At 39.7% G+C, this 280,599-nt stretch overlaps 7 protein-coding genes and 4 long non-coding RNA genes across 19 annotated transcripts; 4 read left to right on the forward strand and 7 right to left on the reverse strand.

The window, feature by feature from the left end:
* The first annotated feature begins 10,462 nt into the window (after nt 1-10,462).
* LOC114147868 (uncharacterized) lies at nt 10,463-14,615 on the forward strand. Its single transcript, XR_003596154.1, has 3 exons — nt 10,463-11,838; nt 12,096-13,581; nt 13,621-14,615. It is a non-coding gene; the product is annotated as an uncharacterized LOC114147868 (long non-coding RNA).
* On the reverse strand, nt 14,589-64,336 carry lin7b (lin-7 homolog B (C. elegans)). 2 transcript variants are annotated; one of them, XM_028022558.1, is made up of 8 exons: nt 63,826-64,336; nt 63,631-63,736; nt 32,788-32,906; nt 27,692-27,763; nt 24,505-24,587; nt 23,983-24,056; nt 23,802-23,906; nt 21,356-21,436 (listed from the first exon to the last, which is right to left on the reverse strand). In XM_028022558.1, exons 2-8 carry the CDS (start codon nt 63,704-63,706, stop codon nt 21,408-21,410), a joined length of 558 nt encoding a protein of 185 aa, XP_027878359.1. In that variant the 5' UTR covers nt 63,707-63,736; nt 63,826-64,336; the 3' UTR covers nt 21,356-21,407. The 2 variants fall into 2 exon arrangements, with proteins under 2 accessions (XP_027878358.1, XP_027878359.1); XM_028022557.1 differs by lacking the exons at nt 23,802-23,906; nt 23,983-24,056; nt 24,505-24,587 and adding exons at nt 14,589-14,953; nt 20,875-21,038 and having other exon boundaries at nt 21,227-21,436; nt 63,826-63,959.
* On the forward strand, nt 27,110-29,783 carry LOC114147869 (uncharacterized). Its single transcript, XR_003596155.1, has 3 exons — nt 27,110-27,122; nt 27,296-27,301; nt 28,728-29,783. It is a non-coding gene; the product is annotated as an uncharacterized LOC114147869 (long non-coding RNA).
* On the reverse strand, nt 40,534-51,963 carry LOC114147870 (uncharacterized). Its single transcript, XR_003596156.1, has 2 exons — nt 51,924-51,963; nt 40,534-40,713 (listed from the first exon to the last, which is right to left on the reverse strand). It is a non-coding gene; the product is annotated as an uncharacterized LOC114147870 (long non-coding RNA).
* Nucleotides 64,337-69,023: 4,687 nt separating the features above from the next.
* snrnp70 (small nuclear ribonucleoprotein 70 (U1)) lies at nt 69,024-82,482 on the reverse strand. The gene is made up of 10 exons (XM_028022556.1): nt 82,256-82,482; nt 81,772-81,918; nt 81,628-81,690; nt 77,746-77,800; nt 77,605-77,669; nt 77,442-77,504; nt 76,597-76,678; nt 71,383-71,484; nt 70,366-70,465; nt 69,024-70,282 (listed from the first exon to the last, which is right to left on the reverse strand). The coding sequence occupies exons 2-10, from the start codon at nt 81,916-81,918 to the stop codon at nt 69,565-69,567; spliced, it is 1,395 nt and encodes a 464-aa protein (XP_027878357.1). The 5' UTR covers nt 82,256-82,482; the 3' UTR covers nt 69,024-69,564.
* Nucleotides 82,483-85,738: 3,256 nt separating this feature from the next.
* scaf1 (SR-related CTD-associated factor 1) lies at nt 85,739-98,566 on the reverse strand. 3 transcript variants are annotated; one of them, XM_028022971.1, is made up of 7 exons: nt 98,390-98,564; nt 95,651-95,738; nt 91,190-94,662; nt 90,551-90,633; nt 90,021-90,326; nt 86,541-86,669; nt 85,739-86,414 (listed from the first exon to the last, which is right to left on the reverse strand). In XM_028022971.1, exons 3-7 carry the CDS (start codon nt 94,593-94,595, stop codon nt 86,256-86,258), a joined length of 4,083 nt encoding a protein of 1,360 aa, XP_027878772.1. In that variant the 5' UTR covers nt 94,596-94,662; nt 95,651-95,738; nt 98,390-98,564; the 3' UTR covers nt 85,739-86,255. The 3 variants fall into 3 exon arrangements, with proteins under 3 accessions (XP_027878772.1, XP_027878773.1, XP_027878774.1); XM_028022972.1 differs by lacking the exon at nt 95,651-95,738; XM_028022973.1 differs by lacking the exon at nt 85,739-86,414 and having other exon boundaries at nt 86,576-86,703; nt 98,390-98,566.
* Nucleotides 98,567-99,917: 1,351 nt separating this feature from the next.
* LOC114148348 (uncharacterized) lies at nt 99,918-108,168 on the reverse strand. The gene is made up of 2 exons (XM_028023570.1): nt 106,695-108,168; nt 99,918-105,484 (listed from the first exon to the last, which is right to left on the reverse strand). The coding sequence occupies exon 2, from the start codon at nt 102,854-102,856 to the stop codon at nt 101,747-101,749; it is 1,110 nt and encodes a 369-aa protein (XP_027879371.1). The 5' UTR covers nt 102,857-105,484; nt 106,695-108,168; the 3' UTR covers nt 99,918-101,746.
* A 992-nt stretch (nt 108,169-109,160) lies between these two features.
* Nucleotides 109,161-233,339, reverse strand: abcc1 (ATP binding cassette subfamily C member 1 (ABCC1 blood group)). Of its 6 annotated transcripts, XM_028023566.1 has the most exons (33): nt 233,146-233,338; nt 224,507-224,614; nt 219,881-220,057; nt 216,592-216,720; nt 215,747-215,884; nt 213,899-214,024; nt 213,133-213,194; nt 211,938-212,069; nt 211,137-211,367; nt 210,022-210,199; nt 207,295-207,456; nt 207,095-207,187; nt 206,763-206,966; nt 206,521-206,667; nt 174,947-175,034; nt 174,118-174,187; nt 173,852-173,978; nt 170,719-170,895; nt 170,015-170,182; nt 155,398-155,572; nt 155,121-155,187; nt 154,384-154,510; nt 151,882-152,089; nt 147,114-147,424; nt 146,811-147,010; nt 143,203-143,329; nt 142,973-143,074; nt 141,616-141,762; nt 141,363-141,521; nt 135,533-135,699; nt 120,506-120,700; nt 118,805-118,847; nt 118,537-118,726 (listed from the first exon to the last, which is right to left on the reverse strand). In XM_028023566.1, the coding sequence occupies exons 3-33, from the start codon at nt 219,962-219,964 to the stop codon at nt 118,634-118,636; spliced, it is 4,437 nt and encodes a 1,478-aa protein (XP_027879367.1). In that variant the 5' UTR covers nt 219,965-220,057; nt 224,507-224,614; nt 233,146-233,338; the 3' UTR covers nt 118,537-118,633. The 6 variants fall into 6 exon arrangements, with proteins under 6 accessions (XP_027879370.1, XP_027879366.1, XP_027879368.1 ...); XM_028023564.1 differs by lacking the exon at nt 224,507-224,614 and having other exon boundaries at nt 211,137-211,364; nt 233,146-233,339; XM_028023563.1 differs by lacking the exon at nt 224,507-224,614 and having other exon boundaries at nt 233,146-233,339.
* Nucleotides 233,340-237,749: 4,410 nt separating this feature from the next.
* Nucleotides 237,750-263,874, reverse strand: LOC114148321 (sarcoplasmic reticulum histidine-rich calcium-binding protein-like). The gene is made up of 6 exons (XM_028023526.1): nt 262,889-263,874; nt 260,325-260,386; nt 260,139-260,207; nt 257,152-257,203; nt 239,149-239,185; nt 237,750-238,812 (listed from the first exon to the last, which is right to left on the reverse strand). Exons 1-6 carry the CDS (start codon nt 263,400-263,402, stop codon nt 238,779-238,781), a joined length of 768 nt encoding a protein of 255 aa, XP_027879327.1. The 5' UTR covers nt 263,403-263,874; the 3' UTR covers nt 237,750-238,778.
* LOC114148322 (uncharacterized) lies at nt 245,490-269,108 on the forward strand. Its single transcript, XR_003596247.1, has 5 exons — nt 245,490-245,694; nt 245,773-245,961; nt 246,043-246,194; nt 264,094-264,098; nt 269,098-269,108. It is a non-coding gene; the product is annotated as an uncharacterized LOC114148322 (long non-coding RNA).
* Nucleotides 269,109-276,249: 7,141 nt separating this feature from the next.
* Nucleotides 276,250-279,557, forward strand: LOC114147506 (zinc finger BED domain-containing protein 1-like). The gene is made up of 3 exons (XM_028021961.1): nt 276,250-276,983; nt 277,069-278,221; nt 279,496-279,557. Exons 1-3 carry the CDS (start codon nt 276,882-276,884, stop codon nt 279,555-279,557), a joined length of 1,317 nt encoding a protein of 438 aa, XP_027877762.1. The 5' UTR covers nt 276,250-276,881.
* Nucleotides 279,558-280,599: the final 1,042 nt, after the last annotated feature.

Raw genomic sequence — 280,599 nt, forward strand, 5'->3', positions numbered from 1 at the left:
TTCTCAGCGAGAGAAGTGAAAAAGTGACAATATGTGAATTTTCAGCACTACACTCAATATTAGCTTTGGAACAGCATAGAAATGCTGAGATGCAGTAGTTCTGGTGGTTTGAAGCTGGAACCAAGTCTAAATTTCGAGTTTCATAAGTTTTGAATGTTGGAGACCAAAAACGCGTTTTCTCAGCGAGAGAAGTGAAAAAGTGACAATATGTGAATTTTCAGCACTACACTCAATATTCAGCTTTATTAGCTTTGGAACAGCATAGAAATGCTGAGATGCAGTAGTTCTGGTGGTTTGAAGCTGGGACCAAATCTAAATTTTGAGTTTCATGAGTTTTGAATGTTAGAGACCAAAAAAGGTTTTTCTCAGTGAGAGAAGTGAAAAAGTGACAATATGTTAATTTTCAGCACTACACTCAATATTCAGCCTTATTAGCTTTGGAACAGCATAGAAATGCTGAGATGCAGTAGTTCTGGTGGTTTGAAGCTGGAACCAAGTCTAAATTTTGAGTTTCATGAGTTTTGAATGTTAGAGACCAAAGAAGCGTTTTCTCAGCGAGAGAAGTTGAAAAGTGACAATATGTGAATTTTCAGCACTACACTCAATATTCAGCCTTATTAGCTTTGGAACAGCATAGAAATGCTGAGTTGCAGTAGTTCTGGTGGTTTGAAGCTGGAACCAAGTCTAAATTTTGAGTTTTATAGGTTTTGAAATATAGCGACCAAAAAAGCGTTTTCTCAGCGAGAGAAGTGAAAAAGTGACAATATGTGAATTTTCAGCACTACACTCAATATTCAGCCTTATTAGCTTTGGAACAGCAAGGAAATGCTGAGATGCAGTAGTTCTGGTGGTTTGAAGCTGGAACCAAGTCTAAATTTTGAGTTTCATGAGTTTTGAATGTTAGAGACCAAAAAAGCGTTTTCTCAGCGAGAGAAGTGAAAAAGTGACAATATGTAAATTGTCATGTTCCGGGGTCTTTTAGCTCCTTTGTGGAGTTTTTTTGTGCATGCACTCGTTTTTCTCCACCACTAGATGGCGCCTTTACCATCCGTCGGAGGGCGTGGATGACGTCATCCCACACCTGATGCGAGTTTGGCTCATCAGCGAGATGTTCAAGAGGAGCTGACTGCCAGTCCTTCGGCGCCTGAGTGTTAGCCAGTCACGGTACCTCTGAGCCCCTAGAAGCTTGCTTCTGTTTTGCCTTGTTGATCCACTCCTAGTGAAAGTTTTTCTTCGTTGCTTCTCCTGCCTCCAGGTGTTTCCTCCTGGCTCCTCTACATCCGCTGATCCTGAGCCTACCTGTCCGCACTCCGACGTACTCCCGTTGCCTCCTGGATCCCCTCTGTCAGACAAGACGACCACCTGGAACCTCTGAGAACAAACCCCGGACGCTGCAGTTACCCTCCCACTTCTCTAACCTGCCGATCACAAGTAAGATCTGCCCCTTCACTTTAACGTTGTCATTTCCTACAAACCTGAACTCATCACCTCCCTCTGCCTCTCTAGTGAACTGTTTGATTCCCTGAACCAGCCTCTCTCCCTGGACCCGACCCGAGCCAACTATTCCTGCCAGCAGTGTTTTTTCAATAAATTTATCTTTTATTTCACATTGCGCTCCTGTGTGGTGTTCTGCATGTGGGCTTGAAAAACGCACCCATCATGACATAAATTTTCAGAACTACACTCAATATTCAGCCTTATTAGCCTTGGAACAGCATAGAAATGCTGAGATGCATTTCTATGCATCTATGCATAGAAACCAAGTCTAAATTTCGAGTTTCATGAGTTTTGAATGTTAGAGACCAAAAAAGCGTTTTCTCGGAGAGAGAAGTGAAAAAGTGACAATATGTGAATTTTCAGCACTACACACAATATTCAGCCTTTGGAACAGCATAGAAATGCTGAGATGCAGTAGTTCTGGTGGTTTGAAGCTGGGACCAAGTCTAAATTTTGAGTTTCATGAGTTTTGAATGGTAGAGACCAAAAAAGCGTTTTCTCGGCGATCGAAGTGAAAAAGTGACAATATGTGAATTTTCAGCTCCTGCGTTCAATTTTCAGCCTTATTAGCTTTGGAACAGCATAGAAATGCTGAGATGCAGTAGTTCTGGTGGTTTGAAGCTGGAAGCAAATCTAAATTTTGAGTTTTATAGGTTTTGAATTTTAGCGACAAAAAAAGCGTTTTCTCAGCGAGAGAAGTGAAAAAGTGACAATATGTGAATTTTCAGCACTACACTCAATATTAGCTTTGGAACAGCATAGAAATGCTGAGATGCAGTAGTTCTGGTGGTTTGAAGCTGGAAACAAATCTAAATTTTGAGTTTTATAGGTTTTGAATTTTAGCGACCAAAATAGCGTTTTCTCAGCGAGAGAAGTGAAAAAGTGACAATATGTAAAATTTCAGCACTACACTCAATATTCAGGCTTATTAGCTTTGGAACAGCATAGAAATGTTGAGATGCAGTAGTTCTGGTGGTTTGAAGCTGGAACCAAGTCTAAATTTTGAGTTTCATGAGTTTTGAATGGTAGAGACCTAGAAAGCGTTTTCTCGGCGAGAGAAGTGAAAAAGTAACAATATGTGAATTTTGAGCTCCTGCGTTCAATTTTCAGACTTATTAGCTTTGGAACAGCATAGAAATGCTGAGATGCAGTAGTTCTGGTGGTTTGAAGCTGGAACCAAGTCTAAATTTCGAGTTTCATAAGTTTTGAATGTTGGAGACCAAAAACGCGTTTTCTCAGTGAGAGAAGTGAAAAAGTGACAATATGTGAATTTTCAGCACTACACTCAATATTCAGCTTTATTAGCTTTGGAACAGCATAGAAATGCTGAGATGCAGTAGTTCTGGTGGTTTGAAGCTGGGACCAAATCTAAATTTTGAGTTTCATGAGTTTTGAATGTTAGAGACCAAAAAAGCGTTTTCTCAGCGAGAGAAGTGAAAAAGTGACAATATGTGAATTTTCTGCACTACACTCAATATTCAGCCTTATTAGCTTTGGAACAGCATAGAAATGCTGAGATGCAGTAGTTCTGGTGCTTTGAAGCTGGAACCAAGTTGAAATTTTGAGTTTCATTAGTTTTGAATGTTAGAGACCAAAAAAGCGTTTACTCGGCGAGAGAAGTGAAAAAGTGACAATATGTGAATTTTCAGCACTGCGTTCAATTTTCAGCCTGCGGCCCTAAGTAGCTGCTCAGTTAGGTTTGCCTTGGGCCGGCCCTGCCTGCAACACGTGAATCAGGATCAGGAATCCGGCAATTAACAGTAAAAAATCAAGAGCTTATGAGTCAAGTGAAAGTCATGATTATTAGGCAGGTGAATGGCATGATAAGTGGTGAGCGTCAATAAACAATAAAACAAAACTAGTAACAGGGAAAGAAACTAAAGAGGACATATAAATAAACCAAGAAAATAATCAAAGAAACCTAAATGGAAATCAATTAAGAACAAAAAGCAAGAAATACCAAGAAACTAAATTAAATACAGAGCAATAAACTGGTGTGGCAAGACCATTCTAGAAATAATTAACACAGGCCTTGGGTGTGTTAATTAGGCAGGCCCAGGCTTTTCAGATAAAATAAAATAATATTGTTGGGTTTTTTTGGGACAACATCTAAGAAGAAATATATTTCACAGACTATAACATTAAGGGTAACTTATCACTTATTTATGTATTTAATTAGAATTTATTTTATATATATTTTTCAATATTATGTTTCATGTCAGTGTTAATGTCTTGACGTCGTTGACTCCATTACACTTTCAATTTGACTCAGGATTGGACTAAAAACCAGCATTGTTCTTTGCGATTTCTGTCCAGTAAAACTATTAATCTATAAATCAATAGACAGGTATAAATAAAGATATAACCCATGTTACTGTCCCATATTTGTATAGCATTCAAAGGATCTGGAACTTTTGTTTTTCCACTGAAAGCTCTGGTTTGCATGGTTAAATGTCATGTGGGGGAATTTTTATGGATGATCCTCTGATGTCCCATCTGATGTCCACCAGAAACTTACAAAATCACTGAAGAGAAGAAGAGTTCTGATTGATATAGTTGCAGTTCTATCCATGTTTTCATGTTGCACAGCTCAGTCTTTATGCAAATAGTTCAAATTTTAAACTTGTATTGTTGTACATATTTTATCTGGCCATTTTGTGCAACATTTAGCAACTTGCATATCAGAAAATGGCTCGGAACAAGAATATTTTTTTCCATTCTGATTGGCTGCTGTGAGGCCTCCCAATTTTAAGTTGAATGTCCATTGCATTTGCCCTTAGACGCCTGTAAAAATAATTTCTATTCACATTGCTCTTTTGTTTTCTGGGAAATTATTTCTGATAAACACATAAACAACCATGAAAATCAAAACATCAACTATAATGATCATAATAATAACAAAATAGTTATTTTGTTAGTGCCTTTTTGCACTGACTATTTTGTTATTATTACTATTATTACAAATTCTTTGATGGACCTGAATACTGGATAGGGGGGTGCTGGCCCAAAAAAGGTTGAGAAACATTGCCTTAGATAAGGTTTGTTACAGTTTCTGATCACCTCAACTTTGTTTAGACAGATAATAATCTGTCTAAACAAAGTTGAGGTGATCTTCACGCCAGTAGAAGATCTGTTGCACATACTTGTGGACCAGCTCTGGTTCATACTTTGTTGTGAAATGGACAGCATACTGCATAATCAAAACTCCTTTGAGTTCAGCATAGTTTAGATCAGATTATGCCATCTAGTGCCAAACCATTTCATTTTTTTTTCATTAAATGCAAAACATTTCTGTTGTTTTCAAAGAGTGCAAAAGATGATATCTGAATCTTTGAAGCACTGAGTACCTTTCTGGTTTCAAACTGAAGGTTTGTGTAGAGTTCATAACAGAAGTACGTAAGTATATGTTTTTTTTGTTAAATGTGGGGTTTTTTCAGTTAATGTAAAACATTTCTATTGTGCAATGATTTTCAAAAGGATGACATTTCAATATGAGATTTAGAATTATACAGTTTGGAAATAGAATAAGGTAAACATTTCACCGTTTACCTTCAAGGTGATTTAAGCTTCCAGTAACATATACTAATATTTCTGTATGTTCTGTATGTTTTTATCAAGTAACAGAAAAAATAAATGTGAATTTGAGTAGTTATTAGTCGACAGATGTGAAAAATAAACAGACATGTTTGCCAACGGCTTCGTGAATTTATTTTTATATAATTTTTCTTTGGAAAATCTGTTTAGTAATGGAAAACAGGGCTTCAACTTATATAACACCCAAACTATTAAAAAAAATGGTTAGTTGAATGAATAAAATTAACGACAGTAATGTAGCCTATAGTGTAACCCATGTTAAAATCTGACATAAATAGGAATAAATAGTTGGTTAAAAGTCTGTAGACAGAAAATAACGTCGCTGTTCCTTTAAGTAACCAGCGTTACAGATGCTGCGCCTGGGTGACGCTGCAGTACACAGAGCTGAGGGAGAGAGCAGAGGAGGAATCAGAGGGAAAGAGCGGTGATTAATTAACAGGAAAAGTTAATATTATAGAAAAAGAAAAACATAAAATCCCCGTCAGTTCCCGACCAGGTAAATTATGAGAACTAAGTTACATCGGTTTTGGTGAGTTTTATGTTTATTTTTCTGCATTTTCATCGTGTTGTACTTTTTCTTTTGGCGGAGAGCTAACGCTAAAAACGTAGCTGGTTACGAAGAAATGCTTCATAAACTGTTATCCGGTTAATATATTGGGTTTATGAAGAAGAATTTATTTATATAATTTGAGGATTTAAAAAGAGTTTTATTGTGTTTGTGGCCTGTTACACAGGTCATGGTTTTTCTGTCGGGTTGGAAGCTCGGTCGGAGCGAGGATCGGTCTGCCATGTGCACATTCACAGACGGGATTCAAGATGGCGAGCCAGACCTAGACCTTCAATTCATCTTCTCCATTGTGGTAATCCGCTGCCGGAGCAGTAGGAATATCAGGAACTAGTTGGAACTGAACTGAACATAACTGAGAACCGATTGAATTATTATCTTTTGGACTGAATCAAACTGAGACTTTTCATTGAACTGAGTACCTGGATTTACATTTGGACCTGAACTTGAATTTAAAGTGCCATACTTGATTTTCATATGTTTATGTCTCTGAATGTGATTTGAGTAATTGTGGTCCACTTTGATTTAATTGTGTTTGAAGGTATTTCCCTACCTGTAAAAGAAAGAAAAATTAGTTAACTCAGGAGAAAAATAGAAATCTTAAAATAGGTGCAACCTAGGAAAATGAGACCGGTCTAATTAACTCAAATTAGTCTGATTAAAATAACCTAGGTGAACTAAAGAGCAAAAAGAAAGAGTGATATACTTTTTATTTAATTTTTTATTTTTTTCCCTTTTCTTCCCCATTTATATTTACATAATTATTAAGAATCTGCAGGGTATTTTTGGTTTCATGTACTGTATTTTATATGTGTGTTTTGCATTCAGTAAATTGCTGGCCCTTTTCACTTAAAGCTGATGTTATTGGTGTTATTGGTCTGGTGTTATTATTCTTGCTCCCCACTCCTTAGAGGCTAGAACTGGTCCAATGGCGCAGTTAGTGGTGTGATACCGGTGCTACAATAAGGCTTAAATTCAAGCTGTGATACTCTCTTCAGCCTACCGGCATAATCAATTACCACGCCTCCGCCTCAGCCAACCAGCACCAGATTGTCGCTCTACCCCAGCCAATCACCACACAAGAGCTCTTTGAAAAGGTCAAACATCCACAGATCCACTTGCTTCAGCCGCGCTTCAATGCACCTTCTCCCCGTCTCCACCTTCATTCTCCTGGGCATCTTCCAGGCTCCTTCCTCTCCAGGCTCCACTCCACCACCAATGTCTGAGCTTCGCCCCGAGTTGATCATTCAAACTCACGGCGTTTCTCAGCACGCATATCTTCTGCTGGTGTTCGAGCGATAAAGAACTTTAGGTCAATAAAACTTTCTAACTGCTGCTTTTTCTCTGCTTTTGTACAGATTGAAATGAAATGCCATATAGCATCGTTATGTAAACAAAGCTAAAAAAAAATTGCATGCAATTGAAACCCCAGCTTGCAAGGACTTCCTTGTGGAAGTTACACAGAACTATGTACTCCTGTTTTGGCAGTGAGGCCAAAGTCCAGTGTTTACCAGTTTAAAATGTTTTCAATGTTCTCATTCAATACATGAAATTGGAATTATTTCTATAATTGGTTTTTCAGATTTTTTATGGATTTTTCCCCTCAGAAATGTGTATGTTCACAACAACATCAGAGCATCAGTTACACATCTCATCCTAATATGACAGGCTACATTGCACCATTTACAAATCTACATATGCATGCAGATTGCAAACATATGTATGCAAACATATGTATGTTTGCAGGAATGTATGTTCCTGCAGATGAATGGCTTCATCTGCTGTGAATGATGCGAGTAAAATGTTCTCAGACATTAAATGGCAACACAAGCTGAAATGAAGCCTAGGCGCAAATTCAAACTGGAAGACTCTTTCTAGCCCCACCTGTCGTTTCCAACCGGTGCATCCTGCTCATAACCGTCGACCAATCAACACTGGTCCAAGACACGTCACGTCCAATCACTGTTCAGGTCCCAGCAGATAAGGACCTCCGTCCATGGCGTCTTCCGCTTTCCAGCAGAGCTCAACCCACCACCGTCCCTTCACCTCCACTCGCCCGGCCCTTCGGCCGCATTCTTCACTATCCTCCACCACCGGTGCCGGGTCCCGAGGGATGACGTTCCTATCAACATCTGGAATGCTCATCTGAGCCTATCGCAAATTTTGCGATAATCGATGTCCTCAGGCAGGCCCGAACACCAAAGATTTAATTCATGCATTTCTGATCGTCTTCCTTTCTCTGTCTGAGTCTCTCCAGATTGAGTGTCGTTTCATCACAAGGATAAGGTTCTCTTTGTTGGCATTCCTCTTTACACAACCCATTCTCACTCCCTACTCGTCATATATTGACGCAGGGGAAGGTCCGTCGGCGTCACATGTTGACGCGTGGGGTTTTACCCTATGCCTTACCGTAATTTTTGCCCTAAACCTAACCAAATCGTCGGGTTTTGAAGGTTCGGCAGCAGTTACGAGAACCCTTTGTGTCAATAACCCACGTAAAACATGTGACCTTCCCAAGTTGTCAACATGTGACGCTGAAGGAACCTTCCCAAGTCGTCACATATTGACGCAAAGGTGGTACCCTTCGCGTCAATATGTGTCGCATGGTCAGAAATCGTCCCAACTCGACGAGTCCCAGTATGACGAGTTGGGAGTGAGAATGTGTTGCTTTACAAGACTCTACTGCCTCCACCAGGTGTTCTCGTTCACCAAACGGATGTGGGATGGTGTACATAAGAATTGGACGTCCACTTGGAGCCACTGCATTTCTGCTGTGTCAGATGATGACAGTACTTGATGGAAAGTTCTGATGTCATTCAATAAACTGATTAAAAAAATACACTTTCTCAAACAAGGATTTTTCTCAGTACTTACAGGTTAGAGTCAGTATTAGGATATACACTGCACTGTTGGTCTGTCAGGATATACCTCGACAAAGTCTGGGGCCTAGCTAATGTTAAGGAAATATGGATATTGTTGAGTGTTTAATATGGCTAATCTCATGCCATGTGCGTTTAAGAGATAAACATTCCTATTTGGACAAATGTTAAGCAGAGATAAACATTCTCCTGGCAGGGCTGTAACTTAGAGCAGCCACAAAACACTATTCTCTTGAAAGGCTTTAAATTAGTAGGCCATAAATAATATCTTCCCCTGCCGAGAGGTCGAAGGTTGGGGGTTTCCCAGGGGCTCTGAGCTGCATCTGGAGTTGATCACAGATTTCGAATCTGGGAAACATCTATGTTTAATTTCGGATACACCTTTTAAATATTGTTCGTGATAAGGCAAAGATTCAAATCTTGGGAGATGCTGAGTCCAAAAGAGTAAAATAGGTTTTGTGAAATTAACTTATAACTTTAACAACTAAAATGACTCTTGAGTCTGGTCATTAAAACTTAGGGGAAGGTTGACGTTTTTCCAAGGTGGCTCTCTGATTGGTTGAACTACGGAACGCCTTCGTTGCATAAATTAAAATACGGAAACACCCCTTTGTATTAAGAGGACATGTAAAGAGAAAGAAGGAGAGTTTTTTCCATCTTTTCTCCACGTGGGTGCCTTTGTCTGTCTTTGTGTTCGTTTGTCTTCCCCTGGTGTGTTTTTATTTTATTTTTATGAGAAAATGCATATCTCTGTATCTCTGCAGCTTTGTTGTTCATTGCTTTGTTTATGAATTAAACTCTGTGATCTGTGACGTCAACACGCCTTGTTAGTTTCGTTTTACAGCTGGCCGCTGCTCGCCGAGAAGAACCCGGCTGTGTTAAGGAAGAGACGAGCCAAACGTTTTGTTCAAAGTTTTAATAATTCTTCCTCAATACTATCTGGCCCAGATATCTGGACCCCTGATATCTGATTGGCCCGCCAGGTTCGCCCCCTGATGATTGACATTGACGTAACACTAGGTCATTCCTATACTTTATTTGGAATCATATGATAAGAAAATGTATAAAACGTTATATAAGTCCATGTGATGATATATGTAAATAGATTCATATCAGGTGCGATACCAGTCTCCATTATGCTAATACTCATAAAAGCAAGCTGATTCTGTTCTCCTGGACGTTTCTCCTGTTCTGCGCTGTGGTGGCTCAAAGGCTAAACCACACTTCATACCTGGTGGTGATGGTAAAACACCAACAAGTTATTTACTGATCCTCAGCAATAAATAAATAAATCAAGCTGAACATGTAGCTTTTTCTACACTGAAAAAAGTGATTTTGGAGAGTGGTAAATATGATCTATACAAATTATATAAAATTAAATTTTTTTTTTCAGTCAGCCAAGGAATTATAAAATAATGGGTAAATTATACACATGCTACCCGCTCGTTAACATTAAAAACCATTACGTAGGAAAATACAGTAAAATATACTCCCGAATCTTAAGTCCAGTGCTCCAAAGTTGCGCATGCCTCAGACCGCGTTTTTGAATGAGCGGGACTGGGAAGTCTGCATCCTCTCTGCCATCGAACCGTGAGCTGAAGGTAGGGGTGCTGTGAATAATAGCGCGAAGGCAAATTGTAATATTTGAAATGATGAGATATTACACATAAGTGAAGTGTAATATCGATGTGCATCTGTGTAACATGCCATTACTTGAAATCAAAGTTTGAATCTGTCCCTGGCGCCACCATGGCAACTGCAGGTAAGTTGCAATGAAATGTGTTCGCGGTGTGCTTTTTAGAAGATTAGCCAGCATGCATGACTGTGTCTGACCGCTGGTTTTAAGGTTAGAAACTAGTCAACGCCAGCTTTTTCTAATATATTGAATGGGCAGCTGTTTAGGCAGCTGCCCATTCTGACTGTAAAGGGTTCTTTACATTCTGACTTTTGCTGAGTGGTTAAGGTATAATGGTCATTAAGTATCTGCAGGCCTCTGCTCCCACATCACGCTGCACCGAGACACAGGCAGTAAATACACTGCTGTCAATGAGGAACAATTCATTTGTGTATTTTCGCCGCTCATGAGAAGTCCCGTCTTAAAATACTACTATACTAACATGTCGCCAACATATGAAATGACTGACGTGTTTTCTGTTGTTTGCCTGTTAGCTAACAGAGCCCTTAACATGGCTGCTAGAGTCGGTCTCCGCCGCGGTCTGTTTAAAAACAAAATCATCCGCTCTCCAGATTACCTGCATGCCTGCGTACGTGTGTCTCTGTTGTTAAAGTTTAGCGTTACTTCTGAGTGTTTTATTTTTACAATTGGGACTCTGAAGACTCATGTAAAGATGACGTGTCGCACGTCTTTTCCGGTCAGTCATCATGGAAACAGGACGCTCATCCAGCGTGCTGGATGTGGACCAGAGTGGAAACAAACATGTTGTAAAATGAAAACAAAGTACCACTGTATCCAACCTTTATGTGTGTAAACACCCACTGTTGCTGCACCTAATTTTTTTTAAAGGAATTGTGTGTTCAAGTAAAACATTTTAGAATTGATTTTATATTATATTGGGTATTGCTAAAACGTCAGTGCTTAATAAATGTTTTCAGAATTTTGTAATATTGTTTATGAAGCATATTACATCTGTGAATATGATCTATGAAGCTAATTCTATGAAGAATGAATATTAATCTATGCAATTGCATTGCCTTTATTTTAGTGAGGTAAGTACAGTTATTTCTGCACAACAGACCCTTGTCAGACAGACAGACCACTCTGATCAGAGGAGCACAGAGAAACTATGCAAAATATTTACCTTATGTTTAGTTTCTACCTTCATTAAAGAGCCTCAGGCTAATTGTGATGTTAGATAAATGACTTGTAACTTGTTTGTTGTTAAAGGGAGAGTGGAGGCTCAATTCTACATCATGGTTTAAAACCAAACCTGCATAATCAGAACCTTGGACCCGGTGTCACAGCTCTCGTCTCTGCGGCATCACAATTCTGGGCCCCGTAAAGCTTAATCTCTTGTTTGTGAGGTTGTTCATGAGGTTAACATGAAGATAACCTCTGAACTATACATTAGCCCTTATATATTTCTTCTCCCAGGTACATGTCTGATCATTTCTTTTTCTCTTATTTCTGTTGCAGCCAGAGTCTTTGTATGTGGACACTCAGTATTTGCCCTCTCTTCAGTTCCTCTTGTCTGTCCTCCACAAGCAGGGACTCACTGATAGACCACTCTGCTTCTGGGGCTGACACACTCTCCCACGTCCCCACACCCAGTGTATTCTGTACAGGTATGCAAGTTTGCTAAATAAAATAAATAACATTGACCTTAAAGGTGTAGTTACCTTAACCAAAGACCTCAGTTATGGGAAAATGAACTGGAAATGCAAGTTGTGCAACTTCACAACATCAAAAAGATTAGACCTGCTGAAACACAGGTCCTGCTGAACATCTGCTCTCCTTTAGATAAGTTGAAATGTATTGAAACAGCATCTTCAATCAAATTAAAAATGTGTATTTTTTTTGTTTCTTTCTTTTTAACATGTAGGAATGTGAGGACTACAGACACAAAACAATGAAGGTAATTGTGATGCACAACATCATGGCTGAGGAGGATCCATCAGATGTGTCGATTGTGATTGAGGGAAACCAAGTGATGGACGGATGTGGAAGCCGAACAAAGGCATGTGTACTGCTGATGGGACTGATATATGCTTTGCTTTGGATAGTCAAGGTTGAGGAACCTTGACTATCCAAAGCAGCTCAAGAACACATTTGAAGCTTTTCAAAAACTTTTTTTGGAACTTGACGGTGCAAAACTACTGAAGAAGGTCCACAGCCTCAAAAACAAGCGCATGCAATAGACATACATTTCCCCTCTTGTTCCAAGAGGATCTTTTGTCTGGACAGAGAGTTTTAATGGAGTATAGTTTTATATTTTTGTTCTCTTCCCTCCTCTGCTCCACACACAGACACAGAAATATATGTACAGATGGATACATAAGTATGTTGCAGCCTCTCTCAGCCCACTCCATTGTTCTCTGATTTCTCCACATTGACAGAAATGGAAAAGCAATAGAAACTGGCCAGTCTGGTCAATACCACTGAGTGAATCCTGAAGAATTTTGAACTCATCCTCTTTCCCTCCCCATTTGTTTGTTTCTTTTATTCTCATCCTATCTCTGAGAGTGAGAGCAAGCACAGAAACTAAAGAATGTTGATTTTCTGATCTGTCTTTATCCAGACAGAAACTATCTTGTAGAGTTTTGTGGCTTTTAAAATAGAATAAGGGGCCTCTGAAACTGTTGTTTGCATTGACCAGTTATAAAGAGAACATTTGAAGCCGTTAGCTTAGTGAGTTATAAAACGGGTTTATTCATTGAAATGTTGTGTGAAGCTGTGTACTGCACTTTATTCATTTTTTGGATAATTTAGTGTATTATTGCTGCATATAAACAAGGCATTTCAGTTATTTGTTGTATATAAATACACCTGCAGATTTGCTCAGTCACTGTTGTGTGAGGCCGAAGAAACACAAGTAAGAGTTTAGATACAAGAAAATCTTCATATGATTGGACATCCCTTGCACCTCTGCTCTGATCACCTCACTTCTCCTTTTCTCTGATCTACTCCTTTCTTATTGAGCAGTCTGGATGTCCTAAAACAGGGATATGTTTTATTGTCCAACATTACTGAAACAACATTTGAAGTTGTTAAGTTATAACGCAGGTTCATTATATGAAATGTTGTGTGACACTGTTGTGCTGCAGTTTATTCTGTGTTTTTGTTTTTGATGACTTTATGGATTAAAAACATTGAGAAGGTGTATGAGCTGAATGTCTTTTTTGGGGGTACATCTTACCTTCTCTGAATAAGTAATGGTTATTAACTGATTTTAATTAACTTTGATTTGTAATTACTGATAATTACAAATCACCTCAAACAAGTAGGTAATACTTGTTTGCTTGTTAAACAAGCAAACAAGTATTTTTTTGCTTGTTTACATTTAACAAGTATTTAACAAGTATTTTTAAGTAAAAATACTTGTTAAATATCAAGTATCATTTAACAAGTGTTAAATGATACTTACACACAGACATTTAACTGAGTAAGTAGCTGTTGAATATATACATAAATATGAGGTAAATTTTACCCAATTTCTTTAAGTATTTCATATATTTCTGTTCAGTTATTTTATACTCAATATATGGAATTGAATCTACCCGAAAAGAGTCGATGCAAATTGTTACCTCAGATTTATTAGGTAAATTCTATAGGTTAGTTTTTTCAGTGTATGCAACGAGAACGTTTTTGAAATCAGGTAACATTTTACCAAATGAAGTGTTTAGAAGACGGCAGAACTCTGATCGTTACCCCATTCCGCACTCACTCCCCTCGGCGGGAGAAAAACCCCGCAGAAGCAGATCAGCTGCGCTAGATGCTCCAAAGCCTCTGGTCCATTAAAGCGTCCAGATCAGAGGTGATACTCTGACAAAAATTGTTAATAGTGAGCTCCACGATGTTCACGATGACAGTAAAGTTGAAACTGTCTGCGCACCAAGTGGTCAGTGGTCAGTCATCACAGTACGAAACCAGCAAATGCTCATGTGCTTATCAAGACGAGGGTGAAGAGATCCGACATATTATTTCAGTTAAGTTTTTACTGGTTTCATTTTTAGATCACCATTAGCGTAAGCAGTGTAATTGTATGTTGTATGTATTTCAACAGGCAATGCTTAAATTCAGCAATTTTGCCCATAAAAATGCTGAAATTACCAATACGAAAAGCAATTTATAGAAAATTCAGGTGGACTAATTGATTTTCCTTCATCATTGCTTCTCATTACTAAGCGTTACTACTTTTTACTCATGGCCTTATTTTTATTTCACCTGCCTCCCCTGACCGCACGTCACTGCAAACAACCATGAAAATGCATTTTATCCCTGTAGCTAAGACCTCTGACAGACAAAAGGCATTTACTCTGCCAATAAGTAAATAAGCAAACTCATAAGACTGTTGATGAGTACACTAAAACAGAAAGAGAATACTGAGATTGGCTTTAAGATACACACTAAACAGTCTCTAAAGTAACAAGACAAATAAGTTTTCCCAATAGAATATATTAACATTACACCCTTATTCTTACAAGACCTATTCTTAACATATGCACTCATAAAAAAACCTTTTATGAGTTTTTTCTGGTTTTGGGAATTGAATTACTGACTGGTATAAGCACAAGGAAAAAGGAGAAAATCCAAATCTTCTGTGCTGGCTTCAGGTAACAGGCTGCTTTGGTTATTTTTTCATTCCTGTTAGCTCCCCTCAGAATGACAGAAGAGTCAGAAAGGTCTAATGATGAGGTGGGTGAAGGTATTGGCTTAGTTTAGCCCCTGGACTCTAGGGATCTAGAGAAAGGGAGACAAAAAAAGGGAAGAAAAAATCAGTTGTACACTTTTTTTAAGCACAAGCCTTTCACCACTGATGAGAGCTGTGCTGTTATGCTGTGTTTAGCATGCAGCTGTATACTACGTACTTAAGATATCCTTTCGGTAAAATGAAAAAAATTATTATAGTTATTGATTTTTTTATTTACCCCTTTTCTATTAACAAAACTGTGAAAAAAAAATAAAAATGGTATTTTGTGTGAAAACATCCTGCATGTGACCTACAGTTTTTTGAGTATGTGGTGGTGGGCACATGTACACCCTAAGGCTAAATGTTATTGGTCAGTTTTCTTTTATTTATTTGGTGGCTTAGTGCTCTTTCTGTAAGGTAAATGTGACTATGCAGTGAAGCTAGCTAAAAATTACAAGTGGACTGTAGTGGAGATTGTTTGTCAAACCATATAAACCATATATTAAATGTTAAATTCATAAGCCACTGCGGCACACCTGAATCAAATGATGACTCATTCGAAGGCTACACCAGGGAGAGAACTAAAACATGCAGGATGCTGACCATGTAGAACCGACTTTGGGCACCACTGCTGTATAGGCTACTGTAAACAAGTATATAGCATCAACCACGTTAATCAGGACAAAATACATTGTTTTTGTGGGCTATTTTGTCCCATCCATCCATCCATCCATTTTCTGTTCATCCTTTGTCCCTAATGGGGTCGGGAGGGTTAGGGTTGCTGGTGCCTATCTCCAGCTACGTTCCAGGCGAGAGGCGGGGTACACCCTGGACAGGTCGCCCTGGACAGGTCGCCAGTCTGTCGCAGGAACACACAGGACAAACAACCATGCACACTGTTGTTGCGCAACACCCCCCCCTCCTTTCTGTCTCTACTCTCTCACTCTCGTACTTCCTCTTCTGAGAGGGGAGATGTGCTACCAGCTCTCCTTCTAACGGGTTAATTGAGTTTCTTAAATCTGCTGGGATTTACCCTGTCCAGAACTGAAGTAAACTCTGTTTAAGCTGGTTTCGAGAAACGATTCGCCTGGTTATCTGACGGCCTACATCCAGGTGTCCCACCCTTCTTCCCCCTGTGAATTAGCCAGACTGAGCAGCCTACAGCCAACTAGTTTCACAGAGCACACCTGTTAACGGTCGCTCGTTCTCTATTTTACAACTTGCATTTGTTATTGAACCAGGTAGGTTTTAGTAACTCGGGCGAGTCCCAAGGATGATGTTTTAAATATGGGCTACCAGCAACCTAAAAACATTTTCCACTTTTTCCTCTCCAGAATCAAACATCATAGATATTTTACAACCATCAAAGAACTTTAAGGTGACTCATTAACTGAATGTCCACAACATCTTTAGATTTTCTTTATGCTAAATATTTTATTAGTAAGGCATTTTTGCAAGGGTCAGTACAGCTTAATTCAGTAGCAGAAATAATCAAATAAGTAAAATCAATCATCTAGTCTATCTTTCCCTACTGCTGACACTGAGAACTAAAAAAGGAACCTTAGAGCGAGACGGACGGAGTTTGGCGCCTCGAACCCCAGACCTGGCACGACGACGAAGAAGGTGCGGCAGCAGGAGGAGGAAGTTGATCGACGAAGGCAGGGATCTCTGTAGGTCCGATGAACTTCTTCTCCGCACGGATGGTGAGGTCACACAGGACTTGGTGCTGGCAGGAAAAAAGGCACCAGTTCTTCTTCCTTGTCTTTGTCTTCATCTTTGTCTTTGGGGTCAGAACCCAGCCGATGAGAGAAGTGCGATTCGAAGCCACAGGTTGCAGGGCTGACGGGTTGGTCTCCATGAGCAGGACAGTCTTCGGCTCCGTGGCCCCGGCTCTTCTTCAGCTGCAGAGTTCTTTGTCCATCTCGATCTTGGCTCGAAGCTGCCCGGAGGATCCAACGAACGGTTCCTCTTTTGCACCCACCTTATATAGGGTTTATCTGTCTGCTTAGACAGATGATCTCATATCCGTCACTGTCTTAAGAGACATCATGTCATGATGTCTGTGCCAATGTCTCAGGGCTGCTCAACCTCCTGTTTCCATATAAGGTGCTGATCATCTCTGCTCTCCTGTTAGTTCCCCTCTTTTCCTTCCTGTCACCTTTCACCTACCATCTACCTCCAACATATCAGTGATGTTTAATTGCAGTTTTACAACCTTTTACACCATTTCAAGTTCAATGTCAAAATCACATTTATATCACATTTATTTTCTTTAGCTTCTCTGATTTAGCATTCCTTTATAATTTTATAACCATAACTTATATCACATTTATTTTCTTCAGCTTCTCTGATCTATCATTCATTTATGATTTTATAACCATAACTTATTAGTTACTCTTATTATGATCTTAATGTGAGTTATTACAGATGTTTTTCTGAAAAGAAACCAAGAATAATACATGATTCTAATTATTTACTACTAAAGTTACAGTTACTTGTTTTTCTTGTAGTTCCCACAAATATAAGTGTAAGTATTATTACAAGTAAACCAATATTCATATAAGTATTTTACTTTGAATCTTATCCAATTACTAATAATGTTTAGATTTCATTCTTTAAAACTTTACCTTTAAACTAAGGAATAGTCTCAGCTATTTTTATAAATCTGCAGGCTGGAAACTTCCTCTTTTTCCAGGAAACCTGCTTTTCCTGTTTAATGACTCTCTCTGACTGACTATGATTTCTTATGATTAGATAGAAAAAAGTAGAATTAAAGCAAAGTTTGCATGAGACAAAAACAACACACACAACTAGATTGATTTTATTGACACTTAAGTCTACTGTTGGGCCTTGATGTCACTTGAGTGATTCATTTTAAAGATAACTTTATTTATTATTACTGTTAAACTAACTTTATTGACACTTAAGTCTACTGCTGGGCCTTGATGTCACTTGAGTGATTCATTTTAAAGATAACTTTATTTATTATTACTGTTAAACTAAAATCTCCAGCATGGGGAAGTGGGATGAGCTCGGATTTTCTTGACAACACACACACACTCCTAGAGAGAATTTAGAAAGAGAGACCAATTAACCTGACAGTCATGTTTTTGGACTGTGGGAGGAAGCCGGAGGGAGAACATGCAGAAAGACCCCTAACCCTACCCTAATCGAACCCAGGACCTTCTTGTTGCAAGGCAACAGTGCTGTGCTACTGTGCAGCCCCCTATTTTGTCCCTATATTTTAAAATATTTTAGATTAACAACACCCTTTTTTATTAAACTGTGCTAAATAGAGCATGTTGGTAGCGATATTATGTGAGATCGAAGCTGTGTATATCTAGGGTGTAATATTAGTGTATATTAAGCATACCATCTCATTTCAGGTGCTTCATTTCATAAAGACTGTCATACAATTTATTAATGAGCAAAAAGAGTTTGCTCATTAACTCATTAACATAGTATTTGTAGATGTCTATGTTTATTTTAATGTCAATAAAAAATGTCTTTCCCCTGTCTGATACTGTTTCATTCTTATCATTCTTATAAACACTTCTTATAAACTCCTCTGTATTTAAAATATTTTATAAAAGGTAGGATATTCTGATACAAGTCCTTAATGCGAAAATATATGCTCTACCCACATATTTAACAGGTAGGATATTTTGATTGAATAATTTATTGCGTCACTGTGTACGTAGAGGTAGGATCTTCTGATTAAGGAATTTAGCAGATAAACCTTTGCCACCTACCAAGCTGAAATGGGTATTATAAAAGGTCCTGGTACGCCAACACCAAGTATTTATGAAGTAGGATATTCTGATGAGGGACTTTAGTGCACCAATATGTGCTACGTCTGTATTTCATGAAATGTAGAAAATTCAAATAAAGGGAACGGTATTGTGATGAAAGGATATTGTGATGTACATCAAGAAATGCTACCACTAATTTTCTAAAGGTAGATGAAAGGATTTGATGCAACAGAATGGGGTGCCCTGTATACAAGTGGGATATCCCAATTAAGGTGATCTGTTTATCTGTGCTACCCATGAATCCATCCTACCTTGTGGTATTGCGCATGCACACATCGATGCTACGTCACATACTGCTTACTCAACAGACATCCTACCTGTGGAAGTTTCATGTGTTTTATTTCATTTATTTTATACCTGGCTTTCATTAAGCTGCTGTATTACTTCATGTTTTTAGTTTAGGCAGCTTGTAAATATATTTATAAATGGCTTTAGTTTGCTGTCTGGCATGTCATTACTATTGTAAACAAGTCATTGTTTGGGAGTTAATCAGGACAAAATATGTTGTTTTTGTGGGCTATTTTGTCCCTATACTTTAACACTTTTAAATTTAATAACACTCTTTGGTAACATTTATTTGATGGGGTGTGAATAAGAGTGACATGACACTGTCATAAACATGACATAACACCTGTCATGGACACGAGTTCATAAATATTTATGACTGTTGTCATAAAGTGTTATTCGGTAAATAATGACATTTTTAACACAAAGTTGACAATATTCAAAGTATCTTTGTTATGACAACTTGTCATTAAACAAGAAATCGTGATTTGTCATAAATTTGTTATAGAAGTATTACAGATTAAACTTTATTTAAACATGTAGCTTTATCTGCTAAGTTTACTTAATGTTAGCAATACTATATTGCTAACATTTAATGACATTACTATGACTACTATTATGACATATGATGATCTTGGTTAATGTCAAGTTGTCATAACAGAGACATTTTGAATAATGTCAACTTTGTATTAAAAGTGTCATGATTTACCGAATGACACTTTATGACAACAGTCATAAATATTCATGAAGACTTACTCATGTTCATGACAGGTGTTATGTCATGTTTATGACGGTGTCATGACAGTCTTACTCACACCCCGTCAAATAAAGTGTTACCCACTCTTTTATTAAACATTTTATTATTTATTAAATAGAGCATGTTGGTGGGATTGAAGCTGTGTAATAGGGGTGTAATATTAGTGTATATTAAGCACATCCTAGTGCACAGTAACCCTCGCAATTCGGTGGACACATTGTGGCTGCGCTGCATTTGATAAAGTCTGTCATCAGAGGCCTGAGGACGCAAAAAAGAGTTGCAGTGATCTGTATTTGTAGATGTGTTTTTGTACTGTTTTATTCTTACAAACACCTTTGTATTAAAATATTTTTAAAAAGGTACGCTGTTCTAATAAAAGGATTAGTGCGTGCATCATTTTTAAAAAGGTAGGCTGTTCTAATAAAAGGATTAGTGCATACATCTATAGCTTTTCATTTTAAATGGGTCAGATGAAGGAAGTGATCTTCTTGTGGTTTTGTCATGTATATAAATTGTTTCTATGTTATGTTAAGCATAACTCCTAAGCTTTTACTTCAGTGACTCAAATAATGTTATCCAATATATTTAACATTAACACAACCCGCTATAGTTATGGGTTTGTAAACTTCACGGTAGCAGTTTTAGATGCGTAGCACTGACAGACAGACATGGCTACCTGGCCGTGGTAGAGTAGGAAAATCTGACGAGGAAGCACTGATAGTCAGGATAGGCTGTTGCAGGGAAACTGCCATCTTTGAAATGGGAAAGATGAACAGCAAACCAATTAGATGAGCTGTGTTAAATCACTATCTTTGGCTTGCTTTCTGTTTTCTTGTGGAATATGAAACTGATGGGGGCGTGATCGGATATGATGATTGGATACAATGTACATAGAACGACCTTTCCCCAAACAGGATTTTTGCTATACTTCTACTCAATTTTAAATTATATTCTGTGAAATTACTTTTGATACAGTGTTGCATACTACATTAAGTATGATAATGTACTATGCTCATAGTTTAAATGACTCAATTTAAATGACTCCATTTAAACTATGAGCACTTAATACTTATTTCACAAAATAAACTTGTGAAATATAGACAGAAAGGAGTCTTACGAGTAGCTGTTGTGCTGCTGTCGTCTCCGGGCACTCCTCATCTTCTCAAAACGAGCCTCCATTTCCTCAAGAACCTTAGGAGTGTAGCGGACCACCAACTTAACTGACCCCTGGGCAGCCTTCAGTAGCTCCACAGCCTTTTCATGTTGCTCCGCCTCTACGCTCTGCACAGATACCACACCTCTGTCAGTTCTGGCACCAACTGACAGCAGTGTAACTTTCCAATCAGCCATTGTGGTCGCACATTCACTACAATGAAAGTGGCACATTACTTGAAGTGAATGCGCCACTTCAGCTTGGTTGTGCACTGACCAAACAGTCAAGTCTTTGGGTAGCTTCATAGAAATCTTACCACTCCATTGACAGATAGCAGCTGGTCTCCTCTCTTCAGTCCTCCTTGGCGATCAGCCACTCCTCCAGGGATAACTCTGGAGATGTAGATTGGGGAGTTCTGTTCTTTCCCGCCCATGATGTTAAAGCCCAGGCCCTCTTCTGTTTTGGGCAACTCCACCACCCTCGGGTGGGCATGACCCTCACTGGCTGCGAAGGCTGCCACTGTGGCCTAAAAAAGCAAGAAGTGAGATATGTTAAATTGGGAAGAAAAAAAAAATATCGCTTTAGTGCAGTCTTTCTCAAACTGAGCTGCCTGGACCACTGGCGGTCCACGAGGTACTGTATGTAAACGACCCTTTATTTGCAGTGACGTGACCTCAAAGTGTGGCGCTACAGCTAGTTTACCGAAGGATTGTATTAAAAATAATGATGGAACATTGGCTTAAAATGGGATTACTCAAAATAAAAGCTGTTGATGCCGGTGGAAAGAAAACAACTCCAAGAATATTATATGATCAGAGGAAGAAGCTAAGTCATAGCTACTCAGTGTTGATATGTCATTCCTTTGACCAGCTGTATGCAGTGAGCAGTAGGTCTCAACTTGTTTTTTGGGGGTTTATGACTTTGCTTGGTATTGAATGATTCTCTGCTTTCAGGTCAACAACTATTGTTTTTTTCATTAATTAAAAATATTAAATTAAAATAAATAAATGCAATTGCTACAAATCGGTTAATTATTTCAATGGTGCAGAAAATGATTTTTTTGTGTCTGTTATAGCAACTCATGTCTATTTTTCCTTAATTGTGCTTCTAAATCACAAATAGTCTTAAATGATATTAATGCAGAAAGAACAACTATTTTTTTTTATTTCTATGTGCTTGACACCATTGGAAAGCTTAGACTCCACACTTTCAGAATCTGTAAATAACTCAAAATGCACCAAATAGATGCGTTCATGGCTTTGTCTTGGCCACTCACATTTACCAAACAGAACGACTAATATTGAAGTTTTACACACACACACACACATATATATATATATATATATATATATATACACAGTACAGACCAAAAGTTTGGACACACCCTCTAATTCAATGGGTTTTCTTTATTTTCATGACTATTTGTAAGGCAAGAAATCCCACTTATTAACCTGACAGGGCACACCTATGAAGTGAAAACCATTTCAGGTGACTACCTCTTGAAGCTCATCAAGAAAATGCAGAATGTGTGCAAAGCAGTAATCACAGCAAAAGGTTGCTACTTTGAAGAAACTAGAATATAAAGGGTATTTTCAGTTGTTTTACACTTTTTTGTTTAGTGCATATTTCCACATGTGTTATTCATAGTTTTGATGCTTTCGTGTGAATCTACAATGTCAATAGCCATGAACATAAAGGAAACTCATTGAATTAAAAGGTGCGTCCAAACTTTTGGTCTGTACTGTATATATATATGATCATGCAGAAAAAAAATTCATAAGAGCAAAAAGAAAAAATAAATATAGAGGCCGCAGTATGTCTTGCTTCACCAGTAATATGAGTGGCCGTGAAATGTGTAGTGTGCATCCAAACCTCACAAAGCACCGGTGGAAGATAAGTAAGCAATAAGCAAAATAATGTCACAAAAAACGACAGAGAAAACAAAGACAAAACATATAAAAGCCAAAATAAAGATATCTTTTTTCTTTATCTTGGTAATGTAATGTTTATCAAACGTATTTGTGGTGCTGTAAATAGAAAATTAGCTTGATTGTGACCTTGATTGTAACTTAATCAAAGTACGTCGTGTGTATGTATTCCAGTAAGTCTAGTGCATACTAGTTTTTTGTTGCTTTTGCTACCACTAGACTAGATGATATGTAAGATGTAATGTCAGAGATGCAATGAGTTTATAGCAGGTGTACAAAAACAATTGACTGTGGCTCTTAAAATAAATGAAATTAAATGACTCCATTTAAACTATGAGCACTTAACCTTCTGTGGTCTGACCGCACAACACCTCACAACTTCCTCCTGGTCCACCTCTGGAGGATAAATCTGCGCTAGTTCATCAGTCAGTTGGATCTGTCTGATACAACCCGATTAACTTTTATCAGAGGCCCGAGGATGAATTAAACCCAGCATGTTATTTTATAACTATTTTACTGCTTTAGTCCACAATTTGAGTAAGCAGTGCAACTAATCACGTTTTTAGAATTTGTCCGTGGTCTTAAAAGACGGGCTCAATTGAAACTCGGTCGCAAGCTTTTTACCCCATCCGGGCGTATGCTTTCACAAGGATTAATTTTTTTGTGTGGTTTCACTTCCCCAAAACCAACCAATGTCCAACTGGGACATCTTCCGCGCTCCTCCCAAGAGTTGATACCCTATACCACTGTTTTTCAACCTTTTTTGAGCCAAGGTACATTGTTTTCATTGAAAAAATCGCAAGGCACACCACCAACCAAAAATGTAAACAAATGATAGTCTATAGCCACCTATATTAAATATATAGTCATTCTTATCAAAGTGTCTTGAATAGGAATCAAATAAACACAAAAATGTATTTTTTTATCATATTTTATATTTCATCATTTCAAATTGCACTTAACATGTCCACTTCAAAAGTAGTCCCAACCACTTAGCCATAAGTGGTTGGGACTGCAGCTGGCGTAGTTTTTCTCCTGATGCCAGAATGTCGGGAACTGGAAGTGGTCCTACAAACATCAGTGACATAATCATAATAAGTTTTGACAAAGGAAACATAGGTACAAAAAAATAAACCAGTTATACCTGTGTAAGCTCTGTAAAGTGTGGAGTGCAGATATCTTTTCACCATAGTTTTGGGCTTCCGCACCACCACGTCGCTGACAGGTTTAGGATGTATCCCCTTACAAGAAATACACAGAAAGATATGTCAAACTAAAGAACAAATAAAGGGATGGGTGAGCAATTTGTTAGGACATAATGATTTGGCACAGTTTAGATTTTTACCCAACTTGCAAATAAAACTAATTGACAGCAGTTGAGCCTGTATTTTTTTCACTGCCTACAAAAAAAAGACATTTTAGAAACAAATCATGAGAGAAATTATATTTGACACAAGTAATATTGAGATTACAACAAATTTATACGGCACTTATAAAATACAAGTGGGAAAGGAACCTAAATGGCTGCACGACACAATCAAAGGAGGAATAAATTGTGTACAACTATAGTACTGTTATTTTAAGATCATATATATGACAGTATATGTAATTTAGAGTATGTGGATATCACATACCATAGGACAGTGTTCCTCTGTGTTTTTCTTACCTGTGTTCTTGGTCTGTGCCATTTTTGTAAATCACTTGTGCAGGAGGAACAGTTGGCAGCTGGAATTGGCAGTAGTGTGCAGTCTGGTAAAGAAGTGCAACTACATGATTGCAAAATCCTTTACCACCTGCACAGCTACAGGAATAATCCAATAATTCAGCCTTTTCTTTTCCAACACCCAGTGATATTTAAAATAGACAAGTGTTTCAGCAACACATATACATCAATACATATAGCATGTTTAGCTTTAAACAAGTAATAGATTCTAGTTTGAAGGTAAGGTTCAACAACAGCAGAAAAAAAACACAGACTATGTTGCAACAGAAACAGAAAACAAATAGTAACCACTGAACAGGAAGATGTTAGAATAAGCTCTGAGTCCAGAAGTCGTGAGGAAAAGTTCTTCAGCTGTCAAATATGAACAGGAACTCGAACGAACAAGAGCCAACCGGTTTCTGACTGTTTCAAACCTGCAGCTAGCGCGGTTCCTCATTTTTCTTCGTGGATCTGAAGCATCTAGCTCTGACAACTACCTGTCCCTCGACAATATTTGACACTACAGGCATGCAGAAGTAAAGCATAGTTTCAACATTAAGCATCATCTAGTATCTCATAGCTAAGTTCTAGCATGCTGTTTTTCACAAACTGTACTGGCAAATACATTTCAGAATGTCAAAATATATTTGAAAAGTTTAAACTACGTCTGTCTCCAATATTTCACGTAAATTAGCAAACTAAGTTAGGCTTCATTACGATGTTTGTGTAGTTCATATATTGTAGCTATAGGTTAGCTCGCTAAGCTACGTCTTTTCTTACCTTGATAGCTGTGGATATATTCTTCGTGGAAGAACTTGTTTCCTTTCACATATTTGTTGGTGGGTGAATTCGCCGCTGCGATTTCCTCCGCATCAGCGAAAGAAAGTGCTAGCAAATTAAGTAAGGCTGATGAAAAGCACCGGAGGAGGAGAGACATTTTTCATTGTACTTGAATTACAGTCACCAAAACAGGAAGTGCCCCAGCCCTTTCAGATGCAGCTTCCGGTTGTCGTGAAAAAGGTCTATTCTCTTGTTTTAACGTACAATGCTATGTACCTACTGCCATCTAGTGATAAGGAAATTACATGATTTCGCCGCTAGTGACTACTACAGCACAGACACTCGAAAATGGCATATTATTTGCAGATAATAAATTAGTTTTCAAAAAATCTTTTTAGAAAAATTAGGTGAAATTGGATAATTTCCACGGCACACCTGACGATCACTCAGGAGTGATCGTCAGGTGTGCCGTGGAAATGGTGGGGACATGTCCACACCAGTCTAGTTAACACATATTGGTTGTGGATAGGACCTACTAGATCTACCTATCTTTGTCCATGGTCTTGGTGGTAGTTCTTCATGAAGATCAACGCCTAGCGTTGATCTTCATGAAGAAGCTGATTGAGCACACAAGTTGAACAGTTTCTGATCAGTTTCTCTACATCAAAGTCCATGGTGGGCCAGTAAAATTTGCTCCTCAGATACTGTCCCTCTCCCCCACATGAGTCTCATGTCAGCTTTACAGTGCTTCCTTCACCCTTGCTCTTTGAAGTACCATGCTGTGTCCTCTCAGCACAAGTCCAACATATGTGCTGAACTCCCCAGTTCAGCACATATGGCTGCAACTCTGACCAAATTGGGTTTGTCCATTTTCCTGTTTTCAGTTGCTTCATTATGTCATCCTTTGTCATTTTCTGCTTTATGTCCTAAAAGCTCGTGGCTTGCACCTCATGCAAGCCATGAGGTGCAAGCACTATCAGCACTATGCCCACATACATTTTCACATACTCATTGTTTTTTGACTCTGGTAAAGTAAATTGTGAAATGAATATGTTACGTTGGACATTCCGACTATGTGTTCTATTCTATAATCATAGAATTGCTGTCTCAAACCAAGTTTATTTGCTAAAACTGACCATAAGAGGGCTGCGGGGGAGGTTTGCAGAGCAGAGTCAGTTTGAAGAGTTAACTTAGCTCTCTACAAATTCGTTCTAAAATGTTCCACAGTACATACGCATCCTAAATCCCTGTGTTCTGTCTAAGAATAGCAACATTCTTTTGGGGTCCATGAATGGCTTGCAGGTTACTGGTTTGTTCTGTCCATCTGATTGGATCTGTAGCAAAATTGCACCTAATCCTACTGGACTAGCATCACTAATTACAACTGTTGGTGCATCTAGGTGAAAGGAGGATAGGCATGACTCACACACCAATCCTTCTTTCGTTACTTGGATTTATCTTTCTGTTTCACTTGTCCACTCCCATGCTTATCCCTTCCTACTCACCGTCTTTAGAGGTTCTGATAAGGTTGCATAGTTTGGTATAAATTTCATCAGAAATCCACAAAGCATCAGGTCTGGATGCTATACTATCACTAGAAGATACTACATATCATCTTCTTCACTTGAAAACTGGACTTTTCGAGTACAGTTTAATTCCTGTTTTGGTGATCACATGTCAAAGTATCTCAATCTGATGTAATCGAAGATGCACTTGCCTCTGTTGAGGATTAGACCGCTGCTAATCCTCAACAGAGGACAGGTAGTATCATTGACATCATTTGATAGCAAAGACTGAAGGTTGTTTTAAAAGGTTGAAGCAAATTAATGAGACAATCTAGACCTGTCTCATTAATTTTTTTTTTTTTTTTTTTTTTTTTTAAATGATTCTGTTGAACCACAATTCAAAAGCAATGTCTGATTTTCAGGGCTGCACAGTGGCGCAGTTGGTAGCACTGTTGCCTTGCAGCAAGAAGGTCCTGGTTTCGATTCCCGGCCGGGGTCTTTCTGCATGGAGTTTGCATGTTCTCCCTGTGCATGCGTGGGTTCTCTCCGGGTACTCCGGCTTCCTCCCACAGTCCAAAAACATGACTGTCAGGTCAATTGGTTTCTCTAAATTCTCCCTGGGTGTGAGTGTGTGTGTGCATGGTTGTTTGTCCTGTATGTCTCTGTGTTGCCCTGCGACAGACTGGCGACCTGTCCAGGGTGTACCCCGCCTCTCGCCCGGAACGTAGCTGGAGTTGGGCACCAGCAACCCTCCCGACCCCATTAGGGACAAGGGTGAACAGAAAATGGATGGATGGATGGATGTCTGATTTTCATAATTTATGTATATAAACAATAGGGTATTGTGTGGATTGTGTTGACAATACCTTGGCTGTTGCTTGGGCTCGGACCTCTGGACCTCCGGCAATATCCAGTGTGTCATATAGCTGCTCATATACCTAAAAAAAACAACAAAAGAAAATTTAAAAAGAACATGGTAAAATGTGAAGGATACATGCAGAATGCTTTGTGAAAGCATTCACAAATTTTATTTTGTACTATAATAGCTGCAAACATGGGATTTTCTTGGGACTTTATGTGAAAAGTGCAGAATTACTAAGTGGAAGGCAGTGAATTTGTGGTTGGTACTTTTTCTTTCCAAATTAATTCATAAATAACTTCTTTAGCACTTTGCAGTCAATTAATATATAATTAATTCAATACAGTCATCAATACAAAGCTGTGCTGTATACTAGGTATAAAACACTGCAATCGACCTTAGTTAAAAAAATAAAAATAAAACGCAGCAGATTGCATTGAATCACTGGCTTTGCAGCAATCTTCATGTTGGGACAGCACCTTAACAAGAAAAGGCCTCTGGCAGAAAGTGGCTTGGATTTGTATTCTATGGGTCCTTTTCAGTTAACAACTTAATGCAGTTGGTTTGACTTTCTTAGATTGACAAATTTTTATCACATGACATTTAAGCCAAATCTAACTTCAAGTTCAGTTCAAATTCAAAAATACTTTATTAATCCCAAAAGAAAATTAAATGTTGTAACTCATATTATTTTAGCTTCTGGAAGTCTGAAGTAGACAAAGTGAAAATGAGTACACTTCTCTGTAGTGCTCCTGTTCTGCTGACCACCTGGTTAGACACACAATCCTTCAGTCGCTCAAGCTGCGGTCTTTTTGTCACCTGATTACCTTGAGTTTTGACAAAGCAAATTAGACTGAATTGCATTAAATGCACTGGAGAACATGATTCTCACAGTGCTGCCTCCTTTGACCAGATGAGAGAAGGTTGGTTAAACATGTGTATGATCCATCAATTCATCCATTATCATACATGCTTATTCCTAGTGGGGTTGCCAGGGGTGCTGGTGCCTATCTCCAGCAGTTAACGGGTGTTCGTTACTCTAGCAATAGTCAGCCCCGCCCACTCCTCACAACTCCTCTGAGCTGACTACTGACCAGTTCTCTGTCTAACAGGTCCGGAATATCTCTAAGACCTGGGTCTTACCCTACAGGAGGTCTATGAGAGATAACCTGTTTAAACTGGTGGTGAGAGAGGCTTGTCTAGCTCTAACTACCTTCGATCCAGAAGTTACGACCCTCTACAGTTAAGGAACAGTCAACTGAGTAGCCCTCACAGCTGCGAATTCCCAACAACCACTTCTGTTAATGGTAACCCCCTCTCTTAAATAACCTGCACTTGGAAATGGCTAGATTAGATTTAGTGACTTAGATTCAAGTCCCAGGGTCGTTATTTTTATACTCACTAAAGGAAAGTCCGAAGCCACCACATTACTGGAATCATGTACACTAATTTTACTTTAATTGGAGAAACTAAAATAACCAATGACCCAATTAATTTCAATGTCCACCAACCTCTACAAAATTTTAAAAAGATATATTTTATTAAGCAAGCTTTAGCAGGGATAAGTGACATACAGATTAATTATTAGAGATTACATTTCTAATTTAAAATAATAAAATCAACATAAACCAAACATTTCATCCTAACTCCCTTCCCTGACCTGTGTCACTAGTAAACTGAGAGATGCTTTTGGGGAGCAGTTCAACTCATACCCAGATGGCAGTTGATCTTGGCAACAGAAGTCTTTAATTCCTTGGTTCAGAATCTTTGTCTTTGTGTAGTAAAATCCTCTTTAGAATAGAAGCAAAGCTGAATTGGTCCTTGTCCTTTGAACATCCAATTCTTCATCCCTCCCGGGATCTTTGTCTTTTCTCCAAGTCCGTTGCGGTTGGTTTGAGGTCGTTGGGTTGAGGCAGAGTCGGCGGTAGAATCAGGAGCCGGGGCTGGGGGCTGATGGATCTTGTCCCTTCTTGGCGGCGCGAAGTCTCAACTTCCCCGTGGCTCTAGGGTGGGGTCCTCTGCTGATGTTTCCTCTGCGTCCTCTTGTTGATTCGTCTTGGCGCCGCGGACTAAGAGCGGTTTCTTCCTCTTTCTGCCGTCTTTTATACTACCTCAGCCCATTGTTGTGTATGGGGGAGATGGTGTACGTGACTTCTTGAATGTTCGATGAGTCTGTGGAAAGTCCCAACCTTTCCCAACCATCAGCCCTTGCGTGACTCACAGCGCCAAACATCATGTGAACTTCCCCTTTTTGCAAGGCCATCTGGTGACTTTCGCAATTGTACTTCCCCAAAATTCTCCTGCTTCTCTGCTCTGCTCAGCTTGCCTATTGTGACACAGCCTGGGAACAGGACCTCACTTATTACTTTAATTCCATCTTTTTAAGTCAACACATTTCTGTTAATTCATTATAAATCATTAACACAATCATTTTATCGTTTACATTCATCATAACTTTAAGTATGATGTTAAATCAACACATTCCTATAATCCATTATCAATTATTAATCATGACTGTAAATCACATACATAATTATCAATCATAATCATCATGTTTGTATAAGCATTACGGATTAAAATACAAAAATACATTTCAGAAAATCATTCAGTGTTTATATGTTTTATGTTTAATTATACTTAAATCAAACTCCAAGATTACTTATTTCTCTCAAGCCTTTATGCTCTGTTTTCTGCGTGTACCTGGAAAGATCTCACAACCCTATGCCAGTTTTTACGACACGGGCAAGAGGTGGGTTACACCCTGGACAGGTCGCCAGTCCATCACAGTGCCAGGTATACCATGGCATCTTTAATTCCAATTCAGTATTCAAATGGAAATTCCCCTGTCACTTGCTGGGGGTTCTCATATGTGCTTTTATGCTTACTCAGGTGGGCCAACAGGAATTTCATAATCTGGTATGTCATGCTATATATGTCATCTGGTCCAGTGTCGTTAATGACTCATGGGTGAGATTTCTTTGGTACCAAAACCAGGCAGGATGTCTTCCTCAACACTGTAGCCATCTCTTGGTTCCAGTGTTTAAGAAGTGCTACAGAATCCCACAGCTTCTTTGCACAGGCCATCAGAATTTGGGGCATGTCCAAGGCTTCAGCCTTGCAGTGCATGAACCTACTATTTGGCCACCCCTAACCAGTGTGCACAAGTAGAAATGGTCGCAGTGGGCCCAGCCGTACATGAAGATTAATTTTCAAACAGACTTGTTCACTGATGACTGCTGTGCAACCCTGGATGGTCCAGATGGATGCAGTAGTGGATTGGTGATGGATAGCCACCACATCCCAACACAGTTGTGACGTCAGCAAGGAGGTGGTGGAGTAATTCTTTTGGGCTGAAATCATGGGAAGAGAGCTAGTTGGCCCCTTCAGAGTCCCTGAAGATGTGAAAATGACCTCTGCAAAGGATATGAACTTTCTGACTGATCACTTTCTTTCATGGTTCAAAAAGAAGAGCCGTACCATCCGTAGCAAAATCATCTTCATGCATGACAATGCACCATCTCATGCTGCAAGGAATACCACTGTGTCATTGGCTGCTATAGGCATGAAAGGGGAGAAACTCATGGTTTGGTCACCATCTTCCTCTGACCTCAACCCTATTGAGAATATTTGGAGTTTCCTCAAGCAGAAGATCTGAGGGTGGAATGCAGTTCATATCAAAACAGCAGCTCTGTTGCTTCCTACATCCTTTGTAGGATGTATTCTGACATCCTACAAAGAAATTCAAGCAGAAACTATCCACAAACTCACAAGTTCAAAGGATGCAAAAATTGTGCAGGTGATATCAAAGAAGGGGTCTAACTCGGTCTGTTAAAATAACTTTTGATTTTAGTACATGTGACCACTTAATGCTGCACATTCAAAGAATGACCGTTTACAGTTCTTTATAATCCATAAAATGTTTAGAAAATCTGCTGTGCATAATAATTTGGAACAGTGCCTTTTGAGTTTTTTATTTTTGAAAAAAATACTGTTCTCATGGGGAGCTTTGTTCAGTAAAATTTCATTTATACTGTACTGTAATAGTTCATGACTTGAAAATTATACTGACCATCATTTGGATTGACCATTTAAGAAAATATCACTTGTATACTAATTTGGAACCTGATTATTGTTGTACTTCTTCTTGCTGTCTTTAATTTTAACTTTGACCTGCTTCTACATATTCCTCAATAACTCCCTGTTTCTCTCCTCTTTGAGATCACCGGTGAGCTCGAGTTTATTAGGGAAGCATTTCTCTGTTTTGGTGAGGATAGTGCTTTTCACACAGACGTTTATAGTCAGTCACACACACAAGTATTGCATTGATGTCCTCTCCATGTGACCTGCACGCAATATCCCAGTCCAAAACCTCAAAACATCTCTGCATAACTTCTTCTGCTTTTTGTGACCATCTTCTCACAGTTTTCTTCATTACAGGTCGCCTCTTAACAAGGAGTTTTTACAAAAATATGTAAAAAATCAACCATGCCTCAGTGGTTTTGATACAGCCAGCAGGTTTAAGACCTGACAGGATGGGGCATTCAGCATGACACTGGGCAGGTAACATGTTCATGCTCTCGTGCTTCCCATACTACTTTGTTATGATTATGGATGGCCAAATCTAAAAAAAAAAGCAAACATCCTTCCAGCTACACAACATGCAGCTGGAAGGATGACAAGAGAAAATAATCAAATAATGATCCACAAAAATGTTTTTCTACCAGAAACGAAGGAGTTAAAGTTTAAAGAAAAGAAAATTCAGAATGAAAGCAACAGAGCTACTACTCCAATACACTGGCACCTTCAGAAGCGCAATTCTAGAAGTTAAGATTATTTAAAAAGTATACTGAACAAAGATTCCAGTTTGCAAATGTTGAAAAAGACAGGAAGTTAAGCAAAGAGCAGGAGGAATGAATGCAAACGCAAGCCACACTTTTTACATTTTGATTTTTTTTTAACCTTGTATTCTTCTCTTTTGACTTTACAAATATGTTAAGCCCCCTTCCCCAATGCATTGAAGTTTGCAGTTTGAACTCAGACAAAATAAATAAAAGCTTTAAGGTCAGACCATATTACATGAGCCTACACATTCATCAAGTGTACCTCCCTGATGGCAGCACAGAATTTGCTTTGCAGAACTCTCTGTAGGGCCTGCAGTTTGGGAGGCGGCAACTCCCCGGTTCTCTGCAGCCGGTCCAGCAGCTCAATCACCCTGCACACATCTGAAAGACAAGCCTGGGTTACTGAAAAAAACATATACAGCTGTTAGTGAAGGTTCACTCAGTCAGATTTCTCTTTTCTTAAAACTTGCTCCTCTATCATTACAATGTTTGATGGACTCATCTTCACTGTATGAATAAAGGGTCAAAGAGTTTAAGAAACTATATTTTTCAGTGTGAAATCCACACATTCTTATGTTAGCTGAGCCGCCTGTTGCGGCTCAGCTCACCTGAACCCAATTACCTCATCCTACTGGGAGTACAAGAGGAGATGACCGCCAGCACCTCTTCGCTTGAGTGTTAGCCAATTACGGGTTTTTTCCCCCCATGACGCTCAAGATCCTCCACAGACGATCTCCACTGGTGATTTCTGGAAACATCTTCCTCGCGACGCCGCGGGTCTCACCCGCTGGTTGCCCGAGTCCCACTCTCACTTCCTCCGTCGATCTCAAGTGGTCCTGGATTCCTTCCCCGCTGGTGGTCCTCGCTCTTCGGTCTCCTGGTGTGCCCGCTGTTACCTGTCCGTCCTCCTCCACGTCTGCCCACCTCCGTGCAGATCCGCTACGGCTGTAGCCTCTGCTCCCTGGAACACGGACTGTCAGCCTACGTAAGCCCCGACTCCTCAGCCGAACCCCTTCCCTGGATTGGCCGTCTACCTCACAAGTAAGAATAGCCCTGCTCCGTTGATCACGTCCTTTTCCCATTTTTCCCTGAACTCATCATCTCATTTGACTGTATTGTAGTGAGCCTACTGTTCCGTGAGTCCATCCTGAGGTGTTCCTCCCCTCTATTCCTCATTATCCACCATTGTTATAATAAACGTCTTTAACTGATTCTATGATCTCCTGTAGTGTTCTGCATATGGGCTAAGACAGTTAACTCCACCATGACAGTCATTTGCTAAATAAGAATACTTATGCATAGCTATAGCTCACTCGCAGGAGCAGAAATAACACTGCTGTTTAGAAGGCCTATGGTTAAGTTGATCTATAATTAAATTTTAATTTTGTAGTAAAATGAAATGTTAGAGGAATCATGATGCAATGTGGCTGCAATTCTCCACCTAGCCACCTGCGCAGCGTAGCCAATTTCCCCAGTCTCCAACACCAGTGGGGTCAAAGTTTGCACATTGGTAAATGGTAAATGGCCTGGACTTGAGAATGTTTTGTGTTATGGTTCGAATGTGTTATGAACCTACACATTCACCAAGTGTACCTCCCAAATGGCAGCACAGAATTTGCTTTGCAGAAATCTCTGAAGGGCCTGCAGAGAGTTCCTACAGAGGAACCTCATGTTGTGATCCTTCACAACATGAAGGATTCATCCTCTTCAGATCTCAAGTAGCCAATACACACAAAGTTGAACATATTATAATGTTATTTATGATGTAAAAATATGTATTTTTGATTGAGATGTCACAACAAGTGGAGCATATGGATCAATGCCGAAAAAAACAAAAGGAAACTGTTAGAAAAATTATCTAAGTTCATTTACTTGTGAGTTTATTTGAAAGGTTATGTTTTCATTTTATTATTTTGTTTGATGTTTACTTGATTCCTCTTCTTCTGTGAAACACTATTAACCATTTTTAGGATGTTTGCCTCGAGGCTAGAGACTTTACACATTCCTGTGTTATCAGCTCCATGTGTAACTGATTAGTTGTGGTCAGCCACATGCCCTTTTAAGGGCATGTCTACAGAAGGTTCCAGAACACCCTGTAGAAAAAGGTCATTGGTCAAATTCTTTGTGTGACTATGAAAAAGCCCAACCTCCTTCCTTGTATTTTCTAATAAAGCCAAATGCAGAGAAAGATCGGGCAGAGTTGATCCCAGACAGTGTTTTACAGCGGTATTCCGTGTCTCGGATCTTCCCTCCTTTTCTGCAGAAAAGACAATTATGTCTCTGGTTTGAATCTTTGCTAGTTAGGAATTAAAATTAACCTATCAGAAACTATCTGAATATTAACCAACTTACCTAATGGAAAGTAAATAAACCAAATGACAAAACGTACCTTCCTAATTACGAAAAACATGAGAAAACTAAGGAAACATGAACAGCAGCTCACTCCTAGAACTCCAAGAACTTTACAAGGTGTTAACATGTCACCGTTTGAGATGAGCTGAGGATGGATGGCAGGAAGTCTGTGTCAGCAGCTTTTATATCCATCACCTCCGGGAGGCCACCAATTGGATGTCTCCGGCATCTTCTAGGAGCCAATCAGGTACGGGCACCTGCACACTCACGTTTGCATGATTAAATTTATGATGCTAGTCTTAACACCCCTTTCCCAAGCATTAAACACACCCGTAAGTGTTCAAAGTCTTGCCGCAGCAAAGACCAGCGCATCAATCTGTGGTTGGAATTGCGCATTTGGGAGACAAAAACCAGCGGGTTATGATCGGTAAACACTTGTACAGGGTGCACACTAGAGCCAATATAAACTTCAAAGTTCTGTAATGCAAGTAACAAAGCAAGAGCTTCTTTTTTAATTGTACTGCAATGAAGCTAATGACTGTCAAACATTTTTGAAATGTAGCAGACAGGATGATCTTTGCCTTGCTCATCTTCTTGCAGAAGAACAGCTCTGATGCCACACAAACTTGCATCAACTTCCAGTTTAAAGGGACGCTCAAAATTTGCCACAGCCAGCACTAGTGCACTACATAACAATGCCTTGGCGGACGCAAACGCAACCTGACAAGATGAAGACCAAAGAAAGGATTTCAAAGGACTGGCAAGTTCAGTCAGTGGACTAACCACATCTGAAAGATTTCTGCAAAGTCCACAATAAAAACCACACATTCCCAAAAATCGAGGCAAATCTTTTTTTGTCTGCGGGACAGGAAAATCAACTATTGCCTGCATTTTAGCAGCAATAGGATGCATTTGACCAACCTGTTTTCCTAAGTATGTTATGGTGGCTTTACCAAACTCGGATTTTGAAGTGTTTAATGTGAGAGAAGCATCACGGAAACGACTGAGCACCTCTGAGAGTGTTTCCAGATGTTCTGACCAAGTAATAGAATAAATTACTACATTATCGAAATATGCTTCACAATTTCACACTCCAAATAATACCTTTTGCATTAAGCGTTGGAATGAGTAACGCACCCTTTATGGCAGGGTGCGTTATTCAACCCGAAAGGCATAACAGTATATTGGAGGAAATAATCAGGAGTTACAAAAGCAGAAATCTCAGAAGCTGTAGGTGTTAACCTTTTAATAGGTCCAACTTGGTGACAAATTTAGCTGCGCCAGCATGATCAATGCAGTCTTCATCGTGGGTGCACATGCGGTGTTCCTGCTTCAGTTAACATTCATCCTAACCTGTTATTTTCAGCTTCAAACATTTTCTTGGTTCCATTTTCAAGCAGGGTTGTTTCCAGATTGTGGCGTCCCGGGACAGAGTCACATGTTGACGTAGTGATGTCATCAGAATGTACTGAGTGTTTTCTATTAAATTGAGTATTGTATTTTTGTTTACAAGTTTGTTTATTTATTGAATGATTTTTCTCTCATTATTATATTATTATTATTTTATTATTGCTATTATTATTATTTTATTTTGTATACTTTAAGAGTTTATTTGAGTTAGAAGTAATTGCTTAGTTTTTTGTTGTTTTTTGGGGGGGGTTTGCTTGTTTGGACTTTCTGTGGGCGGAGCCTGTGTCTTTAAAAGCAGGGCTCTGCTCCACAGAGGAGTCTGGAAAAAATGTAGTACATCTTATTTTAAAACTTCAGGAAGGCAGGGATAGAGTGGGGTTTTAAATTTTCAATCGAGAAGACAAAAGTAGTGTTTTTTTTACAAATAAAAACATTGGGGTGGATAAAAAGTTGTATTTAGAAAGGGTTGACTGTTTTTGTTTTTTGGGAGTAATTTTTGATAAGAAATTAACTTGGGAAAATCATATAGAACATTTTATGGAGAAAAGTAAAAAGATTCTTAATACTATGAGGTGTTTAGCAGGGTTGACATGCTCAAAACACATTTTGAATCACTTAAAAATGTTATGTGTCACTAATTTGGTCAAGAATAGATTATGGGAGTGTGGTGTATGGTTCAGTGGCTAAAACTAGATAAAAAATAGATGTTATTGTTAAGAAAAAATGATTAATTTTAGTGCTTAATACAGTTTTCTGTTTTATAGAGATAAGAATAACATTGATGCTGTGTAAAAGATCGACAGCTTGTTGAGTATTTAAACCTACAAAACCAACAGCTGAAGAGGCAGTCAATAGACGGGGGTGAGGATGCATGCAGTGTGATAGGCTTAGACATTGACAATTGTTGAAAGGATGTAGATGACCTGCATGGAACAAGTACTCTTAGTTTTCGTGCTAATTACTCTCTGATTCCAACTGAACACACCTGGAAGATGGCAGCTAACATCCTTTCATCGACATCATTAAATTGACTTTTCACCATAGTGTGCTGTGAAACCCCAGTCCTCTATTGCAATTTCAGAGAAGAAATTATAGAAAAGACCATAACCATCCACCAGTCACTACAACAGCTTATTACTAAATAATTAATATAGGCTAGTGGACAGACATTTCTGCCTATAGTACACATTTAAAATCAATTAAATGGTGCAGTTGTTGTTGCTTGTTAGGTTAACAACTGACCTAACAAAACGTATGCAGTAGATCATGAACAGTTTATTAGCTGATAATTTAACCACTAAGAAAAGACATTTAATTTTGTTGTAAAGTTTGCACAAAAAAAAAGCCGTAAACAAAGGATGCAAAATATACAAAGTTTTAGAGCGCATCTGCTATTAAACTGGTTAACATGTTGTTTAAAAAAGAAAATTGAGAGTCAAGACAAGATACTAGAGGGACAAAACTTAGAAAACAACATCAGGATTTGTTGTAAGAATTACCATGCAAAGAGAAACTATGCATGGGACTTGAAATATACTGCATTTGGGTTGAAGCAGCCGATACCACAGAAAGGATTGCACAGAAAAAGCATTAGCAATTAGCATCCCTGCAGGGGGGAGGAGAGCCAAACTCACTACATCAACTTTCACGCTGATTGTCCTTGGAACAGGATAGTAATGGCCTTATTTACATAACAAAGGCGCCTCTTCACACCCTCTCTTGGAGGGCCAAACTGGCCCCTCTCTGGTAGCTCTAGGGACAGGGCCAAACTGGCCCCTCTCTGGTACCTGGACGAGGATTCCCATTTTGGGAATCTTTGGTAGTTCTAGTGTTAATTGGTACACACGTTTTGTCAAACACTGCTGAAAATTCTTGAGAAGTTTGTAAAACGGATTATTTGAAAATCATAACAGTAAAATGAAATAATGAGCTTTACAACTGTAATGTGAAATGTTTTGGGAAAATAGTAATCTTGAAGGTTTAACGCATGCTAAAATAAATTGTTCTGTTTGTTTTGAGCGTTTGCCTTTTAGGACAGGGGCAGCATTGAATATGGGTGGATTTTCTCAGCTAAAATAATAACCCTGTTTAAGCAACATCTTTATTTAACTTAGTAGACATTGTGATACATTAGCAAGTAATGTATCATCAAGGGGGAGAATATGTTACGGGTTTATCTCTTATATTGCTTAATTACAATACTGAAATTAATATTACTTAAACAAATTTTTGAAGAACATGTCTGATCTGTGCTACACATAAAAGTGAAAGGAAAATATTGTCTGGTAATATATGTGCTTATTTTAAATGGATTTGAGTTGTTCTCCATTAAAAGATGTTCTGTCAATGGGCTAAAGTATTTTGAAACCAATAGACAAATTTATAGTGATAATGAAGCATATTTTGGTTAATTAACTTGGGAAAATAATTATAAAAATTAAAAATATTATTGTGTTAGCCATTTTCAGAGCATTAATTTAATGGAGCAAGAATGTTTTAAGAAATGTTTTGAAGAATCTGTTATTGATTAAAGTTATCACTAATCAGTAAAATAACTCAGGTGGGTCTGATATGTGGGATCATAATGATTTTTCTAAACTTGATTTTGATTTTTTGATTTACATCCATTTAAAATGATTTTGAATAAAACTTTAAATTTTAAATTCGACGATAAGTAAAAAGACCTAGGTAAAATTGGTAGATTTTGAAAATGTTTGGATTTGTTAAGTCATACATTGACATTATAATTTCTCCAGGTCTAACTCTTTTGAATTTTGTTTAAGGAACGCATGTAGAATGTTTTAGACAAACAACCAGTAAGATCTAGTTTGTTCTATAAAAGTAATTTAAACTGGACTGTTTAATTCACATTGATATTCATTTTTTGATGGTAAATGTAAGCTTTACAACTACATTTTTAAGTTTTTGTGATTGTTTTGTTTCGTTTGTTTAATCCTATTTTTACAAGATTGGTTTAAGAGGAAGATCTGCATATGTTTAATATTCTGGCAAAACGTTACTTTGGAAACATGTCTTTTGAAGCAAATGATTACAGGGTTTTGGTGTTTTCCATCGGTGGGAGCTATAGTATATAATAATAGAAACGTAAATTGAAGGGATCACATCCACCATTTAATGAGCAGAACTGGACAAAGTAGGAGATAAGGCTTCACGTGATGAGTTGCTCATGGTTTTACACACAGACTGGCCTGGAGTTCCGAGCTCCAGGTAGGACTCTGGACTCTGCAACACAAGCTGTTGTCATTCGAGGCGGAGTGTGACTGCTTGGAGAAGCGGTTTCACACTTATTTCGACGATAGCAGCCACAGAGCCACGAGCGTTGGAGGATTCACTCGGACACACAGTGAATTGAAGATGTTTGTGATGACTACACAAATGAATGATGCCTTTGGAAAATCTGAACTCTGTTTTGTCATTACAGTTTTGCAGCTGTTTTCCTGGTGCCCTGCGGATGTGGTCTCATTCAAAGTCTGCGTTCTTTGATAAAAAATGATTAAAGTAATTCCCCTGATGGAAAGTGACAAAGCAAATTTATTTTTTAGGTGAAACCATCGTTTGATTATGCTGACAGTAATGAAGATGATATTAAAGAATGTTGTAATTGTGTTTCTGATGCTAATGAAATTCATGTTGAAAATAAAATGTCTGTTTAATAACCTGTGACTGGTCATTTCACAAGATCTAGTTTCCTCACGAGGAGATTTCACTTTCTCCTTAAAACTCACTGTTTAAATTGGCATAATAATCCAATTTTCAGTGAGCAACGGACGCTCAGGTGGAAACCTGAGGTTTCCGACCGAAGAAGATCAGGCTGCAAGAGGATCATCATTAACTTTTTATTGCGTGTTTTCGTTCGTTGCGAACTCTGAAAAGGACTTTCGTTTCGTTTTTTGCGCGCATTTTTGAACATTTCCTGACGAAGACTTCATATTTTTTGAGAGACTGTCGATGGACATTAAAAAAAAAAAAAAAAAAAAAAAAAAAAAACAGAAAAAAGACGAGCAACAGATTGTAATTTTGTGTCTTTCTCATTTTGACAGATTGTAATTTTGTGATGAATGTTGTCCTTTAAGTTGCCGACTATTTCTTACAAATTTTTCTATGTATGTCCCTGTTTTATTTTTTATTTTATACTTTGGGTTTTTGTTTGTCCCGTGTTTTGGTTGGATTGTGATAATTTTGTTTTATGTTTTTATATTTTTGTAAGGATAAGTATTTCTTACCCTTGAGTTTTGTTTAAAAAGGGGAACTGTATATAATTAGGGTACGTCACTCTTTTGTCTTTTTGTTTTTTGGTTTTTTCGTTTTTTTATTTTTATTAGTTTAATACATAGTTTTGGTTCTGTATTAGAAGGCTTAATCAATTTTTATTGAGGTCTTTTGATTAAGACCTCAAAAGGGGGAACTGTTGTAGAGGAATATAATTATATTAATAGTTAAAAATTATGTTTGTTCGTCGGTTTTGCACTAAGATATGTTTTAACCTAGAAGAAATGTATTGTGTCAAATGGATTGGGATTATGTAAGAGTGGAAATACTCTTTATGGAGTTGCGCTGAGGAAATCTGGCGCCATAGAAAGTCAAATTGACCTGGCTCCCAGCTTTCCTTGGCGTGCGAAGCCGAAGTGAGACGGAAAGAATGTCTGGGAAATAAACTGTTTGGATAGATAAGAATAATAATTGACTTGTTTTGCACCTTTGAAATGGAGCAGATGTTGGAGGTCAATAGGTCTTAATATTTCCAAGGTACTTCCAATACACATCCAGTGTAAGACGGAGCCAAATGAACTACGTAAATGGAGGAAAGCAACGCCATTGGTCGGGGCTTTCCAATACACACCAGCAGAGCTCGGATCCTATAAAAAACTGATACCAGAAGTAGAAGTCAAGAGATTTTGGGACTACTGTAACGATGTGTATGTGATGTTTAGTTCCGCAGATGTGCATTAAAATCTCTTCTCGTTTTGACTATGAGCAGAAGGAGTTCCGAGTCTTATTTAACCTTTATTTATATACTCTATAAGTTTAGGCACCTTTAAATTCCTCTATATAAATGGTGACACCCGACGTGCCAATGAGCCGATTCAGATTTAAAGGGGACGAAAAGGTGTCTCTCTCCAGACTGGCTGCAAGGCAGGGATCCGGGCCAGACACAGAAAAAGAGGTAAGATTTTTATCTCTTACTTATTAAATTATAGAAAGGATTCTTGTCTGGTGGCAGTCTGAAGAGCTAAAAAGTGATAAGGTTCTTTTCTGCTCATCATCAAGCGAACCCTTAGCGCTAAGGGGGGTTGCCTAATCACCAAAGGCTCATAGTTACCTTTTACATTCTGGAAATATACGCAACCTTAAAACAAGCACCTTTGTCAGTCTGGCTTTACGCCCTTTTGGCGATGTGTAACACTCTAGGAATTTCCATTCCGCGTTATAAGTTACAACATTTCAGCAAGCTGGGTGAAGCTCTTCTGAGCAAGCGCCTTCGCGAGTTGATTAATTAAAACATATCACGATTTGTTAAATACGGCGAGAGGCCGTGGGTTAGGAGAATGGCAAGAGGCCATAAGTTTAATATTAAGCCAGCTGAATCTGCGAAGAGAGATTGCGATCTCTAGAAAAAGGCCAGGAGGTGCTTCCAACCTTCCCCAGAGAAAGCGAGGAACACCTCCAAATGAAATATCAGATTTCTTGGTGAGGCCTGAGATATATGAATAAAGGAAAAGTAAAGATTGAGATCTCCATATATAAGTTGATGTAAAGCGCTGAGAATAAAGTTTAAGGTCACAAATCTTCGATTTCGACTGGGCTGAGCGAGGATTGATTCCTTCATTTCGGCTGATTAGATAAGAAATCTTTCAGTTAGAAATAAGGGGCCTAAAACGACGAGTCTGAGACATATACTGAGAAGTCTCAAAGTTTAGGAAATTGAGTTTTTTAAAAGAATATTTATGTGAATTAAACTGCAGTATGTGTTTCATTATTTTCTTTGTCTAAAATCTTTGTAAGAGGAGTTGGAGTTAAATTGTGCCTTGGCTGAATAATTGTGGTCCTAACATAAGAATATTCTATTGTGTGCACACATTAAAATTGACCAATGGCTAGTTAAATCAGTAGCCATTTAAATTAATATTTTTATAAATATAATAGTCAATAAGTTATATATATATTAGAATCCCCGGGGAGAAGAAATTTCACAGGAAGTGGAGAAAAGAGCAATATTAAGAAGAAAATAAATGGAATGAATGTGCTGAGACGAATGCTGAATAATTGGGAATGAATGCGTATGTGTCTGCTGTGCAATTATTCAACGGCATGCTCTGTATATATTGTAAACTTGAAATGTGCATGTTTTGGCTCATTAAATGACTGATTGCTTCAAAGTGGCGTTGAAGCGTTGAAACTGTGCTCTGCTTAAGAGTTAAAAGTTGGCCTTTAATTTGTCTACAATTGTTCTATACTGTTCGTAACTTAGGTAACAAAGATTGGAAAATATAACCATATCTACAGCCTAAGTTACACTGAGAGAAAAGAAAGGCGTTTGTGGCGGATTGCCAAAGGATAGACACACAAACATTCCCTTCCACCCTTTCTACCCCGCTCTCTTTCTCTCTCTCCCACCCTTTCTATTTTTCTGTCTCTCCCTCCTCTGTTTCAACACACGTCACGGGTCCCGGATCTTTCGTGATTTGAGACCATTCCTTGAACACACCCAACTTGTAGTCCACAATATCTTATACAGCCCACTTCCTATTACGGCTAACTAGCCCACCCTTGCTCACCAACTGAAGAGAAGTGCAGCGTAGCTTTTCTTTTTTTCACTACTCTTTGTTCAAACCAAAGAGGTTAAAAGCATATAGCCTCAAATTAACTCAAATAAAACAGACTTTCATCTAAATAATCATTGTTCTGTGACACTGAACTATGTTGAACATCTTTTAAATGTATATTTTACTGTAAATAGAGTTGAAAACTGTAGGAAAACTCACTTAACTGCTATATCTATTGAAGAATATATAACATATTTAGCAATATTAAGCAATAATAAGCAAGCAATACTACAAGGAGCGGATATAGCGAGCGCAACTAACTAAATTAATCAACTTATTCCTTATGATTTGATTCACAGTAGATCCATGATTATATTACATTGGTGCCAAATTAAAGAATTAAAGAATTGGAAGCAGTCACTATTCAGTTGAGCTCTTTGCTAGTTTAATTTTAATAGCCAATAAAGTTAGATTCAGGCAATATAAAGGAAAAAAAAAAAAAAAAAGCAGACGTTATTGGTGGTGACCGCGCCAGACGAGGACTAAAAGGTAGTTTTTTTTTCCTGAAAGAATCAGATCACTAACCAACCATATTTTATATTTTTATAAATAAATACACTAATTAATTGAAGTTACATTAACTAGTTCTCTGAGTAGGAACGTAAGGAAAGGAGAGACGCACATGACAATAAAATGGCCTTAACCGCAATAAATTCTGAGATCTCTGAATTAGTAAAATAAGGAAACTTGGAGAAATAATGACAGGCAGAAGTGAAAATTATTTGTTCTGGCAAGAAAATAATAACTAGTGTCGATAAATAAGCGATAAGATAAATTAAGATAAATAAGATAAAGATAAATTAGGGAATTAACTAGATTACCATGACACTTTAAATTATGTCCTAAATACCTGGGGAAGAGAGGAATGAAAGTGTGTGTGAGTAGGCCTACCAGAATGATGTTGATCTGTGCTTGATAAGATGTGTAATAAATATTTGTGTGAAGGATATACAGTATATGGACGGATGAATGTGAAAGAACAGTTTAATGAGCAAAGTATGACAAAATGAATGGAAGTTGGAATGAGAAATGTATGATAGAGTGTGAACGCATGTAATAAACAGCTAAAATTGCATGTTTGGCTTTGAGCACCAGGAGTTTTGCTTTATTATTATTAGAGGTGAACGGCTTGACTGAGTAAAACTGGTGATTGGTTGGAGTTTGTGTGCGATGCATGCAAAATGATGGTTAATGTTCACGCTTTGGCTTTGCTGTACGAATAGCGGGTTTGTGGGCCCAAATGATCTACTATTAAAGGTTAAACTAAGCAGAGCAAAGAAGAGAATAAGGTAGGGACAGGCTACACACACACACACACACACATAGTAATGGACAGTAATACACAACCTTCCCTTCCTCCCCATCTGGGGTTAAGGAAGAGAATTGAAAAAAGTAAAACAGCTCTGAGCGGCCGGCAATTGGAATTTCCGCTCGCACTCCGACGTGAGCGCGTTCATGATGTTACACACATAGGCACGCCTCCTCCCACGTACCATATACACACACTGACACACAAACCACACAGGGCAACACAACAAGGATTAGCTGTACTTGAGGTAGAATAAGTGCCGGCGAGATTACCTATCAGATTGTTTCTATGTTGTCTACGTGTTTGTCTTAATGTTGTTCTGTTTGTCATAAGTGTTTTACTAACATCCCTCTGACCTAGTATAGTTAGTTATTACTTGGATTGATGAATGTCAATTTCACACCAACATTTTTATATGAAACTACAATCTTTAAACGAAATTTCAAGGCCTTTAGTCATCCACAGCAAGCCTGACCTCTCAGTACTCAAAAGTCCGGACTATAGAGAAGGTTGGCAGGATGCCTTTAAGATTCTGCAATTGATCATTTAAATCTGTAGGAGTACTGAGTCGACAGAGTCAAACTATGGATCTAAATTAATTCTAACTTATGAAAAGGAATTATTAGCAAATGGTTTTGGAAAACATTGAACATAATATGTTTGGAATGTGGAAGATGTTGTATTAAGTGAAGACAGTGATTTTGTTTTAAGATTTTATTATCATGAGATGTTATGAAAGTGTTTACAGTTCTATATCTCAACTCATTGAGTTAAGATGAAAGCGTTAGTTACGTTGAGTTTAAGTGTCATGAAAAGACGTTAATATTGTTGTATAAATTGTGTTGTAATCAAACACCACAGTCTCTACGCCTCCACCTCCACGTCACATGAGGCACAAGGCCAGAAGCTGCACACACAGGCGCAGCTCAGAGCAGAGGAGAGGACGGAGGAGAGCAAAGGAAAAGGGGGGCTTGGAGCCCAACTGCTGGGAACTGCAACACGGGCGGACTAAAGAAAAACTGGGCCACGATCCTCAACACTACTCTGTTCAGTTTAAGTGAAACAGGATATAGGATTTAAATTATGGGAAATATAATTAACAAATCAAAATAACTAGAATAGACAAAGGACAGACGGTTTTTACATAGAAATCATTCAATGGAAGATAATATTCTAGGAAGAATTGGCATTAATTATTAACATGCACAGGTGACACAGTGAATCAGTGCAGTGACAGCAATAATAAAGTTATGAATAACATATTTTAGACAGGATGGTATGTGTTAAAAACATTGTAATGATATTTACTCCCCTTGGAATTATGGGTAATATGAAGATGTAATTGGTTTGTTATTGGAAGACCTCTGGAACCGTAAACAAAAACATCTATACAGATAATGCTATAATTATAATTAATAAAATTGATGTGGGGATAAAATAGGATTTAACTCAAACAAACGATTGATTAAAGGCAAGATAAAATAACTCACTTTAAATGATCATATTATTAATCATTAAGAGGTGGATCTGTTAGCCATGAAAGAGTTGCATATGACAACATTGGCACTAAAGGAGGAGTGTCAATAATGCTGACACAGCATGTCAACATGGAGAACCAAAACTCATCTCCACAGCAGAAACCTGCGTGGGTCATGGAGCACTGGCACAACGCCTGCTCTGACGTGAAGCAACAAACGATGCTCAGACCAAAAACAACAACGGCTGAGCACAGGACATGGTCTCCACACCTGTTGGCAACAGCCATGGATGGAAAGATCAGCAGCACCTGAATACTCATGCAACCCGGGGCAAAGGACAGTCCACCAGGAAGATCTAAAAGATGATAAACTGATGCTACATGTGGCCATTCAAATTATATAAGAAATACATAATTACATAAAATAATAACTATTGAAAAGAAAATTAATCAAATTAAGCAAACTTATAATTGTGTGAAAATGCTATTTTATTCCCATTGCAGAGCAATATCCTCAATTCTAGTTGACTGGTTAAGACCTTGTCTAAATTGTTTATTTGCTAAACTAGCATGTTCTGTCGAAGAATAAAGATAGTGAGTTCTCCCATGACAAATCAATTCATTACCTCATGCACTGCTAACAAGACGGATATTGTTCTATACAAAAAAAAAAAGAAAAGAAAAAAAAAAAAAAACGGGTTCAGATAATTCAAATAGAAGCTGAAGTGAACCCGACAAGGATAAGTTATAAAGCTCCTATCCTACACACCTGGATTAGCTCAAGGGGGGTCAGCAGGTTACATGTTAGAACAAATAAATTTAGTTTAAGAACTTTGTCACAATAATGCTTTTATTTTAAACAATCGATATTTAAAATCATAACGATTTGTTTGAATTTAACCAGATTTAGTGTTTAGTATGGTTACACAACGTGAAACTCACACATAGAAACTATACTCACGGATAAAACAATCAGGAATTATCTTAGGAAAACTTATGAATGTCATTAAACACTCCAATAGGTTGTCTATTGCACACTTTCAACAACAGACAATTGTGCACCTTGCCTTACTTGCAATTCAGACCTCGGTATCTACATTTAAAATTATGAAAGGATTTGGAAAATTTTACAATAATATCTTGGTTTTGTTAGATTGGTTATCAAATTGTTTGTGTAACTAAAACTGTCGATAAAAATAAGTTTATCTCTCACATCAAACTAAAACTTGTTGTAGCTGCCAAACACAAAATATGCTGTCAGGAAAACAAATGATAGAAGACGAGATGTTTAAATTCAGATTGCGATTCTCACCAGGTAAACAGACTCAGCCTTAGAGTTAAACAGTAAAAACAGGACCAGGTTTTGATTGCATTCTTTGCTTAATCAAAAGTACTAATTGTTTCTGCTTTCAGTTCTGTTTCTTTTCCAGAAGCTGAAAATCTGTCCCATTCTAGCCGCCTTGTTCTGATGGAAGACACCTAAATATCTCCAGAACAGGAGGAGTGAGACCTGGAGAGACGGTATGATAAACCAAACAATGAAAATATGGCTAAAGTAAAATTTTGATTTAAGCAATCAGAATTTCAGGTAACTGGAACAGATCTCTCCTGACAATTGGTGGTTAAATTCAATATAACGACTCTCCACTGAAAATATGCCCTTGGGGCCACATCAACATCTTGGGGTCATTCCTGAAATACAGTGTACATTTTAATCTATAACCTAAATCTAAGAACTATATATATATTAGGAAACTTCTCACTTCTTAGGAATAAAACTTTCTTAGGAAAATAAATAAAAACATAAAGGTTGTATTAAATGATTTCTCAAATTAGAACCAGGAAATTTACTTTCCAATTGGACTATTAAAACTAAACTAAAATTATTCTGCAAAATTGATGCACTGTAGAACCAAGTACCACTTAGGAAATATATTGCCTTGTGTGGAAGAAGAAATACAAGCAAATTAACATAAATAAGTAAATAAATTAGCACTATGAGTATGGAAATAGCTATAATAAGTGAGCTGACAAATCAACATTGTGGAATCATTTAGAGTATTCAAGAAGACTTAACATCTTCTAACGGGGAAAATGAAACATTTTAAAAGAGGAACAAATTCAGCAATTCCTTAATAAATTTGATTAACCTTTTCAGGAGTAAAACTGAAATTGAATCTTCCATTACCTATGGCATAACTCTGCCTATGACAACTGATAGCAATAGAGCACACATAAACGAGTCAAGGGTGAAACAAAGATGCAATATTATTAGATAATTTAAAACTATATACCCATTTCCAATTTAAATCACTAAGCTCTACATGACAATTACGTCCAAATAATAGGAAATGAATCCATGGCAGATAACAGTAAAAGCTTCATAACAACAAATCCTTAATTAGCCTGAAATCAAAATCTGAAATATCTAATATGGTTATTGGCCAGATATTATAGCCTGAAATTGGAAGTATTGAGGAAGTATGTTAGTCATAGAATTGAAAACTATACAGGTATATCGTTATCCTAAGAGGCATGTTGCATTACGGGTTAATGCTGACTCACGTCAAACAGAAATTCATGAGCAAATGTCAGAACCAAAGTAGGACAGAGTAGCTTAAGCCTTAACATTGGTTGTATCTGCATCATGTAACTTTTGATCAGTTCTCGGAATACAAGAATGATAATCATAGGCTATAACCGAAATCTACTGGCAAATTATAATTTCCTTAATTGGAAAGTATGCAACCCAATTGACTAACAGAATCATTTGCAGCAAATAATAACGTCAGCTATATTATGGAATTATGTATAGCAAACTCAAAATAATATTTTTTTCTAAGTAGCATATAAACTAAGCAACAAAAACATGGTGATATGAATTAGATGTGATTAATGTCTAGTTTATCAAAGGTAACTACTATTTAATCTGAAGTGTTATTCCCAGCAGATTGCTTCCGGTATCAACGCTAAGAGCAATACAGTAAATACACGGAAAACGAAACAAGTTCAATGGAATGTTTACAGTATATTTCAACACTGACCTTAGCTGCAAGAACATGAAACCTTCTCTTGGTTGTAGATTATTTAAGCATAAAAGGAGCAACATCCTGAATATGAGGCATTAACCCTAACAATTCACATCCTCGTGAACTGAATTACAATATAGAGTGTATGATCTAATCCTTATTACTATAATTACACATTATAGACAGTTAGAATTTCGGGAAATCTGAAATATGATGTTTAACCTTCACTAATTTGTAACTTTGACAGACCAGTGAGTCGATGACACCTGGCTCAATGGGGAATAAAAGGAAGTGATTTGTGTTTAAGCTTACTGCTATGTTGGATAGTCGTCGGAGCGCCGACTCAGTTTCTGATCACTTGAAATGTTGAAATCTTTAAGTATTGTAGGGAATAAACTAAAAACAATTAAAAAATAAATAAATAAAAAATAAAACAGTAAAATTGTTAAGTTCCGTTAACATAAAGGTGTAGTCATGGTCATAGGGGGGTAATTCGCTAATTAATTGTGTACTAAAGTTAATATAGTGTAATAATAATTACATTACTTCAGCACTGTATGGTAGAAATGACTTGCATAATGGAATGACGAAGTTACTAATTATAGCACTGAATTGGACTAAAGGTTGTCCAATGTATCTGAACAAACAATGCACCCACATATGCAAACATAAATTTCAGTGTTTCCAAATCTCTTATTTGAAACATCACAGAATAAAAACGAAAAGTTAGAATCTATAACTACAGATTTAAGTCTTCCAGAGGAAACTGGGGTTTCTGGTCCTATTGCTTCCCTTTTGCTTCTTTCCCTTGTTTCTTTCTTTTGCATGAAAACCCTGGTCAATAAATTTCTATAACCTAAACAAAACTCAATCCTGTTTGATGAATATTTCCATAAGACCTGTCTTTCAGAAGCTGGAAGCAGGAAGAGCAGATTTGCCACATGAACGGCTGAACCTGAGTACGGGTAGAGTGAGCCAAAATACCAATATTTTTTGGGTTCAAAATTTTGATAATGTCTCATAATTGTTAAACCCATCATGAATGTTCTTTAAAGTTATGATCATTACTGCTGAAGTTGATTGGAAGTTTATTTTTGTTGATGTATTGTTTTCTTATATCTTATGTCTTGGGGTGGAGTCGTGGCTCCTGGAAACCATATGGACTGTTAACGAGCAAGACTGTGAGAACTGGGGGAACTGACACCATTATAATGCAAAGGTGATGTCGTTATTATGCGTCTACATGGATAATTGATTCTGCAATGACCATGTTTCAAATCTGCCACGTTTGGATATTGTGTAAACTGCCTTTCTTTTTAGCCAATTTCTTTTATTGTATTGTCAGCGATTTTGTACAAATTTAATTTACAGTGTTCGTTTGATGGGTAATATTGGGAAAGGTAACATGTCTAGTATTGTTGTTCATTGTCTATAACATATTTACCTGTGAATTCCTTGCATAAGTAGAAATAATTCTTGGTGTTTGATGGGGTATTAGGTATGAAAAAATGTAGTGACTAGTGGGAGTTGTGTAGTGGAGGATATGTAGAGGTGGTAATAATATGACATGAAATATGTTAAATGAAATGTATATCATGCCACATGGAAAATCCTTATGCGCAACTCGCATGTGAGTTATTAATGGGACTTTAAAATCGAATAATGGAGGCATCCAAGATTTCACTATACAAGTAATGAAGACCTTTAATTGGAACATATTGTACTACAAGATACTGGTCAGTATTTTCTGTCTTCTCAGGACAACCCAGAGAGACTGGTGGTTCAGGGACCCTTTGTGTGCTGGACTCAGAGACTCATGGACAATGGAGAATGTGTTGGGGGCCCTGAACCAGGACTGTGAGAGGCAGAACAATAAAATCAAGGGAACATCAACCCGGAATAACAATTTACTTCTGCGACTCGAGGACAAGAACTGTGCAACACCACGTTATCCTGCATCGCTGCTAAGGACTTGTTTAGTGTTATAATTCAAGCTTATCTCTACTTGTTCAATTCTTGCCAATATGACCAATGATGATGTTGGGTGAAAATCATTGCGGGTACTGTGGTCTGCAGTTCCATTTGTGCCTGCGGGTGGTTGCCTCTGGAGCCATAGGAGAATTTTTCCCCTTGAACGAAAGATGCATAAACAGGGTTTTCGATCCTATACAGGTGGAACTGTTGGCCATGGGACAGCAATGCACTGTAATTATACATTCACTGTAAGATAACAAATTATCTTCACTGGTTCGTAAGTAGACCTCTACCCATACAATTCTCTTTAAGAAAATCATTCCTAATTAGAAAATAAGTGTACTTATTTTAGGGGGGATATGTAGAGGAATATAATTATATTAATAGTTAAAAATTATGTTTGTTCGTCGGTTTCGCACTAAGATATGTTTTAACCTAGAAGAAATGTATTGTGTCAAATGGATTGGGATTATGTAAGAGTGGAAATACTCTTTATGGAGTTGCGCTGAGGAAATCTGGCGCCATAGAAAGTCAAATTGACCTGGCTCCCAGCTTTCCTTGGCGTGCGAAGCCGAAGTGAGACGGAAAGAATGTCTGGGAAATAAACTGTTTGGATAGATAAGAATAATAATTGACTTGTTTTGCACCTTTGAAATGGAGCAGATGTTGGAGGTCAATAGGTCTTAATATTTCCAAGGAACTTCCAATACACATCCAGTGTAAGACGGAGCCAAATGAACTACGTAAATGGAGGAAAGCAACGCCATTGGTCGGGGCTTTCCAATACACACCAGCAGAGCTCGGATCCTATAAAAAACTGATACCAGAAGTAGAAGTCAAGAGATTTTGGGACTACTGTAACGATGTGTATGTGATGTTTAGTTCCGCAGATGTGCATTAAAATCTCTTCTCGTTTTGACTATGAGCAGAAGGAGTTCCGAGTCTTATTTAACCTTTATTTATATACTCTATAAGTTTAGGCACCTTTAAATTCCTCTATACTGTTAAGAAAAAATGATTAATTTTAGTGCTTAATACAGTTTTCTGTTGAGCATTTGGGAAATCAGCTGAATAGCAGACATTCAAACAAAGCAGGGCCCTTTTCCTCCCCCGCTGACATACAAGGCAATAAAATTTACATTCCGAGGGGGGAAGAGACTTTTTGGCGCCAGGGATCTGCCCGTATCAGACAGAGATGAGCACGAAGTGGTCCGCCCTTTTGCTTAGACAAAAACCAGACACCTTGGCCATAAATGAGGGGAGTTTCCAAGTTTCTCTGAGGGCTGAGGGAGTTTCTAATTGGTCAAAGAACGGAACGCCTTGACTGCATATATTAAATTCAAGAAACACCTACTCAGTATAAAAATTCCAGGTCAGCGCAAAGAGAGAGAGAGACAGCGGCCGCTATTTTTTGCCTTTTTTGTCTTTGTTTTATGTTTGTCTGTCTTCCCCTTGTGTGTCTTTATTTTTATGAGAAAATGCATATCTCTGTACCTCTGCAGCTTTGTTAATTGATTCATGCGTTGCTTTGTGTGGGATTAACCTCTGTGATCTGTGACGTCAACATGTTTTGTTGTTGTTTCGTTTTAGCAGCACGCCGTCGCTGCATGTCGCCCACGGAGAACGTCACTCGCCGAGGATCCCGGGAAAAATTAAAGAGGAAGAAGGAGTCAAACGTTTTGTCCAAAGCTAGCATTAAATTACCTCTTTTTTTAACATTATTCAAGCTAAAGCGTTGAGAATTTGTTTAGGGGCAGTTAAATCAAGTTGATTCGACAAAGCAGAATGTCTTTGTCGATTCTGCTTTACAAGTAGAATCAGGAGAAATGCTATTATGTATCAGAAGACAACAGATAATTGTTAATTATTGGATAAATTTAAAAGTGTCCTTTTAAATTTAAGGACAAAAAAGTCCTTCAAAAATAAAATGCGGCAACCACTTTATGTCCTACTATTACATATACAGTATATATATATATATATATATATATATATATATATATATATATAAATACATACATAAATATCTTACATTATGCCTAACGAAGATCATCCAGTTAAGAAAGTATTAGAAAATTGTTGGGAAAGAGGAAAGGAACAAATTAATAGTTTTGGCTGGGTTGGGGATGACAGAGCAAAATCATTTTATGTATATAACAAAGAATTTAGTTCAACAGTATTGTGGCCTTTGAGACCTACAGTACATGGACATGGAAATATATTGATATAGACAGATCAATATCCAGAGAGTATCCCTCACCGGCCGGCTGCACTCCTGTCGACTCCCCGCTACTCCTCACCAATCTAACCGCCCTCATCACGCCTTCCTTCGGCCTCCATTGGCGACGACAAGCCGGAATTTTCCGTCCTCCCCTCGTTGACGTCGCAGTCCTCCACTATCTGCCCGGTTCCCCGCTCCGGCTCACCATAGGCTGCTGCGGCTCATTGGCGCTGTCCCCCGCAGCAAGCGCTGGTTGTCTCCACGATCCGCCGTGGCTGCTCCGACGCACGTCGGCTCTTCCTGCTCGTCCCACCATGGACTCGATCCGTTGCCCGATCGTCTCTCCCAGTTCACCTCCGAGAGGACGTCGCATCAGACCGCTACGCTCACCTCCACCTATCTCGGCTCGCAGCTGGCTTGTCAGCATCATCAACCCGCAGCTTCATCTGCGCCCATTGGGCGTCGTCTAGGTAAGACGTACCTGCTCCTGACTCGTTCATTCTCCCTTCGCTTTACGTCTCTGTCAGCGTACCAGTGCCTTTAACTCATGTTTACCACGCCTCCTATCGCCGGTCAGTCTTGGCATTTCCAGGGTCGCGACTAGCTCGTTCCGTTAGTTCCGCGCTCAGGCCGCCGTAGCCCTCTCTTCCCTCTGTTGCTAAGATCGCTCCAAATTCTGTCAGTAGTTCCAGTTTGCATTTCAGCTCATTCTGGCCTCCGTCCCAGCTGCCGCTGGTCTCCTAATCGCAGCACCATTTTCTTTAAGCTTTTCATGACTAGTAGAGGGGATCCGCCTAAAGTTCCATATAAAACGCACCTGAAAACAAACGGAGTTATGGACAATCTTTTATTTAAAATTTCTCTTTTCTGTAAAAAAAAAAAAAAAAAGCCGTGCTGCCCCTTCTACTCCAGATCCATGCAAGCAGCCCATCCACACAGACGGCAGAGCGTCCGAGCGCTGCAGCTCCAAAATGGTGCAGTCATCAGGTATCTGAAAGAGAAAATACCTTAACTATGGACCCAGCAGGTAGATTACCCGAGAGCAGAGATGCAGCCTACCTAGATCCGCGCTTATCATCTGGTGAACCAGGTGGAAACGTAACAATGCTGCAGGAACACACGAATGGCTTCATTAGTAGGTCCAGCATCCACAACAACCGCAATCCCAGCCATTGACTGTAGATGGCTTGACGATCTCAGTTGAGCAATCAGGAACACAAGCCACCCAGGCAGCCGACATACACGGGGAGAAACAGTCACGCACACACACCTTAGCAGCACCATCAATCACGGGGCCGCTCCTGGTGCACAAAGCGGGGAGGATGGTTCTCCTTCCCCCTCAGTCGGGCCAATGTCGCACCCCGAGTAGTCTGATCATCAGAAGCCACTCGTAGGCTCTCTAATTTTGCAGCTTCATTGCAGCCAGACCGGATCTCATTTGCGTACTTTCCAGTCGTCAATCTTAACCTCCACCCTCGAACAGTTAGCTTCACCTGCACAGCGATCCGAACTTCACGAGTCCTCTTTCAAGTGATTCATAGTTCACAACGCCGCTCGCTCTGACAGCTTTTTTTCCTTGTCATCCATTGGTTCCGACCCATATCAAGGAGGCATACACACAGTTAGTACGCAGACATGCGCGCTAGGTGGTCAGCGTCATCTGTACAGCTGTCAGTTCGATACACACGACGGGATAAAACCAGCCAACGTTCTTCTGGTAAACGAATGGTCAGTAATTACCGCTGGAGCTAGTCGTAGCCGACCACAAAGCTCGTTCGTATAAAACAAGCCTCCCGTTCCCCGATAATCCGACTGCTTACCACCAAGCCGGACCATCGCTGGCAATACGGCTTACAAAGATCTAACTTCCCTGTTATGTGGCCGATTACCTAAAAGCGTTTCGGTAATCCCCTTCTGTCGGTCGCTACCAGCCGTTGGAGCAGGACGTATGGCGATCCTCATTGGCAGGAAACTAAACTCCGGCCCGACGTCAACTCTCGGTCTCGTGTCTGTGCTGTAGTCTACCGCGCAGTAGGAATCCTGACTTGTTCTACCCTTTTCCTTGCGTTCTCTAAAGAGCTTTTGGGGGATTTACAGGCCCCTACTATTTAGCGATCCAACTTCGTCTCATTGCCCCCAGCATAAGATAAAAACACTCCAGAATTTCGAGAATTACATCCATGCATTCATCCGTAGTTGCATTAATTAATTAATTAGTTAAGCAGGATTCGTATATCCGTACAACTTAATCATATTACAGCAGATCACAGGCAGCCAGTCTGTCCCTCCAGGTCCAGTTATAACTCCCACATCTGCCTCCATGCAAAGCATTCCTACAGCTTCCCTTCTTCAGTTCTTTCCTACATCCGCAGTCTGCTCGCTGGAAGCAACTTTCACGCTAAGCTTTAGCAACCTACCACATCATCTAGTCTAGTCTGGTCATCTAGTCTAGTCGAACCCCGCTGTGAATTCCTTCTCAAGGGATTTCTAAGCATAGCTCCTCTAATCCTGATAGCTGGAAACCCATCTCATTCCCATCACTTGGGAATCTCATCACTGCACACCAATCCGGCGCCTTCGTCCCCTACATCAGAGCTCCACTCATGCGCTTTCCTCCTAGCCTTCTATGGATTTCAGATACGGAGTGAGTTCACACTGCATCTAAAGTATTCAATCAGTTAGAGACTATCTAACTCAATACTAAATTCTTCCCTGACCATTACAACCGCTGCCCGTTTCATCTGCCACCTCAGACTGATCTGAGCTGAGATCCTCCCCCTTGCCACTTCTCGGGCCATTCTTTTAGAATAGGCATTGCCACATCGCCATCGTCAGGCGTCCCTTCAGCTTCTCTCCTTCAGCTCGGCCGCTGGTCATCCCCGGCCTTCTCATCCTATATCCTACCAAATCTTTCAGCTGTGCTCGAAGCTCCACATGCAATGTCTGCAGGTGAGCATCTCTCCAAATAACTGGTGGTGGAGCCCTAGTCACCGTAAATAGCTACTAAATGGTGAAATTCTTCTTTTTGTTCATTGGTCCCACAGTGACACTTAGTGGTTGATTTGTGCTTTATTTTGAAGAGCGGTAGATTTCTTCTTTGCGTATTTTGTGTTAGGCACTTCCTGTTTCGCTAACCACGCAGAGTCAGCGTTAGAGCCTGAAGAAAAAGAAAAGAAAATTTGTAAAATAGCGCTCTTGGAAAGCAGAATGAGGTAGGAATGTGCGCAATTGTGTTTTGTGAACATTTATGTTTATTTATACATTATGTATCCTTTATTTATGCTACAGTTTTCACGGTGTCTGACAAGAAAGGTCAAGATTAAACTGCACCCGTTCGGAACTCCCTGCATCTGGCTGTCCATTCCGAGAGGCCGCTACAGTCACCTCTAACATTTATTTCACACCTAGGGAAGCTAGCAGGGCCCAACAGGCCCTCAGCCCTGCCGGCTTGGCCTCGCAGTCCATCACGCTGCTTCGCCATCAGTCCCGCCAGCGTGCGGGCCCTATCGCCTATCAGTCTCGTCAGACTGCAGGCCCTGACTGACGCCTATCAGTTCGGCAGACTGCAGGCCCCGACCCACGCCTATCAGTCTCGTCAGGCTGCAGGCCCGACTGACGCCTATCAGTTTCGGCAGACTGCAGGCCCTACCGACGCCTATCAATCTTGTCAGACTGCAGGCCCTACCGACGCCTATCAGTCCTGTCAGATTGCAGGCCCGACCGATGCCTATCAGTCTCGCCAAGCTGCAGGCCCTACCGTCGCCTATCAGTCCCGTCGACTGCATGCCCCGACTGACGCCTATCAGTCTCGCCGAGCTGCAGGCCCCAACCGACGCCTATCAGTCTTGTCATACTGCAGGCCCAACCGACGCCTATCAGTCTCGTCAGACTGCAGGCCCAACCGACGCCTATCAGTCTCGTCAGACTGCAGGCCCCAACCAACGTGGTGCGCCTATCAGTCATCCGACTGCAGGCCAGCCAGGTCTCGGCCCGGCTCCCTCTTTTTGGGGGAAGACTATCCCGAGCTCGCCGAGCAGACCACCTGCTCACGGCGATCCTCGGCTCACGGTCTTCTGCCGGGTCCGAGCGCCAAAGAAATTGTACCATTAAATCTTTTTAACTGCTATTTTCTTCTCCGTGTGAGTCTCTCCAGATTGAAATGGAGCCTTGGAGAAAATTCAAACTGGGAGACTCGACCAGCTTCACCACATCATCTAATCACTACGCCCGACCGCAGCCAATCCGGACCGGAGCTTCACGCCGCTCCAGCCAATCGTTGTCCAAAGACACCTTCAAAAGTCCAAGCTACCCTGGGGTCTTCCTGCTCGTCAGCCGTGCTTCGACCCACCTCCTCCCCTTCTCCACCTTCACCATGAGGGTCGTCCTCCAGGATCCCTTGTGCTCTTCCTCTCCAAGCTCCGCTCCACCACCAGTTTCGGTCCCGGGGGGGAAGACTATCCCGAGCTCGCCGAGCAGACCGCCTGCTCACGGCGATCCTCGGCTCACGGTCTTCTGCCGGGTCCGAGCGCCAAAGAAATTGTACCATTAAATCTTTTTAACTGCTATTTTCTTCTCCGTGTGAGTCTCTCCAGATTGAAATGTTATTTATTTTAAAAATATGTATTTTTGTTTGAGATGTTACAAGTGGAGCATATGGCTTCAGAGTGAGCTATAATGCCAAAAAAGAAAACAAAAGGAAACTATCTGAATATTAACTAATTGAAAGTAAATAAGCTAAATAACAAAAACTTACCTCCCTAATTAAGAAAAACACAGGAAAACTAAGAAAACATAAACAGCAACTCACTCCTAGAACTCTTAAGAACTTTACAAGGTGTTAACAAACAGTATGGCCGTAGGATGAATGGCAGGAAGTCCGTGTCAGCCACTTTTATAGCCGTAACCTCCGGGCAGGGCCAGCCCAAGCCTCCATGGGGCCCTAAGCAAAATTTGGTTTTGTGGCCCTCTAGTTCTGCTAACAATGTGGACTGGCTGCAATCAGCCCGATCACTCACACACCTCCTATAAACTTATTGAATCTCTGGCAGATCTGTTTACATTATCCAGCCATCCATTTTCTTACACCCTTGTCCCTAAGTGGGGTCGGGAGGTACTGGTGCATATCTCCAGCTAACGTTCCAGGCAAGAGGCGGGGTACACCTTGGACATGTCGCCAGTCTGTCACAGGGAGTTTACATTGTATAATAGGATGCATTGGGCGCCGATTTCCTTAATTTTGGGGGATCGTGATTGGCCGATACTTACATGTGAAGCCCATCTTATCCTCTAAACTTATCTTCGTCAGCAAAGGTTAAAAAATGTCCTCTGTCCTCTGGTGCTCTACAGTGAGAGGTGTGACTGACAGACCGGCCCACCAGGTCAGGTTTGCACATTTGCAGTTAACACTGTTGCCAACTCACCGATTTTCTTGCTATATTTAGCAACATTTCAGGCAAAACGTTTCATATCAGTCAAAATCAAAATCAGCAGGTCAAGTTTTTTTAAAGATTGGTAACCAGAGATCGGCCAGAAAACTGCAATCAGTGTAGCCAAACCTAAGATGGAATACATACACACATATTCTTTGATTAAATAAATTTCTCTTAAGCGTTACTACAATACCTAAAAATGTAATTTATACCAGGTGAGTCTTTCTCCCCTCAGAATATCGATTGGTACTGGACTGATTCTGAGCCTTCAAATGATTTTAACAGAAATTTCACATAACTTAGAAGTTGATGTAAAAATAATGTTTGTTTTAACCAAAAAATGATTATCCTCTGCAGCAAACAACATATTTCCAACTACAGCATAGAGTAGCTCATCGATGTAGCAGCCATGTAAACCTGACTTAAAAATGTTTTGCTAGACAATGTCAGACATTGAGAAGTTTTAATTATTGTTATCAAACAAGGTGGTTTGAAGCCAAAAATACCTCAGAAATATCCAGAGTCAACCATGAGAATCAACTCATTTAAAGTTTAAACTCAGTTTCACACAAACACAAACACCCTAGCATAAATGTTTGGCTGTTGAACTGGACCATTCCAGGTTGCTATCAAGCTAATTTTCTATTAACAGCTTTACAATTTTTTTACATTTCATTACATTACCTAGGCACATTAAAACAAACCTTTATCTTGGCTTTTTTTTATTCTTTTAGCATGGGCTTACTGGAGCTGCAGCCTCTGGCCCCAGCAATGTGGGGGCCCCTAAAGATGCTTTGTATTTTTGTGAATGAATAAGGTTAGAGTGGCTTAATTTTATCACTGGCTGATTTTGATGATTTTTGGCAGTGTTCTTGAAAAACTGCCTGATTTGTTCCATCATGAATGCTTGATTATTATTGGTCTAAGTTTGACGCGTCTTACGCTTTGGGAAGGGGCATCAAGGAGTGATTTCTCATGATGGTGGACAACAGAAAGTATGACAGCGGAGCGCAGGAACGAAAGAAAAAGAAGAGCGTGACAGAGAAGTGATGAAGAAAATATCTAATCCAACAGGATTTTTTTAAACCTCATATTGGACATAGGACAGAACCATCGTCCCTCTCAGTTTCTCAAAACATTAGTCTTGCTACAGCGGCTCTACAGTCCCACTAGAACCTGGAGCTGTGTCTGATCTGGTGCCTGAGGTGTTACAGGAAGTGCAAACGTCTTCACCAGGTGCAACAATAACCATGGATAATCTGGACTGCGATCCTGCGCTTTGGGTAAAAACTGATGAGTTGGGGTAGGCTTACTTGGATGAACAAGAAGCAGGGAGCTGTCAAAATATGGATGTTAATTTTAAAGCATCAGAACAGGTACACAAAAAATTAGAAACGATTAATCTCCAGATCACGCTTTGAAAGCCAGCTTCAAGTGGTGAGTACATCCAAACACAGGCTGATTTATTAATTACTGTTATCAAACACAGCGGTTTGAAGCCAAAAATATCTCAGAAATATCCAGAGCCAACCATGAGAATCAACTCATTTAAAGTTTAAACTCATTGTTGCACCTTTTAGCATAGTTGGAAATACAAAACACAGCCACGGTGGAGCTCCATGGCTGAGATCCACAGCCATGTACATATATATATATATATATATATATATATATATATATATATATATACATATATATATATACATATATACAGACCAAAAGTTTGGACACACCTTCTAATTCAATGGGTTTTCTTTATTTTCATGACTATTTGTAAGGCAAGAAATCCCACTTATTAACCTGACAGGGCACACCTATGAAGTGAAAACCATTTCAGGTGACTACCTCTTGAAACTCATAGAGAAAATGCAGAGTGTGTGCAAAGCAGTGATCACAGCAAAAGGTTGCTACTTTGAAGAAACTAGAATATAAGGGGTATTTTCAGTTGTTTTACACTTTTTTGTTTAGTGCATATTTCCACATGTGTTATTCATAGTTTTGATGCCTTCAGTGTGAATCTACAATGTCAATAGTCATGAAAATAAAGGAAACTCATTGAATTAAAAGGTGCGTCCAAACTTTTGGTCTGTACTGTATGTATATGAAAAGGTTTTGGCATCCCTATTAATCTTAATTAAACAAAGATTGTTCAACATAGTTGTTTAGGGGAAGGATACAAAAAGTTGTCTAAGAGATTTAAACTGTCAGTTTCCACTGTGAGGAACATATGGGGGCAGTTCTTGGTAAGCCCAGAAGTGGCAGGCCAAGAAAAATATCAGAGGCAGAGCAGAAGAATGGTGAGAACTGTCAAAGACAACCCACAGACCACCTCCAAAAACCTGCAGCATCTTCTTGCTGCAGATGGTGTCACTGTGCATCATTCAACAATTCAGCACACTTTGCACAAGAAGCTGTATGGGAAAGTGATGCGACAGAAGCCTTTTCTGCAAGCACGCCACAAACAGAGTCGCTTGAGGTATGCAAAAGCATATTTGGACAAGCCAGCTTAATTTTGGAATAAGGTCCTGTGGTCTGATGAAACAAAGATTGAATTGTTTGGTCATAAAAAAGGCATTATGCACGGTGACAAAAAAACACAGCATTCCAAGAAAAACACTTGCTGCCTACTGTAAAATGTGGTGGAGGTTCCATCATGCTTTGGGGCTGTGTGTTTGGTGTGATCTTGAGTTTGGATTGCATGTGATAATTTTACAGTGAATCGAGTGCATCTTAAGTTTGCAATGAACATTGTAGTTGTTTATGCGAGTTTGTTGGCCCGAAGTGGTGTTTAAATTCGGGTTGAACATTATTGGATTGACAACGAATGGATAAAGTTAATGGGAAACCATTTTATCTGTGTAACAATTGTTAACTTCATTCTGGTTGTTGTTTACTGCCCTTTGGCTTGTCGGAGTCATAACGCCTGCTTTGATTGAAAGTCCACTTTAGAAAACTGTTTGTGTAGAAATGTAGTCATCCACGTTGACGTCGAAAGAGAGAAGAAAACAATTAATCTATGCCTGCATTTCACGTATTTACTGTATGGCTAGCTCACTGTCACTCTCACTCTGCAGACGTGGAGTCACAAGATCAATGTCTGGGATCATGAGCGACCCCTGCATGAGGCAGGAAAACTGTTTCCCTCACCTTGAATCCGTTAGAATCGCTCCTCAGCACACGAATCATGTTACACACAAAGTTGGTAACAAAAAACACTGTACAGCATATACATAAACTAAATTATTGAAAATCAGTTCATATATTAAATGGGTTTTTTAACCATTTTATTGGCGACATACAGACAGGAACATGCTCCCATTGAATGGCTGCCAACGCAATTAGCGAGAGGTTGCGCAATCCAAGGTGAGGCTCAGCTCAAGCTGAATCAGATTCAGATTTATTCGTATCCCAAATGGGCAATTAATGTATATAACCAAAAGAAAAAGTATTAAGGATTAAAAAATAAAAAACAACAAAACAAACCAAAAGGACATGAAATACAAGACAAGAATACAAATTGGGAAGAGTACAGCAGTGTATTTCATTATTGACAGTTGCTACAAACACTAAATCAGGTGCAAGTCCCCTTATCTTGTCCTGCATTAAAAAGAGATATGGCTGTAGGAAAAGAGTGCTTGTACCTGTAACTTTTTATACTAAGAAGTTTGAGCCTGATGCCAGAAGGCAGAAACTGGAACTCAGCATATAGGATGGGAAGAATCAGCAATAATGGCTTTAGTTTTCCTAATTTGTTTTTTACACAGTTCTGTGAGTGAGCATTGTTCAACTCTTAAGATCTTATTGATAGTATGTATTACTCTGCTAAGGGCATTTTTTGACCTCAAACTAAGATTTCCAAACCAACAGAGGGGAGCAAAAGTCAACACAGATTCAATATATGATCTATCAATATCAGTGACTTATCAACTTGAAACTTTGTGAGACAAAATAATCTTTGCAATTTTGTAGGTTTTCTGAATGGCAGGTAAATTTTAAGTTATTATCCAAAATAGTCCTAAGATATTTGTAGTTCTCTACTATCTCCGCTGTCTGACCTTTAATTAATGTTTGATTTGTGTTATGGGGTTTCTGTCTAAAATCAATGCACATGTCCTTTGTTTTCTGTACATTTAATGAAAGAAAAGCTTTATCACACCAGTCAACAAATTCATCGACTACAGGGACATGGGCATCATGTTCATCATCATGTAGAAGACTAACTATCACTGAGTCATCAGCTAATTTTAATATTAACCTGTTGTCATGTCGGCTGCGACAGTCATCCGTGTACAAAATGTAAAGAAGAGGTTCTTTACATAAAATTGGTTAAGCTAAATAAAAAAATAAATACTTTATAGTACAAACCACAGGGCAAAAATACCAATATAAATTATCTTATACAAATTATCTTATTATTCTTCCATGATGACAGGTGAGGCCTTCCCTGACATCGCTGCTACCCCGACTTACTTGTGTGTCGACTCGTCTCTTAGCAACCTGTCATGTTGCTAAGACAATATAAATAAATATTTATTATCCATTAATAACAAATTGAAATTATTAATAAATATTAAATATTATTATTAATAATAATATAGACGGAGAAATGATTTGAAAATAAAAATAATAAAATTGATAATAGGAATAAACATCTTGACACATTAACAGACTTTCAGAATTGTAATCAGTAGATAAATATGTATTTCAATTGTCATTGTAGCTGTATGCATTTTACAAGTAGTATTTGCATCCCCCAACATAGGATATAAAGCAGACCCTCTGTAAACGGTAGTAAAATGATTCTGTTTCCTGGATGAACAAATGAAAAAGATGAATCAAAGGGAGAAATAATCAGAAACAGTAAGTGGGTCAATTAAAGGCCTATAATGAAGTATGAACTCGTTCTGAAGCTTGTGGCTTTAAAAGACATCACGTGTGAATATGGACATGAACACAGGAGGAAGATGATGTGTCATTTTAAAAACCCATATTATCTAAAGGTTTTTGATAAGAGAAGACGCTAGCTGTTCGATGAATGGTACACTCCTTGGAATCATACCTCGTTCTAAGCAGAGTGGCTCCGTCATGGCCGCCATCTCAGCCTCCTTGGTCGGATGATAGAAAGAGGACATCATTCTGAGATCCTTCGCCTCTGAGCTGCTCGCCTGCTTAAAAGAATATACGTCTCAGAACGATAGGTGCTCCATCTTTTCGGAGAACTACATAAACCGTTTCCGGGAGCTGAATCACGCACCTCACGCACCAGGTTCAGCCTTCACTGTCTGAAGAGCAGTAGCATTCTCAAGGGAGACTCAGTCTGATTGGATGGTGTTCAGCAGCCGTAAGAGACTTTTCGCTGCAACATTATTTGTTTTTTAAATGTTGCACAAGTATTTATACTGTTTAAACTGTTCAACATTTTTGCCACGTTTCTCATAAACAAAGTGACTTACCTTCAAGTCATTTAGCGAAAGGAAAGCGAGACATTTAAGTGGCAACGTTTTAAAGGCAATTCTTTAAGTGAGCCTGTGTAAAGTGGCATATGGCAGGCCTTCTTAACATAAACTCTGTTTCCACTGATTATGCGTACATGCTAAATATCTAAAAATGCATTTTGACTATCTAGAATGACATCCACAATAAATTACTGACTATCTGAAACACACATTTCAAATAATCTACAATTAACTTATGACCGGTCATAAAATAAGTTAAAGATATCTGTAATTTAGTTTTGACTAGTCATAATTCTAATTGAAGATATCTTAAATGTATTCTTGGATAGGAGATATGTAGTTTTGACTAGCTAAAATTAAATTAATATTTAATAATGACTAGTCAAAACTAAATTAGAGATATCTTGAATTGTAATTTTGACTAGTCAAAATTTCTTTCCAGACATCTCCAAATGAATTAGAGATATCTAATAAGATTTATATCTATCTTAGATATAAAACATATTTTCTATTTAAGATATCTTAAATAAACATTTTTACTAGAATGGCATTATTGATTACTGACGTTTTGACTCTGTATAGTGAAAACGTCACTGTCTTACGTAGCATTTTGAAAGTTCAATGAAATAATGAAAAATAGAAAAAAGAAAGTATTTGAAATGGCTAAATTTTCAACTTGAAAAAAGGTTGACAGAAGCACTTTTAAGTTTTAAAGACTGTTTTAACATATACGTAATAAAAAATAGACCCCGTATTGGCTTGTTCGGGCGTAGGAATACATCCCTCGTACTTAGCTAAACCAAAGCAGTGTTAGTCCATGACGTTTTGCAATCTACGCATATCCAACATTGTCGAGCTGTTTCTACATTGTGGCATTTACTGACAATTTTGTGCAGGAAGTATAAATTTCTGCAGGCAACTGTTTGGACAGAACAAAGAGACTTCCACGCCCGCAATTCTTAATTCAGATATCTAAAAATGTAAGTTTAACTAGTCATAATTACGTTCAATATATCTTAAATTGTAATACGGATTTGTGTCCCGTCAAATGACAGATCCGGTGACGTCATTTGAGATATCTTGAAAGAAATTGTGACTCGTGAAAATGTAATTGAAGATATCTTAAATTATTATTCTTACTAGTCAGAATGTAAATGCAGATATCTTATTTCGGTTAGTCAAAATGTAGTTTTGTCTAGTTACAAGGCATTTTTCTTAAAGGCAATTTAAGTACGGATAGTTAGACAAAAGCGAGTTTATGTTAAAACGGCCTGCTATACACATCAGTAAATACAATTTAAGATTTGTCGAACGTAATTATAGTTAATCAAAATTACAATTTTAAATGTCTGAATTAAGAAATGCGCATAAGCTCCTCTTGTGCTACCACTCAGCTGTCCAAAGTTTTGCCTGTAGAATTTTGAGTGTCCTGCACAACATTCTTTGAAATATTCCCAAGTTGAAAATTGAGCATTTTCAAAAATTCTTTCATACATTTTTTATAATTTTCATTCTTTAAAATTGAAATTTCAAAATGCTATGTATATCTGTGATGTTTTGACTAGAGTAATTCATTAATAATGTCATTTTGACCAGTCAGAATGTTAATGCAAGATATCTCAAATAGAAAAGTTGTCTAATTGAAGATATCTCTAGCTCACTGATAGATATCTTAAAAGGAATTTTCACTAGTCACTAGTTATAATTCCAGGTATGTCTAATTTAGTTTTACCTCATCAATATTTGCATTCACAAAATCTGCAAATTAATTTGCACTAGTCAAATCTATCTAGCTACAATCTAAAAAATATATTTAAGATATCTTTAATTAGAACTATGACTAAACAGAACAAAAAGCAAGATAGCTCAACCTTATCGTTTAATTGTAGATATCTGAAACATATTTTCAGATACATTTTGAATGTATCTGAAATGTATGTATTCAAAATTGCATTTTGAATAGAAGACTCCATCCATATATGTTGTAATATCTTACAACATATATCAGAATGTAATTAAAGATATCTTAAATAGGCATTTTGTCTAGTCAAAATATAATTAGATTAATTTACTATACATCTAGTCAGTTCAAATTTATTTAATCAAGGACAGCACATTAAACAGTGTTACATTTGAAAAACAGAGCAACCTTTGTTAGCCACAGGGTAATTTGCAAACCCAGTCCTTGGTAGGATCTTTTTTTAGACAGTAAATTTAAATGTAACAAATTCCTGTCACACAAACACAGGGACCTGCATTGAATTTTTGACTATAAACAAGAAAAACATGAAAATGCATATTAGAAAAAGCTAATTCTCCACAACAAAGTAGATTAGTATATCAGTGTTCACATATGTTTTTTATTTTATACATTGTTCCACTTGGCAATTGAAAACGCTAAGATAAATTATAAACCAATTTCAGAGAAGTGCAGGGGATTGAAGCAAAGTTACCCCTCCTTTACTGTGAGTAGATGAATGCTAGTGGCAAAAGTTTGTTGCAACCAGAGTTATCAATTAGTTTATTGATAAACCTTCTATTTTCTCAATGTTATATTTGTCATGTCCATCATGAGATACTAAAAGTGTTTCCATGGCACTTTGAATTTGAGTCATGGATTTGATTTAGAACTGGGTTTGTTCTTTGTTCTGGGTTTGTTCGATCAACAAATCTATATAAAATATCAGCCATGTTTCTGTTTCACATTTGTATGACATAATGATGGTACTGGCACATTTTTTCTACCAACTGAAGACACTAAGCATAAGTCAGTGGTCTTTCATTTATGAGGTGCAGGTCCTGTACCTTTTAGATGTCTCTGGTTCAGCACACCTGGCTCAAATTTTAGGTCATTAGCAGAGCTCTGCTAATGAACACTTATCATTAAAGTGCTAAGGAGACACTTACCATTAAACATGCCACTTTAATGTACACACATATGAAGTAAGCCACCATCGCTGTCTTTTTTAAAAAAGTTATCACAAAAATTGCATGTTATTGAAGCAATTTTGACATTTAAGTATATAGAACAGATATGTGTAATTTAGTTCTGCCTTATCATTTGCTTTGTCATAAGTTGCAGGATTCTGACCTTTGAGGCCTGCAGCTTGAGACCAGTGGTGTAGGGTATACAGAAAACAGGTAGAAGAAGGTGCTGTGATCAGAGGAGAGCCAACTTTAGCTGTAGAAATTGCAGTGCAAGTACAAAAATCAACCCTTAAACAGTCTCAGTGACAGTGGCGGCAGTATGATTGTGTGGATGCTTTTCATCAGCAGTGACACTGCTCAGTTCACATAAATGATAGATAGATAGATAGCATTTATTGTCATTGAACAGAATTCAACGAAATTTCCATTGCAGCTCCCGTGCAAAAGGTCAAATATATACAGTATAAATAAGCAAACACACAATAATAATAATAACAATATATACAACTAAATTAACTAAAGGAACTAAAGGCACTCAACCACACCAAAGTAGCAGCAGGTCCAATTATGGCAAAGTACAGATAACGTGACAGTGCAAAGTGCAGAACAATATGGCTGTGTGGGGGTGGGGGATATGTATGTGTGACTGCGAGGTTATGATATGTGTGGGAGGGGGGGGCGGCAGGGAGTAATGGCTCTGACGGCTGTGGGGAAGAAACTGTTTCTCAGTCTATTTGTTGTAGTCCGTATATTCCTGTACCGCTTGCCTGATGGCAGCGGCACAAACAGTCTGTGGCCCGGGTGGCTGGAATCCATCGCTATGGATCCAGCTCTCTTCTTGACCCGGTCTGTGTAAATGGAGTCCAGGTCTGGGAGGGGGCATCCCACAATGCCTTGTGCTGTTCTCACCACCCGTGTCAGTTGTTTCCTCTCCAGTGCTGTGCAGCTACCATACCACACAGTCATGTTGAGGCAGAGGATGCTCTCGATCATCGCCCTGTAAAAGTTCACGAGCAGCCGTGAGGAAAGTCCAGCCCGTCTCAGTTTCCTGAGGAAGAAGAGCCTTTGTTGTGCTTTCTTCACCAGGTGGGAGGTGTTTGTGTTCCAGGAGAAGTCAGACGTGATGTGGAGGCCCAGGAACTTGATGTTGTCCACACGTTCCACCACTTCTCCATCTATGAGAAGGGGAGGAGAAGTGGTGGAACGTGTGGACAAATGATGATTGTGAAAATAGGGGGGAGACTTGTTGGAGTTCTGTAAAGACTTGAAACGTAATGTTCTGATGCTCTTCGTCTAATCTCAGTCTTGTAAGGAAATTTCATTTATGAGCATCTGAGTACAGAAGACAATGCTGAATGCACACCACACTTTAATATTTGGAAAGATAATTTTTTAAACCACTTGTCCTTTTATTCCAATTTCTACATTGTTTTGGCTTATCATATAGATGAAATATAGAGCTTGTAGTTGTTACAAGGCTGCCACTGGACCATGCAATCGCCCCTAAAATTCTATGAGCTTCATCAACACAGACAGCAGATCAACATTTTTATAAGACATAAAAAATGCCACAGTAATGATTGCTTGGACGCAACACCATAAGCAAAATTTTGAATATTTTTAATGGCTGGTGGAAAACTGATAGAAAAGGCTGGAGAATGTATTCAAAGGCAGACAAAGCCATTTGAAATCAATGTGATTCAATAGCTTCCTGATGAGCAGTCTACCTTTCGATGGGTACAGCAGTAGGGCAGATGGTCAGCAGAAAGTTAAGGTTCCACCAATCAAATAGTTAAAGCATTAAAAACATTTTTGCCAGTACAATGAGCTTCCACACTTTTCAGCAGAAAGTAGAGAACAACCAGATTGAGTAAATTCAAATCATAGAAGTTTTCCCCAAAGGAGGTTATTAGTTTATGGAAAGTTTTGCAAAAGAACAGCTAAATGATCCTCATTCAGTTGTGTTGGGCCTTAATCACTACATGCCAAGTTTGTTTTATGCTGAAGCAATGTCTAAAAAAAAAAGGGTCTGTTTCAACTAGAGATATAAATGAGCAATACAGACCACTTCTGTTGTAAAGCCACATCTTTATTAAAATGATCCTCCAAATCTAGAAACAGCAGATCAAATAAAATAAAAAATTAGATAAGACAACAGCCTCCCCGTTGTTTCAATGTTATACCAGTTTCCAAATTACATATTAGTTGGATCAAAATGAGCACATTATCTAACACACCTGCAACAATTTTTTTTAAACACAATGACTAATGCAAACTAATTTAAGTCCAATTTTTCTGCTTTAAATTTCCAACCAAGTCAAATGAACATTAGCTGGGACCCCTTCCCACTTCCACTCCACTTCATTCCCCTCTCCTCCCTGTAATTACATTTAATGGGACAGATAAGTTGGGCAATGAAGAATAACTGTTTGACTGAGATCAAATTTAAATGTGTTCACTGTACATGAAACATACTGACAGAAAAGCTAGCCAGACAATTCAATTACAGGAGGCTCTGAAAAGATAAAGAGCTGAAAGTCAGGGGTTGAGGAGAAGCACACTAGAAAATGACTTGTGTGGAAGTGATGGGGTCCTGATGGAGGAACTGCTCAATATTCATCTCCTTGTCCCTCCATCTTGTAGCCGTTCTCACCAGAACCATAATCCTCTGCTGATTGGAAGGACTGCTGATCCATCATTCCGTCCTGACTGTACTCCTCCACGTTGGCCGGCGCACCATCATCCTCGTTACACATTTCGTCTTGGGGGCCAATGTCATCTCGTGTGGGGGCATGGCGTTCCTCTCTCCGTTCACCCCTGTCCCTCTCCCCACGTTCCCTCTTGTGCTCCCTGTCCCTGTCCCTGTCCCTACGCCTGTCTCGGTCCCTGTGGCTCCGCCTTCTGTCTCTGTCCCTATCTCTGTCCCTGTCTTTGCGCTCCTCTGCCCCCTCAGCCACCTCTCCTCCATGCTCCTCTGGCACACGTTCCCCACCCTCTGGAGGGCCGTCCCCCTGGCCAACCTCATCCCCATCTAGACCTTTGCCTCTCTCCCTATCTCTCTTCCGATCCCTGCTCCTACTCCTCCTCTTCCGGTCTCTACTTCTTTCTCTACTCCTGCTATCTCCTCCTCCTGCCCCCCCACGTTCTCGTTCTCGACGTCGGCTACTACTCCCACCATCTTCTCCCACCACAATCCCTCGTTCTCTCTCCCTATCTCGCTCCCTGGACCGAGTGTGACGGCGCCGTTCACGGGACCGGGACCTCCGCCGTTCTCTGTCCTTGTCACGATCGCGGTCACGACTGCGCTCCCTTCTTTCTCCACGGTCACTGAGTATTGAGAACAAAACAAAAACCATCAATAAGAATGCCTTCTTCAACCCTACAGAACCTTTCTGAAAAGAATCACTCACGCCCCCAGTGAACGATCATCATAACGTGACGCATCGTCTCGACCAGAGTGCTTGATGTTGACGTCAGCTCCACCTCTCCGTGTCCCACCCAATCCTCCTCCTAGAAAGAGTAGAAGCAGCAAACGGGTTCATTTAAAAGGTTTGAAACTATGGATTGGACCATATCTTGTACCCTAGACCATACCATACCCTTGAAAGATAATCTGGCCGTACTGGGTAAGTTGACAATGCTTGCATGCTGTTTGTTACATGGCAGTAAGGTGGAGCGCCCCCTCAGGCCAAAGCATAAACATGGATTACCACTTGTTTTGCTTCTTCTTTCAACTCAGCCCACAGCTTTTGTAATTAACACTTAACATCTGTCTGATAACAGTAAGGAAAGTTTCTTGTATAATAACACAAGATAGAGAGGCAAATTCTTTAAGGTTGGAGCCATCATTTTTATGCTATATACATAAAGACAGCCATTTTAGCAGTGTACGGCTAATCTGTTGACTATTTTTTGATTAACCAATTAATAATTCAACAGGAAAAGGTGCCTAACAGATTTTTTTTTTAAAAAAACAATATGAACCAGTTGAAGCTAAAACAATGCTACATGAGGAGTACTGGGTAAAATATATTTGCAGTCAATATATATATTTTTTCATCTTACATGCAAAATGTATATCATTTTGAAAAGCTTTGGCTTAATATCTGCTCTCAGAGTAGTGGTTTTGCAGCAAATGGAATGTTTCACAATGTGTAATCTCCAGTTAATTATTCGATTACTAAATTATTTGACTTGATTTTTTCCAATAATCAATTAATCACAATTGTTTTAGCCCTATTCTGCAGTCGAGAGAAAATTCTGCTCTACATTTGCTCAGAGGAACATCACATGCATATTATCAGCCCTTTCACGTATTAACTAAGATGAGCCTCCCCACACCCAGTACAGATCTTAAAGGCACATACACAAGCAACTAACATTTTAGGCAGAAAAGCCTGAAAGTCTAGGACACAAAACCATCTGACCTAGCCTGCGAGGACGCCATCCTTTGACAGTGCGTCCTCTTTCCACATCCACCAACACTCTTCTACCATCAATCTTCTTTCCGTCTGCATGCTTGTAGGCAGCTGTAGAAAAATGGAAAGAGAGAGAAGACAAAGGTGAGGTTGGAGGAAAAAACAGCAACAACGTGACCAAGGGAGGAAAAAAGAAACAGAATACAGTGTATTATTATACTGACCAGGAGCAGGTGAAGCAAAGATGGCTGCTCTCTGGGTAAAAGACGAAGGATAATGGGAGCAGACTTCCTTCCACCAGATGAGTCACTGATACATTACACTTTCGACTTTGTTTAAAACATCCAGAGACCAGCTTTCTTATCGTCAACATTTACGTGTTATTAAAAATGTATTTCTATCTTAATTCAGACTGGGAAAAGATATGGGCCTCTACAGTAGAAGAAGCGCATCGAGCTTATGCATTTATCCAACTCCATCAAATCTTAGCTTATATAATTGCAACTGTCAACACAGGTTACTATTTGTGGGATAAGTTGACAACATGATAAATAAGGTAACCAAAAGGCATTTCACCAATAATATTCAGTTATAACAATATATTGCCATTTTGCAAACATTTTGTCATCCATACTTGCATGTAGATACTTTCATTTTGACAAATCAGAGCATAATACAAGCTACTTAATACGCTTAAGTTAATCAAAACTAAATTCTATAGTAAGAATACAAAAACTTTAATTTTTTTATCCAAATATTCCAAATTTATCTTCTCTTATTAACTTGAGAATTAAATTTGTGACATTTATCTTTACATCAACAAGAATCCTAGCACATAGTCAGAGGGCCTTACCAAACTTGGCAGCTTACAGAACCATACCAAAGGTTCTCTGCACCACAGCACCACTCAGACAACATTTCTGCCAGGGCCCTTACCCTCACCCTTCTTCCCTCACCTCCCTTGCCCTCCACTCCACTCCACTTGTGTCTGTGTGTTTGTGTCCACAAACGATGACCAAAACCAACCCGACTTCGGGGTCTTACCACACCCCCACGGTCACCAACAACACTGACCAACTGAGGAAAACAAAAAGAAGAAAAACTAAAAGAAAGCAAAGAGAAACTGGACTAACTTTACATCAGGAGTTGGCTTACCATAACTCCAATGAAAACCCTTTCTGAATAAAACCCCCTATAGCTAAAATACATGTCTAACACCACTGTGTGCAATAGAAGTACAAATGAGATGCCTACTTTTGTTGAGGTGTGACAGCGTTACACATTTCCTAAACTTATTCTCATTATGTTGAGATCTTGACTTGGTGTTTGAGTGTATTGCTGAAGAACACATCTAAGAAGTGGTTTGAAATCTCTCAGAAGCATTTTCCACCAAACTGGTTCCAGTTCTGAAGTGGTGCTAGAGCTCAAAACCTACCACTAGTTTATGTTTCCAACGAGATAAGCTCTGGGTGAGAAAAAGTAGTGCTAACCTGCACCAGTTCGCTGTTGGGCCAGAGGAAATAACCACTTTTCACAGATCTAGTTGAGTTTTTCTAATAATGGATTTGTGTATAACTACTTATCTATGTATCTGTATGTATCTGTGTGTGTGTGTGTGGATGGATGGATGGATGGATGGATGATGATACAATACAACCAACTGAAAATGATCAATAGTGTTTAAAACTTTTTTTAAATTGAGTGTGACTGAAGATGTTCGAGAATGAAAAAGCTTTCAGTCATTTCATAGTTGTTAATTTTTACATGATCCAGTGTATGCCATGTTCAATATAGCACACAAGTTACATTACCTGAAATGTAATATACTTTCAGCTGATTTTTCTCCAATACCAGAAATGTTTACATTCAACCTGACGGCATTTCAGGTGATCAATTCAGTTAAGTGCAGAGCAAGCAATTACTGTTCAAAAACACAAAGAATGTTTTTGGTTTGGACCATCTTTTTTTCTCAACTGCAGATGTATGAGAAAGTTTTATGTTGCGAAATATATTTCAGTGGTAGTGAAACCTGTCTTATTGTCACTTCAAAGTTACACTAAAGAACTTTGCATTGTACATCTAGTTCTGCACATTAAAAACTCTGCATGTATCCAGGTACAAGATAAACACTGGGTTTGTGTAGCTTATGTGCATACTGAAGCAACAGAACTGTACCAAATATTTCTGTTACTGATTAGCATCAGATTAACAAAAGCCGACTGCCTCAAATCTTTTCAGATTTTTTTTTCAAATCGCCTGTAGGTCAACATGCTGCTCCCCTGAATCCACAATGTTATATAGACTCTGTTTTTTTTTATACATATTTTGCTCTAAAAGCTGTGTAATTTCAGTTTTCTGGCTTTTGGATAAGGGATCAGACGATCATAATCATGAAGCATTCACAAGCACCCTTGGTAAAAAAAAAGAAAGTCTTGATATTAGAGCATCTGTTTGCAGAAATAATGGGATAAATATGCAATATCACCCTTCACAAAAGAAAAACAAAAAAACCCTCAGAATAAAACAGGCAAAGAATCATACACGTAAGGAACAAGATATTTGTTTTCACATGATTCCAACTTGACTTTCAGATGGTGGTAAAGCGAAGTGGTTCCTTTACCGATCTGGAACCTCTTTGGAAAAAAAAAATCCCATCAGTAATTCAGTAAGGGACTTTACTGAAATGTTGGCAGCTATATCCGGAGGAACTAGGGCCTGAAATGTATCCTAATATAGTAAATAATGAATGAGTAGGCTGTTGCTGAATTATCAAGAAATTCCCCTCATCTGCATATTTTATTAAAGCCAGCTCAGGGGCAAATTTATCTGCTTCCTAGCATAAACAAAAATGTTTGCCACACTAAAGTGCCAGGGTCAGATGACAAGACAAACACACTAAGTGTCCTGGGAAATAAGGATGAATGATGCATGGAGATTTGTGAGATCTTCTCTTTTTAAACTATAGTCTAATAAGATAACAAAACTCAAAATCTGCTTTACTTGCCAGCTGAGAGCTTTTATTTTTAAACATATTAAAAGTGAGATCATAGTGCTCTGTGAGAACAGTTACAATAAAACTGAATTTTATCATTTTAAAGACCAAGGCAAACCAGTTCTACTGCTGACTTTTCTAACTGCCTTCACTATTACTAAAATCGCAGCCTCATTGTGTTATCCGTAGGCAATGTAGATCATTACTTTGACTCAGATTTCCAAAATGCAGCCAACACTTCCAAATCAAGTGAATGAAGAGGTTTGACATATCTGACAGAATGTACAAAATATAGTTTTAACACTTCCTCTGATGTCATTTTAAAAAGCTGAACACATCTAGTTCAAGTAATCCTCACACAATAATAGCTTTCCCCACAAAAAAAGAATGTTTTTAGCCCAATCTTCAAGCATCTGTACATTAAATTCCAGCACCTTGATCAGGCAGCTTAAAAAAGGGTATTTCTTATTTTTATTCTAATGTTGTGCTGTGCCTACCCATAATCACACAGCCTATTTTTCCTAACTACAAGCTTTCAAAAACCTGAAGTGGCTTTAACACAAAGCAAAATCATTGGGAAATGTTTTTGCAGAGTACTGTACAGGGGAGCATTCAATGGTCAAAGCCTAAAATCCAGATTATATTAAACGAATAAAAAAAATTCTTTAGGGCCAACAAAAAGATGCTTTACCCATTGAACTTTGCTCCACTTCCCTATGTAGGAGATGGAGGGTGGAAAGAAATCTTACCCATCATACAAACCCATTATACCAACCATATACTGAGCTGTGGTAGTAGGGTGTAGATGTATCATAACCATCATCATCTGCCAGCCAGCTCTGGCCAATAGCCATCACAGATTGGCGGCTGCAGTGGCAATGAGAACAACACACAGTTAATATACTGTTGAGGCCCACATCCCACCCCCTCAGTTCCCTTCCAACTATCACTACAGAGTTGTGGGTTCAGCAACTCTGGTCTGGGAGAGCTGATTCTACAAATACTAGAGAATGGTGGAAAGCTAAATATATGCTGCCTTATCAGATCCCCGCAGAGGCTTCATGGTAGCTTATACAGACACATAACTGTTCAGAAATTTAGCTTAATTGAAATGGTTCCTCTGCTCAAATGTATTGGGATCTCCAAACATTGCCCGAGTGCAATTTACAGAGCAATGCAAAGAATCATTAGATCCACAATCATGACAGCAAAAGACAGTTTAGAGTTCAATATACCAGCAAATATAGAAGATCAGTTATAGCCATTTAAAAGAAAAAAAGAGTCAGCAAGACTTTTGGTCTCACTGCAACTAGAACCTAAGCTAACTCACTTTGGTGGGAAAACATTTTGGTCAATCAAAAATAAATTTTGAAATACAACGCATTTATTGCACTTCCAATAGAATGAGTGACCTAAAACAGTTTTTTATTGGCAATTATGTTATTTTTGTAATTGTTTGGATGCAAAGTTGCACAGCCCTACTGCAAACTAGGGATTAAAATATCTCTTTAATATGCTACACTGTAGGCTCTGCATTGATCCAGTAAAGGAGCATGGCTTAACCTTTGGATGACATCACTTGTCTGAAGAGATCGTATTCATATCTCCTAGAAAATATATTTAAATTTGTATTCAAATATTTGGGCAGCAATAGCTTACTACTGTAATAAACTTTATTTAAAAAAAAATAAAAATAAATAAATATCACAAAAAAAAAAGCTCACCATGACCAGAGTTAAAGATAAAAACGGACAGCCTCACAGTAAAAGATGATGGGATTTAAAGAATGTTTCCGTCAATGTTTGGTGTCCAGTTTGACCTTGTGCTTACCATTCCCGTCCAAACCAGGAGAGCAGCTGTTCCACAGAACTACAACACCTCACAGTTAAAAGACAATGTACCCTTTGACAAGCAAACATGTTCAGGTTCACAGATAAAATACATTTTATTCTGTCATGTCCCCTGGTGATCTGAATTATCTGCTTTTTATCTAAATCCAGTTTTTAGTCAAACCAAGCAAGTATTGGGATTTCATGCAATCTCTTCATCTGTAAGCAATGCTTCAAGAAACTTAGCTGGCCTGGCCATCACTGACCAGTGTAATCAATATAAAGGATAGCAGCAAAAAGAAAAAGAAAGAAGAAAAAAAAGACTACTCAAGTAAACGCCCCAGTGTATATCAAAGAATAGGCTGTATGACAGGGTGAGCTTACACAGTGTTTGGTACTCACAGTGCATGTCTCGTTCATGCTCGTACTCAATAAAAGCGTAGCCACGAGGCTTTCCCGTCCTCTTGTTGTAGACAATATAAATCTGGAACAAGAAATACAAGAAAATTTATAATTTGAAAACATAATGAGCTTCTGCTAGCTAAAGGGCTCTGTATGGTCAAGAAAAATTGCCAAAATCAGTTCTTGTCACAGCTGTATGGCAAAAATCCCCTCATTTTGCTCTCGGCCTCATGTCATCAGCCCCTTCTTATGAAAAACCCCTGCCGAACTTTTCGGGCCTCCATCCATCACTATTGGTGTGATTGGTCTGAATTTTATGGGTGTGTTTATGTGGAACACAAACTTCCATGATTTGATGTTCTCAGTGTTTGTCAAGGGTAAGAAAGATTGTTAGCACAGGTAGTCAGAATACCAGTTTTTCAGGCAGATCTAAACTCCCCCTATTCACTTCAAGTCTGATGCAGCGGAAGAATGGCTTACTGACACCATCCCTTCTTTTTTACACAGCGTGAAAATTAAAAAGACATTTTCTCTCCCATCAATTATTGCCTCTTCTGAACTTGTGAAATCGTAATAGTCGTTCCTGTCTGCCATGATAGCTGTGTTTACAATGGTGTTTGAAGTCACAGGACAAAACACCATGATGGATACTGCTGCGGGAAGCGTTTCCCAGGAGATTTGTGTCTATTGAACTGTTATGGGTCTGAGTGAATATGAACATCAACAGTTCAATTTCAGTCTGACCATGCTGGGCCCTACAATTCTATAAATAAACCTGTGTAAAGCGGCAAGAAAATGTAAGCTGTAGCTAATGCAAAGGTTAATAAATGAGCAGGCTGACCTACCCTTTTGATGGGGCCATAGACCTCAAACTCGCGTCGAAGCTTGGACTCTGTAGTATCATAGTTCTGCATAAAAAAGCAATATTTTATTTTAAATATTAAAAATGATGTGTCTAATGCAGCGCATTGTAAGGACTGCAATATACTTTGATCCAACCATACTAACAATTCGTGCAACAAACAAGGTCTTGAAAGCGTCTCCTTGAGCATTTGGGTCATTATGAGGGTCCCCTGTGGTAAAAAACAATAAAAGCAAGTTTAGTCTAAACCAACAATGTAAAGAAGTTTTATATTGGTACAAACTTACAAAGCTTAAGTTCTGTTTCCAAAACAGTCTGCCGTCTCTCAATTTTCTCTCGTCTCTGTAAACCAAACAAAACAACCAATAAATGAAGAACATTCACCAACATTTGTTTAGACAGAACAGCTGGTTTCATGCTGCAGATTTAATTTGTATTCAGCAATATCAATTTGCTGTACATTGACATAGACATGTGCAACGTATATTTTGCAGGTGTGACTTGTACTGACTTATTTTCCGAGCGACACACCAACACGACAGCTTTTCAAGCTACTTATGAATGAACTGGTGCTTGTAATTTTCTCTCCTGTATGGTAGTCCATTGAGAGTACCAATTGACATGATGCAAACCGTCAATACATTCAGTGGAATTGTCAGAAAATGTTCTGATGTGAAAGGTCCCTTACCTAGAGGAAATGACTGATTCTCCAAGTAAGGGGAACTGGATGTATGTACATACCTACCTACTTACATACATACAAACACACAATCATATTACCTGGCTATGAAGTTCAAACCTTAATGAAGTTACCAAACCAATTTTGTATTTCAGTATGTCAGTGACAAATAGTTAAGGGTATTCAAAATCAATAAAATGATAAGAGTACCCAAATTTCTGCATCTGTCAAATTTTGTTTCAATGCATATTGCACATTTCTGTTAGTCCAATAAACATCATTTCAATACTGAAATATTACTTTGTCCATCAGTTATTAGATATGTCAAACTGAAATAGCTGTTGCAAACACCCAAATATTTAGAAATAAAAATAAGATTAAAAGGGGTGCCCAAACTTGTTTATATGACTGTAGAAATTAATCTTCAAGCATTTAAATATGAAGCATTAAATTAAACCTCACTCAAAGGTTAAACACAGCAGGTGTGACGCACCATAATAAATATCATTATGATTTAAATTCACAGAGGAGCGTTCCTTTCTCACTTTTGTTCTGTTCTGTCATTGAAAATCCCTCCATATCTGAAATCAATGAATGTACCACTCTGACTATCACATATGAGCTGAAATAACATTCCATTCCTATTCCATAGGGTTCAATGACGTTGGTCCACCCTTTCCTTTGCAGCTAGAACAGTTTCAACTCTTCTGGGAAGGCTGTTCACAAGGTTTAGGAGTGTTTATGGGGATTTTTGACCATTCCTCCAGAAGCGCATTTGTGAGGTCACATACCGATGTTGGACAACAAAGCAGAAGGCCTGGCTCTCAATCTCCGCTCTAATTTGTCCCAAAGGTGTCCTATTGGGTTGAGGTCAGGACTCTGTACAGGCCAGTCAAGTTCATCCACACCAGACTCTGCCATCCATGTCTTTATGAACCTTGCTTTGTGCTCTGGTGCACAGTCATGTTGGAAGAGGAAGGGGCCAGCTCCAAACTGTTCCCACAAAGTTGGGAGCATGGATTTGTCCAAAATGTCTTGGTGTGCTGAAACATTCAGAGTATGCATCTAGTATACTCGATGTATCGTGAGTTTTTCAATTTACGATGGTTAAAATGGCACCATCGCAACCCTCACGTACAAATTGTTCAAATAATAAGCTTTCGCCATCAAATTCACTGCAAGTATGGTTTATCCAACACCCTGCAAATACGTCACTAGTCTCTCCCCCCAACCAACCTGAAAGTTTTCTGTCAGTCTAGTTCTGTCGAACTAGTCTAATTACGAAGAGAAACACTGCTGGATCAATAATTTGGCAGTAGTTCAGATTTTACATGGAGGATGTCAAACAAAATGAGGTAATTTGTGAAACATGTTATAAAACTATTGCCACAAAAGGTTGTACCAAAAATTTATTTCACCACCTAATAAGACTATTCTTTTACATGCTATTAATAGCCGCGCTGCTGCGGTAGAACTATTCCGTTAAAACAAAACCTTGAGATGTACGTATGATTCATTTAGTGCTATACAATGGGAAAAATAACTCAAAACCACTCATTCTTTTTTCTCTGTCTCTTTACGGTACACGCAGACTTGTTGCGTGTACCGTAACTTGCGTGGGTGACATTATGATGCAAGGGATCTATAGTTTAAAATAATATTGAAGCTCATTCTAAAAATATTTTGCCATATATATCGTGCATTGCAAAAATATACCGGGATATTAGCTTTTCCTCAAATCAATCAGCCCTAATTCAGAGTTCCTTTCACTGGAACTAAGAGGCAAAGTCCAGCTCCTGAAAAACAACACCACACCACAATCTCCCCTCCACCAAACTTTATACTTGGCACAATGCAGTCAGACAAGTACCGTTCTCCTGGCAACTGCCAAACCCAGACTCATCCATCAGATTGCCAGATCGCTCCTCCACTGCTCTAGAGTCCAGTGGCGGCGTGTTTTACACCACTACAGACGACACTTTGCACCACACTTGGTAATGTATGGCGTGGATGCAGCTGCTCGAACATGGAAACCCATTCCACAAAAACTCTCTGCACTAGTGCCATTACTGTGTTGTCTGGGCCATGCCAGACGATACAGAAACTTTGGTACATGCGCCGAGCAAACAAGACGAAACGCTGTGTTGGCGCGCATATAGCTTTAAGGAAAACCATGTGACCGATACAGTTCCTCGTTTGGTTGTGAACGAGTCAAATTGTATTTATGAGGGAGAAACTGTGTCGACACGTTTGTGGTTTTTGTTGGATGGAGATACTTTGCGTTGATTTTTGGCTCGTATTACTGGCATCAATCAATCAAGAAAGAGGATGTTTTCTCCCATGTGGGATCATTTTGATCTTATCACGGAGAATAAGGTAAATTATTATTCTATTCTTATTTCCACTTCTGATCATATTTCTTTCAGCTTATTCAAATTCCTTTCCATGGGATATTTGAATTAGTTTACATGGATTAGCTTTTATTTACAGATGAAACTTTGCTCACATGTGCTGTCTTACTAAGCACTCCCACAATGCTGAGGCATCATCATGCATGAGGGGAATGAACCAGTTAATAAAAACCTGGTGTTTCCAGGAAGCAGGGGATTGAACTGGAGCTTCAACTCAACCATTTGTTCCCAGTTCAGGTTTGTCATGATTGTTAATTGTGTTTATTTCTATTTTAATGTTCTTGCAAATCGCTCCATGTAATTACAATGAATTAGTATCAGAGATTTTACTTTTTTCTCTGATGACAACATGTGGCAGCAGCTGAACATGGAAGTCGAAGAGAGCCAGGCCAATTTAAATGTCACCACTGATGGAATTATCATGGTACAAAGATGCATCTCCGAGGCGAACACACCAAGATCACAGGATCCGCTACAATACTGAGAAATGTAAAAACTTATACAAACTTGCAATTAAATTTCTATGTGCGCCATCATCATCATCAGTGCAATGTAAAGGTGTTCACAAAACCAGGTGACATGGTTTTGTAAATTGTGCAATCGCCTTGGCCCAAAGCTGTTACGGAAGCTGATGTTTCTGAATAAAAACACGTGAATGAACATTCTGTTTCCAGTCTTTATTGAATTTGCCTGCAATGTTGAAATTCACTGAGCTCCTCAAAGCAACCCATTCTTTCATAAATATTTTTGCAAACAGCTGCATGTCTAGGTGCTTAATTTTATACACCGGTGGCCATGCAAGTGATTGAAACACCTGATTCCGATAATTTGGATGGGTGAGCAACTACTTTTGGTAATGTGAACTAATGCATGTAAACTTCTGGTTCCACTGTATATATAAAATCGTATTTCTTGTCAGTCAGCTGTACATCTTCCTAGACTATTCAGGTTACTTTTTTAGCACTACATAAACATAAAGAGTTACACAACATGTCCACAGATCAGTGGATAAGGGCAGTGGCAAAACAAATTCAGTCACTATTTCAAATACTTGAAAACTGTTAACCAGCAATTCTAACCTTTCTCTCCAGACGCTCTTCACGAGTCTCTGCTCTGGTCGGTGGAGGGGCATCTCTTGGATCCTGACCCAAAGACAACCATTTCAGTTAGAAAATTGGACGTTAAACCAGAGCAACATACAAAACAGAAAAACCAACAATCACCTCGAAGTGCCTAATAAAGGGAGCGATACCACAGTAGGGCTGGTTGTGGTGCTTCTCATGTGGTAGTTTTTCCAGCTGAGGTAAGAAGGGTATGGGGTCCCGAGGCGCAAACAGGGCCAGCAGGTTCGGTGGGAGGAACTGCGTCATCTTTCACATCAAAAAAGAAACATCGAGTAGTTTAATTACACCCAAGTGTCTGGTAGATCAACAGGCTAAAGGCTTGCTGCATTGTTAGCGTGATAGGCTCATTGTTGTCCCCGACTTCCTTATTATCACTCTTATTATTATTATAATATGTCCAGACTATAGGCCAACAGCGGTGAACCCTGCATTAAATCTACAACTAACGTCGAAACTATACGTAACATTCAATATTCGTAACACTATCGCTGATAGGTCGCATTTAAGCCTTATCTTGTAATGCTACCTTCATCGTAGCCGCTAAGCTAACAATGCTACCACAAGCCTCATGTATTTGTCCTACCTTCGCTCCTCCACTGTTCGACAAATTTCACACCATGGACTTCAGAGAAAAACTCCCGGTGTAAGTTGCTCTCCCGGACCAAAGTAGTCTCCCAAAGCAACAATAAAATGATCCCAACAGAACCGTTCAGTTCCCACAAAAGTGAATATAGCGCGAGCCCAGTAGCTGGATGGGTACAGGAAACTTGCAAAGATTCTCAAAAAATACAAAATGGCGGGATGTCGTAAAACGAAGACTACTGACGTAAAGCGAACAACATGAGTGCACGTCGGCAATCCCAAAGAATGAGGACTTCGCGTTACACTGTGGAGGTAAATTTGTTTCACAATTAAAAAGAAAAACTAATCTCGATTAAAAAAATAAAATTTTGGTCAAAACCTTTGAAATTGTAATAACTTTTTAAAACAAAAAAGTGTTTTAAAAATATATATTTTAAATTAAAATCACTCTGTAATCTTCAATCTTATAATATATTGGTTCTCCAAAGCACCAGTTTTAAATAACATACCCAATTTAATATTTCATATTATTAGAGAATTATATTTTTTGTTACAATGTGATTTTGAATTTAATAAATTATACAGTATACATATTTCATCAGCAGGTTCTCCTTTAGCCTACTCACAGTTGTTCTCTAAACATAATTTCACACCATATGCCAGTACAGAATTATTGATACATCCTTTCAAACAGAAAATTATTTTTCATGGAAAATCTATGGAAGCCCTTTTCAGCAAATGTGATTAAAAAAAATCTCATTATTTCATTATATTGAGATACTTATCTCATTATTGACATACTATCTCATTATACTGAGATTTCTTCTATTAACCCTTTCATGCATGAATTATGATCTTTGTGTCAGAATTTTTTTCTAAACTTTTTTTGATTTTCTTAAGGCATAAAAAAGGTAAGAACATTTTTTGTAAAATAATTTTATTTAATTTTATTTTTTTAGGTGATCAATTGTAATTTTCTCCAAATACAAAGTTGTTATTTAAAAAATACATCAGTAGTATTGTTCTTTAGGGGTTATCTGATGTTACAATATTTTTTTACCTGCAAGAGTCATCTACAGTAGAAGGAGGGACAGGGTCTGTTGGCATGCTTTTTTGTCTGCCGGCCATATTGGATTTAACAAAAATAATTTCTTGCATTTGCAGCTGATGACCAGTAGTTGATGGTGTATTTTATGATGCATTAGTGTCCAATTCAGTGGTCTGTGTGCATTTATAACATAAAAATCCACAAGCACAAAAAAATGGCTTTTAGATAGCGGTCCACTGTAGTGACCACTATGCATGAAAGGCGTGCAAAAATGTGAGAATTGACAGTATACCCCTGTTTTGTAACTTCGACATCCAAAATGGTCACTGTCTATAATAATTTGTGCTGCTAAAATGTACAACTACAACAACAGAAATTGATACAGAATAGGTATTTTTGTTTTCCAAAACCATAAAATGTGTTTTGTTATGACTTGTTCAATACAAAGCAAAATTTAATGTGATCATACCTGCTCAGTAGAATGAAACAATTATTTCAATACTTTACTTTTGAAAACTGATTTTCTTCCCTCTCTTTTATTGTAACACACAGTTTGCTTTATGAACACTGCCATATTTCCAAAAAGGCAAAAAAAAAAAACACATTAAAATGTACTAATATTCAATTTAACAGTATGCTATTTGACTAATTTGAGGCTTGATTACATATGCAGATGCTACTAAATAAAAAAACCATCTCCTTTATGTGGCTAAAAGTTAGTTTGGTATAAAGTGGAGGTAATGTGCTAACAAACATTACATTAAGGAAAGACAAACATACGGCATATAGATAAAGGAGAAAAAAAGGCCTGATGCTACATTGTGAAAAATAAAAAGACTAATGGAACAAAAATGTCCTTCTTTAAATAAGCTGTGAATGTTGTGACTTTATAAACCAGATGTTACAATAAATTCATAAGGAACTTTGACATTAATTTTCTTCCCCTCTAGCCTGAGAAGAAAATATTTGTTTAAAAATTATGATATATTTCTAAAGAAAATAAGAACCAAATACCTTTCTATTCCGCACCCACAAAGAAATTAAGATATTAGTTTGATAATTATGTATGAAGTTCTTCCTGTAACGTTTTGCAAAAGAAATTCAAAAATAAGTATCCATTCTTGTGTGCTTTGTGACTGAGATTGTGAAACAATACATCTTTTTTCAATTACGTCACTAAAGTTTTTAGAAAGATTTTCAAAAGTGGATATTGTACAAGAAATCTGTTCCATCCTTAAGTTATAATAGAAGGCAATTTGGTCTAACAGAGGATGAAGAGTTAAATTATGATGTTAATGATTTAATCCTCTGGCTAAGTTTTTATTCACAAATAACGTTTTCTAAAAATTACCCCCATTTTCAAGTTAAATAATTGTATTTAAGAGAGTGTTTAAACATCGCAACATCACAAAAGCCCAATCTTCATACCAATAAGCATCTTTTACTTTCTTCACAGTTAGTGTAACTATTCTTTGTTTCTTTTTTTCTGCTCAGTTAATGTCAAACTCTTTTATTACTAATGTGTGCCTTGTCACATAGGCGCCGGAACAGGAGGGCCAAAGGGCCATGGACTTTCTTAGACAATTCTGCCTAAAAATTAAATGAGATTTCTGTATGTCACCTTTTATAGAACTGTGACAATGTTTTCTTTCTAATGGCGTTGGGATGAGTTGGACAACTGTTTAACCCGCTACTAATGCGTTCACACCAATGATGTAATGATGACAAAACCTTCATACAAACAGGGTGTTTTAATACCGTCGATCTCTGTATTCAGCTGTTCTTAGGTCAGCTGCAGGTATTTATCCGTCTTTTACATATTTCCAGACTCGTTTTGAAAATGGAATAAAGTCCATACCGCCATCTAAATGCTCTGTGTAAAGCTGCCTTCTGCATGTTCCCCACTGACAACTTAACAGAGCCACCTTTCACATTAGGAGGAACAAAAACAATGAGTTAAGAGGCTAATAGTTTCAGGTTATTTATATTAAGATGGCATGCTATTGTGAGGGCAATATCAAATTAGGTGGTTTGTGAGTGTCTGTTAAATGAGGCAAGTAGTCCTCAGCCTGAAAAAGAAACACTGTAGTAAAGGGTGCGAAATGCATAAAAATATCATAATTAAATGACCAAAAAAAGTTGCAAAGCTATTTTGTTTAACACTCCATGGGTTAACTCCACTTTGTGTTGGTCCGCTACATAAAATCCCAATAGAATATGCTGAAAGTGGAGGTTGTAGTGTGGATAAAATTCAGAGGAAATACATACTTTTCCAAGGCACTGTAGATTTTTTTTTTTGATATTTCAATAAGTGCTCTACAAAGTCGAAAAGCTGGACAAAAGCCAATAGAGAAAACAGCGCGGTATAATCTTAGTGAATTTAAAGAGACTTTTGTGTGACGAGCTGAAAATGAAAAATAAAACAGTACTGCACAGCAATTTTCAAGCAATGTTTATATTTGGGAATCCAAGTTATTTTATAAAGACATTTAGTGATTTTCCTCAACTTCTGAACCACATGCACACAATATATAGAATAAAAAGAAGTCAGACAATACAATGGATCTGAAGTGTCCAGCTCAGAGAGATGTGATAGTGTCTGTGTGAGGTGTGTCTTTGAGCATTTTCCAACTGATTATTGGTGAGTGGAACAGAGTGGTGGAACATCTCCCTTCTCTATTAAAAAGCCAGAACATCTCCTCCAACAGATAGAGGCAACAAAATGTAACTTTCATAGAAGTGCTGGACTGCAGCTAATCACAGTCAGCAGAATTCACTTCCAGGAACACTTCATTCATGATCAGGATGAGTCATCTTTACATAGAACATAGAAATAAGAGAACAGGTGGCATAAATGTGTAGACAAAGTTTCCAAAACAATAATAAAATAAATGAAACCAGTCACAGTAGTGCTCAGACACTGAGCTGGATGGTTGTTAGAAACAGACTTCTCTCAGGCAGAGGAATGCAGTGTTCCCTGCTCCCTGTCTTCTCGCTCTTCTTCATCCATTTTGCGTCCGTGTTTCCGGAAATATTTGTAGCGCTGAACGTACAGTTTTACTAGGTTGCTGACTTTTACTGGGTTGATTTCTCCAGTACGGCTATGGCAAATCTGAGAGAAAAGCAGATAGTTAACCCTGGTTTTAAATGAATTAATACCACAAAACTTTACTTTAATCTTGCAAAGATTTAAGAGGTTTCACTTTTTCCATGCAGTGATTTGGATGCTTACACTGACCTTATGCACAGCCTTTCTGAGGATGTCTTTATACTCTTCCTTATTGATGTCTTTGCGCTGGTAGTAAGGTTTGATGGCAAGCTTCACCTCCTCCACTGCCCGCTCTTGGGTGTGCAGCTTCTTCAGATACTTAGAGAACAAAGTAGTAGTCATTTTAATATAGCTGCAAAATTTATGGAATACAAGCATTGTAGATTTTACTAATCAACACTGTCAAAAATAGAAATACTCCAAGACGTACATACACTCTACCAATATTTTACAAAAAACCTTTCATTAATTTGATGGGAAACAATTCACAAAGTCCCAAAGATGGGTACAAAACGTTTTGGTATTATTTGAATGTATGTGGTGTATGTATACATTTGAATCTGTTTCCATATATGTAGTTTATAGGCCTGTCGCGATAAACGATAAATCGATTAATCGTATGATAAATTAAAACTATAGACGTCATTTTAATTATCGTCTCTTCCTGCCTTTTTCTCTTTCTGTTAATGACACTGAATGAAAAAGAAAGGCTCAACTCTAGTGCTCTCCACTGACTCCCCCCTTCCTCATTTCCTCAGTGTAAAGCCCAGCGCACACTACACGATCTGCCGGCCGATTGTCGGCCCATTTTCAAAACCTGACAGACCACACATTAGCCGACAGAAATCCTAGGTATAACGGTTCGATCGGTTCGTTCCTGCCATGTGGTGTCCAACAATGGGCACAGAATAATGGTTACAAGTCCAGTTAACTAATTTTAAAACCAGGCATTAATCAATGTTTTACCACAATTGACCTGCAATGCATGTGGCTAGTGTCAGTCCTGACTGAATGAAAATCATTATAACCTATTTACGTCACGTTAACGAAGAACAGCTGAAAAGTTACCGGGTTTACCAACTGCAGTAGCAATTTCGCTCCAACTCCTCCCTTTGTCATTTCTATATTCTTTGCATGTTGAATAAACATTAATGTTGTTTCCACATATCATCTCCAATGTCCACTGGACTTCGGGTTGCGCAGTTTCAGCTGTTTGGGATTCCCCGACGTAATTTCCCCTCAGAAAGCTCAGAGGAGAATCCGCGCTTTCTGATTGGCTACCTGTCACATTCAACAGGCTGCGTTAAAGCGCCCAGTCGGGGGAAAAACCCTGATTTAGATAGGAGGACGATCTACCGTAACACACCACACAATCTTAGAAAGACCAACGTTCTAAGATTGTTGTAAGGGGAAAAATAGGAGCAAAAAATCATGTAGTGTGAACTATTGCATCAGGTAGTCGATGTGCCCATATTCTCTATTTAAATCTAATTATTACTGAAGGGCAACATCATATACAGACTTCAAAATCTGCACTCTTTTGGTTGAATGCAGTATTTATTTCCACTTTTACTTTATGTTGTTTAGTTGTTTTTTTTTCCAAGTGCGTTTTTTGTTAATGGAGACCATTTTATTTTCGTTTTTGGTTGTTTTGTTTTTTTGTTTATCAGTTCCAGTGTTTAGTGTTCTTTTGAAAATAAAGTGTATCTATCTTTGGCAAGAAATCGCATGCATTATTATGTCATTTCCATTAGATCAGTGTAAAAAGGTCTCCAAACAATATTATCGTTTATCGCAATAATTTTTGAGACAATTAATCGCTCAGCAAAATTTGCTATCGTGACAGGCCTAGTAGTTTATTTAAATAAGAATTATGCTTATAAAAACATTAAAGTCATGTAATGTTGTTCAGAAATCTACTGAACATTTTCTGTAGGTTTTGTTTGGTATTAAAAATCAATCTGTCCAGTCCATTACCAAAATTAAGTCCTTTATGATTGAATCGGGAGATCTATTCAGTGAATATTACCATTGTGAAATGGTAGAGAACTGTAGCGTAAAGAAATGTACAAAAAATTGACCTTGAACTTCCTTGCTCATGCAAATACCCTAATTTTACACAAGACTTCTATTCCACATATTGTCTCCTGAGATTATGTACCGTAAGTGATTAGGAAGATATGTTAAAATGTGTAAAGAATTTAGAAACTTTTAAATTGCATTTTAATTCAGATTCTCTAAAATAATGATGTCTAAATAATGATGGACACCCTGGACAGAAACCCAAGGTGGTATCTGTGCAGGGTGTCCATCCTATGTGCACTTGGCACCAGGACACCTGAGGCCGGAGATCGATGATGAATTTTGTCATTTCGTTGCAGATCCAACGTCATTTCGTTGGATCAGCAACCACATGCCTAGGACACTTGGGAGAAGAGAGGTGCGGAGCTGTCCACTGACCACTATCTGGTGGTGAGTTGGCTCCAGTGGTGGGGAGGATGCCGGTTAGACCCGGCAGGCCCAAATATGTTATGAGGGTCTGCTGGGAACATCTGGCAGAGTCTCCTATGGGCTTTTTTGGCCTGCGGGACTTCGGAAGCAGCTGATGGCTACTGGCAGTCCAAACGGCTCGGATGGTTGCTGAGGCAAAAACTCAAGCGTGGGAGGATTTCGGAGACGCCATGGAGAAAGACTTCCGCACGGCTTTATGCTCACATCTGGACTTAGGTTTGTTTGTAATGGTTCAGGATGATACATTCATCTTTGGCTTAAACAAGTGATTATCTCTCTTAGTTTATCTAATGGAATAATTTGTGGAATCTGTAGGAATAGTTTGGTCTTGTCAAAATATGGTCTAGAGCAGGGGTGGGTAACTCCAGGCCTCGAGGGCCAGTCTCCTGCAACTTTTAGATGTATCTCTTCTTCAACACACCTGAGTCAAATAATGAGGTCATTAGCAGGACTCTGGAGAACTTGACTGCACTTAGGAGGTGATTCAAATATTGGATTAAACTGTGTTGGACCAGGGAGACATCTAAGAGTTGCAGGACACCGGCCCTCGAGGACCAGGATTGCCCACCCCTGGTCTAGAGATATGTTTTCATCACAATTCCACTCTACATCTTACATCCAGGATTCTGTACTGAAATGGCAATCCACATGATATACAGCGAAACCAAATGTATCCAAATTAAAATATAATGAATGTAAATACTTTTAACATGGATTTTATAAAAAGCTGCTCCTGCAGAATGTTTCACCATGATGGTGCATTCTTTGCTAGAATGTTGTATGGTACAAACAAGAGCAGTAAAGGAGTTACATCATCAAATTTATTTATAATTACATCATAGCCTTTTGAATTGCAATCAAATCCAAATCCTAAAGATTATCAACCCTATTTCCTCTGCATTGTGCTTAAGCTTTAGTGATCAGAAGTTTGCGTCTACTCATCATGGGAATGATCAATGGTGAAATTAATACATAAATAAATGCTGTAACCATAACATTAACAATCAACATATTAGCTTCTCTCAGCTGTAGGAATAATCATGGCATTCCTGTTCGAAATGAAAACAATTGTATCATGTTATACTTTTCTGTTTTTATTCTTTTTATTAATACTGTCAGTATAACTACAGGCCACTGTATAAAACTTCTTAGTCGTACCTTATCTGAATCTTTGTTCTCATTTTCCCATCTGGCTTCACCAGAGCTCCCTGTCACTCCTGACAGCCCCACAGGTAGCATCGGCGGTGGGGTCTGTGCACATCCACCTCCTAGGGAGGGGTGCAGGTGAGATGGGGGCGTTTTGGTGCATCCCACCAAAGGGAGAGAGCTGTGGAGGATGAATTGGGCTGGGCTCAGACTTGCTGGTGGAGGCACGGTGGGAGGTGGAGGGATTTGGGCGGATGAGGAAGTTGAGGAAGGAGGAACGTGATGCTGGGATTGGTTCTGGTTGGAATGGGACAGAATCTGCATGTGCAAAACCAAATCAATGAACAACTAGAGGTTACTTGAATTGAAAGTAAGAGTAGCTGTAGATGGTTCATTTTTAAAACTTTTCCTAGGCTAATTTTTTGCCAACATCTTAAATGTAATGTTTTTCTGATTTTGTTGAATAATCACATTTTTATATTGTATATTGCTTTATAAAGTTTATAAAAAACGACTGAACAGCAACAGCCTTTCTCACTCACCTGACTGGTTGCTTGAATGAACTCCTGTGCTTTCGCCCTGCTGGCAATATTGGCCTCCTCCATTTTGAAGAGTAGAGCCGTCACTGACAGAATAATAATTTACACAGGTGAGCATGTATTCCCAAATATTCACATACAAACATAACAGAAATATAATGTTTAGAAGCTAAGTGTTTATAATTGTGAACTCTAACAACACTTCTATGAATTATGATCATTGGGCTATGGTGGCTAAGGAGGTAGGAGTTGTAACTGGTATTATCCTGGTTCGAACATACGCCCTCTCCGTCTGAGTCGTCGTGTCCTTCGGCAAGACACTTTACTCGCCTTGCTTGCTGTTGGTGGTGGTCGTAGGGTGCAGATTGTGGGGCAATCTTATGATCATTGGGCGATCATGAGATTGACAATAAAGTCAGTCTAAGTCTAAGTCTAAGTCAATCTTCCCCAGGGCAGTTGTGCTAGAACGTAGCTCAGTGTGTGAATGGGTAATGTAGTGTAGAAGTGTAAAGTACTTTGGAGTAGATAATCTACATATAAGAACATACCATTTACAATGGCATTCAAATGTTCAAGATTCATGTTTCTGAATAATCCAGAAGAGCATGGCAAGGTTCTGCTCAGGTAGGAGTACAAACTTACATGCTAAAACACCTCCAGTTGTACAGTCCACTCCTGTCTGAAGACTCCAGGGCAGAGTAGTTGCTGCTGGTGGAGGTGGAGGAGGTGGTGGTGGCAGCTTACTGGCAGAAGAGGAGGATACTGAGGACGAAGAGGAGGGGTCAGTGGAAGAGAGCGACAGCGAAAGGGAGGTGAGGCCTGCTGATGAAGATGAGCAAGGAGGCGAGGTCAAAGATTTTGACACATCTTCTGGAGGGGGAGGCTTTACAGTCTGTGTTGACAGGGTACTTCCAAGACCAGCTCCCTGGGAAGTAGACAGGCTCGATGGACTGGAAGCTGGGGGAGAAGGGCTATTCTGATTTGGGCAGTCCTCAACTAGAAAAGCGGGCTCTGGTGTCTTACAACTACTGTCCACAGTTTGAGAGTCAGGAGAAGACTCTCTGGTGTCCCGCAAGGGAGCATTCGATGGAGGCGGTGTGTGTGGTGGAGAGGAGGAGGGTGGGAGAACACTGGTGGAGGAGGATGTAGAAGAGGAGGATGAGGAGCAAGGCGGAGGGCCAGTTTGACCTGTATGTTGACCAACTAATTTACTCCCCTCTCCAACAGCTGATGGAGCATCAAAGGAGGATACAGTCCAGCCTTCTAATGTGGATTTTTTTTGGTTCCTTTCACCAGCAACCATACCAGCTGTTCCAGCTTTTTTACTGTTTTTCTTAGCTAAGCGGCGGCGACGCTTGGTTGCCAGAGATGATGAGGGGGAGGATGCAGAAGAAGAAGTAGATGTGATGGAGCTTGGTTTTGTTTTTTTGGATTTCAGTCCAGCAGGGCTGGCTAAGGATGATGGCGGCCCCGACAGGCTGCTTCGTTTTCCCATACCAGCTAGATCTTTACCTCGGCCACCTAATGACAGGGGCTCTGAGCAAGGCTTCAGGAATGGAGACCTGCTTTCATTGTCTCTACAAAAGACTACGGCAATAGAGCCTCCAACCACTGAACCCCCTGCTCCTGCTCCTGTACCCCCTGGGCCCAAGAGATCCATGCTTAATTTTCCAGAACCAACAGAAGCTCCAGTGGTACTGCTCACTCCCTCTCGCACCAAGACCGACACTTTGGACTGAAGTTTGCCTTTCCGACTGCTGCTGCTCTCTTTCTTGGATTTCCCAGAACTTATTAAATCTTTTCTGCTGCTTTTGTCCCGTACTTTATCCTTCCCTACTTTTCTGGCTCTCTTTGCTGATGTGAGACCAGGAGTGATGGAGGTAGGACCTGAAGTCACTGTCAGTGAGGACAGGCATTTCCCTGTTTTATTAGAAGAGGAAGGGGAATCTAATTTCTTTATTGTGTGAGACTTCTTTTTTGAATGACTTTGTCTGGCTTTAGGAGGTTTTGCTTTAGGGCTTGGGATGGGTGGTTCTAAAGGCAGAGCAGCAGGAGGTGTATCCTCCAAAGATGGGTAATCTGAGTCCAAAGCTTCTCCATCTAAAGACAACATATCAATTTCCAATTTGTCAGAGTAGTGATCTGACTCATAGCCATGATACCTTGGTGGGGAGCATGACCGTGAGCGGCCACAAACACCTTCCCGTTCCTCTGTGTCTTCATTTGATTGCCATTTTCTTCTTTTCCTCTCCTCCGTGGGACGGCAAGGAGACGCTGCTGCAAGTCTTGGCGAGCCTGGGACTGTGGTGGTGGTAGTGGTGGTTGTCACTGTAATGGTTCGTTTAATAGCAAAGAGGTCAGAACCATTGAGGTCTTGAATTGATGGCGGGACAACAGGGCGACCATCCCGTCGATGTTCCCTTTCATGCTGCCTGTCTCTATTACTTTCCCTCTCCTCCCTACTGCTCTTATGCTTCTTTGGAAGGCCCCGCTCTCTGCTGCTTGAGTGCAGTTTGCCCTTCTTTTCCCTTTCCCTCTTTCTAGAATTAGAATCTCGTACTCTCTCATCTTTCCGGTGACTGTTGCTGTGATTTTGATGCCTGTCTCTGTCCTTATCTCTGCCTCTATCCCTTTCTCTGTCTCGATGAATTTTTCTGCCCCTGTCTTTCTCTTTTTCCCGTTCCCTGTGTCTTTCTTCAGACAGACTTGAAAAAGAGCGTCGAGAATGCATCTCTTTTCTTGAAGAGTGATGGGAGACTGCAGGGCTGCCATGTCGCCTCTTCTTTCCTTTCTGACTGCTGCTTCTACTGCTCCCCCTTGTTTTAACCTCCTTTAAATCCTTTTGTCCTCGTTCTTTCTCTTTGCTCTTCTCGCAACCCTCCTCTTTTCCCTTCTTCCTCTTTTTCCTTTTGACCACCTTTTCCGCTGGCTTTCTTTCTTTGCTTTTTTGCCTGTCGCGATCATTAGAACTTTTGGAGCACTTGCGATTCTTGCTTGTTTGCTCTACCGGGGGCGTGGCAGGAGAGGCAGACATGGAAGCTTGAGGAAGGGAAGGAGGCAGTGGTGGCTGAGAAGACAGAGGGGAAGAGGCAGGAAAGGACAGATATCTTTCCTTCCTCCTGCTGACCAACTTCCTTCTCAAATCCTCCACTGCGATAGCAGGCTCATGTTCAAGCTCCCTGTCATCTTCCCAGTTTCCCTCAGTACACACAGACACAAACCCATCTCCATCCAGCACGCGCAAAATGCGCTCTGGTTTCGAACCAAAGAATGAAATATTGGGAGAATTCAGAGGAAGGGGTTCCTCTGAGGGCCTCTTTTTAGCTCCATCTCTGTCAGCAACTCCAACTATCTCTCCCTCCTCTATCTCAGAATGCTCTGAGTCAATGCCTTCTCTTTGCCCCCGGGCTTTGAAGCTGCTACTTTTCACTCTCCTCCTCAGATGCTGTTGGCTGGTCAGACTGGGGCTCAGTGGATTCATCAAAATCTCTGTGGAATCTGGAGGTTCTTCATCTTTCTTATCATTTATTTCAGCAATTTTCTCTAAGACCTCATCTCTGTCAAGCCCATCATCCACATTTGACTGTGGAGAGCCAGTTGGATCAAAAGGGTCATATTTCTCCCCATGCCTCTCCTCCCCTATCAGATTTCTCTCTTTCTCTACATCAGTTGGACTGTAAGGATTGTATATCCCTCTTTTCCCATCATCTTCTTCACAGCTATTGCTCGCCTGCATTGCCATGTGAGGAAAGCGCTGTACTGAGGCGTTATTGGACATAGATGTGGCAAGAGGTTGTGTGGAAGTAGAAGAAACCCTGGCCACCTCACTCAAATGTGTTACATTATTTTTATACACTGAGGTATTGACACAAAGAGAGGGCGATGAAGATAATGGTGAAGACAACGGTGAAGACGGCTCAGAAGAAGGAGGTGACGGAGACGAGAAGGCTGAGTAGGGAGGAGGGCTCCTGGCGGTTTCTCCAACCTCAACTGGAGAAGAGGAGGGTGATGACCTCCTTTTGAAGTCTGATGCTGAAGTCGAGTCCATGGGTTGGGAAACCCGGTAGTATAAAGGTCAGCCAAGGCCACACAGCATAAAAGGTCCAGGCAAAAACCTAGCAGAGAGCAGATGTGATACTTAAATAACATAATAATCTTTGTGCTTTGCAGAAGTATTTAAACTTTTTCACACTTCGCATAATTGAGAAGTGGAACAGAAAGATAGTCTTAAAAAAGCTGACAATTGTGATGTGCAATTGTATTCTGCTCCCTTACGCTGATACCCATAAATAAATCAATCAAGATTATTTGTAAAGCACAATTCAGCAAAAAGGTAGTTCAAAGTGCTTTACATAATAAAAGCACACAAATACAAAGTCATAGAACACACAGTCAACAATTGAAACATTACATTCTGCCAAGGCTGTCATTAAACAACAAAAATGTTGGTCAGTGTTTCATTTATTATGGTTCAAAAGCAACTCTAAATAGAATCCAATGCAACAAACTGAAGTTACTTCATATAGTTTATTTCTGCAAAACTGTTGATAAACTTGTCTCCACTCATCTTAAGCCAAATCTTTGCATAAATCCTATATCAGATTTAAGTCAGGGTTCTGTCTGGGTCACTTCAAAATGTTATGTTGTTATTGGTTGACCATTTCTTTAATGCTTTAGTTGTGTTTTGAGTCACTGTGACACTGAAGCCACTAATACTGTTCAAGACCAAGTCTCTGTAGATTTCTTGATGTTATTGCAGGCAGTCTTGATTATAATCCTTCTTTATGATGCCGTTTTCTCTAAAGCAGCTAATCCTGTCGGTTAAAAAAACACACACCCGAAGCATTGTTTCCACCACTATTCTTGACCCTGAGGATGGTGTTCTTTAAGCAAGGCTTCCACTTTATATTAGCATGAAAAGCATTCATAACACTTAAAATAGGGTCGCTGAAAGTTATTGCTCTCCAAAGAGCTACTATTACCATCTGAAGAAATGCACCTCTCCCAGGCAAACACTTCCAGAGCCAGGAAGAGTGTCTTAGTGCTGTTGATCAACCTCATGTTCTCACTGATAAATGTGTTAATAGAGGAGAAGCAACTTACCGTTCCAGGAAAATTGTTTATCCGCCGTCATCGGTGGCCATGCTAACTAGACTGAGCATTCATGGCAGCCTCAGTTGTAGTGAACCAGCTGTAGCATATCAGAGAGAAAGGGAGAGGTTGAGCAGAAGTTGGTTGACAGTGCTAAGACCCTTCTGCTGACTCTGATTGTTTCTAACAAAGCAGTGCATTTGTTCAGATGACAACAGGACCACAGGAAGAAGTCAGAGGAGCTCAATTTTTTCATAGATTATACTGTCACAACAGGTTCAATAAATATGCAAATAACATATTTTTTAAAATTAAAGTTACACACAGCTGCTTTAAAGTCAACTTTTAATTTAACAAAAATACTTTCTTCAAACTGGAAGTAATATTGAAGTCTTGAAGTGGCCCAGCCAGAGTCCTGGCATACATTTGGGGTATAGATTAGAGTGATGGCAAGGAGGCCTTCCTCGAAGACTTAAGTACCAGTGGAAATATGCAAAAATCTGATCAGCAATCATAAGAAGGATTTGAGCGCTGTGGTTTTCCAATTGATAAGAGGACGACAAGTTGAATTTTGTATAAAAGCATTTTTTAAAACAATGAATAGTCCATTATTTTATCTTTTGAGTGACGCCAGACTCATTAGAAGCAAACTTCATATTTTCAAAAAGGTAATTTTAAATCTAAATTTACAAAAGTTATAAATAATTTTTTGGGTTAACTGTGTATGTGCCAGAAAATTCTCACTGCATATCACCCTAAAACACTACATCCTCACTCTAATACATGGTGCTGGTGGCAGGATCATGCTGTGGGGATTTTTTCTTCACTGAGGACAAGGAGGTTAGTCAACATAGATGACTAACTTCCTTGTCCTCAAGTGAGCAATCCTGGTTTACTTTCCAGCAGCACAACCCTCCAAAAATACCACCATTCCTACATTGGAATGGTTTAGACTAGTGTTTCCTAACCCTGGTCCTCAAAGCACACTGCCCTGCATGTTTTAGGTTGCTTAATATGCCGGATTCAGATGACTATAGTTTAGCAAACATCTGTTAATCAGCAATAAGTTGAAATCTGTTGAGCCGAAGAACACAACTACACTCAAGTAGCGTATTAATAAGTATTCTGAAGGTAAATTCAGAATCATGACAAGATATTATATTGGATACAAGTAACATTCAGGATAAAAAATTGCAGATCAGAGGTCAAGCTAGTCTTCCTGCCTATATTGTAATAGTAGGAAATGAGTAGCCAGACAGTTTTGCTAAAAGTGATGCAAAAAAGATTATTGTTGATTTGAATGTCAAAATAAATAAAAATTGTACATTAAGAAAAAATGGCAAGAATAATGGGATAGAGAAGAAAATTTTAGATTTTATTATAGTGTCAAAAGAGAATTTAGTAAATGTAATAGAATTTAAAAAAGAAGATATTATATTGAGGATGACATTTGGTCATACAGGATTAAACAGTACTCTTAAAATAATCAGGTTTTAATTATTGTGGACAAATAGAAACAGTACAATATATTTCTTTGGAATGTGATACATATGTTTAAGAAAGAAAAGTATTAATTGAAAAATTAAATAAGAATAAAAGTAAATTACATGTAATTGAATAATTTCAAAGATCATCTAGGTATGTAGTTTCTAGCAGCCTTTTTAGTTTTTTGAAGAAGAGCAGGTATTTTGGGAAGAATATATTTCTTCTTATAATAAAAGATTTCAACCATACTCCATTCTGGAAGGTGCCAGTAATGCACCTTAAGCTGTTTGCCAACTGCCAAAAGAAAAAGAGAAAGAAAGAACAAAAGAAATAAAGAAAAGACAAACAAACAAAAAACACCTAAAACATGCAAGGACAGGTGCCTTGAGGACCAGGGTTGGGAAACACTGGTTTAGATCACAGTATAGAGAGGAATTATCCAGTCCTAAAACAAACTGAGAATCCAAAATAAGACTTAAACTGATTTTTTCAGATGTTCTCCAACCAAGCTGAGTGAACCTGAGTGGGTTTTACAAAGAGGCATCAGAAGATATTCCGTTTACAGACGTTCAAAACTGGTACAGGAAGCCCAAAAGAAGTGCAGGTGGACTTTCAGTGAAAGATAATTTTCCCAGGGACCACTGTCCTACATATTTAGATGCGTCTCTGTCCCAGAACACCAGATTCGAGTGATTGCACGACCTCCTCTGTATGCCATCAAGTGCTACTGATGCCGTTAATCGCCCCGTTATTCAAGTTAGGTGTGTGGCAGAAGGGAAACACCAAAAATATGCAGAGAATTGGTCCATGAGGACCAGAATTGAGAAACACTGCCTTAAAGTATTAGCTCAGGAGGGGAGGGGGCGTTATACAAATACACCAATCAGTTGTCATTTTTATTGGCAAAACATTTAAGAATGTTGTGTCACATTCCTTCTAATTTGCATTAATTACGGTGTTTATCAAGCTCCGTGACGGGATCATTACTTTTACTATTGGGGCTAGGGAACATCTAGCATTTAGCAATACAGACACCGCTGTTAGCATCACTGATGACGCCGCTGGTTGCCGGCCTATTCATTTTCATAGTTAAATGTCGCATACATCTAGAAAATACAAATCTATTCCTACTGAAAAAAATGACTTCGTGGTTAACTGATTAGCTCCAGTAAAACAATTCAGAATATGAAAACATTGAGCTAGCTGGGTAACAGCTTTACCCTGACAAGCCCATGTAGTGAGAATGGCTGCGTGCTAACATGCTACCTTGACTCGAATAGTCTTTAGTCTGACGGCGAATCCTCCGTCGTTCATCCACCTGAACCATTAAATCAACCAAATGATCAAAGTTTTAATTGCTAATGTATCAAAAGCGGAGGAGCCCTGCTCTATTAGTCGCCGCCATCTGCCTTCTCCTGAAGCCGAACGACAAAGAATCATGGGAAACTGAGTTTTTGCGTGTGTGGTCGTCACTCCTGTTGGCTTCCCAATAAAATTTAAGCCCCAAATTCAAAGAGAACATTTCCTTTCTACTATTAGACAGTAAAGTGGCCTTTTTGTTAAACTGTATGAATCTATCACTGTACTAAGAAATAGTCTAGGGGCTTAACCCACAGAAAATGAATAATAAAAACATTGTTTGAATACAATCTATTCTCTTATTCTTCCATCCTTCTGTAATTTACATTGAAGAATAGTGATGCTCAAGTTCACAACAACCACTCTTTTGGAAAAGCACATTTATTTCTTCTCCAAGTGTAGTCAGTGTTCGATCAGAAAAGCATGTGCTTTCATGATGTATGAAAGATAATAAATTATTAATTGCAGGAAAAAAACTGCATTTGCTATAAAAGCAGCCACATCATGCTGACTATGCCAAGAGACATAGCATAGTATGCTTGCAGAGGTTGGATGAGCAGCACAGCTGTTTGCCAACAGTGGCCTGGAGCTAATCTTCAGAAAACATCACTGTTAAGTTCATCCTTTGGATAACTTACATCAGCAGCAAGTACACAAAGTAGTGTGAACATTTAAGACCAAAATTACTAATACAAATCACCAGAAAAGCAAATAACTGCATATTACTGCAGCTATCACTCTGACTTAAACATCTGGAAACTACACTGGATTTTTCAGATTGGGTTAGTGAAACCTCACACTGGATTTCAAGCAACATGCATGCTGGTCCTTTTCACTCTTCTTCTGGAACCTTGATTTCCAAGTAAAAATACAAATGCTACTTGAGCTACTGAGCAACAGTCCAGTTCTATTTCTCTTTAGCCTAGGAGAGACAAACCCCATGTTGAAGATATCTGTTCTATGGCGTGTAGTATATCACAGCAACAGCTTATATACAGCTGAGCGAAAGCTCATCAGGAAGGCCATCTTTATCCTAGGATACCCTATTGACCCAGTGCAGGTGGTGTGAGATGGAATAACTCTGGCTAACATAACATCACTTTTGGACAATATCTACCCTCTTCCTTCTCCATTTGAAGCTATTGCAGAACTGGAGAGCTCCTTCAGTGACAGACTGCTGCATCTTAGGTGTACATATGAGCGTTACCACACATTCTTTCTCCTAATAGCTGTTAGACTTTATAACCATCACTGCTCCAAACAAACTCAATAAGTGCTCTTGCACCCTTGATGTTTTCACGCACCTCTTCTTGCTAATCTTTAACAAATACAATGACTTTCTTGTAGATTTCTTAAAAGCAGCATACACAGCAGCATATTTATTATTTTTAGAGATGTAGCAGCTCCCCAGCAGTTGAATTAACCAGCCAGTCTCGACGGGTGAATTTAGCGTTTTTATTTTCGTCGGGTGATTCAGAATCACCACAGTCACCATGAAAACTAAAACATATACAAATATTAAAATACAAACATAAACTTATAATACAAACAACAAAACGTACCTCGCTGCTTTCACTGGGGAACACTAAGTGTTGATTTCTTCATGCTATTCAGCTTGACAGTTCAAGTCATTGATTGACACGACGATTCTACCAGCTTTTAAAGGGCCTGCCCTCATTAGTTACGGCAGCCCAAGAGGTACAACAAAAAAAACCCCCAAAACATTACAAAGTGCAAATACCAAACAAAACAAAGAAAAACAACAAAAATGCTAATCAAAACAGACAAACATCCATAAACAATTATCGTCATACTTAATTTAGAAAATTCTTAATTTAATTTAATGTACCATCCGTTACACTCCCACCAATAATGCATGAACTATTACCAAAAAATCATGCGTCATTTCAAAATTTCCCTTAAACCATGCAGATTGTTTAAAACATGCTTGTCTGTGTACAAGTCACTTTCTAATAACACCACCAATTTTTGCACTGGTCTTTCTATCACTGAACTCTTAGAGATAAAATCCCTTCCTGATCTTTGTTCTCCTGTTCTCAACTTCACTTTTCGAACTAAGCTGTCACTATCAACCATTGTTTCCACAACACGACCCAACTGCCACCTATTTCTTGGGAGAAAATCTTCTTTAACAATTACAACATCATTTACTTTTAGATTGCGCCAAATTACATGCCATTTTTGTCTAATGGAAATATTCTGGAGGTATTCTCTCTTCCACCCACAAAAACTCAGGACCTGTTAGCCAATTTGTAGTTAAAATCTCTGAGGCACATAACCCTCTTGATGCATGATCTGCTGGATTTTCAGTGGTGTCAACATGATTCCATTGATTTGGATTTGCTCTAATTATCTGGACCCAATTTGCCACAAATACATGAAACCGTCGCACTTCATTATTAATATATAACACTACTTGTGAATCTGTCCAGAAAAACTCTGTGTCTATCTTCATATCAAGTTCTGATTTTAACAGAACGCTCAACCTAGTAGCAACCACTGCAGCTGTAAGCTCGAGACGAGGAATGGTTGTAATTTTCAAAGGAGCAACTCTGGCTTTAGCCATGATTAAAACACAATGAGTTTCACCTTTGTCATTCTCAAATCTGAGGTAAGAGCATGCACCATATGCTAGGCTGCTAGCATTTGAGAAGTGATGTAGTTCTGTTTTAACAATTTTTCCAAATCCTTGGGGATGATAACATCTTTGTATCATTAACCCTTTCACATCCTGAAGGCTAAACTTCCACTTCTCCCACCGTACAAGTAAGTCTTCAGGCAGAGGGTCATCCCATCCAATACTTCTGTGGCACAGATCTTGTAAAAATATATTTCCCATTCATAATGAATGGTGAAATAAATCCCAGCGGATCATATAGAGATGCTATTACTGACAAAATACCACGGCGTGTATCCGATTTGTCCCTCAGATCAATGTGAAAGCCCAAACAGTCACTTTTGACATGCCATCGCATACCTAGGGTATGTTCAGTAAGTGTTAAATCAGGCTTGAGATCAGCAGAAACCACACTTGTGGCTCTCTCAGATGGATTCACACAATCTAGAACTTCAGACCTATTGGAATTAAATTTGTGGAGTCTCAAACCACCTTCTTTGCACAGTTTCTGCGCTTCAGTTATTAGTGTGGTGGCATCATTAGTTGTAGGGACACTTATCAACATAAAAATTATTCTCCACAAATGCTGCTGCAGATGGAAACTTTGGTCTCTGCTGATGTGCCAACTATTTTAGACCAAAATTAGCACAGCCTGGAGAGGAGGCAGCACCAAAAAGGTGGACTTTCATCTGAAATTCTTTAGGCTCGCTCTCCAAATCTCCTTGCTCCCACCATAGAAACCTGAGGTAACAACGATGCTTTGATGAAACATAAAACTGGTGGAACATCCTTTCTATGTCACAAATAATAGCAACAGCTTCTTTTCTGAAACGCAGAAGGATTCCAATTAAAGAGTTAATCAAATCTGGACCAGTCAACAAAGTGTCATACAAAGAGGTACCACAAAATTTAGCTGAGCAGTCAAACACTACTCGTAACTTATCTGGTTTCTTTGAATGATACACCCCATGATGAGGCAAGTACCACACACAACCATCATTGATGTTTGTCTCAGGAGCTAGTTCAGCATCACCACAGCTAATGATTGACTCCATAAATGTTTTATAATGATTGTTGAACTGATAATTTCTTTTTAACCTTCTCTTTAGATGTTGTAAACGAACAATAGCCAGCCTCTTATTATTTGACAACACAGGAAGGCAGGGTGTTTTAAATGGAAGGGGCATCTCCAAATGGCCATCATCTTTCTGTGTAATATTTTCACTCAGAAGTTGTATAAACCGAATGTCATCTTGGGAAACACATTTTCCTTCTGGACCCTTTTCATTGAAATCCAACTCCAAAACTCTTAAAACATCAGAAGCCAATGGAGCGGGCATTTCTTTCACCATCACTCTATGTACAAATCTTTGGTTACCTTGCCGATCTACATGTGGATTGGCTGCCCCGATAATACTCCAACCAAGAGCAGTCCTCTGAGAAAAAGGTTCATTTTCCCCACCAACAACAACTTCCAAGGGAGCCAAAGCAGAAGGACAGTCAAAACCAATGAGTAAACCTACTTCACAGTCTTGTAAAGCAGGCATTTTGCCAGCCAGATGTTTAAGGTGAGGCCACTGTAATGCTGTACTTCTACTTGGTATGCAAGATGTATCAACAGGAATGAAGTCACGAGTGTATGCTTGCCGCAACCGTATATAATTATCAGAGAAAAAACTCCGAACTTGTAAGTCATACACATTTTGACTAGAAACAGGTGTATCAACAGAAACCATGGTACTAAGTTTTAGCTGTACTGGTTTGGTTTCAACAGTCAAGTTTTTCACAAGATCTTCTAAAACAAAGGAGGAGTCACTCTGAGTATCAAGGAGTGCATAAGTAAGTATTTCTTTCCCAGGATCCTTCACAGAGGACAGAAAAACTGGAATAATACTTGATGTGGCAGAAATGTTTCGGGTGAGTGCATAAGATAAAACACTGTGAGAAACCTGAGGTGTTTCTTCCGGAGAGATTGAACACTGCTGACCAACATCCCGACATCTCACTCTGTCCTTGTGTAAACAAGTAGGAGGACGTCGTCTACACTCTCCACAAACATGCCGCGTTTACAATCTTTCAATAAATGGCCTTTCCTTAAACATCCAAAACAAAGATGGTTCTGATATATAAATGATCTTTTGTCTTCCATTGATTTTACTGCAAATTTGGGACATTTAGCAACACTGTGTGATATGTCTGTACAAACCAAGCAAGGCAGTTTAGATTTCAGAACATGACCAGTTTCTTGAACTCCGTACTGGTATTAAAAGCTTTGGCTTTCCTGGAAAGATCATTTGAAGAAGTTTTAGACTTTAACAAAAATGGAGACGCAATAGGATTACATGCTATACGTGCTTCCTTTTGTATAAATCTAGAAAAAGATTCAAAAGATGGATATTCTCCACACGCATCAAGCACTTCAACAACAACTCTACTCCATTTACGTACAACCCAGTCTGGTAATTTCTTCAACATCTTATGATTTTCTTCACAATCATTTAAGATGGACAGTCCTATTACTTGAGGCATAGCCTCTTCACAACTTTTCAAAAAGTCAGCAAAATCTGAGAGATAATGGATCATTTGGTGCAATCTTTGGCCATAACATAAGTTTATCCCTAAATGCTTTCTGAATTACAAATGGGTTTCCATATCTGTCCTGTAGAACTGACCAAGCACCCTCATATGCGTCCTCAGAGCTTCTGTAAAAGAAACCTTCCACAGCCTTTCGGGCTTCTCCAGAGAGATAACTTTTCAAATACAACATTTTTTCCCCAACAGAGATGGATTTTGAATCAATTAAAGTTGTAAATGATATCTTAAAGTCCACAAATTTCAAAGGGTCACCTGAGAATATGGCAGGTTCAGGAACAGGAAGGCAACTTAAACTCAATGAGCTCGTTAAGGCTTCAGCCACGTTTACTGCAGAAATCTCAGAGCAAGCTTGAGGTGGTAGAATTGATGCAGCCCTTGCAGCTGACTTTCTAGGGTGTTTTAAAATTTGCACTGATTTAACCTCAGGCTTAAAATCAAGATTTTCCCCTTCTACCCCATCTTCAAGTCTGCTATAAACATCAAGCCGAGCTGCAGCCATTTTAACTTCCATATCTGTTTGCATTACCTTTAACTTGCTCTTCTCATCAAGCTGCTGTAGCACTTCAGCTTCTTTCTGCCATAATCTGGGACTCATGACGCTTCCAGTCACATTCAAGCTTACTGACTCTCGCATGTTGAGCTTCAATCTCCAACATGGATTTAACTTGTACCCTTTTAGCCGCAAGATCAGCTTCTGCCATTACACACCCTTGAGAAACTTTGGATCTGGTAATTGATGAACCACATGTACAAGAACATTCAGTAGAAATTTCTCCAAAAACAGACTGATATTCGTCTGTATTTAAGACTTCTTGCACCATTTCCTTTTCAATTTCTTGATTAAATTTTTCTTCAACAATACCCCCTTCTAAACGTTTACACACAAGATCATAAATCTCATTTGTTGGTATAGTACAGGCATCTAGTTTCTGCACAATATCTGGAGTATTTAAAGAATTACATTGAAGAAACTCATAATTCTGTTTCACTTTATCAAGACTGTTTTTTATCTGCTGATTTATTTCATCCAGATTTTCCTGAGAGCAAAAACCCTTTAATTTCTTCCTGGCTTCTCTAGCAATTTGTTTCCAGGATGCATAAGATTTAAGAAATGCTTTTATCTGTTTTGTAGACTCTGCTTCTCTGTACTGCTCTCCCTTTTCAGTTAACTTTCTTGTGCGAGGACCTGTAACCAACTATTGTCCTTTAGGCTTTTCTTCAGTGCACACATCTTCAGCAGAAAGTCCTTTTTCACGTGGCAGTGACATCTTAACTCTAAAACCTTACAGTGACATTAAACCCACAAAACTTAACATTTAGTTACAAAAACACCATTCTAATATTTTCCCTTTTTTGTTTAAATTGCATACCTTATAAGTAATTTGGCATATAATTTGACCAAACATAGTCCTTGAACTCATTTAATTTCATACATATTCAGGTGACGTCGTTTCCAAGTTATTTCCGCGTTGTTTGATCAGTCAATTTCTCACCGCGCCAGTGGTCATGTCAGATTCAGTTTCTGATGCTAACTTGGATCCTCCACGAAGACAGCTCCTCATGGTGGCGTTGACTCCGACGCAGCGCCAAACCTCGGCCGATGTCCGATTCAAGCGTCTCACCGTCAAATGAAAGGCGACACACGGAAGCCTCGAGTTTTCACTGTAGCAGCTCCCCAGCAGTTGAATTAACCAGCCAGTCTCGACGGGTGAATTTAGCGTTTTTATTTTTCTTCGGGTGATTCAGAATCACCACAGTCACCGTGAAAACTAAAACATATACAAATATTAAAATACAAACATAAACTTATAATTAGTGATGTTAGGTGATGTGCCGAGGCGTGTGTCGAGTAATGGAGGGGGCGTTTCCGTAAAGCGCGTATCGAGGCTTGGTTCATTTAGGGGAGGAGCCGAAAACGATGACGTCCGAAGCCTCGCTGCCCGGCTGTACCACGTGACTGCTTCGGGAAGTGGCTCAGATGTTGGCGCGGGGTTTGACAGCTTTAGAAACCCCACAGGCTCCATTCAAAATGTGGGTTGTTGTAGGCGAGTTGTGGTCAGTTGAGAGAGTGGATAGAGTTTTGATAGTTTGGATAGCAGAGTTTGGATAATGGCTATTTAGTTTGAGACAGTTAGTTTGGGAGAGAGAGAGAGAGAGAGAGAGATAGAGAGATAGATAGATAGATAGATAGATAGATAGATAGATAGATAGAGAGGAGTAGGATGGAGCCGGCGAGAAAGAGGAGGATTTCCCCTATGTGGGAACATTTTGATTTGATAAGCCCTAACAAGGTAAGATGAACTGAACATTTGCAGATGCATTAGGTTTGCTGTATTTTTCACTGTTTCTTATGTTCTGTAAAGGTGAGGTGTTTATTGTGCTCCAAGGAGTTGGGGTACAATAATAACACCTCATCCATGTAGTGTCAAAAAAGAGAAATCGTTTGAAACCAAAAACTGTGGAGAAATTGTTGTTTCTTAATAAAAATGCATGAAATCATCCAGGTTACACAAGCATTAGCCTATTCACTACCCCCTCCCTGGTTCCACAAGCACTTTCACTGTCCTCTGCCTGATTAAGCCCAGGCCATTTTTCTAGAGTCACAGAAAAACATTATTACACAACATGCCATATCACATGACACTACTATTTTGGGAATAATTACACACAGAGGATACATTCAAACAATATTTTATTATACACATATGTGTATACATAATTTATGTAGATAAATGATTTCGTCCTACATCTTTTGTGACGTCATTCCCAAGAGCCATAATAGACAAAAATTCAATGCATCACACGTGTTAAGATACAGCTGGCTGTGATTATACACCTGGCCAGTAGGTGGTTTCGTGTGCACATGAAGCTTCAAGAAATGAACCCTTTCTCGAACCAGTTGGCTCAAGTGGTTCAATGCCTCATGAGGCTTCATCTCACCATCACTACTTATAATACAAACAACAAAACAAAACGTACCTCGCTGCTTTCACTGGGGAACACCAAGTGTTGATTTCTTCATGCTATTCAGCTTGACAGTTCAAGTCATTGATTGACACGACGATTCTACCAGCTTTTAAAGGGCCTGCCCTCATTAGTTACGGCAGCCCAAGAGGTACAACAACCCCCCCCCCCAAAACATTACAAAGTGCAAATACCATCAAACAAAACAAAACAAACAAAAAACAAAAATGCTAATCAAAACAGACAAACATCCATAAACAATCTGCGTCATACTTAATTTAGAAAATTCTTAATTTACTTTAATGTACTATCCGTTACAAGAGTATTTTTCTTACATTGTAAATTTTCTTTTACTGTAATGTCTCTAATTTCTATTTTTTTATGTGAATGTGCTTTCTTCCATCTGCATGACACTCTGCTGTAGGTACAATGTGGTAGAAAATTACTACAAGTTAACATCTGCTGATCATGTTACATTAAATGCCTGTGAACTCTCACCAAAAGAACTATTTGGGTTACATGTACAAGGTTTTAAGTTGTTGTCAACAGCCTCATCAGAACCAGACTGTCTTGCCCCTTGTTTTTGAATTCCTTAACCTTGGTATAAAACTCATGTGTTGTCTCTGCCTGGCAGAGCTTTTTCACCCAGACCTTCTTCATTATTGATTATCCTACAAGCTCTCTGTATTGTGCACAATATATGAATAAACCTGATTGAGTGATTTCACCTGACAGTGCTTGGTAAAATAGTTTTTTTTCACAACAATTTGGTGTCGTGACCCGGATCCCTCGACTGGACATCCAAGGACGTCGACGGACAGCGTTAAGGAGCCGACCTGGACTAGACTCCAGCCTCAAACTTCATTTAGGATTTGAGAGAGAAGAGGGCTGTTGGTCGGCTCCACGGCTCCAGCGCTGGGATCAACGAACTCAAAACCACTGTTATCAGGTGGGATACTCACTCAGGCTAACAAATTAACTTTACAAATTCTAAATTATAAAATCTAAAATAGTAAAGGATCCGATAAACCTTTCACCCTGCGGAATAAAGACTGGCGTTATTAAAAGGAAGAAATCGGGTTAAAGTCCCAGGGGGAAAAAAAATAATAATAATAATTAAAAAAAAGGTGTGGGTTAGAGTCCCCCCCAATTGGGTTCAAGTCCCAAACTGGTAAAATATTTTTTTCCCACAACATACACCTTAGTGTACATGACAATGAATTCGTTTTTCTAATGGTATGAAATGAACGTTAAACAAATCACTGTCAAGTATTGCTTGGAAACATGCTTTTATTAACTGCTGACCTAAATAAAATTCTCCATATACAAAGCTTTGTAATCATAATTCCATAGGACCAATAATTCATTAACTCAATCCACAAATATTTACTATGCAAAACACAGCAAAATGTTTTTCACACCAAATCTACAAAACCGTCAAAGCACAAAACTTACTTTGCCAAACAAAGAAAAGGAAAGCAACAGAAAACATCCAGCCATCCATCCATCCATTGTCTGTTCACCCTTGTCCCTAATGGGGTCGGGAGGGTTGCTGGTGCCTATCTCCAGCTACGTTCCAGGCGGGAGGCGGGGTACACCCTGGACAGGTCGCCAGCCTGTCGCAGGGCAACACAAAGACATACAGGACAAACAACCATTCACACATACACTCACCCCTAGGGAGAATTTAGAGGGACCAATCAACCTAACAGTCATGTTTTTGGACTGTGGGAGGAAGCCGGAGTACCCGGAGAGAACCCACGCATGCACAGGGAGAACATGCAAACTCCATGCAGAAAGACCCCGGCCGGGAATCGAACCCAGGACCTTCTTGCTGCAAGGCAACAGTACTACCAACTGCGCCACTGTGCAGCCGCAACAGAAAACATTTCAACATAAATAACCAAAGTGCGCTCTCAGTGGTCTGATGACCGTGAGCGAGAGCAATAATCTGACCAATAGTCTGACCAATAAGGACTTTTTGTAATTTTAACAAAGTTCACTGAGATAACAAAGCTCACTTGTAATGGAAGACACATTGGGGTCTTCAGAAGACAGAAGACCCCAATATATCTAAATCACACTATTGCAGAAAAATGTTAAGTTTTTGTCCAGATGAATAAAATAGGAATTTTAAACAGAAAAAAATAATTTTGTTTTTCACCTATATGGTATTCTAGAAACTTTTTGACATGCTTTTAGATAACTTTATGTTCATTTAACTTCATGTTAAAACTGAAAGTTCCATGAGAAAAAAAATGGTAGAAATTAGAAAACTATTTTTCTGTTTCAAAAGCTCTGTATTTTGTAACATAAAATACAAAAATCTTATCTATTATAGTGATGGAAAATATCTGAAAACCAGTTCTTTACTTGTTCCTGTGTTACCTTTGTATTATTAATGAAACATATCTTAAAATCTGTAAACAATTCAATAAAATTGTATTAATGTCCTCGGTTATGGACATCCGTATTTGATACTTTTATCCTACATGGAAACACATGGAAAACCTACATGCAATTGAAACCTTACACAGCAAATCACCGTGAACAGCCCTTTCGGCACCATCATACTGAGGCGATGCTTTCTTTCGGCAGCAACAATGAAGCTGGATATCCTTGATGACATGGATCCTGTTATAGGCAGCAGAAGACTTGAGATTGGAGTGCAGGTTCACATTCCAGCAGGATAATGAACATACAGGAAGAGGTACAACAAATGTATGTTTTAGAGTGGCTTAGTAACAGGCTAGCCCTGTGACAGCCTGTAACTGTTCAAAAGTAGTCGAGACATGGTCAAAGAAAATTTGGTTCTACAAAGTGCTGACACAGGAAAGTAGACCACAAATACACTCTACATTTCACATTCTTATTTTTAAAATGTTTGAAAATAATCAGCCCCTTACTTTTACTACAAAATGTGCACATCTTTGTGTTGGTCTGTCACATAAAATTCCACTCAAACACATTAAATTTCATGGTTGCAGAGGGAAAATCTTGAAGGGGTGTGCGTATATCCTCAAGAACTTGAATTGTGTAGAAGGGATAACATATGGAAATTAGTGAGTATCGTAATATCTCCGCATTCTGATATCATCCTGAATTACTTTGTGATTCTCATCTCTGAGCTGTTAATTAATTGAGATACCTAATTGCATAACTAGATATTTCACCTCTCATATTTGTCTTCAAGAAACAAGAGAAGTCCAGTTCTCTTGTACTTGAACATTTCCCAGGAGACTGAGAATCTGCACCCGAGTTAGTTGGCTTCTTCACATTGAAGCCAAGTTTTCCCTTTTTGAGAATAAGGCAGCTGCTAACCAAGCTTACTTCTCCTGGCTGTGAGACAAATCTGATGTGATCACACAGTAAAACACACAGTTGTGTGATGGCGTACTCCATCTGACTAGAGAAGGTAGATTGTGTCGATTATGATCAGACTGTAAAAAATGTAGAACAGAGTTCTCCTTTCAAGTCTGAGCCAGGGATGTCCAAAACGTTTTTCTGTAAAGTCCAAGTTAAGTAACACGTTGCTGATGCCGGAGTCATTTTCTTTCAACTGTGTCAATATCACAGGATATCAGACAAAACAGAACATGATTGAACTAAGACCTAATCTAACACACAGACATCTTTAAGAAAAACAATTTAACATGCATAAAGCTGTTTTGGACTCCTGTGAGGATATTTTGAAAAATGTTAAGTTGGGGTTATTTATCCCATTAGAACAATTACGGACAAAAATAGCAGAAATGAGTAGACACCTGTTAAAAGCCAAAACCATTTAACAGAGTTCACTTCAAAATAAATTAGTTTGATCATTCCAAGTAACTGACAGCTAATATGAATAGATTGCTATGAAACATTAATAGCTTATGGTCTATTAATAGACCATAAGCTATTATATCAAACTCACCCGTCCATATGCACATTCTGCCAGGGCAACAGCTCAAGAGACTCAAGTCCCAGACCTGAAGTACAAGTTAAGTTTCAAGACTTTCCTTCAGAAACTTAAGTGCAACACAGATCCATTTATTAATGCTCATCTCTAGTCTGAGCTTTTCAAAGAAAGATGAAAAAAATGACAGAAAGAATGATTGTTCCAGAATGCCCAAGAAAATTGATGAACTTATGGGGCTCAGTGAAAGCTGCAAATGTGTCGCAGTAAACCTGAATGATTGACAATGTGTAAGGTTTTAACACAAAACAGAGATCCATGTATTCTTCTTAAATATCATCTAGAGCTGCTTAAAAACTAGATTTTAAATTATATAAAGCCGGCATTTGGCACATATGGTCTTTGTAGCCTCAACTCAGCAGTGCTAGTGTCATTATGACAGGTCTGTCGGTAACATGGTCCTCCATATAAATGGCAGGAAAAAAAAAGAATTGGTCAGAAACTAGTAAGAATGAACAGAGAGAAACAGGCAAAAATTAAACCAAATAACTGATGATGAACCATTATGGTGAAGCATGTTAAACAAAACCTTCTACCATTAAAATCACTTCACACCTAAACAACTATTTAATTTGCCTGCCGCTCTGAAAGAAAAACGATTCTTCCAGAGAAAGCCAGGGGAGCTGGGATGCTGCTGAAGAAGGTGGAGAGACTTCCGTCTTTAGACCAGTCCAGCATCTTTGGCCATCTTGTAAAATGCTCCCTTGAGAGCGATGAGATTGGACGGAGAGTCAAACTCTGCCATCTCTCCTTTATCCAACAGCAAAACCCTAAATGATACAAAGAGTAAGGGTTTATTCTTCAAATTGCACTGCTTAAAACCAAAACAACACACACAGCCAGATGTTTGTTTACATATTTCTAATGTACACTAAAAAGGAACTACTGAGCGTAATCATTAGAGACGTGGTGATCCATTCCTCTTTTAGATATTTATCTGTAACCTTTTTAAACTGTGATGAGACCACTTGAAAAAAAAAAGTAATTTTGTATTTTTCAAGCCATTCAGTGGCGTTCTTTTGGGCTGGCAGTGGTTCTGGTCTTAGAAGTGTCTTTGTAGGGTTGTCAAAATAATCATTATCTTGATAAGATTGCAACTAGGAAATCTATTTATTGAAAAGTATTCATTAGTGTCAAAATCAACATAAACTGACCCAATTATATTGTCACAATTATATTGTCGTGCTTTTGGTTGCCAGGGTTACGGAGGCGTTTGTGTAGGTGAAGATACACGACAAAAAAAAGAAAGGCCTCTTGCATGAAATTTACTTCTTCCAGCAACAGATGAGTTACAACGGCAACCGAGTTGTTCTCATGTAAGAACCGTGTGGCTTCTGGCCTGTAGCTCTGGCACAGACAGTGCTTAGCTATGTCCGGGCAGTGAGCAGTGAGAGCCATAACAACAACAGAACATTAACATCGAATCTCACGATACTAGCCTTTTCTCTCGAGCTGCGTTGCATTTACTGACCTAACTTAGGCTCGGAAAACTAAAATAAAAAATACAAAACCAAGCTTAAGGTCTAAATTAAGTGGAACCTTCTTTACACTATCCCCCCTTTTAGGAATACTGAGTCCCTTCAGTACAGGTTATACAGCCAAAATTGAGAAAGAAGTGGTAGTTATAAGAACTTAACTACTGAAATGTATATGCCATAAGGGCAAGAAAACATAAACCAAGTTATTTAAATTCTGTAATTGTAACATTCAACTAACTCACTAACTTAACTAGTGCCTAAGTCTCTGCGGTCTTTTGACTAGACGACCACTAGATGTTTTAACAGTCTTTTCTGAAGAGTTTGAATTCCCCTGTCTTCCATCTGGCTGGAATCCTGGGTCCTTGGGTTGGAGGTAGGCCTGTCACGATAACAAATTTTGCTGAGCGATTAATTGTCTCAAAAATTATTGCGATAAACGATAATATTGTTTGAAGACCTTTTTACACTGATTTAATGAAAATTACGTAGTAATGCATGCGATTTCCTGCCAAAGATAGATACATTTTATTTTCAAAAGAACACTTAACACTGGAACTGATAAACAAAATAAACAAAACAACCAAAAATTAAAAGGATCTCCATTAATAAAAAATGTACTTGAATAAAACCTAAACAACATAAAGCCAAAGTGGAAATAAGTACTGCATTCAACCAAAAGACTGCAGATTATAAAGTCTGTATACTATGTTACCCTTCAGTAATAATTCGATTTAAATAGAGAAGACGGGCTACCTGATGCAATAGTTCACACTACACGATTTTTTGCCCCTATTTTTCCCCATACGACAATCTTAGAACGTTGGTCGTTCTAAGATTGTCGCTTGCGATTTCATAGCCGATCATCCTGTAGTGTGTGGTGTGATATGGTAGATCGTCGTGGCCGCGCCGATCTAAATCAGGGTTTTCCCCCGACTGGGAGCGTCAATGCAGCCTGTTGAATGTGACAGAGAGCCTTTCTGAGGGGAAATTACAAAGGGGAATCCTAAACAGCTGACACGTGCAACCCGAAGTGGACATTGGAGATGATATGTGGAAACAACATTAATGTTTATTCAACATTTTGTGCAAAGAATACAGAAATGACAAGAGGAGGAGTTGGAGCGAAATTGCTACCGTAGTTGATAGACCCGGTAACTTTCCAGCAGTTCTTCGTTAACGTGACATAAATAGGTTATAATGATTTTCATTCAGTCAGGACTGACACTAGCCACATGCATTGCAGGTCAATTGTGGTAAAACATTGATTAATGCCTGGTTTTAAAATTAGTTAACTGGACTTGTAACGATTATTTTGTGCCCATTGTTGGACACCACACGGCAGGACCGAACCCGATCGAACCGTTATACCTAGGATTTCTGTCTGCTAATGTGTGATCTCAGGTTTTGAAAATGGGCCGACAATTGGCCGACAGCTCTAAGATCCTGTCATGCGCACTGGGCATTACACTAAGGAAATGAGGAAGAGAGGGTCAGTGGAGAGCACCGGAGTTGAGCCTTTTTTCATTCAGTGTCATCAACAGAAAGAGAAAAGGGCTGGAAGAGACGATAATGCCGATAATTAAAATGAGGTTGATAGTTTTAATTTATCGTACGATTAATTGATTTATCGTTTATCGCAACAGGCCTAGCTGGAGGTCTTCATCCTGATCATCTGACATTTGGCGTAAAATCCAGACTGGTATCACGTCACTGTCATACGGCTTGAGCCGATCGTGGTGTATCACTGTGCTTCGCTTGGGACCTTGTATTTCATACAGCACAGGACCACAGCAAGCTGCAATAATTAACGGGCCTTTCCATAGTTTCTGAAGCTTAGGGCTTAACCTTTTCTTCTTTGCATCGTCTTTGACAAACACCAGATCTCCTACACTGTAGAAGTGTTCTTTGGCCCGGAGGTCATACACCTTTTTCTGCCACTCTTCTGCAGTGAGAAGGTGGTCTCTTGCCAGGTCATGTGCTTCTTTTAAGCTTTCCTCCAGGTTGTAGAGGAAATCTGCAGTTTCTAGTGCATCAACCTTGAGTTTTGCAGTGCCAGACTGGTTGTCTTGTGGTTGGTGGACTTCCCTGCCGAGCATAAGCCTATTGGGTGTGAACCCTGTCACTATGTGTCGTGAGCTGCGATAAGCTGCTGTGAGTAGTGGCAGTTGTTCGTCTCAGCTCTTTTGGTCCTGGTTCACATAACATCGAAGCATCTGCAATAAGGTCCTATTGAACCGTTCTACTTGTCCATTGGAGAAGGGGTAGTAAGGGGTAGTCCTTGTCTTAGTGATCTGCATGAGCTTCCATACATTCCGAAACAGGGAGCTATCAAAATTACGACCTTGATCTGTGTGTAGCTCCAAACCTGGCAATAAAGTCGTAGACTAGCTTCCTTGCAGTCGTTTCAGCACTTTGATCAAGAACAGGAAAAGCTTCAACCCATCTTGTGACACATTGTGGCTCCACCCACAACATCATGACATGGAGATCTTCACAGATCTTCAATCTGGGATAATGGATAAGCATCCTTGATTGTTAGATTGTTCAGACAGCGGTAATCTACGCACCATCTTACTCCTCCATCCTTTTTTCGAACTAGGACCACTGGAGAGGCCCGCTCAGATGCTGATGGTGTGATTACGCCCTCTGCCAGCATTTTTTAAAGATGTGCTTCCTCCTCACCTTTAAATCCAAAAGGGATCCTTCTCACAGGTTGATGCACAGGTCTGGCAGACCCAGTGTCAATTTTGTGTGTTACAGCGAATAAGTAGCCATGGTCAGTGTCACTTTTAGCAAAGATGGATTGGTACTTGACGAGTAGCTGAATGAATTGCTGTTGCTGTTCCTCACTGAGGGTCTCACTTATGGTAGCCACCAAACTTTGGAGATGCTCAGAAATGTCAGAGATTGTTGCTACTCTCCCAACCACCAGTGATGGTGCAGGCATTGCACTTGGTTTTGGTGCAAATAGGGGTAGAGGATAAACTTCAACTAGGAGTCCAAGACTTACTCCTACTGTAGAACCACTCTCTTGGTTGAAAAATTACACACTCTGATTGGCACCTTTGGCTTCATGGTGACAACAATGCTTCCAGAGGCTACATTATTTGCAATGTTCAAGGGTTCCAATAATGCCGTAACCCCTCCACTTCACCCCACACGACACATTCAGACTTGGCTGGGATGATTGAGGTTCTTTCCAGAGTTACTCTAGCCACACAGCAGTGTGATCCATCATCTCGCACAATTTGTGAAGGGACCAATTCATCCCCAATGAAAACTTTGCCTTGGGTATAGATGACAACATCATGGGCCTTCATCAGATCCTATCCAAGGAGGACAGAGTCTCTTATAGGGGCTTCATGCACTTCCCAGTCTATGGATTTGGACCCAATCTGGAAGGTCACTGTGAGTCCATGTTTAGCTTTCATGCCATCTCCAACTCCTGCATTTAGTAGGTATGTATGGTGTAGGTCTGTAGGTTAGAGCTTTGTGCTGCCTTGGAGTTTTGGGATACAATGCTTATGGGCTGTAAATTGGCAACCTGGAGCTGTAGATTCCCCACGGTGCTAACAAGGGTCTTCACTTGTTCTGCCAGTGCAGCAAACTGGTCAGCTGTGACATACTGGGGAGTACTGACCCTGCGGGACGTTGTTGCACTGTCATCGTACATGTCCCCCTCATCAACCCATGAAATGTGCCATGCTCCTTTTTTTACTTCCGTGTCCTGACCCACAGTAGCTCTAAAGTTATGCTCATGAGCCTCCACAAACCTTTGAGCCTCTACGAAGGAGCCTGGGTCACGATTCATGACTTCGTATGCCACTTTCTGGTTTCTTAGGCCTTTGAGGAACGCATCAGTTGCCAATTGGTCCTGCAGCTGGAGATCTACCCCTTGATATGCAAGTGTGGTCAGGTGTCTAACCTCCTCTGCAAATTCAGCTGATGTCTCCCGCCCCTGTCAAAGTTCTCCCAGTCTTCTTCTTACTGTTGTAGGAGGGTCTTTTTTTCCAAAGCGTTGAGTGAGTTGTTCCACCAAGAGAACATAATCTTCCCTTGTGCACTCTGGTAATGAGCAGACGTAGCGTACTGCAGCTCCCCTCAGACACTCGTGCAGCCTGTCCACTCGTTCAGCAGCACTCCATCCGTGTTTCCTTGCTTGGCGTTCGAACGGCATCAGAAGAGTCCCAATCCTCATCTCCATCATATGTGGCTAATTTAGGCCTCTGAAGCTCTGACCAGTTGTTATAATAGCCTCCAGTATTATTTTGCCTTCTTTCATCGTGGTAGGTAAAAGTGTGTGGGACCTCAGGTTCACTGTCCCCAGTGTCTCTGTGTCCTGGGTCAGATCCAGGGGTGGTGGTTCGTCTCACTGGGTCTGAGCTTCATGATCTTTGATTTATAACCTCCAGCTCAGCTGCAAAAGGAGCGTGAACACGTGGTCTAGTTGTCACATCCAAAGAGGCACGTGTTTCACGTGCATGCCCTTCTCTTGTAGAATGCATTGGAATTAAGTCATCACTCCTCTCAGGAACAGTACGTGATGCTTGGGTTTGTTGTACAGCTGATTGTCCCGTTATGTGTGAAAGTACAGGAGCCAACATCATTTGAAAGTGTCTTGTTTCTTGATTTTGATTTTCCAGCACAGCTTGTAACCACTTTGGAGCTGTGTCTGCCTCTGCAGGGCCTGCTGTAGCACCTTGTAAATCCTTTGTCATTTTACTTTTTTCCGTTGGCAAGTTTTGCTTATGCTCTTATTGTGAAGGGTTGGACCGGAAGTGCTATGCGGCAACACTGCAGCAGCTTTATTACTGTCTCAGGCAATTTTCTTTCTTGCTTTTCCTTTGCTTTTAACCGGCAGTGGCTAGTTGTAGCTTGTCTGTAAGTTGTAATTAGTTCAGAATGGGCTTGGATATTATCTTTGCGATTGGATTCACTCACAAGAGTCCTGTAAATGATCCCGCTTCTGTCGCCAGTTGTCGTGCTTTTGGTTGCCAGGGTGACGGAGGCGTTTGTGTAGGTGAAGATACACGACAAAAAAAGAAAGGTCTCTTGCATGAACTTTACTTCTTCCAGCAACAGATGAGTTACAATGGCAACCGAGTTGTTCTCATGTAAGAACCGTGTGGCTTCTGGCCTCTAGCTCTGGCACAGACAGTGCTTAGCTATATCCGGGCAGTGAGCAGTGAGAGCCATAACAACAACAGAACATTAACATCGAATCTCACGATACTAGCCTTTTCTCTCGAGCTGCGTTGCATTTACTGACCTAACTTAGGCTCGGAAAACTAAAATAAAAAATACAAAACCAAGCTTAAGGTCTAATAAAGTTGAACTTTCTTTACAATATTGCCAATTAAATTGTTGCACTTCTCTGGCAGCGGTGTGTCGTGAAAACTGGCGTAGGGTTGTGAGATTTTTCCAGGTACATGCAGAAAACAGAACATAAGGGCCTGAGACAAATAAAGCAATCTTGCAGTTTGATTTAATCATAATTAAGGATAAATATGTATGTGCACATTTAAACACTGAATGATTTTCTGAAATGTATTTTTGTATCGTGATCTGTAATGGTTACAAAAACATGATGATTATGGTTGATAATTAATAATGGATTACAGAAATGTGTTGATTTACAATCATACTTGATAATTAATAATGGATTACAGAGCTGTGTTGGTTTAAAATCATACTCAAAGTTATGATGGATGTGAATGACAAGATGATTGTGTTAATGATTTGTAATGAATTAACAGAAATGTGATGATTTAAAATGATGAAGTTAAAGTGATGGGTGAGGTCCTGTTCTCAGGCTGTGTCGCAATAGGCAAGCTGAGCAGAGCGGGGGAGCAGGGGAGTTTCAAGGGAGCAAGATTATGAAAGATGCCAGATGGCTAGCAGAAAAGAGGAAGTTCACATGATGTTTAACGCTGTAAGTTACGCAAGGGCTGACGGTTGGGGAAGGTTGGGACTTTCCATAGACTCATCGAACGTTCGAGAAGTCACGTACGCCATCTCCCCATACACAACCATGGGCTGAGATAGTATAAAGATAAGATAAGATAAGATAAGATAAATCTTGCTTCCTCCACTTCCGCACCATTGATTCGTTCATGTTAAATTCTCTCGCTGCTGCTCTATTCCCGTGTTCTACAGCGTGACTGATCGCCTTGAGCTTAAACTCTGCGTCGTAAGCGTGTCTCTTAATAGGAGCCATTTTGGGGTCTATACACAAAACCCAGCGTGCACCGCTGGCTGCATCGGCGGCTGCTTTCCCCCGTTTCTTCTTCTACGGGGGAAAATGAAGTCGGCGGCTGCTTTCCCCCGTTTCTTCTTCTACGGGGAAAATGAAGTCGGCGTCTGCTTTTCCCTGTTTCTTCTATGGGGGAAAATGAAGTCGGCGTCTGCTTTCCTCCGTTTCTTCTTCTACAGGGGAAAATGAAGTCTGCGGCTGCTTTCCTCCGATTCTTCTTCTACGGGGAAAATGAAGTCGGCGGCTGCTTTACCCGTTTCTTCTTCTAGGGGGAAAATGAAGACGGCGGCTGCTTTCCTCCATTTCTTCTTCTACGGGGGAAAATGAAGTCGGCGTCTGCTTTTCCCCGTTTCTTCTTCTACAGGGAAAACAGGATTGGATCAAACCCTATTTCCATCATGGGAGAAGTGGAGTTGTGGTTGAGGAATATAAATACCTCGCCTGACAACAGACTGCACTGGAGACAACAGTGAACCCATCTATAAGAAAGAGCAGAGCAGACTGTATTTCTTGAGGAAGCTAGGGTCCTTCAAGGTTTGCAGCAAGATGCTAAAGATCTTCTATAAGTCTGTTTTTTCTTTTCTGCCATCATCTTTTGGGGCAGCAGCATCAGAACCAGGGAAATAACCTGACAAAGAAAGCTGGTTCTGAGGACGTCTGTGGAACCTCTGCAGATGACGATGCAAAGAAGGACTCCTCATAGGTTTGATAAAATTATGGACAACAATGACCATCCTGTTCATGAGACTGTATTGGGAAGGCAGAGCATCTTCAGTCAGAGGCTGTCAGATTCAGTGCAGTACAGACCGATACAGAAAATCTTTCCTGGCAAAAGCCATCACGATCTTCAATAACTCTTTAAAGAATTGGGGGCTGCTGTGATGGTGCAAGGATTAAGCACAACCCACATAAGGAGGCCTTAGTCTTCGATGCGGCCATCGCAGGTTCAATTCCCTGCCTGGTGACCTTTGCCGCATGTCTTCCCTCTCTCATTACCTACTTTCCTGTCAAAGCACCTTCAAATAAAAGTCACAAGAGCGAAAAAACAACAACAAAACTCTTTAAATAATCTTAATTAATGAGTTACAACAACATTTAATTTCCCTTTGGGATTAATAAAATATTTTTGAATGTGAAATTATAGTAACTTGGCATGCTCATGCTAATATAAGCCTTGTACCTAAAGTAAAGATTTTAGCTAAGTTTTGATTTATTACCTATGCTTTTCATACTCAATGGATTAGGTCAATGTAAATCAACATTCTGGTGATACAACAGATGCTACTGACAGCATATAAACTAACTTTAGCATTTTGCCTAATTTTAGCTTATAAAGTAATGTTATCATGCAGAATGGAGTAAATCCATGTTAATCGACATAATAATGATACTTCCCATACTATAGACTACATTTTAAATTTTAGTTAACCTTAGCAATGTTGCTAATTTTCAGCATTAGAATCCTGGGTTCAAACCAACATGCACTCTTTGGTAGGCCCCTTTTAAATTTCCTCTGAAATTTTCCAGTTGAGTTAACTACATTGTTTGATAACCAATGTCAATTGGAATGTATGAATGATTGCATATTGAAACTTAGGAGAAATAACTGCTGTACTTTGATTATTTTAATAAGCCATGACATGTTTTGATCTGGGTTTTTTAAGAGGTGTGATACTGGCATAACAGTGCACACATCTGATGTTCACAGTGGTCCAACGAATTATCTGGGAGTTTCAGTGTGAACATGCATTCAAAGCCTCACATACATTAAAAATTTGTTACAACATTGGGGAGGAGGTGGCAGAACTCTACCAAAGAGTTATGTTGAACTCTTACATTATTTAAAGGCATGTGGAGTAAGATTACATGTTATGATAGCCATCATAAATTGTGACCTGTGTGATCCTAGCTGTTTGAGGGTCTACTTCATAAAATATATTTGGGACATCGAATTTGTGACTTAAGTAAAATATGGCGTTTTATACAGTCCTAACTGTCAATTCAGCCACAGAAAACAACCCATAGGATTTATTTTCAGGGTTGGTATAATCTACAGTTTCTTATATTGCACAAGAACACACAAATGTACACATCAAACTCGAGCCTTTTAAAATAGTGTAAGTGGTATGCATCAAACCTTGTGTAGTCCATGATGGTGTTAAGGCGATGGGCTATTGTCAGAACGGTGCAGTCGTCAAACTGTGAGCGGATAGTAGATTGGATCAAGTTGTCTGTCTCCATGTCTACAGCAGCGGTGGCCTCATCCAACACCAGGACTTTAGTCTTCCTAAGAACAGCTCTGGCAAGGCACAGCAGCTGCCTCTGGCCCACGCTAAGGGGATACACACATGCAAACAAGCATAGAATTCAGCTGGTTGAGCTCACTGCCAAATTAGAATGGGCTCCCAGTTACAGTGACATGTAAACATCTACATACCCTTACCTGTTCTCACATTTCATCAAATTAAAACAATAAACGTCCATTTATTTGAATAGTTTAATGTGACAGAGAATGTAGAACATAACTGAGAAGTTGAACATTTTTGACCTATGAAAATCTAAAAATAGTAGTCTGAATCTACCAAGTAGAAAATGTTTGAAATAATAGGCTATTAGATTATAAAATAAATAACGGTTTCCCATGTCATACTTTTTCTCACTTCTGTTACCAGTGAAGCTGAACTGTCCACTAAAAATTGAAAACGTTTGCTCCCTTCATGAGACAAATTGCTTATAACTGAGTGGATAGATGAAGCTAAACTATACTGGCAGAAGTACTTGCTCACCAATCCAAATGATCAGAATCAGGTGTTCCAATCACTTCCATGGCCATAAGTGGCAAACATTTGTGAAAGAATGGGTCGCTCTGAGGAGCTCAGTGAATTCCAGTGTGGAATTGTGATAGGATGACACCTGTGCAACAAATCCAGTCGTGAAATTTCCTCGCTCCTAAATAGTTCACAGTCAACTGTCAGCTGCATTATAAGAAAGTGAAAGTGTTTGGGAATGACAGAAACTCAGCCACGAAGTGGCCATGTAAACTGACGGAGCGGGGTCAGCGGATGTAGAAGCGCATGGTGCGAAGAGGAAAGAGGAACTTTCTGCATCAGTACAGACTTCCAAACTTCACCTGGCCTTCAGATTACCGGCCCGTGGCACTGACTCCCATCATGATGAAGTGCTTTGAAAGGCTGGTAAAAGAACACATCGTCTCCAGACTCCCCTCCACATTCGACCCGTTCCAGTTTGCCTACCGCCGAAACCGCTCCACTGAGGACGCCATCTCCTCTGCCCTACATCTGAGCCTGGCTCACCTGGAGGAGAAGAACACTCATGTGCGGATGTTGTTCCTGGACTTCAGCTCAGCGTTCAACACAATCATCCCACAGCATCTGGCAGGAAAACTGGGTCACCTGGGCTTCAGCACCCCCCTGCGAAACTGGCTGCTAGACTTCCTCACCGACAAACCTCAGTCAGTCCAGATCGGACAACACACCTCCGATGTCATCACCCTCACCACAGGCTCCCCTAAGGGCTGCGTCCTGAGCCCTCTGCTGTTCACTCTGATGACACACGACTGTTCGCCACCAATCACATCGTGAAGTTCGCGGACGACACAACAGTGGTGGGTCTCATCAGAGACGACAACGACCTGGACTACAGAGAGGAGGTGGAGCAGCTGAAGGACTGGTGCAGAGACAACAGCTTGATCCTGAACGTTGACAAGACGAAGGAGATGATCATCGACTTCAGGAAGAACTGGCCCAACTACGTCAGCAGCACCAAATTCCTGGGGGTGCACATCACAAACGACCTCACCTGGACTGTGAACACCACGTCTCTGGTCAAAAGGGCACAGAAACGCTTGTATTTTCTGCGGAGGATGAGAAGAGCACACCTGCCCCCACCCATCCTCAAGACGTTCTACAGAAGCACCATAGAGAGCATTCTGACCAGCTGCCTCTCTGTGTGGTGTGGAGGCTGCAGCGCCTCCGACTGGAAGAACGTGAGGAGAGTGGTGCGTACAGCAGAGAGGATCATCGGGGCCCCTCTTCCCTCCATTCAGGACATTTCATCCCAGCGCTGCGTGTCCCGAGGCTGAAACATCGTGAGTGACCCCTCACACCCTCACCATGGACTGTTCTCCCTGCTGCCCTCTGGAAAGAGGTTCCGCAGCATCCAGTGCAGGTTCACCAGGTTCCGAAACAGCTTTTTCCCACTTGCCATCAGACTGCTGAACTCTTAACTGGACTGTACTCAAAAACTGGTCTCCACTTCATACCTTGCACATGTACATAGCTAAATAACTTCTATTTTACTGTCATTCCTGCACTTTATATTTTATATTTAGATTTATATTCCGGAGTAACCTCATAACATTGGAACCTCAAAACATTGTTCTGAGCCGTATGCAACGAAATTTCGTTCTGTATACACCCTGTGCATGCAAAATGATAATAAAGTCAGTCTAAGTCTAAGTCTAAGATTAGCTCAAGAACAGTGTGCAGAGAGTTTCACAGAATGGTTTTCCAAGGTTGAGCAGCTGCATCCAAGCCATACATCACCAAGTGCACTCCAAAGCATGGGATACAGTGATGTAAAGCACGCCGTCACTGGACTCTAGATCAGTGGAGGTGCATTCTCTGTGACAAATTGCGCTTCTCCTTCTGGCAATCTGATCATATCTTGGTTTGGCGGTTGCCAGGAGAACAGTACTTGTCTGACTGCATTGTGAAAAGTGTAAAGTTTGGTGTAGGGGGGGATTATGGTGTGGGGTTGTTTTTCAGGAGCTGGACTTGGCCCCTTAGTTCCACTGAAAGGAACTCTGAATGCTTCTGCATACCAAGAGATTTTGGACAATTCCATGCGCCCAACTTTGTGGGAACAGTTTGAAGCTGGCCCTTTTCTCTTCCAACTTGACTGTGCACCAGCGCACAAGGCAAGGTCCATAAAGACATGGATGGCAGAGTCTGGGGTGGATAAACTTGACTGACCTGCACAGAGTCCTGACCTCAATCCAATAGAACACCTTTGGGATAAATTAGAGCGGAGACTGAGAGCCAGGCCTTCTTGTCCAACATCAGTATGTGACCTCACAAATGCACTTCTGGAGGAATGGCCATAAATCCCCATAAACATTCCTAAACCTTGTGGACAGCCTTCCCAGAAGAGTTGAAGCTGTTCTCACTGCAAAAGGTGGACCAACGTCACATTGAACCCTTTGGATTAGGAAGTTGATATCATTTAAGCTCATATGTGAGTCAAGGCAGGTGAGTGAATACTTTTGGCAATATAGTGTATGAGAAATACTTGCTCACCTAAAAACATCTGAAAAAAACTTTTTGTGACATATTAATAGTGTACTCAGTGTTGTAGTCTAGACCAGTGGTCCCCAACCATTGGTACTGGGCCGCGCAAGAAATAATGAACTACTTCTGGATCTTTTATTTTGAAAATCCTAAACCGGATTTTACTGGTTACGTCTTGCGCGTCAAAATTGAGCCAACTTGTAGCAGAATGAGTAACAAAACAACATTGGAGTACTGCTGCACCCCCCCCCCCCCCCCCGAACAACAGCATCGGACTCGATACTTACGACGCGTCGTCGCACATGTGCACATCACAAGTTTTGAGAAGACTTTCAAAATAAAAATGTAATCAAAAGTATTACAAGTTTTGAGAAAAAAACACATGAGATCCTACTTTCAGTCTGAACATTTGTGCTCTTGGAATATGGCAGAAAAATTCCCCCATGTATGTAGGGAATTTGTTCCCCAAGACAGTGGAGTGCCTGACAGCAAATAACAAAAAGTCACGTTATTGCTTGGATTTGAACAGGTATGTTGTAATGAAATGGTAATAGGGTAATACGGTATTTCTATGTTCTTTTTTTTTTAACTTTATTTATTATAATAAACAACAATACAATTGTACTGTGAACAAAACTCAGGAAGATAATAACAATAATTTACCAGGGGGAGCATAAAAAAAGCAAGAAGATAAGAAAACGACAATCAATATAAATATGTATAAAGGAAATAGCACAAATTGTGATATGTGTGCCAGATGTCACAGTGCATTAATATAAAAGATAATCCAAAATTCCAAGTTGATTACAAGCCCGTATTGTTGATTCTGCTTTTTGATTAGTGGAGGATTGAATTGTTGATAAATAATGTTTAAGTTCGATCAAAAAAACTAAAAAATTTGTTTTTTTCTTCAAAAATTTACATTTATGTAGGTGAAATTTAGCCTTAATAATTGGTAAATTGATAAGGAGACTCTTTACATTCATTCCTCCATTTTGTTGAAATCCAAATAAGACATTTTCCCAATATAACTGAAAAACTGCAGAAATTTTGGAATCAACAAAGTTACAAAAATGTTGCCAAAATATTTTAGAATGAGGACACAACCAGAACAAATGAGTGACCGATTCTGGGCAAACAACACAGAAGGAACAGTTCACATCAATGTTAGAATTGAATTTCTTTAAATAGACTTTAACGGGGTAGATTCGGTGAATGAGTTTAAAGGAAACTTCCTTTATCTTGTTAGAGAGAAGAGAGTGATTAGGGAGCAGCCAGATAAATTTCCAAGACATAGTAATACGAAAGCGATTCCAATAATGAACAACCACAGGAGTAGAGGTCACGTCCTTCAGAAACAGGGATCTGATCGACTTATTATTGTTACAAGGAAAAGGATTCAAACAAATTTTGCCAGCAGGAGAATGTATGGGAGATAAAATGGGAGAGTGATAAACGATTCTTGGCTTCTGCCGGAATAACATACAGATCTTTGTAGAAACGGCACCAAAAACTGTGGCATATTCTCCAGGAGAAACAGGAAAATTGAACTTACAGAGAAATTCTTCATAAGTCAACAACAGACCATCACTGTTGAACAATTGGTCAACCAGAACAATGTTATTATTAAACCAAGAATCAAAAAATATAGTTTTCCTCTTGTATAGAATGTCCTTATTATTCCAAATAAAGTATCAGTGAGGAGAGAAGTTATGCTTGTAGATGAGTAACCATGATAAAAGGGCCTGCCGATGAAAGTTAGAAAGTTTAATTGGTAGTTTCGTTATATCAAAATTACAAATTAGAAAGAAATTTAGACCACCGAATTTAGAAAAAATATGAAAGGGTATAATATTCCAGAAAGATGCTGGAGAATTTAAAAAATTACGGATCCAATTTATTTTAAAAGTATTATTTAAGATAGAGAAAGATAAGCAGTTAAGTCCTCCGTTTTCATATGAATTCATTAGAGTAGATTTTTTAATATAGTGAGTCTTATTTTTCCATATGAAGTTGAATAGCAGTTTGTCAATTTCCTTCTCATTTTTATTGTCAATGTCTAATGACTGTGCAGCATAAATTAGTCTGGAGAGGCCTTCAGCCTTTGTAAGCAGAATACAGCCACGCAAAGAAAGATCTCTAACTAACCATTGATTAAGTCTTTTTTTTAGTCTTTTGAATTAGCGGGTCGAAGTTTAGGGAGCTTCTTTTTATTTGATCCTTCGTGATGTTTATACCTAAATAAATAACCTCATTCTTAACTGGTATAGCTTCAATTGAGGCTATAGAACAGTCCTTAATGGCCATTATCTCACATTTTTTAAGGTTAAGAGAAAGACCTAAATCTTTGGAGAAAGTACCAATTTCCTTAATAGCTAAAGAGATTTGGCTTTGATCTTTTAAAAATAAAGTAGTGTCATCTGCCAGTTGTGCTAAAGTAACCACTTTATCAGCAACAGTGATCCCTTTTAAAGGACCAGTCTTAATATGATCAGCCAGAAGTTGTGCCACTAAAAGGAACTAATATGGGGAGACGGGACAGCCTTGTCTGATTCCTCTGCAGAGGCTGAATCTAGGAAAGGAGCCGTTTCTTAATTTGATGGAGCTGTTGCTGTTTTGATATAAGGTTTTAACGACAGAAGTAAAGAATTTCCCAAACCCAAATTTTTTAGACTCTGAAAAATAAACTCATGTTCGACGTATCAAAAGCTTTATAAAAGTCTAGAAATAAAATAAAACCATTATCACAAACAAGATCAGGATAATCTAAAATATCCAAAACAAACCTTATATTATTTGTAATATGCCTATTTTTCATAAAACCGGATTGAGTTTCATCAATAATTGAATGAAGGACGGATTTTAATCTTTTAGCTATAACTAAAGCAAAAATTTTGTAATCATTGTTAAGAAGACAAATGGGACACTAATTATCTAGAAGTAAAGGGTCTTGTTTTGGTTTTGGTATCAGAGAGGTTAAACCCTGAGTGAGGGTTGTAGGGAGCGAACCGTTTTCTATACTTTCATTAAAAACTTGCAAAAGAAAGAGAGCTAGGTCGAACAAAAAGTGTTTGCAAAACTCAGCACTCAGACCATCAATTCCAGGGGATTAGTTCATTTTGAGAAGTGAGATGGCGTCCACAATCACTTGTAAAGAGATTGACTCTTCACAGCATTCTCGTTCACTATTAGAAATTTGATTAACTGATAAATTGGTCAACAGGGCATCAGCTGAGGCTTGACAGAAGTTGGAGAGATAAAGAGTTTCATAAAAGGAACTGCAATATCTAGCTATATCATCAAGGTTATCTGTAACAGCATTGTTAGTCTTTAGACTGGTAATAGAATTATTGGTCGAATTATGTTTTTCTAGATTAAAAAAATAATGAGTGTTTTGTTCTCCCTCTTCTAATCATTTTCTTCCTGATCTAATAAACGCACCTTTACTCTTATTAATGTAAAAATGATCCAATTTAAGTTGTAATTCAGTTAACTCTTGTAGTTCCAAGTCATTTAAATTAGAAGGATTCGACTGAGTGAGTTCAAATATTCTCGTTACAATTTTGGTTTCTTCATTTCTATTTGTCTTAGCCTTGTTACTACCAAATTTTCTTAGAAATTTTCCAGATTCAAATTTAAAAAGTTCCCAATTAATACCATGAAGATTATCTGTTTGAGCTTTATGCCAGAAGAATTTTAATAATTTTGTTATCTTTAAATTTACCTCTTTATAGTTTAATAAAGAATTATTCAATTTCCAGTATGAAGGAGAATAACTAGAATATTTACCATCTGAGAGTGTTATAATTATTTCAACAACTTTATGGTCCGTAAGGGGGGTAGGTAAAGTATTAACAGTCACAGATTCTTTGAATCTGAGATCAGCCAGAAATCTATCCTAGATTGTTGAGATAATGACTTATTACTCCAGGTAAATAAATAATCATGTGGATGTTCAGTTCTCCAAATGTCAATTAGATTAAATATTTCCACAAAAGCTTTAATAATCGGGCTTGAGGCATTTGATCGACCAGGAGGCCATTTATCAAGGTTACCATCCAGGACAGTGTTGAAATCACCTCCCATAAGAATTATAGCATTTGGCCATTTTTTAAACCATTCTATAAGGATCTTTTCAGCTGTGATAAACAGCTTATCGTTATCTCCTTTATTATTGTAACCATAAATATTGGCACAAATGAAATGATGATTTTCATAGAAAAAGAGTTGAAAAATAAAGTGTCCCAGCGAATCACATTCAGTAGAAATAATATTCCCATTAAATCTATGTTTTAAAGTCATAACTCCTGCAGAGCACTCAGACCCATGAGAAAGCCAAACAGAATTACCCCAGTGGGATTTCCAAAAAGTAACATCATCAACTATATAGTGACATTCCTGAAAAAAACAGAAATCAGATTTAAAATTTTTGGCAAACAAGAATTATGCTTTTCTTTTTAACATATTGCACAACCCCCTGGCATTAAGAGAAATAAGCGAAAGAGATAACATATAAACAACAGAAAAAGTAACTTAATGAATGAAGGTATTTAAACACGACATGAACACCGTGAGTCAGTACCTTATTAAAGTTCCAGATCTCAGTTTGCAACCTAGGGTAAAGTTTCAAAATAGTGGACCCATCAATGAGAATAGACTTGCAATTATTCTAGCATTGGAGTAAACACTGCGGGTATCTCCACCCTGTTGATAAAACCACGACCCCCTACGAAGTAGGCAGATTTTCCCTCTTCACGAGCCTTCTGGATACATGGCCAAAGCTTCTGCCGGGATTCACGGTCTTCTTTACAAAGGTCTTTGGTAAAACGGAGACCATTTCTCTTCAGGAAGTCATTTCCCTTAGCTGCTTTCCATATGGAATCACGATATCTCCTCGCCCCTAAAGTGAATGATGATAGAACGAGGGCGGGAGTTGGCAGCGACCTTTTTACCAACTCGATGAGCGACATCAATGAAGATCTGAAGCCTTTCTTTATCCTTCAGAAGAATCTCCTGGCACACCCGCAACACCTCCTCCCGCACATCCTCCTTCTCGGTCTCAGCGACTCCATGAAGTCTGAGGTTCCAATGACGACCATAGCGCTCCATCTCAGTAACACGGATTAAGCAGGACGTTGTATCTTTTTCATTGCGCTCCACTCGTTTTTCCACTGAGTTAATTTTCATTTTAATATCTTTGATTTCTTCTAGCATACTTCCCAGCTTTGTTTCTAAAGCATCACTTCTCGTGTTGATCAGGTTAGCAAGCATAGCAAAAGCATCATCAGGATTTGAGTTGCTATTTGTTCGTAGCATATTTGGAAAAGGCTTCTTGGCAACAGGAGGCTTACTTGGAGTCACGGGGAGCGGCGGGAAATCCTCCTCGCCAATCTCCGGTTGGAGAGCCGGACCGACATAGTCGTGGTCTTTTTCATCAACACCAGTGCAGGTTTTTTCCAACTTGCTGTGGTCACTAGTTGTTCTTTGGGCTGTTTTAGGCATCTTCCCGAGAGTAAAGTAAGCTTACAAAGTAGAAAAGTACTCAACTGAGCGCTCGTATACTCAGGAAAATTGCAAAATAAGAGTGCTAGTACTGAGAGCACGGCACAGGGTGACTTACGCTGCCGCCATCTTTTTCGCCTCCATTTCTATGGTCTTTGATAATCATCCGTTATATAAGGTGACATCATCAACTTCTGTCTGTAAAATATGTTTTGAATGTCTATTGTGTAACTGACCAATAAAGGGGATATCATCAACTACTGTTTAACATGTTTTGAATGTCTATTGTCTTGATGATCACGCTCTGTATTCGTGGGTAGCTGATCACGCTCTGAAAATCACGCTCTGACCGCATGGACAGAGAGCCTCGCGCTCTGATTGGATGACTCGCCTGGGGGGAGAGAATCTCCCCTCCTCCTCTCACACGATGCCGATTGTTAAAAAATATATAGTGGTGGACAAGCCCTCGTTTTTGCCAGAGTCTGCTGTGGGTTAGTACGAACGCCCAGCTGCGTGGATGTCGCTTCGACCAGACTGACGGCTCTCCTACCGTGATTTGCTGTCACGGTAGGAGCTTTGAGAATCGAGCACCACGTAATTCAATTGAAGAGTGTGTATGTTGCTTTGCTATATTTTGTGGCGGAATAAAGAGACACAATTTATTCTAGCAGAAACAGTGTTTGTATTGAGCACCACGGATTCAATTGAAGAGTGTATGTTGTTTTGCTGTATTCTTTGGCGGAATAAACCGACACATTTATTCTAGCAGGGACAGTGTTTAGTCTCATTATTTGCCGCCGATCACCTCCGATCCTGTTTAAAATTTCATAAAACATATGTTTTGTATCTAGTGAAAACAACGATGTTGACAAATCAACTGGACGATATGCTGGCAATTTAGTGATATTTTTACAGTTGTGATCTTGACTGATCTTGAAATAAAATGTCAGAGACTGAGACTAAATGCGGCCGAGTACAAGACAAGCTAAGACCATCAAAAAGACTGGCCTCGAGCACTACAACACTAAGTGTACTCACCTCCATTTAATGCTTACACCTCTTGTTTTAACTGAGGATCTGGTCCGATATGATTTGTTATTTGTTCGACTCTCCCTATTAGTCTGAAGCACTTCTGTTTTGTGGAGCAAGTTTGCAATTGTTTTTACCATTTGCAACGTTGCAATGCTATGCTAAGCATAACTCCTAAGCTTCCACTGCAGTGCTGTCACTCAAATAATGTTATCCAATGTATTTAACATTAAGACAACCCACTATAGTTTTCTGTTTGTAAACAAGATGGTAGCAGTTTTGGACGCATAGCACCGACAGATAGACATAGCTATCTTTCCGTGCTACGGTAGGAAAATCTGACGAGGTAGCACTGATAGTCAGAACAGTGGCATTGTGTGTAGTGTAAAGCAGACACAGAGAGCTGTCAACGGACCCCCGGGAAATGTGATCATTCTCCTTTTAGTTTGAAGGTTATTTTGAATATTCTGATGGGTTTTGTCCAGTTGGATTTGGGTGTACTGTATACATTCAAAGCAGAGCAAGAGTTATAATGAATAATAGTATCAAAATTAAAGCTGAAAGCAGCATCGGCAGCCCTCACAGTTCACACGGTTTTGCAGAGACTACAGGATCTCTGGCACTGCCACCCTGTTGCCGTTGTGAACTCTCTCAGACCTTTTATGCACATGTCCACCAGGTGATGCACTTGGCAAATCTTCCAAATGGTCTATAGTCAATTCAACGTGAGTCCAGAAGAAAGTTTTTAAAGTTAGGTCAAAAATCAACCTTTCACCTTCAACCTTTCAATTGATTTATAGAATATAAATCAATTGAATTATATTCAATTCCTGTTTAGTGAATTGTGAGTACTTTGAGTACTTCCTTTAGGCTTTTGAACATATCATCTATGGTTATCCCAACCGAGCTGTTGATCATAAATACAAATTAAGTCCGCAATCTGGTCCTGCAGAGTTTTCCACGGACCCAGACCATACGAATGGCCTATAACATCATTTGTCAATTCAGTGTCCATAATAACTTCACAATAAAACGCAGCAAAAGCAATGCAAATTCACACAAACAGCGCTTCTTCAAACACAGCGTGATCAGCACACACACACACAGACACGCAGACACACACACACACACACACACACACACACACACAGAGCTCTGCAGATTCAAACAGCGCACTTCCGCGGCAGCAAGCACACAAATCGCCACACATAGAGAAACAAAGAGAACACAGACACGGTTTCAGAAGAGACAGAGGGGAGAAGAAAAAATAAAAGAAAACAAGGCGCCGGCTTCAAAAATGCATCAATTTTCAACTTGCAAAGTTAGTCCTCTGAGCGATACAATTCGAAACCCAATATAAGTCCAATAGAGCGATTCAGCTCGATTCCAATATAAGTCCTGTTTCAAGAGTGATTCAACTCCTTTTTCAATGTTTCACCAGAGAAAAATTAATTTAACATACTTTTCAATCCTTAAAGTCTATCCCAGACCGGTGATTTAACCGATGTAGGCCAATATAAGTCCGCTGGAGCTGAGTCAAATCTCCGGGCCGATTCAAACCCACACTAACTCTAATACACTCAAAAATTCATTATTTCAGAGGCACAGTAACGAATCCTCAGGGCCAAAGAAAACAATTAACAAACCCAGCATTTACGACACAGGCAACGTAAACTCCTACTGCCTGGATCAGCCACGATCCCCTGTAGTGTGTATTTCCGGCCAATTACTAAACAACAGACTCTTTTAGAAACAATCTGTATACCTCCGCAGTTTCGAAACTCCGAGTAGCTGCAGCTGGCCACGATAATCCACGCCGGCCCGACCACACGGTGCTACAGACGACCAAAAAGTAATTAAATAGTATCTTACCGAGCCGAAACAGGCCGATCCGCCCGCCAAGATTTCAGAACCGGACGAAGCCCCCAATTATTAAGGAAGAATAATTTAACATTAACTTTGGACAAAACGTTTGGCTCTTTCTTCCTTAAAAGTCCCGGGATCCCTAGCGGGCGGTGCTGCAGCTAGAGAAAGTGAAACAACGACACTGCGCGTTGACGTCACAGATCACAGAGTTTAATCCCATACAAAGCAACGCATGAATCAATTAACAAAGCTGCAGAGGTACAGAGATATATATTCATTACCTGTAACAGGAAAAATAGAAAAAGAAACACAAAGAAAAAGGCAAAGACGCGTCTTTGGAGAGAGCTTATGCCAAAAAGCAAAACAGTGGTAGCTTTCTGAATTTCTAGCGCTGACATGAAATTTTATACTGAGTGGGTGTTTCTTCTATATAATATATTCAATCAAGGCGTTCCGTTCTTCGACCAATTAGAAACCCCTTCGACATTCAGAGAAACTTGAGAAGTCTCCTAATTTACAGCGAAGCTCCAAGGGCGTCTGGTTTCTATTGAGACACAAGGGCGGACCACTTAATCTTGGGCCGTGACAGGTACGGATGTCCCCGGCGCCGAAAGTCCTGAGATAAGATTTCGCAGACACCCTCGGAATCTGACGTCTGTCTGTTATTACGCAATAGCCAGCCCCGCCCTCTTCATCACAACTCCTTTGGCCTGACTACTGACCAGTTCTCCGTCTAACAGGTCCGGAAAATCTCTGAGACCTGGGTATTACCCTAAAAGTGCTCTATGAGAGATAATCTGTTTAAACTGGTGGCGAAAGCGACTCGTCTAGCTCTAACTACCTCCAATCCAGAAGTTATGACCCTTTACAGTTAAGAAACAATCAGCTGAGTAGCCCTCGCAGCTGCATAATTCCAATAACCACTTCTGTTAACGGTAGCTCACTTTCTAAATTATAACTCGCTCTTGGAACCGGCTAAATTAAGTTTAGTGACTTAGATGTAAGTCCCAGGGTCATTATTTACACTCACCAAAGGAAATTATGAAGCCACCTATTTACTAGAATCATGTACATTAGTTTTACCCCAATTAAAAGAACGGAAAAATGATTAAACGACTCAATTAATTCCAATGTCCACCAACCTCATTAGAATTTTATAATATAAATGTATTAAGCAAGCTTAAGCAGGGATATGTGACATACAAATCAATGATTAATTGCATATAATTCAAGAGCAGTATAATAAAATCAACATGTATAACCATACTATCCTGTCTCTATTCCCTAACCTATGTCACTGTTTCTGAGATGGAATTTTATGGAGCAGAGGCAACTCACACCCAGTTGATGGTGAATCTTGGCAACAGAAACATCCAGAATCCTTGGTCAGAGTCTTTGTCCTTGTGTGGAAAAATCCTCCTTAGAATAGAACAAAGCAGAGTGGATTCAAATCCTTCGAAAACCCAGCTCTTTATCCTTCAGGGACCTTTGTCTTTCCTCCAAGTCTGTTGCAGAGTTTGAGAAAGTTGGGTGAGGCAGGGCCGACGATCGAATCAGAAACCCGGGCTTCGGCGGTCGGATCTTGTCCCTTCTTGGCGGCGTGAAGTCTCAACTTTTCTCGTGGTTCCGAGGTGCGGTCCGTTGCTGTTTCTTAATCTGCTTCTTCGTGTTGACTCTCTTCCAGCGCCGCGGACTAAGAACACTTACTTCTCCTTTTCCGTCTGCTTTTATACATTTCTCCGCCATGTATGTGTATGGGGAGTTTTAGTTTACGTGGTTTCCTGAACATCTGCTGATTTTCACGGAAAACCCCGACGGCCCCTCCTGTCTGCTGAATAGTGTGGAAAGTCCCGTCCTTCCCCCAGCGTGTTGATCTTAGCTAACCACACCGCACCACCCATCCTGTGCGTCCTGGCCATCTGTTCAGAACTGCTTGCGACAGCAGGAACTCACAAATTCCCCTTCTCTTTCTACTCACTATCTTCTCTGTTATTAATCATTAAACATAGTCAACCTATATTAAAAACCATTTGCATCGATTTTCAAATCATCACAACTTTGATATTCATTAAGAATTAATCACCTCTTTCACTTATTATAAATCATCAAACATAATCATTTCAATGTTGTTACTGTTTCAGATCATTATTCAGAAATACATTTCAGAATGTTATTCAGTGATTACTTATACCCATATCATACATATACAATCAATTATTATTATAATCAAAGCACAAGATTGCTGTATTTTTCTCAGGCCCTCATGCACCTTTTTTCTGCGTGTACCTGGAAAGATCTCACAACCCCATGCCAGTTTTCTTGACACGTCTCTTCCATTATCTCTCCTAACGTTCTCAAAGAGACTTGCATCTGGTAATTTTCAAGGAAATGTTATCTTTGCAAACCCCAGTTTTTGCTTTTCCACAGTCAGCCCCCCCCAAAAGATTGAGTTCTGCCAAAATAATACATAAAATCCACAGGACAAAATAAAGTATAATTCCTGAGCCATTTTCTAATAGTAAACAAAACATTTTCATTCAAACAATTTCCATTTGCTTCTAATATCGTCACAAATAATACAGTTTTCAAATACATTCATCATTTAGTAGTTTTAAAATGAGATAATACAATCTTCAGTAAAAACATGGTATTAATACTTAGAAATGAAATGTTAGGGGTTTCAATCTTCTATTTTGCATTAATTTTACACCATCGCAGATGCTGGCCTCCGGCAGGTCTCCCCCCAACTGCCTTCAGGAATGCTAATTTTATGGCTCTGTGTTCTGGCCGGACAGCAAGAGGCCCCATTTAGTGATCTGCATTTTGACCCCTGTCTGTCCGGTTCAAAACAAGAGCGTCAAACATACCCTTTTTACACATGCGTAAGATTAACTGTATTAAGTACTAAAATAATAATTTTTTCAACATTATCAAGGGTTAATGGATGCAGGCCAGTGTACAACAGGGCCAGGCCCTGCAGTGCAAAAAGAGTTTATCAGTTCTGAGGTGGGTTAAACTCTGCAAAAGTACTGCAGGGGTAAATTGTTAGTTATGTCTTAATCTTTCAAAATAGGAAGTTATTTGGAGGAGGCTTACCACTTCAGTCAATTAAACTTCTCAGTGAAGGGAGTTAGATGGGAGGGGTTTAGCAACTCACACAACACACCAGAGGTACAATGGAATGAATTAAATCTGAGCATATTAATGTGTTAGGGCGACCTAGTTAAACAGGTAAATAAAAAAAGCATTCTGCACTTTGAGAAATGTGTTGTCGTGCATTTTATAATTTTGCACTATTTTATGCATAGATATATTTTATATACTTATAAAATATAGTGAAGTATTACAGCACATCACATTGTAATGCCATATAGTCAAGACTTTTCAGATGGGAACTACTCCACCCAGGAGGTCAAAACATCAAATGATTAGAAAAAAATACAAGAAGGGTTCCATACCTAAGGTTTTCTCCTCCTTCACTACACTCATGGCTGAGTTTGTTGGGTAGGCTAGAGACAAAGTTCTTGAGATGGGAAAACTCCAAAGCCCTCCATATTTCCTCATCAGAGTAGGAGTCAAAGGGGTCCAGGTTCATTCTCAAAGATCCGGAAAACAGCACTGGGTCCTGAAAGGTGAGCAGATAGTGATATCAGGATACTAAAGGTGTATTTTTACAGAGTTAGCCTAGCCCTAACCTTTACCTAATCTCTCCTAGGATGATCTTCATTTGAGTTTGTATGCGGTTTTAAGAAATTTGTCCAATCTAGGTCTGGCCAATATTACCAAAAACCATATCATAATATAACGTATTAATATGCAAAAAAGAGTTGTGGTCTATATTAATAATTGTTAGTTTTTTATTTTAAAAATCTGAAATACTGACAAAAGAGTGATGTGACCTTTCCAGTTTTGTTCATGGTTTTCTCTTGAGCTGTTGTACTCGTTTCTTCACTTCACACCATTGTTTTTTATTTTAATTAAGCAGTTATGAGGCACTGAGGTAAAATCTGAAACTGCTCAAGTTACTCTACAGCAGTGTTTCTCAATTATTTTCTGTCAGGCCCGCCGTAGGAATCATAACATTCTTTCACAACCCCCCCAGTGTCCTTTCCTCTCCCAAACTGAAATATTATTGCAAATCTGATAACATTTAATAATTTATCTGTACAAACCAATGGCATTATATGACCTAATTACCAAAACAGCTGTTTCATTGTTCTCAGTCTCAAAACAATTTCCCTGTTCAGTTTATTGAGCCAATCAGTAACATTTAATGAAGACTACTCGATTTGAAAGAGAAAAAGTGCAAATGATTCAGTGGATGTGTGTTTTTAAAAACATTTTAAAAAACTGTAAACATTGATTACTTGTCAGCTTTTTCAAATGTCTTGTTTTCACAAAGTATTGAGTTTTAAAAATTTATTGTGCAAACTTTTCAGCAATATTGTTTATATTTCAGCTTGTCAGCAGAAATGTATAACACTTTGCATTAACACTTAAAAGGTAGGCTTTGTCTATTTCCTGGCCTTTCTCTGCAAGCTACACTTACTTGCTTATGATGGAGTAGGGCCAGACTGAGAGATTTTTTGGTTTGTAATTTAAATACAAGTAAAGTTGTACAAGAATAAAGTCGTAATTTTATAGTAACTCTTCACTCCACTTTGCTAAAATTAGGAATATTGAGAGTATCTATTTATTAATGTTTTCTAATATGCTTGAAAAACTTTGTCAATACCTTCTATAATCTGTTTTCTAATATTTCTATCTGTGGGTTTATTATTGAAAACATTTATTGCATTATTTTATTTTTTTTTATTTTTCTTGCAAGTAGTTTTGTTGCCTTTGGCCCTGTGTTATAAAATGATTGTCTTAGGAATTTATATATTTTTTCTTCCTCTTCTTTATTTATATCCAAAATTGTATTCCTTATCTTTTGAATTTGTACATTGATTTGATCAAGTTGAGTTCTGATTTGCATGTTCTCCGATCTCCAGTTCTTTTAATTTCTCATCTAATTCGTTTAGTTCTTTTTCCTTCTTTTTCTTAATAGCAGTGCTTAGTGATATAAATTTGCCTTTAATAAGTGACTTCAACATGTCCCAGAAAATATCAGGATAGACTTCCCGTTGTCATTTAATTCTAGAAAGTATTTTATTTCTGTTTTAATTTCTTTTATGACATTTTTATTATTTAGCAAGCTTGTATTTAGCCTGCCTATTGGTTTTTTTTGTCTCATATCCGGTTAAGTATTAAATATATTGGCGAGTAATCTGACAAGTTTTTAGTATGAATTTTACAGCGGTTGACTCTCTGTCAATCATTCCTAAGAACCAAAAAGAGATCTATTCTTGAAAATACTGTGTGAGTGGGAGAAAAATAGGTGAATTTGTTTCCTGTTGGGTTCATCTCCTGCCAAGCATCCAGTAAATCAATATCATAAAGGCCCCTTTTTAGCAGTTTACTTTGTGGTGTGGTTGTCCTTTTGTTATTAGATGTGTCATTTTTATTCAAGACTGTATTAAATCCACCTGCACATATTAATATACCTTGTGACTCTGATTAAATAACTTCTAGGACTTTTTTCAAAAATGTGGGGCATATAGATAGAGAGAAGGGTAATTAATTTCCTTTCGATCCTACCCCGAACCAATATATACCTGCCTTCACTATCTCATATATGCTTAATAAGTTCAAAATGTAGGAGTTATGTATTAGTACTCCAACTCCTCTTTTATGACCTGTCTTGAATGAACTATGAGAAACATCCCTAAATCAAAATATTTGCAATTTCTTATGCTCTACTGAAGACAAATGAGTTTCTTGAAGGAGCAGAATCTGAATTTTCTCCCTTTTTATCTTGGATATTAATCCTCTTGACAGGGCTATTGAGTTCATTAATATTCCATGAAGTTGCACTAATATCACCATTAGTCATATCAGCAAACCAGTTTGCACATGTCGACAGTTTGAACACAAAAACAACAGAGATTTAGAAAACATAAAACAAGCAGAATGACTTTAGGGCTCCACTATGCTATGTCATCCTACAACCTCTTTTCTTACATTATAAGAGGAACAGACCTACTCTAATTAGGGGCTCCTTCTCTGCCACAGACAAGTTCCCTCAACTTTGAGACAGTCAATGCTCCATTAATCCTGATCAGAATAATGTTTTAATATGTGAGGGGTGGTAGGAGGGGACTCGGGTGTTAGAACTAAAGAAAGATTACAAGCGTGGGATTCAGATTTTACATAAGTAGTTAGGATCTGCATCAAGAAAGCTATTTATACTTGTTCTCATTGGAATTCTTGAAGCTTTTCTCGCACAAGTTTGGGGCATAACACGTGCCCCAAATGCTAGTGTGAGCTGGCCCCTTTGTTCCTGTGCGCATCCTGGTTGACAGCTGGTCAACCAGGAGTCTGCAGGCTTTGATCGCGGTGTATCTACATGGTATTTTCTCTTCCTTATGTCATCCGCTGCTTCTGATGCACTCATGTACAGGCATGGTTTGTCTCCCAGTGAATCCTCATCTTAGTTGGGTATGGTGTTTGGAAACATATTTTTTCCTCTTTGATATTCTTCTTGATGTTTTTGTATTCTTTAAGCTTGTTGTTTATCTCTGTCGGAAGATTATGCACAAATGACATCAATTTACCATCATAGAAGATCTTCTTTCCCTATGACGCTTTTAGGATTTTCTCTAATGTCATATCTGTGAAAGGTCACCCGTCGTTCTCCTTCAGTTAGTCTAACACAGGGGTGGCCAACCAGACAAAGACCAAGAGCCACAATTTTTACCAAGTTACTGCAAAGAGCCACATCATATGCATGGGCACACATGAACATCAACCCATCCCTTCCTCATACTCATACTTTTGCTCAGCCAGATTTATTGTAAATTTCACACACTATTTTAACACTACAAAGAACACAGGCCAGACATTTTCAACAATGAACACTGTGCACGTTCTCATGCAAACAAACTCTGTTTAACCAAATAAACAAACAATAATAGAACAATTTACAATACATTTTTCCTTTTATTATGTGCATTACATGTGTTATTTAATGGGACTTCTGGCATTCCTTGTCTTGAACAATCCTGTTCAGATCTGGCTTGTACTCTGTTGTTGTCACTCGAAGCAATTCTTTGACATGGATGTCGGTCAGAACAGACCGATGCTTCGATTTCACATGTTTCAGGGTAGAAAACACAGACTCGCAGACATATGTTGACCCAAATATTGACAGTATCTTAAGTGCAGCTCATTTGACATTGGGATATTTTTCCATTGGCACATGTTTCCAGAACTGTGTCCCTTCCTTTAAAGCAGGTTTCAGTTGGTCCTCCTCACGAAGATCAATAATCTCCAACTCAGCCGCACACTCATCTATGACTAGCGGGGCTTTCAAACAGTCTGTCTCAGCATTAAATGGGTTGACAAGGAATGTAATCTGTGGCCTTTTCAGTTGTAGATCATGGAACCGGGCCACAAAGCTTTCGTGCAGGTTTTCAACCAGTGTTGCATATCTGGCTCTTTGCTTGTTCAGGGTGGCGCTGGTGACCTGCCCGCTGGCTTTTAGTAGAGTGGGAAAATGTGTTAATTTCCCTTTTGAATGTGCGCCTGGAACAAATTCAGTTTGTTGACAAATGCAAACACACTTTGCACCAGGTCAGGCAGCCCGTGCAATGTTCCAAGCCAGTTGATATGATGCAAGCATTACAGTCTCTGAGTGCTTTGTAAATTTTTGGAAAAACTTTGCCTGCTTTTCTGTCTGACTTTTCAAGGTAACCAACTTGTGCTTGCGAAGTTCAGTCCCTTTTGGAAATTCCTGGTCGATGGAGTGAGCTGAAGTGGCGCTGAAGGTTTGAAGCCTTAAAATGCGACAAGGACACCTGACATATAAGGCAGAATGGCTTTCCACTACGTTCAACAAAAAAAATATAAATTCTCCCACTCTGTCAAAAACGTCCTGTGTTCATCTTCATATTTTCGTTTTCCTGTGCATTTTTTCCCTGCCATTTTGAGCGCGAAAGGTTTACTCAAATGATTTTACTCTTACTGAAAAGCTGCGCACATGCGCATTTGACGAAAATACCGTATTGCACTCAAGCGAAGCGAAACTTGGATAATATAGCGACCCTACAGTATGTGCTAAATGTTACTGGATATTACGCTGTTTAGAGATTAAAATTAGAGTGTATGATTTCCCATTGTCCACAAATGCATCAGGATGGATGAGAGAGCGAGGGGGTGCGGGAGTGAGAGTGAGGGGTGAGCGGAGGTTTGTGTGAGAGCAGATGGCGAATGACTGGAAAGAGTAAGGCTGCAAGAGAAACAAAGAATGTTTTTTGTTTGTGTTGTTTTTGCGTGGTTACGGCCAACAGTAATGGCATGCTGCTGTTGTCAATAATTGACAGTTCATTTGACTACTTTTCGTCATTATTGCACGTCTGGTAGAATGCGACTATATGAACGTAAGAGCCGCATAGAACCAGTCAAGGAGTCACATGCGGCTCTCGAGCCGCGGGTTGGCCATCCCTGGTCTAGCACCTTCATTTTGAATGTTCGTACTGACCTCCTCCCGCTTCTTGTTCATTTCACTCTTAAAGCTGATCAGATCCTGCTTGATATTATTTTTCAATGCAATGATGTTGTTTTGCAATTCTTTGATATTGTTGCATAGATTCTGGATAGCCTTAGCAGTTGTTAGCTCGCTCTTCTCACTTGGGTCCATGGCCTGCATCATGCTGGCTTTGTTTTCAGCGTTTGCTGTTACTAAAAGTCACGGCCAGGCAGGGACTGGTCGTGACTTTTAGTCACCCCTGGTCTCTTTTTAAATTTAAAAGTAAAGTATGTCATCGTGAAGAAGAACTGAATCCCTTTATCGAGTTAAGTGGAGTTTTCCTCGTCTCTGATTAGGACAGATTTAAGATTTAAACCGCCATCTTGGAAACACTCCTGGAAGTCCACTGGCACATCTTTTGTGTTGAGAATGATAAGAACCACTTACATTACAATAGGCCTCTGCAATGCTTTCCCTGCTTGGGCCTAAGCAATGTAAATAAAAAGGATTCTGTGAAGAGAGGTGGAATGATTCAATTTGATATGCTTGTAAATAAACAATGGTTTCCTCCTTTAGTAAAGGAGCAGAGACAATTTACAGTTGTGCCATATAAACACTGGCTCAGCCTTTGTCTCCACTGTAAATCTAGCCACTAACGGCTGCTTTGCTACAGGTGCACTGATCAGGTGAGATTGCTTTTTTGGGTCCTATTTACTCACCTGTGGGATGATGGTGATTCTGGAGCGCAGCTCATGGAGGCCGAGCTTAGCAATGTCCACTCCATCAATGAAGATGTGGCCTTCTGCTGCCTCAATGATCCGGAACAGGCCCAGTGTTAGAGATGACTTCCCAGCACCAGTCCTCCCCACAATCCCTATCTATTGGGAACCAGCAGCACATCCACAATAAATTCCTCCAGTGTCCAGTCACAATGAGTACTCCTGAGCTTATGAGAGCTACAATAAGATTCACCTTCTCTCCTCCGTTAATAGCAATGGTGATATTGCGAATGGCCAGATCCAGGTCATGGCGATAGCGCAGACCAAAGCCTCGAATGTCTATGCAGCCCTGAGTGGGCCAGCCAGGGGGAACGGAGGGAGTCTCATGTTGCCACTCTGCCTGCGGTCAGAGAATAGACATGAATGCAAATACTCAAATGAATTTCAATCACAATCAAGCTCAGCCAAAGTCCTAACTTGGTTAGGTTTTCATTTGCCCTTTCTCATGACTAAACAGTTGACAGACTGTTTATTGATGTCACTTTGTTACCTTTTCCAACTATGGTTTTAGAGCATGGTTGCCTTTGTGGAGTGCATATAGACCTGAAGCAATGTCAAACTCAAATAGGCAATTTGGCTTAGAAAGCATCGATTTACCCCATTCCCCTGGGCTTTTGAAATCATCTGCTCTTTTCTGACATCAAGACTTACAAGTGTTTCCACAAACTGATCCCAGACAATCTCCCCAAAACAGCAGGTCTTCCAGAACTACCTTTTCACATTCTGCTCTTGTTACTAAATTATAGAATTTTAACACTTCGGAAGATGGCAAGTCTCCAATTCTAAAAGTAACAGTAATCAAACCATGTCCCTGCATTTTATAAGGTTGTGCTGAAGCATTTCAAAAATCCCATGGAACTCAGGCCAGTGACAGAGACATTATAAAATTCATGTGGTACAATGAACTATGAACATTGAAATGACTGAAAACAACAGTTGGAGATATGCATGTGTCTGTTGCGTGTCCAGGGCATGATGACGTCGTAGAGTTGGAAAGATAAGTGATCTACTATTGTTAGATCAACTGAAAAATATGAACTGCCTTGAGGTCCATGGATATTTGAATGCTTGTAAGTCTTTTATAAACATGTAAATGTGGTGAGAATAGCTGGTATTACAAGACTTATTTTAGAATTTAACGCAAACCAGAGAACAGAAAGCTCTTTACAACAGAATTAACTTTTTAAAAAGTTCAAGTGACGACTGACTCTTGCAATATGACCAAATAGAATCTCTGATAGAAGTTACAAGCCCATATCACTTGGAGTTGTTTTAATTTATTATTTTTAAGTGTAGATATCAAATTAGGAATTATGCATATAGCAGTTTATAAAAAATAGATTTTTTTCTAATATCTATTCTTTAATATGAAGTCTGTTTAATGAGATGACAGTAAAATCAATTAACAATATAAAACCCTGGTGGGAGTATTTATTTAAGCCCAAAATCAAAGACAAGCCACATAAACACAGAAAAATAAAAAGGACAAAAGTCAACCCTTAAACATCCCAATGTTAGGATGGTTTTGGTCCAAAGATTGTGCAGTGTACCTCTTTCCCTGTGCAGCAGTATTCCTTCACCTTCTCTACAGCTATTATATTTGTCTCTACATCAGAAGACATTCTCACGAGCCACGTCAATGAGGCAGTCAGCTGCATACGAAGCAAACAAATAAAGGTTAGGTTAGGCTCAAAAGCGTATTAAAACAAATTTATTAACATTTTGCAAAAAGACATTGCTCCACTACCGGTGCTGAGAACTACAAAAGCGGTACTTTTACCTGCAGGGCATAGGAGATGGAGAGCCCCATGATGCCTGGGCTCAGGCTATCTCTGGCTATAACAGCAAACAGGGCAGCAAAGGAAACAATGCAGTTTCCTACAAACTCCAGGCGAATTGCCAACCACCTACACAAACACAAATTCAAATACAAACAAGAAATATTTACTAAGATGGAAATGGAGAGGAAAATAGAGATGAAATTCTGGGCTGGTGACTTGAGTTTAAACTCGATTGGTCCTAACTAGAGATTGGCCGGTTGTAAATACAAGAACCCAGTCTTTGATCAGTGATTGTACCTCACTCAGCAACACTATTCAAATTGGAAACTACTTTGAGATTCTCTTTCTAGAGAAAGAGAGAGAGTTCAGAGGAAAGGACATAAAGAAAGAGCAAAAAAGCATAAAAGAAAGATCAGACACAGCAAAATAATGGAAGAGTATGCAAGAGAAAAAGAAAGAAAGGGTTTTAATAGGTTAAAGTTTTACAATAATCTTGTGATTGCTACTGGCCTACTACGATTTTGTGCAAATTTCAGAAACAAAAGGTACTACTCCTATAAAAAATATTCATCTCCTCGGTGCTTTTACGAATCAGTTTTGATCAAGAAAATGTTACTTTTTTGGACATTTTTTTCTTACAAATTTCAAAGTGAAAACTGAATTCTACAAAATGCAGCTTTTATAGTTTAAAGTTAGAAGCAGCGTCAGGCGGCCCTCGCTGCTCAGGTATTCTGCCACCCCCATCATCACACTGTTCCTGCATCCGTGCACTAAACGGTCCAGTTCAGTATGAGTCCAGCAGCAAGTGTTTAAGTTTTGCTAATATCCGACCTACCAGACAGGAGTCATCACTTCCTGTTTTGCGGGGAATGTTTGGCGAGGACTGTAGGCTTTGGAGCACATTATGTTTGATTCTCAATGTTTATTGAATATGGTTTTAATGTATCATACAGAGAGCAGCTAGAGGGGTCGTTGAATAGTATTCAGTTTCTTCTCTCAGTGGGCGGGGCTTAAGTGATGGCATCAAACTACCACATCAATGTGTGTAGGAATGCTCCCTGTTGATGGACTCTCTCTGTCATTTAAGTGCACCCATTGCCGTGGCAACCTCCTGCGCTCCGCAAACTGAGCAGATATTACGTTAAGAACATAACACTCAGTCTGACACAATATTAGGTTTTTAGGCTTGATATCTATTTTGTGAGTATTAATAAGAGCTCCCCTGAACACAGCGGTGGCTGATGAGCTAATTTGAAACTCTTGCTCTGCTAAAGGCGGTCTGTGGGTCGCCTTTTTTTTGATAATGGAAACGAAACGCACAGAATTGCACAACACTTTGTTGAAACAATTATTACTGAGATTATTACTTTTGTTGGGTCATTTATTTGAAAATGTTTTGTTGATTTCTTTTATTCTTTAATAAAGTTCTAAATGTTTTGGATCTAAGTGAATAAGCGCATCAGAAGAGGACGTGCTGGTCTCAGCCTCCTGGCGGCGCACAGTTTGTCACCTACTGCCGAGATCGACTCAAAACCTTCCTGCGATTGACCGCTCGATCACGATCGATGTATTGAGCACCCATGATCTAAAACATGCACGGCAGTGTACCTTGATGACCAGGATTGGGAAACACTGGTCTAGCTAGATTTCTACAAGCACTATATTCCTCCCCAAAATCTCTGAAGGTCTTGAATTCCAGGGGATGTTCAGTGCCACCAGGGCCGTGCAAAGTCCTTTGGAGGGGCAGGGGCTCAAAGTTAAAAAAGGGCACATTGAACAGGATCTTAAAACACCGTAAAACAACATAGCAACAACCCATGTTAATCAAGAATTTAATTGGATCCGACTATATCATTGCCATCATGCGGGGACAATGCAAAGCAAATGTAGTCTATATTTTCCCAAACAGGTATAATGTTGCTGTTTCTGCTGCTGACAGTCCTGGAGGTCTGAGTTGATCTGAGACTGTAGCTGTTATATAGACCATCGAAGAGAAGGTCTCTGGTTATGAAATAAGCCAATTTGCTGCCATTTTACTAGTTAAGCCCTAGTAATATCTATTTAACCTCTAGAACAACTTGGCTGTAGACTGCTTTATAAATCAAAAAAGCTCAAAGGGATTAACTCTATATAATTTTTTGATGTTAGCACCTCTGAGATCTAGAATTGTAAGACTGGGATAGCAAGGCAAAGAAAACTCAGTAGTTGCTGGTAGGGGCTTTCCAGACATTCAGGGGCCCCTAGAAATGGTTTAATTGTAACACAGACAATAGATCTAAACCTGTAGCATAGAGAATGACAATGTTGTTAAATTATATTTAATGCATTCAGCTGAGAAAGAAAATGACATTAAGGATTTAATTAGGAAGTTTACTTTGTAAAATTTTAAAGAATCATTTCATTGTTTGATTGTTGTGTTACCATGGCTACAATATGGTGTAATCTTTGTGTTTGAATTGGGTTTGTTCACAAATACATTACAGCAAACAACAAATAATCAGTGATCAATTTTAAACTCAGCCAATAAACCTGGTCTCCCTCTCACAGACTTCAGCTTTTCTATATTTAAACACTGTTAGTGATGCTGAGGTTCTTAGTAGGACGGGTTTCAGGGGGTTTGGAGGATTGGGCATTTAGAAGCCTGATTAAGTTAAAGTCAGAAGTTTTCTATGCTGCCGAAGCATTTCTGTGTTTAGGGGCGAGGCGGGTTTTGTCCCGCTATTGCGAGGACAATTATAAAAATATAAATAGAAACTGTTTTTCTAACGTCAACATCAGACCTAAGTTTTTACTTACAAACCAGTATATGAAAAAACATTCTTGCCCATATTTTGATAGTTAGAGGGCACAGATCTGTCCCCTCCTCCTCACCATGGACCCGGTGTCTGAACAACATGGAGGCAGCGTATTAGACTGAGGGCAGCCAGACTAGTTTATTTTGCTAGATTATTATATTTAGCTAAATATTATTGCTGAGGGGCACAAGAAGGCCTCCTGACACACAGATTAAAAAAATAAATAAATAAATTGAAAAAAAAAAAAAAAAAAACAACTCAAAAAGGGGGCTAGGGACATGAAGGATAAAAAGGGCAGGGGCCCCCACTCTCTGCACGTGTCTGAGTGCCACATGTATCCAATCCCCTGACTTCTCAATTTCTCTAATTCTCTTGAAGTGTTATTTTGTCCTCATGCTGTAATGGTAGCCAGAAATACTAATTAACCAATGAATGGACCTTGCAGACAGTGGTGTCTATATACTACAATCACTTGAGACACAGTCACTGCACTCAGGTGACTTCCATCTCACCATTTCTGAAAGAAGCACTAGTTGCCTGGACCTTTGTTTAATTAGGTCAGTCACTTTAAAAGGAGTGAATATTTATGCAATAATTTATTTTATGTTATATGTTTTTATTTAATTGATATTTTGTCAAAATCAGTTTTCACTTTCACATTAAATTAATTTTTCTATAATTACTTTGATCAAAAAGCAAAATTTTACTGATCATGATTGGCTTGTAAAACCTATAAAAAGGTTCAAACACCTAGGAGAGGGTGAGTACATTTAATAAGAACTAGAGAAGAGAAAAATAGCACTGCTCTTAACCTGTTAGCTACTATGCTGGGGTAGTAGGCCTTCTGGTTGTGATCTACTCGCTGGTCACTCTCATGGATGAATCGCTCCTGCTCACCAAAAGCTCGAATGACAGAAGTGCCCAACAATGTTTCGTTAAAGTGGGTGTAGATAGGTGAACGGCTGACAGACTCCAGACGCTTCAGCTGGCGAGAAGTTGCCACATAAAACCTCTGTACACAAACAAGTAATATAATGTTCAACAATTTTAATCACGCCTAAGAACAAGTCAGAGCTGCACACACAGCAGAAATACAGAATATATTTTTAACTAACCTGCACAAAAAAGTAGAGCAACCCAAGAAAAGGAATGATGATAGCCACAAGTGGTGTGGCAACCAGGATAATGACACAGGAACCCAACACGTTGAACAAGGATCCCATGAACATTTTAATAATGCTGGGGATTACAGAATCAATGGTGTCCATCTCCTTGGCAAAGCGGTTAACCAGGTTACCACTTGGAGTTTTCTCAAAGAAGGACATGGGTGACCGCAGGACATCATATAGCAAGGACTGGTGGAGATAGCGGGACGCCATCATGCCCCCAATGGACATGGAGAGGGAATAACCAAAGACTGCTACACCTACAAGATAACAGTAAAAATTATGACCTTTTATAATGCTGAACTTTAAACACAATTCTTTGTAAAGATACACATTGCCCCTTGATTTTTTTTCCCACATTCTGCATCACAATCACAATCTGAGACCATGCTGAAAACAAAGTCCAAACAGGATTATGTATGGCTTTCTGTCAACATTTGCTTTCTTTTGACACTCTTTGCTCATGATGTAAAGAGTGAACAAGAAATTGTTCTATCAAGCGATTCTCCCACTTCAGCTGTTGATATTTTCAGCTCCCCCAGAGTTATTCTCAGCCCTCTTTCTGATCCTGTGATTATAGTTCTCTATTCCCAGCCTGTCAGTTTAGACAGACACATTCAATTGGCACAGTTCTGGACCAAGCTTAACAATCTCCTCTACTGTTCACAGCCAAAAAGTATTTCCTTCGTCCTTTGATCCAAAGGTCAGAGGATGAGGAATGAATCAACCACTTCAAATTATTTAAATGTCCACATTCCATTTAAGTACAGAATGAGGTGGAGCAGAAGCAAATATTTTTATTTTTTTATTGGCTCTGATGGCCTTTATTTGAAAGTGGTTAGACACGAAAAAGAGATAAGGAAGAAATGCGGCAAAGGTCACCAGGCCGAGACTCAAGCCTGCAATGACCACGTCAAGGACTAAGGACTATGTGGGTTGTGCTTTAACCCTGCACCACCACAGAACGCCAAGCAAATATTTTTCATTCAGATTTACTCATTAATCCTATTGATAGCTACTGTTCTTTTGTACATCTACTCCTTAGTTTTCCTCCTGATTTGCAAAGCACTAAAACCACACTTGGTTGTAGTTTTATATATCGTCCATCAGGGTCTTACTCTATCTTTAGACCAGGCATGTCCAAAGTCCGACCCGGGGGCCAATCACGGCCCGCGGTCAGATTTCATATGGCCCGCAGCTTCGGTCTTATAATGTATTATTTATGGCCCGCCTGCACTGTGAAACAGAATAAATAAATCATAAAACTTGAAACTGTAATTCCTCCTTTCACCAAATGGTGGCAGCACCACTTTAATACTATCAGTCTCTGCCTCCATGCAGCGAACCCCTCTCCACTCATTTCTGCTATGGCCACTGCAAAGAAAACGAGGAAAGTTTACAGTGAGGGCCGCCGCTTTCAAGAGAGATGAGAATTACAATACTTCTTTTCTGAAAATCAAGGCAATTGTGCTTGTCTAATTTGTAATGAGACGGTTGCCTTGTTTAAGGATTTTGACGTAAAGAGACACTACCAGACTAAACATGCTAACACATACAACAAGCTAACAGGGAGTCACCATGCTGAAAAACTGAAGCAGCTCCAAGCTGCACTGGCATCACAACAGCGATTTCTTTGGACCTGAGTCAAAAGAAAATACCACCAAAGCAAGCTACGATGTTAATGTTAATAGCTAAACATGGCAAACCTTTTACTGAAGATACATTTATCAAAACTGTGTTATGAAAATGGTGGAGAACATTTGCCCTGAGAAGAAGCAAGAATTTGCGAATGTTTGCCTGGCACGTAACAGTGTGGCACTGAGAGTTGAGGACATAAAACTGAGTGTTTTGAACGGTAACGTCTGTCACTATCAGCAGTGAAAAGCCAAAAGAACATTTATGCACTTGGATTTATGGCACTTATTTTTATTAAACTCTTGAGTAAGATTTGGTTATGAACCTGTAGATGTGATACAAACTATTACTTTCTGAAAGATATTGTAAATGACAAGAGCAAAATTCACTTGTTTTAAAATTTAATAATAACAGACAACTTTGCATTACTTATAACTCCTGTGTAAAATGTTCTTGAGGCAAAGATATTTTTAAACTCATGTAAATTTAAGGTATTTCATACAGTTTGTTCAATGTTATCTGACTGTCCAGATATGAAAGAAAAGCAGAATTTCTGTTTTTAGAGTTGCCTGAGTGGCTTATATTTGGTTATTTTGTCATTTGAAAAATAAAGATAATTGTGACAATGAAAATTGTTTTATAACAGTGTGTATTTGCATGACACTATTGTAGTTAAAAAATGTCCGAACAAACTATTGGCCCCCGGGCATCTTGACTGTATCAAATCTGGCCCTCTTTGCAAAACGTTTGGACACCATATCTCAGATTTTTTATTTTATCGAGTGGTAAATACTGATATCAATATAGTGGGGAACTAAAGCATTTATGTTGACACTGACAGTGATAGCCAAAAGAGTATTTGTTAATACTCTTAGAACAAATTGGCTTTACTCAAAAAATTCACTATCCTACTCACTATCTGGTTATAATAAATAATAGAATAGAATAGAATTCAACTTTATTGTCATTGCACTGTCACAAGTACAAGCAACGAGATGTAACCTCCATGTTATTCTTAACCAGGATATGTTAAGTCCCACATTAAGCAAGTTTCTAGGATTTCCTTATTTCACCTTGAGAAAATTGCCAAAATTAGAACTATCATATCCACAAATGATACTGAAAAATAGTTCTGATAGAAATAAAAAATAGAGATCATATTTCTCCTATTACAGCTTCCTTTTATTGGTGTCCTATTGAATCCAGAATAGAATTTAAGATTCTTCTTCTCACATATAAAGCCCCTTATGATGAAGCTCCATCATCCATTTTCCTGTACTGCTTTTCGGTTTGCATTATTTGGTATTATTCCGGTATTATTTGTTTTCTTAGTTATTTTTCTCTCCATAGAAGCTAAACCCAAACCTGGATGATGGCATCAGCTGAGATGATGTTGTCATCTCAGCTAATCATCCTCCTCTCCTGATCTTAAATATTTTCATGAACATTGAAAATAATCCTACATCAGTTCATCTGTTTCTTCTTGTGCATTATTCTCAGACTTTTCAAAGGCCCAGTTGGTCGCTTGTACTCAGCGAGGTTCTGGTTCTAATTCTGCTGGAGGCTTCTTCCTGTTAGAGCAGAATTATTCCTCTCCAGTCATGAATGTTCGGTATTGAGGATTGCTGTTAAGTCAACAAAACAACACAAGGAACTTTTTTGCTCATCCAGGAGTGAATGTTGAAAGTCAATAACTCAATGCAAACTGCGAGGTTTCCTTAAGTTTGCTTAATGGGTAGGTAAACCTTTTAACTACTTTGAACAATTCATTGAGTTCACTGTACCATTTGATAATTAGTATCAAATAGTACATCACTTTTTGGAACAACACCTCAAGTGTTCCTGCTGTCGGCACTAACCTTGCAAGAAGTGCCTCAGAGGCTACTGCAGGTGAAAGTTTTTGTGAGGATAGTGACTTAATTCAAAAATTATTATTTTTAAATATTTTATTACAGTATATTATAATATGGGAAATGTACAGGAAAATACAAATACGGTAGTTTCCCGGCCAAAATGGGAAACTTCTTATGGTCATTAGGTGTATAAGAGATCGACAAAACAATGAGTTAAGAGATGCGGGATGGTGTGAAAATAATTATCTCATCTTGTATGTGAACAAAACATAGTAGATTATTTGAGATTCAGGAGAAACTAGGTTAAGTCAAAAACTATTTCCATAATTGGAGGTGGCTGAGGAGAATAAATACCTCAATGTTCACCTGGACAACAGACAATGAAAACATCTACAAGAAGCAACAGAGCAGACCATATGTCTTGAGAAAGAATAATTCACCCAGCATTTGTAACAAGATGCTTCTGATGTTATTTATGTCTGCTTTGGAGTATGCAATATCTTCTCTCATCTGTTGAGGTAGCAGCATCAAAGCTACTAAACTAAATAAAAATAACTAGTTGATGAAGGCTGGTTCTGTTCTGGGGACTGCTCTGGAACAACTGGAAAAAATGGTGCAGGAGGGACCTGCACCATTTCCCATTTCCCTGAGCATCTTCTTCATTAAACTGATATACAATAACAGTGTCTTTAGTCAAAGACTTCTTCAGAGCTGCTGTAATGCCAATCGCTGCAGAAGATCCTTCCTGTCCACAGTCATCAGCTTCCACAAAAACTCTGAAGAAACTTGAATGATAAGAGTTACAACATTTAATTTTCCCTTCGAGAGTAATTAAGTATTTCAGAAATGAACTTGATTTTGTTCAAAGCTTGGGTTAGGTTTAAGAACCTAACCCTGTTTTAAACTGCTTTACTCTGCGGTGTTCTTTTGTCTTTATGATGTGGTTTTGTTCACTAAGGTTCACTTACAAACATCAAAAACTGGAGGAATGTAATTACTAGTTAGGCTGAAGAAATGCTGAATACAAATGCAAACCACACTTGCAGATTTTTATCAGCAAAAAAAAAAAAAATATATAAACATATCTCCCTTAAATTCTATTGGTCTGTCACAAGAAATCCCATTAGAAATATACTAAAGTATCACCACAATACAAAATCTTGACAGAGTATGAATACAAGACACAGTAAATACTTAACTACAACACAGAGCCTTATTTTCTGACTTACCTTGGGTCAGGCCAAAGCTACCGTACACAGCAAGTCTCCTAAGTCTGTAGGGCTGAGTGCCATTAACTACCAGGTCATCGGTCCACAGGCTAAGCCAGTAGTTGGAGAACAGGGAGACCAGGTGATGGGTGAGGAACAGCAACAGACTGATGCAGGACAGAAGTACACCGATGGCTTTCAGATAGGCCCAAAATACAGACAGCTTCACCTAAGGAGGGAGAGCATCTAGAATCTGCCACTGATTGCTTAAATGACAGGTAACATTTATGGAAATACAGCCTCTTTACATTCATTTTTTGTACAGGATGAATTCATGGGTCTCCTTGATAGAATTTAAATAAAATAATCACACCCTCTGACCAAGAGGACCGAGGGTTTGGCCATCCTTTTTTCCATTTTGCTGTTAAACAGCAATATGAAAATGTGTGCCTAAAAGCGCTTGTCAAGCAGCAGTAATGACTATATGGGATTCTTGTTCAATAAAACTGATTTCATTTAGTATGCTTGGTCACCCTGACATAGTGCTGTGGAGTGTTTGATGACACTGCTTAAGCACTCAGTAACACTGTTTTCCATTCTATAATAGACTTTTGGTAACACTGTATTTGACGGGTTGTGAATAAGACTGTCATGACACTGTCATGAACATGAAATAACACCTGTCATGAACATGAGTAAGTCTTCATGAATATTTATGACTGTTGTCATAAAATATCATTCGGTAAATCGTGATACTTTTAATACAAAGTTGACATTATTCAAAATGTCTTCGTTATGACAACTTGACCAAAGAACTTGACCATTAAACTTTAGCCTTAATAACATAAAGCTACATCATTTTTAAAGTTTAATCAGTAATACTTTTATAACAAATTTATGTCAGATCATGATTTCTTGGTTAATGTCAAGTTGTCATAAAGACATTTTTGTCTAAGTTAATGACAAGTTGTCATAACAAAGGCATTTTTGTCTAGGTTAATGACAAGTTGTCATAACAAAGACATTTTGAATAATGTCAACTTTATATTAAAAGTGTCATGATTTACCGAAAAACTTACTCATGTTCACGACAAGTGTTATGTCATGTTTATGACGGTGTCATGACAGTCTTATTCACAACAAAAGTCTGGTAACACTTCATTGTGTTACCAGACTTTCTTATTTTCTCCCTCTCCCAAGAGAGAGGGCGAATTTAACAGGACTCAGCGAATCACAGGAACGTCTAAAGAAAGAGCTTTGTTCCACTGTTGCAAAGCGGAACAGTGGAACAATAAAGAAGGAAATTGTAGACTTTGTGGCTTGGTTGACCTCTTCCACTTACTAAGAACTTTCTATGGCTACAGAATTCAAAAATGTCCTCAGTTTGGAGCAGAAGTTGCGCTAGACTTTTTTGCCGTCTGTCATTTTAATGAACAGTGTCAATAAAAATCCTGTTATAATCTATTTTTACCCATAATTTAAAAAAAATTACATTTAAATGCATTTCATTTTCATTCTGTTTAATTAATATTCAACAAAATGATCAGATAATTCACATTGTGTCATCATCAAACTTAATACATTTAACTTTTTCTCTGCAGTGACAAAATTTTTAAAGGTAACATTTTACTAGAAGTCAGCAAGTCTCTGAATGCTACCTGATCCCACAAACACTCCCTCAGTGGTAGAATAATTTTGCAGCAGCGGATTATTAGTCAAGCTCCAAAGCTTGACTAGTGCTTGTCCATATCTCTTTAATGCACAGTTGTGAGCTCTCGAATAGCGATGTGTAATTGATTGGACTGGAGCCGCATGAGAATTTGTTGTGCTCGTTACAGTTTAATGAACATCTGTACATTCATTTTCTTTCCTTCCTTAACAGGGTAAGTTATGTATTCCTCTATTTCGACTATAAGTAGAACGACACAACTTTACTGGCCATTGTCTTTCTCTGTGTATTGTAGGTCTATTAAATGGGCTACAGAAGCCTGATCCACCATAAATTTTGGGTCAGGCTCAGGCTATAGATCTAAATTCTAGCGACTACTTTCAATGAGTAATTTGCTAAAGCACTCGAAGACTAATCTGTATGACATGCTCTATTTATGATTTATTAAAGCAGTCAGAGGGACTATAGGCTTAACACGAAGAACAGCCACCCTGTTATAAATAAAATAAATTTGTTATCAAAAGTTATTGTGTGAAGTATAAGTACCAGCTTGTTAACTACTCTTTGGATTAAGTGCCTTGCCCAGGGAAAATCAACATATGACAGGAGAAAACTGGAATTGAAGCTAACACCTTCTGATTGCAAGACAACTATGCTACAATTGCTGTTGTTAGGAAACAATGGTTAAACAACAATGTTTATGGAAAAGCTGCTGTCAATCTGAGGCTGTACTTACTCCGTTTTTATGGCCTAGTAACTTCCAGAAGACTTTTATACTGTTTTCTAGCATATTATATTCAATAAAGGATCTAACCATATGTATAATACATATTGCTGTTTTTTACTCTACATACCTGCCCAGTACTGGCCTTGTCAGCTTCGGTCAGCTTCCCCATCTCAGGGTTCTTGGTCTTCTTGTTCAGTTCTCTGGCATTATCAGTCTTATGGGGCTTTTGGGTTTCAGTCTTAACAGCCGGCTCACTACCCAGAAAAAGGAGCATACAGGTTCGTAATTGTCAAAAGATTCTATATATTATGACAAATGTTTGGTAAAAACGATGTGCCCTAAGGAAAAAAAACAGAATATTGGGGAGATTTAAGGCAGTTCGTGCAGCTCTGATGTTTACAATCAATTCTTATTGAATAAATGTCATATTCATTTTGGATGAAACCTGGACTCAGCTGGATGTTCAAACTAGACCATGAGCCCAAACACACATCAGAACTGTCCATGTTGTCAGGGTTCAGGCCCGTTTTCTTTTAGAGACATCTTTCTTCCATCAATGCAATACTACTCATTTCACTGCTCATTTCCATGGTTTTATCCTGTAGACTCCACTCCTGCAACAGCATCCTACATGAACTGTGCTCCACTGACCACGTCACCCCGTTCAATACCAGACACAATACAAACTACTCCTCACTTACAAAGCCCTCAGTAACCTCACACCCCAATCCCCCAGATCTCACTGACCATTAAACCTCACTAAAATGCCAAAATAAAAAGACATTAATGCCTATAATGCATGGATGTAAACCTCAAGTCAGAACTGCACATCTAAAGCTTGTCATGTTATCCAGACTCACTCACCCAATAAGAGCAGGTAGATCACCATTTTCTACTGCTTTGGATCCACTCTTTGGTGCAGTTTTTAAATCTAAGACAGGAAGTAAAAATGAAAACTTTGTAATGGACGGTCTACATCTAAATTAGGCCCTTCTACAGACACTACAGGAAGCATTAAGATTAATAACAGAAATACTATTGACGCCTCCAGATGGCAAATTTAGCAACTTTCTCTGGAGAGTAAAAAACAACTCCTAGAACTGGCAACTGGAACATGTTGAAATGATGAAATGTTGCTTACCACCATCATCAGTTTGGTCAACAGTGGCATATGTTCGCAGGAACTCGGCAAAGGCTCCCTCCTGGACCATAAGCTGTTGGTAGGAGCCTGCTTCTGTAATCTCCCCATCTACCATGACCAGGATAAGATCGGTTTGTGGTAGGAAGCTCAATCCATGAGTCACCAGCACACGAGTCTGTACACATATACATTGTTGCCAATTCATTCTGCTGCCTATTAATGCAGATGTTTTTGTTAAAACTAAAGGAGATAAGAAAGGACACTTCTAATCAGAAGTTTAAACACTAAGGACATGAATAGCACTTACATTATGGGCCTTTTGGTCAGTTATTGCCATTTATCTTTCATAGTTGAGTGAATATACAGCAAACAATAGCCATACGTTTTAAAACCAAGACCTGGCTGCAAAAGTTTAAAATTTTTGCAGATTTTCACAAGCCCAAACAGCTTAAAAAGCATATTATAAAGAATGACATGTATATTTATATCCTGTAATATTTAGTTAAAAATCCAATATCACAAGGTTTTGCAGTTGTCAAATAGATGGCATTAAAAACTGTGGATGGATATTTGACCCCTCAGCTTATCGGAATTTGTAAAACTCATTTAAATTACAGTGTATTGTAAGCTTGGCGGGCTATGCATCCTTTGTTAATTAATTTTATATATGTTTTTTATACACCAGTAACACTGATAATAAAAGACAGGTTAAGATAGGTTTATAGTTGGCACTGAATAGCTGCGAGGAGGTGGGGGAAAAAATCATGCTAAATATCATGCTGGATATCAACGATCCCTGCTCGATCTCCAACACTGACAGACTGCACCTCCAAATTCTTGTAACTTCTTTTTCTGAGGGAAACCCTGAAGTTAATTGGTTTTTGACAAGAACAGACTCCTAAACACAATTCACAAACTCTTCATTGGCTTGAAGTCAAAGTTTTGAAAAGGCTAATCCATAATTGATATTATCTTTCTTTATAGCTCTATGCATGTTTCCTTTTAAATTGCTAGCCAGAAAAAAAACCTTTGAAAATCTGGAAGTGTTAACTGGAGAACTTCTACAAAAGTGGTTTGAGTATCCAGTTTCAAGTTCTTCAGAAGTATAAATCTGTTTCAACCTCTACTTCCAGAAGCCTGCTGAAGCCAGGCCTCTGCATCTATTGACAAGATGGTATCTTTTTGGTTTTCCATCCAACAGCACCAGTGGTACTGCGGAGAACCTTTAGCTTGAACAGACACCAGTCAGTTTCCCGTGCCGGACGAGAATGACTTTTTTAAAGCTATGTCTTTTTCAGAATTTTTTTTTCTTTGGACGTCTGGATATTTTGTCTTGACCAAATGGCAGTCGGCTGACCAACTCAAAATTAAGACTGTTCTGTTATATGAGCTGAAGTAGATGTTTAAATAAACACATATTGTTAATCACCTTCTGTTGCATGCTTGCTTAATGTATTGCTGATAATATGCAGTGTTATCCTTATGGTATTATGTTGCTGTGTTTAAGTTTGCCACATGTCAAAGACTGTGATTCCAGAACAAATCAAATCAAATCAAATTGCATTTGTATAGCACATTTCAGCAGCAAGGCCTTTCAAAGTGCTTTACATCATATCAAACTCAGAAACACAAGGCAACATAGAATCAACAATCAAAACACAACATTAAGTCAAGTTCCATCAATAAATTTATAATTGATTACGTTTCAAATACAATCCTAAACAGGTGGGTTTTTAGTCGAGATTTAAAGGAAGTCAGTGTTTCAGCTGTGTTACAGTTTTCTGGAAGTTTGTTCCAAATTTGTGGTGCATAGATGCTGAATGCTGCTTCTCTTCGTTTGGTTCTGGTTCTGGGGATGCAGAGCAGACCACAACCGGAAGACCTGAAAGGTCTGGAAGGTTGATACAACAGCAGGTCTTTATTTGTTATTGTGGTGCTAAGCCGTTCAGTGATTTGTAAACAACAACAGTATCTTAAAGTCTATTCCTTGAGCTGCAGGGAGCCAGTGTAGGGACTTTAAAACTGGTGTTATGTGCTCTATCTTCCTGGTTTTAGTGAGAACGCGAGCAGCAGCAATCTGGATCAGCTGCAGCTGTTTGATTGATTTGTTGGACAGACCCGTGAAGACACTGTTGCAATAATCAATGCGACTGAAAATAAATGCATGGATGAGTTTCTCTAGATCTGGCTGAGACATTAGTCCTTTAATCCTGGAAATGTTCTTCAAGTGACAGAAGGCCAACTTTGTAACTGTCTTTATGTGGCTCTGGAGGTTCAGGTCAGAGTCCATCACTACTCCCAGGTTTCGGGCATGATCACTGGTTTTTAGTTGTAATAAGCTGTAATAACAACTGAATTCAGTGCTGCTAGAATTCATTGGCTCCCTTTTCTGCCAATCTATTCTCTCTATCTACCTCCTACGTCCTTATCCACCAGGATTAAAATACACTGGGGCAAACCCTGTACTTGGTTTCCTTAGTTTGTGTGTGACTTCTCTTGGTTTATTGTTACATCCCCAGTAGTTTCTCTCATGTTGTTGGTCTGCCTCCCAATTCTACTGAAGTCACACTTACCAGTAATCTTCAATCATGCCATTCAGTTGCGACATTTCACCTGATCTATTGTTCATTATATAAGCTCTGGAATTTTAACTGTTAGTGACAGATTTTCAGTTTTCATACCTTGATTCACACCTAGCTCTTTGGTCTGCTCCATACCAGTTTTTCTTGCTTATAAAATGTCTCAATGACTCATCAGGGGCAGTCTGAGCATTGGCTCTGTCTCCCCATGTTGTCATAGACCCTCTGTATGTGAGCAGAGTGCACCGGTGTTCTGACTATCTGTGCTACTTTGTCAGATTTTTCTACCGTAGCGCATCTAGATAGCTATGTCTATCTGTCGGTGCTACTTTTCATAAATTGCTACCGTCATGTTTGCATACCAAAGGCCTTAGCAGTTAGTGTCAATGTTAAAGACTTCTGCTAATTATATTTAAGTGACAATTTAAGTGGCGCTTACGTAGCATTTGAAAAAAAAAATGTGAATGACGAAAACTTTTTTAAAAGTACCTGAATCCCCTTTTAAAAATACCTTGTGTAAATGCACTAAAACCCTTCTTGAGAATAGTGTACCTGTGTTGTTGTATGTCAGTTTGTTGACATTTCACAGGTTAATACTATGGAAGTGTTCAGTTGTTGTTTAGTAGCGGAATTTAGGTACTGCATTTAAGGGTCTGCCGTTTTTGATCATGTCATTAAAAGCAGAATACAAAGCATGGTTTTCTCTCAGTAACACTGTAACTTCCATTCAGTTGGTCTTTGAAAATACTGTTGGTATGCAATTTTGCAATGGATATTTTGTTGATTGAGTAATTTAGCTATTTGTAAGAAAGCAGTATATCTTTTATAAGAACTTGCCTTGAGCTAAATATTTTCTCTGGACCAAATTTATTGTACATTTAAGTCCTGTATTGTTTGCTACTGTGAATTATTTCTGAAAGTTTGTATGTTCATTTCTCAGTTTTACCGTACTCCAACTGGCTTCAGTAAAGAGTCAACGTTAGCCCTCTTGTTTGTGTGGTCATTTTGGAGAGGAGTTTATCTCCGACTCCAACAAGGCGATGGAGGTTGAGGACACGACAGTGCCTGTTTTAATATGTAACCCTGGTACATTTAGATGCACTAAAACCCCATATTTGAATCCTACCTTCATAAAATAAACATGGTAACATGTTGATTTACCAAACCTCCATCTGTCGTGTTCTGTGTTTTCTGTGTGTTAATTTCGAGTTTTCTGTGTCCTTGAGTCTCTTCGTTGTCCTGTCCTCCCCTTGATTGTTCCCAGGTGTGTCTCGTTCTGTGATTACCCGCTGTGTATTTAACTCCACCTGTGTTCCTTGTTTCTCGTCGGGTCCTTCTCAATGTCTTGTCAATTCAGTGTCAATTCGTCGTCTAACGTGCGTGCTGCCTGTTGTTTGGACAGTGTTTTCTTCATTAAAATCATTATTCATCTTACCTGGGTCCGCTGCGTCTGCCTCACCACCCCTCACCGCACCACTTCGTGACAGAAGGACCCAAACAAACCGATCGGTGAGGCTGCTTATTATGGATCCAGCTGGAGTGAGGTTCCCTCCTAAAAGGCAGAGCGGACCGAGGCGGAGATCCAGCAGGGAGGAGAGGGTGCTGGCTGAAGCCCTCGCCGACCTGCAGCGGGAGCTTTTCCGGGGGACAAGACTGGTGTTGGCACCCCCCAGGTTCGGCCCCTGTCGATTCCTCCGTCCGGGAAGTCAGCAACCTGAGCCGCCGGTGGACCCACGGAAACACCACCTCCGCTGTCTGCCCGGAGATAGCGATGTGAGCCGCTGGTGGACCCGGCCCTTCATCGCTTTCCGGAGCCGCCACCTCTGCTGTCTGCTCGGAGACAGCGACGTGAGCCGCCGGTGGACCCGGCCCCTCATCGTTTTCCAGAGCCGCCACCTCCGCTGCCGGCCTCGAGGCTTCGCTCCGGCATTCCCCCGATGCCGGCCCGAGGCTTCGCTCCGGCTCACCTCCGCCGCCGGTCCCGAGGCTTCGCTCTGGCTCACCTCCGCCGCCGGCCCCGAGGCTTCGCTCCGGCATTCCCCCGCTGCCGCCCCGAGGCTTCCTCCGGCATTCCCCCGCTGCCACCCCGAGGCTTCGCGCCGGCATTCCCCCGCTGCCGGCTCCGAGGCTTCGCGCCGGCATTCCCCCACTGCCGGCTCCGAGGCTTCGCTCCGGCATTCCTCCAGCCCGCGCACCAGAAGCACACCAGAGACCGAGACCCTCTGGGTTCCTCCCGAGACCGAGACTCTCTGTGTTCCTCCCGAGACCCCAACTGTCTGTGCTCGTCGTCACCCCCGCCTCTGGGCGGCCCCAGAGACTCCTCGTCGTTGACTCCAGCGCCGTGGACGGCCGCCGGATCACCTGCGTGGTTCCCGCCTCCAGCGCCACGGACGACCGCCAGACCACCTCCGTGGCTCCCGCCTCCTTTGCCTCCGCCCACCCTGTGGGTAGTTTTTTGTTGTTTTTGAACTCTTGGCCCTTCTTGTGCCTCCGCCCACTCCGTTGGGTCGTTTTTTGCTGTTTATTTCTGGACTCTGGACCCCCGTCCAGCGCCCCTCCGCCCACCCTTGTTGTGTTTTTTTTTTTTTTGTTTTTTGGGCGTCTGGTAGCCGCCCTTGAGGGGGGTACTGCTGTGTTCTGTGTGTTAATTTCGAGTTTTCTGTGTCCTTGAGTCTCTTCGTTGTCCTGTCCTCCCCTTGATTGTTCCCAGGTGTGTCTCATTCTGTGGTTACCCGCTGTGTATTTAACTCCACCTGTGTTCCTTGTTCCTCGTCGGGTCCTTGTCAATGTCTTGTCAATTCAGTGTCAATTCGTCGTCTAACGTGCGTGCTGCCTGTTGTTTGGACAGTGTTTTCTTCATTAAAATCATTATTCATCTTACCTGGGTCCGCTGCGTCTGCCTCACCACCCCTCACTGCACCACTTCGTGACACCATCAAAATATCCTACTTGGTAAATATGTGGGTAGCACATTTCCTAAAGCAGATTCCGTCATTTGGATATTGTTATAAAATACAGAGGCAGTGTAGTGGTTATAAAACTATTTTAGACAACCAAAAGGGAAAACAAGATCTAGTGATCTGCGATCGATTATTTTGGTCTTTCAAGTTCAGTGCTACAGACAGATACAGTAAAGGGTAGCCTAAGTTTAATGAAGTTAAAAACAATGTATTTTTCTTTAATGTCATTTTTCCGGGTATGTTTGGTTATAATTCTTGAAAAGTTCAACCTTTTAGATTTTAAGTTATGAGGGTTTAATCATTCGAGTTTCGATTGGTTTTGTCTGATCGGATTTAGGGGAACGCGATGCTTCTGCTCCTCCATTACAACACTGGAGACGAAAGCAGTGACATCGTGTCCGTGTTTTTATTATTCCCCTACAGATAGAGTCCTTACTCATAAGGGGCGTAACATATTGGAGGCACCGCTCGGATTGAGTGAGACAAAGATTGACTTCTGCTAGGACCAGACGTCTCCAGCTCTCATTCAGCTCCCCTTAACTTACTTACCCAGGCCGACAACATCTACTGGACAACTGTGTGGCAGTGTGAGTTTCTGCAACCGAGGGCAACAGTAATCTGAGGTTAACCTAAAGTGCCAGGAGTGCTGCAACCAAGGTTTAGTAAACAAATTACTGCTACAACAGAACACTGATCAGCTACCACAACGAAGATGGAGTCAACCGAGGTAGAGGCATTACAGTTGGAGATAATCGGACTTTTGTGCACACTGCCTGCAGAAAGCCTAACAGAACTGTGTGATTTTCTCACCATTGCTGGGCCAAAATTTGAACATGTGACAGGAAAGAATAGAACATCGCTCATCTTAATGATTAGTAATCATCTACAGAGTGATGAGTTCCAAAAGTTAGAGGATTTGGGAATGTCAGCATTTCTCTGCTTTAGAGATAAGATAACTGAGCTCCAAGTTGAGGCTACAGATATCCATGTAAAGGAACCTAAAGCAGCACGACACAAACAGCAGAATGAATATGATGAGATATTGGGCACTACATCAACAGAAACCAGACCTTCTCAGTCTCATGTACCATCCCAAATAAAACATACTCATGAGGAGGATGTACATAAAATTCAGACTGCCATGTCCAGCCTTGGAATTCCAGCTTCAGCTCTACGTCAGACCCCTGCTGTATGGCACAAAGAATTCAAAATATCTGGACAAATTGGAGACCCAGGACAAAAAGACCGCCTCACATTTTCCAGTCTCGCACGACAAATTGAGCATGGCCTCCTCAAAGGCTTTCCAGAGACTGAGATTGTTGATGCTGTCATAAGGGCCATTGTCCCAGGGATGCAATTGCGGAGCTACCTAGAGGGAAAAAATGACCTTACACTCCCCACTCTGAGAAGAATACTGCGCTGCCATTATCAGGAGAAAAGTGCAACAGAATTATATAAACAGCTGTCATCAGAAGCACAGAGCGTTAAAGAGACTCCTCAGAGTTTTCTCATCCGCACTCTAGACCTACGACAGAAGATTCTGTTTGCATCACAAGAGTCAGAGTCAGGCTTATGTTATGATCCAGTGCTAGTGCAGAACATGTTTCTCCATACAGTTATGACTGGTTTGTTGAACGATAACATAAAACGTGACCTTCAGCCATCTCTAGAACAAGCTGGTGTTTCTGATGAACTGTTATTTGAAAAGTTAAATATTGCATGTGCCTATGAAAGTGAGAGGCAGGACAAGAAAAAAATGCACGCACCACAGCGATCTGTGACTGTCCACTCTGCTCAGTCTGACTACACCACCACTGAGAAGAAGGACAAAATAAGCCAGTCGAGTCACAGTAAGAGTCAAACAGATATTCTCTCAGAACTGCAGGAGATGAAAGCAAACATGACCCTGCTTAAAGATCTGAAAGCTGAAGTGTCTTCTATTAAAGAGTCTATGCAGCAGCCCTCTTATCTGCAGAGGCAGCACCCAAGCCCGGTATCAGAACCAGATTGCACACCAGCTCAATCAGCACCAGCTTACCACAACTCATCACAGACACACAAGCCTGCAATACATCATGGTTACCATCAAGCTACTCCAGTGCAATACAGCTACTTGCAACCCCATCCAACATATCACAATTATTTACCACCACCCTCAGGACAACATGATCATCTTCCACCCAATCAGAGATATGGAAATCAACGCCCCCTCTCCATAACATCACCACGGCCTAGGAGGAGGTGCTACGCCTGCCAGCAGGAAAATTTGGAGGACTGCATTCATTGCTTCAGGTGTGGCAGCAGTGAACACTTCTCAGCTGGCTGCAGGATGAGGAGATCAGGCCAATTCAGAGGGAGTGCTTTAAACGAGCAAGGGTTACCCCAGCGGGGCAGGGAGTGACCACGTCATCAGCAGTGCCCCAACTCTGTGCACACTGTGGTGCAAGCGGGTTAAAGGTGAGACTGAGACAATGTTCATCTTGTAAAAGTGTGTTGTACTGTTCCGAGAGATGTCAACATGAACATTGGACTGTACATAAAAATCAATGCTCGACAGCTTCCTGTAGTACTGTCCGAGCCACACCACAAAAGAAAAACCAAGTTAAATTTGCCCCACTAGTTGGAAAAAAATATCTGGTTGACTGCTATATCCAAGGTCAGCAAACTAGGGCATTGTGGGACTCTGGCTCACAAGTAACTGTAGTCAGTGAACAATGGAAAGCGGAACATCTGCCACATGTGACTCTGAGAGGCATTGCTGAGATCATTGAAAACAGTGATACTTTGAATCTCATTGCAGCCAATGGCCAAAACATGCCGTACTTGGGATGGATAGAAGTCACATTCAAGCTAGCTGCAGATGGAGTCCCAACAACAGAGGTTGTTGTTCCTTCACTAGTAATTAAAGGCAACAGTCTTGCTCGCCCTATTATAGGTTCAAATGTCATTGGCCTGATAGTGGATACAGAGCTGCAGCAAAGCAAAGACACCAATAAACAGCAGTTAATCAAAGCTGTCCACGCAGCTTTTTCTGACTTTGAAATGGATGATGCTAAAGTGTTTGTGGCTAGAGTTGCTGCTGAACAGCAATTTTTGGAATATAATGTCAAGACCACCAGAGGACAAGTACATGTCCCAAAACACACATCAGTAAAAGTAGAGTGCCGTGTTAATGCAACCCTCTTACAGGAGACAACTCTGATCTTCGAACCCAGTGTCAACCCACAGTGGTCGGAAGGCCTAGAGTTCACTGACACCCTCTTAAAACTGGAGAAAGGTACAAAGTCAGTCGTGATTGTGGATGTGCAAAACCCAACAGACCATGACATAATACTCTCTGGCAGGACTGTTATTGGGACAGCACAGCCAGTCCAAGCAGTTTACCCGACGACAATCTTTGAACAGCCCTGCTCCACGTCCCCATCAACAGTTGCTAATGTAGAGGTGAGGAAACAACAAACCACTGATTGTGACTGGGACCCCCCAGTTAATTTGGATCATCTCAGTTCCCCTGAAAGAGATCTGATTAAACAGATGTTGAGAGAGGAGTCAGGCTCCTTTTCCTGTTCCGATGATGATATTGGATGCATCGAGAACCTGCGACTGTCCATCTCACTGAAAGACACAGAACCTGTGGCCAAAACTTACCTCTCGGTTCCAAAACTATTATACCAAGAAATGAAGACCTATCTACATGATCTGATCACACAAGGTTGGGTGCGCAAATCGAATTCCCCCTATTCTTCTCCAGTGGTGTGTGTCCGAAAAAAAGATGGAAGCTTACGCCTTTGTATCGACTACCGTGAGTTGAACCATAAGACTGTACCAGACCGCCAGCCCATTCCCAGAGTACAGGACATTATGGATGGCCTGGGGGGCAACTCATGGTTTTCGCTGTTAGATCAAGGTAAAGCTTACCATCAGGGGTTTATGGCGGAACACAGTCAGCCCCTCACTGCTTTTGTGACCCCTTGGGGTTTATATGAATGGATTCGTATACCATTTGGTTTAATGAACGCACCAGCTGCCTTCCAGCGGTGCATGGAAGAATGTCTCGAGGGACTCAGGGATGAAATTTGCATTCCATACCTTGATGACATCCTTGTTTTCAGTAAGTCATTCGAAAGCCATGTTGAACATGTCAGAACTGTGCTTAGACGATTGAGAATGTATGGCATCAAGTTGAAGCCAGCCAAATGTGAAATGTTTCGGCATGAGGTTCGCTATCTTGGGCGGGTCATTTCATCAGAGGGCAGTAAAATCGACCCTGCTGATACCATTGCTGTCAGGGCCCTGAAAGACAAACGGCCAGCCACTGTGGGAGAACTGAGAGCCATTATGGGCCTTCTGAGCTATTATCGTCAGTATATTCGAGACTTTTCTCAAATAGCTGCCCCTCTTTATGATCTCATGAGAGCTCCTGCAGATTCAAATCAAAGTGACACACATGTTACAAGACAGAGACAGAATAAAAGAAAAACGGGGACTTCCTCCAACTTTCCCATTGTGTGGTCAGAAAAACACCAGCACTTGCTTGAGGAACTGTTGGATCACCTGGTGGAGCCACCAATCCTTGCCTTTCCTGATTTTAGTAAACCCTTTGTACTACACACAGATGCTTCCAATCTGGGTCTGGAGGCAGTTTTGTATCAGGAACAGGAAGGAAAAATGCGTGTAATAGCATATGCCTCGCGAACACTCACCAAATCTGAAAAAAACTACCATTTCCACTCTGGAAAATTGGAATTTCTTGCCTTAAAATGGGCTGTCTGTGAAAAATTTAGAGACTATTTGATTGGCTCATCATGCACTGTATATACAGACAATAATCCGCTCACTTATGTCTTGTCTACAGCGAAGTTGAATGCAACCGGGTGTCGGTGGGTGGCTGAATTAGCGGATTTTCACCTTACCATTCGATACCGACCAGGGAAAGAAAACATCGATGCAGACTGTCTGTCAAGGCTGCCAGTGGATATTAACACCATGATGGAACACTGTACTGAGGAAATGTCATCCCGTTCAGTTCAAGCAGTTGTACAGTCAGTTGAGGACCCAAGTTCCCATGCGGTGTGGTCCATGGCACTCTCTGCTCAATGTAAAGAAATCAGCACTTCACACCAGTCGCTTCTTTCATTGGAAGAGATTTGTCGAGCTCAGAGGGAAGATAAAAATATTGGCCCTGTGATTGAATATTGTCAGTTAAATAAAAAACCTGACAGAAAACAGCTAAAATCACTCAGCAAAGAGAGTATAAAAGACTACTACACGAATGGGAAAAACTGATTTTTGGATGATGACAGCATCCTGCGTCGAAAGACAGCCAAACGGATACAACTTGTTTTGCCTGAAAAGTACAAAGCAACCGTTATGAAGGAACTACATGATGGCATGGGACATCAAGGGGTTGATCGAACCACTTCATTGGTGAGAGAACGTTTCTTCTGGCCATACATGCAACATGACATTCAGCACTATGTGGCTCAGAGATGCACATGTATAAAACAGAAGAAACCAAGCCGAGAGGTCAGGGCGCCTCTTACTAATATTGTCACAACCCAGCCTTTTGAGTTGGTTTCTCTCGATTTCTTGCATGTTGACAAGTCAGCTGGCGGATATGAGTACATATTGGTCATAATTGATCATTTCTCAAGATTCGCCCAGGCTTACGCCACAACATCTAAGTCAGCAAAAACTGTGGCTGATAAACTTTTTAATGATTATGCATTGAAATTTGGATTCCCCCTACGTATTCATCACGATCAAGGTGGTGAATTCGAAAACCAGCTTATGTCACAACTAAAAAGAACCGCTGGAGTTTTGGGCTCGCGGACAACACCGTACCATCCTGAAGGCAACGGCCAAGTCGAACGTTTCAACCGTACACTCATACAAATGCTGAGGACCCTTACAGAGAAAGAGAAGTCCAACTGGAAAGAGTCACTGAACAGATTGATTTTTGCATACAATTGCACAAAATGTGAAGTCACTGGTTTTTCCCCCTTCTTTCTTCTGTTTGGAAGGACTCCAAGACTGCCGATTGATGTACTTTTCCGCTTGACACCAGAAACAGGTACACCTGATCACAGAGAGTACATGCGAAAATGGCGAGAAGGAATGCAACAAGCTTATGAGATAACACGGAACAATGCAAGAAAATCAGCTGAAAGAGGCAAAAGAAACCATGATTGCAAAATAAAGAGCTCAGAGCTGGAACCTGGAGACCGTGTCCTGGTTAGGAATTTGACCCCGAGAGGCGGGACTGGTAAACTCCGCAGTCATTGGGAGGACATCATCCACAAGGTTGTGCGGCGAGTAAATAAGGATGCTCCTGTATATGAGGTGGTACCTGAACAAGGAAAGGGGAGAGATAGTAGGATACTACACCGCAACCTCTTACTTCCCTGTGACCACCTACCTCTGGAAGTTCCCCTAAAAGTTGCCAGATCACGAAAAAAAGGTTCGACACAAACAAGTGACAGTGAACATAATAGTCAACAAAAGGACATCAGTGGTGAGGATTCAGAGGATGAATGGTTTTACTACCCATGCCCTGAGCCACACAACCGAACAGGTCCCACTGCTGAGGAGCACACTGATGTGTCGGCAGACCCTGAGCCCACATCAGCAAGAGGAGAGACAAGGCCAGAAGAGGACCGAGAGACGGTGTTAAATCTGGAGGAAGATCAAGCGATGCCTGACCTGCTCGTGGAAGATGGAGCGCCTGAACAACTGGAAAATTGTGGAGACAACCCTCTCCCACCATCCATGTCACCTCCTTCATGTGAGAACCACGGTGGAGATGAGCGAGTACAAGATAGGCCTAGGAGAGAACGGCGACCACCACGGCGATTTACCTATGATGAACTGGGTTATCCATCTTGTTACAGTTTGGGACTTCCACCAAGCTCCACATATTGGCTTGACCCAGTGCACTATTGTGGACCCTTTCAAGCAAGGTCTATGTGGCCGGAGCCAGTTCAGGTGTCCACCTACGATCCTGTGTTTGTGTATTGCTGATCCACCTTTTTCTTTTGGACTTAGTATTGGCATTTAAAGACTTTGATTAGGTCAAGTGCCTGTGTATTGACCAAGTAATCTCTTTATGGTTTTATGGATTATATTTGTCATCTTACTCCTTTCCTTATTGGATGTCGAGGACGACATTTCTGTTGAAGGGGAGTGTGTAGTGGTTATAAAACTATTTTAGACAACCAAAAGGGAAAACAAGATCTAGTGATCTGCGATCGATTATTTTGGTCTTTCAAGTTCAGTGCTACAGACAGATACAGTAAAGGGTAGCCTAAGTTTAATGAAGTTAAAAACAATGTATTTTTCTTTAATGTCATTTTTCCGGGTATGTTTGGTTATAATTCTTGAAAAGTTCAACCTTTTAGATTTTAAGTTATGAGGGTTTAATCATTCGAGTTTCGATTGGTTTTGTCTGATCGGATTTAGGGGAACGCGATGCTTCTGCTCCTCCATTACAACACTGGAGACGAAAGCAGTGACATCGTGTCCGTGTTTTTATTATTCCCCTACAGGTAAAGTTCGTACTACCTATTACAAGCTTTACAAGTTATTGATTATGCTTGTTTAATGAACAGGGAGCGTTGTGGTGACTGTGATAACTAGTCTAAGAGCTACTATACTCACCTTAGCTTCCTGGTTAGCTGCGTCCTGTGTGTGCTAAGTTTGTTTTACTGTGTTGGCATAACCAGAATGGATGTAATGTTTACTCAGTATGTGACAGTGTAATGTCTGGAACTGTTTTGAAATATTACCATTACAACACTGGAGACGAAAGCAGTGACATCGTGTCCGTGTTTTTATTATTCCCCTACAGATAGAGTCCTTACTCATAAGGGGCGTAACAGCAGCACATGTTGATGCACTAAATCTCCATCAGAATATCCTATCTGGTAAATGTGTGGGTAGCTCATATCGGTGCATTAAGACAGTGCTTAAAAATATCTAAAATAATATTTAAATATTAAAAATATTTTAAATATAGAGGTGTTTGTAAGAAGTGTTTGTAAGAATGAATGAGTATCAGAAAGGGGAAACAAGTTTTTATTGAAATTAAATTAAACACAGACATCTACAAAAATACAGATCCCTGCAAAGGTTGTATGGCAGTCTTTATCAAATGTACTGCAGCCAAAATGTGTCCATCGAACTGCGCAGGTCACTGTGCACCTGAAATGATAGGGTATGCTTAATATAAAGTGATATTACGCCGTAGAAATACACAGACACAATTCCAAATAAAATATCATTAAACATGATATTTGCTCTATTTAGCACGGTTCAAATTTAGATTTTTATTAAACTAAAATATTTTAAAGTATAAGGACAAAATAGCCCACAAAAACAATGTAATTGGTCCTGATTCATGTGGTTGATGCCAAGCAATGACTTTCTTGATTAGAGTATACAAGTATAATAACAACATTGCAGATGGCAAACTGAAGCCATTTTCAAATATGTCTACAAGCTGCCTCTCATCTAAACTTAAAACATGAAGTAATACAGCAGCTTAAAGAAAGCCAGATATAAATTAAATAAAGCTTACCTTAGTCTTTGACGGAATAAAACAGACAAAACGAAACTTCCATAGGTAGGATGTACAGATAAGAAATCTGCTGAGTAAGCAGTTTGTGACGGAACATCGATGTGCGCATGTGCCTTACCACAAGGCAGCGGAGATTGATGGGTAGCACAGATAGTTAGAACACTGGTTATAGGCTGGGAACATATTGATGGGGAAGCGCAGACTGATGTAAAACCACAACACTGGAAAAAGTTCTGGTATGCACTGAATGGCAACATTTGCTACATTTTTCAGCTAGTATGGTTTGCTTTGCCATAATTTTGCACACACTGCAATGTGGCAAAACCACAAACCAAGCGCTTTGAAATCCCTGTTCTGTCACGCACCTGTGGTGGCAATGCACGAACAACAAATGAAGGAAACAAAATCTTTATAAGGAACATATAAAGAAAACATGAGCGCTTCCTTTTTCATAAAATGTAAACAAAAATGGAGTGGGCTCAGATTCAGGTTTGTTCACCCACCTTTTCCCTCAGTATGCCCTGTGGGCCGATGACATAATCAAAGATGTGCTTTCCAACATGAGCATCAACAGCAGACAGTGGGTCATCCAGCAAGTATACAGCACGGTCACAATACACTGCCCTGGCCAGGCTCACTCGTTGCTTCTGGCCACCAGACAGATTCACTCCCTAAACACAGAATGGGTAAGAAACTAAAATGAAAACATCTCAGAGGCTGCACATAATTAATTATTTTTGGCTTTGGGATCACATAGAAAAAAAGAGGCACATAAGACTGGAGCTGCTTAAATTTGTTTTCAACAGACAACCTTATGTGTGACTTAATTAAAAGCTCTTCCTATTGATGATGAGCTGTAATTGAATTATAGAATATAAAAAGCATCATGTTACTGCTTACGTATAGAATCAGCTCCAGAATGAGCTACATTAAAAAAACTTTAACTGAACAAACGCCTAATATTTCAGATAGTCAAAACACCTGAATGAGTACATCCCTGACATTCCTGCAGATATTTAAGTATATTTTTTCATGGGACAACACTGACAAAAATGACACTTTGACATAATGAAAAGTAGTCTGTGTGCAGATTATGTAACAGTGTAAATTTATTCTTCCCTCAAAATAACTACATATACAGTCATTAATGTCTAAATATTATGCTATGTTATAGTGATTAATGGACAGAGGGATCCTCAGTCAAAACCTTCTCTCCAATCTCAGTCTCATCCCCTGCAGGGAGAATCTCCAGGTCTGGCTGGAGAGCACACACTTCCACCACATGGTTGTACCAGTCTTCCTTCCTCTTCTGACCAAACACAATGTTTTCTTTCAGTGTGGAGTTCTGGATCCAGGCCTGCTGTGGAACGTAGGCCACAGAACCCTGAAAGCAACATACATGTACACAGATTCATATTAAATCATCTCATTTTCAGATTAAGTCTCACATTATTATGTCAGACTACAACCTTCGCTTTAAACCCAGAACATCATATACAGTGCTTTACAAAAGTAATCATAGCCCTTACACGTTTTTACACTGTCACATTACTACACAGAATAGTAGTACCACAAACCTACTTTATTTTATTATTTACTTTTTTTAAACTATCAAAAATCCTGAAAAGTGGCCTGTGAAGCATTCATCCAGGCAAGGCAGGAGAATTCTGACATATGTTCTGCTCTCTGGGTGAAATTTACTAGCCAATCTGCCTTCTGCCCTACACTTATGCAAATGGCTGGTCCATATGAGTTTACTGTTGAAACACAGAGCTAGACTCTCTAACTTCTTAATATGAAAGATTTTTCTGGGTCCAATGAAGAGATGGAATCTTATGGAACAGATCACTGTTGTTTAAGCTTGGTGCCACCTCAGATCTGCTTAAAGATTCTTTTGGTACAGAGTTGGTGAAATCATCAGAATGCAACAAATTAAAACAAGAGCCTAATTGGATGTTCCTTAAGGATGGTTCATTAACCATGTAGGTAAATGTCAACATATCCCTTCTGGTGCCATACCTGGTCAAAGACCCCTGTTATATCCATGGGAGCAACACAACACAACACTCGGCTGTACTGAGGTATAGCCAGATTATTAGATATGCCATTATGATTGAACAGACATCATGCTCTTTCATACTCTTTTTGTGTGCTTTGTTACCTTAACATAATTTTGTTGTTGTGACAAAATATCAAAAAGCTTAAGAGGTGTGAATATTTTCGCATAATACGATAAACTATACATAATGCTATATACTACACAAAAAGCCTATAGACTACACACAATACTATAGACTACACACAAAACTGTAGACTATACACAATACTATAGCTGTGACCTCACGCGCATAAGATCCCACCCACTCCCTCACCCCCTTCTGGAGGGCAAAATGCTGCTTGCCAACAATGACTACTATTAGTTTTAGCTTTTAAATTGTCAACATAACGCACTAAATCTTAAATGTACGCCTGATGTATAAAAGAAAAAGGGATGCAGTGATTTGCTACTTATTGTCAACACTACAACAACTAGATAACAAGGTCAGGAAAAGGTTTTAATAAAAAAATTAATTGTGAGGGTGAAGGTAGGTCAGTTATGATAACTTCACTTTGACAACCTTAACATGTAGATATTCTGCAAGAGTTTTGTGTTTCAGTTCAATTAAAACAAAATAAGCCAACTCACACACCAACTTTCTGACAGTAGAGAAGGTACTTAAATTAGCTAGCTACCACATTGGTAGTTAATCTACCACAGTGATAATAATTGATACAATTAATAATTGTAAAATCGCAAAATAAACATCAAGCTAAATAAACATAAAACTAATGGACTGAACTGTTCTTTGTGAGGAAAATTCATTTAGTTAATGCAATTGTATGTATGTATGTATATATATATATATATATATATATATATATATATATATATATATATATATACTAGAAAGAAAAGAACATTTCTTTAAAATTGACTATAAAATACTCCGAAATCTTGTAGAAAAAACTTGTCAGATTTCTTTTTTCCTGAAACTCAAAAAACCTCCATGTTTCTTCTAGAAAATTTACTAAAAAATACTGTCGTATTTGCTAGAAAAAACAATAAAATGTAAAATTTCTGAGTTTTTTGGTGGGAATTTATGCTCCCTTTTTTTCCTATCTAAAATGACTCTAATACACCAGTGTAAGTAAAAGTAGTCCATGATACTATTCAAGTAAAAGTAAAAAATACAGTGCAGTAAAACTACTTCTATACCCTTTCCCCCCGCAAAAAAGTTACTAAAGTAAATGTAATCAGTACTGCCCCTGAACAGACAACAAAATTAGTAGCTTATTTTTGATGATATTCTCATCCCCTGCAGGGAGAATCAATTAGCCACATTATCAGCATCCAACAGCTTACTTGGTATGTTTGAAAAAAACTATGTAAAGACCTTTGCCATTTGCTCGTTTTCTGCCATGATTCAAACACACACTGGCATACTGATTGACACAGCAGCATGTCTCTGTTGCTGCCCCATAAGTACGACGTGCAGTCATGTTGTGTTTAAAGGTGGCTCGGAAAAACATGTTTAAAATGGATTAAACTCTTGTAACTGGTGAAAAAAGTGCAGGAGACAGATACAGGAAGTGTGGGAAACTCCTGCTGTATCAAATTGAGACAGGACTAATAGAAAGTGGACCACTCTGAGGAAAAAAAGAAAAAAAAAAGCAGTCCAGAGTGGGCATGTAATATAAATACAATGTCTTAATCTATCTTAATGCTCAGTACGAGAACCACAATGAGCTCAAGATTATTTAGTACACGTCACATACTTGAACCAGCAGCCCAGCACCAGGGTTTGGTTCAATTTCCACTGTCTAGTGCAGTGTTTCTCAAAGGTTTTTGGGCATTATTCAGGTTCCTTACAAAGAACAAAGCTGGTTCTTAATAAAATCCTAATGAGTCAAATTGAAAGTGTCACAGCAACGTCATCAGCCGTTGTAACGCTGAATTGATGTGGTGAAGCTGCAGGAGCTAGACCGCGGAGCTGCGCCAAGAAGCTACAAACACTGAAGAGAAGGAGAGCTACCATCGATACAGTCGTAGCCAAGCATGTTTTAATGTTACACAATACAATTTTAGCAAGTTGCTCAAAGTCTAAAATGATATTGTTGTGCATTTAAGAAGTAAAGTTTACCTTCCAGCAAACGCCCCCCAAAGGAATCGCAGTGCCCCCCTTTTGTAAAGATTTCGGCCAGCGTCCCCTGCTGTCCTCTGAACGCCCACGTTGAGAAACGCTAGTCTAGTGTATATATGGCTTTGCTTTGTAACAGTGTGAAAGAGTAAGAGCAGCCACCTTCACAACCACAGATCCTTCAACTTTGTCCATCTCCCCCAGGAGGGCAGAGAGCAGAGAGGACTTTCCTGAGCCAACGTGTCCCACAACTGCTACCAACGAGCCTTCTGGGATGCACACATTCAACCTAAATACAAACACATATACACAACCACAGATCCATCTTCTCATTTCACTTTTAATCGGGAAATTCTCAGGCTCATTTGTACATTAATTAAATAATAAAAGCTTGTAGGTTTCCCATACTCAGGGTAAATGGGACCTACCTCTTGAGTGTTGGTGATTCAGCTCTGGACCACCTGAAGATTCCATCTACTATAGAGATGCTGTGTGGGGCTGGAAAAGAATATCTGCATAAATGAATTAACTCAACAATAAATAAGAGCTCTTTCCTTCAAGATTGGGTTGGAGAAATATTGCTTTTTTTTTTAAATCAAATTTTCTTCTACAACCTGAACTTTTGGAGTGAGCTATATCACGGAGCTAGGGGACATGGGAAATATGTTTTATGTTGCATTACCTTGCAAAAGTATCACATTCCCTTGCAATAGGTTTTCTATTCCCTTGCAATAAGCAAATACACCCTGGTTAATTTTTGTATACAGTGAAAACTTCAAATATCTCACAAACGAGATATTAACGTACATGAAAAATCTTACGAAAACCTTATATTATAGCAGAAATATGGTGGCCACTGTAAGAAAGACTTTCAGCATTCAAGTAAGCTGCATCAACTGATCAGTACATTATTGCAAGAGAATGCAAAACCTTTTGTGAGATAACGCCAAAGGAAAAAATAATCTTCCATGTCCCCCATGGGGCTCCGTACTATATAATACAGCTCTTTAGTAATATGTCAAACTGTTTCTTAAGACTTTATTTACATAATTTTCAGTTAATCCTTTTACAAGACTAAAATCGAAAGCATATTTTTCATTCATATTGAATTAACTGCAATCCACCACTGAGGTCCAAAATTATTGACTAATACCCGTCAGCTTGGTGTGTAATCCTAATAGTATAGCTCTGTAAAATCTTGAAGGTTTGTATTTTCTTCCATGACTAGTATTAGACAACACATTTGGGGAGACTTACAGCCAGCCATTGTTTTGTGCTCCACACTGTCTTCTTGCAGCTCCTCGTGTGACAAAAATACTCTTAGCCTCTTCAGAGACACACTGACCTGAAAACAGACCAAACGAAGGAAGACTACAGTCAAGATTGATCAAGTTTTACAACATTCATTCAAGCCTTGAGGTAAGAACTGAACCAGTCTTTCTTGCTATAACAGATACATCACTGTGCAACAATGTTCTCATAGTAGGGGTTGCACCATTTAATACATATATTTTTTCTTTTAAGTTTTTTTGGCTCTAGTGGCCTTAATTTGAGAGTGGTTGGACAGAAAAATGGGTAATGAAAGAGAGGGAAGATGTTCTGGGAATCAACCCTGTGATGTCCACGATAAAGACTGAGGCATCCACATGTGGGTTGTGCTTTACCCCATACCACCCCTGTCCTCAGCCTTTTAAAGTTGAGGTCAATGTAATAAAAGTTGAGTTGACTAGTGGCTGTCATGTCATATAAACACCAAAGTTTCACAGCAACTTAGAGGCTTTATTAGCTATACTGACAGCAAAAAAGACAAAAGACAGCTTGGAAAGAGAATGCAGAATAAAAATAAATAAAACATCATCCGAGATTTCTTCTGTAGAAGCTGAACGGTGACCTTCTGTCACTGTCTTCTTAAAAGTTGCACAAAGTAAAGACTGACCTTTTTTTCTTCCAAACCAGATAGTGTAATGATCAGGTACATGATCATCTTGGATAGCAGCATTTACTTATGAGTCAAATTATTATGCTGACCACAACTGTGCATGTTGGAACATCATAAACTAAACTTGATCACCTTTTGATTACAGTTAAATTCAGTGCACCCTATGCTTGCAACTGGACAATAGTGCTGTGTCATTCATGATCAATCTGTTCAAATGAACAAATCATTTGAGAGAACAAACTGAAGCAAATCACTTCAGACCTCATTCATTTCTGAGTTCAGATAAGGAGCCAGTTAGATGGAACTTCTGAATTCTGTGACACAAAATAAATGCTGAAGTAAGAGACACAGCGCCATTTCAGTGCAGCAGCTGTAATGCAAATCAGGATGCAATCCATTCATGTTGTGACACAGTGCCACAGCACAGCGTGCTGCGAATTACAACTGATCCATTCTAACTCGATTACACAGAGCAGTGGAACAATAATACACAGCTCAGATTATAAATTGTTCAAGCTGTGACACAAAGCCACAATACGGTACGTGAGTGAGTTACTTACTGCAGGAATAAGGACAATCACTGTCTAATCCCTCAGACAATCATGTAGGCTTAATGCAAAGCAATATAATAGTTAATTTGATGCAACAGACATATTTTGACTGAAGAACGAACACTGTGCGAATACATTTCCATCCTGTCAGACATCTAAATGGTATGTGACTAAATCTCTTGTAGCTAATGTTTTATTGCACTGAAATGAAAACAAAAAATAAAAATGGTAAATAATAAATCAAGGGGAAATGAGAAACTAAGCCTAATAAATACTGTACTTTTTTTTTTAGATTTTATATGTTATACGTCTCATTTTCTCAAATTCAAATTCAAAAGTACTTTATTAATCCCAAAGGGAATTAATACCAGCCCTGTTTAGTCCACTTTAATCAGACTGTAATGTGTTTGTCTAGAAAGTCTGATTCATTTGGATAGTGTGATTGCAGATTTGAATTCCAAAACTGACTAAAAAAGTGAACTCTGATCCGCCTAAAAGCCTCGGCCCAGGTGAAGTGAACTCTGAAATGGTTGGAATGCAGTGAAAATGCAACTGGACTGGAGACAGCTCCAAAAGCAGGAAGCTAACTAAAGTGCAGGGCATTCTGAGAGCATTGGCCTCAGAATGCTCTGCACTGTATATTAGTCAATATATCCCCTAGTGAAAAAAATACTTTAGTATATTTGAAACATATATTCATTTGTGAAAGTACATTTTAAGTAGGCCTGTCACGATAGCAAATTTTGCTGTCTCAAAAATTATTGCGATAAATGATACTATTGTTTGAAGACCTTTTTACACTGAAAATGATGTAATAACGCATGCGATTTCTTGCCAAAGTTAGATACACTTTATTTTCAAAAGAACACTAAACACTGGAACTGGTAAACAAAATAAACAAAACAACCAAAAACAAAAATAAAATGGATTCTCAGTCTCCATTAACAAAAAATGTACTGAAAAAAAAAACTAAACAACATAAAGCCAAAGTGTAAATAAATACTGCATTCAACCAAAAGAGGGCAGATTATGAAGTCTGTATATTGTGTTGCCCTTCAGTAATAATTAAATTTAAATAGAGACGATGGGCACATCAACTACCTGATGCAATACTTCACACTACATGATTTTTTGCTCCTATTTTTCCCCTTACAACAATCTTAGCACATTGGTCTTTCTAAGATTGTGTGGTGTGTTACGGTAGATCGTCGTTGCCACTCCGATCCAAATCAGGGGTTTTCCCCGACTGGGATCGTTAAGGCAGCCTGTTGAATGTGACAGGTAGCCAATCAGAAAGCACAGATTCTCCTCTATGCTTTCTGAGGGAAAATTACGGAGGGGAATCCCAAACAGCTGACACGGCGCAACCCGAAGTCCAGCGGACATTGGAGATGATATGTGGAAACAACATTAATGTTTATTCAACATGCAAAGAATATAGAAATGACAAGGGGAGGAGTTGGAGCGAAATCGATAACTTTTCAGCTGTTCTTCCTTAACGTGACGTAAATAGGTTATAATGATTTTCATTCAGTCAGGACTTTACACTGACACTAGCCACATGCATTGCAGGTAGATTGTAGTAATGCATTGATTAATGCCTGGTTTTAAAATTAGTTCACTGGACTTGTAGCCATTATTTTGTGCCCATTGTTGGACACCACACGGCAGGAACGAACCCGATATACCTAGGATTTCTGTCGGCTAATGTGTGATCTGTCAGGTTTTGAAAATGGGCCGACAATTGGCTGACAGCTCTAAGATCCTGTCGTGTGCGCTGGGCTTTACACTAAGGAAATGAGGAAGGAGGGTCAGTGGAGAGCACCGGAGTTGAGCCTTTTTTCATTCAGTGTCATCAACAGAAAGAGGAAAAGGCCGGAAGAGATGATAATGCCGATAATTAAAATGACGGCGTACGATTAATTGATTTATCGTTTATCGCGACAGGCCTAATTTTAAGTATACTAAGTATTAAGTGTAATACATATACATAGTATACCAAGAGCATGCTTGTACCAATTTTGACATTATAACTTTAAACACACTTAAATATAATTGTACCACAATACACTTTTAAGAAATATATTAAATAAAAGTATACTTTAAGTGAACAAAATATGTATATGCTCAAGTGTACCAATGAAACAATATGCTTTTAGAGATATTTTGCTTATATTTTAAAATATGTCCTCAAAATAGAATTTTTAAAAATTCACTTAAAGCTTACTTTAAAAGTAAACTATTAATTTTTGTGCATCAGGAGGCATGCTTGAGTCACTCAACAATAGCATTTAATTAACAATAACAATTTAGCAAAATAAATAAAGTCTGACTGCCCTTGGCTTTAATAATGACTGAACTCATTCAGTCCATGTCCATGGTAAGGAGGAGGGGGGATTCTCAAAATATGGGCAAATATATATATTTTTTCAACATAGACTTGTTTGTGAATAAAAAAGTAGGTCTGATGTTGAAGTTAGAAAAATCGCTTCGTAGTTGTCCTCAAGGATAGTGGGGGAAAAATACCCTCTGTCGTGTTCTGTGTTTTCTGTGTGTTAATTTCGAGTTTTCGGTGTCTCTGTGTCTCCGTGTTGTCCTGTTCTCCCCTTGATTAGTTCCCAGGTGTTTCTTGTTCCCTGATTACCCCCAGTATATTTAGTGTCACCTGTGTGTCTGTTCTTTGTCGGGTCCTCGTCCAATGTGCGTTTGTGTTGTTCCGTTGTCCCTTCATTTTTACGGTTGCTACCGTCGTCGAGCCCTGGTTTCCGCTTGGCCGTGCTGCCCGTTATTTTGCACTGTGTTTTGCTGGACATTCACCATTAAAATCATTCATTTATCACATCATGGGTCTACAGCGTCTGCCTCACCACCTCAACACCCGCAATTCATGACACCCTCCTTGCCCCCAAACACAAAAATGGTTCGGTTGCAGAGAAAACTTCTGACTTTAATTTTATCAGGCTGCCCCAGTGCTGGACTAAATTCCTGGTTCGCTATAGGCAGCCGGAGTCAGTCCCACCGCTGTGCTCAGACATCCTGATATAAAGAAACAGTACAGCAACTGTCACTGTGGCGCACTTCAAAGTCCCGGTACCACCTGCTCACCAGCAACTCTCTGCTTCACCTCAATGTTACTACCAGACGAGTACGCCCCGCTGCTAACGGAATCATACATTTAAGGAATCTGGGCTGGAGGTGAGCTGCTGTGAGTAGACGTTACTGCACAACCTCAACTGCTTCAGCCGATTGCATTTGGCGCTCAGAATATACCACGTAAACGTTAGCAAAAATACTGTACCAATTATCAGTCACTGCTACTGCCTCAAAAACAAAATCTCCCTATTGGTCTCTCACATCCAGCAGAGAGATGCGCATCGCCGGGGCTAGCTCTTCATGCAGGGATGGCCCAAAGCAATATGGGGCCTTAGGCAGAATCTGATTTAGGGCCCCCTTACTACTAAGAACATAAGGATCACTAACAGTGTTTAAAAATAGATTTAGTGAAGGCTGTGAGAGGGTGTCTACTTTAATTGGCAATCAATCACTGATTATTGGGTATATTTGCTGTGATATATTTGTGAAGAAACTGAGCTCAAACACAAACATTACAAATAGCTCGATTGTAGCCATGTAACAACAATCAATCTATCAAGATGGTTCTGCAAACTTTTATTAAGTAAACTTCCTAATTAAATCCTAAATGCATAATTTAATTTAGGTGCCCATCTAAGAACATCAACAGCATTAACAGGGTTTCAACTAGGGCCGACCCAAGCCATTGGCCTGAAGCAAAATTTGGTTTTGGGGCACTCTGTTTCTGCTCATAATGTGGCAATAAGTTTGCTGGATACAATATGTCCTATATGCATGTATAACATAGGATACATTTATCGGTCAGCCGATTTTTCAGTACCAATTTCCTTAACTTTAGGGATTGGTGATCGGCCGATACTTACACGTGAAGCCGATCTTATTCCCTGATCTTATCTACCACTGCAAAGTGTCAGGAAATGGTGCGGTGTTGGTGGTGAGGCAGACGCACATGGAACCAGGTAGATGAATGATGATGATTTAATGAACATAAAATCCAAACAGTCCACAAACACCGGGCAGCACGGCCGAGCGGAAGCCAGGGCTCGACGCTGGTAGCAACCGGTTACACGAAGGGACTAGACGCCACAATGAGACGACAGCTAGACAGTATGACGCGAACAAAGACAAGGATCCGACAGCGACGCAGACACACAGGTGGCATTAAATACACGGGAGGGTAATCACAGAAACGAGACACACCTGGGAACAATCAAGGGGAGGACAGGACAACGAAGAGACTCAAGGACACAGAAAACAATAAATAAATACACAGACAACACAGAACATGACACAAAGGTTTTAAAAAATATATATATCAGCCACATTCCTCTTCTGTTCTGCAGTGAGAGAGTTTTGACTGACCGACCCACCCACCAGTTAATGTCTGCACATTTGCAGTTAACAATAGTGACCCCACTGTTGCAAAAAAAATTTGGATATTGAAAGAATTTAAAATAAATAAATAATTAATAATAAAAACTATGATATAAATATATACAACAAAAGACTAAATTAATGGGAGTTTTGTAGCCTTATGACATGAAGGATAAAGCTGTTCTGGAAATTGGTTGTTCTGCATTTGAAGCTACTAAAACTTTTACCAGAGGGCAGCAAGGAGAACAGATCACGGTGAAGGTGGAAGGGATCTTTTGTAACTGCCCACGCCCTGGATAGGTAGTGCCTGTGCGTGGTGTCAAGGATGGAAAGAAGCTCAGTCCCGATGATCCTCTCAGCTGTCCTCACCACTCTCTCTGTAAGTTGCCAGTCAGACGTGTTGCAATCTCCCAACCAGCCACAGATGCTGCTCACAATATGCTCTACTATACTTATCAGGTCAAACCACATAGTGCAATACGATATCACTGGTCAATCTATCTGCCAAATTCTTATATTTGTTTTGTGTTGTATTTATATTTACTTATATTCTATATTCTTATTCCTTGTTTCTTGCATAATTTAAGGTTTTTCTTGCATAATTTAAGGTTTTGGTTACTCACATTTGGTGTGTACCTTAGTATTTAATTTGTATTTTGTATTCTTTTGCACTTTTGCTTACTGTGTGTTAACTTTGTTTTTTGCCTGGGAGCTGCTGGTAACTTCAATTTCCTGAGGGAGTCTTCCCAAAGGATCAATAAAGTACAAGTCTAAGTCTATTGTCCCTCTGTAGAAAGTGGTGAGGATGTAGGGGGAGGTTTGCTGTTCTCATTTGACATAAAAAATGGAGATATTGCTGATCTCTCATACCAGACCAGAGGTTTGGAAGGACCAGGTCAAAGTGTCAGTGATCTGTATCTCCAAAATTTTTATGTTTCTGACCTGCTCCACTGCAACATGGTTGATGAGGAGGGGTGTGTGACTTGGCTGATTTTTCCTGAAAACAATTATTTCTTTTGTGTTGTTAGCATTCAGAATTTAATTGTTTGTATCACACCAGTCCACCAGCTGTTTCACCTTTTTGCTGAAGGCCAGTTTGTTGTTGTCCCTGATGAGACCCACCATTGTGACCCTGATGAGACCCACTGGCATGGATGTCATGGATCATTAGGGTCCATGATTCAGCAGCCAGTTGCATATGGAGGTGATGAGCCCAAGAGGAGCTAGTTTGCTCGCCTAGTGCTGGGGGATGATTGTTGTTGAAATTATGATGTGTCATTATCACTCTTACATATTTGTCCACCATTAGTTATTTTGAATTTAACGGTCTTAGCCTTCTGCTATGCGTGTGTGTAAACTGATACACTGATACTATGTTGAGGATTTGTGACTCTCCCCTACAAAACATCTCTGTTACAAGATTATCTCTACTCAGTGTTCCATCTTCAACTAAGATAAGACAAATCTTTATTGTCATTATCACAAGGACAACGAAATTCAAAGGGTGCCATCAGTCGGTGCACATGCCCAAAAACAAAAAAATAACTGTCTCGCAATTCACACACAACGCAAGAATCATCAAACAACTGGCAAAAAAAAGTAAGAACAGCCACATTCTCACATACATCATTTATGATGATTAATGGTTGTTTTTGATTGCATTTAGTTTTGTTATTGCTATCGGGTAGAAACTGTCTCTGAGACAGTTGGTTCTTGTTCTGGTTGCTCTGTATCTTCTGCCTGAAGGCAGCAGTGTGAACAGAGAATGTTCGGGGTGAGAAGTGTCCTTTGTGATGTGTTGTGCTTTTCTTAGACAGCAGTCGCTGTGCAGGTCCTCCAGTGAGGGGAGAGGGCAGCCAATGATTTTTTGGGCTGTATTCACAACCCTTTGGAGAGCTTTCCTTTGAGCCGTAGTGCTGCTGTTATACCATACGCAGATACAGTAAGTCAGTATGCTCTCTATGGAGCACTTGTAGAAGGACACCAGTAGCTTCTCCTTGATGTTGTTCCTCCTGAGAACCCTCAGGAAGTACAGTCTTTGCTGGGCCTATTTTATCAGCTCGAAAGTGTTCATGTTCCATGTGAGGCCCTGCTCAATGTGGACCCCCAGGAAACGGAAATCAGCTACCCTCTCCACACATTTTCCCCCAATGGCTAGTGGTGTAATGTCCGTTTTATTCCTCCTGTAATCTATTATGAGTTCTTTTGTCTTTGAGTTGTTGAGGAGCAGATTGTTCTCCCTGCACCACTGCAACAGCCGTTCCACCTCACCCCTGTAGGCGGACTCGTCGCCTCCTGAGATGAGCCCCACCACTGTGGTGTCATCAGCAAACTTGATGATGGTGTTGCTGTGGTGGGCAGAGGTGCAGTCGTATGTGTACAGACAATAGAGCAGGGGGCTCAGCACGCAGCCCTGTGGAGAGCCAGTACTAAGGCTGAGGGCAGTGGATGTATGTTTTCCCACCCTAACTCTCTGCTGTCGGTTGGTCAGTAAGCTCAGAATCCACATGCAGGTGGTGTGAGGGAGACCCAGGTCCCCCAATTTGTCCACCAGTCTGTGAGGGAGGATGGTATTAAAAGCAGAGCTGTAGTCTACAAAGAGCACCCGCACATAGCTCCCCTGCTGCTCCAGATGTGACAGAGCAGCATGGAGGGCCGTGATCACAGCGTCCTCTGTGGATCTGTTGGCTCTGTAGGCGAACTGGTGATGGTCAAAGCCAGGAGGGAGAAGTGCTGTGATGTGACCCCGGACCAGTTTTTCAAAACACTTCGTCACCACAGGGGTTAGTGCCACTGGCCGGTAGTCGTTGAGGCAGGAGATGTGAGGTTTCTTGGGTATGGGGACTATGGTGGAAGATTTCAGGCAGGATGGGACTGTAGACAGGGCTAGGGACTGGTTGAAGATCCTGGTGAAGACTCCAGCCAGCTGATCGGCGCAATCTTTCAGGACACGTCCAGGGACGCCATCAGGTCCAGCAACCTTCCTTGGGTTGACGGCCCGCAGTGTGCGCCTCACCTTGTGCTCCTCTACAACGAGGGGTGTGGTGTTGTGGGTTGCTTGGTGTAGTGTGGCTGCCTCTGTTGGCTTCACCTCAAAGCGGGCAAAGAAGAGGTTCAGCTCCTCTGCCAGCGTGGCGTCGCCTTCCGCAGCTGCGAGGTTGGTCCTGTAGTTGGTGAGATGCTGGATTCCCTGCCACACCTGCCTGCTGTTGTTGCTGTCAAGGTAGCCCTCTATCCTCCTCCTGTAGTCAGATGAACTGTGTGCAAAATTAAGAACTTGTTTTCTTTGTTATCCACTCCTTTCTTTCCTTAATAAAAGACAAGCCCTAACTGAAGATTTTCAGAATGCACAATGAGCAGCTTGTCAAAGCAGTTTGCTGTGTCTTCTCCTTTTGCAAAAGCTTGGTTGAAAACTAAAAACTTTGTCTGTGGTTCTTTTGTATGATAGGTATCTTATAAGATAAGATACCTATCATCTTGGTGCTGTGACCCGGATAGCAACATACCCGTCCGCTGACAGACAAAGAACGACGTGCTGCAAAATGCGCATGTCCAGAGTGCATGACCTGGAGAAGGCAGAAAGTCCCGGGGAGTAAATTCTTCGCTGGCCCAGCGTCTCAGGTCCGACTTTGTCTGCCAACGGCGGATTGACGAGATCCAAACAAAAAAAAATGAACCGACAGAAACGTGAGTTGGAAAAGCGCTATTAATTGGTTTCAAGTCCCAAACCGGGTTCAAGTCCCAGGGAAAAAAGGGGTGGGTTAGAGTCCCCCCCGGATGCCAATCTCTATAAGGAATATAGGAAATAACCTCGAAATTGGCAGGGAATTTTTGTATGAGTGCGAGTGTGAAGTGTGACTGGTGTTTAGTTCTCTGAAAGTACAACTTATTGCCCTGGGAATTAGAATCCTAAGTGAAGAACTGGACCAAAACATAGTTTTGGCCTAAAGGACTGTTCGTCAGGGGACAATAGGCACTCACCTAGAGCACTTTCTTTGAAGAAGCACAATATCAAGTCATATTAAGCTAAATCGCAGAGTACTAAAATAATGGGAAATAAGTGTTGTTGTAAATCCTCACCTGCTGAGGACCCCGAAGGGGATGAAAAATACATGCTGCCCAGATTTCCTGGTAGCATTACACACATGTTGAAATGGAAAAAGAAATAAGATAAATGGAAAATTAAAAGTTGAACAATGGCAAAAGTTTCGTTAAAAGCAACTACAGAAAGAAGAGAAAAATTTCAAAAAAATTAAAAACAAAAAAAAAAACCAAACATTTTTTCTCAGAGAATGTTTTCAATGTATAGATTACTGGGTAGAACATTTAGGGTTTTTTTCTAAAGGTGAAAGCTTCAATTGTGTCACAATTACTAAAGATTGTAACACCAACTTGGTGCCATGATCCTTTGCTGTATGTCTGGAGAGGTCAGCGATCAGAGTTAGGTACTGACCTGGACATTATCCAGCCTCATATCTCTCTTAGGCTTTAAATGAGTGGAGGGCTGCTCACTGGCTTCACAGGTTCAGCAGTAGGATCAACAAACGTAAAGTCATCCATTGTTCTCCGATGAGATGTTCACTTAGGCTAAGTTAACTTAAACTAAAATTAACTTACATTCTACATTTTAAAATAAAATATTGCAAAGGACAAAAGAGACTACAGGTTTTAACATGCTTCATGTTTATATGTGTTCGAATAAGTAAATGACTTATGACTTCTAAAAAAATGTTGGGTAATAAGTGGTTAAAACTATACAATCACAAGAGAGAAAAGAATATAAAATATATTTGTAAATAAAAAACAGAAAGAAAGACAAACCCTAATCGACTCATATTGGCTTCTCTCCTTTTCCTCCGCCTGAGCCTTGCTGCGGTGTGTCTGACCTCTCACCTCAAATCATACCTGTCCTGCCATGGATCAGATGTTGTCCCTCCCTTATCACCAGCCAATGACAGCGATCAAGAAGACAAAGAAGACTTCCATCACCTCCAGGCACTGAAGTGTCTGCTGATCCTAATTCCTTGATACCTGTGAACTGCCATTCAGCAGTTCCCAGGTGATGAATGGACACAGGACACTGTATGGTGTCCTGCTGGACATTTGGACTTAAACTACATCCCTATGTTTGGATGCAACTGAACTCTTACAGCCTCCGCTGGTCTGCTCTCTGGCATCAGCGTGGAGAAGGAAAAGATAACATGCTTCAGAGACAAAGACAAAAACTGAACTGTTTGACGCTTGTTTCATTTGTGGACAGCATGGACACTGACTGAGGGACAGTCTGGAGAACTCAAAGATCCAACACCAGAACCAGTTTGACTGACAGGAAGCTGGAGGAGAGAGAGGGGGGAGGACTACTACTCTGCAGAGATGCAAGCAGCAAGAGGGGGAGTGAGAAGTGAGGCAGCAAGGAGACATCCAAGATAAGTTATACACACACAGCTGTTATACACACTGCTACTGCAACGAAGACTTGCTGACTTACTAACCCCGTTCACATAAAGGAATTATCTAGCCAGAAAAGAATGTCTCAGAGGCTTTTAGGCAAATTCTCTCAGTTTGTTCCTGTTAACCCTGAGTCCTGAACACTGCTAAGGATCCTCTTACTGTCCACGAGCCATAAGTTGGGAAACCGAGAAGGAAAAACTGCAATCACTAAAGTTCATACAAATGTTTTCTTTTTCCTTTTTGAAGAAGTAATGCTGGTAATACATGCTAGTTTGGAATTAAATTAAATATCTCTAAGCAGGGGCGCCGCCAGGAATCTTGGGCCCCATGACAAAAATTAAATTGCCCCTCCCCCCACGCAGCTGCTGTTACAATTCTTTGAGTCTATCTGACCCATCAAAAGTGTCACAATTTTAAAGGCTTGCAACTGCCTTGCTTTCTTTGGTCCAAAACTGATAACCAGCACAATATTTACTGCTCATGAATTTTACATGCAACAGTCCGTATACAGTATACAAATAAGTTGCTTAATTTTTTTCAAGTAGTTTTAGATTACTGAAATATCTCTCCCCACGAGCAACAGTCATAGGCAACATGGTAAATATACATGAAGCAATCCAGACTTCTTCAAGCTGCAGTATATGGCTTTAATAAAAAATATGTTTTCTCCATATTTGTTAAAGCTGTCACCATGTCGTGCCAATTTGTTATGAGACAGATAATCTGTGAAAACAATCAATGTCCTTCACCTCCTCCCTGAGCTACTATTACTGGCTAAAGTAATGCAACGTTCTGACCAAAACAACCAATCAGAACCAGTAGGATGCCCTTAGCGCTGTCAATCAACTTTATTCATTCACTGCTAAATGTGCTAATGGTGGAGAAACAACATATCATTACAGGAAAAATGTTTATCTGCTGTCATTGGTAGCTATGCTAACTAGACTGGGCATTCACAACAGGCTGCGCTAGCTGCAGCATAGGGATTAGCAGCCACATGAGATTGTGATTGACAGCACTAAAACTCTCCTGTCTCTGAATAGTTGTTTCTAGAGAGTAGGCAGAGGAAATAGATTTTTCAGATTATCTTTCATGCCATACTGTCACAACATAATGACAGTTTTAACAAATATGTTAAAAAAAATTATATAAGTTACATACTGCAGCTTTAATTTCAGGATTGTCATTTTTAGTTAGAAAGAAAGATTTGATACTTATTTGATCCATGGAAAGGATTTATCAACTTATGATAAAGTCACCTGGACTCTCAAGAAGAGCAGGTCTACCTAGTTGTCTCAGAGCAGTAGCTGCAGAGGAAAAAGCAGTGTTTGCTTCATGTGATTTTGTGGGGTGCTCTCCCCTCACAGTAAATGTACCTCATGCTGTCTCCATCATTCTTTTAGAGTATAGAAGCAGCAATGTCATCACTAGTTAAAGACTGGGCCAAAGTAGGGGGAGATTACACTGATAGAAATGATCAAGGCCAACTCCCCTACCCCTAGAATGGCCAACTAGGAAACAAATAAGCAGCACAGTGGGGAAATCTTTGTGAAAGAGTAAGAACAGTGTTCCGCAGAAGGGCCAACTACAGCCATCTGGCAGGAGTAAAACAGAAGTGTTCCACCTTAATGAATTTGACAACATCCACAGGGAAATCTGTAACAAAACGCCTCTTTGCTAACAGATCTCCTACAAGCAATACAACTGCCAGCTAAACTAGCAGTTTGTAAGTGTGCAGCACACACAACAGGTACAGATGAGGTCTCAGGTTAGCTGATCAAGTAGCAAAAGAAGCAGCAGCAGGACAACATGGAACTGGAAACATCCTAACACAAGATGAAGAACAAATAATAGATAAAATTGTACTAGCTGACATGCAATATAATGCTCCAAAAGCAGAAAAACAATATAAAACAATATTAAAAGTGGCAACATTTAATGATGAGAAAATTTTTCAAATAAACAGCAAACCTGTTCTACCGAAATCTCTTTTTAAAGCAGCAGCAATTGTGGAACATGGGCCATGCCATGTAACAACAGGAGGGATGATAACAATAATACAACAGCACTTTACCACATATGGATTAAATTCTTAAAAAAATTTGTGCTGCATGTCCAGTCTGTGTTAAACACAACCCTCAAGTAAACATGAGACCAAGAAGAGGAAGTTTCCCAAAACTCTCTTATCCATTCCAGACAATGCATATGGATTTTATTGAACACACACAAAGTGGACCAAATAGACATTGTCTGGTAAAGATTGATGCCTTCTCTAAATGGGTTGAAAGAGTCCCAGCAAAGCACGCAGATGCTCTGACAGTAGTTAAAGCTATATGTAAAATTATTATCCCAACACATGGCATCCCACAAACTATTTAAAGTGACAATGGGCCACATTTTGTAAACCAGGCGATACACAACATGGCTACTCACTTAGGAATGACATTGAAAAATCACTGTGCCTACCACCCTCAGAGTGCAGGCCTAGTGGAAAGAACAAATGAAACGGTGAAACGCAAATTAAGAAAATGCATGGAAACGACTGGCAGGACATGGCCAGAATGTTTGGATTTGGTAAAGCTCTACATGAGAATTACCCCTACAACAGATGGTTTAACACCTTTTTAAATTGTTCATGGGAGAGCAAACAGATTGCCTGTGTTCTCTCCAGATTTACAGAAAGCAGATGAGGAGCAAACATTGGCAGATTGTATGATTAGAACTCTTAAACAGAAAGAGGTGTCAAATGCAAATTTACTGCCCTCTGACTCTCCTCTCCCACAGGAAACCACTCCCATCAAGCCAGGAGACTGGGTCTACATTAAAGTCTTCGAAAGAAAAAACTGGGCCAGCCCACGGTGGGAAAGACAGTTCCAAGTGCTGATAACTACACCGACCGCAGTAAAGATTGTTGAGAGACCCAGCTGGATACATCTCAGTCACTGCAAGTTGCAGAGTGTTGGGCCTCTAATTCAGAGTGGTGGGGAAGTCTGACTACAAAGGGGTCTCACCGTTTAGGGTGGGACGTCTCAACGTCAGTAAAGAAAACAACAAATCCTCAGTCTGCTAGACCAGTGCTTCTCAAACTTTTTTCAGTGATGTACCCCCTTAAAAATATATTTTTAGTCAAGTACCCCCTGACACGGCCAAAACATTTTTGGAATAAAAAAGAGGTACAGTGCTGTAAAATCACTGTCTGATTTATTAAAGCCAAACAACTTATATCAGTGAACCTGACAAATACATCCATATTGCAAACATTGCATGGTTAAACAAAAAAGAAAAACAGAAGACGGTGACCACCAGGAAGGCATAAAACCAGTCAAAACTGAAATATGCAAAACACTGCTAATTTATATTGGTCTCTGTAATGGTACAAAATTAAATATATATATAAATAACTAAAATGTGTTCACAGAAATAAATCTATAACTTAATTATAAATAAATTATATTTTGTTTACAAAATAAATTAACTTAATAAATAAAGATTTGCTCACAAAAAAAATAAACGTTACCTCTTTTAGGATAAAAAAAAAAGAAGATTGCACTTTAATCACTTTGCATTGAACATTTGATTTGATTTGAACAGTATGTAACAGGCAGTGATTTATGAACAGGAAAAAAATTACTCAGTACATTTTAGTGAGAAATATGGGCTTGCACCTCACTGAGGATCTTTGTCATTCTTGGTGGCAGGGAGGCAACTGCAGTGATCAAGCTCTTCTCCAGGTACAGTCTGTTTCTTTGCTTTGTTTTGATCAGCATCATTGCTGAGAAGGAGGCCTCACATAAATATGTGGATGCAAAGGGTAGCAGCTGCTCCAAAGCTTTCTGTCCCAGCTCAGGGTGCTCCTGCCTCACACACACCCAAAACTGTGTGAGAGTGGATGCACCAAACTTCATCTGCAGGCCACGGTCAGATGCTACTTCCATCAGTTTTTCCTGATGACTGACAGGAAGCTTGCTTCTGTTTGCTTCAGACAAGAGAAATGGGTTTCTCACCCAATCCAGCTGTGCAGATTTCTCATCCATGTCAGCAAAGTAGGAGTGAAAACCACTGATCAAGTTAGCCAAATGTCCCACTATGGCTAACTTCACCGGAGCTGTCGCCACATCCTCACTGGAGAGAAAAGCATCCAGCTGAGGAAAGCAGGTGAAATCCTCCTGATCACATGCCCTTTTCCACATCTCTGCTTTCTTCAGGAAACCACCCACCTTGTCATACAGGTTCAGGATGCTGGTGTCCTTGCCCTGCAAGGACATATTCAGTTCATTCAGTTTCCTGAATATATCTGCCAGATAGCAAAGCTTTGCAAGCCAGTCCGTGTTCTCAAACAAGGTGGCATGGGGAGATCCGTGCTTTGTCAGGAAGGTGTGCACTTCAGCTCGCAACTCAAATAGCCTGTTCAGTACTCTTCCACGAGACAGCCAGCGCACTTCAGTATGCAGGAGCAGTTCTGTGTGTTCAGCTCCCGTATTTTCACAGAGGCTGCGGAACAAACATGTGTTAATTGGCCTTGACTTGATGAAGTTTATAACTTTAATGCTGTCGTTCAAAACATCGTGAAACACAGGGCTCATTTTCTTGGACGCTAGCGCTTCCCTGTGTATCACACAGTACGTCCACTTGATGTCGGGATTTTCTTTTTTAATCCGCGCTATGAGCCCTTTCGCGCTGCCCGTCATTGATGCAGCTGCATCTGTGCAGACGCTGCTGCAGGATTTCCAGCTGATAGCATTTTCAGTGAAAAACATGTTAACGACATTAAAAATGTCCTCTCCGGTTGTTCGCCCCTCCATTTCTTTGCAGAATAGGATGTGTTCACAGATGTCGTCCGTGTCAATGTATCTTACAAATGCAACAAGTTGCGCATTTCCACTCACATCTGTGGATTCATCCAGCTGCAGTGAAAATGAGTCGCCAAGGTTCCCCACAACTTGTTCGACAATGTCTGTGCCCATGTTATCTATTCTGCGGCAAACGGTGTCATTAGACAGAGGCACAGTTTTTAATGTATCCGCAGATTTTTTGTCCAGCATAGTTTCGGCCAATACAACAGCAGCGGGGAGCAGTAGGTCTTCCACTATGGTGAACGGTTTTTTGGCTTTAGCAACGAGCAAAGACACCGCGTAAGAAGCCTCCAGGGCTTTGGCTGATGTAGTGGAGGCTTTTCGCATTGTGGCTTGGGATGACTTGAACTCAGAAAGTTTTCTCCTGAAGAACTCCGGTGGCTTACCAACGTGACATCCATGTTTTGAGGTGAGATGCCGCTGGAGATGTGCCGGCTTCATGCTAGCGTTGGCTAATTTCTCCCCGCAAAAAAAACACAGTGCCTGGGGGGGGTCAGAGATCGTGGACGTAAATCCCATTAAAACATACTTTTCCATGTACGTTCTGTACTTCGTCAGCTCTGGTTTTGCCTTCTTTTTCACTTTTTCTGTACTTTCAGCAGCATTGCTGCTACGCTTTAGCCACGTCTCCATAGTTACAGTGTAATCATGATAACGACAGGTCGTTGACGAGTGCCCTGGGTCCGTGGGTCAAACTAACTTGGTGGTGGTGGGGGGTGGGGGGGGTTATTTTAAAGGATATTGAAACTAAATACTGAATATAAAATTCAGTGCATGAACACACATTTATATTTTATCGAACTTTTTACAAAATAATTTTTCCCAAGACTTATTATGAGGAGCCTACTGATTTTTTAAAGATATTTTGAAAAGCTTCACGTACCCCCTGAGGTACCTCCACGTACCCCCTGAGGTACCTCCACGTACCCCCAGGGGTACGCGTACCCCCATTTGAGAACCACTGTGCTAGACAATGGGGGACATTGCTGTATTCTAAGAAGCAATCAGGTCTCCACAAGCCAGGTGGATCCTTTGTTGTGTTGTGACTGCAGCATGCCTACTGTTCCTTTTGGCGGAAGAGAAACCTCACCTTCAGCAGGTCAAAGAGAGAAGCAGACCCGTCCCCCCTCCAGACCCATCCACACGACTACAGCACTAATCTGTGGTGGCAGCTGATGAACAGGACCGCACACAAGGGGAACGCAACCAACTGCTATGTCTGCGAACAGCTACACACAACTCAGTACTCAGACCAGGGAACATGTCTGATGAAAAACAGGTGTCTCTATGGCCTTAGTACACACCAAAGGACACAACTTCTCATCAGGAAGGAACAACAAGTGGAACAAAAGAAATTATTCTATTCATGCAAGGCCTATTCCCAAGGGTGGGTATAGTTGAAGTTCGAGACCACGTGGAAATCAACAGGTACGTCCTACTGCGACTCATCAACAGCACGCACCAACTAGCCAACAGCACCATGAGAGAGAGACATGGTCCTGCAAAAACCGTGTTGTGTTGGATTTCCTGACAGCCTCTCAAGGAGGTGTTTGCAAAATTATTGGCTCGACATGCTGCACATTCATCCCAGACGAGACCGGAACTGGTGGAACCATTCATGACACCCTGCATGACTTGGAGGAGCTTAAACACTATGTGGACAGTGCAACTCATGGGTCACAGCCTTTTGACTTTACTTCTTGCCTCACCTGTGGAATCTGGTGGCAGCTGCTGTTAAAGATCGGGACACCCATTTTGACTGTCCTGATCCTATTCTGTCTCTTTACAACCTGTGTCATCCCATGTCTTCGTAGCATGATGCTAAAGACATTTAACACCGCCATGATCAGCTATCAGCTGGTCAGGGTAACCTTTGACACAGATGAGAACTACATATCGCTCCAGACAGATGAAAACGAACTGAAAAAAGGTCATATGGGGCGTGCCGTGGTGGCGTAGTGGTTAGCGCGACCCATATTTGGAGGCCTTGAGTCCTCGACGCGGCCGTCGCGGGTTTGACTCCCAGACCTGACGATATTTGCCGCATGTTTTCCCCCCTCTCCTTCCCCGTTTCCTGTCAGCCTACTGTCATATAAGGGACACTAGAGCCCACAAAAGACCCCCTGGAGGGGGTAAAAAAAAAAAAAGGTCATATGATGATGTCCTATAATTAATAAACAGATTAAATCATTTGCTTAATGAGTCCTACACTGAAAATGTGAAAGCAAGTGGTGTTACTGATGAAAAATGCATTTGGTTTCTTACTGTTTTCCGTATTCATTAATTTCTTTTTATAGCGTGTTTGCATTCTTTTACCCAGAAACTAATGAATATATATATATATATATACTGTATATATATCAATGACGTGCGGTCAAGGGAGGCAGGAGTTGCAGAGCCTCATCTTCCTCACCTGTATTTATATATTACAGCTGATTTAGTAATATATAATTAAATATATATAATTATATATTTAATTATATAATTAAATATATAATTATATATTATTTTCATGGAAAAATAAAATGATAAAATTATTTATATTGCTATTTTCACCCTGTGGTTTGTATTATAAAGTACCCATTTTTCATTTAGCTTAACCAATTCTGATTTTTTTTTCTTCAAAATCGCTGAATTTTCACATTTTCCAATTCAAATCCTCGGAAACAAAGCCGGTGAGGCAGCAGCGAGCTGAGCCTCACCTTGGTATGCGCATCCTCTTGCCAACTGCACTGGCTGCCATTCTATGAGAGCATGCTCCTCCTGTCTGTCCGTCCCCAATAAAATGGTTAAAAAACATTTAATATATGAACTGATTTTACATAATTTAGCTTATTTGTATAATGTACAGTGTTTTTTGTCACCAACTGTGTGTGTAACGTGTTTCGTGTGCTGAGGAGCGATCATAAATGACAGAGAACAGATTCCAGGTAAGGCAGGCAGTTCTCTTGCCCCATGACAGGGGGCGCTCATGATCCCAGACATTGTGACTCCACAACTGCAGAGTAAGAGACAGTGACAGCGAGCTAGTCACTTAGCACAGGTATTAAACTCCAGTCCTCAAGGGCCGGTGCCCTGCAACTTTTAGATGTGCTTCTGCTGCACCACACCTGAATAGAATAATTAGGTCATTAGCAAGGCTCTGCAGAACTTATCTACACAAGAAGGAGGTAATTAAGCCATTTCATTCCAGTGCGTTGTACCTGTGGCACATCTAAAAACTGCAGGACAGTGCCCCTTAAGGACTGGAGTTTGACACCCCTGCCATACAGTAAAGTCAAGTGCAGCGATATATTTATACTTTTCTGCTCTTACCACAGTAATCACGTATTAATAATGATAATGATATGATAATGATAATTTATTTCAGACAGACATATCACCAGCAAACATAATAAAGAAGACTTTCATGTTTCTAAGTGTAAATACAATACCTATCAAATTTGGATATTTACATACTCAATACATGTAAATACACCGCTTATTCGGTGACTGTAAGTCTGAAAGGGAGTATGATGAAGTTTAACTTATACAATCATACCCCTTTTCCATTCATTAATTTATAGCATAAGTAGTCTTTCTATTTCTAGTATCCTTTCCAAAACAATAAAACAATAACTAGAAAATTCCTGAAAAAATTTAACCAGGGCCTGCCAAAGTGTGCCCGTCGGTTTGGGCCAGGCGTTGTCATGCTAGAAATTAGCATCAATGCTAAAGAACGCTGCAATGTAATCAATAGCATGTGGAGAATCACAAGAACGTTAAGTAAGGTGGACGTGCACCATTCAGTATGATTTAAAATTTTGTCAAGGCTTTTATTTTGAAATGTTTGTTAAGCTTCATTTCAAAGCACCAAACTAATCCTATGTTTATCAGTGCTTTGGATAAAAAATTCACATAATGCCCAAAAGAGCAAATATCTGATGTAAAATTGTCAAGGCTTTTAATTTGAAATTTTCAGTATGCTTCATTTCAAAGGGCCAAACTAATACCATGTATAACAGTCATTGGATAAAATCAGTTATATAATGCTCAAAAGAGCAATAATCTCATGTAAAAATTGTCAAGGCTTTTATTTTGAAATTTTTAGTTGAGCTTCATTTCAAAGGTCCAAACTAATCCCATGTATAACAGTCATTGGGTTAAATCAGTTATATAACGCTCAACAGAGCAATTACCTGATTTAAAAATATTCAAGGCTTTTATTTTGAAATTATTATTATGCTTCATTTTAACGTTCCGAACTAATCCCATGTGTAACAGTTACTGAGTTAAATCAGTTATATACAGCCCATATCAGCAAGTAGTTCTAAAGGCCAGTTCAGTCCTCCTCTGTTTCAACTGAGTGTTCCACTATAGTTAGAACTACAGTGATGCGTATTTGTAGTCCTAATCAGCAGCCAATAGCCTCTTGAGTTCCGTTGCTATGGTAAATAATTGTCTCAGCAAAGTGTGAGCTGTTAGTGAGAGAGGCTGGGGCAGACAATTCTCTGTTTGAGCCAGCTAGTTTTACCCAAAAAAAGCATTGGGAACAAGTCCTTTCCGTTCGGGAACCGTAATACATATTCGAAAAGCGTTTGAAGCATATGAGAGGGCTATATGTCTTCTGCGATAGTCCCAAGATTCATATCTCTACCTCACTCACAGCATTAACAGCGATGAGAGAAAGAAATGGTGTGCCCAGATCTGAAATGTTTGAGAAATATATGGGAGAGAGCCTGAGACAGCCTCAGAAAATCCTGTCGCATGACTTTGCTCTGAAGCACCGTGACAGAAAACCGTACAGTCTAGATAAATTTCGAAAACATTTTACCGGAGCAGGCATGCGTATCAATGTCAGGACCGAGTTTGATACCAATCGTGCGATATTTGTGGGCGTGATGGCGATTTCAAAATTATTTTGGGCTCAAAAATTCTCTTCATTTCTCACTCTAGCGGAGCTGCAATCAGTCTGAGGCACACTCTAATTTTAGGAAAAATGAAAAATTTTGGGTCACTTAGAGACAAATTGTGGACAAACCGTAATTGGTATCGACGAGCCGTCTTCACTTTCGAAGAGATCACGGACGTATCTACAAAATTAAATTTGAATGGCATTTCTACGTGAATTCGTGACGACACAGAAAATCCTCAAAAATAGGGTATTTGAAGGATTTTTCCCATTGACTTATAATGGGGTTTTTTTCGTAGTTTTTTGCGAATTATGTCGCCATGTTAACCCCGAATCCCACCAAAAGTAATAGCTCCAATGGCGTGAATTTTCTGCACGTTTTGATACCTCATTTGTAGGTGTGCACGCAGCGGTATGAGCCGCATTAACGGTTACGGATGAAAAATAAAGAATTACTAGAAAATTTCGGAAGAAATTTAGCCGGGGCCTGCCAAGGCGCGCCCGTCGGTTTGGGCGCCCGTCGGTTTGGGCCCGGCGTTGTCACGCTACAAATTGGCATCGATGCTAAAGAACCCTGCAACGTAATCAATGGCATGCGGAGAATCACAAGAACGTTAAGTAAGGTGGACGCGCAGCATTCAGTATGATTTAAAATTTTGTTAAGGCTTTTATTTTGGAAGTTTTGTTAAACTTCATTTCAAAGGGCCAAACTAATCCCATGTGTAACAGTCATTGGGTTAAATCAGTTATATAATGCTGAAAATGCAAGTAGTTGATGTAAAAATATTCAAGGCTTTTATTTTGGAATTTTTGTTTAACTTCATTTCAAAGGTCCAAACTAATCCCATGTTTATCAGTGCTTTGGATGAAAAAGTCAAATAAAGCCAAAAAGAGCAATTACATGATGTAAAAATATTCAAGGCTTTTATTTTGAAATGTTTGTTAAACTTCATTTCAAAGGGCCAAACTAATCCCCTGCGTAATAGTCATTGGGTTAAAATAGTTATATAATGCGCCAAACACAAGTAGTTGATGTAAACATATTCAAGGCTTTTATTTTGAAATGTTAAGCTTTATTTCAAAGGGCCAAACTAATCCCCTGCGTAATAGTCATTGGGTTAAAATAGTTATATAATGCGCAAAACACAAGTAGTTGATGTAAAAATATTCAAGGCTTTTATTTTGAAATGTTAAGCTTCATTTCAAAGGGCCAAACTAATACCATGTATAGCAGTCATTGGGTTAAATCAGTTATATAATGCTGAAAACGCAAGTAGTTGATGTAAAAATATTCAAGGCTTTTATTTTGGAATTTTTGTTAAACTTCATTTCAAAGGGCCAAACTAATCCCATGTGTAATAGTCATTGGGTTAAATCAGTTATATAATGCTGAAAACGCATGTAGTTGATGTAAAAATATTCAAGGCTTTTATTTTGAAATGTTAAGCTTCATTTCAAAGGGCCAAACTAATCCCATGTGTAATAGTCATTGGGTAAAATCAGTTATATAATGCTGAAAACGCAAGTAGTTGATGTAAAAATATTCAAGGCTTTTATTTTGAAATTTTTGTTAAACTTCATTTCAAAGGGCCAACCTAATCCCATGAATAACAGTCATTGGATAAAATCAGTTATATAATGCTCAAAACACAAGTAGTTGATGTAAAAATATTAAAGGCTTTTATTTTGGAATTTTTGTTAAACTTCATTTCAAAGGGCCAAACTAATCCCATGAATAACAGTCATTGGATAAAATCAGTTATATAATGCTCAAAACACAAGTAGTTGATGTAAAAATATTGAAGGCTTTTATTTTGGAATTTTTGTTAAACTTCATTTCAAAGGGCCAAACTAATCCCATGAATAACAGTCATTGGATAAAATCAGTTATATAATGCTCAAAACACAAGTAGTTGATGTAAAAATATTGAAGGCTTTTATTTTGGAATTTTTGTTAAACTTCATTTCAAAGGTCCAAACTAATCCCATGTATATCAGTTACTGAGTTAAATCAGTTATATACAGCCCATAGCAGCAATTAGTTCTAAAGGCCAGTTCAGTCCTGATCTGTTTTAACTGAGGATAGATAGAACTACAGCGATGCGTATTTGTAGTCCTAATCAGCAGCCAATAGCCTCTTGAGTTCCGTTGCTATGGTAAATAATGGTCTCAGCAGGGTGTGAGCTCTGAGCTCTGAGCTCTCAAACACACAATTGTGTGTTTGAGCAAACACGTTTTACTGAAAAAAAGCATTGGAAACAAATCCTTCCTGTTCGGGAACCGTAATACATATTCGAAAAGCGTTTTAAGCGTATGAGAGGCCTATGTGTCTTCTGCGATAGTCCCGAGATTCATATCTGTACCTCACTCAGAACATTTACAGCGATGAGAGAAAGAAATGTTGTGCCCAGATCTGAAATTCTATTCAAATACATGGGAGAAAGCCTGAGACAGCCTCAGAAAATCCTGTTGCATGACTTTGCTCTGAAGCACCGTGACAGAAAAGCGTACGGTCTAGATAAATTTCGAAAACATTTTACCGGAGCAGACAGGCGTATCAATGTCAGGACCGATTTTGATACTAATCGTGCGATATTTGTGGGCGTGATGGCGATTTCAAAAATGATTTGGGGTGAAAAAGTTGTCTTCATTTCTCACTCTAATCACTGAGAGACGCACTCTAGTTTTAGGAAAAATGAGAAACTTTGGGTCGCTTAGAGACAAATTGTGGACAAACCGTAACTGGTATCGACGAGCCGTCTTCACTTTCGAAGAGATCACAGACGTATCTACAAAATGAAATTTGAATGGCATTTCTAGGGGAATTTGTGACGACACAGAAAATTAACGGTTACGGAAGAAAAATAAAGAATATTAAAGAGACGCTTCTCTCCGACAATAGTAATAGGTTCCTGCCATTGCTTTGCATGGCAGGCCCCAATAATAATAATAATACTAGAAAATTCCTGAAGAAATTTAACCGGGGCCTGCCAAAGTGTGCCCGTCAGTTTGGACCCAGCGTTATGATGCTAGAAATTAGCATCAATGCTAAAGAAAGCTGCAATCATATGAGGACAATGACAAGAATGTTGACTAACATGTACTTGCACCGTTCAGTATGATAAAGTAAGTGTATCAGCTAACATTAGCAAAAATGCTAATGTTAGCATCATTGCTGTCACTAGCATGTGGGACATCACTAGGATGTTCTCTATAATGGACTTACTCCATTCAGTATACTAAACATGGCTAAAAAGTAAAATAAATAGCTAATAGCTTATTAAAGCTAAAATGCTAATGCTAATGAACTGCCTTGCTGCGCAAGGCAGTTCCCTAACCTGGGAGAAAAAGATAATGCAGAATAATATTATTGCACCGCCTGCGGCGGTGCACTAACCTCAGGGGCATGTTGAGGCTTTTATTTTGAAATTTTTGTTAAGCTTAATTTCAAAGGTCCACACTAATCCCATGTGTAATAGTCATTGGGTTAAATCAGTTATATAATGCTCAAAACACAAGTAGTTGATGTACAAATATTCAAGGCTTTTATTTTGAAATTTTCTTTATGCTTCATTTTAAAAGGCCAAACTAATCCCATGTGTATCAGTGCTTTGGATTAAAAAGTCACATAAAGCCACAAAGAGCAATAACATGATGTAAAAATATTCAAGGCTTTTATTTTGAAATTTTCTTTATGCTTCATTTTAAAAGGCCAAACTAATCCCATGTGTATCAGTGCTTTGGATAAAAAAGTCACATAAAGCCAAAAAGAGCAATAACATGATGTAAAAATATTCAAGGCTTTTATTTTTGAAATTTTCAGTATGCTTCATTTTAATGTTCCAAACTAATCCCATGTGTAACGATGACTGAGTTAAATCAGTTAAATACAGCCCATAGCAGCAAGTAGTTGTAAAGGCCAGTTCAGTCCTCCTGGTCTTCCACTATAGTTAGAACTACAGTGATGCGTATTTGTAGTCCTAACCAGCAGCCAATAGCCTCCTGAGTTCCGTTGCTATGGTAAATAATTCTCTCTGCCAACTGTCAGCTGTGAGTGAGACATGCAGGTGGAAACAATTCTCTGTTTGAGCCAGCCAGTTTGAACTAAAAAAAGCATTGGAAACAACTCCTTCCCGTTCGGGAACCGTAATACATATTCGAAAAGCGTTTGAAGTGTATGAGAGGGCTATTTGTCGTCTCCGATAGTCCCGCAATTCATATCTCTACGTCAATCACAGTATTAACAGTGATAAGAGAAAGAAATGGTGTGCCCAGATCTGAAATTTTTGAGAAATATATGAAAATACATGGGAGAGAGCCTGAGAGAGCGACATAAAATCCTGTCGCATGACTTTGCTCTGAAGCACCGTGACAGAAAACCGTAAGCCCTAGAGAAATTTCAAAAACATTTTACCGGAGCAGGCATGCGTATCAATGTCAGGACCGAGTTTGATACCAATCGTGCGATATTTGTGGGCGTGACGGCGATTTCAAAATTATTTTGGGCTCAAAAATTCTCTTCATTTCTCACTCTAAAAAAGCGGCAGTTGGTGTCAGTTATGCTCTGCGTTTTGGCAGTTGGAAATTTGGCTCGTTTTTCGCTTTTTACGTCGCCATCGTAAGTCCAATTCCTTATAAAAATAATAGCTCCCTTCTCGGCATCGAGCCGCACGTTTTGATACCACTTTTGTGGGGGTGCACGCAGCGGTACGAGCCGCATTAACGGTGATGGAAGAAAAATAAAGCTATAAAGATATAAAACTAGAAAATTCCTGAAGAAATTTAACCGGGGCCTGCCAAAGTGTGCCCGTCGGTTTGGACCCAGTGTTATGATGCTAGAAATTAGCATCAATGCTAAAGAAAGCTGCAATCATATGAGGACAATGACAAGAATGTTGACTAACATGTACTTGCACCGTTCAGTATGATAAAGTAAGTGTATCAGCTAAAATTAGCAAAAATGCTAATGTTAGCATCATTGCTGTCACTAGCATGTGGGACATCACTAGGATGTTCTCTATAATGGACTTACTCCATTCAGTATACTAAACATGGCTAATAAGTCAAATAAATAGCTAATAGCTTATTTAAGCTAAAATGCTAATGCTAATGAACTGCCTTGCTGCGCAAGGCAGTTCCCTAACCTTGGAGAAAAAGATAATGCAGAATAATATTATTGCACCGCCTGCGGCGGTGCACTAACCTCAGGGGCATGTTGAGGCTTTTATTTTGAAATTTTTGTTAAGCTTAATTTCAAAGGTCCACACTAATCCCATGTCTAATAGTCATTGGGTTAAATCAGTTATATAATGCTCAAAAGAGCAATTACCTAATGTAAAATTTCTCAAGGCTTTTATTTTGAAATTTTTGTTAAGCTTCATTTCCCAGGTGCAAACTAATCCCATGTATAACAGTGATTGGATAAAATCCGTTATATAATGCTCAAAAGAGCAATAATCTCATGTAAAAATTGGCAAGAATTTTATTTTGAAATTTTTGTTAAACTTCATTTCAAAGGACCAAACTAATCCCATGTGTATCAGTGCTTTGGATAAAAAAGTCACATAAAGCCAAAAAGAGCAATTACATGATGTAAAAATATTCAAGGCTTTTATTTTGAAATTTTTGTTAAGCTTCATTTCAAAGGGCCAAACTAATCCCATGTCTAATAGTCATTTGGTTAAATCAGTTATATAAAGCTCAACAGAGCAAATACCTGATGTAAAAATTGTCAAGGCTTTTATTTTGAAATTTTCAGTAAGCTTACTTTTAAATTGCCACACCAAACCCATGTGTAACAATGGTTGGATAAAATCAGTTATAAAAAGCCCAAAACACAAGTAGTTCTATAGGCCAGCTCAGTCCTCCTCTGTAGTAACTGACAGTTCCACCATGTTTGTAGTTCTGACATTCATCTCAGACCTCTTTTGTAGGCACTGAGTGTCCGTCATGTTGTAGTTCTAACCTTCAGTCATTGTAGTTCTAAAGAGCAGTTCAGCTGTCATGTGAGTGAGACAGAGAGGGAGAGACAGGATTCTGTTTGAAGCAGATAGTTTTTCTGATCAAAGCAGGCTGAACATATCTTTCTCTAAATGCTGTCAATAGCATGTGGGATATCATTAGAATGTTGTCTGTAATTGACTTACTGCACTCAGTATATTAAACATGGCTAATAAGTAAGAAAATAGCTAATAGCTTATTTAAGGTAAAAGGCTAATGCTAATGAACTGCCGTGCTGCGCAAGGCAGTTCCCTAACCTGAGAGAAAAATATAATGCATGCTAATATTATTGCACCGCCATAGGCGGTGCATTAACATGAGGGGGATATTGAGGCTTTTATTTTGAAAAATACATAAGCTTCATATTAAATGATCACACTAATTAAAATGTCTAACAGTGTTTGAGTTAAATCCGTTATTTACTGTCCAAAACAGCCTGTAGCTCTAAATGGCAGCTCAGCCCTCTGTTTTAACTGAGTATTGATTAGAACTACAGTGATGCGTATTTGTAGTCCTAACCAGCAGCCAATCCCCTCCTGTGTTCCGTTGCTATGGTTATCAATCCTCTGCTAACTGTCATGTGTGTGTGACACAGAAAGGTGGACAAAAAATTCTATCTTTGTGAGACACCCCATTGGTTTATATGGAAAAAGCAGTCCGAACAACTCCTTGCCGTTCAGGAACCGAGAGACGTATTGAAAAACCGTTTGAAGCATATGAGAGGGCTATTTGTCGTCTCCCATAGTACCGCGATTCATTTCTCTACGTCACTCACAGTATTAACAGCGATGAGAGAAAAAAATGGTGTGCCGAGATCTGAAATTTTTGAGAAATATATGAAAATACATGGGAGAGAGCCTGAGAGAGCGACAGAAAATCCTGTCGCATGACTTTGCTCTGAAGCACCTTGACAGAAAACCGTAAGCCCTAGAACAATTTCGAAAACATTTTACCGGAGCAGGCATGCGTATCAATGTCCTGACCGAGTTTGATACCAATTGGGCGATATTTGTGGGCGTGACGGCGACTTCAAAATTATTTTGGGCTCAAAAATTCTCTTCATTTCTCACTCTAAAAAAGCGGCAGTTGGTGTCAGTTATGCTCTGCGTTTTGGCAGTTGGAAATTTGGCTCGTTTTTCGCTTTTTATGTCGCCATCGTAAGTCCAATTCCTTATAAAAATAATAGCTCCCTTCTTGGCATCGAGCCGCACGTTTTGATACCACTTTTGTGGGGGTGCACGCAGCGGTACGAGCCGCATTAACGGTGATGGAAGAAAAATAAATAAATAAAGAGACATTCTATTGGGTGTAGAATAATAGGTGCCTGCCATGCAATGCATGGAGGCAGTACTGACTTGCTTCGCAAGTCAGTACTGCTCTCCTTATGCATTGCTATGGGCAGGCCCCAACTAGAAAATTCCTGAAGAAATTTAACCGGGGCCTGCCAAAGTGTGCCCGTCGGTTTGGACCCAGCGTTATGATGCTAGAAATTAGCATCAATGCTAAAGAAAGCTGCAATCATATGAGGACAATGACAAGAATGTTGACTAACATGTACTTGCACCATTAAGTATGATAAAGTAAGTGTATCAGCTAAAATTAGCAAAAATGCTAATGTTAGCATCATTGCTGTCACTGGCATGTGGGACATCACTAGGATGTTTTCTATAATGGACTTACTCCATTCAGTATACTAAACATGGCTAAAAAGTAAAATAAATAGCTAATAGCTTTTTAAAGCTAAAATGCTAATGCTAATGATGCTAACCTCAGAGAAACAGATAATGCAGAATAATATTATTGCACCGCCTGCGGCGGTGCACTAACCTCAGGGGCATGTTGAGGCTTTTATTTTGAAATTTTTGTTAAGCTTAATTTCAAAGGTCCACACTAATCCCATGTGTAATAGTCATTGGGTTAAATCAGTTATATAATGCTCAAAACACAAGTAGTTGATGTAAAAATATTCAAGGCTTTTATTTTGAAATTTTCTTTATGCTTCATTTCAAAAGGCCAAACTAATCCCATGTGTATCAGTGCTTTGGATAAAAAAGTCACATAAAGCCAAAAAGAGCAATAACATGATGTAAAAATATTCAAGGCTTTTATTTTGAAATTTTCAGTATGCTTCATTTTAATGTTCCAAACTAATCCCATGTGTAACGGTGACTGAGTTAAATCAGTTAAATACAGCCCATAGCAGCAAGTAGTTGTAAAGGCCAGTTCAGTCCTCCTGGTCTTCCACTATAGTTAGAACTACAGTGATGCGTATTTGTAGTCCTAACCAGCAGCCAATAGCCTCCTGAGTTCCGTTGCTATGGTAAATAATTCTCTCTGCCAACTGTCAGCTGTGAGTGAGACATGCAGGTGGAAACAATTCTCTGTTTGAGCCAGCCAGTTTGAACTAAAAAAAGCATTGGAAACAACTCCTTCCCGTTCGGGAACCGTAATACATATTCGAAAAGCGTTTGAAGCGTATGAGAGGGCTATTTGTCTTCTCCGATAGTCCCGCAATTCATATCTCTACGTCAATCACAGTATTAACAGTGATAAGAGAAAGAAATGGTGTGCCCAGATCTGAAATTTTTGAGAAATATATGAAAATACATGGGAGAGAGCCTGAGAGAGCGACAGAAAATCCTGCGCATGACTTTGCTCTGAAGCACCGTGACAGAAAACCGTAAGCCCAAGAGAAATTTCGAAAACATTTTACCGGAGCAGACAGGCGTAGCAATGTCAGGACCGAGTTTGATACCAATCGTGCGATATTTGTGGGCGTGACGGCGATTTCAAAATTATTTTGGGCTCAAAAATTCTCTTCATTTCTCACTCTAAAAAAGCGGCAGTTGGTGTCAGTTATGCTCTGCGTTTCGGCAGTTGGAAATTTGGCTCGTTTTTCGCTTTTTACGTCGCCATCGTAAGTCCAATTCCTTATAAAAATAATAGCTCCCTTCTCGGCATCGAGCCGCACGTTTTGATACCACTTTTGTGGGGGTCCACGCAGCGGTACGAGCCGCATTAACGGTGATGGAAGAAAAATAAATAAATAAAGAGACATTCTATTGGGTGTAGAATAATAGGTGCCTGCCATGCAATGCATGGAGGCAGTACTGACTTGCTTCGCAAGTCAGTACTGCTCTCCTTATGCATTGCTATGGGCAGGCCCCAATTAAAGAGACGCTTCTCTCCGACAATAGTAATAGGTTCCTGCCATTGCTTTGCATGGCAGGCCCCAATAATAATAAAGAAACCTTTCTTGGGAGAATAGTAATAGGTTCCTGCCATTGCTTTGCATGGCAGGAACCTATTAAAGAAACACTTCTCCGAGAATAGTAATAGGTTCCTGCCATAGCTTTGCATGGCAGGCCCCAATAATAACTATAATATATTTTCCTGAACCAAATGATAATATTTGCCTATTTACACACCCACATATATTTACACACACATACACACGCCTGCACCCCATTGCATCCACAGTGCTGTAATTCTCAGCCAAATTCATCACCCCTGTTCATCCTTATACCTTTGAATAAGTAACCATTTTAAGTCTTTTCTTAAAAAATCTCATGCTTGGACTTTGCTTCAGCTCTTTAGTGAGTTCATTCCAGATCTTCACTCCAATGACAGAAATGCACATTCTTTTCATTGTTGTTCGAACACATAAAGTTCTGAAGTTGAGGTTTTCTCTATAGTCATATCCCCCCACTCTACCAGTAAATAATTATTGAATATTTCCTGGTAATAATTTGTTTCTTACTTTATACATAAACTGTGCAGTTTGAAACTCTACCAAATCTGGGAATTTCAGAAAAGAAGAATCTATAAATAGATTGTTGGTATGACAATAAAAATCAACCTTGTGAACTATTCGAATGGCTCTTATCTGTAATGTGCATAATGGTTGAAGTGAAGTTTTGTAAGTGTTACCCCAAACTTCCACACAGTAACTTAAATATGGCAAAATAAGTGAACAATAAAGAATATGAAGGGCAGAGGAGTTTAGAAATTTTCTAGCATTAGAGAAAAATAATCGCAAAATAAACATTAAGTCTAAAACCATACTACTGCAACAGGCTGAATGTTCTGCTCTTTGTATGGGAAATATCTGAGGGGTTTTTTTTGGTGGCGTTGTTGTCGGTTGCTATAGCAATGAGTCTGCGCATAGCTACAGAGAGCGAGAAAGAAGTGGTTTTGAGTTGTACTTTAGCAGTTTTTCCCTTTGCTGTGGAGCACAGCACGAAATTAATAATATCTACATTTCCAAGTTTGATTGAGTTGGGTAATGTTGGAATTATGATGTGTCATTATCACTCTTACATATTTGTGCGTCATTAGTTGTTTTGCATTTAACGGTCTTAGCCTTCTGTTATGTGTGTGTGTAAACTGATACTCTGATACTATGTTGAGGATTTGTGTACTTCAGTACAGCACATCTCCACACATTGAGGCTGTGTAAAAGTGGTAATTCTTTTAACAGGTTAGTATCAAACAAAACAAGTTGAGGGTCCCTCAGACACAGCAGAGGAAAAATAAATCAGATCGGGGGGGCAGTGGAAAGTGGTGATGCAATTAGTTGGCATGGAATCAATTATCTTTGAGGTGAGGATTGTGAATTGCAAACAACATACTCCAACACAGCAGTGAGAGCAAGCCAAGAGAAACAGAAGTGCACCAACCTGCACAATGCTACTTATGACCATCGGCAGCATGTTGAGAGGAAAACGCAGAATATTGAAAAGTGCCAGCGACACAAAGGCCTTCTGAGCATCGAGGACGTTCTGATCGTCAATCAGCACATACACGGCAAAAGTGGACAGGGCAACCTGTAGAGCAGCAGAAAACACTCAATCATTTTAATGTTTTTATCGGCAGAGAAGAAGTGGAATGATTAACAACATTCTCTCAGAGCAGGACTCACCAGAAAGGGAGCACAGACCCAGGTGAAGGTGGAAATGGCGCCCAGGTAAGCTGTCTTCTTCAGCACACGCAGCTCACTCTCCCGGATTTCTGACACCTTTTCTTTGAAGGCCAGCTCCCATGCATAGAGCTTTAGCACCTTTATGCCATTCAGCATCTCATTCATCAGCTTAATGCGACTGTCCTTGCTTTTCATCTGAGCCACCTATTCAACACATGATTACAGCAAAAGATGAGCTTAACCATGCCATGTATTTATTGATGTCATGTATTTATTGTAAAGAGTCATTAGGATACAGACAACCAGAGGTGAGGAGTTGTGAGATGGTGTACCTGGTAGGTTTTAGTTTTCATGGCAATCACGGCATTAATCGGAACCATCAGAACCATCACAGCTACTCCTGCTAGGACAGATGGACCCAAGTTCTGGACAAATAAACAGATAAAATGAAAATTTGCCCTCAAGAAAACAGACAGAAAAGCATCAGCAATCAATAATTTAAATAGCAGCTTTACATTCTCGGTAATTTTACCTGCCAGAGAAAATAGAGGGCTAGCACCACTTGCAGAGGGGCAGACCAAACCATATTGATGTATGTGACCAGGTCCATGAAGCGCTGAGCATCCACAGACATCAGATTGACAATTTCTCCCACAGTTGATGTGCGCCGTGCTCCGTTGCTTATGACCAAGGCCTGAAAGAGCAAATCCACTAAGTGATATGTCCCTGTGGAGATTAAAGTATAGTGCTTAGCACTATATGTATGGACATGAAGGACAAGGAATGTATACACAACAAAAAAGCGCTTGAAAGCATTGGATTCTCTAAACTGAACCTATATTAAAGCATACAGGATTTAAAAAAAAATAGCCAACACCCCCCACTGAAGAAGAAAAGAACATCATTATTCTGTATGTGGCTGGACTATTTGAGAAACTAAGTTAGATATTTTGTAGAAATAATATTCTGGTGCATTTTAAACCCACCAACATTCCCAAAAATTGGTTGATCCCAAGGACTGAGCATCCAAACAAAGCAAAGCAGTGCGGTACAGAGCCTTGCAAAAGTATTCGGCCACCTTGAACTTTTTAACCTTTTGTCGCTTTTCAGGCTTCAAACATTAAGATCTAAAATTTGTATTATTTTGTGAAGAACCCACAAGTGGGACACAATTGTGAGGTGGAACAAAATTTATTGTATATTTTAAACTTTTTTAACAAATAAAAAACTGCAAAGAAACAAGAAACCATGTTGCTTGAGGTCCAGTCTAAGGTTTCCACAGTCATTGATGGTTTAGGTGCCATGTCATCTGCTGGTGATGATCCACTGTGTTTTCTGAGGTCTGAGGTCAAAGCAGCCATCTACCAGGAAGTACTTCCTGCTTCCTGCTGCTGACCAACTTTATGGAGATGTAGATTTAATATTCCAATAGGACTTGGCACCTGCACACAATGCCAAAGCACCAGTACCTGGTTTAAGGACCATGGCATCTCTGCTCTTAATTGGCCAGCAAACTCACCTGCCCTCAACTCCATAGAAATTCTATGGGCTATTGTGAAGAGGAAGACATGATACACCAGACCCAACAATTCAGAATAGCTGAAGGTCACCATCAGGACAACCTGGGCTCTCATAAAACCTGAACAATGAAACAGACTGGTCTACTCCATGTCACACGACATTGCTGCAGTAATCGGAGCAAAAGGAGCACCAACTAAGTACTGAGTGCTGAACATGCTCATACTTTCATGTTCACACTTTTCAGTTGGCCAACATTTCTAAAAATCCTTTTTTTGTATTGGTCTTAAGTAATATTCCAATTGTCTGAAATACTGAATTTGGGGTTTTCATTAGTTGTGAGTTATAATCATCAACATAAAAAGAAATAAACATTTGGAATATATCAGTCTGTGTGTAATGAATGAACATAATATACAAGTTTCACTTTTTGACTGGAATTGTTGATATAAAACAACTTTTTCATAATAAAAATTTTTTTTGACCAGCACCTGTACTCTTCTCACTCAGGCCAAGATGCTGAGAATGTGGTCTCACTTGATGCTGAGAGCGCATTTGATCGGGTGGAGTGGGAATATCTATTTGCTAATTTAAAACTTTCTCTCTTGAAACAAATGTAACCAGACATGGAAAAAACGCATAAGATATCAATAATTTAGCATTATCAAAAGGTAGTTCTTTTCTCTTCACCTGCAGGCTGAAGTAACGTACTTGGGAATTAAAATTACTAGGGGTGCATGATAAATATCGGCCTAATAACAATAAATTATGACATCATTCTTATCGGTCTGATATGACTTATCGGTCACGGCACCGATAACACTTTTGGTGCCATGGGTGTTTTTTTAATCAATCACTCCCTCTGCTGCATGAGACCTGTGTGAAGCTCAAGTGGCAGGAGTATAATTGGAGAAAACAACTCTCTGACTGTAAATAAATCATGTTAAAATTCCCTCATGTCAGAAAACCACTCAGTCATAATTAAATAATAGCTAAAAAATAATATACCAATTTCAGCAGTGCGCTACACTCAAACAACACAAACATAAACAAAAAAGGTCACAAATGACCCACAAACTGGGAACTTTCAACGCCATGTGAATGCGGCCCAGCTTGTCAGTAAACAAAAACCATAAACGGTGTAGTTTGGAACTTCTTTAAAGTTTCGGAAGAGGTTAATATGCTGGCTTTGTTTAACAAATGTTGAAAGAAAGTTCCACGAGAAGCAAAAACAGCATGACCTTTAACACGTCAAATTTGATCAGTCACCGTAAACATAACCATTGCTTTGACAGAGTATTCAAAGCGTTTGAGGACACCTGCAGTGCTAAAGATGGTAGCAACACGGCAGCCATCGGGACTGAAATCCATCGATGAAGTTTTGAAAAAACAAAAATTTCCCAGAGGGGATACAAGGGCTAAAGCCATTAAAGATCTCATAATGAAATGTCGGCATTTCACAACCAGCTGTCTGCCCTCGTTGAAGACAGGGGGCTGTTTTTGGCTCATTAGTCACTACAGTACATATGTTGGTCTGTCACATAACATTCAATGAAATGCATTGAGGTTTGTGGCAAGACAAAATGTGGAAACAGTGGAAATTCAAGCGGTACCTCAAGTATTCATCCACACTTAAAGTAAACTCAATTTCAGCCTTTTTCTGGACTTCTTTTCCCATGAATTTATTATACAGAAAAGATTCTACAATGTTTTTGAAGCACAGTGCTGCTGTTGTCAGTACCTTCCTGTAGACAGCTCCGATGATAGCAGTCCGCAGACGCATGCCTGAGACAAAGCAGACATGAAAGTACCTCTGAAGAATCAGCGACTGCACACAGGTGCATATGAAGAGCAAAGCAGTGTAAAAATAGCCCTGCCAGGAGAGGGCGCTGGTGTCATTCACAAAGTGTATAAGCAGTCTGGTGGAATCAAGAAAAAAGACACAACATAATGACTACATGAATAAAGGCATTGTTCGTTACGTGAACAGTAATTTTTTAGTATTGTTCTAAAGGACTTTTACTATGAACAACCATGGATTCAGTTGAGAACTTTCTTCATCTTACTTGTTGCAGTTTTCTAGCCGATTACCAATCTTTAAAAAGCCTGACCTGTTGATTCCGATTTTGACCAATATCAATTTCTTTGCCTGAAATGTCGCTAAATATAGCAAGAAAGTTGCTGAGTTGGCAACCACTATTGTTAACTGCTGTTATGTCTGCATGTCTTATTCAGGCATTGGCTCAACAAACTCTTTCTACTTAGCAACGGCTACATATGCGGGACATTTTAGAAATTGTAGTCGGTGATTTTACAGAAGGCATATGGATTCAACACTTTCAAATGACAAACTCAACTTCTGATGAGCTTTGCAATGCCTTAAGACCTCTAGTGGAGCCAGCTGTGCATTGTCCACGAAGGCCAGTGCCTCCAAACAAGCATTTGCTGCAGCATGGCTTTTGTGGTGCAACAAAAAGTGCATTTATTATATGCATTATATAAATAAAAAAAATTGATGTATTATTTTTTGTAATTCTAATTTGGTCAATTATATCAGTGGAAACCCAAATTGTAGTCCTGACATCTTTATTTCTGTCTGCCTCTTGTTCTGATATACCTTACAAAGTAATGGAAGGTTTTAGAATCGCCTTGTCCAACCAACTCAAAAGATAACATTTTATAACTCCATCTATAAGCTTGATATAGAAACACTAGCCCACGCAACTAATACTTTAAGTGTGATTAGAAAAACTATCATGCATGCCATTAATCATTAACCAAGCAATGCTACAAATAGAATTTCATTGTATAAAACTGTAAATATCAAGTCAAAAACTTGATATTTAATCTACTCACCTAAGGATCTCGGGACCAACAAACATGAGAATGTCTTGGATTATTTTATAGAGACAAGAGATGAGGAAGTAGGGTCCAAAGGTCAAGCACAATGCCCAAAGCAACGAAGGCTCTTTTGTTTTCCTGGGAGACGTTAGGAGCAAGATTTCAGACTCTTCCACAGGTTGGCCCTCTCTGTTCTCACCATGTAGAGCCCGTTTAGGGGAGTATACCATTTGTTGCTCGGTTCTGCTGAAAACAGAATGGATGGGTATTTTATCATGCACTACCTTGCAAAAATATTCACACTGCTTAAATTTGAGTTATATTTGTATCACAAAAAAAATGTCAATGTCAATTATTAGGATTTTAAAAGACAGAACAATTCCAAGTAGTGCATAATTGTTAATTGTGGAAGGAAAATGATACATGGTTTTCAAAACATTATTAAAGATAAAAATTGGAAGAGTGTTGTGTTCAACTACAAAGTCAGTAATTTGTAAAATCATCTTTCATCTACAGGTCTTTTGAGGTATGTCTGTACTAGCTTTAAACATCTCCAGACTGCTTTTGCCCCAAATCTTTTTTGAACCTGGGTGAACCACGATAACACATTAATCTGCTTTGATTTAAACAATTCCACTGTATGCATAGGGTCATTGTCCTGCTGGAATGTGAACTAATTAATTAAGGAAAATTATATGTCTTAGGTTTACTGAAAGACATTGCATACATCATGTAGAAGGTGCTGAATTCATAAAAAATGTATTACTAATTTAGTCCTGCTAAACAAAGTTGAACCTCACTGTTTATCTTGCTGACCTCTTGACTTTTTGGCACTCTGAGTTCCAGCGATGCACCAGCTGTGGTACCACTCTGTGGGAGCAGTCATCAGGGTTTAAAGACCAAAGATCTTTCTCTTCCAGGGGGCGTCTATATCCAACCATCATCATCCTGGGAGAGAAAATGACTCCAAAGATGAACACAATTGATCTAAAGGTATAAATTCTTCATCCTTCTTTATCCTACATTAGGGTCATTAGTCTCCAGAGATATAGTGAATATAATTTCTTGCTCAGTTCCGATTTACTGAATAATTTATCTAGTTTTAGTGTACTTCAGTAATCACTTGAACACATTTCAGTCCTGTGACCAGGGTTTCCCCCGTGTATATTATAGGCCTGGCGGGCGCCATGCTTTAAGTGTCCCCCTCGCCAAGCGTTGTTTGTTAATTATTAAATAAGCCAGACTGCAAGCGTCTCTTCTGCAGTGAGCATTTCACTGGTAGGGCAGAATTATTCCTGAAAGAAAGATGGGTTTGCATCTTTATAGTTTTTAACAGTTCATTGAACAGGGAGCGCGCAGCAGTCAGACAGCTGGCGCCTTTGCGTGTTGACTGCTTCGGGCGCGCTGTCTTGGCTTGATCTGTGAAGTTCACCTCGGCGCGGATTGCTCATATAGGCTCACTTATATGGACACTTATATCGAAAATCCAAAATCTATTCCTTTCTATTTTTTACTTGTAGGAAAATCTCAAGGTACGTACAGTGCATATAGCCATACAGCTATAGGCACTACTGCCTATAGCTCTGATAGTAAGCAGTCACCCTTAGACTTAGACTTAGACTGACTTTATTGTCATTTTGCATGCACAGGGTGTACACCCTGTGTACACCCAATTCTGAACTTTAACCCTAGAAAAGATTACTACGTTTTATACATAAAGCAATTTATTTTAAACATTTTTATAATTTATTTTTATTTAAATTCTACATATAAACAAATGTTATTACTTTAATGTGAAATTATTTAATTACATATTTGTTTTGGCAGTGCTCCCTGACGACAATTGCTATTTTTAGAACTTGCTATTCGGGCGACTGACAATGTACCTTAGGCGACCAGGTGCCGCAGGGTACCATGTTGGTGACTCCTGGTCGTGGTGGTTGGACCACCAATATAACCAACAAGTTAGCACTACATTCACAGTACTTTTCTGTGCTTTCTGTGTGCTTACCCTGTAATCCACCAGAAAGTTATCCTGGAGAGGAAAGAAGCTCCAGGCTCAGGACAGGGATTCTGTGGGAGGAAACCTTACACTTTACAACTAGAAAGTATGTGATGATTGTTTGGACTTGGATTCAGGATGCCAGACTTTGGTAATATTTTTGATTAGCTATCAATTTGCAATAATTGCCAAAATGTTTTTAAATGACACAATAATGTTATTGCAAACTCTCTTTAATATTTTAAATCTGTAGATTTTCTAACATGATGTACCATGTCAGAAGGTAAAGTTATAACTAAAGAGTTTCAGGGATCAGAACATTCAGGAAAATTCTAGGATTTTTTCCCCCCTGTTGCCAGTTCTCGGAAAGAAGGAGAAGAAACAGCAGCAACCAAACTTTGATAACCTTCAAGCTCTAAGACAACACTTCATAATTGGTTAGGATTTTGTTCAGAAGTTAGTATCTAACATGTGAGAGAGTTGGGAAGAAAATCATCAACAATTAAAACATTGATCTTTAGAAAAATATGATTTATTTGGTAACAAAACATTTAAACTTCTGAGAAGTTCTTAAAGTTTTTTTCATTAAACCATAGAAACGAGTGAAAAGTCAAATTAATGAAGCCACAAAACCCCATGTGGGTAACAGCCAGAGAAAGCTTTGGTTGTCTCTGTAAACCAAATATAAAGTGGTAACTGTTGCATAATTCAACTGTGAAATAGCAGTGTGGGTTAGTGTTTACAGCATTCCTTAGTCTGTATGTGATTGTCTCACCAATTCCTTGATAGCCTGGGAGAAAAGCGGTGGTTGGTCAGTCAGGCAGGAGAGAATCAGAGCGACCAGAAGAAAAGCATAGTAGATGTAGAAGGTGGTATACTTCCATATGCACACAGTCTCTGGCTAAAAGAGAAAAAGAAAGAAAGCATAACTGTGGTACACTCAGGGGCGCCATATAGAGGGGGAAAGGTTATGACAATTCTAAGTGCCCCTGACTGACAGGGGGTCCTCCACAATTTATTTATTTATTTTTTGTTCATAGAAATAAAAAAAAAAATTGGGACTCTGTCAATTACAAAATTAATCATATTGTATTTTCGAAGATTGTTTTTAGCAGTAAAAAATTAATGTTCCCAGTCCCAGACCAAAAAACACACATCCATATTTGCCCTGAACTCCCCCAGGATCTGCATGAAATGGTTCGTTCCTGCTTAGAGCGCTTGGCGGTGACGGTGTTCAGCAACAGTCAGTAGAAGACACAATCGACTGTAGCAGTTACTATGCTACTAAGAAAAATTATAAAGTAAAAAATAAAAAAAAGAGAGAGAGAGAGAAAAAGGCAAGAGTGTCAATTTATAACAGTTTTTATTCAAGAGAGTTGAGTAGATTGTGTGAGATTATCAACCATTTAGCATAGTTAGCTTAGCTACAGACTACTGTTTGCCTCCATTTCACTAGCATTTAATGAAATACGGCAAAAAATTTCCACGACATTCATATATTTAAGGTGTCCCTTGTACCTTTTACCACTTAACAACAGATAAGTCAGTCAGCAGCAACTCTAGCAAATGACCCTCCTGACCTGTAGTCTCCTAAGTTAAATTAAAGCTAAAGTATGTAACTTTTATACAAAATATATATATATATTTTACATATTTGTTAAAACTGTCATTATGTTGTGACAGTATGGTATGAGAGATAATCTGTGAAAATCTATTTCCTCTGATTTCTCAAAGTGCTAGAAACAACCAGTCAGTGGCAGGAGAGTTTTAGTGCTGTCAATCACAATCTCATGTGGCTGCTCATCCTTCCTCCCAATCGCTCTGTGCTATGCTGCAGCTAGCATAGCCTGTTGTAAATGCTTAGTCTAGTCTACCAGTGACAGCAGATAAACATTTTTCCTGTAATAATAAGTTGTTTCTCCACCATTAGCACATTTAGCAGTGAGTGAATGAAGTTGATTGACAGTACTCCTGATTCTGATTGGTTGTTTTGTCCGGAATGTTGCATTACTTTAGCTAGCAATAGTAATTCAGGGACGAGGTGGAGGAGATTGATTGTTTTCACAGATTATCTGTCTCATAACAAACTGTCACGACATGGTGACAGCTTTAACAAATATGGAGAAAACATTTTTTTATTAAAGTTATGTACTGCAGCTTGAATAAAATGCAACTACATATCATTTTTTGAGAAGTCTGGATTTCTTCATGTATATTTTGCATGTTGTCTATGACTGTTGCTGGTGGGGAAAGACATTTCAGTAATCTAAAACTACTTGAAAAAATTTAAGCAACTTACTTGAATATTGTATGCGGACTGTTGGATGTAAAATTCATGAGCAGTAAATATTGTGCCAGTTATCAGTTTTGGACCAAAGAAAGCAAGGCAGTTGCAAACGTTTAAAATTGTGACGCTTTTGATGGGTCAGATAGACTCAAAAAATTGTAACAGCAGCTGTGCTGGGGGGGCTCAATTTAATTTTTTGCCATGGGGCCCAAGATTCCTGGCAGCGCCCCTGGGTACACTAACTGCAATTTCTTAACTGTATAAATAAAATCCAATAAACATATCCTTGAACAATTCATTTTCTGGTAGAAAATGTAAAGAATCTTTTAAACTGACCTCATTCCGCGCCTGGAGAATCTTTGACCTAAAGGAGACCGTGGCACACAGCAGAGCTAACAGCCAGAAGATCAGCAGAACTCCACAGGACTGCACCCCTTTTAATCGTTCATATTGAATTATGAAGGTGGCCAGCAGCTGGATCACAGACAAATTAAAGCACATTTACATGAATTAATTTCAGCAAACTCATCACAGTCATGCAGAATTCTATAACCATCTAATCACTGACAAAATATCTGCGCACCTCTTAGAGTAAAGGTTGGGTAGCACTTTATTTGACGGGGTGTGCATAAGGCTGACATGACACTGTCATAAAGATGACATAAGCTCTGTCATGAACATGAAAGAGTCTTTATGAATGTCTATGACTGTTGTCATGAAGTGTAATTCAGTAAATAATGAAATTTTTAATGCAAAGTTGCTCTAAAAGTTGCATTGAAAGTCCATTAAAAGTGACAACTTTGCATCAAAGTGTCATAAAAAAAAACACAAGGCAAAGTTGGTCATTTCAATGGCCTTATAATGCAACTTTTAAAGCAACTTTGAATTAAAAGTGTCATTATTTACCAAATGACACTTCATCACAGTCAGACATCTATAAAGACTCCTTCATGTTCATAACAGGTGTTACATCATGTTTATGACGCTGTTATTTTAGTCTTATGCACACTCCGTCAAATAAAGTGTTACCAAATGTTTTTATGAAATTTGAACAAACATATAGCAATCCCTTCTAAATAAAAAATACAGAACAAAAACAAGAATCTTTTAATTATAAATACCACAAAATATTTTTTCTGCTCCACAGGGAGATGATGGATAAAGGTAAAATAATCTCTCACCATTGTGAGGCCAAGTAAAGTAGGACTGACGAGGTGGACGGGTGCAGTGGAGTTGCTGCTGTGATTCCTTTCCCAGAAAGAATAGAACACATCTGACCAGCAGACGACCCACAATAGAAAACCTACCACCTGGAAAAAGGAACAATTCTGGACTTCAGAAAAAGCAAAATCTAAAATTGGGGAAATTAAAATCACACAGCTAATATTAATATTAATATTGCACATTAATATTAATAGTTTCCCTGAATTATTAAATAGTCACTATGGAAAGCAACAAAATTCATTTTTCATTCTAAGGACCAAAAGCTGAGAGAAGTAACCCCCTTAAGGTTTTACATATCAGGACATGATGAAAATAATTTAGCCTCTAGAAAATTCTGACCTCATGTATTATAAGAATACTAATTTCACAACGGTATTGTATTCCCTCCATATATAAAGCCAAATTGCAACTCCCTCCCATTACTGCTTCTACTGAATTTTATCATAAACAAGTAATGGTAGTAGTGGTAATAATTAAAACATGCTTAACTGATCGACTGTGTCAATCCAAACATGCTGTCTAAGAGCATATGGTCTGAATTAGGACACCATCAATATAGCACCAATTTCTTCTACTATTCAACAGAGTGAAACAATTGGAAAACATTTAAGACTCATGCCAATGTTCCCAGAAGTGGACCAAAAGCATAGCAGAAAAATATTTAAGAACAATTGAACCTTTTGTTTAATTGTTTTTCAATTGAGAATCGACATCTACTTGTTAGACTTAGACTTAGACTGACTTTATTGTCATTTTGCATGCACAGGGTGTATACAGAAGACGACCCACAATAGAAATTGTTATTTCATTATTAATTTTTGCGTGAGATTCAAAAAATACAATGCATCAATTTTTTGGTATTTTGGGTACTCAACTGATTTTGAGATTTGTTTTTGTGACGTCTTGTGCGATACTCTTTTCTACTGAGAAGATCTATCCCCCCATGTCAGACGCACCCACTGCAGCCAAAGAGGTGCAGTGACAGAAATCTTTTTCAACTTTTGCCATGTTTAGTTTAACTTGTGGTTATCAATCACCCACCATGCTGATTGAATTTAAGGAGTACTAATTTTTAAGGGTGAACTGACTGCAATTTTCTGACCGATTGTCGATCTTTAAACAGAGGATGTTTTCCACAGCTGGAGACACCTTAAGAAAGACCCTTCCTGAACAGTCAGACATGCAAATTTGTCTATTTGATTGCAGAAACAGCTGCCCTGGAGCACACTAAAAATTGTTGAGGCTGTCATGCACTAGGCCCTCTAACCACCACTGGTGGGGAAGGTGGGTGAAGAGTCTTGCCTAAGGACATAACAGAATTGGACGGAGCAGGAATCAAATCGGATACCCACCAATTGTGGGATGAAATCCCATCACTGTCAAATTAGCTAATTATTTAAGTACCACACATTCAAACTCTCTAGAGATACTTGTTTAGTGCAGCATAAAACAGTTATTGACAGTAAAGATGTGGTAAAGTCATTAGGAAACTACAACAAAGTTGCCTCAATACTAATACCACAAATGTTGACCAGCAGTTGCTTCTTCATCAAAATCTTATCGTTGAGATGGGAATAATGAATTTTATTTTATTCATTAGATAAAAACAGTAATTAATCTGGGATGCATATTGATTATAAAACAAACCAAGTTAAGAACTCAGATCGTATAGAGCACCGGTCCCCAACCTTTTTAGTCGCGCGGACCGGTCAGCCCTTCGCAATTTTGCTGCGGACCCGGGGGATGGGGGTGGGGGTGGGGGAATGGGGGGCAGTACTCCGATGTTGTTTTGTTACTCATTCTGCTGCAAGTTAGCTCAATTTTGACGTGCAAGACGTAACCAGTAAAATCCGGTTTAGGATTTTCAAAATAAATGATCCGGAAGAAGTTTATTATTTTTTGCGCGGCCCAGTACCAATTGGTCTGCGGACCGGTGGTTGGGGACCACTGGTATAGAGGAAAGGCCACAGTCCCCTCTGCTTTGTGAGGCAGCTGAGGTCCTTCAACATCTGCCGCACTTTGCTCAGTGTGTTTTATGAGTCTGTGGTTGCCAGTGCTATCCTGTATGCTGAGGCAGTGGGCTGAGGGTAGAGGACACCAACAGACTGAACAGGCTGATCTGCAAGGCCAGCTATGTTGTTGGAGTGGAGCTGGACTCTCTGGAAGGAGTGTCGAAGAGAAGGATTCTGTCCAAGATGCAGGTCACCTTGGATGATGAGTATCATCCACTTCATGATGTGCTGGCTGGATTCAGGAGCCAATTGAGCCAGAGACTGATAGCACCAAAATACACCACAGGAAATCATTCCTTCCTGTACCCAATAGACTATACAACACCCAATGTCTTTAAATTTAAGTTTACTCTGGACTCGCTTGTAGATTTATAAATTCACATACAGTATGGATATATACATTTATAGACTTACATTATCTATAAACCTATAATCTATACCGATTGAACCGATGTAGGGGTGGTATCGGTACACCCATACATTAAACTGACAAGTTCAGAGGGTCTTCATACCTCTTGAACTTTTCCATAGTTTGTCACATTACAACCACAAACATAAATATATTTCATTGGTAATATATTTATGACAGATCAACAAAACATGGCATACAATTGTGCAGTAGAAAGAAAATTATACACGATTCAAAATATTTTTTACACATAAAAAACTGAAAGGTGCTGAGTGCAAAAGTATGTAAAATTGACATGTGTTTATTCGTAAATCTTTCAATAGAAATGTCCTTTAGGCTCACCATTGTAGATCTTGGTGGTTTTTTTTTTAACTCAAGTAAAAAATACTTTAGAAAAAACAGAGTTCCCACTGGTATTTAGAAAAAAATTCCCATGACTTTTCCATGACTCTCCATGACTTTCAGTATAATTTTCCATGACCCACTTACAAAAGGAAGAAAGAAGTGTGTATGACTGAAAGACCTAACCCCATCAAGTTGATCTATAGAGAGCAAGTAAAAGTGCAGGCAGATAAGAGAGGAAACATACATTACAAAAATGTGGAGATGTAGCCCACACAGACAGGTATGAATTAAAATGTGTCAGGAATCATATGATAATAATGTCATAAACAAAACATATTAGCAATAATGCAAACACAATATTGTACATGTAATTTTAGTTTAAAAAAGTATTTCTAACTAAAGTAAAAAAAAAAAATCAACTTTTAACTTTAGTTAAAAGCAGAGCAGAAAATAAGACCAAAGGCTTTGATGATCACTCACAGTTTTTGCTTTGTTGAGGTGACTCATGCATATGTAGCCACGGTCATGACTGTGGAGGTAGAGGAGGTAGATGGGGGCACACATCCACAGATAGAAGCATGGCACCCACACCAAGACAGTATTTTGGAAACACGGAGTTAGGTCTGGATTAGATGTGTTCCACGTACTGTTCCAATCCTGTCAGAGACAAATGGATTGAAAAGGATTGGAAAATGGGATGGTTAAACCAAAAAGCAGTGAAAAGTTTGGCTATGAATAAGTGGCAAGGGAAATTATTAATAAAGATGGTCATCTTAATCAAAGTTAACAAGTCAGCACACCACCTGATTATCAGGAATTAATAGTCTAACAGCTCACAGTCTCTCAGTTACTGTTTTATGAATGAAGGAGTAAATTTATGCACTGGCATAAATTTGGGTTTTGGGGTCCTCAAAGCATCCCAGAAATTGCAATGAGGATAAATTACCTCTGAAGTTAACAAAGAAAACTTGCTAGATGTTCAAACAACCAGTCCAAAATACAGGCATATCAAGCATTAAGCTAGGCTTGCACCAAGTACTTGGCCAACTGATTTATCAACGCTGTTTTCCTTAGTTTTGGAAGATCAGTGATTGGCCAATACTTGCATGTGAAGCTGATTTTATCCCCTGATCTCATGTACCTGAAAAAAGCCTAAAAATCAACCACTGTCCTCTGTCCTTCAGGACATCGAGACACGACTAATGACAAACGACAGCAATGACTAGAGACAAACGACTAAAGCCCGACAGGACAATACACACAGGTGGGATTAAATACACAAGGGGTAAACAGGAAACATGAGACACAACTGGGATAAATCAAGGGCAAGACACAGGGACTAATAAACCAAAACACAACACAGGAACCTAAATCCTCACCATACCCTAATATGGTGAGGAATGTGTCGTAGTTTCATGAAACTACGAAACATTTCCATTATAATACATGCCTCGGTTTAAAAAATATACACTGCTCAAAAAAATAAAGGGAACACTTAAACAACACAATATAACTCCAAGTAAATCAAACTTCTGTGAAATCAAACTGTCCACTTAGGAAGCAACACTGATTGACAATCAATTTCACCTGCTGTTGTGCAAATGGAATAGACAACAGGTGGAAATTATTGGCAATTTGCAAGACACACTCAATAAAGGAGTGGTTCTGCAGTTGGGACCACAGACCACTTCTCAGTACCTATGCTGTCTGGCTGATGTTTTGGTCAGTTTTGAATGTTGGTGGTGCTTTCACACTCGTGGTAGCATGAGACGGACTCCACAACCCACACAAGTGGCTCAGGTAGTGCAGCTCATGCAGGATAGCACATCAATGCGAGCTGTGGCAAGAAGGTTTGCTGTGTCTGTCAGCGTAGTGTCCAGAGGCTGGAGGCGCTACCAGGAGACAGGCCAGTACACCAGGAGACGTGGAGGAGGCCGTAGGAGGGCAACAACCCAGCAGCAGGACCGCTACCTCCGCCTTTGTGCAAGAAGGAACAGGAGGAGCACTGCCAGAGCCCTGCAAAATGACCTCCAGCAGGCCACAAATGTGCATGTGTCTGCACAAACGGTTAGAAACCGACTCCATGAGGATGGTATGAGGGCCCGACGTCCACAGATGGGGGTTGTGCTCACAGCCCAACACCGTGCAGGACGCTTGGCATTTGCCAGAGAACACCAGGATTGGTAAATTCGCCACTGGCGCCTTGTGCTCTTCACAGATGAAAGCAGGTTCACACTGAACACATGTGACAGACGTGACAGAGTCTGGAGACGCCGTGGAGAGCGGTCTGCTGCCTGCAACATCCTTCAGCATGACCGGTTTGGCAGTGGGTCAGTAATGGTGTGGGGTGGCATTTCTTTGGAGGGCCGCACAGCCCTCCATGTGCTCACCAGAGGTAGCCTGACTGCCATTAGGTACCGAGATGAGATCCGCAGACCCCTTGTGAGACCATATGCTGGTGCGGTTGGCCCTGGGTTCCTCCTAATGCAGGACAATGCTAGACCTCATGTGGCTGGAGTGTGTCAGCAGTTCCTGCAAGATGAAGGCATTGAAGCTATGGACTGGCCAGCCCGTTCCCCAGACCTGAATCCGATTGAGCACATCTGGGACATCATGTCTCGCTCCATCCACCAACGTCACGTTGCACCACAGACTGTCCAGGAGTTGGCAGATGCTTTAGTCCAAGTCTGGGAGGAGATCCCTGAGGAGACCATCCGCCACCTCATCAGGAGCATGCCCAGGCGTTGTAGGGAGGTCATACAGGCACTTTGAGGCCACACACAATACTGAGCCTCATTTTGACTTGTTTTAAGGACATTTCATTAAAGCTGGATCAGCGTGTAGTGTTATTTCACTTTAATTTTGTGTGTGGCTCCAAATCCAGGCCTCCATTGGTTAATAAATTTGATTTCCATTGATGATTTTTGTGTGATTTTGTTGTCAGCACATTCAACTTTGTACAGAACAAAGTATTCAATGAGAATGTTTCTTTCATTCAGATCTAGGATGTGTTATTTGAGTGTTCCCTTTATTTTTTTGAGCAGTGTATATTTTGTCTGTTTTTCAGGGGAGGTGCCAAAGAACCATGGGTCATATTCAAAACACCAAAACAATTTTAAGAAGAGTCAAGGTTGTTTTCTTGTTTGTTTGGTTCTTTTTCCCATTTTGTGCATATGTCAATAGAATAGAATAGAAGTACTTTATTCAGCCCAGCAGGGAAATTACTTCGCAGTTACAGCATAGAGACAAGACACAATAACAACTACCACTGAGTAGTAGTTGTAGATAAAATAAAAATAAAATATAAAATTGTAAAAATATGAAATGCTGTTAATATAAAAGCAACTTAAGAGCAGTCCTTGCAAAGATTCAAAAAAAATGTTCATGACATTAGTTCTGGTGTAAATATCTCTTAAAATTGTACTTTTAAGCGGTGGCTCTTTTTTGTACATATACAAAAAAGTATTTTTATAATCATATTTTGTCTTGGTAGTCTTTGATGTTAATACTGTAAAATTAATATTCTTTGCAAAGTGAATAATGTCCGCTAAAGTCAACAATGTTCAACGAATAATAATAATATTACTAGATTATTATTATTATTATAAATTATTATAATTTAATAATAATAATAGTTGATGTTATTGCTATTATTATTATTATTATTATTATTATCATCCTGTTATTAGACATTCGGTTAATGTCAGTGAACGTCCAACCACTGTGAACCAAACATGGACGCTTAATAGTGTTTCAAATTCGCCGAACGTTCACGGATTAACGTGGCAAAAGTATGACTTTGAAAATTGAACTCTCACATATCTTTCTGTATGACATGCTAAATAAACCAAGTTGTTGCTATCCATTTTTGATTGTGTGACTTTATAAACCGCACTCCACAGTCTAGCAGCAGCCCAGGTGTTCTGTTTTTCTATGCTACCCATGGTAATGCGCATGCGCACATCACACGTCACATACTGCTTACCCAGCAGATTTCTTACAAATACGTCCTACCTGTGGAAGTTTTGTTTCATGTGTTTTATTTAATCGAAGATTACTGTAAGCTTTATTTAATTTATTTTATACCTGGCTTTCATTAAGCTGCTGTATTACTTCATGTTTTTATTTTACGACAGGCAGCTTAGGCTTTAGTTTGCCGTCTGCAAAGTCGTTACTACTGTAAACAAGTTATTGTTTAGCGGTTAATCAGGACAAAATACGTTGTTTTTTGGGCTATTTTGTCCATATATTTTAAAATATTTTTAGTTTAATTACACTCTGTTTTTATTATTAAACTTTGCTAAATAGATGTTAGCGATACTATGTGGGACTGAAGCTGTGTAATAGCCGTGTAATATTAGTGTATATTAATCATATCCTATCATTTCAGGAACACAATGAACTGTGCAGTTCGGTGGACACATTGTGGCTGCGCTGCATTTGATAAAGTCTGTCATACAACGTATTAATGTGCAAAAAAGAGTTGAGGTGATCTGTATTTGTCTGTGTTTAATTTAATTCCAATAAAAACTTGTTTCCCCTGTCTGATACTGTTTTATTCTTACAAACACCTTTGTATTTATAATATTTTGTAACAGGTAGGATATTCTAGTAAAAGTTTTAGTGCATACATCTTCAGCTTTTCATTTTAAACGAGTAGAATATTCAGATAAAGGAAGTGATCTTGTGGTTTTGTCATGTATATAAATTATTCCAATGCTAAGCTAAGCATAACTCCTAAGCTTCCACTTCAGTCCCGTCACTCAAATAATGTTATCCAATATATTTAACATTAACACAACCCGCTGTAGTTTTCTGTTTGTAAACATGACGGTAGCAGTTTTGGACGCGTAGCACTGACAGATAGACTTAGCCATCTGTCGTGAACGGCTACCTTTTATGAAGAACCAGTTATAGACCAGTTATGCAGCTTGTAGAACTCAACTTTTACTGTGTGTGACTGACACCAACTGGATGTACAGCGCATGCTCATCGGTTTGCCCCCAGGCTACGGAAGCCTCACTGTGACATATCATTACATCTCCCCCTTTCAGCAGCGAAACACACATGCTTAACCTTATACTGGTACTTTGCAGAAATACTTACAGGTTAAAAAATAGCATATCTGAACACTAGGACGTTGGGGTAGACTGCCCTCAATCCACAGCAACGTAGGGATTATTCTGCCTTCAACAGTTGCTGTTCCTATCAATCCTACAAAACAAACTTAAAACTTTTACTTGCTTTTAGTAGACTGCTGGTAACTCCAACATCTTTAGCATGTGAATCTCTTACAGTTCTAGTGCACTTTCAAATTTCAATTTACTCATTTTCTCTCCTCCCCCTTTTTTTTCGTGTCAAATTACCCTTATATGAATAAAAATCAAAATTGTAATATGCAATAATTTTTTGCCTTGTAATCTTAAAGTAGAACAAACTTAAGACATTTCTGAACTCTATAGGTTTCACACTTAAACTAACATGTGAAGTAGAGGACTTTTGAGTCACTGTCTCTATATCTCAGAGGAATTCTGACTACTCTTCCCCTGGATGTAATCTGTGAACCTTCAAGTGAAGCAGGATGCTCCACCTCTGGGTACAGCTGCTTTTGCACAGGGCTTCTGGCCATGGAGTCAGAACTGTCCTCAGGTGGAAAGCTACTGGTCGGTTTCACTGGGGAATCAGGTGACTGTAGCTGATCTGGTCGATCGGTGGGCTGTGGGACGGCTTGCAGGTGTCTCCGATTCTGTCGTAGCACAGCTCCATTCTCTGTTTCCACCATGTAAGACCGTGGCCCCTTGCATTTGGCAATAATCTTAGCCGGGGTTTTCCAGCCTTTTTCACCATCCAATTTTATCCTGACGTTCTGTCCTGGTTGTAGTGTGGGAAGTGATTGTGCAGAATGATGGCGATCATGGAAGAACCGATACCCTGACTTTGTCCTTTTGCTGTACTTTCTTTGTCCACCGGAGCAGCTTGCAGCTTGTTCTCCAGCATCGGAAGTGTAGTTCTAATCTCTCTCCCAATCATAAGTAGTGCAGGGCTCACGCCTGTAGCACTACTAGGGGTTGCTCTGTAGCACATCAGGGCCAAAAGGGGGTCAGGCTGCTTCAAGATGTTCTTAGCAGTCTGAACCGCTCGTTCAGCAGCACCATTCGCCTGAGGGTAATGGGGGCTAGAGGTCGTGTGCACAAATCCATACTCTCTGGTGAAGTCTTGGAACTCAGTAGATGTGAACTGAGTGGCATTATCACTGACCAGTTCCAGTGGAATTCCCCACCTCACAAACATGCCCTTGAGTCGACTGATGACATCACGACTAGATATAGAAGACAGACGAGCTATTTCAATGTCTCTGGAGTAATAGTCAGTTACAATGAGATAATTCCATCTCTCAAACTCACACAGGTCAGCAGCAATTCGCTGCCAGGGGCCCTCTGGTAGGGTAGAAGTCAGGAGAGGTTCATGCCTCTGGGTTGGTTTGTTTTCAATGCAGAATTTGCATGATGATACTGTCTGTTTAATCTCAGACTGATGCTCGGCTACCACACAGCCATCATAGCACGTGCCCGGCACCGTGTTAGTCCTTGGTGTCCTTTATGTAGATCTGATAGCACTTCAGCCCTCTGCGCAGCAGGAATGACCAGTCGGTCCTGATATAACACTAATCCATCCATTTCTGAGACATGCGCTCTTGCAGAATAATAACGATGAAGAGGTGGGTTCATCACCGTTTTAGGTGACCATCCATTCCTGATGAAACTTGTAATCTGCTGCAATTCATGATCTTGCTGAGTGGCCACACGAATCTTAGAGAGTCTTTGGGATGAGACAGGTGCATTTGCTACAATCGACTCAACATGTGCTTGTACCACATGATCTGTGGTCTCGTCACTCACGTATCTCTGCGGCCTCCTGGATAAAGTGTCGGCCACCACCAACTGCTTGCCGGGAACATGTTCTGCTTCGACATTGAACCTTAAAAGGCGCATCAGGAGTCTCTGGCACCTTGGGGGGGCTTTGTCCAGGTCATAAGTATTTATGAGTGGCACAAGTGGTTTGTGGTCTGTTTGCAGAAGGAAACTGTCCATTCCTTGAACGTAGCGTGCAAACCGCTCACATGCCCACACCCCTGCCAACCACTCTTTCTCGATCTGAGAGTATCTTCTCTCGGCGTCAGACAGCGTGCGGGAGCAGAATGCCATGGGCTTTAAGCCGTCCTCATGTTCTTGTAGTAGAGCTACCCCTAAGCCATATCTGCTTACATCGGCGCTGATGACGGTTTTCCGGTTTGCATCATAATATGCAAGAGCTGAGGCTGACACGAGCATGGCTTTAACAGCGCTGAACGCCTGTTCTTGTGTGTCATCCCATACCCACTTGTTCTCTCTTCTCAACAGGCTGGTGATTGGGTGTAGCTTGGTGGAGAGGCCTGGTAAAAATCTCCCCACATAATTAATCAGACTCAGAACCTGATGGAGCTCTTCCACATTTGTGGGACTCTGCATCTGTGTGATGGCTTCTACTTTGGTCGGGTCCGGTTTAATGCCTTCCGCACTGATGATGTGACCAAAGTACCGAGTTTCTGATTTGCTGAAATGACACTTTGCTTTGTTCAGCTTCAAGCCACTGATCTTGATGGTCTTCATAACTGCATTCAGATGGTTGTCGTGTTCCTCCTTAGTCTTTCCATAAACAAGAATGTCGTCCATTCATGGTCCTTTAACAGAGTGGATAACTGTCTGAAAAATTTCTGGCACTGACGTGATTCCATATGGCAGTCGTCTGAAGCAGAATCTACCAATGGGGGTTATAAATGTTGTCAGTCTTCTGCTCTTTGCATCCAGAGGGACCTGCTAAAATCCACATGAGGCGTCTAAGGTGGAAAACACCTTAGCCCCTGCCAGCTTTGGAGCAATGTCTTCCAAAGTCGGTAAGATGTAGCGCTCTCGTTTTACTGCTTTGTTTAGGCGTTTCAGATCCACACATACTCTTACTTGATCTCTGTTTTTCTTTTCGACAGGAACCATCGGGGCGCACCAATCAGTGGGCTCAGTAACCTCTTCTATGATGCCCAAGTGTAGCATACGCTTCAGTTCTGTTTCAACCTTCGAAAGGAGAAGAAATGGGACGCGGCATGGCGTTGTCAGGCTGTAGGGCTCTGCGTCTGCATTCAGTTCTATTTTGACGGGGTCACACTTAAGCATGCCAATTTCCCCAAATACATCCCCTAGGAGGTCTGTGTTGATGTTGTTGATCCTTCTGACCAAACCCATCCTCCTAGCAACACTGCCTCCCAACAGGTTGTGAGCATAGGGTCCCATTATGACAGTAACCCAGAACCGGTATTTATGTCTCTTAAACTGACTTGTGGCCAGAAACTTGCCCATACAGCGGACTTCACCTCCAGGGCTGGTGACCAGTGGCATTTTACTTGCTGTGACCAATCTTGGGCTCTTTGGCAGTCTATTAAATGCACCCTTAGACATCACTGTAATGTCTGCACCTGTGTCGATTTTAAATCTGACAGAACAACCATTTACCGGTAACTCTACAAGCCACTCATTTTCTGAATCTGGCTGCTCAATTATTGCTGGCTTAACGTTAGTTACCGCTCCAAGAAAAAACATGTCCTCCCTCTTGGTCGGGTTGTCAGAAGCCACTGTCACCTCTTTCAGCATTTTTGTTTTGCAGGCAACTTCAAAATGTCCAGTTTTATTGCATTTCCGGCACCTCTTGTTCTTAGCTGGACATGCCTGCGTTTTTCCGTGTTGTCTATTACAGCGAGAGCATGTAAGGAGATATTTGGACTCACCGAGCTCCGGTTTTCTCCGCCATTGTGCATCATTGTTGCTCTTTTTAGTGTGAAAATGCCGTTTCCCTTGACTCATTCCGTCCACAGCATGTTCCACACGTAAACTCACGCTCTGCTGTTTGATTTGTTCGCTTTGGCGTGCTATCTGAATAGCTTGTGAGGTCTGCCTCTGTAACCCAGGGTAAAAACTGCCCTTAATCCCACCTTTGGTGCTCCATTGGTTAGAGTGACAGTCACACAGTGCATTCAGCCAATCACTGCATCTTGAGTGGTTAATTACACCTCACACCTGACTTTCCCAGTCAGGTGTGAGGGGGAGAGCTGGAGACAAAGGAGCCACAGGTTTGTTCTTTCAAACAATTAGTTTATCTCTTTGTTTATTATGCACTTTTAAAACTCACAATATAAAAAATCATGTAGATCTGAACATCCAGCGAGCTTGGAGCCATGAAGTTGTCATGCACTGAACTATTTATGGAATTGGTGAGTAGTGAACACAAATGTTTGTTTGGTTGGCATGTTGGTGGTGGTAGCCAATGCTAATTGTTTGATCATCAATTGTAGCTTCTTAAATTCAATATGTGTTTAAGATAATGAGATGAATGTTGATATCTTTAATTTGTCTGAAAGATTAGATTGTGGATATAATTGCTTTTATTTCTGTATATACAAGTCTAGTTAACTAGCAGGCTGGTAATTTACTGGTCCTGTTTATTTCAATACAGGCCAGGTGATCCCTTTGTAGGGTTAAAGGATGGCGAGCTTCTGACAACTGGCTGGAGCCAGGAGAACCTGAAATTTACTCCATACTGGTCTGGTAGGAGTCTGATGGTCCATAACATTTCCCCCTCCATCTCACTACCTAGACACACAATCCATTATTCATCTCTTTTCTGGTGGAAACAAATTGCGCTTGGACATTTTTTCATCTCAAATAACTGGACAATTAAAACATGGACTTTTAAATGTGTGTCAGTCAGACGATGTGCTGACCAGCGGGGAAAGTTAGGACTCTTTGTGCACATCTATATAGAAGATCTACTGTAGTACTGTATATATATATTGTATTTATGTATTTATTGTTTTGGTTTCTATGTATGTTTGTGTTTTGTGGTGTTCACTTAATTTTTTTCTTTAAAATACATAATATTGAAAGCAGTTATTCTTTTGTATTGTTTTATTGATTACTGACAACAGCTCCAGTAGATGAATCTAGTCTTCTGGTGTTATGTGCCATCTAGTCCCTTAACTACATTAAGTAGTGCTACACCTCCAGCTGTAATTTTTGGGAAACATCTCGGTCCAATATGCCTATCACAATCCTGTCTCGAATTTGTTCATCTTTGGTGCCTCCGAACTCACAGTATTGCGCTAGCTCGTATAAGCTTCTAACGAATGCTTCGACTGGCTCTCCGGCTTTCTGCACTCTCTTATGAAAGCAAGCTCTGTCGTGAATAATGTTCCTTTTAGGCACAAAATGGTCGCTAAATTTCGCCATTACCGTTGTGTAGTCCAGCTCGGGATGAATCTCTACAGTTTCTTCATCTGCCGTTTCTTCGTCGTTTTCTCTCTCATACACGAAAGAGTCATAAATAGCCTCTGCCTCTCGTCCCAGGGCATAAAGAAGCGTGTTAACTTGTACTTCCCCGCTCTCTCTGTCCAGCTTCGATGCTACTCTGAAGCGGTCGAAGCAACGGCGCCACATAGGCCAGTCCGCCGGGCGGGAGAAGTCGAAGGGTTCCGGTGGTCCGAACTTTGCCATATCTCACTCAGTAGGCGTCCTGTCGGCCACTTCTGACACCATGTTGTGAACGGCTACCTTTTATGAAGAACCAGTTATAGACCAGTTATGCAGCTTGTAGAACTCAACTTTTACTGTGTGTGACTGACACAAACTGGATGTACAGCGCATGCTCATCGGTTTGCCCCCAGGCTACGGAAGCCTCACTGTGACATATCACTACAGCCATCTATCGGTGCTACGGTAGGAAAATCTGACCAGGTAGCGCTGATAGTCAGAACACCGGTCCAACAGGAGCAGTCCGGATCAGTGGGGTATCTAGGCCTGTTTTAGGGTGCTTTCGCACCCCTAAAACTGTATCTCAGCACCCCTGAATCAGGTTGCCACGCATCCTGTAAAATACGGAGTCGTCCTTAAGTCGGCCGTTAAATGTGCGTCCTGTATTGAAGCGATACATTACTGTCCGATAGAAACGCCTATCATACACACATCAACACTAAGTTTAACAATATTGACCAAAATAAAACACAGGAAATATTAAGGTCAGCTAAATTGCCGTGGCGGAGCTAAAGGACCCCAAAACGCTACAAACCGACGCTGAACGTCACCGTTGACTAGAGACGGAGACTACGCAGCTGCGGTGAGCTGCTATGAACCCGCGTCTTTTTAAAACGTCTTCGACCCGATTCCATGTCCTTAGAAGCAAAAACGCTTTTAAAAATACAGACGTGAGTGAAAAGACGCGCATCATAAGCTGAACAATTTCAGAGAGTATGGATACTGTGTACATCGAAAGACAAAAAGGAAAAAAAAGTTTCCGTCGTGGCGCAGTGTGCTACTGTATATCAGACAGAACGGATCGGAGAGGAACTGCAGACCCATCAGAACCTAAAGAACCAGAAATCAGCGTCTCTTCATCCTCAATCATCTCCGGAGGCTGATATGGTACAGAACATTCAGTTATGATTGATTAAGTTTCTTATTGTGATTTTAGCTGACTATTGTGGTTTGATTATTTGCTTAGGATGTTGAGTTTGGATAATATTTAATAAATGATAGCAATAGCCAAAATAAGTGGCCATTTAAAGAACAAATCATACGAATAGATTAACAGTAAATATATAAATATTTCGTACATTACATTACTTTCTGTGTGTTTTATTCAAAAATGTTGATATATTTTATGAATAATTGTCCAGTGGTCATTTAATATATTATTTCGCTAATATTTTATTAATGTGGTTTACCAGTTTGGATAATCTGACTTCCTATCAATGAAGAAAAATCATGCTAAGCAAAAGTGCACCAGACCCAGACCTGCAGGCCAGGGCCTGTTCTAGATGGGGGCTAAGAGGGGTTCTAAAGAAATTATACTAAATAAATGTCTTTTTTAAATATTCAGTGGCGGATATTTTTTCGTCACAATTTTCTTTTTAAGGTATTATTAAAAATACATAAAAATTATTTTTTAATAAAAATTAATTTAATGAATTAAAAATTATAGTACTGCTCTTTTAACTGCTGTATTAAGATAGGACCACACTTTCCATCTGCTAGATTAGGATCTGCAACCTGAATCTCTGGAGACACAAGTGGCTCTTTGGCTCACAATATTAACTGATGAAATATTGCTGTTTTTGTTTAATTCCTTTTTAACTCTCTCCATAAAAACATAGACTACATAGGTCCCTGTGGTAAATTTGGTCTAGAACCAGCCTCTAAAGAAAACAGTAAAGACCATTATATATTTTTAACCAGCTTTAAGGGGTCAGACTTGTATCATCAGAACCTTTATTCAGATGAAAATTTGCAATTCAAAATATTATGCTCAGTGATTTTTTGCAATGGGCAATGCAGTACTTTGTGTACATTGTGTACAACATTGGTTTTATTTATTTATTTGAAGAGTATTTTGTAATTCTGTACAAAATGTTGTATATGTGCAAAATATTTGGATAAATAATGGGTTAGTCTGATCCTGGTCCTTAGCCTTGTTAATTACTCTTATTTTAATTTACTCTTTTTTAAGTTTGATTAGTGACTGTTGTGCTGTTTTGTAATTAATTTCCCAAATCTCTCTGGAGTCACTTAAATAATGTCAAACTAAAGAACAGTGCAGAATGTCATTCTATTTCTTTGTGAACAGAAAGGAGTTTGGTACTGAAACTATGATAGGCCCACTTCGTGAACTGTGAACTGAAATAGTAAAACTCTGACTCATCATGTCTACTTTTCCATAGATGGACATTCATTGTTGTAAAAAAGGCCAACAGTCACATAACGTTCACATAAAAATAAGGGTAATGCAAATTCTAAGTATGATTTCCAAATAAATGATCTTCTACCTTGATAATAAACTGGTTTTAGGTTTATTAATCCTATGTATTTAGTGTTCTTCAAATGACTGGAAATGCATAGTTTTGAGTTCATTTTATTTTAATTTCTGGGGAGCAGACCCAACTAGGACTGAGTGACTCCACAGCAGCTTGTGTCTCATTAATGTTAGCAGATGTTGGCAGATATGATGTGATCTAGAGATTCTGTTTCAAATTGAGTTTATACACCTCTGGGAAAAATTTCAAGTTTCTCTGATTTTACTCTTTATAAGTATATGTTTGAGTAAAATGAACATTGTTCTTTTGTTGTGTGAATTATTGACAACATGTCTCTTAATTTTGTTTGTGAATGTATGTAAGTAAGCTGTTAGATTTAGAAAACCGCACCAACGAATATCTTCTCATACCCTGCTGCGGGTAAGCACCCCTAAAAGTCAGATCCTAGAATCGCCCCTGGTCCGGATAAATCTAAGGTTTACTGTTCCACTGATCGTTGCTAGTGATAGTGTGCGTGCGTGCCTGCGTGTCACGTGCCTGGTTCAGTCGCCCATCCAGTAGGTTAGTTACATCATAGGCTTCAATCTCTGCTACACTGACACTGGAACACTACATTAAATTCTGTTAATTAAAGTAGTATATCAACGTGAAGACTAAAGTAAATGGCTTAGAGTAGCTGCATTCTGTGACAAAGACCAGCATTGACTCTGTCTGGACAACCCAAATCAAACTTCCCGGGGCCATAGCTACAGTCTGTTAGCATGTGCAACCCGGCGGCTCGTTAGCCGCCGGGTTGCACTCGCTACCGACAGACGACTTTAGACAGGAAATAAAGAGGGAACGAAAAGAAACTTACCCAAAACGGATCCGAACTGTCCGCACTGCAGAACCTTTCCAGTCCCATTCGCCGTCACGTCCAGCTCCCCACAATTTTTCTTAGTTTTTTTTTTATACTCAGCAGTTGTTTTGTAACCAGAAGGTAAACCTAATCTAAAGGTACAGCAGAAGGTTGTTGTTTTCTCATTTCTTCTTTTTGAGTAGTGAGAAAAGCAAGGTGCTGCCACCTACTGTCTAAAAGAGTATCTCCATCCATCCATCCATTTTCTGTTTAAAAGAGTATCTATTACCGAGAATATCTTTTCAGGTTTAGCCCGACTATCCAACTGCAGTGCACTAAGACAATACGTCTTAAACTTTTTCACTTCATTGTCTTCTTTTATTTGTATTTTCTCCACGAATTGGGGGAAACAGCCTCAGGGAAGAAACATTATTTGTCTTTGTTTTGTTGTTTTAATTCTACTTGAAAATAAAAACGGCAAAAGTCTGCTATCAAGGTAAAATACTTGTTGCTTCACATTGTCGTAGAGTGTGCACAAGCACAACAAAACTTTGGCACAGTTCTTGGTGCAAATGTGTTTCACAAACAATAAAAACACAAACGGAATCCTTTAACAGATAGTGTATTTAATCGGCTACTTTGTCCCATTCCTTCATATCTACAATTAGAAATAGATCTATTAAAAATGTGTCATTATGTTATGCCACGGGGAGTGGAGATAAGGGGACTGGAGAACAGGTATATCACTGCAGAGAAAGGTTAGATAGTCGGGGTCCAGTTGCTCTAAGATTTTGTACCCGACACTCTTCTGACATTCCCCCACTGTTCAGCCAGCTGCAACAGGATATTTCCGACTGTAAATATGAAAATAAAAGCACTTTCTGTTACATTCATTTAGAAAATCTATACGAACGATAGATGATTAACATAACTCAGTATGTTGTAATCATGTCTTAAATTTGAGCAACTTTGCGATTTAGAATGGGTTTTTTATTTAGATTTAGCAAAATATGAAAAAATATCTTAAGCTCAGAGAGACGAAAATGCTCCAGACCAGTGGAATATTTAAAGGGGTGTTATTATGTTACCATAAGTTGATATGGTAACAAAATTTTAAAGACTGTTGCTTTTTATGTCCGTTTTTATTGTATTTATTTTATTTTTGTGTCTTCATTAAGCAATTTGTGATTTCAATGTCTTCATTAAGCAATTTGTGATTTCAATGTCTGTGATAGGTGCTATAAACATAAATTTTGCCAACTTACTCTCAGAAAAAAATTTTGTACACTCAACAGAAAACTATCACGTGCATTGTGGTTAGTGGTTAGCTCACACTAGACTCTACTCTGAGGTAGAGTTTGAGCTCAGTTGGATGGAAAGACTTTCTGAATCTCAACATTGTGAATGGAGAAGCCTGCCACTGAAGGAGATGCTGGGTGCTGCCAGAGGGCCATGCATGGAGTGGGAAATGTCAAGAAAAGGATGACAGCTTCACAACCATTCTCCTTTCACTCACCTTCACAGGGTTTCTTAGGGGAGGGCACCTTATTATTATTACTATTATCTTTCTAAAAAATAAAATCCAAACATCATTGAAGTTTGTCATTGCTGACAAAACTTGAAAGAATTTATGCAGTACTATAGGTACATATCCTCATCACACCACAGGGCTCTTACCATGTCTCATGACTGCCTGGATTTTGCAGGTGTACTTCAATGTGCATCTGTGCTTGTTGATCTGCATTTATTTTAGCTACTAATACGTAAGATCTTTCACTTGTTATATTTTTTCAAAAGCCGCATTGTTGCACTTCATTGGGAATTGCCCTTCCAGTTATATCAGAGATCTGCAGCAACTATTTTTCAACCAGATTTGTAGATTATGCCAGTCAACAGCAAAAATTCTTTCATAAAATTTAAACCTGTATTTCTGTTCTCCAAATTGCAAAGCATTAGAAATGTATTGGTTTTCTAATAAAATGAAGAACCTTGAAGTTATTTAAAGCCTACATTAATAAGGTTTTTGGGACTTCATTTTTTTCACCTTTGGAATATTGGCAAGATTAGAAATATCCTGTAAAGGAGTAACACTAAAAAATACTAAAAAACTAGTCTATGCATTTGTTTCTTCAAGAATATACTGAAATTCTTTGCCATCAGGAAATCCACAAAATGCAGGTATTAGAATTTAACTGATCAAAAACAGCTGATGAAAATTAAAAAGAGAGATCATATTTCTCCTGTTTTAGCTTCTCTTCATTGATGATGTTGATGTTAAATCTAGAAAAGAATTTAAAGTTCTCCTTCACACAAATAAAACCATTATTAATCAAGTTCCATCATACATCAGATTGTTCTATAATCCTAACAGAACAATTCACTTTCATACCGCAGGTTTGCTAGCAGTTTCTAAAGGTTCTAAAAGTAGAATGGCAGATCTATTAGTTATCAGGCTCCTCTCCTGTGAAATCACCTCCCAGTTTTAGTCTGTGAGGCAAACACCCTGTCTACTTTAAAAACTAGACTTAAAGCTTTCCTTTTTATGGTTAGACTGGCTTAGTCACTTTTTTGAGAAAGTACTCTTAGATCAGTGCTTCTATTTTTTGTGTACATCTTCTGTCTTTTCAAACCCTAAGTTGGTCAAGGCAGATGGCTGCTCACACCGAGCTCCCCAAGCTCCCACTGACTGCTGCCAAACACAATGCATTGTTGCTACATTCTCATCCATGAGTTATTAGAAGTCTGATAACTAAATCATTATGAATTTACATATTCAATAAATTAGAATATATGTTGAAATGAGTCTTGTCAGATTAAAAGTACCTTTTGAAAAAAAGGCAACCTTAAAAAGGATGTTAAACATACTTTTCATTAAGCACACATCTCTGATTTTACAAATAGATTTTTATTGGTCTGATGGAATATTCAAATGTTAAATGTTGTGTTCAAAATGTATTCAAATTAACAGGTGTAATTTATAGATTTTCAATAGGGCTGTGAAGAGACCTCTGGAGCGACAAGGGCTCAAAGTTAAAAAGGGGCACATTAAACAAAATCTTAAAACACTGTACAATCCAACAATCAACAATCCATATTAATCAAGAGTCTAATATATTTTTAAAGGTTTTGTTGGCTCTACTGGCCTTTATTGGAAAGTAGTTTGACACAAAAGAGGGTAATGAGAGAGGGGGAACATATGCAGTAAATGTCACCAAACCTGTGACCACAAGGACTAAGGCTTCAATACATGGGTTGTGTTTTGCCCCTGCATCACCACGGCATCCCAAGAGTCTAATATTTAATCGGATCATACTGTATCATTGTCATCATGTGAGGACAATGCAAAGCATATTTAGTCTATGCTTTCCCTGATAGATAGAATGTTGCTGTTTCTGCTGCTGGCAGTGCTGAAGGGCTGTGTTGATCTGAGACTGTAGTTTTTAGCAAACCAGGCATTTAGTCCAGCACTGGGACAGCCTCATAAAAATTAAAGTCAGAAGTTTTCTCAGCAGCCAAACTATTTCTGTGTTTAGGGTCCAGGAGGTTTTTTCCCCCCTCAATTACGAGGACAATTACAAAAATAAATAGAAACAGTTTTTCTAACTTCAACATCAGACCTATGTTTTTATTCACAAACAAGTGTATGTTAAAAATATATATACAGTACAGACCAAAAGTTTGGACACATCTTCTAATTCAATGGGTTTTCTTTATTTTCATGACTATTTATAAGGCAAGAAATCCCACTTATTAACCTGACAGGGCAGGTTGACCTATGAAGTGAAAACCATTTCAGGTGACTACCTCTTGAAGCTCATCAAGAAAATGCAGAGTGTGTGCAAAGCAGTAATCACAGCAAAAGGTTGCTACTTTGAAGAAACTAGAATATAAGGAGTATTTTCAGTTGTTTTACACTTTTTTGTTTAGTACATATTTCCACATGTGTTATTCATAGTTTTGATGCCTTCAGTGTGAATCTACAATGTCAATAGTCATGAAAATAAAGGAAACCCATTGAATTAAAAGGTGTGGCCAAACCTTTGGTCTGTACTGTATATATTCTTGCAAGTAATCTGATAGCTAGAGGGTGCAGTTCCATCACCCTGCTCCTTACCATGGGCCCAGTGTCTTAACAACAAATGTAAAGGTACTGAGAATCCATTCAGAGATATTAGACCAAGGGCAGTCAGAGCACAAGCAGGCTTCCTGAAGCACAGATAAAATAATAATAATATAATTTTTTTTTAATTAAAAAACTCAAGAGGGCATTTGGGGCATCTAGGATAAAGGGGCAGAGGCACGAACACATAAAAGTTTCAGCAACTCTGTCAGGATTTGGGCATTTAAAAGCCTCCATCCAATGCATATTTATTTTTATTTATTTAAGTTTATTTGGTAGGGACAGACACACATCGACATAGACAAACTGAACAAAACAGCAGTCCCATATTTGCATCGTAGTGCAATAGCAACAGCTAATTCGCAGCACTTGTCCCTATATGGGCTTTTCTTTTTTACATTTTTTAAACTCTCATACACAAAACGTTGATAACTCCAACATTACACACCAACACACCAAAATTATAATAATAGAAAGTAGCAATGAAAACAGGATCTGGTCCTCAGGTGTAGTAACAAATATTGAATTTATTTAGAATAATTCTCTATCCTTGGGTTACTCTGGGTCCTGCAGGCAATGTACACAAACAAATATTGTTATATTGTTTCACAGATTGACATGGCAAATACAAAACCTGTATAATAAGTTAATATAAACTGTATGTTTAAACACACAGTTTAAACATACAGTCTAAACATACAGTACAGTCTAAACATGTTTGTTGCTTTGCCTGCACAATTTCTGGTTTATCTAATAAGGTGAAGTGCAAACGTGTAATAGTAAATTTAAGGGTCAAGCTTAAGTTGCAGAAATGATTGAAGCAGCTAGCCAACCCTAACCCTACCCAAAAAGGATATATATATACACATGTGTACATTGGTAAGGAAAGAAGTTTTTTTTTTCCTTCGATGCATTAGCCTTTTGGGGACCTAAACAAGGTTTCAGTTATACTACAGATTTTAGGATATGGAAGGTTTAGATCAGAAATGTCATGGTAAAGATTAAAATTGTTAGCTAAAAGTACAATATGCAGGATAAGATTATCATTTATTTTGATAGAACAGTGTATCATGTACTGTCTCAAACTGTAGTGAAAATGTATTATTATTTGTACAAAGTTTGGAAAACCAAACCTTTCCTTCCATTTCAATATTGTGTGGCTCTTAGTGTTGGTCCATCATGTAAAATTCCACTTAAATAGATTCAAATTTGTGGGTGTAATTTGACAAACTGAATTCATAGGTTAGGGCTAGATATGCAAGGAACCATATTCTCACTTTTTAGCATTTTATATCCAATACATTGATCTCTAAGCATATATTTTAGTTTTTTATTAGATATAATTCAGAGCAAATTAAAAGTAACATTTTAAAAGTACGGATTGACAAGTAACAATAGTAAACACACATATTATTGCTTATTTTTCAGTTTTTGTTCAGTCATTATTAATCAAATGTATAGGGTACTCAAAAAAAGAAAATGAAGGTGAAATGTATTAGTTGGGCCACATGGTGGCAACATATGGTTGGCCTCAGTTATCATCATCAAAGACGTCAGCTACAGTCCTGTGGGTACAGAGAGAAGAGTTTATAAGCTACAGGTTAGAAATACTTCAACAGAACTGGCCAGAGTGTACAGTGAGAGTACAAAGAAAATACATCCCCTTTAAATTCTTAGGTTTTTGTGCCAGTTTAGTTTTTGGACTGCACCTAATATTTCCATGGATTTCCATTTGAAAATAACAAATGGAAAAAAAACATGTCAAAATGTACATTTTGAACACATGAGGTTTTATTTGAATAATTATTAAACTATTAAACATCAGATCATGTTTCACATGAGAACCCAGAATTGGTGAAAGGGAGTACTTTCTTTCTGGTGTACCTGTCAATAAGACCTACTTGTAGATTGATCCAGTCACTTCATCAACTAGTCCTCCTGGGGTAAAAAGGGACAAAGAAAAGTAACAGCAAAGGCAAAAACATCTGGTTATAAAGAACAGTAAAAGGCAAAAACATCTGGTTATAAAGAACAGTGTTGTCTTTGCAATGTTGACCTGCTGTCTTACTTAAGCCAAATATGTTCATGTATATCTTATGTTGTTTCAAGAGTTTTGAGAACTGAAACGCGCTATATAAATAAGATGTATTACTATTTGCATAATCTGCATGTCATATTAATTTAGGATGTTTCATGATTTTTTCCCCAGTGGAATGATTATAATACTACAAATTTTAATTAATTTTATAGAAAGGAGCTATGTTCAACTTGCTTGAAATTTTTGTGGGTTTCTTATAATCCAAATAGGCACATTTATAAACAAACACCCCCACTAATATTTGATGAAATGGTCATTATCAAATTGCAAACAAACATCTAGCTTCTGCCATAACCTTGGCTTGGTAGTTGACCACTCCTAAACTTTTCATGTAAAATATGGGCTTTTAAGCATAGTCCATAGATTTTTAACATGACTTGGATAAGAGCAATTCCAGAATTTTCAATTTAACCTGCTTTATCCATTCCAAAACCAGTGTAAATGTGTGTTTTGTTATGATCCACCCCAGTCACAAACTTGAGGTCAGGTTTAAGAATTATATCCATTAATGTAAGTTATTATATGTTCATATATTTGATTAAATTTTCTCTTTTGGACACACAGGAGAGGCGCATCTTAACATTGCAAACAAGCATTTATGCACACTAACATTTACTCACACGCCCTTAACTTAAAGAGAGCCAAGTTACAAACCCTTCAGCCATAACTTGAAAGCTGAAGCTGATCAAGTTAATGTTTAACTTCATCAACTTTATATTAAAAAAGCGAAAGGGACTCTTATACGTTCACTGGCCAAAGGGTTAAAAAAGGGGGAAGAAAATTCAAGCTACTTCTTCAAATGTGAAAAGCAAAGAAACAAAAAATTATATCACTAAGCAAATTCAAATGACACAATTATTGATGACCCCAAAATTATTGCAAACATATGTGAAACTGTTTACAAATCATTGTATGAGTCTAGACATTCTCCTGAAACAATTGGTGACCAAAACAAAGTATTATGTGACTCTCCAATCCCACATGATGAAATTAAAGAAGCTATTAAGATTCCTAAATCAAATAAATTCACTGGTACAGATGGACTTACATCACAGGGTTTCCTGCCAGTGTATTATAAGCCTGGCGTCCCACCAAGCTTATAATACACCGCCAGGTTAAGCTTTGCTTGTTTTTGGTTTCAGAAAAATAATAAAAAATAAAAATAAAAACTTTTTTATTATTATTTAAAACCATATTGCAAGTGTCTCTGTTGCTCTGAGTGTTTCGTTGGTGTAAGAGCGGAAATACTTCTTATGGAGTTGTTTTTTACTGAGGAAATATGGCGCCATAAAAGGTCAATTTGACTTTGCCTCCCAACTTTCCCTTACGTGCGAAGCCAAAGTGAGACTGAAAGAATGTCTGGGAAATAAACTGTTCGGATAGATAAGAATAATAATTGGCTTGTTTGGCACTTCTGATGCAGAGCAGATGAGAGGTCAGAAAGGTTGAATACTCCCAGAAAAGGCCCAATACACATTCAACACATGGGCAGCCAAGAAACCTACGTCAAACACACGCAAGACACGAGCAGTAATATTATTGGTTAAAACTTGCCAGCTCAGACCAGTGAAAGTGAGATTATATAAAAACAGGTTGACTCCAAGAAGAGTTTGAGATTTGGGGGAAATTTTTTGAGATTTTGACTTTGTACTGATGAAGCTGTAAGATGATCTGTGGAACAGTGTAATAAATCTCCACCCGCAGTGGCCTGCAGGAAAAGGACTCGTCTCTGAGTATTATTTCTTATCTATAAAATATAATTAAGAGTTTAAGACCTTTTTTGATCCTACATTGGCAGAGCAGCTGTATTTCTAAAGGATAAGTATATAATTGATGCATTTTAAGCTAGGAGAGCATACCAATCACACAGCTGGCGCCTCTGTACGTTGCCTCGCGCTCTGCCGCTGCATTATCTCTGAAATTTACTTCAGCATGGATTGCATGCGCCTCCTTTCACTCAGACTGGACACAGGCACATAGAGCCCTGTGTGAACCGCAGGAATAACTTGTAGTCGTGCTTTCAGGACGGCACAAGGCATAAGCAAACTAAGCGGCCCTTTAGGGCCGCTAGGTTCCCTCCTAAGTGGAACAGATTTTTTTGGTGATTATTTCTATGTGATTATATTAACAATAACACACAAATTCATTATAAAGTTGTGATTTTATTTTACAATAATATACACCGTGTTCCAAATTATTATGCAAATTGGATTTAAGTGTCATAAAGATAAAATTTTTGTTGTGCTATTAAATTTATAGATGGTATTGTGTCTCAGGGTTCTTCAAATCACTATAATTAATTTCAGAGAGCTGGGTTGATTAGTTTGTCTGGTGAGCTCAATTAAAGGAAATCTTCTTAAGAAGGATGTTCCACATTATTAAGCAGGCCACAGGTTTCTAGCAATATGGGAAAGAGAAAGGATCTCTCTGCTGACAAAAATCATCAGACAGTGTAGTGCCGTATGACAAGGTATGAAAACATTAGATAGTTAACAAAAACGGAAGCGTTATCGTACTATGAAGAGATTTGTGGCTGATTCAGAACAAAGATGGGTTTGTACAGATAAAGGCAGAATGAGGAAGGTTTCTGTTAGACAAATTCATCGGATTAAGTGAGCAGCTGTTAAAATGCCCTTACAAAGCAACAAACAGTTATTTGAAGCTGCTGATGCCTCTGGAACCTCAAGGTGGAGGAACCAGAGGCTTGTGGTGCATGAACCTACTATTCGGCCACCCCTAACCAGAGCTCACAAGCAGAAACGGTCGCAGTGGGCCCAGCCATACATGAAGATTAATTTTCAAACAGACTTGTTCACTGATGACTGCTGTGCAACCCTGGATGGTCCAGATGGACTTAGTAGTGGATTGGTGGTGGATGGCCACCAAGTCCCAACACAGCTGTGACATCAGCAAGGAGGTGGTAGAGTCATGTTTTGGCCCGAAATCATGGGGAGAGAGCTGGTCAGCCCTTTCAGAGTCCCTCAAGGTGTAAAAATGACCTCAGCAAAGTATATGGACTTTCTGACTGATCACTTTCTCTCATGGTTCAAAAAGAAGAGCTGTAACTTCTGTAGCAAAATCATCTTCATGCATGACAATTCACCATCTTATGCTGCAAGGAATACCACTGTGTCATTGGCTGCTATAGGCATGAAGGGGAGAAACTCATGGTGTGGTCACCATCTTCCTCTGACCTCAACCCTATTGAGAACATTTGGAGTATCTGCAAGCAGAAGATCAGAGGGTGGAATGTAGTTCATATCAAAACAGCAGCTCTGTGAAGGTATTCTGACATCCTACAAAGAAATTCAAGCAGAAACTATCCACAAACTCTCAAGTTCAATGGATGCAAGAATTGTGCAGGTGATATCCAAGAAGGGGTCTTATGTTAACAGGTAACCCTAGACCCCACAAAAGACTCCCTGGAGGGGAGGGAAAAAAAAGTTGGGGTGCACCGATTGCAGTTTTCTGGCCAATTACCTATCTTTAAAAAGTCTTAGCTGCAAATTTTGCCCAATACCAATTTTTTTTGTCTGAAATGTCACTAAATGTAGCAAGAAAGTCACTGAGTTGGTAACAGTGGGGTCTCTATTAACTGTAAATGTGCAGACATGACCTGGTGGGCCGGTCTGTCAATCAAACCTCTTACTGGAGAGCAGAAGAGGACAGTGGCTAATTTTTAAACCTTTGCTGAGGATAGGATCAGTGAATAAGATTGGCTTCACATTTAAATATTGGCTGATCACCCATTCAAATTAAAAAAACATAAAACTGTAAAGGACTGAATGTTCTGTTTTGGTATTTCTGCGTACTTTGTGTAGGAATTTTTTTAGTGTGTTTTTTTATGCTAATTCCTAATACACTTGAACTTAATCGTTGCTCTTTCAACTCCAGGAGCTGTTGTCTGATGGTTGCCATGGCAACGAGTCTATGTCCAGAGAGAATTCAAAGTTTACATATTCAATCATCGGCAGTTTTCGCATCTTTAATTTAAGCCACATATTAAAGAAATTGGATTAGCAATATGGGGACTATAACTATTATTTGTAACAGATTACTGCTCATCCAACATTGGAACAGAAAGTGGTTTTGTGGACATGACTAAGGGTGTCCGCCGTCCACAGGTGCACATCAATGGCTGTTGGGGCTAATAGGCGATGTCCAATCCAGTAACATATTATTATATACAGTATATACAGTAATATGTATTTTTCTATATATATATTATATATACTATATATTATTTAATTTCCGATTGGGTTTAATGAAGTATTTTTGAATTTAAAGTTGAATTGAATATATCAATGGTTACTCTACAACGCAACTTCCCCAACTACCCCCAAAAAACTCCCACTGAAATTTTTGACGAGCAGAGACACAGATGTGACTTGCAGTGGCTGTTTCTGATATGGGTGACATGGGCAACTGCCCAGGGTGGCATATTGTGAGGGTGGGAGACATGAGCTGAATTTTGTAACTGTTTTCAACTGGAGGCAAGCATTTAGCAAATATACAGACTCATTCCATAAATTAGAGTATGACTATAATGTTCAATAGTTTAGTAATTTCAGCACCAAGTGAAAGACATTATACAGATTAATTAGATGATGATATTTCAGCATCTTTACATCTCTTAGTATGCTTAATACCTTCTAAAATGTTTTTATTTTCAGTAACTACTATTAATCTTACAAGCCTCATCAGGTTGTATATCTCAATGATATACAACCTATGATTTTAGGTTGTATGTGACTGCATGGCATTCACATTTAAATTTTGGCCTTGTTCACAGACACATAAATGACCTTGGCAATGAAATGTCATTACTTGGCTACCAGAGCACACACAAAAACATAAGTGTGCCTATAATTACATAATATATGAATAATAATATATTGCTAAATATATAACTATTAAATATACGACTGAGTGCCTTTTCAAGCAGTCTCAGACAGTCTTAGTGATGAGATTGCAATCCCATCAATAGACAACTATTTCTGAGTCTCGCTGTTCTACAGCGGATGCTACGGAATTTTCTGCCAGTCACCAACCAGATGAACAGACCCTGGAGAGGATGAGTGGAATCAGAGAGGATCTGGTTTGCTCTGGCTAAACAGAGACTGTGTGCAATGTTTTGGATAGGGAGGAGTGGAGTTCCAATGATCCTCTCTGCTGTCTTCACCACTTTTCGCAGAGACTTCCAGTCTGAGCCCTTGCAGCTCCCAGACCAGATGGAGACACTGCTGGTCAGCAGGCTCTCAATGATTCCTCTGTAGAAGGTGGAGAGGATGGGAGGGGGAAGGGAAGCCCTTCTTATCCATCGCAGATAGTGCAGGTGCTGCTGACTTTTTCACCAGGGAAGTGATATGAGGTGTAAAGCCAAGGTTGTCAGTAATGTGCACCCACAGAAACCTAGTGCTGCTGATGACTGCTACTGCTCTGTCATTGATGAGGAGTGGTGTGTGGTTGGGTCAAGACCTCCTGAAGTCGACAATTATCTCTCTTGTCTTGTCGACATTCAGTTGTTTATTCTACGCCAGTCCGCAAGATGTTGCACCTCTTTTCTGTAATCCACTTCATTGTTGTCTTGAATAAGGCCCACAATTGTTGGGTGGTCTGCATATTTCATGATGTGATCGGTGTTAAACCTGGGATGACAGTTGTGGGTCAACAGGGTAAACAGCAAGGGGCTCAAGACACAGCCCTGGGGGGAGCCAGTGTTCAAATAAATGACATTGGAGGTTTTATTACCTTCTGGTTTTATTACCCAGAACTCAGTACAGACTGAGTTCTGTTGGTGAGGAAGTCCAGCAGCCAATTGCACGGTGGAGTGTTGAACCCAGGGGGACCAGTTTGCATACCAGATCCTGGGGGATGATCATATTAAATCCTGAGCTGAAGTCCAAAATCAACATCTGTATGTGGATGTTACTTTTCTCCAGGTGTATCAGGCTCAGATGAAGAGCAGTGGAGATGGGATCTTCAGTCGAGCAGTTAGATTTGTATGCAAACTGGGATGGATCAAATGATGGAGGCAGCATAGAGTTTATGTGATCCTAAATCACCCTCTCACAGCACTTGATGACATTAGATGTTAATGCAACGGGGTGGAAGTCATTAAGACACATGATGGTTGGTTTTGTCAGGATCGGTGTTTTGTTTTCTTTTTTTTCTTTTGGAAGCCTGCTGCTTCCCACTTCCTCCACCAGATGCCGCCTAGGAGCTGAGCCCCTGGAGAAGCGTTGGGTCGAACCCGGGGACACACCTGTGGCGCATTGTCTGACTGAGGCTGGGAGCATTTAAGAAGCGGCGAGCTGACACTTCCTTGCCTGAGTGTTTGTTTACCTTGGTAACAAATCGTTCCTGAGTAGGCCCTCTGAGCATTTCCCGAGATAATCGCCTCCTGTGTTTCTTTCCCTGTTGTCAGGTTTACCTGGATTCCTCCGGAGTTTTCCGAGAGGAGAGTTCTGTGGGTCGTTTGTCTCGGACTACGACCAGCCGCTAGCTCGCTCCTCCACTCAGCCTGACTTACCTGTCCGCCCTCCAACGGTTCGTTGGCTCTCCACGCCGCCCCCTGGGTCCTCTGCTGCTCCAAAGGAACATCCATCTGCTCCTAGTAAGCCTGTCCCTTCATCTACATATATATTCATTCCCCTTCTTGGATTCGTATATTCTAACCGTTTCCCCTCGTTGACAGTGGCTGAACTGGTTGTCCCTTCCAGACTCCTGCTCCGTGTTTTCTCCCCAACCCTACACCCTCGTGTCAATAAACTTCATTATTGTTTTGCACACGCGTCTCCTGATTGTGTTCGTGCATGTGGGTTCGTAAACTGGAACCAAACATGACAGGTTTCTTGGGCACTGGAATAATAATAGCTGACTTAAAATACGAGGGAACAATGGTTTGGTACAGTGACGTATTGAAGATGTCCGTGAGCACATGGCCTGGTCTGCACACTCTCTGATCAGGACCTGTGGACCAACATTCATCTTGGCAGGGTGAAGATATGATTTTATAATCAGTCAGACTGGATGCCCTGGGCCAATTGTCAGGTGTTTTTTTAATTTTTAAAAAAAATTTCCGCCTGTTGATCTCCCGCTCCCTTCTTCCCTCATTCATGAACAAGATCCCAAGATACTTGAACTCCTCCACTTGGGGCAGGACACCCCCCCTGACCCGGAGAAGGCATTCTACCCTTTTTCGGCTCAAGACCATGGCCTCGGATTTGGAGGCACTGATCCTCATCCCGGCCGCTTCACACTTGGCTGCGAACCGCTCCAAAGAGAGCTGCAGATCACGACCTGATGAAGCCAAAAGGATCACATCGTCCGCAAAAAGCAGAGATAAGATCCTAAGACCACCAAAACGGATCCCCTCAACACCTTGGCTGCGCCTAGAAATTCTGTCCATAAAAGTAATGAACAGAATCGGTGACAAAGGGTAGCCCTGGCGGAGTCCAACTCTCACCGGAAATGAGCCCGACTTACTGCCAGCAATGCGGACCAGACTCTGACACCGGCCATACAGGGACCTGACAGCCCGTATCAAAGGGTCCGGTACCCCATACTCCCGGAGAACTCCCCACAGGGCTCCCCGAGGGACACTGCCGAACGCCTTCTCCAAGTCCACAAAACACATGTAGACTGGTTGGGCGAACTCCCATGCACCCTCCAGGACCCTGCCGAGGGTGTAGAGCTGATCCAGTGCTCTTCCTGAATCCGAGGTTTGACTATCCGATGGACCCTCCTCTCCAGGACCCCTGAATAGATCTTGCCAGGGAGGCTTAAGAGTGTGACCCCTCTATAATTGGAGGACACCCTCCGGTCCCCTTTTTGAACAGGGGGCCCACCACCCCAGTCTGCCAATCCAGGGGAACTGCCCCAGATGTCCATGTGATATTGCAGAGTTACGTCCAACACAACCTTACAAAATCCAGAGCCTTAAGGAACTCGGGGCGGATCTCATCCACCCCCAGGGCCCTGCACCACGGAGCTTTTTAACCACTTCGGCGACCTCGTCCCCAGAGATTGGAGAGCCCAACCCAGAGTCCCCAGGCTCAGCTTCCTCAATGGAAGGCAGGTTGGTGGGATTGAGGAGGTCTTCAAAGTACTCTGCCCACCGGCCCACAACATCCCGAGTAGAGGTCAGCAGCACACCATCCCCACTATAAACAGTGTTGGTGCCATACTGCTTCCCCCCCTGAGACGCCGGATGGTGGACCAGAATCGCCTCGAAGCCATACGGAAGTCTTTCTCCATGGCCTCTCCAAACTCCTCCCATGCCTGAGTTTTTGCCTCAGCAACCACCTGAGCCGCATGCCACTTCGCCCGCCTGTACCCATCAGCTGCTTCCGGAGTCCCACAGTCCAAAAAGGCCCGATAGGACTCCTTCTTCAGCCTGACGGCATCCCTCACCAAAGGTGTCCACCAACGGGTTCGAGGGTTGCCGCAGTGGCAGGCAACCCTCAACAACCTTGCGGCCACAGCTCCGATTGGCCGCCACGACAATGGAGGATTGGCGCAGCGTCTGCCGTCAAGCGGGCGCTGTACCGGTCCGTCGTGGTGAAGAGAGAGCCGAGCCAAAAAGTGAAGCTCTTGATTTACCGGTCGATCTACATTCCCACCCTCATCTATGGTCATGAGCTTTGGGTCATGACCGAAAAAAGGAGATTGCGATACAAGCAGCCGAAATGGGTTTTCTCCATAGGGTGTCTGGGCTCTCCCTTAGAGACAGGGTGAGAAGCTCAGTCATCCGGGAAGGACTCAGAGTAGAGCCGCTGCTCCTTCACATCGAGAGGAGCCAGTTGAGGTGGCTCGGGCATCTGGTCTGGATGCCTCCTGGACGCCTCCCTGGTGAGGTGTTTCGGGCAAGTCCCACCGGGAGGAGGCCCCGGGAAAGACCCAGGACATACTGGAGAGACTATGCTGGCCTGGGTATGCCTTGGGATTCTCCCGGAAGAGCTGGAAGAAGTGACCAGGGAGAGGGAAGTCTGGGCCTCCCTTCTGAAGCTGCTACCCCGAGACCCGACCCCGGATAAGCGGAAGAAGATGGATGGATGGATGGATAGATGAATGGATGGATGGATGGATGGAAATTTTTTTTAATTTCCTTGATTTAACCAGGTAAACGTCGTTGAGATGTAGATCTCATTTTCAAGGGGCAGATGTCTGCAACACACAACAACCTGGTTACACAAAAATAAAACTAACTAATTCAAATTAATACATGTTGCTGGCATCATGAAAGAAATCTTGGATCTTTTGACTGTAGGGATGTTTTGCTGCCTTGATAACTCGGTTTAGATTGTATACCAGATCCTGATGTAAGTGCGGCAATGTCACCAGATTTGAAAGCAGCTGGTCTAGACTGTTTCCTCAGTCTAGAACAGTGGTTCTTAACCTTGTTTGAGGTACCGAACCCACCAGTTTCATATGCACATTCATGGAACCCTTCTTTAGTGATAAATCAAATATGATTTTTTTTCCAAATTCAAGACATAGGTAGCAAGCAAGCATTGTGTTCTTCTATTCCCCAACTCCACGCAGCTTCAAGAAGTGTTCCTTCAGTTTTGCCGGTGCGAGACTAGAGTTGCTCAACTTGGCATTACAAATCATGCACATGATGACTCCCATCACGTTCCGTGACACGTGAATCCATGTTGTACATCTTCGTCCGACCACTTTCTTTATTTGCTCGACTTTGCTGATTGGCCAATTAATGTAACATGGTCATCTGCAGCAAGTGATGGCCAAGCGGGGCGTGTCATCACAAATTTACATAATGAGTCGGGTGTGTTTTGACCTCCATGGCGGGGTCTCCGTCGAACCCCTGAGACCGACTCAACGAACCCCTAGGGTTCGATAGAACCCCAGTTAAGAACCACTGGTCTAGAATATACCTCCTTAGTCATCCAAGGTTTCTGGTTGGCTCGTGTGACTATTGACTTTGTTGCAGTAGACTTCTCCATACACCACTAGATGTAGCTGGTCCGTGTATTTTCAGGCAGTTCGTTTTATCGTTTGAAATGAAAAATGGAAAAACAAAAATAGACTTGTTTTTGTTTTTGGCTAATTAAGCCAAAATTGATTTTTTAAAAATAATCTCTTAACATTGGTGCATTATTACAAACTTTTCCTGCTTGGTATATGTGGGAAATAACAAAATTTTTATTGTGTCTTTTGGATAATCATACTTTTCTCCATGCGTGTTCGTGACATAACATTTTATAATCTGTAAATGTGCGGCAAAAATTGGTGATAGAGGGCCACACTGGGTTAAACTCAGGGAATGTTTCCTGTCCGACCTGAGTTTCAAACCAACTCCAGGTCACTTCTTTGTTCAATCAATGATTGATTTATTTTTAGATTTTCTTGCTTTGAACGTTGAGACAAGGACTGAGACACAGACTGACCAGGTCAATAATGCATAAGAGCTAACATAATTCAATAAGGCAACATAACACGGTCAACAGAAATCATGTCTGCCCCACGCACCCAACTTCCTGATACACACGAAGTCAGTGTGCCAGTAACCTGTCATTCATAACTGGTGACGGTCACGCCCACCTCGACACACCCACCACCTAAGTGTCAAAGTCGCGTGCTCACCTGTCACATACATAATTACTTATTTAATTCATATGGCTCTTACAACTGGTATGCTAATTCTATTCATAAAGGAAAAACTTAAAACACTGTAGGGATGGAATGATTGGCAGAATGTTCTTGTTGTGGTATGAGCATCTTGAATTGTAGTTTATAAACTAGAGCAGATTAAAGACTCTCAAGGTTGTAAAAAATTGGGTGGACTAGCCCTTTAACGATTTACTGAATCGGAAGCTATACATTCAGAAGCCAACTTTAGCTTTGAGTACAAAACAAAGTTAGAATGTAAGCTCTGTGAAGGTGAATGAATGAATGAATTATACTTGTATTAATTGCCGCTTTGGACGAGTGTACAAAGTGTGCAGGGCATAGAGAACTTCCGGGTCTGACCACTTGTCAAAAATGAAATAATGAAAAATAGAAATTCAGCACTAGTTATCTGTTTTTTTCCATTTCCGTTTTGTGCACTAAATGGGAAATCGGATAACGAGCAGAGACGAGCCGTTATCTGATTTCCAATTTTAGTTTGATAAACGAAAAACGAAAAAAACAAGTCTATTTTTGTTTTTTTCAGTTTTCATTTCAAATGAAAAAACAAACTGCCTGAAAATACACGGACCTAGTTTGACACAGATGCTGCATACTCCTCCATGTCTGTATATTGGTTGTGAGTAGTGGCCACTCTGAACATGCCCTAGTCTGTGCACCAAAACAGTCCGGCAGTGCAGACATCGCTCCCTCAGGCCATACTCTCACCTTCTTCACCAACCCCTTCTCACTAGACAAAGGTCTGGTGAGAAGGGGTTGGTATGCTGGGATGAGCATAACCAAATGATGATTTAAAGAGCTGAGATGGGTGCGGGGGATTGCCCTGAAGGCCTTCTTAATATTTTCTGTAGTTTGTTTTCCCCTCTGGTCAGAAAATCCACATGTTGATGGAAATTAGAAAGAACAGTCTTCATGTTAGCCTGGTTAAAGTCTCCAGCAACAATAAAAATACCTTCCCGGTATATTTATTGTCTGTCACTGCTATCATGGTAAAGAGTAATCAGTGCTTGCTTGGTGTTAGCACTGGGCGGGATGTAGACAGCAGAAATGATAACGGTGGTGAATTCCTGCTATAGGTAGAAAGGTCTACATCTCACAATCATAAACTCAATGTCCACAGAGCAATGACTGAAGACCAGGGTTGTTACACCAGCTGTTGTTAATGTAAATACAAACACCACCTCTTCTGGACTTACCAATAAGAGCATGGCTCCTGTCAGCTATAAAAGTTGTTAGCCCATCCAGGTTGATGGCATTATCAGGGACAGATGAGCTCAGCCACGTCTCACAGAAAATGAAAATGCAGTAGTTTCTTGTTTCCCTTTTGGGAAAATCCAGTTTCAGGTAGTCAAATTTGCTTTCAAGGGATCGTACATTAGCAAGGAAGATGGAGGCAAGTGGTAATCAGAAAGGATTAGCTTTTAGCTCACACCCTCACTTTTGTTTCCTCTCATGCCTTCTCTGGTGTGTCTGTGGGCCTGGGCTGTTGGAAGACTCCACTGCTGTGTAGTTATCTTGGTCTAACTCATGCAGCAGTCCAAGGTTTTGTAGAGTGGTCCATGCCTCCAAATTTATGGAGTCCAGGTGACTGAATTTGCTCAATATTAACATAGTCTTGGTCATAGACTGTTCTTGCGCTGATTCTCTGAGCAGAAAATAGTGACTTAAGCAATGAATTAGATGTATTGCCGGGAGCCGAAACAGCCATATAGGGCCCCACCATAGTCTTTCCACAAAGAAAAGGCCTTCCAGGGTGCACTACTCCACCACCCTGCCTGCCTGGCTGTTCCTCACAATGTGTCCTCACCAATCCGCTACAGATACCTGTAGCTGCAGATTTTTGATGGCAGTTGTGGCAGTTGCAGCGCAGCGAAGTCACAGGTGACGCTGTTGCCATATGTTTGGCTCTAAATTCCACATATTTTAGCCAAGCTGCACCAAACTGACTGTGATCCTTATCCACCCCCCAATGGGAATGTAGTCCAATATTTGGTGGACGCTCCCTAGAAATGTTTTTTTTTTAAAAATCACCCACAAGCCATGCTTTGACTCGTCCTACAGCTTTTGAGATCCAGGCTTCAAAATAAGTCACCACAGTCTTGAGGAATTGAAGGTAAAAAGTTATCAAAGGATGTTTTGTACATCGAAGTGTGTGGGCGTGACCAAGCCTCAAATCTGACCATTCGTCATGAAACATCAAGATTGAATAACTTCCTCATATAAGCTCCCACCTGCATCAATCTTTCTTTGTGTCATCACAGACCAGAGCTCATCACATTCACATGGTCAATTAGTGACATCACCTTAGCCCCGCCCCGTTCCACAGGAAGTCACCTGTTTTCCCACGAGTTATGTTCGTTAAGCCCATAAATATAGTATTTGTCAAATGTATTTTTGATGTCAAAATATGACCCTTTACAGGGTTTCCCCCAGAAAACTTGTTAAGCCCGGTGGTCGGTTCACCAAGGCGGTTCACCGAGGTGGTCCACCAGCGGTACACCATGTTTTTGTGTTAAAAAATGTTAAGTAGACAGAAAAAGTAAAAATATTACTGGGTAATTACATGTTATGGGAAAACATTGCCAGTGAAACGCTATTTAAACCCACAACTAGTCTTAAAAACAACTAATCAAAAAATTCAATTAAAATGAATACCAATTATTTGCATGTCTGTTTAATCCAAATTAAGTCAGCAGCTCCATAAGGCCCCCCAGTCCTTTAGGGGCCCCATAAATGCTAATATTTTAACACAGACCATAGATACATAAATATAACATTTGTTTATTGGAATTATCAATAATTCCAATAAATTATTGTATACATTATTGTGCTGATGTATTTTTCTTCTGTCAATTGCATCCTCTCTCTGCCATCAGTTTGTCTAAAAATGTATCATCGATACCAAGAATTTTATCTAAATCTAACTCATACTGCTGAGTTAGATTTAATGGTTTCAGCATAAATTAAAATATTTTAAACTGTGTTGCAATAACTACAGCCACTCACCTCCAGCCTGGATCCCATCAACAGAGGCTTTAACCCGCCTCCTTTACCCACATAAAGGAGAACCAGAGCGAACAGACAGCAGGTGGTACTAGGTGGTACCGGGTGCAATCCATGGAGTACTGGGACTTTGAGGTGCGTCGCGACTAGCGGTGACAGTTGCAATACCGTGTCTTATATCAGGATGTCTGATATAAAGACAGACATTCTTTCTATCTGTCGGTGGGACCGACTCAGACTGCCTGTAGCGAACCGGGCATTTAGCAGCCTGATTAAGTTAAAGTCAAAAGTATTCTCTGAAGCCGAAGCATTTCTGTGTTTAGGGGCGAGGCAGGTTTTTCCCAGCTATTACAAGCAAGGACAATTATGAAAATATAAATAGAAACAGTTTTTCTATCGTCAACATCAGACCTACGTTTTTATTCACAAACCAGTGTATAAAAAATATTCTTGCCCATAATTTGATAGTTAGAGGCCACAGATCAGCTCCCTCCTCCTCACCATGGGCCCTGTGTCTGAACAACATGGAGGAAGAGAGTCATTATTACACTGAGGGCAGCCAGACTAGTCTTTTTTGAAAAAAACCCCAAAAACTCAAAAAGGGCACTAGGGGCATCAAGGATAAACGAGGCAGGGGCTCAAGTCCCCTTCGCATCCCCCCTCTGCATGTGCCTGTTATGATGTAAATGCTGAATAATGTTTTGTTCGCAAATATAAATCATTCTCACCACTCACTCAAAGCGCACCTCTGAATGCGCGACTACAAGTTATTCCAGCGGTTCACATAGAGCTGTGCAACCAGAGCTAACATGGTTCATTTTAAGCTCTTACCTTGATATAGAGTTCTCCATAGAATCATAATTCCTTACAGGAGGTTGATGTAAATATACAGAAAGATCAGCTTGTGTCCAGTTTGAGTGAAAGGAGGCGTGCACGATCTGCGCTAAGGTAACTTCAGAGATAAAGTTAACTCTTTATCTCTGAAGTTAGATAGGCTGGCTTTAAATTCATAAAGTATAAACCTATAAATCTTTTAGAAATAAATGTCCTCCACAAGTGAAACTCTCAGAACAACGGAGATGCTTGCAATCCGGCTTTAAGATTTAAATAAATAAATAAAATAATGCAATTGTCCCCCCCAATTATTAATTTTTCTAAAAATAAAATCAAACAACACTTAGCCTGGCTTGGGGCCTAATAAAGCATGGCAGGCTGCCAGGCTTATAATACACTGGGGGAAACCCTACTGTATAATGATGTATCTCCCATATGGATCTCTGATTGACCTTATAGTTTGAAATTATATTGACTGCCCACAGTCCAAAAACATGACTGTCAAGATAATTGGTCTCTCTAAATTATCCCTAGTGTGAATGGATGGTTGTTTGTCCTGTATGTCTCTGTTGCCCTGCGACAGACTGGTGACCTGTCCAGGGTGTACCCAGCCTCTCGCCCGAAATGTTCGCTGGAGATAGGCACCCCTCCCGACCCCACTAAGGACAAGGGTGTACAGAAAATGGATAGATACCTTCTTTATTCCATTGAAATTCCAGTTTGTAGTATTAATATTTTAAATATCTATTTTCGGATTGTTCAATTTATTGTATACTAAAATAATGTAAGCAATTATTGCTTACATTATTTTACTGAAGATGTTGGATTGTATGTATATTTACTTGTTCACACATAGAAAAAACAGAACTTCAATGCTTTCCCCTTCTCTTGAACCAAATATTTTGAGGGCCAAAACCAAAACTCCACACAATAGACAGTGTCTAGCTACAAACTATAAAAATAAAAATGCTCTTTTTTATGCATAATACAATTTACCCTTCATAGAAAGGCAACAACCTGTTTAAAGCTTAGTTCTTAGCATTATCCCAAAACAGTTCAAATTAGACTTAGAATAAACAGGTGCTTTAAACCAATCAATAATGTTTTCATAATCTACATATTATGAAACTTATCCTGCAAATGCCTCCATCGCAGATCAATTTTATTGGAGCAGGAACAGTCATATAGAATGTCTTATCAGTTTATTTGTTTCTTAACCATCTAGTTTTTTAAGACTCTCTACTCATGAACATCTGAACATATTGGAAGACTGTTGTAGAATTTTTTGGCTCTTGAGGTGTTGAGAAGAGATGGATCTTTCCACTTCAAAAGATCTGAATCTGCAGGGGTTATGTTGGAGTCAGTGGAATTCATTGATGTCTACAAACAACTTCATCACCGGGTGGAACTAACTTTGGATCTGAACTCTCTTCGCAAATAGATGGTGTGCAAATTTCATTTTGGCCCCATTTTGTGGAATCTCTCTTTTTCTTGCGCTTTTGTGTATACAAATTTTTTCTACTTGGTTTTATTTCCCGGAGGCTAGCATGCGGTGCACATAGCTTCATTGTGGTTGTCATCTGCTGCCTGTCGAATGCCAGAGACACACAGGTTCTTTCTTTTTCCTCTGTTTTCTAGGTTATCTGTTATAGCCTCAAGGAGTAGGATTTGTTTGATAGCAGAGGTAAGCAACATTTCTGCTTTTTTGGGTGAGCTTTTTACTTTGGTGATGTGGGTCTCGACCTCCATGAGCTGCCTGGTTTTACCCCTGACACTTTACCCTGCATTGCAGCTATTGTGTTTGCCATTTCTGTTAGACTCTCATCAATACTGTCCTTCTTAACTTCAAAATAAAATTCTAATTATTCAACTATGCAATCCATGTTCGCATCTGCACTGGATGTTGGGCTCGGTGTTGTTTCAGTGCCTGTCTTGCCTCTTCTCGAAAGTATTTCACACCGTTTCATAGATGAAGCTTTAGACATGCTAATCTTCTAAACCTTACTTACAACATTTACAGGAGTTTTTAAAGAAACATTTGAGCACTGTCTTGAAGCTCAGTCACGTGACCTCCTACTCTAAGTTATTATGATGTCGACAATATTAATAACTCCGTACCTTGTACAGTGTTATTAGGTTTGAAAGTCCTGCCTTGACTCCCCCAAAAATTATTGTTGTCATTGTGGCAAAAGAGCTCAATCTTTGTCTTGTTTGAGCATAAACCTTTTCAATAAGCTATTTGCATTGTCCTTGTGGGAAGCTGCATACTTATGAAGCAGTCATTTCTTGGTCTGCAGCATTCTTAATTTTACACTCTCTTTACACAAATTTGCACTAATTAATTTCACACTCACTCACTGTAGACAGACATGCAGGTATCTCATCATTTTGCAGTCGGTGATAGATCTGGCCTCCTCTTGTAACTGTTTTTGAATTTGGAAATTTACAGATATTTGGTCCGTATTGGATATAATTTTTTAAATCTTATGACTTGGATCAAACTTTTTGGGTTTCATTCCACAAGCTTCTCACAATAGTTTCCCACAATATGATGTTGTCACCCCCATACTTCTCTGCTACCTCTGTAATTATGCTGTAGTTTAGACTGCTGGAGGATAAAAGTGACCACTTCTCCTTGTTCTGCTACATTCTTTGCTTTCTATCCAATTTTACATTATTTGCTGTTATTTCAGTTTTCATGTACCGTAGTTACTTATGTTTTTTTCTCTTCATAGAAGCTTAATCTGGTATGACACACTGTGTAGCTCTGACTCCTTCCTGTGCTACAGCTTAATATTCCGATTCAATAGATACTGCACTTGGCCTTGTGTTTCAGTGATTGACCCTGTCTCCAAAACTATTGGCTAAGCTTTTGTTGCACCTAAGGCATCCTTAGTATGAGAATGCTTAGACAGATTTTTAACGAGTTTAAATAACAAACTGATCTTGACCACAGTATTTTAGAATTAATTGGAATGTATGATTATATTGAATTAACTTTTTTTTTATCAGGTGCCTTGGAACAACATGTTATAAATTGATCCTATAAAAATAAACTCAAATGAACTACATTCAAATTAAGAAGTTGAATGCTGTTTCATCATGCCACTCTAAGAAAGAGCTGAAATGCAAAATATCTCAAAGTTAATATTACATTCATCACTTTTACAAATGCTCTTGAGCTTCACATTTGACTTGATGCATAATTGTTCACATGAAATTTTTTTCAATAGGCTTTACTTAAACTTTTTCTAATGTCATAGAATTTTGGAGATAAATTAAGCAGAAACAAATTGTTCTTTAATATAATACTCACCAGGCTTGCAAACAGTTTCACAAAGAGGACATATGTTGCAGTAAGTGCACATCTGTGGAAGAAAGAACAGACAGGACTGACTGATTTTGCAATGGGTACCATCTGTTTTCTCTCTCTGTTTGTTTGAAACTTTCCTCCCAGATCCCAAAGATATGCATGGGAAGCAAGACAGTCAACAGCTAATGTATTATAATTATTTTTTTAAAGCCTGCACTCATTCAATTTGTTTCTCTCTCTTTGTCAGTCTCTGTTGTGAAATTATGTGTGCAGATGTTAATCTTTGGAACATCCAGTACTAACAAGAAATATGAATACCTGCACACTATGATGTAAAAGTATGGTCCAAAAGCATAAGCAGCCCATGAACATGTCCCATTTTGTCATGCCCCACAAACCTCAGTTTACAATAAATTAAATACGTGTTTTGAGTCATAGAACGACACAGAATATTGCATGTTTGTAAAGTTGAACAAAATATTTTACAAAGAAAAAAATAACAACCAAGGAGTGCGGTCTACATATGTTTTCAACTCCTTTTACTCAGATAACAGATAACCAATAATCATAAGAAGCCTTCTACACTGCAAAAGCAAACATTCTTATAAAGTATTTTTGGTCTAGTTTATAGTGAAATATATTGTATTTTCCAGACTACAAAGCGAACCATACTATAAGCCACACCTACAATTTAAAAAAAAACAAAACAAAACAAAAAAACTGGAAGCGTAGTTATATAAGGCGACCAGGCTATAAGCCGCTGGTATCTCCGCTGCTCTTGGCTTTTCACAAGGACTTAGCAGAGGACAGCAGAGAGCTGCAATAAATCTGATGGATTTATTAAGGACACAGCCCTCCATCTCCAATGCCAAACAATGGTTTTGTTCACGCTGAGTTTATGTACAGCGGCTTTACATTGTGTTCCAAATTATTATGCAAGTGATATTTTATGCACAACAGATTTTCTAAACATTTTATGGATTATAAAGAACTGTAAACAGCTATTCTTAAAATCAAAAGCTATTTCAATCAAAAACATCTTAACAGACCGAGTTACATGTTAACATAGAACCCCTTCTTTGATATCACCTGCACAATTCTTACATCCATTGAAATTGTGAGTTTGTGGATAGTTTCTGCTTGAATTTTTTTGTAGGATGTCAGAATACCTTCCCAGAGCTGCTGATTTGATATGAACTGCATTCCATCCTCTGATCTTCTGCTTGAGGAAACTCCAAAGGTTCTCAATAGGGTTGAAGTCAGAGGAGGATGGTGACCACACCATGAGTTTCTCCCCTTCATGCCTATAGCAGCCAATGACACAGTGGTATTCCTTGCAGCATGAGATGGTGCATTGTCATGCATGAAGATGATTTTGCTACAGACGGTACGGCTCTTCTTTCTGAACCATGAGAGAAAGTGATCAGTCAGAAAGTCCATTTACTTTGCTGAGGTGATTTTCACACCTTTAGGGACTCTAAAGGGGCCAACCAGCTCTCTCCCCATGATTTCAGCCTAAAAAATGACTCCACCACCTCCTTGCTGACGTCACAGCCATATTGGGATGTGGTGGCCAACCACCACCAATCCACTACTGCGTCCATCTGGACCATCCAGGGTTGCACAGCAGTCATCAGTGAACAAGTCTGTATGAAAATTAATCTTCATGTACGGCTGGGCCCACTGCGACCATTTCTGCTTGTGAGCTCTGGTTAGGGGTGGCCGAATAGTAGGTTCATGCACCACAAGCCTCTGGTTCCTCCACCTTGAGTTTCCACAGGCACCAGCAGCTTCAAATAACTGCTTGCTGCTTTGTAAGGGCAACAGCTGCTCACTTAATCCGATGAATTTGTCTAACAGAAACCTTCCTCATTATGCCTTTATCTGTACAAACCCATCTTTGTTCTGAATCAGCCACAAATCTCTTCACAGTACAATAATGCTTTTGTTTTTATTAAATATCTAATGTTTTCATACCTTGTCATACGGCACTACACTATCTGATGATTTTTGTCAGCAGAGAGATCCTTTCTCTTTCCGATATTGCTAGAAACCTGTGGCCTGCTTAATAATGTGGAACATCCTTGGTAAGTAGATTTCCTTTAATTGAGCTCACCAGACAAACTAATCAACCCATCTCTCTGAAATTAAATATAGTGATTCAAAGAGCCCTGACATCATCTATAAATTTAATAGCACAACAAATTTTTTTATCTTTATGACACTTAAATCCAATTTGCATAATAATTTGGAACAAGGTGTATTTCCCTGCTGTACTACCAGATAGATAAGCCGCATGGTTCAAATGTGGGAAAAAAGTAGCGGCTTATAGTCAGAAAATATGGTATTAGTAAACTTGAAATGAGACAAAACTAACTCATAAGAAGACTTTCAGCAAGATATAAAACTTATTCGAATAAATAATGAATTAATATTGACAAAAATATTTGTTCCTTTGGTAGATTTTTCCACTTATAATACTTGTAAGTTAGCTTTGTCTTATTTCAAGTGCACTAAGATATTTTCCCTACAATCTAGACCAAAATTACTTGGTATGATTTTGTATTTTTGCAGGTGTAACTGGACACTTGTAAGATATTTTTTGTTTCAAACCTCTGAGAATCTTATATTCACTTTCTTTACCCTGGTTGTGCACTATTTTCTGTTGAACTATAATCCTTTTTAAATGGTTTGAGCTATGTGGTTGTAAAATGACAAAATGTTAAAACGTTCAATGGATATGGTAAATTTGCATAAGCCACTATAAAAGTGACTTACATAGGAAGAATCAGCACAAAAGTATTATGGAAATGATTAATTAATGTTTTTATTGTGTGTCTGCTTGATTAAGCTTGTATTGAGGAATAAATATGAATATGGAATTTAACTCTTAATAAGAAGTTTTGTGATTTAAGTGTAAATATGACATTGGCGTCAATAGAGTCTCTGGCCATAGCCAAAAGTCAAATATCATATGCCTGTCTGCTCACCTTGCAGTCATCACAGTGTTCAGATTTGTCTCCTTCTTCACAGGGACATTTATCACAGCTGTCACAGTGCTGGAAGAAAGATCAGCAGTTAGGAAGCAGCAGCAGGGTATGTAAATACCTGTACATTTATTTATTATTTACTATATATTGTCCCACACTGACATGATTTTTGTTATTTAGACATACCTGGCAGAATTCACAATATGAGCACAGAGAGCCTTTGTGATAAGCATTCTCATCATCATCATCTGAAAGATAGAAGAAAACATCCGACTTGAATGATATTCTTTTGATTCAGGATGTAGGTACTCATCAAAGCTCAGGCATTTTAAGCAAAAAGTATGCTTTTGGTTTGTTGGAATACCAAAACCATGCTCAAATTTTAACTATCTAGCTGTTGATTTGGAAGGAAGATGACAAATTCAGAGTCCTTCTTCTTGCTTATTTCATACACTTTATGAAATGCACCCTTGCCTTAAAACAGCACATTATCAAACTTCCTGTCATGGACCTTGTACTGTGGTGAAAAGCAAAAATTCTGTCTCAACTGACTATACACCGTATATTCAGAGGACATTTGGATTGCCTACATGAGCAGGCAGGGATTTCTTAAAGATGCTTATTTTCTTTTTTTTTTTCCACAGTATGATCTCAGTCCATGTTAATATGAAATTTCCCTTAACTTTTGACAGTGACATAGGTATTTCAGAAATTTTCAGTTTGTGACAAACTTGCTCCTTGATGGTCCATGAGTTAGTTTTGAACATTCTAACAAATTTTCTCTCATTTGAGGTTGACAGATTGAGTAAAATGGTTACAACTTGGACACAATTTTCAATTGTAATATAATTCTCAACACAAAAACTGTAATTTCTGCAGTTCTTTCTTAATATCAGTATGAAATAAAAATGGATATTAATCATTGTCCATCATCCACTACAGGATGTAGGCACTCATCCACTACATTTAGAACTGCTGTAATCTGCAAAATTATCCAATTACTGCTCATGTCTTATAGATTATTGTCAAAACAATACTTACTGACTCAGATGTCCCGTGTCCATGAGCCTGGTCCTCACACAGACAAAATAGATTTTTGTGCAGATCTGGGATGAATCATGCTCTCCATGCAGCTATGCAGCCCAAATTCAAAGCCCCTTTGATAATGGATTTGCGCTGAAGCAGTTTGTGATCATTTGATTTATTGAATGAATGAAACAAGGGTTAAAGAAATATGGACAGACATGTTTTCTACATGATATTTAACATATCACATCTTTTCTTTACCAAAGAAGAGAAAAAGCAGACAACCCTGACATCTCTTTACAATTTGATAAAAAAAAACAAACAAAAAAAAAGAAACAGAACTGTTGTTTCTCTCTTTTCCCAAAAACTCATTTCCTGAAAAATCATCCTCAAAAATACTGCGGTAACATTTTACAACAAATAAATTCATATTCTGAACTCACTTGTCCTTAATGTTTAGATGAAGATAAATCGGTGTAAAATATGCTTCTAAAAGCAAGGGTTAAAAGCATTACACTGAAAAAAGACTGAACTTAATGCTTTGAAAGCCTTGATTCTGAAAAACAGCTTTTTAGAAAATGAAATGAGGTATGCCATAACAGTGAACACAGACATATTGAGCAAAGTTCTTGTTTCCTGTAATTAGCAGTTTGACATGGGCACACAGCAGAGTTGAAAATGAAATTCAGTGCATTATATGCCTCCTTAATGGTCAGCAGTACAAATGCTCCACAGAGAAAGAAAGAGACTACAAGATATGGGGAAAGAGAGAAACTTTAAGATCTGACAGTAATTAAACTTGTAAATAAATAAATTTAGGTATTGGCCCTCCTGCACCTCCCCTCGCGCTTTATTCTCCTTCTGTCTGTCTGTCTGTCTGTCTGTCACCCCCATCTCACTCCCTATATCACTGTCTCTCTTTCTTTCTCTGCAGATTCACATAAAGACACAGATACATGTCAGTCTGATCCAAAACAAAAGAGAAAGGATGAACCATGTTTTCAAATGAAACACAAATCAAAAGATCTCAGACTAGTGACCCCCAATGACTGAATTTCAAGACGGGCTTGGCTTGTGGAATTGGATTTTGGTTCTTTCTCTCTCTCTCTCAAATCATTCCTTCTGCAGTCCCCAAGTTCATATCTAGCGTACTGTACGAAGGACCTCGGACAGTTGGACTTCAGATGGGCCAGTTCAATTTCCCCAGACTGCTCATAACTCTAGTTAAGCAGGGAAAGAGAACAGAGTGTCAGAGACAGCAAGGAAAATGAACAGCTGAAAGGGGTGGAGGAGGGACTGATTACCAATGAGCTCTGAGATATGAGATAATACAAATCGACAGAGATGATGAGGTTGTAAGAATGTTATGGAAAAGGGAGGGACTAATTCTGGTCTTAGCCACTCCCCTTTGATTTTAGTCCTGTAACATACTGTTTTAGTGAATAGTTGAATGTAATCTTATCACTGACTGTAATATCAGCCACTGCTGACAAACTTTCAATATGTTGAGGAAAGTGAGTAAAATGTCTTCAATCAGGATTTGCAATTTGAAAAACCAGTCAATTCCTGACAGGAAAAATTGTAGACTACAATTTTGAAGTCAGCAGTGTCTGATGCTCCAGTTGCACCCACCTGCAATGTGCTGCAGGTCAAAGTAAAAACACATATAAGCAAAAACACAAAGGCATGTGTCAACACAAACAGCAGCTTCTACGCAGACTGACCTTCGTGACTATCATCATCATCGTCATCGTCATCATCATCGTCATCATCGTCGTCATCATCATCGTCGTCATCATCATCGTCGTCGTCATCGTCGTCGTCGTCATCATCGTCGTCATCATCGTCGTCATCATCATCGTCGTCATCATCATCGTCGTCATCATCATCATCATCATCATCGTCGTCATCATCATCGTCATCATCATCGTCATCATCGTCGTCATCATCATCGTCGTCGTCGTCGTCATCGTCATCATCGTCGTCATCGTCGTCATCGTCGTCATTGTCGTCGTCATCGTCGTCATCGTCGTCATCATCATCATCGTCATCATCGTCATCATCGTCATCGTCGTCATCATCGTCATCATCGTCATCATCGTCGTCATCATCAGCCATTAGACCCTCCTCAGAGTGGAATGGCAGATCTTGGGCCTTTGCAGTGGGTGCCAGTGGGGTGTGGAAGGAGCAGAGTAGTGCAAGCAGCATTGCAAGGATCAAACTTCTTAATGAGGCCATGTTTGCAGCCAAAATTTAGTCAACTAAAGTGGAAATAACCTGGAATCACTGCAGGAGTCCAGTACTGCAGCTTTTGTACCTGTCTACCCAAAACACACACAGCCTGAAGGATTCAACCCCAGTCAGAGTTACACAGTCGTTCACCAGGACAATCGTTAATGGACCCAAGTACTGAGCATCCAGAAATTTAAGGTCCTGTCCAGAGGTTATAGATCCAGTTTAGATCTAGATACTTCCTCCAATGTCCTGAAAAGAATATCCCAGTGAAAGCTTGAAACTGGAGTCACCCAGTGTCTTTTAGTCCAGTGTAGAATGTAAGCTGAATTAAGACTGCCGTAATACTCTGAGCAGAGAGCCGTCAGTAACTGGTCTATGATGGAGGCACAGACAAGACTAATCTGAGAACGACAGAAAAAGAAGTAAGCTGAGAAGAAGGGGGGCAGTCATACTGACTGACAGGGGCAAATGCTTGTGGGCAGGCGTGTGCTATCCACAAGTAAAGATACCAGGGGAAGAGGGAGTGGTTGATGGTGGGTATGAGGAATAAGTGGACCACACTTGGTTTTTCATCATGATCAAATGTTCAGGTTTACTGAAGTGAGTTGCATTGTAAAAGAAGGTTTAGGTGACAATGAGTTGCTTTAAGAGGGAGCACTACCCATTTAGACACTGAGCTGTGTGTAGTTTCTAGTTTTAGTGTCATTGTCTGGCATCCTTGTTGTGTTAGGTATCTCTGTAAGTTCTTGTTAAAGTTTTGCAGCAGTTTGTTGAGATTCAAGTTCTTAGAAAATTAACACTGATGATTGTAAGGAGTCTTGACCAGCTGTACTTGTTTGTCTGCATTAGTCCTTTCAATTGATCAATTCTTGGATTTCTATGGTGTTCCTCTAAAGATGTACAAGGTTTAAAGAGACTGGATGTCAATAACAGTGGAATCCAACACATATAGTTGATTTTATTATATAAAGAAATTTAATAAAATAAATTTTTGTGTACACTGGCCATATAGTATTTTTTTTTTAATCTAATAAAAGTTACCCTTTGTGAGTATTCTACATTTAATTCCTAGAGCCATGGACCGGAGACATTTTATGATCTAATGGGAAGACAGCCATTTGCACATCCATCGTCGTAAGGGGATAAATCCATGTGTTTTTAATGACTCTTAGGCCTTCGGTTACCCTGGCTAAATCATTATTTGATGTGTAATGTTATCATGGGTTGTAATGAATATTTCAGTCAAAATTGTGGCACTGCCACAGACACTGTTAGACTATGAGAAATTTAAAAAAAAGTTTTGACATAGAATGGGGCACGGTGACATTAACTAAACCTGTTTTAATAAATTATGTCTCACAAATCCAGTATTTCAGAATCTGCTGACAAAGCCATTACAAAGCTTCTTTGCCAATCAAAGACACTGATCCACAACTCATCTTCTTTTTTCCCTCCACCCCCTACATGCTATCCCCAAAATAGAGTGATTTGTAAAGGGAGGAGTTGAAAACTGCTCTATTTAAAACTCGACACGGTCAGAGTCAGTGTAATTTGAGCCAGCCTGGCTCTGTCTGACTGACCAACACCATTTTACCCACCGTCTTTTAATTCTCACTTCCACATGCATTAAAAAGAGGCTGGTGACAGGAACATCTGAGACACCTCCTTATCCTTCTTAAAAAAATTAAGAAATACCTTTCCTCTGGGTTTGCATCATGAAGAAAACAAATAATTATTTCTAGCATTTTGAGTGAAACAAAGCCAAAATTCTACCAGATGATTTGTTTTTTTTTAAATAAATGTGTTTGCAACATTTTGTCAAAAAGGATTAAGTTTGGGTGAGTTTATGATCCATGATGAAGAGGTCAAGCTGGTACTTAAATAAAACAAACCTTAAGGTTCTATGACAGCAGATCAAAGTGAAAATATTAATATCAGCTGTCAGTCCAGTTTAGCTGTGCTGACCAGTTTGTATCAGAGACAGTGGAGTAAGCACATAAACTCAAACATTTGAGTTTATGTCAAATGTAATTTTCTGTTAAAATTACATTTGACATAATCTCTAATATCAGTTAAAATTTCAGGTTTAAATAGTATTTGATCATTTATTTTGATGATTAAATCAGAAGAAATGACTTTTTAATTTAAATTCTTGTTATAATGGAATTTCTAATGGTGAAATGTTAGTGGCAGCGAGGAACAGCTGAGTTTGACCTAGCTGAGGGCAGAATGAGACAGGAGATCAGGTCAAGATGAAGACTGCAAAGTGGCTGAAAGTGGAGAAGAGCTGATAGATGCCAAAGGCATTTCTTCTTTCTTAGCTTGAACCAGAAGCATGTTCACTCTGACCCACAAGGCCTGTTCAGTTAACTGCATATTCTAACATTTGCTAATGAAAAGCTTTCAGTTAACATCACATTAGAACATTAATTGATTCATCTGAAATAAGATGTTAAAAAGTGAAAAATGCAGAGGTTAACAACACAAAATGTTAATATCTGGTTTGAACAAAAACAGGTGTTGGAAAGGCTGGGCTGCGGTGAAGACATGACAGTGATTGCCCTGCATCGGCACATCATTAATCAAATCTGAAATTCCCTAGCAGGATTTGTTTTCCTCTCCAAATTGAATCCAGTGCCAAATTCATCCCAAACTCTTCCCATGTAAGGACTGTCTAAAGAGGGAAATCACTTTCCAAGATACAGTTACCCAAGGGGTGTGGTGTTTATCTCCGTGTGTGTGTGTGTGTGTGTCTGGGCATGTGGTGGGGGTGATATAGGGGTAGGCAATAATCTAAATGCTTTATGATAAGGCTGCTCTAAAGATTCATCTCATACTTTTATTTAGGTTTATTTAATTCAGTGTTAGTGGACTGCGCTATCAGGATACACTGGAAAACCATGTATTGTTGGGGCAATGGTGATAGAAGTTAGTCCCACAATTACTGAGTTGCTAGCTCAATCTATGCTCCAGCCATTTCTGTTGTTGTGTCCTTTACCAAGACACTTTGCCTGCTGGTGGTGGCCAGAGTGCCTTGTGGTGCTGGTGCATGACAGCCTTGTCTCCGTCAGTGTGCCCCATAGTGCGTACACCACAACTGAACTGAGAAAGACAGAATCTAAAACAAAAATCCAGAAAATCTCATTGAATGATTTGCATTCCAGTGCATAAAACAAGTATTTTTTTAATGCAATACAAAAGTATAACTTAATATTAGGTAAAACCTAATATTGCTTATGCGGCCAATAGGGGGGAAGATTCTTTAAAAAGTTAAATATAAAATGCAGTGACATGCGGTGTGGTTCATAGCTGGTGAGGCACTATGAACCACACCGCAAAAAATCAGTGCAAAAAAAAAAAATCAGATTTACCAATACAGACACCCTGCATGTTACTGATTACACAGGGAAATTTTGTGCCGTCCATAGCCGAGCTGTTGTACCAGAACAATTCGTTAACTCAATGAAACTTGGAAATGTAGGTATTATTTATTTAGTGCTATGCTCCACAGGAAAGGGAAAAACCGTTGAAGTACAACTCAGAAAACTACACACAGACTCATTGCAATAACAACTGACAACAACGCCACTTTATGATTAAGGATTTAACACCAAAAAACTCTAAAATATTCCCCACACAAATAACAGAACATTCAGTCTGTTGCTGCAGTAGTGTGTTTTTAGGCTTAATGTTTATTATTATTGTTAATGTTTATTATTAATAAATGATGCTGTCGTAGATGGCTACCACTATCCACCTAACACAACAGTTTGTGTTTGTTTTCTGCATTCTTTACATATACAAACTGTAGCCCACAAAACGCACATTTTATGAAAAAAACTAAACCAAAAAAATGTTATTGCCGTAATATCTGTGAAGTCCATGCGGCAGTAAATATCTGTTCATCCAAAACTAAGTCTATCCTTGATATCCAAAACTGGCTTTGAAAATAAGGTAGACAGTGCATATTTAGTGAATTAGCAAATTATATTCACAAAATCCCATCTAAGTCCACACAGTGCCACAAGTTGAGAAAAGAAGGCAAGTAAAGCAGAAAAGGCAATGTCTAGCAGGACATCCACAAAGCCAATCTTTTCTTGAACTTAATTTAAAAAGAGTGTGTACACTTCTGTCTCGTAGTATGTAGCAAACCTTTCAGCTCCGGTGTTGATCTTCCTTTAATATTATTTCCTGGATTGAAAATCCACTTTAGAAAACTGTTTAAGTGTAGAAATGTGGTAATCCATGTTCACTTTGGAAGACAGGACAAAACTATAAATCTTTGGTTGCATTTCACTTATTTACTGTATGGCTAGCTCGCTGTCACTTACTCTGCAGACGTGGAGTAACAAGAACAATGTCTGGGATCATGAGCGCCCCCTGCCATGAGGCAGGAAAACTTGTACCCTACCCTGCCTTAATGTCACTAGACATCCCTGGCCAGTAACAGTACTGCCTCTCCAACTCAGTGGTGCGCTCCACACTCTGGTGTCCATGTTCCCGATGTAACTGTGTCAGAACATCTTGCTTGAGAACTAATGGCAAAACAAGCTGCCATCCATCCATCCATTTTCTGTTCACCCTTGTCCCTAATGGGGTCGGGAGGGTTGCTGGTGCCCATCTCCAGCTACGTTCCGGGCGAGAGGCGGGGTACACCCTGGACAGGTCGCCAGTCTGTCGCAGGGCAAAACAAGCTGCTGTAATAGAAAATTTCATTTGGACTACTTAATTTTAATTTGATCTAAATTAGGATTTACATTGTATATGAATGTTCTTCTTTAATGTTTGTCACTGTGTGATTGTGAGAGAGCCTGCAACTATGAGTAATAAAGAAGAACTAGACGTTTCTGTTGGAGTCCTTGTCAGCTCTCATTTCCTGCCATACATATAGTGTGTGTGTTTCCAATGAAAAGTCTTAACTAAAAATCATTCCCTCCACTGAGGTGAGGGGCAGTTGCATGACAATGGATACAGATGTGGCTCTGTTGTCTACCTGGTAATGGAGATGAGTTGGGGTGTGTTCTTTTTTGCTGTGACTACAGGGTTTCCTCCAGAAAAGCCCGGTAGTCGGGGCACCAAGGCAGTCCACCAGTGGCCCACCGTGTTTTTGTATTGCAAGATGTTAAGTAGACAGGAAAAGTTAAAATATTACTGGGTATGTTATGGGAAGACATTGCCAGTGAAACAATATTTAAACCCACAACTAGTCTTAAAAACAACAAATCAAAAAACACAATTAAAATGAATATCAATTATTTGCACTTTTGTTTAATCCAGATTAAGTCAGAAGCTCCATAAGGCCTCCAGGGTTTCAGGGGCCCATAAATGCTAATATTTTAACACAAATGTAACATTTGTTTATTGAGATTATCAATGCTGCTGAATTTGATTGAATGGTTTCAGCCTATATAAATTAAAAGATTTAACGTTTTTAACATTTATATGTAAGATTTTAAAGGGGTGGAAAGTTTACTTTGTAAAAGTTCAAAGAACAATATTCATAGTTAAATTGTTTTGTTACTATAGCAACAACCTGATGCTGTGAGTTTAATCTTTGAGTTTGAGCTCTGTTTGCCCACAAATACAAACTAGTAAACTGCAATTATAACTTATTGCTCTTTAGGTTGGCCACTTCCTCTCTCCCAGATTTCACTAAATCTAACACAGAAGCTGTTAGAGGTGCTGATGTTTTTAGCAGCAAGAGCGCCCCCCCCAAGTCAAATTCTGCTCCAGGTCTCATGCAGCCTTGGATCAGCCCTGCATGAGTTAAATCCGCTGCACTGCGCAGAGATGTGCAACAAACGGGAGATTTAATTTAATGCTGCTAATGTGGCTTTAGTAGCTCTTCCATTTCGTGTCTATTGAGTTTTTAACAAGGGGACACAGAAACTATTTTGGTTGGTCCAGTTTATGGCACAAGTTTCTCAGATCTCCGCGCAGCCGCGCACATTAACTCTGTCTGACTAAGTGGATAAAGCATTTGATATGGTTTGATGCTTCATAACCAGAAAAATAGTACTAAAAATAATAATAAAATAATATAAAACCAGCGTGATGCGTGACTACGAGGCGAGCGCGAAAGCTCCTCACCGGGCTGACCCTGTCAGGACTCAGGTTTTTGGGTTGGATTTGCTTTCATTTCATTTAGCTTCATGTTTTAGTTGACTTGAGTTTAGCCTTTCACGGTCCTTTTGATATTATTATTTGAGGTATTTAGTGTAATTAGAATAGTCTTGTTATTGCTTTCCTTATTTTCAGTCCTTTATAGTGTTTATAGTTAGGTTTATTCTTTACCTTAGGTTATGTTCTTGTTTGTCTGAGTCCATGTCAAGCCTTCTTTAATGACTATAGTTTAATTCTATTTTATCCTTCTAGTTATTTCTTATTTCAGCCTCCCTGCAGTGTTTCTAGTAATGTTTATTTCTTAATTTAATCACCCTACGTTCAGTATTCTTCCATGTCCGAGTCTATATACATACATATATATACGTATATATATATATATTTATATATATATATATACGTATATATATCTTTCTTTAGTAATTCTAGTTAGGTTCTCTCTTTGTTCAGATCTTCCAGTTTCTACAGCTCTACATCCCCTAGTTCTTATTTTTGATAGATCATCCTTCTTTCTGTTTAGGTTTGTTTATATTTTTCCTCATGTCTTTTTGTCTTCATGTTTATCAGGTTTTCTTTAGTATTAGTGTTTTCTTTTGTTTTAGAGGTATTTTCAGCTCCCTGGTGTTTCCTCTGGATTACCTGTTGTTCCCTCGTGTTTCCAGTTTGTTTTTGGATTTTCTTGTACCCTTGGATTTTTGATTTTTTTATTGGTTGATTTTCTTCATTAAAACATCCATTTATTTCTATGTCCACCGCCACACCACATCATGACAGAACCTGCATGATGAGGTTAGTGCTGGTTCATTAACGACTAACGCTCCGACCAACTGGGACCACATACATAAACTTTATCAGCGCAGACAGGGCCGGGTGCTGGGCAGCGTGTTGAAACTGAAAAGCCACACAAAATTATTTGTTCACAAAGATAAATCATTCTCACCACTAACTTGATCAAAAACTCTGGAAAGAAACATAATTCCTCACAGGGGGTTGATGTAAATATCCATACAGGTCAGCCTGTGTCCAGTTTGAATGAAAGGAGAAGTGCGGGATCCATGCTGAGGTAAACTTATGACATCCAGCTGCTGCAGCGCGCAGAAACGCCAGCGGTGTGATTGGTCCAGCTTTAAATGGATAAACTATAAATCTATCTTCTATAATCATATCTTTTAGGAATAAATCTGCTCCACCAGTGAAACACTCAAAGCAACAGAGATACAGAGACAAAAAAGTGTTTTTTTATTAATTATTATTATTTTCCTAAAAACATAAACAAGAAAGGCTTAGCCTAGTGGTGGGGCTAGCAAAGCATGGCGGGCCACCAGGCCTATAATATACTGGGGTAAACCCTGGACTATATAACCATGTGATCTGTGTTGTTCGGGGCTCTTCTACTGACTGTGTTCAGATGGGTCTTCGAACGCTTTTGCATTCGAATAAAAATAAAGACAAAGATTAATTTTTCTCTGATTACTGGAACATGCTCTCATTGATAACAGAAATTTGCACAACACTGCAAAATCTCCTCCCCACCATCCAACCGATAGACTTGACGATACGCCACACCATCTTTCTCCACAAGACGACCTCACTGTTTTAAAAGAACCAAAGACAGGGCGTGCTGTGGTGGCGCAGGGGGTTAGCACGCCCCACATTTGGAGGCCTTAGACCCGCAGACGTCGCGGGTTCGACTCCTGGTCCCTACGACCTTTGCCATCCTTCAAAAATGGCGCCGGCTCAGCTGGCTGCCTGCAGACGCAGCTCCTGTTGTGTGTGTGTTAATCTGTGTATAAAAAAAAAATTCTTGCTGTAACTGCAAAATAATTTTCCCTGCTGGGATGAATAAAGTAATTCTTAAGAAATTGCTGCTTATCCTCTGGAGTAGGATAAACCTCCGTCTTCCAAAACCCCAAAATGTCCTTGAGGAGGATGTCAACTTCCTGCAAAGTACAGAGGTCAGACAGAGAATGAAATGGCAGGACAGTCACCACAAATTGAGTTACTGACTCTGGAACAGGAAATGGAGGAACTCTCCGTTGGGACAGCAGTACAAGACAAACATTTCTGCCAGACTAGTGCCAGATGTAGGCTGGCGAGCGAGTGCATCAGCATGGTTATTGCTGACGTACTCAGAGCAAGATGAGCAGGCCAACAATGCTCCATAGCACAGAGCTTGGCTGAGTGAAGATAACTCAAAGTGTTGTCTGTAAATATCATGCAACGATGGCCCAAAAGATACTCCCTAAACTTCTCTGTCATAGCCCATTTTAATACCAAAAACTGCAGCTTCATAAAGCTATAGTTAGCCATGCTGCACTCTGTAGATTTAAGACCTTGACTGGCATATGCAACAGGCCTCACTCCATTATATGTTTCTTGTGATAATACTGCACCAAGTCTACTGTGACTGGCATTTGTCTCGTGAAAAGTCAGCATTCGCCAGTGCTGGCGCAGATGTTAATTTTGATTTTAGAGCCTTAAAGCTCTCCTCACACTCTGATGTTCAGGCAGATTGAAAAACCAGGCAAGACCCCTTCTTATACACTGTGCCTACTAGTTGTACCACCAACCTATGACTGGGAACTGCTAGCTTAGCAAAACCCTAGACAAAGTGCCTATAATAACCAGTAAAGCCCAAGGAGTTAGGCTCTGAAACCTGAGTGGGACGTGGCCATTTAGCCACTGCTTCAGTCTTGACAGGGTCGGTAGCTATACCTTTGTCAGAGATGTGGTTCCCTAAATATTTTACCTGTTGCCAAAAAAAGGAATATTTTTCAAGCTTTACCTTCAGGCCCTACCTCTGAAGTCGAGCAAGGACTGCCTGATGTACACAGTCAATATGCTGGGAGACTGAACCTGGGAAAACAATGATGTCATCCAAATACAAGAGAAGGGACTGGCACTGCTGGTACCCAAACATCTTCTGAATAAGAAACTGGAAGGTACTTCGGGCATTACACAGACCAAAGGGTACGGTTCCACTCAAAGTGTAAAGACTCACTGGACCACAAGTGTCAAACTCCAGTCCTCAAGGGCCGGTGTCCTGTAGTTTTTAGATGTGCCACAGGTACAAAACACTGGAATGAAATAGCTTAATTACTTCCTCCTTGTGTAAATCAGTTCTCCAGAGCCTTACTAATGACCTAATTATTCTATTCAGGTGTGGTTCAGCAGAGGCACATCTAAAAGTTGCAAGACACTGGCCCTTGAGGACTGGAGTTTGACACCCCTGCACTAGACGGACCCAGAAAATCAGCCATGACACAGAGATGAGCAAAAAACTCTGATTTTATTAGAAGATAGCACAGACCAGGCACACTGGATTGTCAGCTGCAACACTGCGAGGAGGGGTGGAGAAGAAAGATCTGTGACTAGAGAAATATTTCAGAAGGAATCTGTTAGTGTGTGTGGAGAGTACATGATAGGTATTTTGTTTACCTAAATACAAAGAAAGAACCACAGACAACATTTATGAATTTTCAACCAAGCTTCTGCAGAAGGAGAAAACATAGCAAACCACTTCTCCAAGGTGTTTACCACGTGTTCCGACTCCCTGCAGCAGAGCCTGTCTTTTTATTAAGCAGGAGAAAGAAGGGAGTCGAGAGTGAAATGTGGGAGAGTGATAAATCAAAGAATGGCTATTCTGAAACAAGGAAGAACACAAACTAACACACAGGCCCTTTAAGGAGTAACCCTAGTTTAGAAAGCAGCTGCAGCTTCAAGGTTTAGGGAAAAAGCAAAGTTTTGTCTTTCACACGGTGTAACAAATTCCTCCTCTCTGGGGTGTGAATACTAAACCTATGAATGAAAAGCAAACTGGTAACTACTTATGTAAAAATGATAACAAAACATAATTATTCCAACAGTACACTAACCTGGCCTGCCAATCAGTCACTGAAACGATCAGCAGAAGAACGAGGAAGGCAGCAGATGCTGCACTGATGGAGCGCTCTGGAAGGAGTGCCCGGGGAGGAGAAGCACTGATGCAGGGCAGGTCACGAATTCCACTTCAGCTCATGAAGACGAACACCGTCCTCCTCCATGTTCAGTATAAAGTACAAAATCCAAATCCTTGGTCAGGCGGGCTGTGGCCATGCACAAAGAGGCAGAGAACAGAATAGGTATCCGTGGGAGTGGGCGTGAGTGGGTTATCTGAAAAACAGGCATGGTTGAGATCCAGATGGGCAACCAGCGACAATCCGACAAGGGCAAGACAAAGGGGCAAATCCAGGGAATAAGAACGTGGTTACAACAATGAGGGCAAGATGCGAGTGCTGGAAAACTACTAGCTGAAAGCGTTCAATAATCTGGCAGTGTGGGCATTACTGAGAGAGGCTTAAGAAGGGAAACAATCAGGGAGCCACACAGGTGCAAGGAATAATGGAAATGAGGGACATAACATGGATCGGCTCAAAACAAAAGACATACAAACACATCACACAAAGAGTCAAAATTGTGTACAAAAGGCAGTTTTTGACTTTTGTACACAGGAACCACAGGAACCTTGCTAAACCACTGGACCCCAGAGAGATGGTACAGGTTTTTCTCAATGCGAGGCAATGAGAAAAAATCTTCTCATCTTGCCGTTAAACTGATGGTAGATTACACAACCTGCATATGTGTAGATACACATACGCAGGTTGCCATCCTTCTTCTTAACCAGAACAATGGGACAGATTGTTGTACTACTACTTTCTACTATTACCTGGTTCTGTAGGAGCTGGTTGACATGGGATCGTAGCTGCTGGGCAAGAAATTATTTAGCTCTTTATTTTGGTTCTGTTTCTATCAATTAGGGAGATTGATAGAAATAGAATTACTTCCATTAAGTAAGTAATGAAATGTTTAGTAACATTGTTAGAATGGCCCTTAGCAGTTGGTAGTGATGTTACATGATGTGCCGAGGCTTCGAGGGGTGTGTCGAGTAATGGAGGGGGCGTTTCCGTAAAGCGCGTATCGAAGCTTGCTTCATTTAGGGGAGGAGCCGAAAACAATGACGTCCGAAGCCTCGCTGCCCGGCTGTACCATGTGACTGCTTCGGGAAGTGGCTCAGATTTTGGCACGGGGTTTGACAGCTTTAGAAACCCCACAGGCTCCATTCAAAATGTGGGTTGTTGTAGGCGAGTTGCGGTCAGTTGAGAGAGTGGATAGAGTTTTGATAGTTTGGATAGCAGAGTTTGGATAGTGGTTATTTAGTTTGAGACAGTTAGTTTGGTGTTTGGAGAGTTTAGGAGAGAGATAGATAGGAGATTTAGGAGCGCAAGGACAGGATAGGAGTAGGATGGAGCCGGCGAGAAAGAGGAGGATTTCCCCTATGTGGGAACATTTCGATTTGACAAACCCTAACAAGGTAAGGTGAACTGAACATTTGCAGATGCATTAGGTTTGCTTATGAGGAACTGTATTTTTCACTGTTTCTTATTTTCTGTAAAGGTGAGGTGTTTATTGTGCTCCAAGGAGTTGGGGTACAATAATAACACCTCATCCATGCTAAGGCACTACTGTGCCTTGCATGAGAAAAGGGAGGAAACTGGAGCTTCACCCAGCCAAGGTATTTCATTACTATATTACAAACACACTATCACAATTTTTGCATGCTGATGTTTGCTTGTTGTGCAAATAAAGACAGGTAACAGACACTGTATTTATTCCCTTTTAACCAGTGTCGTGAAAACTGGTATGGGGTTGTGAGATCTCTCCAGGTACACGCAGAAAACAGAGCATAAAGGCCTGAGGGAAATAAGTAATCTATGAGTTGATTTAAATATAATCATAAATGAATATATATATATGCACATGTAACCACTGAATGATTTTTAAACAATGTATTCTTGTATTTTACTCATGTACTCTGTTGTTTACTCTGTAAGGAGAATAACATGATGATTAGGTATGATGTGGGTGCAAATGTGTGTGTGTCTCAACGTCATGATGTATGTGTAGGACAGGGAGATTGGACATAATGAGGGGGGTAACCTAATTAGAATGAATTAACAGAAAACAGACATGCTATAATCCAGTTAGATTGGATCCTAGGCTGTGTCATAATGGGCAAGCTAAAGCAGAAGCAAAGTCTCAAGGGAAACAGATGTCCAGCAAAGAGGGAATTTCAAAGGAGGTTAGCGCTGTGAGTCATGCACGGACTGACGGTTGGGCAAGGGTGGGACTTTCCACCTCCCTCAGCGAACACGCAAACAGTCACGTACAGCTGTCTCTCCATTCACAACCATGGGCTGAGATAGTATAAAAGACGGAAGAAAGAGGAACAACTTCGCTCTTGGTTCCCGGCAGCAAGTCGACAGGACAACGCAGAGGAAACACCAGCAGAGGACCGCGCCCTAGAGCCACGGGGAAACTGAGACTTCGCGCCGACTAGAAGGAACAAGAGCCATCATCATCCCCCAGCCCCGGCTCATGATTCTACAGCCGACTCTGCCTCAACCCAACGATCTCAAATCAACTGCAACGGACTTGGAGAACAGACAAAGATCCCAGGAGGGATGAAGAATCGGATGGTCAAAGGACAAGGACCAATTCTGCTTTGCTTCTATTCCAAAGAGGATTTTTCCATACAAGGATAAAGATTCTAAACCAAGGAATTTAAGGACTTCTGTTGCCGAGATCAATCTGCCATCTGGGTATGAGACGAACTGCGCCCTAAAAGCCTTTCTTAGCTAAATAGTGACACAGGTCAGGGAAGGAGGATAATATGTTAGGTTATGTTGATTTTATTATTTTGAATTGGAATTGTAATCTTTAATAATTAATCTGTATGTCACTTACCCCTGCTACAGCTTGCTTAATAAATGTATCTTTATAAAATTCTATAGAGGTTGGTGGACATTGAAATTAATTGAGTCACTGATTATTTTAGTTTCTCCAATTAAAGTAAAACCAGTGTACATGATTCCAGTAATGTGGTGGCTTCGGACTTTCCTTTAGTGAGAGTAAAAATAACGACCCTGGGACTTGAATCTAAGTCCCTAAATCTAATCTAGCCGTTTCCAAGTGCAAGGTTATTTAAGAGAGAGGGCTACCGTTAACAGGAGTGGTTATTGGGACTACGCAGCTGTGTGGGCTACTCAGTTGACTGTTCCTTAACTGTAGAGGGTCGTAACTTCTGGATCGAAGGTAGTTAGAGCTAGACGAGTCTCTCTCGCCACCGGTTTAAACAGATTATCTCTAATAGACGTTCTGTAGGGTAAGACCCAAGTCTTAGAGATATTCCGGACCCGTTAGACGGAGAACTGGTCAGTAGTCAGCTCAGAGGAGTTGTGAGGAGTGGGCGGGGCTGACTATTGAGTGATTAACTCTACACCAGCCACCAGAAAACAAGACCTGGGTGAAGCTCTAGTCTCCATGATAGTGAAGGATACCCAGCCTTTCACTATTGTGGATGACGTTGGATTCAGGACATTTGTGTCTAAGCTGGATCCCAATTATGTTCTCCCTACAAGGCAGGTATGTGTGGGTCCATACATGAAACGAATGACTACATTATTGTATGTGTCACAATTCAGCAATATATATATGTTTCTTCCTTTAGGCTCTGAAGGCCATGGTGGAGGCCAAATATGAGTCTGCTAAGGAGCACACTAAGGCTAAAGTAGAGAAGGTGGCTGCTGTTAGCCTTACATCAGATATGTGGACATCCATCAACATGGATGCCTACCTGGCAGTGACATGCCACTTTGTGGAGGAGAACGAAAAGCTGAGCTTGGTGTTGTTGGGAGTGCAGACATTCCCCCAGTCTCACACTGCTGAAAATATTGCTTGTGTGAAAGCCTCCCTGATGGAGGAATGGGGAATCTCAGGCAAGGTGACATGCATGGTCACCGATGGTGCTCCTAATATGGTGGCATGCGTGAGAGAGCTGAAGCTTCACCACCACATTTGTGTTGCTCACACCCTCAATCTTGTTGTGAAGAGGGCGCTTGACCAGCACCCTGTGCTCTCTGGCCTCCGGGCCAAAGCAAGGAAGCTGGTTGGTTACTTTAGAAGCAGCACCACTACTAAGGTATGCTCTTTTCTTTTATTCCAATATATAATGTTAATAGTTTGTCTGTACTCCTACTGCAGTGACTTAATGGCCTACTCTTCTGTATCTTTAAAGGAGAAGCTTACACAAGTGCAGCTTCAGCTGGGCATGCAAGCAACCAAGCTGATGCAGGAGGCGGAAACAAGATGGAACAGCACCTACTTGATGCTGCAATGTCTGGTGGAGTTGAGGGAGCCAGTAGGAGCGGCATTGGCTGGATTACACACTGACATTCCCTTTTTCACTGCCAGTGAGTTTGACATTGTTGTAGCGTGCCTTTCTTTACTCTCTCCTTTCTATGACGCCACCACGGAGCTCTCTGCAGAAGAGGACGGGGATAAAGTTATCCCCCTCCTGAAGATGATAGAGAAAGCCCTTCAGGAGGAAGACACCAAGTCGGCACCCGCAGTAGCAGTGGAAATAGGAGAGCAGCTCATCAGACAGCTCAGGGAGAAGCTGCACATGCTCCAGTCAATGAGCATCTTGTCGTTGGCTACACTCCTGGACCCACGATTTAAACTTATAGCATTTTTCAGCAACACAAAAGCTGCTGAAGCAGTGAAGCGCTTGACTTCAGAGTGTGCCACCATCATCCGACGGAACACAGAAGAGAACACTCACGAGATTCCCCAGGCTTCCACCTCTCAAGAATTCACTGGAGGTAATCTTTTATATTACATTTTGAGATTACTTATTCCTATTACAACACTTACTAACATGACCTGTGGTTTCCATTTAAGTAGCAGACTTTGGCAAAGATTGGACACTAGTGTCATGGAGGCAAAGAGGACTCAAAATGTGTCAGCAGATGCCACCGTAGAGGTCCAGCGCTACCTGTCAGAGGCAAACATAAGCAGGCTGGAGAACCCCCTGGAGTACTGGGCTAATCATCGGTCACTGTACCCCAATCTGTACAAACTTGCACTTATTTATTTATGCACCCCGGCATCATCTGTGCCATGTGAGCGTGTCTTTTCAAAGGCTGGAGAAGTAGTGTCAAAAAAGAGAAATCGTTTGAAACTAAAAACTGTGGAGAAATTGTTGTTTGTTAATAAAAATGCATGAAATCATCCAAGTTACACAAGCATTAGCCTATTCACTACCCCCTCCCTAGTTCCACAAGCACTTTCACTGTCCTCTGCCTGATTAAGCCCATGCCATTTTTCTAGAGTCACAGAAAAACATTATTACACAACATGCCATATCACATGACACTACTATTTTGGGAATAATTACACACGGAGAATACATTCAAACAATATTTTATTATACACATATGTGTATACATAATTTATGTAGACAAATGATTTCGTCCTACATCTTTTGTGAAGTCATTCCCAAGAGCCATAATAGACAAAAATTCAATGCATCACATGTGTTAAGATACAGCTGGCTGTGATTATACACCTGGCCAGTAGGTGGTTTCGTGTGCACATGAAGCTTCAAGAAATTAACCCTTTCTCGAACCAGTTGGCTCAAGTGGTTCAATGCCTCATGAGGCTTCATCTCACCATCACTAGCAGTTGGTTTAAAGAGGAGTCTTGAGGCAGAGAAATAGTGCAGACCAACCGGGTGTTTATTCTCCAACATTTAACACATAGACAATCCTGCTTACAACGGCTATGGGTCTCAGCAGCAACCACACCTACCAACCTGCAATGTGGCCAACATATAGGTTCTTATAGTCCCTGGCTGCTCCAATTAACAACCCCACCAAGAAACAGGGTAGGACAAAATACATATACACAAACAATCTTGACAAAACAACCAAATCTTCAACACAATATTAACAAACACTCTTCATTTTTAAGCAGCAGTTTCATTTCTAATAATACCTTTCTATAAATATAAGTCAAATCATTAAACTTCTAAAATGCATAGTTTTATCGCTCCCCCTCTTTCATCTCAATTGGTCTCTTCCGGAACCTTTATAAGGTGCTCAGGCCTCTGAGGAATCTTTTAGCCTGAACACTCTGCAGAGGAAGAGACAGAGGTAAGCCACATCTATGCAAACATTTCAGTGTATTTCAGTTACAAGACCCATCCATTTGTTTGTTTTATTTTAACAGGACACCATCAGTTCCAGCTGAGATGCCACTGCACAAAAACACACAAACAATAAAATACTTCAATCTGTATCTGTCTCTTATCATTCAACACACCCTTTTAAGTGTTTTCATCCAAGTAATGAAGACCTTCATTACAAATACGAAGATGAAAATAAAGTCTGGAAACCCCAGGGATTCTATTTACTTAGACCACAGGTGTCAAACTCAAGGATCATGGACCAAATTTGGCCTACCAGAGCTATTTATAAAGTCCTCAAGGCTCAAAAGGGTTGCATTAATAGAAGTTAAAGACAACCATTGTATGATTAAATATTATTTTATCAGTCAAATTAAAACAGGTTTTATTTGTATAGTGAAAAATTACATCAGTGTGATGTAAGATATTAAATATTTAATTTTAAGAAGTACTCATTGAATACAGCGAGAGCTACAATATTTTAACAACTTATTACCACAAACAGTCTTTTCTGGTTTTCCTGATCTTGATGTGGTCCAAAATAAAAATGAGTCTAAAAATTAATTTAGAGAAAAATATGTCTCTGTATAAATAGTAATAGTAATAATAGTAATGAAATTGATGGCACATATATGATGACATACATGTCAGTGATCATGGGGTACACCAGAGATGGAAATTGGCACCTGCCACTGACCAAATGCGGGTAAAAGTATTAAGTGGCATCTAAATCGGAGCAATGCACCTGATTCAAGTCACTGTGGTGGGTTGACAATTTGAACAAAAAAAAAGTTTGAACTTTTGTTCAAACTGAATGCAGCTGAACAGAATGGGAGGACTGATCGTCTGGACTACAGACTGATGCACATACTGTCCATATCTGGCGGCCCATAATTTAACAAAAGGAGTATATTAAATATAATTTTTATTGACCGCAAAAGCCCATGGTTTGACTTTATTGACAGACATTGAGCTTATCCAATGAAATCCCTCAGTCCCACTTGGCCTGCCCCT

This window comes from Xiphophorus couchianus, chromosome 7 (assembly GCF_001444195.1).
Source record: "Xiphophorus couchianus chromosome 7, X_couchianus-1.0, whole genome shotgun sequence".
In the NCBI taxonomy this organism is placed as follows: domain Eukaryota; kingdom Metazoa; phylum Chordata; class Actinopteri; order Cyprinodontiformes; family Poeciliidae; genus Xiphophorus; species Xiphophorus couchianus.

Excerpts from the sequence above, each read along its gene's own strand:
- lin7b (XM_028022557.1), bottom strand. The coding sequence starts at position 63,706 with ATGATGTCCTCTTTCTATCATCCGACCAAGGAGGCTGAGATGGCGGCC. Across the intron at positions 32,907-63,630 it reads GCCACTCTGCTTAGAACGAG|ATGTGTGCAGGGTGATTGAG; the intron begins GTATGATTCCAA and ends CTTGTCTTTCAG. Across the intron at positions 21,039-21,226 it reads TGCTATCTGTCAATGGAGTG|AGCGTAGAGGCGGAGCAACA; the intron begins GTAAGATTTCTA and ends GTATCTGTGCAG.
- snrnp70 (XM_028022556.1), bottom strand. The coding sequence starts at position 81,918 with ATGACGCAGTTCCTCCCACCGAACCTGCTGGCCCTGTTTGCGCCTCGG. Across the intron at positions 77,505-77,604 it reads CCTTGTTTGTTGCACGAATT|AACTATGATACTACAGAGTC; the intron begins GTTAGTATGGTT and ends TTTTTTATGCAG. Across the intron at positions 76,679-77,441 it reads TCTATGGCCCCATCAAAAGG|ATTTATATTGTCTACAACAA; the intron begins GTAGGTCAGCCT and ends TTCTTGTTCCAG.
- scaf1 (XM_028022972.1), bottom strand. The coding sequence starts at position 94,595 with ATGGACTCGACTTCAGCATCAGACTTCAAAAGGAGGTCATCACCCTCC. Across the intron at positions 90,634-91,189 it reads AACTGGAGGTGTTTTAGCAT|TGACGGCTCTACTCTTCAAA; the intron begins GTAAGTTTGTAC and ends TTATTCTGTCAG. Across the intron at positions 90,327-90,550 it reads TCATTCAAGCAACCAGTCAG|ATTCTGTCCCATTCCAACCA; the intron begins GTGAGTGAGAAA and ends TTGCACATGCAG.
- LOC114148348 (XM_028023570.1), bottom strand. The coding sequence starts at position 102,856 with ATGGTTTCTGTTGATACACCTGTTTCTAGTCAAAATGTGTATGACTTA.
- abcc1 (XM_028023563.1), bottom strand. The coding sequence starts at position 233,193 with ATGGGACTGGAAAGGTTCTGCAGTGCGGACAGTTCGGATCCGTTTTGG. Across the intron at positions 170,896-173,851 it reads AAGGATCTGTGGTTGTGAAG|GGTTCTGTGGCCTACGTTCC; the intron begins GTGGCTGCTCTT and ends TGTTGCTTTCAG. Across the intron at positions 155,188-155,397 it reads TGACCAAACTGATGATGGTG|ATTTAAAAACTGCACCAAAG; the intron begins GTAAGCAACATT and ends TTCCTGTCTTAG.
- LOC114148321 (XM_028023526.1), bottom strand. The coding sequence starts at position 263,402 with ATGGCCTCATTAAGAAGTTTGATCCTTGCAATGCTGCTTGCACTACTC. Across the intron at positions 260,387-262,888 it reads TGATGATGATAGTCACGAAG|ATGATGATGATGAGAATGCT; the intron begins GTCAGTCTGCGT and ends TCTATCTTTCAG. Across the intron at positions 260,208-260,324 it reads CATATTGTGAATTCTGCCAG|CACTGTGACAGCTGTGATAA; the intron begins GTATGTCTAAAT and ends TCTTTCTTCCAG.
- LOC114147506 (XM_028021961.1), top strand. The coding sequence starts at position 276,882 with ATGATAGTGAAGGATACCCAGCCTTTCACTATTGTGGATGACGTTGGA. Across the intron at positions 276,984-277,068 it reads ATGTTCTCCCTACAAGGCAG|GCTCTGAAGGCCATGGTGGA; the intron begins GTATGTGTGGGT and ends TTCTTCCTTTAG. Across the intron at positions 278,222-279,495 it reads CTCTCAAGAATTCACTGGAG|GTGCTCAGGCCTCTGAGGAA; the intron begins GTAATCTTTTAT and ends AACCTTTATAAG.